At 43.1% G+C, this 209,518-nt stretch overlaps 4 protein-coding genes across 14 annotated transcripts; 1 reads left to right on the top strand and 3 right to left on the bottom strand.

Annotated features, from left to right (window-relative positions):
* Positions 1-19,654: 19,654 nt before the first annotated feature.
* Positions 19,655-155,018, top strand: PLPPR1 (phospholipid phosphatase related 1). Of its 6 annotated transcripts, XM_056325403.1 has the most exons (11): positions 19,655-19,964; positions 45,327-45,408; positions 50,099-50,177; positions 80,602-80,710; positions 114,843-114,996; positions 121,521-121,709; positions 134,060-134,192; positions 143,451-143,701; positions 150,542-150,718; positions 152,609-152,740; positions 154,705-155,018. In XM_056325403.1, exons 6-11 carry the CDS (start codon positions 121,530-121,532, stop codon positions 154,735-154,737), a joined length of 906 nt encoding a protein of 301 aa, XP_056181378.1. In that variant the 5' UTR covers positions 19,655-19,964; positions 45,327-45,408; positions 50,099-50,177; positions 80,602-80,710; positions 114,843-114,996; positions 121,521-121,529; the 3' UTR covers positions 154,738-155,018. The 6 variants fall into 6 exon arrangements, with proteins under 6 accessions (XP_056181378.1, XP_056181377.1, XP_056181376.1 ...); XM_056325402.1 differs by lacking the exon at positions 114,843-114,996; XM_056325401.1 differs by lacking the exons at positions 50,099-50,177; positions 114,843-114,996.
* A 4,993-nt stretch (positions 155,019-160,011) lies between these two features.
* MRPL50 (mitochondrial ribosomal protein L50) lies at positions 160,012-161,613 on the bottom strand. Its single transcript, XM_056325663.1, has 2 exons — positions 161,449-161,613; positions 160,012-160,537 (listed from the first exon to the last, which is right to left on the bottom strand). Exons 1-2 carry the CDS (start codon positions 161,532-161,534, stop codon positions 160,147-160,149), a joined length of 477 nt encoding a protein of 158 aa, XP_056181638.1. The 5' UTR covers positions 161,535-161,613; the 3' UTR covers positions 160,012-160,146.
* Positions 161,614-166,395: 4,782 nt separating this feature from the next.
* On the bottom strand, positions 166,396-176,477 carry ALDOB (aldolase, fructose-bisphosphate B). Of its 2 annotated transcripts, XM_056325010.1 has the most exons (10): positions 176,362-176,429; positions 176,123-176,234; positions 169,823-169,944; positions 169,328-169,539; positions 168,749-168,803; positions 168,432-168,592; positions 168,128-168,211; positions 167,479-167,653; positions 167,133-167,332; positions 166,396-166,908 (listed from the first exon to the last, which is right to left on the bottom strand). In XM_056325010.1, exons 3-10 carry the CDS (start codon positions 169,932-169,934, stop codon positions 166,813-166,815), a joined length of 1,095 nt encoding a protein of 364 aa, XP_056180985.1. In that variant the 5' UTR covers positions 169,935-169,944; positions 176,123-176,234; positions 176,362-176,429; the 3' UTR covers positions 166,396-166,812. The 2 variants fall into 2 exon arrangements, with proteins under 2 accessions (XP_056180985.1, XP_056180983.1); XM_056325008.1 differs by lacking the exon at positions 176,123-176,234 and having other exon boundaries at positions 176,362-176,477.
* Positions 176,478-181,397: 4,920 nt separating this feature from the next.
* PGAP4 (post-GPI attachment to proteins GalNAc transferase 4) lies at positions 181,398-196,363 on the bottom strand. Of its 5 annotated transcripts, XM_056325045.1 has the most exons (3): positions 194,300-195,197; positions 188,874-193,946; positions 181,398-187,180 (listed from the first exon to the last, which is right to left on the bottom strand). In XM_056325045.1, the coding sequence occupies exon 3, from the start codon at positions 187,051-187,053 to the stop codon at positions 185,866-185,868; it is 1,188 nt and encodes a 395-aa protein (XP_056181020.1). In that variant the 5' UTR covers positions 187,054-187,180; positions 188,874-193,946; positions 194,300-195,197; the 3' UTR covers positions 181,398-185,865. The 5 variants fall into 5 exon arrangements, 4 of the variants coding, with proteins under 4 accessions (XP_056181020.1, XP_056181018.1, XP_056181019.1 ...); XM_056325043.1 differs by lacking the exons at positions 188,874-193,946; positions 194,300-195,197 and adding an exon at positions 195,924-196,363; XM_056325044.1 differs by lacking the exons at positions 188,874-193,946; positions 194,300-195,197 and adding an exon at positions 195,436-195,697.
* Between the last annotated feature and the right edge of the window lie 13,155 nt (positions 196,364-209,518).

Genomic DNA, 209,518 nt, shown 5'->3' with positions numbered 1-209,518 from the left:
CTAAATGCCAGATTTATACTCATGGCGAGGTGGCACTAAGTCAGCTCCATTGTGCCGACTGGCCCTCAGCAAAGGTAGCCAATACTGGAAGGACAGTGGCGACTGACGGTTCAACACGGGGTGGGAATTTGCTACACATTTACCAGGGTCTCCCTGGCTTTTACTGAAGCCACAGCAGTCTGTGAGGCCCCTGCCTCAAGCCCGGCCACCACTCAGTCAGGTTGATTGTTGGACCACAGCCGTTATCTGTTTTTTTGTGATAAACATGTTGCACAAGTCAAGCCCCCAGAGCCTCTTTGCGTGGAATCCAGCCATCAAGACCACCTGCATTCATTGTCACCACCATTGGTGGTTCAATGTTATGGAAAGAAAGGGCAGGATGGAGTGCAGGTGGGAGAACACTGCCCCAACAGCGCCTCCTGGTCATTACCATCCTCTGTTTTTCACCTTCCCTGTCCAAAACAGGCTACTGCTCTTTCAGCTTCCTTCCACCCTTTGACAAATGTTCCTTCTCATTTCCCTTGGGGCAATTTTCATGGAGTTCCTCGTTAGAATTATCCCCCTTAGACGTGGCTTTAGCTTTCAGCTGATGAGGATTTTTTGACAAACCTTACACTGTAACTTGTTCAAGTTTTCCCTTTTTAGGAGGAGAAATGTACCCCTTTTTTACAAATACAAAACCCCAAAACCCCACTATTTGTACTGCTGCCCTTTCAGATTCAAATGTAGCTTGAATGAAAGCACAGAACCCCACTTAGGATGCCACTCTAAGACCTCCACCACCTACATCTGGTCCCCGAGCTTTCCGTGGGACAAGGCTCTGTGTCTCTATTCCAGTGCTTCAAAAATGGGAATGTCCATGCTGCCTGACATCAGGCAGTGATCGGGAGGACGAGTAGGGGATGACACTGCCAAGGGGCTCAGGGATCAAAGATACCTGCAGTGTTGCACCAGAAACGCCAGCGCCCAGCAGCACTCTGACCAGAGAAGCCTGGTGATACTTGGCATGGTAGATCAAGCCAAGCACAGAGCTATGCTGCTTCCCATTTTTAATCCCATCTCGTAACTCTGAACAGCTCTTGCCATGTTCAGCATGGGGTATGTAGTACTGGGAATACCAAAGGCGCGCTTGTTGGCTTCTCATCTTTAAAAGAATGCTCCTCAGCATTATATTATACTGTGCTTTGAAGAAAAGCCCAACGACTTTTTCATGAGGAACCTTTGAAGGCTCTGGGCAGCACACATGGCTTGAATGCAGGCAGTCCAGGTCCAGGCTGTAGCTGACCATGGGGAGCTTTCAGCACAAGAAAGTTGTGAATAGCTCTTCACAGCTTACTGATCTCTTTCTGGAATACTGTTTAACTTTCTCTTTGCAAGAAAACCTCTTTTCTCAAAATCCTGTTCTTGCAGAGGATGCACTTTGGGATAAATGAAAGTCAGTTGGCTCTTGAGTTTGTGTTTGGAGCGTCTACCGGCAAAATTCAATTAGGAGCTGTATATGTAAATGCTAAGGCACTCAGTTATGTTTAAGCTTGTGTGAATATATAATCCTCTTATAGTCTAGATGATTTAATAGTCACTCGGCTGGATAACCATGTTTCTTTCCCCACAGGTTACACAGCTGAATACCCCAGCCCACAGACACGGGATTTAACTGGTTTGGAGGCCTTAAACTGAGACAGAGTTGGGATGATGCCACTTGGAAAGAGTTATCTTTTGTGCACAAAATATTTCTCTCATCAACCTCACCAGACACTTATGTAGAGACAGCTCTCTGAGAAAAGAGCTCCGTGCGCAGAACTAACACAAATCACATTAGTGCACTGAAGCTAAAGAGGACACATTTCATCTCATCTCTCTAAAGTTCTTCAAGAAGTCATTAAAAACAAGTTTCAGTCCTCTTTTGTTTAGAAGTCTCCCTAGGAACGACTAGGAAAATACAGCAATGGATTCCCAAGGGTGGAAGTCACAGAGCTCCATTCAGAGATAGGACAACATATCGCAGTCCACTGGAATGATCTTTCTGAAATTCACCAGATCTTTAAAAAGGTAGAAAAACTGGAGAGTAAACAAATGCTTCTTTGACGAAAAATCCCGTCAGTGCCCTGCATGATTCCAATCACAAACTATCCAATGTCATTCACTTCAAAACAGGCACCAGTGAAGCTGGTAGCTGCTTCAAGAGCCAGTGCAGATTATTGCAGAGCAGTGTAAAATCTAAGTATTTCTATTTTTAATATAAACTGTGTTTTTGGAGTGTCTTCCAGAGAAACAGTCTGTCTGCAGATTTTTTGTGGTCAGGCTAAGTCTCCTTTTCCCCTCCAAAACTAACACCCAATCTTAATCCCATTTTACCCTGTCACCATGCTCATTCATGCATGCACAGGTATCCACGATGCAGCCCTACCCTGGCAGACCTCAGGAATTTTTCCCTCAAGCACAAATGCACTTTCATTGCTCAAAAGATGGATTTATGGTTTGAAACTAGCTGCAGTCTAAATCTCTTAAACTTAGCCTTTGCCATGGTTTTCCTGGAGTAAAACGCCAGCAGAGCTAAGTGGCCCACATGGCCGGCCTGTGCAGCACACAGGCAGTAACACGCAGCAAAGAAATGTGAAAGCAACGTAGGGAAAAGGAGGGTGACCACTCATAAGGCACAATAACACATCAGTGCCTTGCAGTGCTTTTCATGGTGGTATTTCTTCATTTCCTTTTCCAATTCTTTTCCACTTAAACCAAACGAAAATCTTTGGCAGGCGTGGGGTGGCGGTGGGGGTGCTGCAAGGAATAAGAACTTTTGCCTTGCAAGATTTCCAAAAAACTGGGGGTGGGTGAGGGGTGCGGGGGGGTGGGTGGTGGGGGTTGTGAGTGAGGGGGCTGGGGGGGTGGGCTCTGTTCAGATGCAGACGTGTCCTAGAATAGTTGTAATGGAAAAAATTACAGTTAATGCACAAAATGTTTTCATTTGAAGCTGACGATGTTCTTACGTGGAGGCAGCTCCCTGAGAGAAGAGTTCTGTGCACAGAACTGACTCTGTACTCTGGATGCAAACATTGTGTTTTCCCTTTCAAATGGAAATACTGTTTTGTGCTTTTCCGTTTCAAACAATAGCGCACTATTAAATTTGTATGTTTCCAGTTCTTCTATCTAATTAATAATTAAATATTTTTTTCCTCAACATTGCAGCAGCTGGCGTTTTACACCCTCAGCTTTCCCCCAGAGACGCGATAGATTTCTAGCATTCACAACTCTAGGTAGACCTCAGTATATCAACACCACCAGCCTGAAACCCTGGAGGCATGCAGGAACAAGACAGCTTTTTTTTTTTAAGTCATAGTTTGGAGTATTTAGTTCACAGTGTTTAATAACTTGGGATTGGCCATCCTGAAACAACTGAACTAGAAGTGATCAGCTGAATGAGATTTTTAAAAAGATAAGTTTAGGCAGTGAATGGGTGAAAAAGCAGGCCCCGTTATTGCTTTAAACAGCCACTTCTCTGGCGATGTGGGAGAAGCATGGACAAACGGAGAGCAATTTTACTTGGAGATGACCAAGGACTTCCAAACCTGTTAGGACTGGAGGATGCTCCGTCAGTGGAAGCTTTTGCTGAAAGCACTTTCCCAGGTTTCCCGTGGCATTTTGATTGAAAAGAATGACTCTTTAAAGAGCTTTCCTGCAGCAAATACTCAACTGATTTAAGCAGAAGAAGCGGTACTACTGTCTGACATGACAGGTGTTTGTCCAAAGAGCAGTGAATAGCAAAATGCAGAAAGAATAGACAATACGGACACAATTGAACTTAATGGTTCATCATTTGCTCCCAGCTCTACATTACCAGCACTGCTAGGACGCTTTGACATATTCTGGGTGTCGGCAGGTCCCATGTAGTAGAACACACATACCTCCTTGGTGGCCTGTGAGGGCCTGGAAGTGCTTTGGTCCCCGTTTCGCAGGCACAGAATAATGATCTTGGGGAAGCCGGGTGACTTGCACAGAGCCAGAGAGTGTCTGCACAGCCGTGCCCTCACTTGCACCCACACCAGAGAGATTTCCCCGCAAGGGAGCCAGGAGGGCTGCTTGAGGCATCACTCCCCAGGCAGTGGGATGTGTTCTCCTGCTCCTGCAGACGGGAGATGGGGTCACTAAGCACCGGCACTTCCCACTTGCCAGCTGCAGCACCCTCCGAGCACAGGAGAACCTTCAACCTCCCAGCCACCCTTCCGGGTAGCACCTCTTAGCAGCCTCTTTACGTGTACCCTTGAGGGCAGAGGCCCACAACTCCAGCTAAGAAACATGGGAACTGCTTATGAGACCGGTCCTTGAGACTATACTTGTTTAAAGGATTAGGCTGAAGTGGTTTGATTTGTGTCCTGTAACATAGCTTCCCGTTTCAATAATTGCCTTTGTCACCCCAGCAGCAGAATTAAAACTGTGTAGCTTCCTTTGGTTTCTGCCTTATTCATGACCACAATGCTATGGGTGTGTTTGCCAGCTCAGCAACGTGCTGCCTGTTCCTCCAGGGAACTCAACAGGAGCAAGTTCTGCTCTGTTTAAATCATTTGAGCAAGATGATCCCCAGGCACGTTCTCCTGTTGCCCAGGACAATTTTTCGGTCTCTGGCATAAATTGTCTTCAAAAAACCCAGGCAGTTTGGCTTGGATATCGGGAATGGAAGAAGAAGAACAGTGACAACAGCAATAATGGTATCGAAAATCATCAGATTTTGTTGCACTGAATTGTAGAGCTGCTGCTTCCAAATGCAGCCATCACTGTCGGGCATGCAGAGGAAGGTGAGCCATTTGGCGGCACAGGCAGCACACACGGCAAATAAGTGACCAGAAGGTGTAGGAGAAGTTGCGGAAAAAGGGGTACCTGCACAGGAGTGTATTAGAGGTTTTTGCTCAACTTTTGATTAAATATCCATAGCAACTACATAATATGTTGTCTTGTATAAAGAATGGCAGGTATAGGAGAGAAATGGCTTCAACAAATTTGTTTAATAAGAAAAGAGTTTGTCTGCAATGTATTAAACCTTTGTTTCCATGTTCATAATCCCTTGCAGCTGTGTGCATAGAAAAACTTGCCCATTTAGCGTCTGTAGTTTGCCACTTACGCTCATAACGTGATTGATACACGCAGCTTGGTAGCCTTTTACTGCAGGTTTAAAATGCGCAACGTTTTTTGGCAAACTGAGTGAATCAACTCTTTCCATTTTCATTCTTCCTTGCAAATAAAGTTTAATGATGAAAATCTACCAAAAATTTGAGGCACAACCTGGTAGAAGAGGAAAATGTCATCTTTCGAGCAGTATGGGCAGGGGCGTTCGCTGATGGCGCAAGCATGCTCCCAGTAAGTCCAGACCGGTTTGGAAAAGGGGCCAGACCTGAGCTGAGTGGTGGGTGGGAAGAGGCTGTCCTTGCAGCTTTGCCAGAGAGGGACTGAGGAGAGGCACAGGGGAAAGCAAGAGGGAATCGCCAATCAGTTCATATTACTGCACAAACAATATATTAGAGCAGGTGCCTCTGTAGCAAAATCAAAGGGAAAACATTGTTATTAAAAGGTTACTTGCCCTGAGGGAGACTTAGCAGGAATATCTGCCAAATGGAAATGGGCACTTGAACCATGACCAAGCACAATGATGGAGGCTGCTGTCACATCTGTTGGCAGTTTCATTCCTGCAACGGCCAGATAGGCAAACGAAGCATCCCCAGGGACATAATTCTCACAGCAACACCGCCACTTAATATTGCAGAGTGACCAGTAGTCTCACAAAGACAGGCAAAAAGTGCTGACTTTTAGAAACGCTGTTGATTCTTCCAGCAGCCATTTCTTCATGGCTCTGCATAAAATGTTAATGCTGTGACATTTGTCGAAGGCTTAAAGCATCCTAATGAAACAGAAACAGTTACTGAACTAATGCACCCCAGCATGTTCCACTGCAGTTCTTTTATCTGTGGTTTTCAGATAATGAAATTACAAGAAGAAAAATGTTTTCCAGTGAAATCTAACCACCTGTAGTTTTTATCTGTTTATTTGAGACCTTGCGTAGTCCTCATCATGTATTATCTGAGCTCAGCCCCAGTGTTTAGAAACAGAAATGGTTGTGTATTTTTCCAAGATCCTCTACAGCTACAACTGAATACAAACATCATTCCAGTTGCTGCCAGCTCAAGGTTTATCTGTTCTTGTTTTGGCAAATGGATTTTCCCGCTCCCTCTCTAGTGTGCCTGGCTGGGCGCGTAAACAAGCTAGATCCTAAATAATAGACTCTTAGAGGAGTACCCTGGATTGTAAGCATCACATCAAATCATCAGGTCAGAAGTATCACAGTGACAGGCAGCCTCTAGTTACAGAGATCACCGTCTCTGCTACCTTGGAATTTCCTCAGTTACTTGCCTCAATAATTTATGTTTAATCAATACAAAGAGAAATAGTACTACAAAAGCACGCAGTTGCATTAGGCCATCTAGTAATTTGCAGACACAGCAAAAATATATTGATATTTTGGTGAGTGCTTCTGGACAGGACTGGCACAGCTAGCTGCTGAGGGGCAAAGTCTCTGCAGAGGCACAGCCATGACGTTGTAATTCATACTGAAGCTCAGTTACGATGCATTCACGGTAGTTTATTGAGACATTCAGCTTCTGGTTTATGTGACTTAAGAGGGAAAATATTTTCTGTTTTGGAAAAAAACTCTTTAAAATGAGTGAGGAGAACAGGACCTGATTCTGGTTTTGTCCCTTCTTCACATTCTTTTACCCTTTTTATGTTGTTTTGGGTGGGGTTTTTTTCCCCTACTCCCAAACTAAACCTGCCTGTACTCCCAATAATGGACCAAATTGAATCTCAGCCTGTAGGCGTCATCAAGGAGGAAGAGGGGACAGAAAATGAAGTGGTGAGGGATTTCCAACTACACCCATGTCCCACACCAGGGCTTGTCTTATTAAATGCCTGTTCGCGAGGAGGTTTGCTTGTCTGTTTCCTTGGTTTTCCCCATCAAAATGGTCTAAAAGCTTTGGGTTACCTGTCTTTACAGTCCCCAGGCAGCTAAGCAGAAGACATTTGTAGCTGAAATTTGGAAAAGTGGTTTAAACAGTGTATTTCCAAACTATTTTAAATGAACATTGGATCGGGAGCAGCACCAGTTAAGGTTCATACAGTTAGTGAGAGGGACATCTCAATGTCATTAGCAGAGTCCCAGAATAGCTCACCTTTCCTGTTTAGGTCAGACTTTAACCCGCTTTTTCTATAGGCATCAGTTTCCACTCATTCCCACAGGTCTGTAATCAGCAAAACACTCACCATTAAAGCAACAGTCTTGAAATGGTGGTGTGTGCTCTTATGAAAGGTAATCTGGTCTCATTTTCAGCTGCTTCCCAGAGAGGTTTCAGCTCAGCTGGACTCTGAGCAGACCTTCCCTCAGAATTTTGGCTTGTAATTGTACCCATATTATCAGTCCTGACTATTTTTGGGGGAGACACCATTTAAGCCTCTCATGCCAGTTATCTTTAATAAACTTTTGTTTTTTCTTCTTGGTTTGCATTTCAGCCGTCAGGGTTGCTGTTTCCCATTTTCAAGACTTTTTACCTTTACACTTTCTACCTATATTCTTCACCTGCCCTTGGGCAGCTGAAACTGCCCTTGGGGCTGACAGCTGACCTGCGCAGCAACCTGGCTCTTGGAAGTGGAATTAGATTAAAAACTGGGGAAGTGTTTTATTAAAAAGTCACGCCTTCCTCTGTCCCTTGCCTCCATCCCTCCCTCCATTCTATCTACCTCTATACTTCCTTTTCTCTTCCTTCCTTCCTTCTTGCCTTCCTTCTGCTGCCTGTCTTTATTTGTTTGTTTGTTTATGTATTTATTTTTCTCTCCTTTTCTTTCTCCCCTCCTCCCTTCCTTCCCTACTTTCTTCTCTCTTTACCTACCTCCAATTCTCTCTCGGTGTCTTTCTCTTTTCTACAGACCTGCAGGCTTCTGTCTTTATCCTGTATTACAAGGCAGTCCCTGCGTACATGTTGCCACTGACCTGATTTTTTTTTCATTCCTCCTGACAAAACATACGTTCTTCATAACACATTATGTGTACGTGTTTATAGTTTTATATATATATATATATATATATACACACACACACACACACATGCACTTGTATAACTCCCCACAAGTATGTTATGCTTTGCTTCAGAGAGGAAGAAAGCCAAGGCGGTCCCCTTGGGAGAGGTGGGGAACGTGTCCCACTTTCAGCCCAGACATCTGCAGCTGCCTGTCTCTGGGGCCCAGCGTTGGAGGGCGCCGACATTGGGGGTTGCCACTGTCTGTCCCCAGCCCTTCTCCTACCTGCACTGCCACCCAGAGCTCCCTTCTGTCCCTCAGGAACTGTGGACCAGCGCTGGGAAATCCTGCCCCAGCGGTCTGGAGGGACGCCAAGCAAAGCCCAGCTTTCCCTCGCCACGGGTGTCCCTCGGGTGGGCTCGGGGTGAAGGAGCCAGAGGCCAGCTACATCCCTCCTGCCTGGCGTCATGGCCCTGCGCTGCAAACACCAACGTGCCACCTCAGCAGCCCCTCTTCAATTAGCTTTTTTCCCCTCTACGTCTCTTTTGCACTGTGCAGTTCCCAGATTCCTTCACGGTCAGCTCTCCCTTTTATGCCTTCTGGAAAGCAATATATATAGCGCAGGGCTATAAATAGGACTAGCAATGTCATGGTAACCATGGTAACCAGTCGGCTCCAAACGCGGGTGGGTGTGAGATTTATTGGAGGCTGCCCTCAACTTTACAGCCAGATGAGCTGTCCTTTTTTAAATTACACTGCTTGGAATTTGGACTTCTCACCTGGCACAAAAATTATTCTTTTATATACATACATATATATATATACATATATTAAACAAGGAACTGGAGGTTTTCCCCTTTTTAAAGAAAAATGGGTGTTGAAAAGAATGCCTGACGTTGGATACCTTCTTTGGATGCTGACTGCAATGGTATTGTGAAAACTTTTTCCTTTCGGATAAAGGGAGCAGCTGTTCTTGCTCACCATCCGTTGCAACGCTTACGGCTCCTCTCTTGTTGCGAGGGATAATTCAATTCACGGCAGAGATGAAATGGATGGATTCTGATCTTTTGTGACGGGCAGAGTATTAAAGGTTAAAGTTCTTGAAAATAAATGCAGCAACTGAGACTCAAACAAGACTCGGCTGAGGTCTGTCAATAGCTGTAGAGTAAAAAGGAGCCGCTCCGCTCCCCAGGAGAAGTGGTAACTCGTGACACAATTTGCACATAAAGCAGAGGTACCTCTGCAGCCCTGCCCCTGCAGCAAAGCAGCGACGTCCATGTGGACGCTCCCTGTGGGCAGTGGCTGGACACTGATTTACCAGGGGGTAAGCACCAGTCTGCAGCTCCAGCCACACCTGCTGGCGCGCTGCACAGCCTTGCTTCCCACAACAGCAAAGCTGTGCCTGCCGGTCCCTTGATACTCGTGCAACCACAGCAGCTCACTGCTGGCTGCACAAACCCGCCTGGGAAGCAGGGTGGATGCTCAGATGCTCGGTCCCTGCAACCTCTGCACAGTTGGCCTGCGACCTATCCTGGTGGTGCTGACAGCACAGGCATCCCTTGCGGTGTGTCCCCAGGAGCTTCTCCCCACCATGATTTATTGCGCTGCCCTTGTGGGAACGCTGATACCAAAGTCTGCAGCAATGCCTCAGGTGGTGCTACTGCACCGTGTTTGGAACCATCGCTGGGGAGCTGCTCAGTGTTCTCCTTCATTGGTCAGGACAACGACAACTGCAGCAGGGGACCTGAAGCTCCTCAAGGTAAGGACAGGTATCCATATGTAAATAAACTGATTACAAAGCCAAAGCATGAGCAGAACGCCCTGACAAGTTGCGCCTCAGGAAAAACTCTGGGAAAAGCCCGACCTGAGAACTCCCTCTGCACCCGAATCCCGTGTTACAGAGGGGTATTGTCACCTCCCTGCTCTGGGGGGGTGCCAGAGAACTCGTTCGGACCACAGAAAGAGGGGACCCCCCCACAGTCTTAGCTCTTTCCTACCAGGTCCTGCCATAACTGCTGCAGCCAGCTTGGCACTGCACACCTGGCTGGACTTCACAGGGGCATCCAGCCGAGCAGCTGCGTGGAGAGCCTGGGAGGTCTGCTCCCTCTTTGCTCTACGGGAAGAGGGCAAACTCTTCGTCTTTCTAGTCAGTGGCTGGACATGGGCAATACAGCGTGCCCCAGGCAGTAAAGCTGCTTGTGTTGCACGGACTTCCGCAAGAAGAAACCTGCGCTCTGCTGACTGAGCTCTTTTTACCAATGCATGGATGCTGCTTGGACAAAACTATAAAGTTGTCGCTGTCCCAAAGACAGTTTAGAGACAGATGCAGCAAAATGATGCAGCTCTCCCCAGAGGGATCTGGGAGTGGCACCTGGGAGAAAAAGGAACGCTCCACTGTTCCATAGTTTCAGCTTTGTCAGCAGCCCCTTGGAGGTGGATTTGGGGAAGGAAACACCAATGCACAGCACACAGATGTTTCAGCTGTTCTGCAGGCTGGCTCTGCAGCAAATGGAAATTGCTCTGAAAGGCTGATGCTTCTCAGTCCACATGTGAATGGAGGTGTTTGAAAGGTGACCCTGACTTCAGAAATTCCCTCTACAGTGATGCGGCTTGTGTTTTGGCGTCAGTCCTGAGGCCCTGTGCTATTCTTCTGTTATGACACCTATCCGTAGCTCAGCATCACCTGCAGGCTTTTTGAGATTGGAAAGAAATGGCGCTCTGCTAAAAAACGTTGCTTGCACATATTTTCTGTGTGTGCAACATGTGCAGCACTCGTGGGGAAGCAGTATGAATCAGACTGTTTCTCTCCACTCCATCGAGACTTGCCGAAGGTCGGAGTTTACGCCAATACACCACAGAAATTTTTCTCTCTTCCAGTACGCTCAAGGCGTGCGCGCTGCCTCCAATGAAGCCATTGTCTCTGCAATTTTTGCTGCCTTCAGCAGGAAGCAGGTTCGGCAATGCCCACCTCAAGCACCTGCGCTCCACCTGTCAGCAAGAAGTGCTCTTGAACTGACAGAAGGGCCACCAGGGAGATTCACGGTGCAATGCGAGATGCCCGCTTTGTCAGCCCGGTGACTCATGACCATCGCCATAGACGCTCAGTGAGAGTGCATTGGGGTGTTAAGATGGCCCTGCTACCCTTAATAAGCAAGGGCATAGAAAGGTGTCAAGGACACAGCAGAATGAGAAGTTTTAAAGCTGCTCTGTGCAGATGGTGGGCCTTCATCTTGCAAGCAGTCACAGGGTAGCACTACCGCTGTCCATCTTCCCATTCACCCCAGCAGGATTACCGATGCCAGCAAAGTCCTTTGTCTGCAGTGCCAGCCCCGGTGCCTGTTGGTCAAGGATTTAGAGCCTCTTAGTTGGCTTCGTCTAGATTGGGGCTGCCATCCTCCTTGAGAATGCGTCGAGAGGCATAGGCAACAATTGGATATTTGGCCTTATAAACATTATTGAAGGTGTCATCCAGGGACGTCTGTTCCTCTTCTGTGAGTCCTGTTTTTTCTCAGCCACGGTGAAAATATAGCCACCGTTACCTTCTTTCACAGACAGCTGTCAAACCTGTGCTGGTACTGAACTGCCAGGCTCTTGCACATTTTTTTCACTCTGGCACCAGTAACACTCTCCAAATTGCTGAAGTTTACTGCCTACAAGAAAACACTAGTATGCCCTTGAACTTCACAGCAGGGACTTCTGTTAGAATAACCTCTCTGCCAGAGAGCAGTTATCCTGTCATTCAATTTGAAACCTGCTTCCAGACAAAAGCAGAGCAGCCTGGTGCCGTGAACAACCTCAGGCAAAGATGAGCACAGTAATTTCCAAAAGACCTCAGGCACCCACTTTCCAGGCCTTTCCCCCCTTGCCTTTTCTGCCCTGCCCTCCCCTCCCCTTGCTTAACAGAGCCACCTTATTTGTTTTCAGCTGACCTTGCTCATCTGAAGGCAATAGGAGATGCTGATTTCCACTGCCTGAGGTTAAAGAAATTGCCAATAGCGGGGGGACAAATAGGAAATGTCACAGGACTCTCCAAACTAGCCAGCTGCAACAAGGTCTTTTACCATCCCATACCAACATACTCTTCATGCCAGTCCCTCTGCTGCCTTCTCCTCATCCAGGGCACACTCTCTCTTCTCTTGCTTCTTCCTCGGCTGCTCTCCCTTCACTGGCTGCCCAACCACTTCCCAGAACCAGCCACAGCTGCGCCTTACCTACATCCGCCAACCCACCGCCCCTGAAGCCAGCCCACAGCTGTATGTTATCAACGTTAATTAACCCAGCTTCATTCCTCTACAAGGAAACAGTGGCAGGGCATCTTTTCCTCCACTCTCCATGATTGCTGTGGTTCCAGTCAGGTGTCAGAATTGTTCAAAACATCTTTTTTTCTCTCCTCACAGACTCGGACTAGAAATCTGGGTTCATCTACAGCTCCCCCAGTTGCTACTTCATTGTGCAACTGGCCATAAGCCATAACTCACATGTCTTCTGTGTGAGTCTGCTTTATAGTTGCAGTAAATTTACAAGGAGCAAGCTACTGGGGGCAGGTAGTTTGCAAAGGTTTTCTCTCAAAGCAGATTTTCTCTCTCACATGTCAGTGTAAACAGCTGGCAAAAAGAGCTGACGTTTCCGTGCTTAGGGACCCAGAGCTCCACCATTGGCTTAGCAGTTTTTCACTCATGTCAGGGGAACTCTGGTCTGGAAATAAATGCCATCGGAGAAGCCGCACTCCGTTCTCCGGCTGCACAAAGAAGCAAAATGTTTCCTTTGATGTTAGCGAGCTGCTGGTAGCGATCGGTGCAGTGTATGGCTATTACCAGGGGGCAGAAGGCCTCATCCGATAGATCTGGGACACATGCTAGTGTGTTTGTGCCACTCAGCCCCTGCACCTCATCATCTTCAGTCTCATCGTTATTCTGCTAAGACTGATCTTTGACACCGTAAGAAATTTCTGGCAGGGGCTGAATTTCGTCCTGTGATTCGCACACAACACCTGCTACAGCAGAAGCCGGACCGGCCTGGGCAATGCAAGTTTGGGGCAGTTCCTACCTGAACCCACTTGACTCTGGCAGAAAATAGGCGCTTGATTTTCTAGAGTATTGAGTCACCTATCGAAGGGTGACTTTGCTTCAGCAATTGCATTAAGCATTTCTTTACATCTGTTGAAGCCAAGATCCATTTGACAGGCCACCCTGCGCATCTGCAAAACATCTGAGCCTGGCTTGTAAGAGGACAGGTAGTGTCTGCTACCCGTTTTTCTCTGCTGAAAGCCCCGGGAAGAAGGGGGGCAGGACTTTTTGCAGCCACAGCAGCCGGAGCAGAGGGAACTTCTCAACAGGGGCTTTCCGGACCCCAGGCTGCTGACGGACCATGGCCTTTCGGAGGCATTGCCTCCAGGAGCCGGCGTCATGCATGTTAGCCCCTGCCTGCACTCTGCTGTCCTGAACACCTTAGCTCGTTCCTTGACTTTCTGCTTCAGTCTTTTGCAGGGGATAAGTATGTGCTGAATCGCTGCTTTATTGACGGTAACAATTATCTCCATAATAAACTGACTGGATCCAGGAAGGCAGATGGAAGGGAAAGCGAGAAAAGAACTGGAAAAGGGCACACAGATGAATGGTTTGGAAGAGGGGAGAAAGCAGATGGTGGATGAAAGTCATTAGTTTAGAGTAACTGTGCTGATCCCCTCCTTTTCTCCCAAGCTGCAGCTAACTTTTGCTGCTTATGTTTGTGATCCTGCTTCCCGTGACTGGCAACTTCCTTCCACATGTGCTGCTGTTACAAGGCAATCCTTGGAGCGTGCCGACAGCGGCTCTTTGGTTTACCTCTAACAAAGCGAAGCCACAGCCAAGCCACCTTTCCAGCTGTAAATTTAGGTGGAGGTGCAGCTATTGGAAGGCAATACTTGCTGGTTTCAGCCATACTGAGCATGTGGATTTGAAAGCTGGAGCGTATGTCCTTTTATTGCCCTAGGAGCTTAGTGACGCACTCGGGGGCAAAGCTTGAAAGCTCAAGTCCCTCTGAAGCTCAAAGAGACTGAGCTGTACCTGGCGGGCGCTCCAGCAACAGCCTCATAAATGCACAGTTTCTCAACCAACAATCCAATTACTGCTGTCCCACACCCGGGGCTGTTGGAAGTGGGCAGGATTCCTGATGCAGTCGCATGAATCTGCACAACACCCACGGGTGTTCAGACCCAACCCTGCCCCAGTGAGTGGTGCTGTGGCAGAGGGAGCACCTGCATGGCAGAAGAAGGGGCTTCCCCGGTCCCCTCACCCCAATAAGATGAGCAGAATTTGGCAGGCGAGCCACCCTTGGCCACCAGCAGCCACCGCCTCCCTTTCTCAGCCCTGATCTCCTTCTCAAATGCATCTTCTCCCACAGGTTCATCCGTGGGCACAGAGGAATACTTCTTGCAGCTCCCCTGGAAAGGCTCAGCATGATCCCTCTGAGGCTGGGACCCTCCTTTCTGCCCAGCTGTTGAGGCAGCAAGGCGGTGCCAAAGCCCAGAGAGGAAACTGGTCCTAAACAGAGCACAGGGATGGATCGAGGCACGGAAGTAAATGCTAAAGCATTTGTTAAGTTAATTGAGCTTGGGATCTGGTCCATAAATGGCTTCTGCATCTTAGTGCGATGATTTTGCCTGTTGCTAATTTGACTAATTAATTTGACTAATTCTGTCTGTTGTGGAACAGTTGATGTCAGGGAAGCAACTGTTTAACCTTAAAGCAAATTTAAGAACATCAGGCTGTGGTCAAGAAATGCACCAAGATGAAATGGGTGTTTGCTGAGCACTCCGGTGCAGGAAGGCAGGCTTGGTACCCTTAGGAAACACATCCCGTGTGTGAGCGAGGAGTGAGAGAGACAGGTAATTTCTGACTGGTATAACAGTAGTGTTAGAAACTGGTCTGTTCCTTCTCTGTGGGCTTTAACTTGTACTTTATGCTTGAATCCTTTGTTCTCAGGTAAGAAACCGGTCTTTGCATTTAGCCTACCAACTGTTTAATGAGGAACAGCAGCTCCCATCATACCTCCCTGCGGCCAAGAGAGTCCATCTTACAGGAGGTTTGGGTATGACGTTGTTTTATGAGATCTGTCTTCCCTAAAGCTGAAGTGGAATACTGCTGTGTTGCATTGGCAAAACAGATGGTGCATTTCCCCATGACTAATTAGCGATGCAGTGCATAGTCTGCAAAGAGTGAAAGGAAATCCTTGATACCTTTCTGCTGCTTCCCCCTACGTTTCCTGCCTGTGCAGCACACCGCTGCGGACCGTAGTGGTCGAGAGATTGCTGGTCGGGCAGTGTCCAGCAAAAGGTGGTCCTGACCTATTTCAGGACTGTGGCAATTTGACAGTTCACTCACGTTGGTCACCAGAGGCTTGCCTGGGCTGCTGCTCGACGCAGGCAGATCTAGCATGCACAGCTGAGATGGGAAACCTCTCGGGCTGGCTGCCACCAAGATGGGCTTACGGCACCTCTGCATTCCGGCCGGAGCATGGAGTGGAGTCTCACATCAGGGCAGGGATGTTGCCACCTTCCTGCCCCCTCCAGAAGTTCTTGGGTGTGGTGGTGGCCTGCTGAGGCCCCCTCAGATCTCAGAGAACCTGAATGTTCATTCTGTGGTCTAAGGGATCTTTTCAGAGACAGCAGTACTACAGCAGTGTGCCCTGCTGTTGAGACCATGACGGCTGACATAGGTAAACATACGTGCACTGAATTTTCAACTGAGAACATCTGACACCGTATGGGGTATGGTTAAGCCTCTGGCCAGCAGTGAGGGCTGTGTGGTGTCATTTCAAAACAGCCGGAGAAAGCAAACGGTACTGAAAAGGAATCTCCCAAGCTTGAATTCACTGGCAGCTCCGTAGCGGTTAGCCCCAGCCTTCCAGAGCAACACCCAACTGCCAAGTCATTGAACTGCTGCCTGACTCGCCATCAGTGGGTGCCTGCTTGGCTTTAGGTGCTCTGAAGAGCTTTGCCTTTAGGCAGGCCTAGGACTGGTAACCCATCGCTGCTGCTTGACTGGCACTCAGCAAAGCTCATTAAGTGTGGTGTTCTTGGACAGAATGCACTCAGGCAAAAAACTCCCCAAAGAAGTCCTAAAATTATTTTTTGTTCATATTGGTTGCTGACTTCGTATCTCTATGCCTTATACACAAATCCTACAGGTGCAGTTTGGTCTGTGCCTATGTACGTTGTCATCTTCTTGCTCTGTGCATAGATGGGTGCGGGCATGAATTAGATGCAGCTGTTCTGGTCAGCGAAACACTTCAGAGCCGAACTGGATTCAAAAAGCTTTGAGGAAAGTCTCTCCTTTTGAACACTGAAGAGAGCATTGGGGCAAATCTATTGACAGATGATAGCAAGCGAGGCCTTATGTCAAGTTCATACGCATTCAGCTCTGATGTGACTTCATGTGAAACCTCATTGTACTCATACTGGTGTGGAAAAAAAGTCAGGTGGGGACATCAAGGAGGTGTTTATGAATTAGAGAAAGAAAGCAAAAAGTGCTGATTCTTCTCTTTGAGGAAATCATTAAATGAACAGCAAGCAAATGCATGCTAAATATAGCAAACACTTTTGTTGTCATTATGAGCATCCTACTACAAGATGTGAGGGAATAACGTACGATTGTAGGACTTTTGCAGCCGCATCTCTCCTGAGAGAGACACAAAGTTTCACTGTGATCCCCTGTACAAAGGGGAAACTGCTGCCAACCTGCAAGTCATGTTACACAAGCTCAGGGTTATGGTGACACAGACTGTTCTCGATTTCTGGATTGGATCAGCCCAAACACCCAGGCAAGTAAACAGCTTTGAACGTGTCCTGCAACAGGCTTCAGTGGAATGGCTTACACGTTAAGAAGAGTCAGAACATGAACTGTCTTACTGGGACGTCTTCTGGAAGGAGGAGAAACTGCTAGCAGGAGCTAAAAAATTCAGTACAAAACAGCTATGTGAGTTTGTGTGGGAAGTACACATGTGACGGTGGGGAATGTCGTTACACTTACTCCTCTGTGAAGATTTACAGGCTGTTCTTACAGCTCCAATCCTAGATGAAGGAGTGGACAGGTATCCGTGCCCCCTACTGAATTGTCACTGATGGAAAACTAAAACTTGTTGCTTTCAGCAGTAAAAAAAAGTCTTTCTTCTAGAGCACATACCCTTACCTCTTTTTACCGCCTACTGTGGCGAGCTGCACGTAGAGAGCTGCACCTTGCCCAAAGGGTTTCACTGACCAATGTGGGCAGGTATTCTCCCAGCAAGGTGGGCAACCAGTTTCAGTGTACTTCAGGTACCAGCTACCCTCTCTTTCCAAACATAGGTGCACATCAAACACGAAGAAGATTAATACCTATTTAAATTACCAGGCTAGGTATGCTTTTTCTGGGAAATGAATGCCTGCTGAAAACCGCTGAACTGGGCATCTCTGAAGATTCCAGTCCAGATGTACGGTGCTCAAACAAGATACATTGATTGTTCTGAAGGCAACACATGCTGTTGGGAGGTTGCATTGGTCTGGTTTTTGTGGGGTGGGGTCACGTCCTGTGAGGCGCAGGATGCGGTTTCTACATGTTTACTGTTTAGCAAGTGCTTCTGGTAAAAGATGATTCTTGTTTATTTGTTTTCTCTTTTGTTTACTTGTTTTGTTCTCAGATGTTCCTCCTATTAGTATGTCTCCTGGAACTGCCTGGCCTACTTTAGGCTAAAAATAACTCTTGTTGTTACTGCTGTAGCTCCACGCGAGCCACACAACACTCACGCTATGAAACAAAACCTGTGCCCTGCTGAGCTTCCCTGAAATGACAGGCGGGTCAGAAATCCGTGTGACCAAAAAGCAGGAGGAAAAACAAACCCTGCCTTCCTGCTCTGCTTCTGCTGCACTTGCTGATGGTACAAAGTGGCGAAAGAGCAGAAAGGCACGTTAGTGTTTTGATTTCACTCTGCCTCCTCCACGTCCACCAAATAGATGCCGTTTCTCTTACGGAGAGGTGTGAAAGAGACATTGAAACCGCAGGGATGGGAAGCTGCAAAGAAGACATTTTCACATTAGTTTCCAAGCAGTCATTCTTCAAGTTGACTGAACTTGATGTTCTGTTTGATAAATATAGGTCCTTGGGTGTGATCAGACTAATGCTGCCCATGCTGTTGCACCACTTAAACAAACAGGAATACCTCTCTCCCGCAACTGAGACATCTTCAGTGGGCTGTGCCTGTGCTCCTGATGGGGTACAAAGGAAAAGGGCCTGGATACACAAGTGTTTTCCTCTGCACTGCACCGGGCAGAATTTAACACTTCTCAGCCTTGAGTGGGTAACTTTACACCACTTGTCTGCTTGTGCTCCTTGGTCCATGTGGCCCACGGTGCATACCAGTGAGACGCAAACAGTCTGGGCTTTCTGGTCATCTTGGGCAAGTCACCCCACTGCTGTGTGGCACTGTGCTCCCCGTCTGCAAAGTGTGTGGGGGCAATGAAGTACTCAGATAACGTTTCTGCACCTCCCTTGGCAACTGAGGAATGAAACTCCATTGCTCCACAGATAGAAATTTTGTTTTCATGATTTACTTTAGCTTGTGGCTGCTATTTTTTTCCATTTTACAGTTAAGGCGCATCGGCAAGAGCCCTCCAGACACTTCTGGGAAGCCAGGGCTCTGTGCTCCTTGGCAGAATCTCCTGGGTCACCTTTTCTTTGCCCTGCCAGCCAGGAGTTTGTCTTGTGTAGTTGGGCTGGTACCATTCTCACTCTTAGTAACCCATCTGTGACTTGGAGGCAAAGCTCAGCCTGACGCAGGGTGAACACAAGCGGCTCTGTCAGTGTTCTCGCTGGGCTCCTGAGTGACCCTTTGCTGAGGAAAGGTCACGCCCAGTGCCACGAGTTCAGGGTGGCCCAGCAGCTGCTGCACAGCAGGAGCTCCTCGGCAGGAGCTGCTCAGGCAGACCGGGCAAGGGGCAGGTTTTGAGCACAGGCCCAGGACACCGTGCCGCAGCCTTGTTCTGCAGCCCTGACCGGTGCCCTGAGCGGGCACGATGCGGCACGGCGGAGGCGGCACACCAGCCGTGATGCCAGGGCCCGGACCAGGACGCCAGGACCCAGGATGCCCTTTCCACCGCGGGCTGCGCTGCGCGCCCCCCAGGAAGGGAGGGGGGAGGAGACCGAAGGTGAGCAGCCGGGCGAACACACGGAGGGAGCGGGCGACCCGTGACAGCGTCGGTGCCCCTAAACACCAGGGATGCGCCGGCTCAGAGGGCCCTGGCGTCCCGGAGCACGGGGCTCCGCTGGCAGCGGGGTCGCGGCCGGGGGACGCCAGCGGCGCTGCGGGCTCCGCGGGGCGGGGGCCGGGGCAGGAGGTGCAGGCAGGGGGCTCCGGGCCGCGTCCAGCCTCCCCCCGGCAGCTGCCGAACGACAGGTAGAACCCCCCGGGGTGGGGGGGCGTGTTGTTCCCCGCCCCCGCGGCGTGTGGCAGTGGGGAAAGCCCCGGGGGCCGGGGGCTCCGGCACGCAGGAGGGCGCCGGGGCCGGGCGGGCCGGGCGGGGGCGGCCGCGGCGGAGCCCGGGGAGACCCCGCTGCCTCCCCGCCCCTCCGCCCGCCCCTCCCCTGTCCCCTCCCTCCGCTCCGCAGCCGGGGCGGGGGGCTGGAAGCCGGGTCCGGCGCCCGGGGAGGCAGAGGCGGAGAGGCGGGCGATGGGGGAGCAGCCGCGCCGGCCACTCTCCGGGCATCGCTAGGGCGGCGAGGGGGCGGGAGGGGGCGAGCAAGAAGGACAGGGACAAGGACAAGGGAGGGCGTCCCGGGCCCCCGCCCCTCTCCGCCGCGCCGAGGAGGGAGGGCGGACCACGATGGCCGGCTGGCGGGCGCTGCCCGCCCGCCCGCATGGAGACCGCCGCCCGTAGCGGGGCTGCCGCGCCGCACCGCGGGGTGAGCCGGGCCGGGCGGGTGCGGGGGGGCGCGGAGGGCCGGGGCGGGCGGCGAGGGGCGGGTGGGAGCCCGCGGCCGGGGGCGCCTCCGGCCTGGCCCGCCCGTGCGGCACCGCGTCCCGGGGCGGGGCTCGGGCCGGCGGCGGGAGCCCGGCGCGGCGCCGGGGGCGCTGGGGCCGCGGGAGCCAGGGCGACGCGGCGGGGCCCTTCCTCCACCGGGAGGTGCCGCGCTGCCCCTGCCCCGGCGTGGTGCGGCGGGCGGGACCTGGCCCCGGGCAGGGCGGTCCCTCGGCGGCGCCGTGCGGGGCCGGCACCTCACCGGTGTCTGGGTCGGGGTCCTCCGGGGCGCGAACCCCTTCCCCTCGCCCCGGCTCGCTGCCGGCGCAGCCCGTGGTACCGCCCGACCGCGCCCGCGGTGCCGGACCGTGGGCCGTCTTGGCCCCGGTGGCGGGGACAGAGCGGTGGCTCCCGCGAGGCGGCGGGGAAGGCGGGCACCGTCTTCCCGTGACCGTTCCCGGCTGTGCGCTTCCCTGCCGGTGTCGCGCCGTGCTGCGGAGTTCGCCGCTAGTTTGGGAGAAGGCGGCGTGCTGCAGCAGGGCGTGAGGCTACGCTGCATGTAGGGAAAAGAGGCTTCGGAGTAGACATGCAAAAATGTCCCTAGATGCGACAGCGTTCGGATGTTTTGAGAGACGTGACCCAGAGTCTTTTTGCATCTGTAGAAAAGCTAGGTTGTTCCAAAAGGAAAAAAAGCAAGCCTTTTCATCAGTAGTGATTTAAAGCTGTCATTGCAGCTGGTGAGATGAGATTTCCAAACTGACACCTGAGGTTGTACAATAGTCCTTTTGAGCCCTCTGGGTGAGTACTTCGGAAATAAATGGATGAAATTAACAGTACTGATCTTGGATGTGATGTGGTCTTTGTGGGGATATGAAGACACGTGGGACAGCGCAGGGACTTCAGGTGACATCCTCCCTATTGTGAATGAGATGGGTATGGTGAGGAAAAGCAGAGGTCATGGCTCTGTGCTCAGATTTCTCCCTGTTTCTACTTGGGCACAAGGAAGGCCGTTTCTTAAAACCTTTCTGTTTTGTACAATGGGCTCTTGTGCTTGACTCGGTGAAAGGTTTCTGGAGGAATTACTGCAGAGGAGGTTACCTTCGGGGCAGGGGCTACTTGGTGTGATTGCCCTCAGCCTGTAAATTTCAAGATCCAGTTTAATCTGAGGACATGGCTGTGGACCTCCATCTTTTTTTAAGTAATCTCACTACTCTCAGGTGTGAGTTTTTGGGGGCTATTTCTAAAAATAAAAAAATGGGAAGACCTTAGGGGAAGTCTCTTCTGCATTTGTCTGTAGGTATTTTTGAACGTACTGTGGCAGGAGGAGAACCTGCTTTCGAGGCTTTACACAGGGGAGGAAAAAGGACAGACTTTACATCAACTGAGGATCTTTCAAGTACTGGGAGCTATGACAACAGCTCCCTGCTACATCTACATTTATTTGTATTCCTTCTTCTCCTCCTCAACTTCCATTGCTAGCTCTCACATGGCATAATTTGATGTTGGTTTATGCTCACTCTTGGTAGAAAACCAGTGGTGCTGAAAAAGGTGCTAAACCCACATTTATCAACAAGGTTGATGTTCAGTGTTATTTCCCCTTTGGCGGTGGATGTGGACTTGTTTCAGAATATGTAGACCTACCGGGCAAAACTGCGCTAGTTGTTGGTGCTTATTAACCTGTTTCAACATGCTCAATAAAGACCATGCTCCCACCCCCAACTGATGAGACAGATTTTTTCAGAGGAGACAGGGGACTAGTGGGGAACTGTATCCTTAATTCCTCAGCCATGAAGTCACATCTGCTCAGTTACAGAACCTTTTGCTGGGTCTGTAATTGAAGACATACTTGGGACTGAATTGTGAGGGTTAAGCAGCAGAAGAAGGAGATTTCTGAATTTGCAATTGCATCATAGCTGTCTTGTTTTTTTTAATACTGTACCTTAATTTTCTTTGAAAACTTTGATCACCATGAAATAATTCTCATTTTTTTCTTCGCTCACTCTTCCCTGCCTCTTTATTCAGTGATAGGAGGCTAGATGCACTTGTTGTTTTGAGGTTGTTTTTTTTTAAGTTGGAAAACATTTCCTTAATTGTTATTTTATCAGATAGTATGTCAAACTGATTATCTTACTTTCCAGTGCTTTCATTTTTCTTCTGAATAGTTTCTGCAGCCACAGATACCTTGCAGATCTGTAGATAATACAGGAACATGGAGGAAGCATGTTTTTCCAGTGGTATTCAGGAGGACCTATTCTGAATATCACTTTGACAGGGGGTTTGTTGTGGAATTGTCACTTACAGAGCTAGGCCCTCAAGGTAGGCAAACTTCTCTAATGAAAAACAGCTGCATATCATCAATGCTTAAAAGAAACATCTTTTTAATCTACTAATGCTGGCCTGCTTTTACTGATTGAAGTTATGGCTAAAGACTAACCTTTTAAGTTGGTGACTCTTCAGGAGTAAGATCTGTCTTGAGCATTGGTTTCCCCTACCATTGTTTCCTGAAAATAAAAGTAGAACAAAGAGAAATTCTGTAGTGATGATGCCAGAAACCCTTGTGAACTCTCTCTCTACTGGTTTATGCCAATCAAATTTGTGATACATGTCAATGCACTAGTTTTCATACAAGGGTGCCGAAATCAGCTGTGCCATCTTGTTCTGAGAGACTGAAATCAGAGTGGTTTTTACTTAGGAAGTGAGAACACCCCTCCTTATGATGGCATACGTCTTGAAGCCTTTGCTTGGTTTTTAGTCCATTTTTTCCCAGGTGAGATACCCATGTGAATTAAACAGGTTGATTTTTGTTTTGTCAGCTTAGTTGGCAGCTGGGAGGTTAGTTCTCCAGAATTTGCTGTATAGTGTCTGTTGTGCCTGGAGGTCTGCACTGCTCTGTGCTTTGAATTTCCCAGCTCTGGAGGAAATCCATGCCCTTCAGATACCCTGGCTTGATGTTACATTGAGTTCTGCACACTCAGTCCTGTACTCTTAACAGGCCATGTTTTCTTTCTCTTTGGACTTTTATTGCACTTTTTTTATTTTCAGTTGTGATCACAGACAGAAAAGACTGGGTGGGAACATCCACCAGCAAACCCAGCTGTTCACTGAAGATCACCCAAAGCTCTCGGGGTTTTTCATAGGTTGATGTTTGGATGGGGCATAAATATACAACTAACAACCAACATATTTATTGCTGCTTGTGTGTGAAATTGGTGCTGCATCTTGCCCACCTATCCTCTCTTACCTATTTAGGCATTATTTGATGGGTTTGTGTATCAGGGTGAAACTTGCTTTTCAGTGGTGCTTTTCAGAAATGCTTGCTTGGCAGCAGCTGAGAGAACATTTGTGAGTGGCATTGTTGTTCACGATGCATGTCCTGATTCTGAAAATCTCACGCTTTTGTTAAAATTGTGCTACCATCAATGTCTATTGGATGCCATGAACAAGGGTCAAAAAAGGGAGGCTACAGAAACAGTAGCTACTCTGAATAATCACTAGCTGGGTTGTTAGATACAGGGTCAACATTCACCCATTTCCTCCCTTTTTGGAAAACCTGCAGTGTTCGTAGCCTGTACGTTGTTCACTGTCAAAACAGTGCTGAACACTGTTGTCAACAGCCAGACCTCCTTACAGTCAGTAACTGCCTAAATCACCTATAACAACGATGAGGGCAATTCCGTGCATTTGCAGGGAATGTAGCGTCCTTCACATGGTAGTCTTTTTTGTGCTGCCTTTTTTTTCTAATAAGCAAGTGGATCATAGTCTGTCCGTCCTCTTGAAGTACAAGATAACTTTCCCTACGCAGGTGGGTTTCTGTGAAGAGCTGCTCTGTTCAGTAATCCAAATGGGAACATTTGAATAAGATTTCAGCATGAATTTTCATAGAGGTTTCTTGTGCTGCTTTTTACTACTTTGCTGAGGCACCAGTGAATTCAGAATCCTGCTTCACCATCCATCAGTTTAAATCAATCAAAGGGAGAGGAGGAGGAGAAAAAAATCCAACTTTGATGAAAACATACATACTGAAAAGGCAGTTGTATCATATTTATATTCTGCTGTGTGCTTCTGTCACCCACGCTTGTAAAATACTCACTGACAACAAAATGAAGTACATTTAATTTCCAAATACGCAGTAATTTACTGTATTTGCTGAGTAATTACTGGTAGGTCTTCTTTGATAACTTATTTTTCTTCTTATTCCAGCCCTTTTTCCATTCCTTGTGCATGGAGGGGGGTGTTTAATAATACACAAACTGATGAGTAACTCAGTTTGTATTAGCTATTTGTTTTTAAATTGACTGAGATACTTAGCAAGAAACTTAAAATGTAATTTCGTAAAACACAGCTGGGATTTTTGGAGCATCCCATGAGAACTATTTATGGGAGAAAGGAAGAGTATTGAAAGAATGAAGAGTCATTGTAAATATGTGCCTTTTCTTCCTTAAAACACCTAAATTGCATTCCTTTGTGCTCAAACCTTGCTTGTAATACCAATTAAACATGCTCAGTAACCTGTCAGAATAACACAGGTCTGGTGGCAATGCTATTCTTGGATGAATGAAGCCAGAAAAGGAGTCTCGCCTTCTCAGAGTAAACCTGCTATAGAAATTCACACTCTCCTATGCTAAAAGCCATTTGTACTTCTCAAGAGTGGCCTTGGCCCTGCTTATGAAAGCTGTGCCAGTTCAGCCAGCAAACCTGAGGACAATAAGGACAGGACAGCTTGCAAAACACAGAGCTATGGGATGACAGCCCCAGTAGACTGCATAGTGCCCCAAAAGGCCATTTGTTCCTTTGTAAGGATTGTGCCCACTGGCAGCTTTGAGCATGACTGTGCTCCTGATGAAGAGGAGCTGTGGGGAGATGTCTTAGCAGTCACCATGCTGGGAATACTGTTGTCAGAGTAGAGAAAATACATGTGTGTGTTGAACAGGAGTGTTTGCACATCTTTTTATTATGACTTAATATAGTTAGCTCAAAACCTTTGCTAGGTTGCAGAACCATTGGCTGTAGCCTACCAGGCAGAAAGTGGAACAAATTAAAGAACTGAGTGTGAAAAACTGATTGACGGTGATCATCTTTGCAGCTGGGGTATTCAGGGATTTGAATTCAGAGTCAAGAAAGGGGGCCCTGGGGTCTGCCTTAAGAAATATGTGGTAATAGTTGGCATGTTTCTTAAGCAGGACCAGGTCAGTCAGAAGATGAGTCTGCAGCTTTATGCTTCTATACACTGGGCTGAGTCGAAGAAATTTCAGGTCTCCCCAGTGCAGATGTAAGCCACAATCTTGATCAAGGTTTGACATCCTTGCATCACTTGGACAAATTAGTCTTGGTTATCTTGAGAATACAGGGAATATTATTTGGAAAGACATGAGAAGATGTAACACAGTTGTCAGTCATGAAAGCCATCAGGAGCATGTAATGCCTTTCAGCAAATAGGATACCAGAAAAAATAAAATACTAGTAGTCAGGAAACATGCAGCTTCCTGATGCTTTCATTGAGATCCTGCTACTGGCTGGCTGCATGAGGTTGTGTACTCCAAATGCAGACACAGTATGCAGATGTACAGTGGTGTCCTGGCTACAGGTTTGCTGGTTGATTTTCTATACTGATGAGCATCACAGAGCAGCCCTTTGTAGCAGCCTGTGGTATTGAGGAAACTAGAGGTGAGTCATGGGTTGTAGCAACCACATGGCTACTGTGAGGCTGCCAAAAACACAAGAGAAAAATCATTGGTACATAATCATTTCAGGCACTGCTACAGCAGTGAGTGGATAGAGACCATTGTTTATGTGGGGTTGTTGCATGTCGCATATAGTACATCTGTTTCTGCTTTCATGCATGCCATTGTGCATGAAGCCAGTGACCTGAGAAACTGATCTGAGATGTGAGAAACAACTTGGAAATTTTCAGGTATCTTAGGTTAGATAAGGACAAGGCAAATTAAAAGAAAAAAAACCCCGAGAGGTTTGTTGATATTCACCTTGAGCTTAATACAGAAGCTGTAATGCCAGTGCAGAGATAGCATAAGGCTGCATTAATCTGTCCTGCCACCTGTCTTGGAGGAGATGCAATTCATGTAACAGCACCTGGCCCACCCACAGGCTTCGCTGAGTTTAGCTCACTTAGCGGGTATTGGAGCTGGACCATGTTCAATTTGCATCAGCTAACATTATGCAAGGCAGTTGCAGAATATAACTAATTCACAGGTGTTCAGCAAGAAAAGCAGCATCTGTGCTAAAAGGAATGATCTTTAAAGAGAAGCTGTTCAAGAGCTATATGCCAATCATTCACTTGTATGATTTGTATGAAAGTGGAAGAAATTTTGACTAGAAAGGTTAGTCTATGAATTTGTTTCTCTTATGCAGGCAGTTTCCATAGCAAAATAAAATTCTGGAAAATAACAGGTTTCTGCCAAAAATTACTCAGTTCTGAAAAGTTTTGGCCCAAAATATTGAGAAGAAATACTATGCATAAACAATTTTTTTTGCTGTAGAGGTGTTTTTTTGAGGGTTTGGTTTACGTTTACTTAAAATAGTGAACATTAAATGATCCACCATTTTGAGTTGCATTAGGGGTTTTTTTCTTTTTTATTTCCAGTTGAAAGTGTAAGGGTTTATCTGTTTTTCTGTGTTGTGTTAGTGTCTTGAGTTTGGCGGAGAACATTCTACTTTTGACTTTGCTACCTAGAGTAAGAGAAGGGATGTAGAGCTTGAAGTAACAAAAAGAGATTGAGGATCCACTAAACATCCCCGATGTCTGCTAATTCTGTTTGTGTACTTATCTGTGTTCATTAATTGGATTCTTACAGAGATTTTCTTGAGTTGTGGTTCTATGATGGGAATAAGAGCTAAGGTAGGAGGGCTGGGAGCAGGGAAGGAAATGGTTTTAAGCTGATGAATACCATAAGATGGTTTTCTTGCTAACAGGAAGACAATGGGGTGTCATTTCAGGCAAAATGGAATATTTTGTTGGCTTTGTAGCACTGTTCTATCTTTTTAGGGTTTGCAGCTTCTTTCTGTAAAAGCTTTGTTTTATTTACTCCAATTTTGAAAATACCTGTTCTAGCTTTTGACCAGAAGCATGTCCTCAGGCTCCTCTGCTTCTCTTTCCTTTGTATTCACCAGTTCCCTTAAGAGAAGGGAAAGCGCGCAACTGGTGTTCAACAGAGTGGCAGTGGTGTGAATTGGGTGGATTGTATTTACTTAGTATTGCCAGTGATTGCCCAGGAAGTGACTACATTTGTTCCTACAGGAAAGGGACCACCAAAGACAGATTTTCCTGCTGCTCTGTAATAGCTCTTGAAATAAAAATTGAGACACACTTTTTTTTTTTTTTAACTGATAACAATCTTGTTGCCTAAGTGTAACTTCAGACCTTAATTCTGATCACCACAAGTCATGAATAAGCTATTTGCTTGAAGAAATATTAACACCAAGGTAAACAAAGTATAACAGAAAGAGACCCAGGCTGGAATGACAAAAAATGAGTAAATGTCATTGACCTTATTGTACTGCAGGCTTTGTTCTCTAAATAGGAATATATAGGTCAAGGAAATGGTAAATAAACTTGCTGACATTTTTTCAATACTGATAGCCTGCATTTCCTGGCATGATAGTGTGTATTTTCCAGTACATAATGATCTTCAATTAATCTGCAATTGTTTATCCAGCCAAATGCTCATGTCTTTGGAATCAACACCACTAGGGTGCTCAAAGGAAAAACAAAGCTCATATGAGATCAGGTAATCCACTTCAAGAAGCTCATCCTGTAATATCTTTCAGCCCAGTAGCCCTATAAACATTCTTTCAGTGCTCAAAAAAAATTAATTAATATCAGATAATTGATGTTTGAAAACAATTAGTATTGATACTGTTAATTAATAGTTGACATAAACTGTATTTCATCTTAGGTTAAACAAAGTTAACTTAGGGATGGATGTTAGTACCATTCCTGGTGATCTGGAGTTAGGACAGAAGTTGGAATATGTTGTTCCTTCAGTATATGACTTTGAAATTTGTGTTACTTATCTGCATCTAGGACATCATCAATGCACAGATCATTATTATGATACTTGCTTTGGAAATGATTGTGTTACTTGTCGCCATACTTCTGGTAGTATCTCAAAATGTTAGTCCATGATGTCAGTGTCCAGACAGCACTTTCTCTTTGGTCTCTGGCTGATGCAGCACTGCAAAGAGAGACTGATAGCCAAAGGGGAGAATATGCTGCTTTCGTTAGGAGAATATGGCAGTGACGGTGATGCACACGCACTGACAGAAGTTTTCCACAGTGGACTTCAGTTCAGCATTATCAGGAAGGAAACGTCTGACCAAATTTGCAATTTGTTTGGGGTTTTTTTTAGGGATTTTAAGAAGTTATTTTTTATGTTACACTTTTTGATACTAGAAATAGGTATTTGACTAGTTTTACAACAGACTTTTTTTTTTTTTTTTTTTTGCTCTCTAAGTCTTCATTTGCTAACCAGAGCTCACCTTGGCTAGCATACAACTTTGTCGTCTTTAGTAATTTCATCTTGGGAAACTAACATCTTCATAACACTTTCTAAAATTATTAATGTTGCCATCCTTTTATAATGGTGAGGCTTCATTTATCGTAAGAAGAATTCCTCCTCTGGCTTCATTTATACAGAAGAGACAGTTCCTGCTTTTGTCAGGTACTTGGTCTGATGGATGTGTATCACAGTCTTTAAAGGTGATTTAATCTGGCCCGAAGTTATTCATGGGGTTCTTGGTTGAATAACTCAGTGAAACGGCTTCACAGATCAAAAATGTGTGCACCAGAGAGCAGAGGTTTGGTTGCATCGCTCCTTTTATGGGGCAGGAAAATACACTTCTAAGTATGAGCAATATGAGTTGCAAAGACAGGACTAAAGAAATGGTAACTGTCAAAAGAACAATTTGTTTAGTTGAGGCTACTTTTCATTATTCTTTTGATACATATTTGTCAAGCTCTTAAGTTCCTGCTGCGATCATGCTGATTCTTGATTCCAAGATGTTTGCTGTGGTATAGAGGACTAGCAAAACAGCTGTTCAGCTTTAAATCCCATTACACAGGTCTCATAATAAATTTTACCAGCACACTTGCTATTTGCAGTGATGTGATGTGGAATGATTTTAAAAAATGTTACTGCATTGTGGAACAATAAAAAGCAATCATTTTAAAACTGCCATTCCTTTTTCGTGTTACTATTTACCTTGGTGATCTTCAGCAGAAGCCAGCCAATGGTGCATGTAATTAAAAAAATAAATTAAAAAAAAAGGAAAAGGGGAAAAGTCTTTACCTCTGTTATAAAGCATTCAACAAGAGAAATAGAAAGGAATAAAATCTACAATGTTTTGTGAGGAGACTAGCATGAGTTAGAGCAGTAAATGGTATGTTAATCAGAACAGAGAGCACAGTGAGCATTTCAAGTAAAGCTCATACCAAACCACAGGACAGAAAAGCACATTCTGATATTTTTGCATTCTGCACCTCAGTTAAGAGGTAGAGTGAATATCTAAATGGGTTTTGATTGGCATTTGATGGCTCTGTGAGCAGAGAGAAGGAGAGGTGACAGGAGGTCCGGGTACCCAAGTCCTAGACCTCAGGCTTTTTTGGGTTTTCTTTATGTGGTGCTTTGTCCCTTGTCAGCTCCTCCACCCTCTTGTAATAGAAAAAGAAGACCTTTGCTCTGAAGCCAGATGTGTGAGGTGTCCATCTCAAGACTCATACCAGTCATGTTCATCTCCTTTATCGTGCTCAACAACATTGCATGTACCTTAACTGCAAACTTTTTCTGGTTTTTATGACTACTGTGGTGTGACTCTGAGTCATACAACTCATCTGGGATTTGTTTACTCATGTGTGTGCAGTGGCAAAGCCTTCAACACCCTGGCTGGCAAGAGTGGCATAATTTTCAGGTTTGTTCCCAGCTTGGCTGCTGGAGGAGTCTGATGTTCTGTGCCCTTGCTTGGGTGTCCACCCTTGGCCTTCCTCAATATACTGGTCTTCTCAATCCTTATTTACTTTTGTGTCTTACAGTTTTAATTTTATCTACCTGTGATGATGACAGAAGGGGGAAACTGAAACTTCTTCAGTAATTGCATTGTGTCAGGAAAGTAAACTGAGATTACTTGCAATCTTAAGTATTCATTAAGGCATTCGTTGTAGTAATTGCAGTTTTGTTTTAAGACTTAATAGCCTCAGTGAGAGACTCAAAGTTTTGGCCAAATCATCAGTGATTCACAGTTGGTACTTCTAAAAAAAATTATTTGCTTTTAAGCCTTCAAACAATTCTGCTGCTGGAACATTTTCCTGATGAGTTGTGGAGTGCAGGATGTAACAGAATTATTTCAGTTCAGGTGTGTGACAGATGGGAATTAGAAACAAATTTTCAGAACGTCTCTCTCCCGCTGCATTAGTGTAGCAGAAGCAGTTCATGCCCTGTTTTATCAGTTTGCTGTAAACAGTAGCGGAACAGTTGAGCAGTGACGGCTTGCAAACAAATACTGAGGTGCTCGGAGGGTACCTGTTATCCTGAAAGTCATGCAAAACGAGCGCAGTGTATTGATGTGTGACAAATACAGGTTACTACAGATACAGCTGGACTTTCAGTGGGAGGGCAGAAGGCAAGTGATATGATGTAAAGTAGAGGTAAAGAAGGAAGGGAATGAAATGGTGTAAATGGTGGTCATTCTGTGAGCATCAGTAGTTGTTAAGTGTTATGGGAATGAGAGTTGGTCTCTGTTGCCATCCCATTTTCTTTATACCTTCCAGGCTGAGGAGAAGATGGGGTTCCCCCACTTGGTTCTGGGCTCTATACTTGGAGTCTATACTCACGCATGTTTTGACGAAGAATGTCATATCTCTAAACCAGTCCTATATTGCAGGGCTGTTATATCAGGATTAAGGCCATGCAGCTTCTTACTAGTGTGTCTACAGCACTTTTAGCTCTCCTCTGCTCTGCATTTGGACCATGCTTTTGGTTTGACCTCCTGTGCAAACGGGCAGGGAGTTTCATCCGCTCGCTTTTTAAACACTGTAATGTGTGTCCTGTCTCAGGAATAGCTTCTAAAAAGGTATTAGAGCTTTATAAGCATCTTGCAGAGAAGTATACGTTTCTTTCATCTCTCTTTCTGTCTATGCGTGAAGGTACAGTTCATGGTACTGATCTGTTGACAGTAGCCTGGTTTGTTGCAGACAGTGGAGTTATACAGGTTTATAGCAGAGGATGGCATGTTTTGTGATTTAACCCTGGCTGGCAACCAAGCACCATGCAGCCACTCGCTCACTGCCCCCCAGGTGAGGTAGGGGAAAGAATCAGAAGAGTAAAAGTGAGAAAACTTATGTGTTGAGATAAGGACAGGTTAAGAGGTAAGGCAAAAGCCGCGCACACAAGCAAAGCAAAGCAAGGAATCCATTCACCACTCCCCGTGGGCAGGCAGGTGTTCGGCCATTCCCAGGGAAGCAGGGCTGTGTCACGTAATGGTTTCTTGGGAAGACAAACGCCATAACACCAAATGTCCCCCCCCCCATCCTTCTTCTTCCCCCAGTTTATGCATATACTCAGCATGCTGTCATATGGTATGGAATATCCCTTTGGCTGGTTCAGGTCACCTGTCCTGGCTGTGTCCCCTCCCAATTCCTTGTGCTCCTCCAGCCCGCTCACTGGCAGGGCCCAGGAAACTGAAGAGTCCTTGGCTTAATATAAACATTACTTAGTGACAACCAATACATCAATGTGCTATCAACGTTGTTCTCACACCAAATCCAAAACACAGCGCTGCACCAGCTACTAAGAAGAAAATTAATTCTATCCCAGCTGAAACCAGGACAGCATGTCTCACGTGAAAGTTGGAATATAACCCTGTGCAGGTAGCCTATGTTTTATGTACTACACAGTATTGGGTGTATTGAGTAGGGTGAAATTACACCAAATAGAAAAGTAATTTAGTTTCTTTTTCATTTCTGCTTTGCTTCAGTTAAGCAGTGATTAATGCAGGCACTCAAAACTCTAATGGCTGTATTTCCTTAAAATGGTTCATTTTTAAGAAATCTTGATTCTGCTAATCAAGTCTCAACTCCCATCTTGGCCGTTGTTACAGCCCTGAAAATGAAACAATAAATTGCAGACTGAAATCTGTGGCTATCCACATTTCAAATTAAATGCTAGATCTTTTGATGTCAGCACATTCACATTTTGAAGAAGCTGTGCTGCAAGAGGTTTCTCAGACCACCTCTCCCCTTGCTGTTGTGATGCTTTTTCACAGAATTTGATAGAACTTTGATTCTCTTGAACTTAATGGCAAAGCTTCTACAGATTCCATGGGATCAAGGTTTGACTAGTATTTGCAAGTGCTGTAACCTCCACAGGACTTAAGTTTTGTCTTGCTTAACATAAAAATGGCTAAAGCTTAAAATAAATAAATAAATGGACTATCTCACCTTGATTTCAAGTGTTTTCAGGGGACAGTTTCACAGTACAGTTCTTGTGTTTGTTTGTAAGCACTTATGATGTATATGCTGACATGCAGTGAACACCAATTTATTAAGGCATTTCTCTTCCAGTCAAATATGTGTTTGGCGGTTTTGAGTCAGCCCTCAGTGTATGCACAACTTGTCTTTTTTTTTCTGCCACCTTGCAGTCCGCTTTGCTAGCCTTGTCTCCCAGTCTCACAACCTAACACAAAGACAATCAAATCAAATTAGCTTCTCTGACACAAAAAAAGACCTGGAGCTTGCTGCTTGCTCAAATATGTAGTCTTACATTGAAGACCTGCTAACACTGAGACACTTCAGGAAGTTTCACTTGTTGGTGATATGGCCAGAAAGCAAATGGTGGGCAAATAAATTAGGTTGATCAAAGTAGAAAGGATGGCTACTCTAATGCATTTAGGTCGTGAGTCTTTACCTGTCTGTCCAGGGACTAGGAAGAAAGAGTAGGTTAGTTTATTAACCTGCAGTCTACTACTGCCTACTAAGCACCTGGAGGCTGCTGCTGTCAGGTGGGATATTGAGTGTGATAATGACTGCTCTGATGCCTTTATACCAGTTCCAGTCTCTGTGACTGGAAATGCTGCTTATCTGCTTTTAAGTGGATACAGATCAGGTGTTCCAGCTCCTCAGATTTCCATTACCTACCTGCCTAATAAACATCATCCTGAACAGGGTACCAGGGAAGATCAATCATAATGTAGTCTTTCCAAGGTCGAGCTTGGCCAGGGCCTTGAGATGTGTTGCTATAAGTGGTATGTTTTGTCTAGGTGTGGATGTAAAGGCAGAGACTGGATAAAAGAATTAAAATGCTCTTAACAAAAGTGGTGCACATGTAACTGTGAGAGATGAGGAACAGTGTTTTTAGCATGCCTTTGACCATAGGACAGGCCAGGCTTCTGTAACACTCAGAGTTTCACATAATACAGAGAAAATTAGCCTGGAAATGAAAAGAACTTAATTAAAATGTTATTTTCACTTTGCTACCCACTTATTATCACAGCATAGCTGAGTTTGTTAATGAGGTATGCCAATTATAGATGTTTTCTTTCTCAAAACTGCAGGAGGAAAAAAAGATTTTAAAGGTTATATGCTTTGTCTTTTTTTGAAGAAGAAGCTATACTCCTTTTTATAGTGGCTCTCAAAAATAGGTTTTGATGAAAGAACAATTACCATGGTCAAAATGAAAAAAGAAAAAAAACCCCAACTTCAGTATTCTTTTAATGTATGGATTTTTAAACCAAATCCATTAAACTGAAATGCAGTTCCCTTCTGTGCATGATGAAAAGGAAAAAATTATAAGAATTCAAAATGTAGAAGAAAATGGTTATTATGTGAAATTTTATCATGTGCCATACAGTTTTCTCTCACAGATTTTTTCTAATACAAAAGTGTGTTCCTAAGTAACAGATTTCCTTTTTTATCATAAGGCTGTTAGATTAGTGGAGATGATGGTCATGCTGCTCTCACATAAACAGATGCTTCAATTAGGAGTATTAACAGGCCTGTGATCTTTGGATGAAAGGTGAGAGAATATTCTGACACTCAAGGTTTTTTATCATCTTTGCTGTTCCTTGTGAGGATGTGTTTTCATTTTTTGTCTGAAAGCCTGCTTTTTGACCTTTCTCAAGCAGCCCCATGAAGGGCTGTGAATTTTGTTTTCTGCTTCCAGTCAATATCTGCCTTCTGCAACCTCAACTGCATGCACGCCTGGCTGGGCAGGCAGGGCCATGGTCTGCTATCTGTATCATCTATGTGCAGGCTTGTAAAGCAGAGCAGAACTTAGCCCTTTGGATTCTCTAATGGATTTCGCTTGCCTTTGCCATGGTACTCATTCCGACTATGTTACAACCTCACCCTGAACCCTTTCGCTGCCCTGACCTTCTACCCTCTTACTTTGCCTCTCTCTGGAGAGGCATCAAAGCTAATCTCTTCTGTCCTTTTGACTTCATAGTACAGATTTATTTGCATTATCTTTTTACAGTGATAGCAAAGCTAACATCTACAACGCATCTCACTTAGGCTATGAAATGTTTCTATTTCACCACAGTCACAGTAGAGTGGTCTACAGGTGTCAGGTGAAGCAAACTCTGGGTGTCCTTTTTATTCCCTAAACCCAAAAGAGGGAGAGTGGCACCAGTGATGACTGTTTCGGTGATGTACAGCTAGCGGTGCTTTTTCACCCTTTTCATCACCCCTAAAAACATTTCACAGGAAATATTCCTGCAGCCAAGCAGAAGCTTAAAAGTGAGATTATTTGCTTTAGAAATGCATTTTTTCAGAGATTTGAAGTTTCTTGGTTACAGTTTCTATTAATTTCTGTGTGCTTGAGTAAGCTCAGCATGTAGCAAAGAGAAGGATTAATATACAGGGGTGATTTTTACTGTCCTCTTCTCCTTGTTACTACTGTGCTCTGTTCCTCTGTGACCACTGTCCAGACAAAGCCTCCTGAGAGACCTGTCTCCTTGTTTCACTCCAGCTTCCAGCAGCTAGCTCAGGTGGAAGTAACCACTTACAGTAGCAGTAAAAGGATCATCAAAATGAAGGAATATTTACCCTGCTGCTTGGGTGGTTTTGGTAGTGTCCGAGGAGGTACCTTGAACCTGGTTCAGGTATATGTGTCAGTGCTGAAGTTGCTGGGATGGTTGATGTGGAGACAGCCTGTGGTACCTGCAGCTTGTGGTTCTGTGCAAAGCCACACGGTGCTACACAAGGTCACATGAGCTTGGGAACTAGGGCCGCTGTAGTTGCATTTCCCTGGACAGGCAAAATAACACTAGTGAAAAGCTGATGGTTGAACTCTACCTGTGACCTTTTTCTGTGACACTGCTGTTGGGTTGAGTATCCACATAGGACAGTGGTGGGAGCCTTCATATGGAAGGTGGGAGAGATGAGATGAAACTTCACCTGCCTGACACTGCCTTGAATACAGGCCATCTCAAGCAAAGGCAGCATGCAGTATGTGATTTGAGGTGAAAACAGAGCAGCCGTATCTCCAAAACTCTTTCTCGGCTCCCCTTTGCAGCTTCAGTGTGCTGTAAGCATGCCCCTAGGTCTCTGGCCCTGCACCTCAGGCAGGACAACAGCTAGTCTGAGGACACTGCTCAAAGCAGCCCCAGCCATAGACCTGCTCTAAACATATCTGCCCAGGTAAGGGAGGTGTTTGCAGGAATGGGAGCCCAACAGGGTGCATCATAGCTAAGCACAAGTTTTGAAATGGACCCCAGAGACCTGCAGAGGACATCTTCCCAAGAGCATGGTGAATGTAGGAGCTAGTCCCACAGAGGTGGATTTTGTCACGCGCTCTGTCCTGATTTAAGCAGTAAGCAACAGGGTACAGCAGCCCTTGAAGGTCATCTGAATGCCATTTCTGGGTAACTTTCTTGTTTGACAGTGCTCACACTACATTTGGCTTACAATTCAGCACACCTTGGATTGCATCAGACCCTTGAAGTCTAATCCATTATGTCTGATTAAATTTAAAATAAAATGTTTCCTCCTTTTTGGCAAGCTTCATGACTGGCATTGTTTTGCAAGCTAGCAAGTAGAAAAGCAGGTGGTTTGCTGCATCTGTGATGAAAACCATTGCAAGGAGATGTTTGTTTCTTGGAGAGGACATCAGATTTTTCAGTTAACTGATAAAGGCCCAAATCTCAGTCAGGAACAAAGCTTCATTGAGGCTCTGCCAGTTTAACCAGTAGAGCACAGCCTTGAGGATCCAAGAGCTCAGATCCAAGGCCACGACAGGTTTGTAAAGAAGAAGAAAGGGTGGGGTAATATTTTGGAGAGAGGGAATGAGAGGGTTTGCAAGGAAAGCATATGGCATAGGCTAAATTGCTTACTATCCACTTTCTCATCAGTCTCCAAGGATTAGCTGCTTGATTTAATCTTAGATCTTGCATGAGGTTGTTAATCTGGCTAATTACTTTGGAAGTTTCTGTGTTGCCTAAGACAGAGATATAAATTGTGGCGCTCACTTCTAAATATATGGATAATAATAAAATCCTGTATCATAACCAAACCTTTGCACGTTGTTTGGAAGTGCGCTCATCAGAAATTCACCGTGCCTTTCTAAAAGCTGCTGTTCCATGTTCAGCCATCTTCTGTAGCACACAGGGTTAATAGAGGGCTTTAAACCAAAACTGTTGTTTGTTGCTGTGTTGTGTGTTTGTAGAGCTAGTTGGTAAGAGGTGAAAGAAAATCTCATGTTTCGATGTGAAATACAAGCATTAGCATCAGGTGAAGCCTTCTGCTGTGTAAGAAGATCAGGAAAACAAATGGTGAGGAAAGCAATGATTTGATCCAGTCAGATTTAATGTGATTTTGATCAGACCACTGACTCACACAGAGCACTGGATGATAGGATGCCACCTGGGACCTGATATTTGATGTGCTAGTTCCTTCACTCAAGTGGATGCCCAAGAGTGGTGTTATGCGCTTCTCAGTTTCAGTACAGGTTCAGGATCTTGGTCTCTGGCCTGTTGTCCTCTTTATTCTTCTAACCATCCATGAGATTCATTAGATCCACTGAACTGCCATATTGTCTGGTCCAATTGTTTTATAGGCTCCATTCCAGAACTCCGCTGCTGAAATTTCTTTTACGTTGGCTGCACTGGGGTTGCTTCCTGTTCCCAGCAGTGGTGAATTTCATCTTCATCATGTATTCTGCACTATACTTATATTGAAATATGTTACATTTTTAAGAGTCCATAACATGTCATGTTAATCTCTTCGTTGCGTAGCACAACTGAAGCCCCATTGGCCTCAATGCATATGCTTTGGGTCTTTGACTGCATGGCATTACCAAAACCAAATATAAAAATATATATAAATGAGTGGGTGCTTTTTTACCTGCTGTTATTTCCTGTAACTTCTTGTATTTTTTTCTCTCTATAAAATCTTATTTAAGTAACCTTCTAAGACCATATTCTTAGTTGTATAGAAATTGAGACATACAAAAAGAAGGGTCCAAGCTCTGGTGACTTCCATAGTGTAGAGGTAGCCTAGGCTGTGTTTTCCATTGCAGTTGTGTCCAGATAGACCGGTGATACTGTACAGAGACTGATTAAGCAGAAGACTGCTCCTTGTAGTGCACATCTGTTCCACCATTTATACTTGGCTTGGTTGCACGGAAAGGAGATCTTGGGGAATGGTAATCCTTAATTGTCTAGGGGGAGGAAGAGTAGATGTGATCAAAAGTATACACTACAACTTGAGAAGCACAAGCTCAACTTCTAACTCTACCTTTGACCTTGCTAAATTGTGGGTGTCCTAGTCCTTTGATGGTAGTTGAGAGCTATCTTCATAGGTTTTGGCCTCTGAAAAAAGGAATTGCTACCAGTGTCTTAGCTTACAAGCAGTCATGAGGGCACACAGAAGGGAGAAAGTCTTCAAACTCTACAGACAGTAGCTATCTACAGATGCTAGTTAGAACAGAGTCCTTTTTTCTTGGCTGGGTTTCCTTTGGGTTTATTTCTCATTCTCTAGGGTTTCAGTTCTTGAGCATTGTCCCTGCAACTGTGAGTGAAAGAAGTTGCTTAATTTCACCTTCCTAATGGTAACACATGAGTCCAACAGCTGTAGCTTTAAAAAGGAGTCAGAAGTAGTGTAGTGTTTGTGAAATTGCAAGGTAGTTAGTTGCAACATAGGTAGCAGAAGGTGATGTTAAAGGTATCATCAGCCCAGAGTGCCACTGATGGATGTATGCACAGAATGAAGGCATGTATTGGAAGTTGGATTTTCTCCTGCATGATCATTTTCTTCTATACTGGCAAACACATGTCCATGTCCCACACAAGATGCAGATAAAAGCTGGCAACTTTGCTTTTTGTTGGTGCTACTGCTCTGTCTTGCTCTTCCTTCTTGTCCCTCTGCTTCTTGCTTCCAGAAACCACATATGCAAAACTCACTTGCGCTGCTGTTAATGTGAGAATGCTATATGCAAGGATTTTTTAAATGAGTATTCTAGACTACTCACTCTTGAAATAGTAGTACAAATCCAGCCTTTCTGATGAAAAAGTTATTTTTTGTTTAATGGCTTTTTGGAAGATAAATGTTTTGCTTTCGTTAGCAAGCATTCTGTTGTTTAAAAACTGACCATCTAAAGAACAATTTCCATCTGGAGCTGTACTCATTTTCTTTAGTGGTCCAGGCTTTTTAAACAGACTACATCCCAGTAATGCAGTAAGGCATCCAGGAAAAGGTACAATGCTGCCTATGCTGCCTTGGAATCGCACATACACGGTACGTCTGTAGAACATTGTTTCACCTCCAACTGTTTCAGCCCAAGGACTTTCCAAGTTGGATGTGATTTCTGTGTATGGAGGAGAAAAGCAAGCATATTTTTACTAGGCTTTAATTCAGTAGAGAGTGAGCCACATGAGCAGGTAGAGACAGGGAAATAGCTGAAGTAAATTTATCTTCAAATTGGAGGTGACATCCATGAAAAATGTTCTGTGCTTTTTTTTGCCAGGCCAAGCTTTGCTGGTCAGTGTATTCACAGCATTAATCACAACTAAAAGGTCCTGTGGGAAACCTTTTCCTCTGTGTTCAGAAATACTAATGAGGACATGGACTTAATGTTTTGTCCCTCTTTGGAGGGTTTGCTTGCTTCAGACAGGGAAGGAGGGCTGTCAATAGTGGGTTTTAACCCTGGAAATGAAGCAAGCACCTCCTGCTCTCAAGGTGTTTATATTACCATGCTGTTAAGGAGCCATGAGCATGAGATTGGCAGCCACTAACATTTCCAGTGGTAGAAGAGGTAGGCAGCTTGTAAATGGCTGGGCATGGAGGCAAAGGATGTGTCTGTGCTTTTAGCCAGGATCTAGGTTAAGAAGAGCAGCCTCACGTGCAAATTCAGTGATGAGAGAGAAGTGTGGTTTCATGTGGCATTTGCATGGTGGCACAGCAGAACTAGCAGTAATTCAGCATCTTTGGTCTTGTGTCAGAGGGCATTCTGTTTCCTCCTCCTGGGCAGGGAAGGGAGGAGGGACTGCACAGCACTGTCCAGGGAGCGCAGAGAGACCAAAATGTCCATTATAGGGCTGTGATGCTGCCCACCTAGGTGAACTCTTTTTGGTTTTTTTTTTTAGGTGCTGTGATCCCTAAAGCTCTGTGAAGAAACAAGTTGAATGTGGTTGCACACATGAAGTGGTCTGGTTTTCTGGTGTTTTGTGTGCCTATGCCTGGAGATTGAGTACAGTGCAGATCTAATTGCCGTCCTCACCTTGCTCTTCAGATCACAAAAGGCCTTACATTCCACAGCCTTGACTATGTAATCACCTCTGATGTGACCCCCTTATAAACAAATCCCAAATGATTTGGGGCCAGCCTGATTTATAGCCAAAGACCAAATGCCTAGAATGGAGCACTGGTTATTCTGGTTTTATCTCCAGTTTCTGGTTTGCGTTTACAATACTAACAGGGTGACAGAAAAGTTTTCTTGTCTCTTATTCAAACATTAGTATATCTGAAAGGCTCCATAAATCAGACATGTGTAAAGCCAGGCCGTTCAGATTAAATGATGAGAGCTGAAATATGTGCAGAAACTGTGTTGCAGACTCACTGCCATGTGAGCATGCAAAAGCCTGGGAGGCATTATTTCATCTGAACAGTGGCAAAGGGTATGTGTAGCACTGTGACTCGAGCATGTGCATGGAGCTTTGTGGGCAAGGTTTCCTGAAGCATCCAGCCTTGGCCTAACCTTCCTCACATAGCAACTGATGGCTTAGTTTGTATGATGCTAGTGCTCTAGAAAACCCTATGTAGAGAAGTATTGTCACAATAGGGGAGGACTGTCACTGTCATATTAGATTGTCTGATTCTTAACCATTGTAAGGGAAGACTGAACCAAGCACTCAGACATCATAGCAACAAGGGGAGAGAAAGATATCTGAAATCCCTGCATGGTAAATGCAATAGCACAGTATTATCAAAAGAAAGACCTCTTACAAAAGGTCTTCATTGTCAAGTAATAACGTAAAATATTCTGGTGTTTGGAGTATGGCATATTGAGATACTAACAATACATTAACTAACTGCTTGAATGCATCCTAACTTTAAACTTTGTGGCAGTGTCACTGGACTAAAATGGCTACATCAAAACCATGTTTTTTTCTTGAATTATGACCTTTGTAAATGGCAGAGTTTACAAAGAAAAATGAGTTACAAAAACAAATGGCAGAGCAAAACCAAGGAGAGTGTTACCACCTTCTGTTAGCTTTAACTGTGTTTCCTTTGAGATTTAACAATGAAGACACTTTTTTTTTTTCTATTAATCATCCCTAGCTGTGGCTGAAAATTGTGTTTGGTTTGAATGAAGAGTTCTTCAGGTCAGCACCAACTCACTGGTGTTGCAGTCATAGTCTTACTGTTGGGATCAGTACAGGCAATGCATGCGCTTGTGTTGCAAATCAGAATGGTCAGGGCTGGAAGGGACCTCTGGAGATCATCTGGCCCAACCCCATGCTAAAGCAGGTTCTCCTAGAGCAGGTTGCACAGAATTGCATCCAGGCAGGTTCTGAATGTCTCCAGAGAAGGAGACCCCACCAGCTCTCTGGGCAGCCTGGGCCAGTGCTCTGTCACCTTCAAAGTAAAAATGTTTTTCCTCCTATTCAGATGGAACTCCCTGGGTTGTGCCCGTTGCCCCTTGTCCTGTCCCTGGGCATCACTAAATAGCATCTGTCCCCATCCTTTTAAAAACCACCCTTAAGAGATTTGTATGCAGGGACAAGATCCCCTCTCAGCCTTCTCCTCTCCAGGCTGAACAGGCCCAGCTCTCTCAGCCTGTCCTCATCAGGGAGATGTTCCAGTCCCCTGATCGTCTTTGTAGCCCTCTGCTGGACCCTGTCCAGTAGCTCCCTGTCTCTCTTGAACTGGGGAGCCCAGCACTGGACACAGCATACCAGATGTGGCCTCACCAGGGCAGAGCAGAGGGGAAAGATCACCTCCCTTGACCTTGCCTTTGATACTTACACAAGACTCTTGTGAATAAAGCTACAGTGTTAATCTGTTCCTTGGCTTTTCAAGTAAGTGCTTGTAAGGAGGTAAGAAGGCAGCCTATTGCAATGTGAATTGTGAATAGGAGACCCCAGTTCCATTGAAGTCAATGAGTGAGGTCAAAAGCAAAACTTCCAGGCTCCTCCGCAGTCCTCATTAGGGCACACAGGCACTGCAAGCCTCCATGCGTACAGGTCAGGCAGAGCAGCTGCTTCAGTGGCTGCAGTCCTTATTTTGGCCAGTTCTACCTTCTCCTGCAAACCTGCAGCTCCTGTTTAGCTGCCTGCTCAGACCCGCATTGTTTATGTCAAATCCAGCAGCAGTGCAGTGACCAAAGGAGAATGTCTCTTAACTACAGAGACAAAACTTTGTAGTTCTTTTTTTTTCCCTTTGGTTGAATATGGCTGAAACTCAGCATGTTATGTCTTGAGCATAAATGGAAAGAAAATTGTTGCTATCTCTTTGCCTTGAAGACATGTCACCCATTCCTCCCTCCTTGTTTAAGGTAGTGCGATTGCGTCCATCTCGATGAGATAACAAAGAGCAAGGAGGTTGCCAAACTCTCCCATCTCCAGCTTTGGCAAAGATTTCCTGGGACTAGTGGATGGGGAATGGGAGAAGGGTGAGAGGGCTGTGACAGTGCTGGGGTGGCAGCAGGGTGGGCTGCCTGCCCTCCTCTCCCCTTAAGCTCCAGCAGGGAGGATGGGCAAGAATCAATGTTCTCAAAATCTAAGGCCAGGGAGTGAGTAGGCTGGGAACTGCTGATTCCTCCAACCCTAATGAGAGCCAGCCTGGGTACAAATAGCTGCATGGTTTAGCTGACAAAAATATGCCAACATTCATTACAAACAAGTCTTATAACAGTCAGCTTGATTTTTTTCCTTCTCCTCTCCCCTCAATCACATTCTTTGTAATATCTAAATAAATGTCTTAGCTCAGTTTCAGGATCTCTGCTGAAGGGAGATCAATGTCAATGTCTGTGGCTGGGGATGCCCAAGGCTGGTCATGGCTGGTCCCAGACAGCTCCAGCTGGCTCCAGGCCTGGTCTTCGGAGCTGTCTGGAGCTGGCCATGACCACCAGCCCTTCAGCCACAGGTACGACCATGAAAAAATATGGAAAAAAAAGGTAAAAAGCTGAAGGAGCAGAAGCGTGAGGAAAAAAGAGCGATAGGCAGGAGGGGGAAGAGCAAGTTATGGCAGGCAGCACCGAGCAGCATCTGAGGGATCTGCCCTGCTCCTGCAGTGAGCCTGCACTGGGGCAGCTTTCTGGCAGGTCCTGCAGCCTGGTGGGAGAGCCCAGGGCAGGGGCAGTGTGCGCAGGAGGGACTGGCAGAGAGAAGCCACCCTGCACTGCTCTGGGGGCCAGCGGGGGTGTGGGGGGTGTTGGTTTGGTTGTCTTTGTTTCTCACTGCTTATGTCTGTTTTACCTGGAAGATTAATTTCTGCCCAAGTCAAGCTTATTTTGCCCATCACTGTAATTGTCTTTCCCTTGTCTTTGCCTCAACGCTCAAGGTTTCTCATCCCATTTTCTTCCCACTGAGGAGGGGAGTGATTGGGAAGCTGTATGGGAATGTCTCCCTTTGCCAAGGTTAACCCACTGCAATACTCTGTCAAGGAAGCACCTTTAACTCTCTAAATAAATACCTCTTTCATTCTTAGTGGTTCTGTTAGGATACTGTAAAAATGTGATTTCAGATTTCCTTTAGCAGTAGGAAAAAATAATCTTAACTAAGCAAAAAACCTGCTGAATCGATCCACAAGACCCAGAGGATATGGTTCTCTCAGCTGCGTGAGGAAAATCAGAGTAGCTGATCTCAGTCATCTGTCCTGGCCTTTGAAACTAAAACTTCTGACCAGTGGCTGCCCTGAAAAATGTGCGTAAAGGCTGCCTGGGTCTTCAGGGGAAAAAGGCTTGTTGCTGATCTATGTGAAACTCTCTTCAGAAGTGCTTAAGGATTCGGTAAACGCTGGGAGTACAGAGGCAAAATACAGCCCCTTTACCCAAACTGTTAATGATCACAGAATGTCTTGTGTAGCTAGTTCATGGTTTAGGTGTCACTGATGTTTTTTTTTTTTTTTCTTTCATTCATTTTTTTAAAGAAAAACTTTCAGAAAAATACCCTGAAATCAAGAGACTTTTAAATAACAGATTTTGCCTTTTTATAATGCAGCATTAGATACAAAGCAAGCAGTGACTTTTTAAAGGCATACTTGCTCAGAGCAGTTAATTTTTGCTCCCCCTGGATCTGCCATTGAGGCTATGTCCTGGTTAGAGGGCAAGCTCTCTACTCTTATCTGAGCTAGGCAACAACAGGCAGACGCTGTAATGGTGGTGTTACTGTGCATGCACAGGGGGCCTGTACATAGATCTTTGTTCAGGCAGTGATGCATGTCTAAATGCAGGCTCTGCAGTCTCTCCCCTTTACCCTTTGGCGATGTTGCAGTGTGTCCTTTTGCAATGTGAATTACAGTCTCTCAGAGCTTGCAGGTGGAAGGAAAAGCAGTACGTAATCTTGGTGAGAGGTGTGGGTTTCCCACCAGGTGCCTGTCTGCATACTCACCTACAAGCCTGTTGTCATATTCTGTAATGCTAATAGGTAAACCCTTTGAAGTACTAAGTTTCAGCTTGAATACATACATACAAACCTGCTAACAGCCTCTATCAAAGTGTAAATTTCCAGAGGAGGTACAAAGTTTTTTGACAGTTGATGACAATAGTATACTATTTCAATCAAGAGGGAGTTCAAATGGGACTGCAAGCATTGCTCAGCAAACCCCCTTGGAACACAATGATAATAGAAACGTTTTCAGTGAGAGACAAAAAAGAGCACAACTACTGTAAATTGAAGCGATGTTGTAAAGGAATATCAATAGGACATTGCTAGCTTCTTAAGCTGCTAGAAAATAGTAACTTATTCAGGTCTCAAGTCACAGCTCAGGTCTCTAATCTCCTTCATCTCATTACCCTTGCTGAGTGAAAGATAAAGGAATTTCAAAGTTCAAAATAGATCCTCTGCTGTCACAATGGGGTAATGCCTTCTCAAATCTGAAGTGGAACATGTTTTAAGTTGGTCACTTTTTATCTTCAGACTTTGCTTGCCTTCAAATGCAAAGTCAGGCACCCGTCCCTACCCCTCTGTTGTTAAAAGAAAGTTTGACTGCATGTGGAGAAGCTTTTGCATCTGTTTGGGAATGTGAAATCAAGAGTGGGATGTCAAACCTTTTTTGTTTTGTTTTATAGCTGTATTTGGAGACAAGCACTGCACATTAAAAAGTCTCTGTGTTCATATTTCCATCCTTTCAACAATATAACGGAGTTTCTATGAAACTATGGTGAGATGCTTGCAGAGTGACAATGGGAAATAAAGTTCCAGTAAACTCTCATTACAGGTAGATACTCAATCTTGTAGTGGTATTCTTTTTTCTGTTAGGAAGAAGTAATGCATAATGGCAGGTTAGGAACAAGCATTACTGTGTTTTCAAGGTGGTAAACTGACTATTTTCAGTCTGGTCATTAATAGTAATTCAGTGTGTTCTTCATTGGAGTATTAGCCTTTCTTCCTAGCTTTGTTTCCATGCAGAAGAGCTATTTCTGGCTTTGAGAATTTTGCAAGTCCATAGACATAGCAGGTAAACCATAGCACTCCCATTGCATTGCTTTGGTTCTTCCACAGAAAAAACTCAGAGTGCTTTCAGATCCTCCACAAAGGTATATTAATATAAAAACAGTTTTAATATCAGCCTGCCCTTGCGAAAAACATTTAAAAAATCTGTGTTATCTTTAATAAATTCTTTTCTTTTTTTTCTTCCTTTCAGTGAACACTAAAACGTATTGGAGATTGTTCTAAACTGAACCAAACAGAGCCTCAGCCTTCGGTATATGTCCTAAGAGATCCAGGTATAACTCCAGTTATTTTTGTAAAGCTCTCATTGATTTTAGTGGGTGTTTTGTACCGTAAATAAAAGGTATATTGTGACCTAGAAAGAGTGAGTTACAGTCTTGCTGTGGCTAGGTGTAGACAGTTACCTGATCTTAGGATGCCTGTAAAATGCCTGGTACCAGACCTGTCAATCTTGTCTCACGTCAGAGCAGTAACTGACTGTAATTGGTTCAGTTTTTAGTTCAAGTCCCATCAAAAGAAAAGCAAAGTAATGCAAATGTTTTTTTAATTGCTGTGGTTTGGACAGGTGAAATCTTGCATTTTTCCTTGGCTTTAAAATGAGAGGAGCCTTTTCTTCTTGTACAGGTTTGTCACATAAAGAATTGGTTAAGGGGACAAACTTTTGAAGTTAAAAATCCTCTTAAACAAGAACAGATCCACAGCTGTGTCTTCTAGTTCTTCAAGGAGCCATGTCTCTTTTGTGTCTTTTGCCGATTTTCTTATAAAGAAAACCTTCTTACTCTGTATCATGGAAGAGATGCAGTGCAGCTAGCATAAGGTTGCACTTGTAGTTAAAAAAAATTTCCAGTCAAGTAACTAGATTAGCCAAGATAGAGTGGGATTTTTAACTGGCAACGGCCTTACTCTTTTGTGTTTGCCATTTCCTGTAATCTGAATTAACAGTTCTGAGCTTCTATTTTTGTGTCTGTATTGACTTTGAGACCCTCATTTTCTCCAAGCTGGCCATATAATTTTCAGAAATGCTTACACTGCTAAACTTTAGAACAAGCAATCACAGTAAAAAAGTCCTTGAGCATCAGAAGAGGCAAGGGGAATCCTACATGCTTTGTGGTCTTCCCTGAAGGAGAAATTGCTTGTGATTGAGAAAGGGGCGGGCTGGGTTTGTGGTACTAGATTGAAATATGGTTTTTCATCTTCCCTTTGGAAATGAAAAAACGGGAACAGATCAACACTGCCTGCTCCCTCTCAAGACAGGCCTTAGACAAGAAACCTCTCCAAGGTCTACTAAGACATTAATCATTCATGGACATGAGATTTGTCCTCACCTCTGCCATAAGAAATCCCATTTCATGGCTTTCTCCAGCCCTTGATTCCAGCCCCAGCTGCCCTGTTGTGTCCCTTGCAGCTTGGTGGCACCACTTTGCCTTGAGCACCACGAGGGGAAAGAACATCTCAAAATGCAGTCCTCTGTGCTAACCCTATCCTCCTGGAAGTGTAATGCAAGCCCCTTGTCCTCATGCCCACTCCTTGTTGGCTTTTGGCTTTGGGTGTTAGTTCATGCAGGCCAGTGCAATACACTGGTGACTGCCTGGGGTAGTACCACACATGTGTTTCCGTCCTGCTTTTGCATCAGAGGAGGAAGGAATTTTAACTTGGGATTGCTTTTTCTCATGCTCACATTTAAGCAGTGTAACTCTGCACTAGGGCTGTTGAAATGGAAAAGGGGAGAAAAAAGTATTTTGTATAGTTATGTATGGTTAACTTAGTCTTTCATATTTCACTTCAAGAAGAAAAAAATAAATCCATGTTGGTTATGTTACCTTCATTTTAAGACACCAAGAATCTTATCCCACTGATTTTGTTGGAAGCATATTCAAGTGCAGTATCCCTGGGCAGGTTATAAATTCTTCATGTTTCATTTGGGCACTGGATCTTCTGAATGGTATTTCATGAGAATTACCTGACAGTTAAAATACCTTTGATGAGGTCAATAAATGATAACATGGTGGGAGGATAACATACAACAGAATGGCTGTTGTGAGAAAACAAAAAATTTTGCATTTTGAAAATGACAAATTTGACTTCATATCCTCTTTGGCAAATCTGCAGGGCAAGCAAATGCAGCCAACAATGGCATCTGCTCCAGGGCTGACAGTGTGGGTCTGGCAACCAAGAACTGAATCCTTTTATTTTGTGATGTGTGGATTAGGTGCTTTTTAGCTGGTGCTTTTTAATTTTTTATTAATAAGGTGGAGTGTACTGCATTGAGAATGCTTCTTGTAGACCAGAATAAAGCAGTTTAAACAATGCCAGAAGTAAAGCATATTTTCAAAGCAAAGACCCAGCAGAAGATAGAGATCCGCTGAGTGTAAATTCTTTTTAAGCTGCACAGATGGCCCAGCCTCATAGCAGCAGCAGGTTGGTAACAACACTGTGTTTTCTTACGGTATAAACAGTGATGCTTAAACTAGGCTGAGGAGCAGCCCTGAAGGGAAACCCATTGCAAGCTGGGAGACGTAAGGAATGCAGTCAGTGCAATGTAGACAGTTGCACAATGGAGGTGTCATTCACAGCTTTTATATTTATAGACCCTGTTAATGAACTGTAATGATGAACTGCAGTTCAACAATTTTCCAGGAACCCGTAACGCAGCAATGGCAAGCAAATCTGTAAGACTCCTGATCTGACAGAGTCGTCTAGCCTTTGAAGAAGTTAGACTTTGGCAGTGTGCTGTACGCTGTAATCTTTTCATGATGAATATGCTTTGGGCACTGTGCCAGGATATAATTACTCAATATGATGAAGTAGAATCCTATCTATTTATCCTGTTGATGCTTCAAAACTCATCCTTTCATTTTATTTTCCCACATGCAAAATGAAATTTAATATGTGTTGTTATTTGAATATAATACCACAGTTCATGGTATTAAATAGTATATAAACATTTGCCAGTTGATAAGCTTATTGCTGACTGTATTTGAAATGCCTTAGTGGAAATAAAAAAGGAGGTCTGTTATTACTAATGGGTCTGTGTAGGAAAAAACCCCCGTGTCTCACACCAGTGAACTAACAGGTGGCTTAACAGGGCCATGATCTGAAACAGGACAGGCCAGAATACACTGATTAAAAATCAGCAGTTTCTCTCAGTCAATACAATAGCTTAGGGGCGACATAGTTTAGTTTTTCTTTTAACCTGAATGGGGCTTTACATTCTTTACCAATTACAGGATTACTGGGGGTTTTTTTAGAATGCAGAAAGTTGCTGACATTTAAAAATGAACCAGCATAGAGCATGATTTGCGTGCATTTTGTAAGAAACTGCAATCTCTAGCTTCAGTACAGCAATTGTTGGTCACAGTTAATCTGAACTCTTGTTTGCTTGCAAAATAGCTTAGTATGAGTATGCAGTGTCCTTATGTATTGCACACTTGCAAAGATTTTATTTGTTTGATGGAGAATACAGTGATACAACTTTCACAGAGCATGAAGGAACTGAGTTTTGTTCAAATACATGGGAAGGTATTTGTGAGAAAATCCCAAGTGATTTAAGCAAATGAGTTGATATAACATCTTTTAGTCACTTTCAGCTGTACCTTCCTCTCTAAATGTTTCCATCAAGATTTCCTGTGGAGTCCAATTTTACTCATGATGCCACAGTCTGGCTATTACCTGCTTAGACTTAAGTGCTTACAGTAACAGTGAAATTAGCATTTCTTACCTTGATGGCAGTGTAACCTGTCCTTCACTGTCATTTGCCTATAGTTCAGTAGTTTAGACAAGGAGCAAGATGTGTAACTGAGGAGAAACTTAAATGTCGCTGTTCCATGCGCTGGTCAAATGTAAGTAGAGAGGTGAACTTAACTGGACCAGAAAAGAGGGAGTACTGCTGTGTAGGGTGGGGTTTTCTTTGGGTTTCATTGTTTTTTGGAGGTGTGGGTTCCCCCTGCCCCGGAGAAGCTTTTTTTTCAGGCATTTTGAAAGAAAGGAAGCCTGTGTATTAAAAAAAATAAATAAAAAATACCTGACCTCAATTTAGAGGCTGTACAATAGCGAATATGTGCTGCATATCCATGTTTCTCCTCAGTATGATATGCATGTTTTTCAGCTTGAGTGAGAGTTTTTCTTAATGCTGTCACAACTCTCCTTTTAACTTTGGCAGTTGCCTCCAATGTGTCAGACAAGATAGGAGCAGTCACATAAGCAGGGCTGCAAAGGATTTGCTTTCTTTGTTGTTTCAGAGGGTTTTTCTAACCCAGGTAGTGGGTCACAAGAAGCCTTGTGCTGCGGTGTTGTTGACTACTCTGAATTTTCTGCTAAAATAGCTTGGGAGAAAAAGTATCTTACTATTCTTTAAGAGGTCTGTAGTGAAGAAAAAGGTTGCCATTGGTTTTAGTAAGCCAAAACATACACAACCGCTCAGCTGCACTTCACTCAGCTTTATGGGAGTTGAGTAGCTGTAGCCTAGCTGTTGTGATGTGCTTTTCCTTTTTGTCTGAGGGACAGTAATGTAGTATCTAGCTCACAGGATTCTTTGGAAAAGTTTCTTTAGAATTACAAGTGCTGAATTACAAAAAATAAAACATGGTGAAGATCAGAGATGAAGTGACTTGTGTGAAGCTGGTCACCTGTCAGTCAGTGTCATTCCAGGGGTAGGAGCTGATGCTGTCTTTCCAGAGTCCCAATCTGGTGTCACAAACACATGGGAAGAACAGGCCTTTTAGAAGTACATTGTATTGATTTTGAGAGCATTGACGTCTTCCTGCAGAGGTGAAAGCCTTATGCATTACTTTGCTTCCTTAGCATCAGCAGGTGTCCAGCAGTTGCAAAAGACAGGAGGATTCAAGGTAGGCAGGAACTCCCAGAGGCTGCTGTTGGGGGTTGAGCAGCATAAAAAGGTATAAGCTGGGAGATATTTGGTTATGTTGTTCACTCATTGGGTCATTTTTTTATTTGGATGTGTTACAGAAAATGTGCCAGCTCAACTGCTTCCATGGAATGCCAAACAAATCAGAAAAGAGAGGCTTCACGGTATCAAGAGGGAGTGGTAAATAAATGTGTTCAAGAGCTTCTTCATCAAGTGTCAAGCATGTAGAGCTGATGGATTATTCATTTTCCTTTGTCAAATGTAGAGCTGTTTTTCTAAATAAATAGAGAGTTCTTTGTATTTTAAGGGAACACACAAATCTGATATTTATCACTATGATATTTAGTGAATTCTACTGGCTTTTCTTTCATCCATGGAGAGTATATCTCTCTCTCAGGAGGGCAGGTCTCTGTTTGTGCTTCCTGTAAAGCCGTTAAGAACCCTGTTCCATTAAATACAAAACAATTCATGAGATACGTTAGCATCAATTAAGCTTTTATCATGATCTGGTTTACAGTTGGTCACTTCTGACTAGGGATCAAGGAAGAAAAGAAGTATCTGTGAGTAAAAATATGATCCTGAATTTCTGGACCTGAAAATGAGCTATTTAAAGAAAATTGCATCCTGAAAAATATGCAATTTCCAATGTGGAATGAAAACACAAGTTTATTGGTTTGCCAGGATACAGCATATCCTTTAGACAGTTCTATTTCTTGCTCTAGTGCATGGATATTAGGGAATCCTAGCTGCTGTTGAGAGGGAAGGGGAATTCTCATTTGAGGTAGACAATCTTGTGGTATAGGAGGGATGGGCAATCACAGTATGGAACAATGCTATAATACAAACATTGTATGCAAATACGATAATGTGAAGAAACTACCTTGAGTAATTCAAAAGTGGAAATAAACAGAAAAAAAACCACCCACAGAGAGACCTTATACTAACAACTGTTTGTTGGAATTATTAATGTGTAAAGAAAAATGCTAACTCAGATAATATTTTCAGGCCTTTTGGGTTTCAGTGCAACTTAAAATTTCAAAAACATCATCCTTCCTAACCTCCCTAAAGATGTGAAAATCCTGTAGTCACTCGTAAGAATTAATAGCAAAATTTCTTGAATTTAGTCCCGTGTTGTCAGATGAGGAATGGTAAGGGGTTGCATTTGATTCCGAGTAAAGTGCCTTTAATGTCATCCCGCAGTTGAGGTTTGAGCCTTATACTGAAGCTGGGAAGTACGGGTTCTATCTGTAAAATATTCTAAAAGATTAACTGTTCACATTCTAAAACTGTTAACTACAGCATATCCGTGTTTACTGTCGAGCTTTTTGCATTATTACTAAGAGGGATTACTGGGAAGCTCCACAGTGCCAGAAGCAGTTCTTTCTGGAAGCACTGTATTTAGGATTTCAGTGGATGTGGCTGATACCTTGATCAAGTATGGTCTTATCAGCTGACAGGTATTTTCTGCAGAGGCAACAGCATTGTTGTCCTGAATACACAGTCCTGTTGCGATAGCTGTTTTTCCAACTGGTTTCAGCAGGCTCAGGGAATGTCTGTTGTGTAATGACCTGTACAAACCATGGCATCCTTTTCAAAATGTCAGCATGTTCAAACCTGAAAAAAGCTTTGTTTGTGTTCTAATAGAAAAGAATAGATTTGTTGTTCAGAAATTCCACTTGGAAACAATGATATGATTTTTCAAAATGAAGTGGCTTAAAAAAGTAAAAAGGGGCAGCATGTTGCTGTATTCAGAAGCAGTTTACTAGGTATGTGAATGTAATTATTCAGCTGCTTTGATTTTTACGGAAAACAATAAAGATTGATGGACTCCACCGCATCTAATTACAGTGTTCAGCAGCTCCTAAGATGGTGAGCTGACTCAAAGCATAGCTGCCAGAAGTCAAAATTTCTTTTTCTGTTTTCCACTCTTAAATTCTCCTAGTACCTGACTATATAACCATGCTTATTGCGCTTTCTATGTCCTGTTCAGAAGGAGAGGGCACTAGGCACTATGTGGCTATGAATGAAGATAGTAAACTGAGAGAATTGTGATATTGGTTGTCATTTGGTTGCATTAACAACCACATATAAAATTGAGTCTGAGAATTTATAGACAGTGACTTAAGATGGTATGTGAATCGTTAGGATGAAAAATCTTACATTTCATTGTTCTAATGAGATATGTACAAAATATTATTTACTTATCTCTGCTTAGTTACCGCTTGTCAGAAGCAAGTCAGTGCTAAGAACACATGGAATGGAATGGCAACTACCATATTAATTTTTACAGGAATCCATACCAAAAATCTCAATTTGTTTGAAACCTTTGGCATTTCTCCTGAAATAAGAACAGACTTGGAATGACATTCAATCTGTTTTGATCTTTGTTGGGGTTTCTTTTCCAGTCACTGTATTTATTGTCTTTTTTCTGTTATCTTTTTCATTTTACTAGAGGGCTGTGATTTAAGTAAAGAATGCATAATGAAGGCAGAAAAGATTAAACAAGAAGTTAGCAAGTGAAAGACATTTTTCACAAAATTGCTTGGTAAAAATTGCCCAAAATGTAAATTTTTTTCCCACACCAGCAAAAAATGGCAGGTTTCCAAATTTCAGATGAAAAATAGAGGAAAAGTTCATAAAAGCCTTTTCCAAATTTTTTCTTCCCCACCTTTTTCTTTGTTTGGAAAAACTTTCTGGACAATACTTGAGCTGTACAAACGGCTAGTCAGAAAGTAATGATTAGCGGGAACATTGTACCAGAGCAGGCACAGGGAAAGATGAATATTGGGTTCATCCAGTTGCCATCCCCAGGCTGGCAACTTAACATATGAGCATGCGAATGTCGTGTTTCTTGGAAATAATTGTAGCAAGACTCTATAGGATATCTTAGGGAAGAGAAAGGCTGTATTCGTCTAGAACACCTTTGAGTAAGCTGACTTTACTTGCATTCATTCTCACACCCACGTATTTGCAGGCACCAAGACCTGCATTCCCAAGGAGTCTGTCCAGCACCACTTGTGTTCAACACACAGGACAAGGGCAGATGATGCCTGACACTGTGTTACCTCCCTAGGGTCCTTCTGGACTGGAGACAACACAGCAGGTTTGGTACAGGTCTTTCATTACCTTCAGGAGGCTTCACTTGCTGTGGAAATGTCTTGTGCATCAGGATTTTGCTTCCTGTGATTTCATTAATCTCAGGCAAGGTTGCTGCTCGTGGCCTTTTTTTGTTTGGAATATTTGTCCATTTCTGTGGTTGGCTGTTAGAAGGAAATTCTTCAGTTATTGGAGAAATAGCATAGGCAGTATTGCTCAGTCCTGTTGTCATCTTCCTAATGTGGGGACTGGAGGTCAGTGGTGCTGTGGTTGTGTCAGAGTGCAACCTTCTGGGCTTGGCAGAAGCAGTGTGTTCCCCACTTTTGCTCCTGGAATTCATGTATACTCTTACAATATAGGTTCTCCTTTTGTTTATTCCTGTCCATCCAGACACAGACATTTATATTCTTATGTCATTTATACCAACCTTAATACTTCTGTGACACATCCAGATACATTCCGTCCGGCTGACTATCCCACAGCTCTGTCAGTACACAGACAGAGTGTATACTTTCACGTGTGTGTACTGTCACTTCTTTCTCATGGTATAATCCAGGAAGACCTCTGCAGAATGTGGTAATTTTAACAGAGTGCTATGCCCGGGGCTCCAGAACTCCGAAAGCATTATACAGCTCTGACCTCTGAAGGATCCACATCTTAATTTACCAGACTGTGTACTGCGTTTTCAACTTCATTAGCAGAACACAAAAAAGGCGAATACCTTTCAGGATAGGATTCTTTTAGTTTTTCCTGTCTAATTTTCATGGTGTCATAGTGGTGGGGTACTGGACTGGGATGCGGGAGACATGGCTTCTATTCCTTATGCTGCTCATTTCCTAAGGGGAACTGTTGTTGAAAAAATCAAGGATAGTACTTCATACTGTTGTGATTTGGTTTGTTTCTCAAGGGCCTGTGGGTCAGTAAAATTAGGAGACAAACACTTCACCTGAAATACTTCATCTACTCTAGCACTTTTTTCTTTGCTTTTTAATTACAAAGTAGCTGTTTATTTATGATGGTCCTTGCAAGTTTCTAATCATGAGGTGGGACAGAGCAGTTTTGCAGATTGACCCTCCTGGAGATGTACATTATTTCTGCTTTGGGTCTTCATTTGTTTCAGGGAATTTCTTTCTATTTTAGAAACAAGATTTTATGGATTAGTTTTCTCATTTCCCTAATAAATTGAATGCTTCTGCGATATAAAGTCTTAATGCTGACTTTAAGAACTTTTGGTTGTTCTTTTTGTTTTGTTTTGTTGTTGGGTTTTGGTTTTTACTTTTATTGCAGGCTAAATGCATGAAACATATGGATAAGAGCTGATCTTATTGAACATTTACATTACTCCCATAAACATACATAACTTCCATGGTGGATTTTATTCTGAAGACTTAAAGAGTAAAGAAGTCTCTGTTTTAAATGAGCTTGTATGTGTTGCATGAGAAAGCTAATACTACCTTAAGGATCTTTAAGAACATAGATCATATATGGAAATCTTTTGCTGTTTAAAGATTGATCTGAAGTCTGAAATCAGCTGGAGCCTTCACTATGTCCTCGTGAGTGTCAGAGACCAGCAAAAAAGCAGGCAGGATTTAGCACACTCCCAGCAAAAAGCAAGGGAAAGACAGCCAAATCTTGCTCAGTGACAGCTGAAATTGCTTTGTATTATTAGACTCCTATAGCATACTGTAAAACTTGGGATGGCGGCTTTTGATCAAAGCGAAGCTCACGTTGCTTTCATTAATGTGGTACAGGGTGTACGAAGGCCTGCTTTGTCCTACCATTTGTGGCATTAGCAGTGCAATTGCTTATAAAATGTCACGTCCCGTTCCTTCAGTGTATTGGTGTAACACAGAGTAATTGCAGATGTCAATTCGCTTATTTTACAGTTGTGTAATGCAGGTCTGAATTCCATCTCCAGGACAGAGGCTGGCGTGATACTGCAGTTCACACAGAGGGATTAAGCTGTGCTTTTGGCTTCAGTGAACAATGCGGCGGATAAATAAATTGAGAGCAAGGTTTATACTTTGCAGGATAGTGAGACTTTGCATCTAGTTAAAGAAGCTAGGGTTGAGGAGACTTCTGGAATGAAGCCTCTGCATTTGAAACTAGCTCAGAGGCTTTCTGCTGCCTTCAGGCAAATACTTTTGCACTGTCCGAGTACACTAGATGCAGAAATTAGTACTGACAGTGAAGTTTGAGAAGTTATTACATGGTAATGAAAAGATAGTAGGGAAAAAATGCCATTCCTGGTGACATGCAAATGAACATTTTGAAGTGACACTCCCAACAGAATCCTGGATTACTGTTCTTTAATTCTTCATTGAGATAGCAAACACGCAAAAAGCACCCCACCTTTTTATAATCAGGACTTTGTTGTACTTGAAGGACTTCTCAATTCAGAAGTTGTGCGTAGGGACATGGAGAAAAAGAGCAGAAGTAAAGACCAAAGAAGCTGGGAGGTTGTCTGTATGCAGCAGTTCTTAAAAACAAAAGTGAAGCCTTATGAGTCTCTCAGCAGTTTCTTTAATCTCATTCCCATTGCTCAGTAGTATCTGATGTTATATAATGCATTAAACAAGTGAGCTTCTGTGCTGGTTTTCTGAAATCTGCTGCCAAACACACCTTACTAATCTAACTCCTTTGTTTCTAGTTGCTTTTTTGCCCTGTAAGTTACTCCTGAGACCGAGCAAATACGACTAACATCATGCAGCTTTCTCTCACTTAAATTGGGAAGGCTTACCCCTTTGTTCCTGCTAAAACAGTCTCCATTGTTAGTAATTCATCAAAAAAAGATATTATGCCTCTCTGAGACCAAATCAGTAAGTCCACTGAGTGTAAAGAGTCCAACTTTTCTGTGTGTAAATACTTCCCCTGGAGAATCCAACAGTAATGATAAGGAAATCTGAGAAAGTGAAAGACTAGTAGGCTCCAGTTTGAGTTTCCTGAAAGTTTTGCAGTTTTCTCTGTTACAGCGCTCTATTTTTGGGATTATTCTTTGATTACATGTCTGATCTGGCCTAAGGTCTGGCAGCAAAAGGTTCTTTCTTAGCCTGAAGGAGGCCGTATTTCGTACTGTGGATCACAGCTGAAGTGATGCTGAGCTCCTGCAGGTTCTCTTGGCATTGCCTCAGTGCCCGTCTGTTCACACCATGTGGCCCAGCATTTGCCTTCTGCTGCCTTGGCTAAATGAACTCCTGGGATTTATACTGTGGCTTCAGGAAACAAGAATCACATGTGAGATGCTGGCTTTAAAGAGCTGCACATTTTAGTTTCTGGAATACTAAGTTTGAGGATGTATTTGCTTACTGGCAAGTGTAAATTTTGTTTCTGTCTTCAGGGTGAGGGGACTCAGTGAATCCACAAAACTCACAGAATGAGTCTTTAAAAAGGTGCTCAGTTCCCTGTTGCTGACATAGGGAGGATCATAGTAGGTGTTAGAAGTGGTTGTTACCAGTTGCAGTGGAACGGGAATCTGGGCTCCTTGCAGGGTGGAATAAGTTGTATCACCACCACTGTGAATGGCCTCTCAAAGAGACAGGTTCTTGCTTTTATACAATAGAAACCTGCACGATGCAGAACAGGGATATGTTTAACACAATGGTTATTCATATGAAAAACGTATAGTAGATGTCTTTTATCTTGCTGCAAACCCTTAAGTTGGGAAAGGGTTCAAAGTTTGGCTATTGCTGAATCTGACAGTATTTTGGCTCTGAGTGGAACTAGGGTAGAATTAGGTCTAATACATGGCTCAGTTTTGAGCCCTAAACAAATCCAGAATTCTGGGACAGATATTCTATCAAATATGTAGATGTGTTTCCTGCCAGTGTATCATCTGAAATGCAACTACTTTTAAAGGGTACCTGGTTTCCAGTGCTGGAGAGCATTTTCCAAAACGTGAGCGTTAACAGATGTTTCTGTCTCCTTAATTCAAAAAGCTGAAATCAGACTGCTGCTAATGGGAGGACTGAAAAATGAGGGAAACTACTTCACCGCCAGCTCTTGGGGACTGATTTGGGTTTTAACCTATCAATAACCATTTCTGTGAGGTAGGGATGGACCTGTGGTCATGCCTCTATCGAAGAGGGTGGATGGGCAAAGGGGGCTGGGCTTTTATTGTTTCTTTCTATACATGCAAAATCTAGGGTCTGCCTTGATGTGGGGCAGGCTGGTGCCTTGCTTATTCAGTCTGAAGAAAATAGGGAAAGATGAAGGGATGGGAGAAAGGGAGGCAGGGAGGGAAGAAGAGCCAGAAGAGAAGGAGGAAGGGTGTTTTCAACTGAGACAGTAATAATGTTAATAGGAGTAAATATAAGATCTTTTTATCAATGTAAAGAGTATTTAGAAAGACCAGGATGTGTGACATATGCGGAGTTCTCTTCTTTGTTTTGGCTTTCTTTGTTTTTGTTAAAGCATTTTACTTGCTAGCAGTTACAAATCAAATTCTCCAAGGAGAACTGTAACAGAAGTAGAACAAGCAGAGAATTAAAACCTCGTCCCAGGGGTATATAGCCTCTATTTCACTTGTCAGGGAATAGCAAGGGGAAATACACTATGCTTGGGGAAGGGTGAGTTGTTTTCTGTGTTTGCCGTGTTGCGCAGCTGCTGAAAGTAGTCTTTTCCACTGACTTCTGAGGCAAGGCAATAGGTTTACAAGTATCAGCCAGAAGCTCTCCATTAGTCAAAACTACTTTTGCAGAACAACTTACCCTTTTAGAATGCAATCCTGAGGTTTATTTGTTTTTATTTTGACAGCCCTCCCTCTGCTTCCTAGAACTGAATAGGAATCGTTAAGTAATCATGGTAAATGTAGGCAGATGACACATTCACCAACATAAGTAAAGGTTTACGGAGCTTGTGCTTACTACTGAGAACGTGTGAAGTCCTGAATATTTAAAGGGAAAGAGTAAGGGAAATGTGAAAAAACTGTTATTTGATGTACTCAGAAAAACCTGTTGATCCACAGATGACATGTTTAAACCCTCAAAAGCAAACTGGGAGTAAAGGGGTAAGGGAGACAAGAACTACTTATATTTTTTATTTTGTATTTTGAAAGTTAAAGCTTGTTCAGTATTTCAGGGGGTTTTGATGGGTTTTAGGAGTTTCTTTGGCTAATTAAAAAGGCTTTTACCCATAATAAATCTACAGAATGTCGAAGTTGAAAATTAAAATTTGAAAACAAGTACTTCCAGGGGTTTGAGTTCCTTCTGTCTCTGACTTCCTCTCTTCTCTTCTCTGACAAGTACATACAAAACACACTCTCTGTCAGCTCAGGATTGTAAGAAGGGTTTCAAAAGTCCAAATAGCTTTCTGTTGAAAAGTTCTGTATTTAAAAAGAATGCTTTTGCAGAGTTAAATTCTTCCTAACTTTAATGGCACTATGTAATTGCAGTATGTTCTCAACTACTTTACCTGATCTAATTTTAGGTGAGGTTTCCTCATGGCCCTTGGGGGACATCTCACAGTCTACTGTGTGCAAGCCTACACTTGCACATATTCTGTGCTTTCACCTAAAAAGACAGAAAAATAAAGCATGCAAAGAAAATGTAGCTGCTGAAATTTTGAGATTGACAACCAGTTGGTTTCACCTTTTTTTTTTTCACTGCCAGCGTAGGAGGCAACTAACTATTTGAACAGCACCATTTAGCTCATTACCTCAAGGAACAAAGATCAGTATCTTCAGCCTGAGTAATTCTCTTTGGTATAGGGCAGTGAAGGCTATGGTAGTGACACAATCATTTCTGCCTGCCTTTTCTTTCTTTTGGCTTAGAAAACAGCACTTTCTAAACCATATTAAGCTTATCCAAACTGAAGATGAAAAAAAAGGCATCTGTTCCCTAAAACTTGTACTGATTGTAACTACGTCATTTTCCCTTCACACCATAGGTTTGTTGGCCTGTGTGTAAACAGAAGATAATCTTATAAGATTGTCTAGATAACGGGACTTAGTTTCCATCTTTCATTGTACTGAAGTATGCTAGCAAGTTGGACTGCCATGCCCCCTCACACCTCTTCTCCCAGTTAGATCTTTGTGTTTATGATCTAACCAGAGGACAGGAGGTTTTGTTAGTCAGATGCTCTTTTGGTAAACATGGATGAGAGAATGAAGGCATTTGATTTGTATGCAGATAAACAGCATAATAACCGTGTTTCACTCCAGTGGTTTTAAATCAGCTAGGCAGCCTGTTCTTGGCAGCTTATATGCTGAGCTGTTTTCAGCAGTGTCTCAAAACAAAATGTCATTTGTGAAAGTGGTGTTAAACAGCCATTCTTCTATGCATGCACCAGCACTGAACTTGTGTGTGAGGCTGGTCAGAATAGCTGACGAAAACATTTCCGATTGCACTACAATGCCTAAAAACCAAAAAGCCACCTTGCATTGCATCCACTGAAAGACAGGCAGCGATCGTTACCATCCGGAAAAAAATGCAAGCATTTCCATTCTTCTAGCCTCCAAGGACCGTGCCTGTAATATCTTGTTTTGATGATAAGGTTATACAAAATGGGTTTGCAGAATTATTCTTCATGCTTGTCTTAAAGCCTTTGCTCCCGGAGTCTCGTGGTTACACAATCCCTGGCTCTCTCTTGCTTTTTATTTTCCTATGCACAATGCTTTTGATGAAAACCTTTATGATAGGAAGATGTGCATTCCAAAAGCTCAAAAAGCAAGAAAAGATGAATCCAAGAGTGTTATGTTGAAAATAATATTTTTCAAGTAAATACTGTAAATTACGAGCATCTTTCTCATGATTTTAGAATGCCTGTATATAGTTCATCATATGTGTTCTTAAAAGTGCATCCAGCTTGCTTGTGCCTCCAAACCCATTTCAATTCTAAAATATTTTGATTTATGGATAATCATCAGTTTCATAACTTCAGAGCAAAATTGGTAAGAACAGCAACCAAAGCAAAAATTTTTGTGATAAATGCTTTGGAGAAGAGAAGACATTTAAATCAAAGACAAAAATTACTGAGGTGAGAACAAGTTAAAATGGGAAAAAAATATAAGGTCCTGGGCACTACCAAACCCTATCACACCATTTAGTGAAATACTCTGAGTAGTAACTCCAGAAGAAATAAAAAATGTTAAAAAGGAATAACAATTTCAGACTGATAGGATTTTTTTAAAATGTATCAGATAATGGGTTTTTTCCTTTTGTTACTTTGCAGCTTATGAAGGGTGCAGGAATATACCTTCTATGCAGAGCCAAGAATCTCCTTTGTTTCCTGCTAACACTGATAAACTGAGCTGCCTTGCTTCAATGGCCCAGCACTGTTGCTGGGTTGTTTACAGCCCTGGCACGTCCTGCAATTTCAAAGTCTCTGCTGTTGTTACACACCTGTACTCTTCTGTGCTGTGATTTTACTCAAGGGTCACAGGTGGTTTGCTCTACACAAAATAGTTTCATGTTAAGATTCTTAGTTGCAGAAACATACCAAAGGTATTGTAATATACCTATATTGTAATATAAAAACAAATATACCAAAGCACTGTACCTCACAGCTGCACAAAGCTGAGCTGAAGTGGATCAGGGAAACAGTTACCTGGTTGTTACCTGCTGAGACAGCTGGGCAAGATGAATCAAAGTTCCAGGCTGGCCAAGACAAAGCCAGACAAGACTGGAGGCCTTGCAGAGTTCGTACAAATCCTGTGGCCTGTCAGTAGTTAGGGTAATATCACATTTATTAGTCTACACTTCTCCCTTTGGTTCTATAATTCTACCTCTTTGAATTTATTCTTCAATCTGCTTGTTATCTTTATAGTTCTCTATTCACTGAATTCCTCATAAGCCTGTGGATTTATTGAAAATTTGTGTAGATGAGTTACATGTGTATTAGGACTTTATTAGTACTGTCACAGAGGTTTTTTCACTCAGTTTAATGGGAAAGCCCTTTCACTGTAGTGAGCCATTGACTAAGGCAAGTTTGTGTCATGTCATTAACGAGTATATTAAAAAGCATGACTCTTGTGTGATTCAGTCAGAGGACCCAGTTATCATGGTGGCTGCTTGAGTCCTGTTGTGTCTCTGAGGCTTTGCTTGGCTGGCAGTGGCAAATGAGATTTAGACCTACTTTTCTTTTGTAGTCTTTAGGAGTGAGTGCAAGTTTGCATCTTTTTAGTTTGCATGTTAACCCAGAGCTCACTCACAGTTTAGGTACAAGACTCACTCCTGTCTTCAGTAAAAATGTGCAGTTAGTTCCTGTGCTGCCCTGAGTGCCCTTAATTTGATGTGTGTTAGTAGCAGTGAAGATGACCGATAGTCTGTTAGCAGTCACATGAGTTTTTGAAAAAAGCTTCTAGAACTTAATTTGGTTTTGAATTATTTTGGTGGATTACCTGGACTGGCAACAATCTGCTAGATTATTCCAGGGAAAACAAATTACCCCAAAACCTGAACTTCTGTTGATTAGATTTTATTGCAGTCACCTTTGTCCATACATACCCTTGACAAGCAAATTCAGTGGTACTGGCAGAAACACAGCTATGACAATATAGAGGGCTTTATTTTTGTACTTTGTTTGCCCTTTCTGGCATGTTCATATCAGTAAGAATTCACTTTCAGTGCTGTGAGCATATAGATGGTACTGCAAAGGACAATTCATACATGGACGTTATTGCTTTCTACCTTTCTACCTGAAAGGAGGTTGCAGACAAGTCGGGGTAGGTCTCTTCTCCCAGGTAACAAGTAACAGAACAAGAGGAAACAGACTCAACTTGTACCAGGGGAGGTTTAGACTGGGTATTAGGAAAAATTTCTTCACTGAAAGGGTTGTCGGTCTGGTATTGTAACAGGCTGCCCAGGGAGGTGGTGGAATCACCACCCCTGGAGGTATTTAAAAAACGCATAGATGGGGTGCAGAGAGACATGGTTCAGTGCTGGACTTGGCAGTCCTGCGTTATCAGTTAGGCTCAATGATCTTAAAGGTCTTTTCCAACCTAAATGATTCTATGATTCTATGGCCTAAGAGTGAACTTGTGCATACCTTTGGTGTCTGGCTGGTTCAGTCTGCAAACTGCAGAAGCCAAAGTTTTGTTCAAAGGAACACATCCTGCTAGTATCACTTATGTTGATTTTTAATGTTTTCACGTGAGACTGCTGAGCTAAAATTGTCCAAGTCTGTGAGGAGGCTTTCTGAAACAGTGATATACAAGCAAATGCTTTATTCAAGTCTCTTGCTTTCTAGACTGTACAGGGTAGGACTTCCTCCAAGAAGAGTCCTGGACAGACAGGTATATGAATCAAGTTGCCTTTTCCTGTCTCTTACAAAACCTTGCCTGATGATAGAGAACATGCTAGTTTAACAGTGAAATTAATTTTATTCCTCTGACAGCAATGTCTTGATAAAAAGCAAATGTGAAATCTCACCCAGCCGGAGTCACTGGCAGCCACTAGCAGCAGCCATCCTGTCCAAGTGTTGATGCAAAAGTTGTGGAACTCCTTCTTAACACATCTTAAAAGTTTCCTGTTTTCTGAGTCCGCTATATCCACAGATCAGCACTGAGAGTGACAGAGATCATTTGAAAAAGCAGTGTCAAGTATTAGATTTGGACAGTGAATCTGCAGATGGCTTATAATGGCTGTGGGGCTTATTTTGCATTTTAATTTATGTGAAAGCAGTATGCAGAAAGGGTTAGTAAACCTTTCAGCTTTCTAAGACAGGTGAGAACATGATTACTTTTCAGTTCTTTATTTATTTGTGTATCCACAGAGAGCTAAAGAAATGTCATACTACATGCCTGATTGCTCAAGTTAAAAGACGGGAAAAGGCTATTAGCTCATGCATATTAGCAGCCATTGGTCTGGTGCTGTATGTTTGGTATGATTGGCCAGATGCAGCAGTTGCAAGTGTGCTGAAATCTTCCCCAAGTTTTCCATGCTGGAAATATGTGATGTATTAAATCTGATACTTTACACAACTTTTATTTCTTAGATTCCATCCTGCAACTTGTCGTTATCACCAGCACAGTAAACACTTCATTCCTTTGTTAGAGAGAGACACATTGTTGTTTTCATCTTGGGGCTCAAATATCTCTTTGCAAGCAGGTTCTGAAATGAAAAGATCCTTTTGAAAGTAGCTTTCAAGAGAACAAAGCTGTAAAGTAATTTATACTTCCAAAATACCTGGAAGCTGGCTACCTTTAGCTGTCACAGTCATTCTCTTATGAACAAATACCTCCTATTGTGATAATTGTTGTATTGCTTATCTTGGGACTCCTTTATGCCAATCACTATTATTGTGAGCTTTGCTCCCCAGGACCAAACCCATTACAGTGGATCTCCTCCTCCCCATTGTCATCCATCTCTCTGTCAATTTCCTGCTATTTTTTTTTCCTTTGTGCCAGGATGCGCAGGGAGGTGGAGTTTGGAGACATTCCAGTTTCATCAGTAGGAGCAGGTAAAAATGTTCAGTGACTGCATACAAGGAGAAGTCCTCTGGGTCCAATTCATACTCGTCAGCACTGAGTGGCTGCGCGCTCATTAGTACCAGTTCAGTGCATTGTGGATTGCCAAGAAGTGGTAAATTCATCTGGATAAGGCATTGGGTCTGTGACTGTGCTCCTGCTGAATTCACTGAATGCACAATCTGGCTTTTCAGTGTCTTTTTGGTAGCTGTAAGAGGACAGGCAATACTTGATTCAGAGCACGGTCTGTAAATGTAGTTAACCAATGATCTTACTTTTAATAATTCTCAGTTACACCTATGCTTAGTACCTGAACAATGCATGAAGACACACAGCTCTGGTACCCTTGGTGCAACTATTGGGAGACTGAAAGCTGAATTTTTAGTTATGCTGAAAGACAGACTTAGCTGTTGCTGGACTCTGTTATTTATGGAAGTTTTATCCCTGCCTTCAGTGACTGTGCAGTTAGCTCAGCAGTGCTTTGAAAAATTCAGTCCTGGCCATTTTTATGGCAGCTGTGCTCTCTGCAGAGATCATTAATGCATCTGACTGCAAGAGGAGCAGAAGCATCTCCCTGTGGATGTATCTGTCACTGGCAGTGGAGCGCAACGATCTGGGCTGTTTGCTCACTTCTGAATGATGAGCAGCTGAGACCAACTGGGGAAAAAATGTCTTGCAGACCCCTTGTGTGCCTGATCTACAGAGCTTCAGTGTCTTTTGCAACGCTTCCTGCGGAGAAGTGGACACAGGCTAAAGCAGCTTATTGTTTTGGAAGAATCAGGTCTGTCCCTGGTGTGTTGGCCACTATGGCAGCCGTCATACAGATGTTGGTTGGGTTTTTTTCCATGTACTGTAAGTAGAGGCATAGTGATGGCTTTGAAGCTAAGCTGTGGCCATGTTGTGTGACTGATGCATAGCTTTATAGATGAGATGGTGCAATATTGCATGGCTCCACTGGAAGGTCCAAGAAAAAACTTGCAGTTCTTATGATCCCATCATCTATTGAATAATCATAATTATTTGACATGTGACAACAGCTCAAAGAGTGAGTCCACGTTTATGAAATACTTGCATAAACTTATGAAGAAATAGTGAAGGGTACCTACTAGAGCTCCTAATGTGCCCCATTGTATCCACTCCTAGTGACAAGCCACAGACTAAAGTAATTTCACTAGCTTTAAGATTTTAGTTAGGCCAACAGTAAGCTGCTGACTGTTGATGCAAGATGTATTTCTTTGGCCCACATAGATGTGGCAAGTTCATCAGGCTGGAGAAGGTGGGCAAGCCATTCTGGGGGCATCACTGAGGACCAGGTAATATGTGTGCCTGCAGACATGACAACTATGTCACTTAAAATGTAGTAACTGATTTTTGGAAAACTTAGATGATAAAGGATCACAGGAAAAACACAGAGAAGGGAAAAGATGGTCTTTGCTTCCTTGTCTTAATCTAGGTAAAATGCAGCCTAGGCACATTTGGGTTTAATTAGGTGTCAGCCTATGCAGTGTGAACTGACAAGAGTCTGATGAAAATAGGTGAGAGTTTGGGCAAGATGGAGCCAGACAGAAGCCCAGCCTTAGCTGATATTGGTTAAAAATGTTCTCATTATAGTCATAGGTGAACAGAGGTCTTTGTCCCTGCATCACTTCCTCAATGCAGTTGGGTCCCAAATTTTACTTTTATTATTACTTTGAGTAGGCTTTCCTGCAAAGTCAGATGAAGAACAGAATAGCCAGGAACACCTATAAGAGAAAGGCAAGAAAACAGGTTTACATCCTTTTACGATTTTTCAAGAGTAGAAGTAGAACCTTGTTCATGCAGCTCCCTAAATGGTCACTTGCTTGGTTTTCTTAGGAAGAGATGACCCATATAGGCATGTCAGTTATGCAGTGGTGTACCAGCTATTGGAATCCAGATTCTTGCAGGACTGCCTTAGATGCTGACCAAGAGTTTGCAAAACTGGAAGAAAAAGCACAACCAGAACTGTACTGTGAAGAAATCAGATGTGCAGGGAAGTAGTGGTGAAGAGGCAGGATGAGGAACTTCCATACTGAAGGACAAAAAACAAGAGAGAGAAAATGAGATGGAACATGTAAATTGAGAGCGACCCGTTCTAAACAATAGCTGTCGACAGAATCTGCGTATCAACCAGGTTGCATACAGAACAGCTGTGGTGAATGGTCTAAACTACGTCAGCATTAACTTTAGGGCCTATAAATATGTGAACTATGTGTCCTGAGGCAGAATGCTGTTAAGAGAAATAGGAGTGTTTGGGAGGAAAGTAAATGATTGGAAGCTAACGAAAAATCTTAGGGCTAGGAAAGACAAAGAGGCAGTACAAAGTGCTACCTTTGCAAACTGTGACTTCCCACTACTCTCTGGAAAAGTGTCAAAAGCGTATGTGGGGGAAGGAGGTTGTGGCAGGTACTTTTCCTTAGCATGAAGGTTGCTGGGTGAATTGAAGCAGTGGGGAATTGCTTTAGTAAGTGTCATACTGAGCATTTTGGTGGAGATCAGTATAAGAAAAGAAATAAAACCCAGTGCCCCCAACTTCTCAGTCTCAGCCTGCAGCCATCTCTTCTGTTTCTGGGGCTTGCACAAAGTTAAAATGTGGAGAACTGGGGAAGGCCTGCAGTTCTGGTAGAACTGGGAGTTGATCAGGAATTAAAGTGCCTAGCAGCTGCTGCATGCTGTTGTGTCTGTTGATGCCACAGAAAGTAACTGGATATCCAGTGCAGACTGTGATATCTGCAGTTAGGACAGCTATTGTAAGGAAGTAAATAGTGGAAGAGAATGAGAGGTTAATGACTTGGTTGTAGCAGGAGCAAAGAAAGAAGGAAGAGATGCACATAGAAGTAAAAGAAGCCGGGGCTGTGATTGCTGAGGTACAGCTGCAGGATCACGCTGACTGAGAAGCCACCTGGAAGCACAATTTCAAAGCATGTGGTGTGCATAACTGAAGCCAGTTAGTCTGAAACATGCACTAGCCAAGGGCTTGCAGGAGCATGGGCTGGTGCGGAGAGGGCAAAGTGTGACGCACAATGAAAGCAGCAGTCTCCATCATGGTGTGAGCCTCACATGTAGTGAAGCAAGAAGTGTGGCATTTGTGGTTCTACAGCTCCTTTAGCATGCCTTATAGAAAATTTTGCAAGAAAAGGCAGAACCATTTACAAAGAACATCTGAGTGTTTTCAGGGGCAAAGCAACTAGACCAAAGGAAATCAAGCACAGCAAATGCAAGTGATAATCAATATGAAAATATTTTACACTCTCTGCAATCTTTGCTATTTTTGTCTTCCATAGTACAGAAGAATATGTAATCCATTCCAACGCTATGGATATTTTTAACTTGGCATGTCTTAGCTTTGCTTTCACTGTTTTTGTTTTGTTTGTATTGTCATATATACATATATGTGAACAGAAGGATGCAGTACTTTTCTTATAGGTCAATTGTCATGGCTGAGGTGATGAGAAAAATATGAACAAACTAAGGGAAGCAGAAAAATGGATCAAATTTTAAAACACGTTAAACTGCAAAACAGAAAAACACTATCTCTGTGAGGATAGATATACTTCCTATTATTAATAGCGATCCTGTTTAATCGATCAGTAAGATATGTGATTTTATGAATGCAGTGTTTCAGTATGTAAACAAAAGAAGAGGTGTAAATGTGTGTATATGTACACATATCTAGAGAAATGCAGTTTTGTGCATTTATAAAATATGATGTTTTGAGCACTACAAGCAGCAACTATAGATCAGCTAAGTTTAGAACTGTTTCCCATGATAAACTGAGTTTTAACAGATTGCATTAGTATAGTTTTACAGCATTGTGAATGGGGTGACTGCACTTTTGTCTGATATTATACTGGGGAAATTTTTAAAAAGCAGTGTGTCCTGGTTTTGGCTGACATAGGTTAAGTTTCTTCCCAGTACCTGGTATAGGGCTGTATTTGGGGTTTATGATGAGAATAATGTGGATTTAGGATGAGAATATTGTTGATAGCACATTGATGTCTTAGTTGTTGCTAAGCAGGTGCTAAGTCAGGGACTTTTCAGTTTCTCACAACTGCCCCACCAGCAGCTAAGCTTGGGGGCATAAGATGGAAGAGGACACAGCCAGGACAGCTGACCCAAACTGGCCAAAGGGATATTCCATACAATATGAAGTCATGCTGAGTATATAAACTTGGGAACACTGGCTGGGGGCCGCTGCTCGGGAACTGGCTGGGCATCAGTCGGCGGGTGGTGAGCAATTGCATTGTCCATCACTTGTTTTGTGTAGTATTATTGTTGTCATCATCATCATCGTTTTCCCTTCGTTTTCTGTCCTATTAAACTATTTTAATCTCAACCCATGAATTTTACTTCTGGGTTTTTTTCTTCCAATTCTCTCCCCGACCCCACTGGCAGCAGGGTGTGAGTGGGTGGCTCTGGGGTGTTTAGCTGCCCTCCGGGTTAAACCGCAACACAGTGTATATAGATCAGTGGCCCTCAGATGGGCAGAAAATAACAGATGGTAAAAACTATTTTGCTCTCTTTGGCAAAACTCTGTCTATGATATGCAGTGCTACACCAATTTGCTGGAAAGGATTTTTTCATTTTTTAAGTGCTGATCAGGTTATTTAGGAAAATGAAAATAATTGTATTTTAGAGGTGAGAGCTGTGCATCAGCAATGAAGGTCTATTAAACAAGGTAATGATGTTCCTGTGTCCTTAGAAGAGTGGCAGCAAACAGCACAGGGCAGGATGGGCATGTTTATATGCTTGTATCTGCTTTTAGTGTTTAAGTGACTGTTAATCATATTTTGACCAAGATTGATTGTGAAATTGTTCCATTTATTACCAATCGTCATCTGTCATGCAGTTTGTAGGCTTCAGTTGTATCTGAGCATATATGAATTCATATGCATCTATACACTCATGCATATAAGTGTCCACAAAATATTGTGAGCTAACTTTCTTATTCAGTTTACCTGATAATAGGTATATATCTTGTGAAAACTCTGTTAAAATATGTGATTTTAATCACATCACATTCTTTGAAGGAACATTTTGGTCTCAGCAACAGGAATTTCAGAATTTGGCTTTGTTTGCTGTAGTTGTAATCTTAACAGCTTTGTTGTTTGTGCAGACTGTATTTACTTTAAAAATCAAATGCTTAACAGTCAAACAATCACTGTGTGCGCTCCTCTGAGACCTGTATAGGTGTCATGAGACAAAGTCATGGAGAGAAGACCATAGGCCTCCAGGATGACCATTACTTGGCCCTAATATGGAGCTTAACTGTGTGGAAAGGTTCGCAACAGACTTGCTGGTTTCACAGGCGAAAGCCCATGTTTTGCAGCGTATCAAAAGCTGGGGGATGGGGTTGTGGTCTTGTAGCCAGGCAAATGTTACACTGCCTTTTCTAGTAAGAGAACCCAAGTTCTGAACTAGTTCTATGAGGATGAGGTTTTGTCAGATCTGCATTGTCAGCACTTGTCTTGGCCTGCCTGAAACTGTAACAGCAATCGTCTGATGAAGTGGTAGCTGTTACCTAACCAGTTTTAGCTTTAGCTTACTTTTATACGATTGTATAATGTAGTGCCTATTTTTAGAATATTTTTCATCTATTTCTTTACCGAATAAGTAGAACTAACAAGTCACTCTTCTGTGTAAAATAGACTGTCTGAACCTGGGATAAAGAGGCAGCCTGGAGGAGAATACACATGGGATAATAGCAGAGGTTTTAAAACTGGGAGCACAAGGTGGTACCAGAGCCGATGGAGCTTCAACCAACCAACTCACCAATGGTCAGTCATTGGTATCTAATACAATGCAGCCATGGCGTGAACCAAGCTGATTTTTAGGTGTTAACAAAGAGAGCAAAGAAAGTGTATGTCCAGTATGCCATATATAGGAAGTCTGAATCTAAGAGTGTAGAACAAGCAAGGTGTAAAGTATGTTAAGAAAATGTATTAAAATAAGTGCAACTGCATCCTGGACTAAAAAGAATAAAAGCTCCTAACATCAGCACTGATGCCTTCTCAGAGCAAAGCTCAGGACATGGAAACATTGCCACAATCCTCTCTCCCATCCAAGTCTAAAGCCAACAGCCACAGGTCTCAGGTGGGGGGTATAACACCGCTGAGAAGGGAGAGGTATTACAAAGTCTGTAAAACTTTCTTAAATAATTTTAAAACTTTTTGTTCTAATTTGCTTAATTTTCTTTTTTTCTTTTTGTTTTTACGGTAATAAATAGATCTGGATTAATAACCGTTATTTTATTAGACAAGATGTCAAGTAATCTAACAGTAAATTCCCAAATCCTTGACTTTTCATCCAGGTTGTGTTTCTGAGCACATAAACTGCATGAGCTCTGGTACAATGCTGTCCTTAGAAGCGGACAAATTACAGTATTTAGCCTGTAGGAATTATACTTGCTGGATGGCAGTACAGTTTCTGGTCTGTCAGTCGCTCCTCCCAGTTTTGTATCACCCGCAAACCTGCTGAGAACGTGCTCTGTCCCTTCATCCAGGTCACGCATGAGTAAGCTGAACAAGAGTGGACCCAGCGCTGACCCCTGGGGAACACCACTAGCTATAGGCCTCCAGCCAGACTCTGCACCGCTGGTCACAACCCTGTGAGCTCTGCCCTTCAGCCAGGTCTCAGCCCACCTCGCTGCCCGCTCACCTACCCACACTGCCTGAGCTTGCCTATGAGGTTGTTATGCGAGACAGTGTCAGAAGCCTTGCTGGGGTCAAGGTAGACCACATCCACCGCTCTGCCCTCATGTACCCAGCCAGCCATTCCATCACAGAAGACTATCTGGTTGGTCAGGCATGATTTCCCCTTGGTGAATCCATGTTGACTACTCCTGATAACCTTCTTTTCCTCTCCATGCTTGGAGATGACCTCCAGGATGAGCCGTTCTGTTGCCTTTCCAGGGATGGGGGTGAGGCTGGCTGACCTGTGGTTTCCTGCATCCTCCTTCTTGCCCTGTTTGAAGACTGGAGTGACAGTGGCTTCCCTCCAGTCCTCAGGCACCTCTCCTGTCCTCCATGACCTTCCAAAGATGATGGAGAGTGGCTTAGCAATAACATCTGCCAGCTCCCCCAAGCACTTGAGGGTGCACCCCATTGGGGCCTGTGGGTTTGTGGGTGTCAGGTTTGCCTACACGTTCTCTAACCCCATCCTCCTTGGCCAAGGGGAAGTCTTCCTTTCTCCAGACCTCCTCTCTTGCTTCCAGGGCCTGGCATGCTGGAGAGCTGGCCTTGGCACTGAAGACTGAGGCAAAGGAGGCAGTTAGGAACGCTGCCTGCTCTGTATCCTTTGTCACCAGGGCACCCACCTCATTCAGCAGCGGGCCCCCATTTTCCCTAGTCATTCTTTTGCTACTGATGTACTGGAAGAAGTCCTTCTTGTTGTCCTTGACATCCCTTGCCAGATCTGATTGGTGATGGACCTTAGGCTTCCTCATCACGTCTCTCCACGTTCTGACAGCGTTCCTCTGTTGCTCCCAAGCAGCCTGTCCCTTTTCCTACGTTCTGTAAACTTCCTTCTTCTGATTGAATTTTGCTAGGAGCTCCTTGCACATGCACGCAGGCCTCCTGCCCCCTCTGCTTGATTTCTAACTCAGAGGGCTGCACCAATCTGGAGCTTGGAGCAAGTCATGTTTGAACATTAGCCAGCTCTCTTGAACCCCCTGCCTTCCAGAGACCTAATCCATGGGATTCCTCCAAGTAGGTCCTTGAAGAAGCCAAAGTTAGCTCTTCTGAATTTCAGGGCTGCAGCCCTACTTCTTCCATGCAGGATCCTGAAATCCACTCCCTTCCTTTTCTTTTTGCTGATTTTTTTTTTCTTTCTTTCTGTTTTGGAGAGCTTTTCCCATAGTGGTTTTGTATGAGAGAATAAAGAAGTATTCTAGAAATCCTTTGTACTCTGACTTTGCAAGGGATGAAGGTGAATGTGATTTTTATAAACTAGGTGAATAGATAAAAATTCTATATAAGATTCAGCTTGCTGACAGTTTTGCAGAAGTGGGATTCTTTGCAGTCCTTTTGTATCTCTGGCAGCTCTGCTGCCAATATGAATAGGTATCAGAGGAACAAAAGGTTGTGTCTCTTGATCTCATCACCAAAGGCTACAGTGTGGGGAGGCAGTTGCTTGTTTACTGTCATAATATTACAGCCTGCATTCAATACTCACATAGTTTTGCTCGCTTGGCCCTGAGGAGACAAAACGATTGCATTTTTTTATTGTGTGAAATTCACGGGATTGTGCCTATTAGATGCTTACTTTTTACTGTTAGCTCAGTGTGATTTTGAGTTGATACTTTCAATGCATCATTCATCTCCTAAAAAAAAAAAAAAAGAAAGAAACAGAAACATTACTCACCCGAATTTCCGCCCTTCAGTAGACAATACATAGCTGTACTCTGGTCATTCCCATGCTCATCTCAGTATTCCCACTGTTTTATCTTCACCCTATGACTTGTATGAACACTGTCCAATAGTGTTGGCTTCCTAAGCTGTCGTAGCAGGGAAGTGGGGAAGTGGGAGGAGAGGGGTCTGGAAATTTTCTGGGAGCTCTCCATCTGAAGCCTGATAGTAGCTGGCACTTTGCACAAGCCTCTTCCTTCAAATAAAGGAGAAAGATATGCCATTGCTTGCTTAACAAGGGAGAGGTGTGAAAAGGCCATTCATTTTTTCTCAGTTCAGTTATCACTCAGAGCATCCAGCAGACTTTCCTTCATGTGTGTCAGGGGGATTGGTTGTACACCCTTGGGAACTGGCAGGAAGCAGTGCCAGGTAGCAGGGAGAGGGGCAGATTGGTGCTGGGACTGATTGCATTAGGTCTGTTCCAGTGCAAGCCACGCATGGCATCAAGGAAATTCCTGCTGGCCAGTTAAGGTGAGAGCGTAACTGCTCGTTCCTCCTGAAAGTAAAAAGGGCATAACTCAGTGATGGCACTCGAATGCATGAATCAGCAGCTTACTTGGACTTAGGCTCAGCAGGGATGGCATACAAAAAGGCCATGTGACATGTATTTTTGAGATATGTTTTTAGTATTTGGATTGCAAATATTCTTTTAGTGCACAGCTGTGAAACTGTATTACAAATAAAGAACCATTACTTTTTCTTCTTGATGACACAAAACAGCACTAGCAGTGTTCTGGAGTAAAGTACAAATCTTCATCGGAATAAGGAAAATTCTTCAGACTATTTTTGTCGTATAATAGAACTAGTTATTTCAATAATCTTAAAATAAAATTAATTAATAATAAAATCCCTTCTGCAAAACTCTGAGGGGAAAGAAGAGTTGTTTTCTAGAATCTATTGTTTTGATGTTCCTTTATTAGAGTACACAAAATCTTCAGTCTTATGGTTCCCATCACAGGTAAAACGTACGGTCTCTTCCTTGTTTGCCCTCCATTCCATAGCAGTTTTTCTGTAGCTCATCCAGTTTTCCTCTCCTCTGCACTGTTGCATTGTTACCCTTTGTTGTATCTCACAACCTGGTGTTACAAAACTTGAGGTTTCCTGTTGTTTTCTTCTTTGTCTCCAATGCCTTCCTCCTTTTCCACCACTTAACTGTGGTAAGGGCCTGAGGAGAAGGCTGCTCTGTTTTTTTCCTGTTGAAACTGTCCAGAGTTTCCTCAGTGCCTGTCAGTGCTTTGCACTGGAGAGGCACCAAATGCAATGGAATTGGTTGCAAAGGGTGAAATTCTGTCACAAGCCCTTCATGATAGTATCCCAAATATCAGGGAGGTCATACTTACCTGCCAGTTTATTGCTATAAATGTCCTTAAGTGAAAGAAATGACCATTTGCCTTTTGCATTTGTTCAGAGAAGCTCACAAGGCAAATTAGTTAGCCTAAATCGAGATGACATGCCTTCAAGTGGATGGGTGAAGGCCAGAAATAGTATTTCTTTTTTTCTGCCCAAGATAACGCATGACTATTTCATTTAGATTTGCTTTAAAGTTTGAAGGAATGAAATGAGAGCTAGAACAATTGGCTTTTTTGAGTTAAATGAAAATTAGGAGCCGGATCAGTCTTGTTAATTGCACGGATACATTCAGTGGTTTGTTTTTTGTTGCAGAGACCGCTTGTTACTTTTTTTTAAGCATTTCCTAATGAATCTCATTATCAGATTCCTTCTTCATTTATCATGCACTTCTAATCCTTTTGGAAGAAAGAAAGAAGCGTTATCAGCTGCAGTGGGTTAAACTTTTTATACATATGATTTTGTTTTTACTAATGTAACACTGCATTTTAGTGGGTATCATTCAAAGCAACTCTTGAGTGTTGATGCTGACGTACTGAACATTTTTGCAAGGAATTCAATGCCTTGTGAAATGAAACAGATCAACCATGATGACCTTTTCAGACCTGCAGGATAAGGAAAGGTTTGCAGGTGTGAGATAGTTCAAAATAAGGCTTGTGGCCATTTTGTTTGTCTTCCTGGATGTTAAGGTGCATACACCTGCTATTTACACAGTCATGTTTTGGGTTCTTCTTAGACGACATCTGTGATATTCTGGCCAAGTAGCATCATGTAAATTTTGTTGCTAGCAGCTGTGGCATTGGGATTTCACTTGCCTCCCTGCAGTGAGAAGTTGTTACGAGGCCTCTGCCATACTGACATAACACTTGAACTCCCTTGAAGATGTGAGTGGTGCTGATCCCTTATCAGTCTGCCTGTCTATAGATTTTATACTGCTGCTTTTCATTCACACACAGAATGATTTTCCACGGGAAGCTAGCAGCAAAGGAAAACATCCCTAACAAAATTCTAAAAATCTCTGGCATCACTTTCTTCTGTGGATCAAACCCTGCTTTGCCACCAGAGATTCAGCTACACATTTTTAAGAGATTGGTAATTTAGGACTCCAGATAGTTATTCATGGAGCTTTCTCCATGACAAGGAGGGTTTTGTACCAAGGCTCGTGATTTCAGATATGCTAGGAACAACATTTCTTAGGTATCATTGTTCGCCATAAAATGGTTTGCTAGTATGAGTGCAGAAATGATAAAACGTGACCTCAACTAGCAGAACAAGGTCAGAACTCTCATCAGAGAAAGTGTTTTTCCAGATTAATACTCAAATGCTGCTGAATTGTTTTTTGTGATGGTGAACATGTGTAGGTTTGTTTTGTGTATCGGTGGCAGGTTTCTGTTATTTTACTAGGGATCATTGGTGATATGTAATTAGATTCCTGTCATTGAGTTTGTGGAAACATGTATGAGAAGTGCTTTCACTGACAGGCCGATTTCTTTGAATGGCCATAGCTTAAATACAAACCAGACATTTATGCTGTTAAGAAAGTTTATAATAAATTTTATTCAGTGCTGAGGTCCCAATCCAGTAAACTGAGCTCTTGCTTCATCTGTTCAGCTCCTCTTTGAGTGTTGTTGGAAGGTCGTGCTGCTGATAAGGGATTGCTCTGGGAGACAACCACCAGCTAAGTCTTGAAACTGAGAACACACATTTGTTTATGGTCATAGAATCATTTAGGTTGGAAAAGACCTTTGAGATCAACTGTCGCTATAGTAGGACTAGGTAATTGCTACTAGGCAATTTCTCAGTTAACTAAAAATCAAGTACAATTCAAAACATGTTAGTCAGGGTTTGGGCATACAATGTCATCAGTCAGACACCGTGTTACTGGTCTGGTGGCCATGGTGTTGGTGGCTCTTTGGCTCTTAGTTCATGGTGGATAGGCAGAAGGATTCTTCAGTGATGGGAAACCAGAGCTAAGTGAGGGTCTTCCCTCTTGCCCAAGCTCCATTGCATGTAGGCACTTTTCCGTGCAACCTGTTCCAAAGGAAACTTTCTCATTTGCAGATCAAAACCAGTGTGTTCTGGCTCTTTGAGATAGCAAACTGATTGCCAGTTGTGTGGTACCTTCTAATTGTTGCAGACGTGGTGCTATTTTATTAGTTTAACTATTTTTATGCAATAACACCAAGTGAACAGTCTGTTTATGTTTGCATGCAAGGCAGATAAGCTAAATTACAAACGGGTCTTTATGCTACAATGTCATTTGTATTTTTCCTCATACTGTTTGGCTTTTGAAATGATTCATGCCAGCTCTCAGTGTTTCTGATTGCTTTGAAAACACAAAATATCTGTATTTTAGCTAGGAAAACATTAAATAGCTTTGACTGCCTTTTGCAGGAAACTCTTATCTTTGATTCCTTAGACTCTTTTGTATGCATTGGTTAGGTTTATGTGGAAAAGAGTTTTGGGAAATACATTTTAACCCTTTATTATCCTGTTGCAACCTGTTCAAAATTACACATATGTTCATGCCAGGGTTGCACTGGGTTGATGAGGTGCCTTTGGACATGTCAGGGGTTGCATAAAGAGGATGCAAGGCCGTTGCATCTTGGTGTGTGTTTGATCATTGCTTGTGCATTCTGTTATGGTTTCAGTAGGAAAACTCAGTTCAGCTTCAGTAGCAAGCTAAGGGAAACCTGTACTACTTAAATGAGAATGGAATAGTTCTAGTGCAGAAATTAGCAAGTACATTTGAAGTGTAGATACTGTATAGTCAAGTGGATGGAGCACTAGACAGGAGTCTGAGAATAATATGTCTTTCTTCAGCCTAGACATTGAGTCATTGTGTGATGTCTGGCAAATTGCTTCAACTCCTCCTGGCTGTTTCGCCCCCAGGAAACAGAGGACTCTGCTTTATAAGAGCTCTAAGAGCTAGTGTAGTAAATAATGTTTATAATGATACGGTTCTCTGGAAAAGCTTGGATAATCATCTTCAGCAACGGCGTTACTTTGCATTTGTTCTCTTAACTGAATGGAGGTTTGACATACATGATTATGTGTTTCAGTTGGGCAAACTGATCCTTGATGGACTGGTGCGGAGGTTTTAGTGACTTTTTTTTTTTTTAACTTGTAAACAGAATTGTTATTTTAATGAGAATAAAGACCTTTATAATTTGAAGCCAGTTGCCGACAGAGGGTTGCAAATTGTTAGTGCAAGGTTAAACTGATTTACAAATGGGGAAATGTTTGCATTTTAAGTATCTTTTACATTGTGATGGAAACAGAGTTGTGTTCCTTCTAATAAGACATTTACATTTTATTTTGAAAGAGAATGGTAGCTGCTGCTGAAAAGATGATGAAACTGTCTAAAGATGGACAGGAAATCAGATCCATTTTTTTGTGCTTGCATCACATCCTGCTACCAAATGATCAGTGGTTGCCCTCCTCAACTCTGGTCTGAGCAGATTTGGGATTCTGCAGTGGTGTGCCACGTGTGCCATGGCTATGCTGCTCTCTCTGTCTGTGCAGTAGTTACTATATTTCAGGCTGGCCGTCTCTGAGCTAGTGGCAAAAGAAACATGCATTGGTTTTGATTAAACAAAACATAAGCTGAAAACTATGATAAATGTTGCCTGTTACCTTTTCTGCATTTTTTATTTTAGTATTTTCCACAGGTGCCCAGATATCTACTGTAGCAATATATAAAGCCATAACGTTCATCTTCCTAGGCAGGACATAGCTTAAAAAACATAAGGGTGACCACTGTCTCCTGAGGAATGGACCAGCAATTACTTGGTTTGAGCAGTGATTACACAGAACAATGATCAGCTGTACTGTATGTGCTGCAGGAGCTCATATTATGAAGGCTCAGCAAATGCTAGTTTGTCCTAGATACGTCCTTTTTGCTGTCTGTCATGTGTTCCCATAAAAAGCTTTAGAATATACCTGAATGGGGCTTTTAGAAATTATTCTGCTGGTTAGTAACCTGTAAGAAAATACCTTTTCTAGAACATTTTTATTTTCCCTACTCTTGGGTCTCATTCTTCTCTTTTCCCCTGGACAGATCCCTGTGGCAAGAAAATATCTTCAGCTTGAATCCTTTTTTTCTTTGCTCTCCTTTTCAGTTAATTTTCAAGTCACTTACATATATTCTATGCCTCCACTTGTTCTCCCAGGAGATTTCAGACAATGACCTCCTACATTGTAGATCAGGGGTTTTCTGAAAATGCATATGGGGTAAATTGAGCAAGATGAGAACTAAATAATGTTGATTAATTCACAAATGTTGTATTATACAATTATATATAATGTTTGAAGAGTAGAAGCACCTCATAATAGCAGGGATCCAGATTATGAATATCTCCTCTGCAGTGGTCCCTAATGAGTTAGAATAGGTTTGACCAATTCTACTCTCATGCAGTCAGTCCTCACATACCAGGCCTTAAAAGGTCAGAGCTAGTGGGATCTAAAAATCTGCTTATGGTTTTGCTTAGATGAGTCCCTTAACAATTGAGTCAAATTGATAAAAATTAAAAAAAAGGAGAAGGCAATACCAGATGTTGATATTATAGCTGTTATTTCCTGTTGCTTTGGTCAGAGGTTTTGTGCTGTGAAAATTTTTCAGTGGGAAGAAATCTTCATAGACTATAAAACAGGACTGTCACTAGACACTTGTTTTACATCTTACTGTAATTCTCCAGTTCTTTGGGCAAAAGTGGGTTCTCTCTGACTGCTCTGCAGATTGAAGCATCTAGGGAATGCTGTAATCAGTGCTTTGCTGTCTTTCTCTAGAGGACTCATTGCCAGCTGGAGAGAGACAAAAGATAGTGCTCCCACCAAGTCAACACTGTTCCTCCCCTTTCCTCTTCTGTGAGTGAGCTGATGAAAAGACCTGCTAAGAGAAGCGCAGGCTAGCTGAGAGTTTTCCCACAATCTGGGAACTAGCTGGCCTGATCCAGCAACTGTGTGGTCTCTTACTACTTATGTCTGACACAAATGTGTCATCACATAGGAGACAAGCTGACATGTAAAATGCTTTCCTATAGGCAATGCAGGTTTTTGCACAATAAACTTAAAAGGACAGAAACAGTGATACATTTTTATGACATCAGGAGTCCCCTAGCATTAAATTAGGCAATTTTATACGACTGCTAAGAACCATCAGCTTCTTTGCTAGCCTGTGCCGTTGCTTTCAGTCATCTGTTGAGAACATTTCTTAAATCCTTGGGTTGCCTTCCAGCCCTCTGCTTTGGTTAGGAACACACAGCAGTCACAGCAGTTGGGACTGAAGGCATGGCTTGAAGTTACAGGACAGTGTTATGGAAAGTTTTGGTTATTTCTAAGCTTGATCGACAAGGCATCCATGAAGTATTAACATCTTTGCACTAAGCCATTTGAAAAACAAGATTTCCAAAAAAGTTGCTGACAGTGTATCTCCAGGATACAAAAAGAGTTTTGTGCAGTAATGCTCTGTAAGCTCCTGGAACTCTTTAACCTACTATCCTACCAGGCCCCATGTGTTTGCCAAGTTAAAGGGAGAGAAACGTGGCACAAGAGCTGGTGTTATGGAAAGGGTTGTTTAAAAAATGAATGTTTGGAAATTTTTTCTGCAGTCCAAATGGGGTTGGATTACATTGTCTTTTGTTAAACAGTGACGTTAACCTCTGAGATAAAACCAATTTTATCGCCTAAGTAATGTTGAAGTACGTTTGGAAAAACAGGCATTTTGAAAATCCAGAATATCTGTATTTCAGAACTGGGATACAGTGTAGAATGAGAGTGTCTGAAGTATGTTACAGGTAACATTTCCAGAATATTTTTTTTTTATCTGGAACTGCATTTTTCAATGGTTAATAGTTCAGAAGCCGTTCTGACACAGGACGTGGCCTCACTGGAGTCACTATGGCTGTGCTGTGCATAGAACCATACTACCAAAACCATCATACATATTTTGTGTTTTATAGCTCTGGGTCAAATTGTGATGAGCTGACATAAGAAATACATTAAGTAGTTCACAGGTGGCAAGACAAGAGCCTGCATCATGGTGCAGGTGGCAAGCACTGGCAGCTGATCCAGCTCCTCACTCAGGCTTCGTAACCCCTGCTGAACTCGGTGCTCTGATGATAGTATTTCTTGCAGTAACACTGCTGAGAGCTGGTGAGAAAGCACTGACCCCTTCATGAACTTCACAGGCTCCATATGCCAAGACCTGAATTGCCACCCAGATGCCAATGAGGTCAGAGAGCCAGGAGAAGATGTTGTGCAAAGCATCCTCTGGAAAATACGCCAGCTTTCACCTTCTTCTTCCCCCCTGGCCCTGGCCTGTGGAGATGCTTATGATCAGCAGGGGTAATCAGGCAGGGTTTCTGTGTGTGTTGGAAGTGAGGTTGGGCCCATCTAAATCTGTGCTCTTGCTTAATGTGCTTATGTTAAAATTGGTAGCAAAGGATTTCCATTCTTTTCTGTGTCTCTTGCTCTGTGCAAGCATCCACCTGGCAGCTCTGAGCTACACGCTTCTTTTCCAGCTCCCCCCTTCCCTGCTAGCCAGTTTCTCTTTCTAAAATTATTTAAGCTAGACTTAGCTTCTTGATGTTACCTCATGCATGAAGAAAAGCAAATGCACTCTCTGTAAAAATTCTCCATGTTAGTCTTCTTTTCTCTCCTTTTCTACTTCTTGTGCTGTAAAGAGATTTAAGTGTTTTAGCACAAACTGTTATAAGGTTATGCTAATTAGAATAGCCAGTAGCCTGAAGAAATGCTAAGTAGGTATGGCTTTGTGGGTTAATGATGGTAATGATAATGAATTTATAGCAGGCTAGAAAGGCTCTACAACAACGGCCTTGCCCGTCATTGCATTCTTCTAGTATTTCCTTATTAGGGTTTTTTGTGCATAAGACATACTGTCATCTTAAATGGGTTATACTCCATGCAGATAAATATTTCGATCATGCGTACAAGTAATGGACTGTTAAGTCTGTCTTTTAAAATACAAGTTCACAAGTCAATTACCAAAGCCTCTTGATGAAAACACACTGTAGGCAGGACAGTGGGCTGAAAATTATATTTTTACAATCTTTGCTTGGAAGTGGATTGTAATTAAGGAAAACAGTTGTATTCCTTACTGCTCTTTGCTCTGTAAACTGTGTCTGTCTCCTGCTTTTGTGCTGCAAAGGGACTGCCTTCTCAGGTTATTTTGTATGACCACAAGTTGGACACTGATGTCCTTTTTAGCCTGTATCTCTGGTCCAGTATGTCAGTGCTCCATGTTGTAAACCTTATTGTGCTAAAAGTGGATTTTGCAAAAAGGTGAAACATACTGAAATACCTTTGTCTTTTTCAGGATATTAAAGTTTTGAACAGTGCCTCCTCAAGAAGTGTGACAAGAAATGGCTTTAGGAAACAACACCCAGAGAAGTTATTCCATCATCCCTTGCTTCATCTTTGTTGAGGTGAGTGCATCATTCAGTTGCCAAGCCTACATAGAAGGCAGCTCTTCCCTGCAGGCATTAAGTCATTCATTGGCCGTTTTGTTTGTGAGGAAGAATGCTTTCTTTCTTGATAACACAAATATCCATCTTCATAGTCAGTGCTGTCAAGGCCCCCTGAACACAGTCCTGCATGAGTTAGCCAGACCTTAGGTACAAGAACAAGGAAGTACTGTGTTTTCAAGGCTTGCCTCTACCCACTTTGCCAGCTAGTCCTGTGGTATTTGGCAGATAATGGGCAGTAGCTGCAGGTGCAGGTTATCAGCAGGTGATTCCTCATCTTCCCATTTTTTCCTCAGACCTGTATCCATCTTGCTGCTGCACCAAGACCAGGCTTTGTTTAAGGAAACATCTGATCTCACAATCTCATAGCTCATAGGCTTAGGAAGCAACACTCAGTTCTGATTTCAGTTCAGATAAGACATAAAATTTACGTGAGGCATGCCTATCCTTTAAGTGTTATGAAGGAGCTTGGCTAGCACAGGGGCTGTGAATTGACTAGCAGTGAAGTTACAGGGGTGGTTGTTCCCACAGTGCAGTATGGCCTTATGTCTTTATTAAGGATAGATGTGATTTTTTTAATTGCCTTATTATTTTACTCTGTACAAATTGCTTTTTTGTGGTGCTTCTTTTACTTAGCCTAACGCTGCTGCTAGACTGACCAAAATCGTTATCCAAATCAATGGTTGTTCAATTGGTGCTTATAAGGCTGGGATGGTTTTCTCGATAAGAGGGGCAACTCCAGATTTCCTAGGAGGATGAAAGCTTCCATCAGATTTAGATGGTGAAAAAGAGATAACTGCCTGTGACTGATTGTCTTCAGAGCCACCTGTCGTATGTAGCTTGGATGCAACACTTGTTCTTTGGCCCAAATTATGAGGCAACTTGTGCTCTTCCACAAAACAAGCACTAAGAACAGTCAGAAGATTAATTGTAATGCCGGGTATTGTGTAAGACTTCTCCCATTTCCACTGAAATCTTGGAAAGGTTCTGCAGCATCAGGTGTAACAGGCACTGTGAATGGTCGCTTTGCAGACTTCCTGAGCACTGACCTTTCCTCAGGGACATGGGAAAGCATGCAGTGGCATCCATCACCTCTCTAACCCTTACTTACCTGGAGTCCCCTCCTCATAGCGTCTTTGCCAGCCAGGAGGTACAGTACCCTTATATGCCCTCCTTACTTTCTGTACTACCAGCTTAGCCCCCAAAAACACAGTCGGATGATCTCTGGGTCCTTTATCTAATGTAAGTAGTAGTTTTCCTTCTGACATGAATGAGCCTTCCTTGCAGGAGGAATCTGGTTGGAAGATAAGAACAGAGGAAAAGCATGATGAAACCACTGGTAAAACTTGGCAAAGGGCCGTCGCAGCTGCAGCTGTGGCAGGCACCAGTGTGAGAAGGTGGCTGAGTCTTGCAGTGCTTCACAGGGATTTGTCAGTGAAATAATGTCCAGCTTTCTGGGGAAACTGAGGGGCTGTTCTGACTGGGACAATGGGTCACTACTTCATCCCGTCATCTAGAGAAAGAAAGGTTAAATATGGGGGGGGTGGGGAAGCAATAAGCTCAGAAGAAACCAAGTAAACACCATCAGCAACGAGATGTCTCAAATTTATTGCTTGAACAAGCAGCTCTGAAGATTTTTAGTCCTCTAAATGTATGAATGATGAGCCTGGTTGGCAGCCTGTGATAGAGATATAAATTGTCTTTTCTCTAGACACGACTGGCATGAATATAAGAATAAATCTTTTTACAGGAGGAAGAGAAAATAATTTTTTGCCCTGTAAGTGTACTTTCCTTGTCCTTTCATATACTTGCCTTGCTGATTAAAACACAATTTTAAATTAAAAATCCAACACAGTGAAGTAGTGTCTGAAAAGATATTCTTTCTGCTACATTTGATGAAAACATGTATTTCTTCCCCCACAGTATAGATTTTTAATATAACAATATTGAAACTACAAATTCATAGACTTATGTCAAGTATTGTAGCATTAAACAACAGGAAGTCTTAATTTCCTGCTGGGAATGCAGATATGATTGATAGTAGCTATTTGGTCTGAAAAGTCCATGTAAATCTTAAGGCACACTGATGGTGTTTTTCTTTTCCTACTGCCACGCTTCTGAGACTAAATTAAGAGCTTTTCAGATGAGCTACCCCAGACAGCAAGCCCTGTGCTGGATTTCCTTCCTGGGTTAGGATGGGCCCTATTACTATAGCTTTGAAGCAACCATGAGAATTGTTTATCTGTATGATACCTTGAAGCAGCTGCTGAAGGTGCACACAGGACAGTTAAAAATAATGTTGCGAGCTTTCCTGATAACATTCAATCTAGCAGCAGTCATGTTAGCTGATCATGAGTAGTATAAGACATGGTCAGTAAATATTATCATAGGCCTGTTCCCCAATATGTTCTGCCTCCCCCATTGTCTTCCGTGGAATGTGGTCCTGTGATTAATGTTTTGAGGCATTTGCTCTTCAGAAAAAAATGCTAAGCATTGATTGTCATGTCAGATGTCCAGCCAGTAGATACCTGCTAACTGCCCAGTATGCAGTGTGTATTCAAAGAAGTTGCGAAGGGAGTGGTGAAAATGAGGTGTTGTGAACAGTTTGGACATTTTAAATGCTTCAGTCTGTTCAAATGTGACGCTTACAGTTTCAGCAGTTATTTGCATTTCCTTTTCATCACACTGAACTAACTTGTAGCAGTTATTTATTGTGAAACCTGACCTGAAGTTGACTGGCTCATTATAAAAACTTAAACCTTGTGCGTGATGCTACAAATTCCTTTTTATGTTTAAATCACAAACTTTTTAATAATATTAGAGATAGCATGTGATATCTTACCTATAATGACAGAAATGTTAAATCAACATTTTCAGTCCCTAATCAGAAACACAATGTCACATTGTGAGTAGATTTAAAAGCTAAATGGGGAATCATTAAACTAGTTTTTAGCCACTTACCAAATCTTAGTCCCTCTCCCAAATAAAGCAGGCAGATTTCTAGATGGTTTGTTACTGTATTGTAAGAGGTATCATTACGGTCTGGCATTTGTTACCAAATGTCTGTGAGGATTTGCTATATTACATTTTGTTAAACACATAAGCAATTAATTATGATGTACAGAAGACTCTCCTTTCCCCTGCCCCCCTTTGCAGCATTGCATGCAGCCAGCATCAGTGAAAGGAGTCTTCAGGAGGCTCTCACCCAGCCCTGGTTTACATGTAAGAGGTTGCCACAAGATGAGACTCATTTTGTTGCTTGTTCAGTTGACAATGTGCCACTGCTTTAAGCAGTGTACAGATGGTTGAGTACCTGGTCTATGAGGACTGATGCTGTTAGCTGCAGACAGTTGTTAAATAGCAGTGCAAAGAGCAGGATGCCCTACTCCAGTAGCTTCCAGAGCCCTTTGGAGTCAGTGATGGACCCAGAGCATGCAACAAAAGCTGTAGAGCTCATAGCTGTTGGTACGCCCTGGATCTATCCCAGCAAATGCAAATAGCGCACAGCAGCCTGTTTGAGGATTTGTTGTTGGCCAGCACTGATCACTAAAGTGGTCTTACTGATTGTAGGCAAGCACGAGAGAACATAGTATAAGCAGCATCTGGGATGACAGTAAAAAATTTCTCATATATGCTTCCTTTTTCACATACTTTTGACTTGTGGTGGCATTTGTTGCCAAAACTCTTTGTGGAGCATCTCCTCCCTCCTTCACCTGCTGGGACATGCACAACAGCGTGCTGTCAGAAAAATTTTTAATGATGCTTCTGCACAGCTGTCTCATCATTTTGCAACCCCGTCTTGAAAGGTTTGATCCAAGGAGTGCTTTGTTACATCTTTCCATATAGTATCTGCATTTGTACTGGGTGAAGGTGGGAAAAGATAAAATCACAACTGGCAGAGGTGTGTTTTGTAGTGGTCCAGTTTTCTGCAGGAAGTGAATAAATTGTCAGAACAACTAAGATCGCTCAGATCTAGGTAATGTCAGGTGTAGAAGTGGGGGAGGTGCAGTGCCTGGCAAATTCCAGGTTCTCTTCTTAGGGGACTGGTGAGCTACGCTGAGGTCTTGATCTAGCAGTGCTTTGCATGTGCTGTGGTCTTTCTCTGCCTTTCTTCATCCTATTTTGAGTGTTAGCTTCTGGGACAAAACTCATGCTAGGTGGGTGCAGGAGAGCCAACTGCAGTCTGGCTTTGAATTTGGTGGGTCAGAGTGATTATACTTGCTTTTGCAGCATACTTGATGCTTATCATTAGTGACAGGAAGTGTAATGCAGTGTGGTAATTGCATTTTCTAATAGATATTGGAAGGACAGTTGCATACTATGAGTAAACTGCATCCCCACAACTTTACGTGACTTCAGAGGGAGGGCACGTGAACTTTCAAGCCATTGTGTCTCTTTGAATGGTGGTTTTTAAAGAAGCAATAAGAAGGCAACACTTGCTCTTTTTCCTGCAAAGAAAACTCTCTCATCGCTTCTGAATCAACAGCAGTTATGACTGTAACGGCTCTCTAGATAATAAAAGGAAAAATTATTCTGGAATTTCTGCTGATGCGGTGCTTTCTACTTCCTTTTTCTTCCTCCCTGTCCTCACACTGCAAGTCCTGGCTTGAGGGCTTGAGTTGTTTCAGGGGGTGTGTTATCCAAGGATTTATTTTCAAGTACAGTTACTTCTAAAGGAGTCAGGCGCATCTGAGGTATGTTTTTGTACATGAAAACACTGCTATTTTCTAGCACCAGCTTTAATTAAATGGTCTTAAGCTGATCAAAGAGTTACTGAATACCAAGTGACTTTAATATGACTGATGTACGTGCCACATTGTGCTTTATTGTGGATTATTGTAATTCTGACATTGACAAGGTGGTAGGGGCAGAGTCAAATAAACAACACTATTAAAACTTAAAACATTGGACATCTTTCAAATTCTGTAATATGAATATCCTACTTTTCCACATTAAATCCATTATTCTGCCCTCAGGAAAGCTTTTACAGGCAGAGTGGAAACACTTTCTTCTTGACAACTTGATATATAGTGCATTGCAAAAGACTGAAGATTTTATAAGAAAAATCTCTTCTCCCATTTCTCTCCTTAAATAAAATGAAAAATTCTGCAAAACACAGAGCTCTAGTCTTGCATCTATACTGATGCAACTTTGAGTTGAACTGTAGGTATGTTACAGCCTAATAGGTTCCCTGTCACTACAATCAGTGGAATAAATTTTCCTTTAATTTCTGTTATTTTAGTTTTGGACAGATTGAATCATCTTCAAGTATCAGTTCAAACATAATTTAAAAAAAATGTTTCAACTTACAGAAGCACAGACACTTACAGAAGGAAAGCCTACTTGTTTCTCCGACTGCCTACAGTTTCCTGCCAGTATTTAATGTAGTCAAGCCAACAGCTGAACTACTCTTTAGCAGGAGAATTTCCGCAATACTGAAATCATTACTGTAAGCAAGACAAGTGCCTCTTGAACTCCAGTTTGTTATCAGCATCACAACAGGGTTTAGGAAGCTACAAAAAATAAGTGAATTTAGAACAGTCGTGACATAGGGAGCACTTTTTTAATTCTAGTTTTTTTTGTTTAGATGTTCTGAAAACTCAAAAGATTTTGCACATTTGGTTACTGTCTGGTGCCCTCTCATTTTGAGCAATGTTTGCCAAGTGTGAAATATCTTTTTGTGTGTGCTGTGGTCCTCAAAGCAACACTTGTAAGAGAGTATGTATTGAGGGTGACTTTCTATTTGTGTTTCTTTCTACAAGATTCACTACTCTCCTAAGAAAAACTTGCTGATTGCGTTAGAGCTTTGATGATATGATTAACGTTGCATAAAGGACATACGAACATAGGATTGCAGTTTTGGATATTCAAAATACAGGTTTTAATTTTGGCAAGGTAATGTCCTGTTCTCCTAGAAAATGCCAAAAAAAATTCCAGGCAGATTTTAATGTAAACATTAACTACACAGGCATCCCAAGTTTAACCAACTTCCAAATAGTTGCAAAGATCAGTGACTCTGTTGTGTAGCAGTATCCATTATCCACCATGTGGGACTTTTTGATTTTGTTTCCTGCTCAGGCAGAAAAGAAGGATTTTCCAGCAGGTCATGTGTGTCTGCTCAATCCTTTCACTTGCTATAGGTGTCTTGCACATAGCTATTTAAAGCTCTATGCCTTGTTTCTCCATCTGTGCCGTGCAAGCAGTAGTGCTGTGCAGCTCCACTGGGATGCTGTGAGGACAAAATGCCCTGCGGGACATGTCATATGCTGGTGTTGTATAAACTGCCTGTCATTAGATCCTCTGGTTAGACAACTGTGTGAATTGATGGTGACAGATGCTGTGCAAATTCAGAGGAGCTCATCTTGTAGCAGGGTGATGTTTCTGCATAATCCCCATGCTTCAGTCACTCCTGTTTCATCGGATTGTTTCTTATTTTATTCACTCAGTATATGTATCTGTTTCTTTTTGTTGCTCTTTCTAAATGTCTCTTTATGTTCCCCATTTGCCAGTCATTCCTTATTGTTTGCTTTTTTTGTCTCTCTACCACGTACCTTCTTTGTTCCAGATGACTGGATAACTCCATATTGTAAAATTGATTTCATCTCAGTGAATAGGTGTCTGCCGAGTGTTGGATTAGTTTTCCTGAATTGCTAGGCAGCTTTCATATTACCTGACTATAAACTAGAATTTAATTTTTTGAAACAATAATCCTTCTAGGTACTTCACAATTAGGCAAAGAGCACAGAAAACTCGTGGCTGAAATATACTCTGGAAAAAAGCAAATTATTTGATTCTACTTAGCTTCTTGAAAACTTCTTAAAATTAACATTAAGAGACTGTCCAAGAGGGATTAGCTGCTTTACTGCATTTTTCTTTAAAACATAAATGAAAGAAGGATTGTATTGTTGCTGCAGACACATGAAGCCCTATTTTGTATTCTCTCTCTTTATCCTGAAAATTCCCAATCACAAATAATCCCTTTGACAGCCTGAATAACATCTTAGGGTTTGCACCAATTAATTTTGTGCAGTTTTCAAGGAAGAGATTAAAGGTACCAAAAATTCTTTGTCTTTATGAGTAATAAAAAATGCGTTTGGTAGTAGAGAAAAAGGTGGTGAACATACTGCTTTATCTGTTTTACTGTGCCCTGAAACTAGCCAACACTTTTGAAAACTACTGCAATTTATAATATGTTGGTCTATATAACCAGGTTTGTAAGAGAAGGAATCGTGTGTTTTTTAATTATGCAGCAGTCAGGGAGATTGAATTTGCTTTGTTTTTTAAGTAGAAATGCATTTTGCTGATTTGTAAGTTAAAAAAACCACATAGCTTTAGCAGATTGGTGCTAGAAAGACTAGTAGTCAGACTAGTATCATTGAATGTATAGAGGTCATTAAAAAATTGTTATAAAACCAGGTGCCATTATGCAAGTTTTCTGTATTATATATGCAGAACTCCAGAAGCCATGTTTGAAGCCTTGTAAGATGAAAGGTATTTCCAGCAATGACTTGGCAACTTTAATTAGGCTTAAAATAGAAAGCAATGTGAAAATACGTATGACACAATAAGTAGGGCAGCCATGTCCCCATGGGAACACGGTGATACTATCAGTGAAAATTACTGCTGAATTTTTGCCTCCTTTATTTTCAGAAGTATACTTAGATTTTTATATTTATTGCAGGTAATGGTAGAACAGTTGATGTGCTACTGTTTGTTTGCATATTTCAAGGACCTGAGGGGTTTTCATATTTTTGCTCCCAAGCACTCAGTATTGAGCTATTTATTTGTCCAAATATATGAAAATCTGGAGACCATTGCAGGTGCAGTGCATTATCATATTATTGACTCCTCTGTGACACAGTTGCACCGTTTCCCGTGGTCTGCATCTGTGAACAAGCGTTTTTTCTTTGATCTGTAGGAATATCTCTGTGTTTATTTAGCCAGTACTTAATATGCATGAGTTAAATGAACTTTTAAAAAGGGTGGAAAGGAATTAGTAGAGACTCACAAATCCATACTAAGTAACCCTAAATACAACAATCAAGCTTTCCCAGAAATGATCAGTAGGAAAGATCTGAGAAATGTCAGAGCAAAGCAAGATGCTTAAATCATATTTTGCAATATCAAATCCATTCAAACTTTTTGATAATGGTTTTGAAATCAGGAGAATTTTCATAAGTGAAATAGGTCTCTTTAATCATCATGTCCAATTTCAACAGGCTTGCAAAGGATTTCTGGCTCCTGACCAGCCACTCCAGACATTGAAAAGGAGGGTTTTATTTTGGGTGTTAGAAGGGTGAAGTCATGAAGATCAGTCATACAGCAGGCAGATTCCTACAAGCAATTTAGCTTTGAAAGAATATTGGCATTTTCTGATCTTTAGAAATTCTGACAGAGTTTGAAGACCAGCTTTAGAAATCAGTTTGCCAAGTCCTGGGCTTCCTTTAGACAAACCGAAGGTACTGCTCCAACCTGGAACCTCCCCAGGCTGCTGATACAAAACTTTGGTGCCTTTGTGTGGCAAGCACATAGCTTCTAAATTGTGGTATCTTCTCCCGGTGGAGTGCAAATGGATGATCCAGTTACCGGCACCTGAGTAACACGAAATAAATAAAGCTATTATGAATGCAGCAGAATGTGGCAACAAATAAAGTACGAGTTTTCTGGAGAAACAATACTGTGTGTTTCTAACTCGCTTGGCTGGTGCACCTCAGGTTTTATGATTTATTTGGTGACTTCTGGGGCAGTCTGAAGGGAGCCCCTCAGCGCATCCCAGCATTTTAGCAGTAAGCATTTTTTCTCTAATGTAACTCTTCATAGTCATACTGCACTTCAGCAGTATATTTCACCAGGAATTTCTGTGAGGTGATGGGTATAGTACAAGTGGTTCTCGGATCACATTCCTGAAGTCAGATCTCTCACAGAGGTAGTTTTGCCTATGTCATATATTTGTTCAGAGCTGTGAACTCCACGGGGCTGTTGAAGAGACTATATGATAATGAATCATACACAGATGTGTTTGCAGGAAATCTGTGAGAGGCTGGTATTGTTGGGACTGGATGATTTGAAAGTTGTTACATCTTGTGCACATGATGCTAAATGGGCACTCAGGTCTTAACACACATGAAATCATTACTTGTGATGATGATTGCTTACAACAACGAGTAGGGATTGACCCTCAATTTTAGAGTTCATGAGTCTTCACAGATTATCTTTCAGCTTGATGCCATACCTAAAATAATGCTTCTGATTCAGAATTTTGGGCTTTGTAAGATTTAGGACATCTCTATAAATATACAGTGATAAATTGTATTAGCTCTTCCTGGAACACTCCAGTGTTAAGTTAAACAGTCGGGAATAAAGATGCATCTTCATCTTGAAACAGTGATTTAATGGTCAAGACTTCTATTGAAGATAGGTTTTTAGAAATGGTTGTTAGATGAATGATTAATCAATATTTTACTAAGCATATAGTCGATATTGAAAGAGTTGTTACACAGTTCAAGAAACCAAATGGCTGTTCATAATGGTCTGTAACTCTTACTTTTGGGTGATGTGTTTATAGTACCCATTGGGATTAAGATCTGCATCAGACTAGATGTATGTAGACTCCTGTGGCTGGCTGTGGGCTCTTGCAGCCTTGCAGTAAAGACTCCGCATGTTTGCAGAGGATCAGTGCAAAAAGCCAGGTTGTTTTGCCCAAAAGTTTTAAACATACCCCAAAACCCTGCTATATGCTTCTTTCTTATGTCGTTATCTTTATGGCCTGATCACATGGGAGAACCATGTATAATAGAACATACAGGGGATAGGCTTTTACGAGTTTAAAGTTTGAGTCATTTAGTAACTTTTCATAATTCTACAGCTTTATTAACTTTTTATGATTCCACAGTAATTATTGATGGGCTTTACCAAAAATAAGATGCAATGAGATTAAACCAGCTTGGAAATAATGATGCAGTTATTACTGAAGTTACTGTCAGTTTTGTCACAACTTCAGTAGAGTGAATTCTATAATTTAACAGATAGCTTACATTTGGTCATGTAGTGGCTGAATTATCCCTGTATTTCCTTCTCCCAGCTTTTAAGTGCTGCATGTGTATTCTAAAAATCAATAATCTATGTTTCATTGTGATTTAATGGCTTATTTCTGGACTGTATACTTTGAATACTTGAAAGGAGCTCTAGTAATAATACTAATACATCAATTCTTGTTATAGACTTAATTAAAACACAGAAATGTAGTGTATGATTATTTTGTGCAGATATACAACATTATTGGATGAATACCTCTTTTATTTAGTTTAAACAATGTATAACAGTCTACTTGATTTTTTGAGATTCATTGTGGGGTTTGCATGCTTCACAGAGAGAATGAGGTTTGGTCTTCAAATCTCTCTCATTTTTCAGAGTGGAACTATTGATCAAATTTCCATTTGATTTATTGTAGTCTCTAATCAGTACTGCATTTTTTATAAAATCATAGCAAAAAATGTGTAAATGCACTTCATACATGTAGACTAATTTCTTATTAGTGCCTGAGCAATCTAAGATTCCAGTTATAATGGAGTTAATAGATTAGATAGCAAATTACACTTTTATTAGTTTTATAGTTGTGCTCATCTTCAACTTGGAGCTAGTTAAAACAGTAGTCATCAGGGATCTTTATGATCTTATATAAACCAGACAAAGCAAAAATCAGTGCAGCTCTGTTACAATGATAGGAAACATACTGAAACACCCAAAAAGATGAAATTCTGGGAACAGTGCTTTATACAGCATTGGTTTCCTATGAATGCATACCAGCATTGGTTTATCATGATGAGTATCAGGCTTTTCATTCTTATTGAAAATGTCTTTCTGCAGAGGGAAAGGCATAAAACAGTTTGGGACTTGGAAAAAACTTTGAGTAGATGTGATTTGAACAAGAAAGGCAGCCAGGGTCAACCAAGTAAGAGACCTAAGTCTGTACTTTGAGTTAAAAGAAGGATCATAGAATCACAGAATAATTGAGGTGGGAAGGGATCTCTGGAGGACTTTAGGCACAGCACAGCTCAGAACAGCGGCAGCTGGACTAAGTTCCTCTGGGCCTTGTCCACTTGAGTTTTCCTGTAACCTTCCTAGGCAGCCTGTTTAGTTTTTGAGTATCCTTATAGGAAGAACACTTGTCCTAGAATTCTTTCTAATAAAGTGATGTAACCTCATGTGAAGAACAAATCTAGGCCCAATGCCACTGAAAAGAGAAGGCAGAATGCAACAAAAAAGAAGATGGTTAACAGAAAGCAGTAAAGGAATGAATCATGTAAAAAATCATCCTGAATTTTAGAGCTGTGTGCAGTTAGAACCTTAAGACCAGTTTTTTTCTGCCTAGCCCCTTTCCTCGCAATAATTTCACCTAGGTATTTGCATGCCCAGTATGAAAATGTGTGTTCATTACCATGATTACCAGTAGTCAGTGTGTTGCTTTCCTTGTCCACATTCCATGTTGTAGAACCCAGTATGTTAGACAAAACTTACTATTCCACACCTTGCCACCTCAATCTGTTTTGTATATCGAGTGAGCTATATCACTGTGCTGCTTTTTCCTAGTGTCTGCATCCTGAAGTAATTTCCATTCTACTCTTCTCCATACTATGCACTATTTAGCTTCTTACAAAAAGCACATATGCATCTTAATACCTGCTGCTACTGTGCCTTGGTTTGGTAACTCTGAAGGAGATAAAACTGCCCTTTGTGTCTGTGGTGACTTGCTAAAGAGAATCTTGAGGAACATCAGTAATGTTAAATTCAGGTTCAGACAGACTATCTTGCATTAAAACCAAACCTTGTCATGATAAATAGCCGTAGCAAGTAGCAGTGAGTAAATCTACTTGCGTTGACAGGGCTAACATTGAAAAGAGAATGATGTCTTTAGGTGAAAGGGACAAAAGTGAGCACCAGAACCTAGGGATTTCATGAAAGTTTTCAAACCCCAAGTTTTCCCTTCTTCCCTACCCTGCATTCACAATTGTGTACCAAGATGATTGCAGAATCCCAAGAATGAAGTGGTCATTATTAGTTTTTTAATATGACTGCCTACAAGTGATGAAGAGTTGTATGAAAGGATTGGCTCAGACACAACATGACTTTCAAGCAGCAGATGAGAGTCAAAGTGATAAGGTAATTGGTTTTTTAAAAGCTTCCTGTTCAGTTGGGAAAATGTTGGAGGCAAATAAAATGGATTTTATAATGCATTATACATGTTAATATGACTGTGTTCATTTAGGTAAAGTAAAATGTCTTTGGTAGTTTTATACTTAGTGTAAAACATGGCCTCTATTTGATTCTCACAATCAGTCTAGAAGTCTTGCAATCTTGATATCAACAGATAGTTTCTTTTGGCAGTAACTGCTGCATTCATCAATGTCTAATGACTAAACCTGCACAACTCTATTAAGTAACATGGGTCTGGAAGCACAGGCAAGTGTTAAGAATTTTGATGGGTGCTGTTCTGTTAATGACAAAGATTCAGAGCTCCAACTGCCTCCAAGGTTGTCAGCTTAGAGGGAAAGCCTTTATACCTGGGAGTAGCAGTCAACAGAACAAGCGTCTAAGAAGGTGATAAGGTCAGTGTTGTTAGACAAGATTTGATTTTCTGCCTTCTACAGATGGTTTTGGAACGATGAAATCTGTACTGCCTTGATACTGAGGGACTTGGTGTCTTTTACTGGACATAGCAGGTCCAGCACAAGTGTCTTGGAACACAAATTACATAAATACAGAAGACGTCAGGAAATTTCTATCAGAAAACATTGTTTGGAACTGAGTTTTTTACTGTAATTTTTAATTTGGTGTATTCATTTAAATTCTAGTGGTAGGTACCACATTGCCCCACTAGCTCACTTAGGAGGCAACTAAAGATCGTGGATTCTCGAGAGCCACTTTTGTGGCACAGCTTGATACAAAACCAATAAACTTAGCCCTGTCTGTGCCTGCCAAGGCATTGTCATCTGTAAGACTTCTCCCAAGATGTTGAAGACTAACAGGAACGTTAGGGAGCTGCAGTTTGGGTTTCTGCAGCATGACTCCTGCTTCTAGAAGAGGGTTGCTGTGCAAGTCTGGACGGTTGGTTTCTTGATGTTAACAGGGACAGCAAAATGGGCAGGTAGGTTTGCAGGGTCTGTGGTTTTGAGAGAAGGTATGGTCTGAGGCAGATCAGCTGTTTGGAGATAGCAGCAGAGTCTTGTAAGCCCTTGAGTCAGAGAAAGATCTGGAAGATGTAACATTTCAGAAGAACCATGTAGGCAGGAAGCTTTGAAATTGAAAGATACCTCCCAGTGAAAATTTTTGCTTGTTTTGAAATCAAATTTGCGGATGTTGCTTCTCAGCATGCGGTGCCCCAATAGGATTTAGGTTAGGATGTAGAATGGCATCAGCAAGCAGATCTGTCTGAAGCTGGAAGACACCAGCGGCACAAAATCCTGTGCTACATTTCTACACTTAGGCACTGTAAAGCAAAGGCAGGACATCAGGCCACTGTGTCTCTTTACGTGCGCTGAGGGGATGGGGCACCTGCAAGACCTGCAGCCAAGGGTCCTGCTCTTTTTTTCCCTGCAGTATTTTCAATTGTCTGCCATCCTTATAAATAGACAGCAAGGCTGATCACATGCCTATATTCATCCCTGTCTTGTAAACTTCTCTGCACTTCTCTGTTAATGCTAATTACACAGTGACTTGCTTGTGTAGTGTCACTGGAGATCTTTCTGTCCAGAGATATCAAAATGCTTCACAGCTGTTAAGAGGATACTGAGCTGATTTAGAGGGAGAGAGCTGCATTGTCCCCAGCCCAAGTAAACCTTGAACCCAGGAGAATGACATCTTTCACCAATAGAATATAAGTCAGTTGTGAGCCAGAACAACAGCCTGCCTTGGCAGCAGGGTTCTGAACATCTGTGGTAAGCAGGAGGCAGCTAGGAAAGGGTGTGAACAGGACTGTTGGATAGGGACTGTCTCTGACTGGTGTTGGTACTTCCCCTGGTCAGAGGGAGCATCACTGTATTTAATAGCTTGTGATAGATTTTTCTTCCAGGTTTTTTTTTTACAGTTGCTTTTTGAGGCCTTGTAAATTGCTAGCACCCATAATTCCTATTTCAGGTAGTTTTACAGCTTACCTATGCCATCTGTGTTTTTGTTTATGTCACCCAATAGCTTCATTTATAGTCTCCTAAATCTAACACTTGAAAAGACTGCAATATTTTCTTGTTTACCTGTGCCTCTACGCCAGACAGAACCATTCGCACAGCAGTTTCAGGGCTCTCCTTTGAGACATTCTTGATCTTCTGGGAACTTCTGGGATGGTCAGGGAAGTCCTAGGAACCCTTGGAGGAATGCTAGGGTGCCAGTGAGGACAGCTAGATGAGCCCATGGCTGCTAGCAAGTTCCAGGAGCTTCTAGCAGGCTCTCCCAGCTGCTCCTGATCAAAGGGGGCTCTGAGCTTGCAGATCTTAAGTCCTGATGAAGGAGGGTCAAGCACTCAGGTCCAGCAGGCTTCTGTAAGCCCTGGCCTAGAGCACAGCTCTCAGAGGTGGCTGCTTGTACAGCAGTTTGCACAGAAGGGAACCAGTAACCCTGCTGACACCAGCACCTGTGTCCTCAGTTACGACAGTGATGTCCCACAGTCTGGTCCCCATCAGCCACTGGAGCAGTTTTCCCAGTAGCAGCAGAGGCCTTGACTAGCGCATGGAGCTGCACAAGGAGGGTGCAGCTTTGCAGGTCTCAGGCTGCAGAGGCACCTGGGGCCTCTTGCTGTGGCTGGGGCAATGGGAGGTGGCCTTTTGGCCAGCCGGAGTGCTGTTCTCATTGAAGATCAGTGTCATGTGAGCTGTGGGAAGCAGGTCAGCAAATTGCACAGCATCAGAGATGACAAGAAAGGCATCGACCAAGTCCTCCTTGAGACTCTGCAGCTTCCAAAGCTTGAACCTTCAACTGCAGTGGTGGGACAGGCAGAGTTTCTGTGTATCAGGGTGGAACGCGGAAACTCCTGTGATGCTGAAGGCTGGGAGCTGGTGACTTCTGGCCCTTGGGGGAAGGCACCTGCTCCACATGCAGATCTGCAACTATGAAATAGATACAGTGCCGGGCAGCTCCCTGTCAGAGTGCTCTGACCACTGAAGCAGTGAAGTGGGATCCTGCCAAACACAAGCACATAAGAAGTGACAGGGAGAGCTCTCAAGCCATTTTTGGGGAATCAGCACGACTGGATGCTTCTCTGTCACACCATGTTTAATAGCCCATGACGTGGGTTCATGGATTCCTCTGTGAGAAAACCAGATGACACACAGACACACCCAGACACTCTCTCACCCTGCCCCCCCATTACTGAACACACACTCTCAGGATTGATTATCAGCTTTAGTCAGCAAGTAAGAACTGTTACGCACGAAGTACTAACTGATTCCTGAACCTCTGATCCCGATCCCCGTCCTCTCAGTTCTGCAGAAAAAGGTAACTTTTTTTTGAGCAGTAGGGAGGCATCCCTGCCTGTTGGTGGTCATGAGAGGTCCCATCAGCAGCTTGTTCCCAGCACAAAGGGTTAACAAAGCAAGCTGGTTATAGCTGGTTTCTTGGCAGACAGTGCAGGTGATACCATCAGCAGGTTTTCTTTGTCTAGTTCATTGGAAGGTGTTCTTTGTCCAGCAAGTGGCAGTTTATTACTGGATTTAATGCTTCAGCTTGAGACCAGCCTTTGCAGCTGAATAGTTTGGCAACATTCAAGACCAGGGTTTCATACTTTAACTTTGACAATATTGAAGGCCATGGATGAATGCATGATTACACTCTCTGAAGTGCAAATACACTAATGCATACACTGTGGGAGAGGAATGAGAGGAATTAGAGGTCTGTGTGCAATTGTAGGACTACAATTTCCTTGGTATCGCAGTGATGTGGTGCAATAACTCACACAACTGGAGTGCTGCTGTGGACAGACAGGATTTTTCAGGAAGGACAGGCTGGGACAGCAAGAAGGGAGGGTTGCCCTTTATGTAAGGGAGAAGCTGGGACACATGGAACTCTGTGTTGGGATGGGTGATGAGCCAGAAGAGAGTTTGTAAGTCAGAACAGGTGACACTGTTGTGGATGTCCGCTATAGACCATCTGATCAGAAGACAGTAGATGAGGTGTTTCAGACAACTGGAAGAAGCCTCACTGCCACAGACCTCATCCTCATGTAGGATTTCAACCACCTTGATATTTGCTGGAGGAACAACACAGCAGAGCCCAAGCAATCCAGAAGGTTTCTGGCATGCACTGATGACAACTTCCTAACACAGGTGATCAAGTTGCAGATATAAGATGCTCTACTAGACTTCATACTTACAAAGAAGGTATAATTTGTCTAAAATGTGAAGGACAGGGATGCAAAGGTCAGGGACATCCTTGGCAGCAGTGCCCATGAGATGGTGGAGTTTAGGACTGTGAGAAGAGGTAGCAAGCCAAAAAGCAGGATCACAGATGTAGATTTCAGGAGAACAGACTTTGGCCTGTTCAAAGAACTGCTGGGTAGAATCCTATGGGATACAGCCCTTCAGAGAAGAGGTTTCCAGCAGAGCTGGTTGATCTTCAAGGATTACTGCCTCTAATCACGAAATCAAGCAAAAGCAACAGGACATCTGCAGGGATGAAAAAGGATCTCCTGACTAACCTCAGACACAAAAAGGAAATGTCATGGAAGAGACAGCAGCAGGCACAAGTGACCCAGGAGGAATACAGAGACTCTGTCTCAGCATGGAGGAGTGGGGTAAGGAAGGCCAAAGCCCACGTGGAGTTGAAGCAGATGAGGAACATGAAGGACACAAGAAGACTTCTGCAGGTACATCAGCAGCAAAAGGAAGATTAAGGAAAATTTGGGCCCACGCCTAAATGGGTTATAGAACCTGGTGACAAAAGACACAGGAAAGTTTGAGATATACTCAGTGCCTTCCATACCTCAGTAAGACTGGCCTGCAGGAATCTCAGGTTCTTTAGACTGGTGGGAAAATCTGGATCAAGGAAGCCACCCTCAGTGGAGGACAACTGGGTTAGGGAACATTTAAACAAACTGGACAGAGACAAGCACATGGACTGCAACAGGATGCACACATGGGAGTTGGCTGGTGTTCCTGCAAGCCACACTTGAATATCTTTGAAGGGTTGTGGTGACGGAGAGAGATTCTTGGGGACTGTACAAAAACAGGAAAGAAGGATCATCAAGGAAACTACAGGCTGGTCAGCCTCTCCTCAATCCTTGGTAAGGTGATGGAACAACTACTCCTGTAGTTTCTAAATACATGAAGGAAAAAAAGTGATTGGGAGTCTTGGGCATGAATACTCATCTCCTCATTGTGAAGGGGAAAGGACCTGAGGATTCTGGAGGACAAGCTAAACTTTATACAGCAATGTGCCATTGTGGCAAAGAAGGCCAACAACTGCCTGGGCTGGATCAGGAAGACCGTTGCCAGTAGGTCGACAGAGATCATCCTTCCCCTCTGCTCAGTATTGGTGAGATCCATCTAGAGAGCTGTGCTGGGCTCCCCAGTTTGAGAGAGATTCTTCTCTGCGGTACCCAGTGAAAGGATGAGAGGCTGTGGGCACAAACAAACAGGAAATGGTATTAAGCAGAATAAAAAGCTTTCTTCCTTCAAGGGTGATTCAACATCAGGACAGATGGTGCAGAGAGGTTGTGGAGTCCCTGTCCTTGAAGGTGTGTAAAATCCAGCTGGATGTGGATTTGGACAACCTACTTCAGCCTTTGAGTTAGGGAGCTGGACTAGGTGATCTCCAAAGGCATATGCCAACTCCAGCCGTCTTGTGAACTGCAGATGACAGCCTGGCACCTTGTTCAGACATGCTTGTAGCGGTGGCTCCATGTAACTCTTCTCTTGTTCACCAGGTCTCCTTGATGCTGAGATAACTACTGTAACACATGGGTTATAAAGGGAGCTGTGTTTCAGTTTTGCAGATGAAGAAACCGAGGCACAGAGTGATTTGTCTACAGTTACTTCTTTGGCTAGGCTCAGGATCTCAGCATCTGCACAGGGAGTCTTTTATCCTGACTTTTACTTCTGTCTGGGACATCACTCTCTCAGGTTTGTCTGAGAAAACCTGGGTGCATTACAGTAGCTGCTAGTTGAATACTCATCGCTTTTCTTCTTTATTAGTCTTTTCTTTCTTTAATGGCCTTGAACTATCAACCAGATTTTTTGTACCTAAAGAAAATAGTTTTTTCTTAGAACTAAACATCAAGTTACAGCTCCATTGCACTGGCACAACTTTTAAAAATATATTTCAGTAATAAATAAATGCAGTCATCTGTAAAGCTGCTGTCTGTGAAACACCATTACTCAGCCTTTCTCTTCTTTTCCTCGGCAGGTAGCAGAATAGGAGTATTGAAGCATTAGTCATTTAAAAATGTGATAAACTGTTTTCTGGCACATGGGAAAAGGAGGAGGATTAAACAGCTGCTTAAAATGTTAGAGTGCCATGCCACTATAGGAAAGAGAGGGAGAATATTAGAGAGACTGCTGCAAGAAGAAGTTAATAATAATAAAAGAACTTGGCAGCAGGGTGAAGAATTGAAAATTGTCATTTGTTGTAATTGATGAAACTATCAGAGCGTCATTTATGAAGGAAAGGAACAGTCCAGCTACACACGAGTAAGCACTCTCTGAGTGCAAGGATATTAGAGTTCTGAACACCTATCAACATCTTCCTAACAGTAGTCTGAGCACAGCAAAAGAGCAACAAAATGTGCTTCATTTTGGTATGTGCCTAGGTGGCTTGTGGAGTTACCACCAGTATGGTGGAGGGAGAGCCCTTGCTGTGGAAAGACAGCTGTGGCAAGGGGTCTGACTGCAGCTTCTTGTCTCTGCATACACATTTTCTGCTGGGAAATTATTTTCCCGTTTCTAGTGCCAAACACCTACCCAGAGCACTTCTGTAATTAATGAAGCTTTCAGAGAAAGGGTCAGCTGTTAACACCTTTCAAAACCGATGTCAACATGACCATTTGTTACAAAGGCAGAAGAAAGGGGCCCAAGAACATACAAGTGTCTAACTAAGTGTCTGGCTTATCTGAGGCTTTACATTTACCATCAGCTTTTGTGGGTTGAGAAATATTGTAGAACAATAGCTCTGTTCTGTCTAAAAACAAAGTATAAATTACTGCTGTCCTTCAGAACTTCACAGCTCTCCAACTTGCCAGTCTACCTGTAGTGTTCACTAAAATAGAGATATAGGTATACATACTGATTTGCTTTGGAGTTAGGCTTCCTTTCTACTCGCATTTGCATTGCCCAAAGCAGCATCTTTTAAGAACTTCACAGGATTGGTTCCTGATTGAGATTCTTTCCTAATAGGCAGGAACAAAAGAGATGAAAGTATGGGAAAAAATGTCTGAAGAGAGAGCAGATTTGGAAAGTATTCTCAGTGTGAGGAAGGTGAGAGGATGGGCTCTTTGACAAGCTGCTATTCCTAACCACGTGCAGTTACTCTGGGACTTTATTGTAAGATTTACCCTCTCTGGAGAGGTGCTTCTCTGACCCTGCAAGGCAGTGATGCTGGAGGGTTGAAAACAGTTTCCCCTTTCTTTGGCCAGATACGGTCCCAGCAGCTTTTAGATCTGTCAGCATGGTGGGAAGCTTTTTAATAGCTTCTTTGGTTTTCCTGGAAGAGTAGTGTGTGGGTGAGGCAATGGCCTGCGGTCCCCATGGCATCTGTCTGCAAGACTTTCTTCCTTGGAAATGATCTTGAGGAAAAGAAAGATGCACGGGGTGCAAGAATAAATATTTAGGCTAGGAGGGTATTCTGCTGTAGTGCACCTTGGCATTTGTCCAGAAGTCAGGGTGGGCAAAAGTGCCCCCTTGACTATGTTTTCCCTTGAAATTTCCTGAGATGTTAAGATCACTAACATTTAAGGTTACAGTCTGAAAACAAGCACAGGGAAAGTAAGGACTATGTTTTGGTATGCTTCGGTTTTGACTTTCTTTTGTTCCTTTTGTGTTTTAGTTTACACTAGTTCTCATTGTCATCTGGTTCTCCCACTGCCAATCCCTTCAATCTTCAGAAAGATGCTTGCTTTTCTACCTACAAGGCCACATCAGAAATAAAAATATACCTCTGCATCTCTCAGTGAACATCTTTGCTTAAAGATGCCGCATGAAGATACTACAAAACAATCATGAAAAGCATACTGAAAAGACATATTAGTCTGTTGTGCCAGAATCCTGTGTCTTGCCAGGATCTGATGGGTTTTGTCATTTGAGGAATAGATTTTTATGACAGCTTCTATATAAGTGAAAATAGTTGTTAGATTAAAATGCCTTTAGAGTGCATGACAGATTTTGCAGCTTTTATGAGCCATTTGTACAGTGAAATACTATCAATCACTGAACCATTCTCAGGGTTGTATGGCACCCTGGAAGTTGTTTTAGCCGAGGGCAGCCTTTCAGCTTTCCAGGGCAGTCCTTTTATTGGACCCTTCTGGGGCACACAGCCTTATGCAAGTAAAATGTGTGTGTGCCAGTCAAATCCTGTTTTGCATGGAATGATTGTTGTACTTGAAATAAGCTGCAGTTTTGTGGTTTGGTTACTGGAATTAGGCAGACAATGAATTATGACAAGATTTTGCAGTATTTATATTGCACTGGATGACTCATGTTACTGTAGTCCAGGTTAAAAACTGCTGTCAAAAAGAATCTAACTCAAAACAGCCCTTTAACAGAAGAACATATCTTGTTTCAAGTTAGAAGGGCAAATTAAACAACAAATTCTCATTAAACTTTCTGGAATTGCCCTGAGTTTTACAATACTTTTATTATTTTGCTGTATTGCAATATTTTAAGTATTCCAGCAAGTTTCATGATTTCAGATATCTATGAGGCTGGAACAGATCATCCAGAGTGATCTCCAGCAAAAAGCAAGCTGCAGACCTTTAACCAGACAACTGAGTTTAGTGTCTTGTTCATGACTGAAGCACCTCTTTCATAAAAACATCCCACATGGTGTGAGGATGGCATGAGAAGACATCTGTCTGCCCTGTTCTGTTCCATCTACTCCCCAGTGTATACCTCATTTGGGTGCTTGTGCATTACCTGAGTCCCTGTGCTGCTATAGCTGATACCTGTAGTCATAGAAGTGTTGTTAGGATTTATTGCACTGCAGAATGGTCTTTGCATTACAGTCATTGTTAAATCTGCCCTACACACTGAGGAGACAGACTGAAATTCATTATGAGGCAGCTAACTGTGGGAAGATGTACTCTCCAGATACATACCCAGCGCCTGGACTCGCTCCCTAGGGAGCAGTTCAGTGTGGTGAGTGCTAAGATACTGGACCTACTGAAGCCTTGATGCCTTCCATTGAGAGGCTGCAATAGAACATAGATTAGGAGGGAAAAGCTTTGGCTGGCTCAGTGCTAGAGGTTGATCTATCATATTTTAGAACAGAATGTAATTTTTTAGAGGGGGAAACCCAGAATCACAGAATCACACAGAATGGTTGGGCTGGAAGGGACCTCTGGAGATCATCGGTCCAACCCCCTGCTAAAGCAGGTTCTTCGAGAGCAGGTTGCACAGAATTGCACCCAGGCAGGTTCTGAATGTTTCCAGAGAAGGAGACCCCACCAGCTCTCTGGGCAGCCTGTACCAGTGCTCTGTCACCTCAAACTAAAAATGTTCTTTCTCCTATTCAGATGGAACTCCCTGGGTTGTGCCCGTTGCCCCTTGTCCTGTCCCTGGGCATCACTAAATAGCATCTGTCCCCATCCTTTTAAAAACCACCCTTAAGAGATTTGTATGCAGGGACAAGATCCCCTCTCAGCCTTCTCCTCTCCAGGCTGAACAGGCCCAGCTCTCTCAGCCTGTCCTCATCAGGGAGATGTTCCAGTCCCCTGATCGTCTTTGTAGCCCTCTGCTGGACCCTGTCCAGTAGCTCCCTGTCTCTCTTGAACTGGGGAGCCCAGCACTGGACACAGCACTCCAGATGGGGCGTCATCAGGGCAGAGCAGAGAGGGGGAGGATCACTTCTCTCCACTGCTGGCCACCATGCTCCTAATGCCCCCCAGGATCCCATTGGCCTTGGCCACCAGGGCACACTGCTGGCTCATGGGCACCTCACTGTCCACCAGCACTCCCAGGTCCTTCTCTGCAGAGCTGCCTTCCAGCAGGTCACCCCAGCCTGTGCTGGTGCATGAGATTGTTCCTCCCTTGGTGCAGGACCCTACACTTGCCTCTGCTGAACTTCCTTAGCTTCCTCTGTGCGCAGCTCTCCAGCCTGTGCAGGTCTTGCTGGATGGCAGTACAGTTTCTGGTCTGTCAGTCGCTCCTCCCAGTTTTGTATCACCCGCAAACCTGCTGAGAATGTGCTCTGTCCCTTCATCCAGGTCACGCATGAGTAAGCTGAACAAGAGTGGACCCAGCGCTGACCCCTGGGGAACACCACTAGCTATAGGCCTCCAGCCAGACTCTGCACCGCTGGTCACAACCCTGTGAGCTCTGCCCTTCAGCCAGGACTCAGCCCACCTCGCTGCCCACTCACCTACCCACACTGCCTGAGCTTGCCTATGAGGTTGTTATGCGAGACAGTGTCAGAAGCCTTGCTGGGGTCAAGGTAGACCACATCCACCGCTCTGCCCTCATGTACCCAGCCAGCCATTCCATCACAGAAGACTATCTGGTTGGTCAGGCATGATTTCCCCTTGGTGAATCCATGTTGACTACTCCTGATAACCTTCTTTTCCTCTCCATGCTTGGAGATGACCTCCAGGATGAGCCGTTCTGTTGCCTTTCCAGGGATGGGGGTGAGGCTGGCTGACCTGTGGTTTCCTGCATCCTCCTTCTTGCCCTGTTTGAAGACTGGAGTGACAGTGGCTTCCCTCCAGTCCTCAGGCACCTCTCCTGTCCTCCATGACCTTCCAAAGATGATGGAGAGTGGCTTAGCAATAACATCTGCCAGCTCCCCCAAGCACTTGAGGGTGCACCCCATTGGGGCCCGTGGGTTTGTGGGTGTCAGGTTTGCCTACACGTTCTCTAACCCCATCCTCCTTGGCCAAGGGGAAGTCTTCCTTTCTCCAGACCTCCTCTCTTGCTTCCAGGGCCTGGCATGCCGGAGAGCTGGCCTTGGCACTGAAGACTGAGGCAAAGGAGGCAGTCAGGAATGCTGCCTGCTCTGTATCCTTTGTCACCAGGGCACCCACCTCATTCAGCAGCGGGCCCCCATTTTCCCTAGTCATTCTTTTGCTACTGATGTACTGGAAGAAGTCCTTCTTGTTGTCCTTGACATCCCTTGCCAGATCTGATTGGTGATGGACCTTAGGCTTCCTCATCACGTCTCTCCACGTTCTGACAGCGTTCCTCTGTTGCTCCCAAGCAGCCTGTCCCTTTTCCTACTTTCCGTAAACTTCCTTCTTCTGATTGAATTTTGCTAGGAGCTCCTTGCACATGCACGCAGGCCTCCTGCCCCCTCTGCTTGATTTCTAACTCAGAGGGCTGCACCAATCTGGAGCTTGGAGCAAGTCATGTTTGAACATTAGCCAGCTCTCTTGAACCCCCTGCCTTCCAGAGACCTAATCCATGGGATTCCTCCAAGTAGGTCCTTGAAGAAGCCAAAGTTAGCTCTTCTGAATTTCAGGGCTGCAGCCCTACTTATTGCCTGCTAATTCTTTGCAGCACAATTTGGAGAACAGTCTTTTATGGACGTTCTGACATACTGTTTCCTGTATTTTAACCCTTCCATGGGCAGTTTCATGAGATGCAAAGAACTCCGCCTGCACTTAGAAGAATCAATGACAAATGCTCCCAGACTTCCAAGCAGACAAGGTCTACCAATGCACCTGTTTCTAGCAGTGGCTGGTCATGTGATGCTTGAAATGCACAAGTGTTTACTAATGTGTTAGATGCTGGATTCCATGGAGTCAGTAATAGTTCTCTTAACAATTCTTGAAGATGGTCCTAGGATTTTGTACTGTTTGTTTAGGGTAGCCCTAGATATGCAGGATAACTAGTCCTGGAGTGCAACTCATTTTCACCCAGCCACAAGTGGTAATTCCTATCTGCCATCTCTCAGTATCTCTCCATTTCCTCTGTCTCTCTTAGTTGCAACAGCAAGTCTTTAAACTTGGGGAAACCTGTATAAGGCTGCTTTGAAAAAAGTGCCTGTTGTCATCATTGGAGGTGCTGTATAGTTATTGTTGGTGCTGGTGTATGCCTGAACACTAAAAAGTTCAGTGACGTTCTTCTCATTTGAAAATGCTGATTCTGCAGACATCTTGATGGGGAAGGGAAAAGAGAAGATGGGGAAAGGAAAGGGAAAGAGAGAAAGAAAGATGTCCTTGGCTGCTTCTAATTTATTATCACAGTAGTCAAAATATATCTATGCTCTTCTTGTTGCTAAAAAAAAAAAAATCATTCAGAACAGATGCCATTTTAACGCAGCCTTTTTCTCCTAAGAAAATTACTTACTCTCTGTCATAGTTTGTTGATCATTTTAAGGTGTTAAATGCTGGAAGCAGCAGTTTCCTGGCTGTGTGCCATTTGGAACTGCGTAGAGTATTAATACCACCTGCTGAAAAGCCTCATGGGACCTGCTTGAGAGAAGAGACATAGCATACTTCAGGCTTGAAGGTTTTAATACCACTTGGTAATAGTGATAACATTCTTCATGTACAAAATAAAAATGAAAAATAAAAAATCTGATACATTCTCTCTCTTGATAGGTGGAAGTTTAATTCTCATCTCCCCTTGCCTGTATAAATCTCATCCTGATATTTATCAGGAAGGCTATCAGACCCAACAGTACTCCGTGTTTCTGGGATCTTAAAAGAAAATTACAATACATCCATCAGGTTTTGCTTAGAGAGGAGTCTTAATTTTTGCACACAGAAGACAGCCACCAATTTCACAGGAAGATCAGAAGGCCTTTATTACCCCAGCTGTTTGGGGAACACATTTTGTTTTACTGTTAAGTAACTGTTTTTGCTGTAACGAAGGCAACAGGCTGCATATACCTGAGGAAAACATGTTAAGTGAATTACACAATCTGTATACAAGAGACAGAAAATGTGTGGGACAGACAATGATGTCCCAGATACTGGAGGCAAAGATAGAGGCTCTGGACCTGGAAGCAAAACCTAAGTCATTTCAGAGAGTAGTTTGCTGCTGTAACAGGCAGCTTAATGATCCACATCCTTATTAATGTGGGTGTCATCTGAATGTGGCTTGAAGTCCCAATGTTACTATGCATTTAGAACTATTATTCCTTTTTCTTTAAAATTCCACTCCTGGAGTCAGATGATGATGTGATAATCTCAATTTTAGTCTAAAAACATTACCTAAATTTCCACTTCTTTATTGTGGAGAAAAAAAAATTACAGTGCTAGCCCAAGGAATGTAATTCCTGTCAAAATTTTAAATGAATGGCTCTTTATGATACACATATGGATATACAGTGGATTATTGTAAATTATGCATAGATTTTAATACAAGATCAAACCAGATTCAGGAACTTTTATGCTGACAGTGACTAAAGTAAGAATGAAATCACAGCGTGCCTGGAGTAAGGATCAATCCTGGGTAAAAGACAAAGGAGTAGAGCTAATGCAGTGGTTATCTCTTCTTCTTCAACTCTGACCCCTTCAGTTGCTAGCTTGCTGCTAGATTGACTTTCTGACAGAGAAGCTTTGTGAATTGCCTTAAGTAAGGTTTAGGGAAAAAAAGGTATTCTTTATGTTGTTAGGAAAAGTGACACAAGATAAAATCCTACTGACAGGAACACCTAGATTCATTCTTCATAACTGATAATTTAAATTGTCAGCATGGTTACTTTTCCCTCAGGGCCAGTGGAGAATGAAATAGGTACACTGAGGGAAAAATGGTGCTGTTTAAAAATTGTCTCTGGGAAATACCTCTCTTCTCCAGGTCAGTAGCTGCTGTCAGAGTGCAAGCATAGGCAGGCTGGGTGTTGTCTGTCATTTCAAATGTGCATGATCTGATGTGGGGGAGCAATGAATGCTCATGATCAAATATTTTCCCTGAATGTTGAACCCACCTTTTCTTCCTGTTGGAGATAATCCCTTTTGAAATTGCTGGGTGCATATTTACTGGTCATAAAATCAGCCTCTCCTCTTTTAAACTGCATAAAACAGGAACAAAGATGTGTTTTTACAATCAGGATGAACTCACAATAGGCTACTAAACAAACTGCTTCTATCAGCAAATGGCCTGGAATTCCAGCTCTACTTTAAAAAATCAGATGATCTTGTGAAAAATACAGGGGATAAACCAAACATATTAAAAACATAAAACACTACAGACTCTGCATGGTTGTTCAGTAGTTTGGCATTTGGAATTCAATGTTGCATTAATGCCCCCCGCTGATAAGCATTCAGAGATCTACTTGGGATCAAGGTCAGTATTTAATACTACTGTGCATCAATACTTTCCTTAAATGAAAAAAAAAATAATTATCCAACATATATTGTGTAATAACTGGATTCATCTTAAATACATTGCATTTCTTTTATATCTGCTCCATAACAAGGCCTGTGCTGTCACAAAAGCAGTAACAAAAACGTCCTTATAATTGTCACGTATGAATCCTTTCTATTCTTTCTTCAGTTAAAGGGACAAAGAGATGTAGTGGGACTGTGTAGGAACTAAATCTCAGGAGAGAAGGAATCTTTACATTTTGTAAAGAAAGCAGATTATTATAATTATTATAGCTTGCCAAAAGACAGGAATTGCAAGAGGTTGAATGGATGTATTGCTATTCAGGGTTATACTAGGGGGAGCTAAATGATAGGCCTTTTCACAGCATTCAGTATCTATTTTCTAGCTAAATAAAAGATACCATTAGTATTGACTTTTATAGACTGTCTTGCATATAGCAATACAGGTATTACTTGATTCCTTAAGAGAGCTGGTGATTAATTTCTTCCCTCTTCAAGCCACAGGAGAAACACTTTTCCTCTGCTGTTAGTGATTAAAAAGACATTGCTATGTTTTTCCCACTTCCCAGCATCTGTACTGCTGAATCTTTCCTCTTTGTCGATTCATCCCCCTGCCTCTCTGTGGTACTTAAAATCTTGTGCAATTGTCCGTAGCATTAGCTAACCACCTAAACCTTGTAGGGATGTCCACCCCCATGTGTCATTCCCTCTGAAGAGAGTGAGGAGACCTGTGTTGTCCCTTTCAAGCATAAGAGAGTGAATTTAGCCCATCACAGGCAGAGCTTATGTAAAGAGGCTGTCCCAAGGCAGCCCGGCTTGTCAGGAGTGTAGTGATTGCGGCGAGAGCAGGGTCAGGCTGCTGCAAGACAAGAGTATGGACCCCACAAACCCTGGGTGAAAGGTGGGTAGGGGCAGGACAGAGGCACTCCTGATGCCCTCCCATCCTCCCTGTGTGCAGGGTCACAGGCAAAGATCAGGCATTCCTCAGGGATACTGATACCCGCCCGAGCCAGACTTGCTCCCAGTTATCAATAGCTTGCACAGATACTGCCTTATGAATGCAGAGAATTGTGCATTTTTCCCTTTCAACAGGAATTCAGAGAGATTGTGAAGGGAGAGAGACTGCTGCAGCTCATAGCCACGTCAGCTTTTCATACAGCAGTGTCATCGGTGTGGTACACTTCTGTGCATGTGTTGTAGTATTGGGAAGTTAATAGAGAAGAGTGCGTGGGGAAAGGCCAGCACAGATTATCACTGAGAGGAGACTGCAGAGCATTGTTTGGTGGTGTTGCAGCTTTACCATGAAAACAGAACTAGGAGTGCTGTCTGACCCCCAACTTCTGTGCATGCAGTACAGGATCCAGTGCCTTAGCCTGTGGTTTAAACAGCTACAAAATAGCTGGAAGTGCAGACCCTAAGTTAGATGTGTATAGCTTCTTGTACTCAAGTCATTAACGCCAGGAATTAAGAGGAAGGCAGGACAGGTTTGGAAATACCCGCTTTATGCATATTATGCATAGCTTGATATATGAGCAAAGAGGGCAGTCGGTCAGGCCTACAGCATTTGTGCTTTCCTTTGGTGGCTCTTAAACAGGCAAGTTAGCATCACCATTAGCAGCATCCACAGGAAACGGCATGGTAGATCTACAAAGAATTTTCCTTTGTTGTTTGTAAAAAAAAATTAATAGCCTTTGAATTAATGGGCCCTTTCTTTCCAAAGGCAATGGTCACAGATTACAAGTGAGAACCAATAGGACAGAATTGTTCATCCACTACTTGGTCAGAAACGGGTATGTGGTTCTTCAGTAACCACAGCATGAGATGGCAAGTGCTTGTACATCCATTTCTGCTGTAGTAGACAGCCAACATCCCAGGATTTGAAACAAGGTATGTTCATCTCTTGAATTTTCTCCACCACAAAGAAGTGTGCTAAGTAAGCAGGGTATGTAGGGTAGAGGAGGGAGGGCAAACTACCATTGATGTCAGTATCTTTCTTAGCTGATGAAGTCTGTGTCAGATTTCAGTGGATGGGAAAATTTGTTGACTCTAAGGGGTTTTTCGGCAGGGCAGTGTCATGTGGCACCTTCTCTCATTTCAAGCTTACACAGCTTTCAGTGCTGATGTCAGAGGAGTCATGCTAAAGGTTAGAACGTGCTCTAGCATCCTTGTCAGTAGTCTGAGAGGGAAGGTAGCCAGGAGTTACACAGTTTGTTCACAGCATGTCATTGCTGTTCTTTGGAAGGGAGGGGATGTTTTCTAAGCTCTTCTCACTGCTCCTGGAGCAGCACACATACCCATCTACTGTTGCAGTACCAGTAGGAGTTGCCCTTGCCACGTGCCTGCCTAGGAACATCGTGAATATGAGGATGGACTTCCTCTCATCTTCTTACAGATCGCAAAAGAATCAATGGAGGAGACAGAAACAAAGGTCATTACAAGCAAATCCATCTCTAGTGGAAACTGAAAATAATAGCAGAGGTCATACGCAGCACAGATTTTTTTGTCAGTATGGAGAGTGATTACCTTTGAAAAGACAGACACCAGGAGAAAAATGCCTTTTAAATTAATAGGAGTACCAGAGGATTATAGTTTGTAATAGACCCCTGCAACTGGAGTTCAGAAATCTAGCAGCTCTGCATCAGTCTTCTAGAAAACACTGTTTCCAAAAAACTGGAGCCAGTATCCCCAAGTATTTCTGTCCTATTTGGGTACCTGAGCAAATGCAAACACATTTGTCTCTGATGCTTTGGGCTTGGTTCATTTCTATACTCAGACCTTAGCTACATAAAAATTATTACACTGTTAATAATACACAGCACAGCATGTGGGTAGACATCCCTCCTCCCTTCAGGCTGAGTGTTTCAGCCTGTAATCAATCTGTGGGTCACAGTTACCTGTCAAAGAAAATGGGCTTAGATTTATTAGATAAGAATAAAATGTAAGGGTCTACAAATTAAAACATTGGAAAACATTGCTTTAAACTGAGGGAGTTCAAGCACTGTGTAGACTAGATTGAGCTACACCTGATAATCAAGGTGCCTCACACTGTTATTTATGTATGAAAAAGTGGTATTGCTTTTTTACATTTTTAATGTCTCTGTTGCTATTAAAACTGTACTGCTTTAACTACACAGCTAGAGATGGAGAAATATGGCTTCTGTATATGGATGAGGTCTTAGTAATGTTAAGTTTCTGTGGTATGGCACACAGAAATTCTTCAAGGAGTGCTACATAAAAAAGCAGCTGAAGCAGTTTTTAACCAGGTGTCAGTATTTTTAGAGGCCATGCTACTCTCACAACACTTCTTTCCCTGAAACGAGTTCCTCAGGAAGATGTAAAGTCTTCTTTTGTCTGAGGGTGTCTTCTTCAGCCTTATAAACTATACCTAGTCCCAACTTAATTACTAAAATGGTAAAATAATACAATGAAATGAACTTCAAGAACAGTCCTTGAAATGCACTTGTAAGAAGCTCCGCAGAGACCACCGTTTTCTACACAGCTCCAGCTTCAAAAGCCTGTGTGTGCTAATAACCCCTCTCTTCCTCTGAGCAGCTTTCTACCTTGTGCCACCATGCTGACTGGATTCAAACACTCTGTAGCAAAGCCATGTCCTGTAACTGGCTGCTCTCGTAACAGACAATGACTTTACTGTGCCGCAGTTCCATAAGAAAACTGATTTCAGAATCAGATTGCAAAATCAGTTATATCAGGTGAGAGAGAGAAAACATTTTGAAGAGTGGCAGCTTAGAAAGATCATTGGCTTTCGTATTTATTCTGACAGTTTAAAATACATAGTTATTCAGCATAATGAAACCACTCATATGGACTAATTTCACCATTACGTGGAAGTCTAATACAGGTTGTTTTTCTCACTGTGTCCAGATGAAATATTTGGTCATTACACATTCCTCTAGCTGCTTTGTCTTCCTTTTTTTTTTTTCTTGAATATTTTCAGAAAAAGTAGATTATTTGCTGCATCCAGTCCCTTGGCAGCCATAAAGATTATGCAGTCAGCCAGATCCTTATCGTTCATTAGAAACGTTAATTCACTGCAGTCAGAGATCGTAAGAGTCTTTGCTGTCTGATATGCTCTTCCTCTTTCCACGGAGCTGGATGTGCTACAGAAGTCTGAAGGTGAAACCTTTTAAGGCATGTCATTGGTGGTAGAATGGTACAGAACAGATGCTTAGCAAACTGCTGCAGAGATCGAGGCTTCTGTTGATCCCTGAAGAACTCATACAGCTAATTCCCATTAAAGCTAATGGGAGACATCTACCTACTACCCTTACACCTCAGTGTGAAAATAGGCCTTTTAGCTGCTAGCACATCTGGATGAGATGGACTCTTAATTAATTGTCTCCATCTTCCTTGTTATTTGTAAGGACAGGCTTGTCTGAGGGGGCTTTTAACGTTTCCTTACCACTTCACTGCTCTACAATGTGAAAACGTAAACTCTTCTTAAGAAGTTACAGTTGGGGTTTTGGCATAGACTATTTCAGGAGTCCTGAGAAAATTCCCAGAGACATACTGTGAAAAAGCTTGTCAAAGTAATTGGTTTAAGTGAAATTATCATGTAATAATACAAATCCAGTATCTTCCAGGAGTCTGTAATTCTTCTGCAAGTATTTGAAGGAAGTTTGATTATTTAAGAAAGCAAAATATAACTAATTAGATATTTTCTGTATTTAGGTCAGATGCAAACCCTAGAGGTAAAAAATCTGTATCAGGTGAAGGATGATTTAGTAAGTAGCTATCAGTTGGCCACAAATAAATACAGACAGTACTTACAAAAAAAATTATTGACCCGTGAACCAGCATGAGTCTCTGACACCTCACCCTAATCAGGATACTTCAAGAAACAATTGTGGTAATTTTGGGGTAGAGGCTTAATCTGCTTTTAGAAAGGCAGAAGCAGTCATGAATAACAATCCATGTGATTTCTTTGAATTTGCTGTGCCAGAGGTAAGACTAGAGTTTCCACTTCCAAGGAAAAAACAGCATGGCTTCCTGCGTAAAGAAAGACCCGGACCCATCCCTGGGCAAAACAGACTGGGATACACAGCTAAATATTTCTGGTATTATCCAGTAGAGAGCAAAGACACCCTCTTCACAATTCCTTCCAGCAGTAATGTAGGAGACGTAGTTAACCTGTCTGTCTTCATGACACACATACGCTACTATTGGATGATCCAGCATGTCTATGCCAAGAGTCGTGCTCTCATTGCCTAGCTCAAAAACGTACTCCAAAATTTTTCAGGCTTTGCATAACAATTGGTCACTAGAGTTTATTCAGAGGGGGAGGGGGACATCTGATTAAAATGGGTGGAACTGTGAGCCACAGCATGTGTGGAGAGTTGAAAACACTTGTGCAGGTTTGTGGTGCTGATTTACATCGTCATTAGTGTACTTTAACTCATAGGGGTCACAGGTGTCTGATTTATCTACAGGTACATCTTTTAATGACATACACAATCATACATGCATTGTTTAGCAAGTGATCAATTGTTAAAAGTCTTTTTCATGCATGCAAAATACTGGTTTGGTTTCTTTCAGAAGGAATGAAAATGTAATCTTTTATGTTGTCACTTTGTGTGCAAGAACCATTTTCCAATTATCAGTCATGCACATTAAAGTCATTGTAAGATACCTTATCAGTAGGGAGTGGGAAGGCTGATAAGCTGAAAGAATTTACCTATTTATGTATAAATACCATCAGTACTTGGGGGTTTTCAAGCTCATTCATATGGATTTGCATTATGATTTAAATGAGTGACAAAACACATAGCAAAATAAGACTTTTGCAGTGGCTCTATGCCAGTATTACAGGACAGAGCTTGTATGGCCTAGAAAGTACACAAGAAATGTTTACAGCCTCTTCCTTCTTCTCCGCCCCCCCACCCCCCCAAGTTTCATGCTCCTTTGTTAGTAACTCTGGGGTGGCTTCAGTATAGACTGATCAAAAACTCTGCCTCCCACTGGCTCTACTGTCTTAATGTTAATCTGTTTTTGCAGATTTTTGAGAAGAAAAAAACACAGAAACTGAAGTGCGACCAGGATTTGGTTTATTATTGAAGTATCTGTGGCAGTGTAGGTCAGTATTGACGGAAGTCAGACTAGAGCTGTATTTTAAATGCTGGAGGGATTTGCACACAGCACTGAAGCAGCATTTGGCACTGGGAAGGTCAAAGGTAGTTGTGCAACCACTGGCTAGAGAGCACATTTGGGATAAGTGAAATTTTCTTCCTGTATCAAAAACTGCTTGAGCAGGGTGGGTGGACCAGGTGACCTTCAGAGCTCCCTTCCAGCCTCAACCACTCTGTGATTCTGTGACTTGCTACTTTCATCAGTGACATCTCTGATTTCACTGGGTTTTTTCTAATTTTAGTCCAGAACCCACGCAAATACATGATGACTATAATGGCTGTCTTGTGTGTCAGAGCATATGTGCAAGGTTAGGCCAGAGAAATGCATATATAGCTTGTAAGGGTACCTTTGAGATGGAATTGCCATATTATTTTTTAAAGGTCTATTCTTACAATAATATCAAAGTAACACAGTATTTTGCCTATCTTGGAGGCAAAATACTAAAACTAAGCGACTTTGGAGTTTGTTATTTAACTTTATTATTATTTTTCTCGATGGTGTGGCAAAATAACTTGTATATTTGACAACTCTTGTAATAGTGGCAGGAGGCACTAGTCTTCATAAAAAGGATTCTGAATCAGATCCTGTAATTGTAATTTCCAAATCAATATTGCTATTTTTGTAAACGATGAGGATTGTGACATGAGATTTCCTTTGCAGTGTGGCAGAGAGGGAACAAAAATGATGAATTAGTATATCTGGTTAATTTCATGAGTTGAGATTAGTGACAACCTTTGTGAGATCATTTTGAGATGTGATGTTGAAGCCGGGGCAGGGGCAGGCTGACAGAGACACTGGCAATAGCTCATGTGCAGTAACTGTGGATATACACAAAAAGAGTTGATAGCTGAGGTTTTCTAACCAATCCATTTAGCCAGCAATAAACTACCAAAAAAGAGACGAGAAAGGGTCCTTGCAGTTTATATGTTTAAAGATGAAGATCCATGTAGAAGAATGGCTGCAGAAGCGTGTCCTTAGAATCTCTGAAGATCTGCACAATCCAGGCCTGGTATTAGAATAGGCCTGTAATCAGAATTGTGCTGAAGTTGCTGTGCTGAAGTTAACAAGAAAGGCAGCCTTGAGCTTGAGCAAGAAAGGTAGTCTTGAATCCTGAGACCAAGTAATTATGTTGTGCCAACAGGCCGTGGCTGTAACAAGCTACAGCTGCTGGGAAAGCAGGTGCAGGGCCAAGAAAGGTAGGGAGCAGTATGCGAAAATAGGGAGTAACAAACTACAAGGCTGAAGCACAGCAACACAATTCGCTGCATGGATAGAATGCTCATTTTAGTCATGATAATTAGGGGTGTGAGAACCGCGCGCGTTTAGAGACTGCTAACCAATTATATTTCTGCTTTACGAATATGCATGTGTATCGGTTCTATATAAGTAGTGTTAGACACTAATAAAGTTGAGCAAGGTGCATAACTCATATTGAGTGTCTTCTTGACTCCGGCGAACTCTTCTTCCAACAATTGGCGCGCCGAACGACAGGAAAGCTGGTAATTGCTGGAAAAACTCTGCCTTTGCATTGCGACGGTGGGCTTTGCAAAGTTGAGAGTCGCTGTGAAGAGTTCGTGCAGGAAGACGTCCGTAAGGAGTAAAGGCGTCTGAATCCGGCATTGACGTCTTGCGCCGACCTGCACCGGTTAAGACCATTTTTCCCTCGATAATGGAAAGGGAAGTGGCACTCATGCTATTAACTGATATTCTTGCTAAGCGAGAGGCTAGCGTGAGCACTAAGAAGCTCTGTGAGCTCAGTAGGTGGGTGGCTGAAAACAGACCTTTATCAGACTCCGAGTTCTCATCTAGCAGGGGGGGCGGCTCTCGGTAGCTTTCAGGGCGGCGCGGAGCACCCGTTGTGGCGGCACCCTCCGGAGATGGTGTCGGGTGTAACAGCTCTGTCTTTGCGATGCGATCCTTAGCGGCAGCAAGTCGGCCAAGGCCTTGGGGACTGCCTGCCGGGAGGTCATAAACCATTTACGATCCCTGGTTCCAGAGAAAAAAATGGCTATGGCTGCCTCAGACCTCCTCGGTCGGGAAACCCAGTCACAGTCTACCCGATTATTTGGTCTAGGCGCTCCGTCTGCAAAAGGCATAATTGTGCCCATTAAAAAATCTGCGACAGAGCTGTTAAACCCGACACCACCTCCGAAGGGTGCCGCCGCAACGGGTGCTCCGCGCCGCCCTGAAAGCTACCGAGAGCCGCGCCCCCCCCACACCCGTTAGAAGAGGACGAGGGTACTACGGCGGGTCCGTGTGCGCCTCTGAATGAGAATGCGGGGTCTGATAAAGAAAATTAACCCACCCCACCTGCACCTGCCCCGATCCCCCGTCCCCGAACCAAACCCTCCGACCGGACCCTAAGCCGCTTGCAGCAGCAATTGACTGAATGCCATCTGCCCACTGCCGGTCCTGATGTTCAGATCCTGACCCAGGAAGGTGTTATCCTCCAGCCTGCCGCTCCAGAAAGTCGTTGGTCTGGGGTTGTAAGAGACGCTATACTGGAGGAAGAGTGGGAAGCTGCTTCTGCTGTTGCTTGTCCGGTGCGGACTACTGCTTTACCTGCTGGTTCAGCAGCCGCTGTGTGGAAACCTTTTGATTGGAAATGTATGCAGCAGCTACGACAAGCCGTTACACGATATGGATTACAATCTGAACCAGTCAAACACTTGTTGACTTATTTGTTTGACTCTGAAATCATGACACCCAGTGACTGTACTTCGCTAGCTGGATTGCTTCTTACACCAGCACAGCTCCCCGCGCCCCGCCAGCGTGCCGTGCCGTGCCCCGCGGCTCCCCCCGCTCGCCCGCCCACCCACCGCCACGGATCCCCCCAGCTGCTGGCGAAAAGGGGAGTCCAGAGTTCGGTGTGGAGCTGCAGATCGCACCCCCGCCGGCGGTAAGACCGCGTAGAGTAAATCGCGGCAGGGCTCTGCGCTAAATTCCTCTCTGTGAGAAGGGGGGGGGGGGGGGGGGGGGGGGCCACTACGGAAGGCCGGGTAGAATAAATCGCGGCAGGGCTCTGCGCTAAATTCCTATGGGGGGGGGGGGGGGGGCAGTACGGAAGGCCGCGACGAGTAAATCGCGGCAGGGCTTCCCCGCGCTTATACCCTTTCTGTGAAAGGTGAGAGCTCTGAGAAGACCGCGATGGAATTAGACGCGGCAGTTAAACTGTTAGCTGGCATCCTCCTTAAGAGAGAGGAGGGCGTTAAAGAGACAGAAATGGGAGACCTTAGTTCGCTGGGCACGAAAAAAGACTAAGATCCCCGAGCCCGCGTTATTGTTTAGTATTGCGGAATGGAGAGAAGTGGGAAATTGCCTCTGGGGTGGCGGTCGATAGCTAACACTCTGGAAATTATGAAAGCGAAAAAAAAAAAAGTAGCGGCGGCAGCCATAGAAGCGTTGGGGAGAGATGTGTAGAAAAGCCGCTGGAGCAGAAGGGTGATTCACCTAAGCCTTCTCTCTTGGCTGCATTTTTCGGAGTTGGGCATACTCGTCCTGTGAAAGGTATGTCCGCCCCTGCGTGTTCAATAGTGCCGGAGCTTTTAGATAAGACAGCGGACAAACCGAAAGTTACTCCTCGAGAGCCTGCGGTAGCTGAGCCGAGCCCGGAAGAGGCCGCCGAGCCCCGCCCAGGAGGGCGGGGCAGCGAGTCCTGCTGCACCAATCACGTCAGGGCGGGCCGCGGCGCCGTGCGGTGACGTAACCCCTCGGCCTGGAACGTCATCGGACGGGTCTGAGGAGGAAGGCGGGGAGAAGCCTTGTGGTAACAATACAGAGAAATCCTTAGAGGCGGTAATAGATAAATTAAGAAACCTGGTAAAGCGAGTTAAAATGAACCTGCCTACTACTTCAATACCTGTAATCCCTCCAGTTAGCCCAACTACCCCACCGATGCTGAACTCGAGAAAAGATCCAATTCTACAGTGTTGGTCTGGTGTTATTCATGATGCTATTTTGGAGGGAGGATGGCAGGTGAACAGCTCGTTAGCTTGTCCAGTACTGATTAATAATCTTGATGCACATAACTGGAACATGATTTATGGAAGATTAATGATCAGATTTTAGCGATGGGAGTGTTGCAACCTGCTCTTCCACCTTTTATGATGATCCCTCAGATGTGGCAAATTGTTGTGATAGACTTGAAAGACTGTTCTGTCTTTTTCACGATTCCCTTACACCCTAATGACACACAAAGAGACTCACTAACGATGATTTGCAACCGTTCCGATCCTGGTTGCATGGCACCAAAGCGAACAGTCCTCAAACTTGTTCACCAGAACAGCGGGCTGCCCTGAAAGTTGTGTCCCACAAGATTCAGACTGGCTGGTGTGGTCACCGAATGGCAAATCATCCGTTATCTTTTTTGGTTTGTAATATTGCCACTTCACCTTTTGTACTTATTTTGCAATGGCAAAAGAAAAAGGAGGAAAATACGGCGATCATTTTAGAGTGGGTTTTTTTGCCATTGCAACCCAGACATTGTATTTTAAGTCTCCCTGAAGCAGTAGCGGCCTTGGTGAGAAAAGGAAGAGACAGGACTGTAGAATTTGATGGGACTGAACCAGCAGATATCAGTATTCCAGTCTGTGGTGATGATTATGAATGGCTTCTGAGGCATTCAACAGCCATACAGGAAGCCTTGATGGTTTATACAGGTGTTGTACACAACAACCGGCCAAAAGGACCTCTTTGGAAGATGTTAGAACATTATCAGTGGATTGCAAGACCGTTACACTCAAAAAGACCAGCTGAAGGGCCAACGGTGTTTACAGATGCAGGACGAAACACGAAGAAGGCTGCGTGTGCTTGGCAATCCGATAATCAGTGGCAGAAACAAGTGATCGCCGGTGAACCACGGGACAACCTTCAAACCTTAGAACTGAAAGCAGTTGTTGAAAGGGCAAACCGTACCCTGAAGGATTATCTTCAGAGACAGAAAGTATCGCAGGACATAGACGTAACTGAACGGTTGACTAAGGTGTTGTTTACCTTAAACTATCTCTCCCTTACGGAGGGTAGAGAGGGACCACCTGTTGTTATACATCACCAAACAGCACAAGGGAACCAAACAACTACAGTTCCTGGTTTGAATGTTCAGTATGAAAATATGGCTTCAGGTGTATGGGAAGGACCTAATCCGGTGTTATTATTGGTAGAGGTTATTTTTGTATCTCCACAGATAAAGGACCTATATGGGTCCCTAGCGTGTTTGTGCGACCTGTATGTCAAGATCAGAAGACAGAAGAGAAGACTCAGAGCGAGCAGACGGAATAAACTGTCTATGTTGTAAGGGATGTAACCTGTGGGTATTGTGCCGATGTATGCTATGTGGGGTAAAATGGTTCTGTAAGCCAAAGCTTAAATGTAAATGGTGTAAAGAGTGTATGTGTTTGATTAGTAACTGGGCATGAAGCAAGAGAAAGCATACAACTAGTGTAATACCATGCTGATTGGAGACAGTATACATCATCAGAATCTGTGAAAGCACAGATTTGTGGGGTGGAATGTGGGGGGGGGAAAAAAAGGTGGAAATTGTAGAACTAAACATGTTTAAGTGGTGGACTTGGTTTACGGTCTTGATGAATTTTTTACCCATTGGCCAAAGTATTTTTGACATCTTGCCTAGAACAAACGTACGGGTGACATGGGCAAATATCACGGGTGTAACAGACTTTTGTTTAAGTTTGCAGCAAGCAGACAACTCCTTTAGAACTTGTTTAATTGGTATTCCCCTGCAAGAGAATGAAACAAATTTTGATGGTTTTTTGAAATGTTAAAACAGTGGATCTGACTTCCAATCAGAATGGTACATGTGTGAGTCCAAATGGGCAATTTGTTTGGCCTTCTATGCGTAATGCAGCGTGGCAGAAAACGCTTATTGAGAATTTGAATCGACCATATCATTTGCCATTGCAGGAGTTAGACCTATTAGGTAGCATTACGCCCGTTAAATACGTTAACGTGACTGCTACGGGAACGCCAGAATGCGAGGACACGGTAGCACCACTTCAACCTCTTAATGGCACTGGAGTAATTTGGTTTGGTGAACCGTGGTGATTGTGGCTAGCAGGACAAGGTGAATGGGAGTTTGATACAAGGTTTCAAAATTTAACCTGTTCACCTAATTGGGGTGAACTGAAAGCTGGAGGGTTACATGTAAATGTATCAGGGGGCTATCAGTTGCCACCAGGAGTCTTTTTGATATGTGGAGATAGAGCATGGCCAGGGATTCCTTTGAACCCTGTCGGTGGACCATGTTATTTAGGGCGTTTAACTTTGTTTGCTCTACGTATGAAAGACTTATTGAAAATGACTCCACAATTTCATAGATCACGGAGGGCACTGCGCACCTTTGATGAGACATGTAATGACCAAGTCGATCTACAGTCTGTAACAACAAATGTCTTAGCCTCCATATTTATGCCAGGAGCAATGACTGCATTAAACGCTAAGAATATACGAAGGTTAGCGTGTTGGGGAGAGAAGCAATTTAATCTTACATCACAGATTTTAAGTTCGTTATCGCTTGGTGTAGATAGTGTTAGGCATACTACATTACAGAATAGAGCTGCAGTAGATTTTTTGTTATTAGCACATGGACACGGTTGTGAGGATTTTGAAGGGATGTGTTGTGTGAACCTTTCCTATCATTCCATATCTATCCACAAGAAGTTGTCACAACTGCAGGGAAACATGAAGCATATTCTTGTTGATGATAATCCCTTTGATGAATGGTTGAGAGGATTGGGCATAACAGGTTGGTTAAAGATGTTATTGATGGAAGGAATACACTTTGTTATAATCATTATTGTAATGCTTTTAGTTTTTAGCTGTGTTTTTTCTTGTTTAAAGAGGGTAGTTTTTAACATAACCAGTCAGGCTTGGCTTGTGCAAAAGAAAAAGGGGGAATTGTAGAAGAATGGCTGCAGAAGCATGGCCTTAGAATCTCTGAAGATCTGCACAATCCAGGCCTGGTATTAGAATAGGCCTGTAATCAGAATTGTGCTGAAGTTGCTGTGCTGAAGTTAACAAGAAGGGTAGCCTTGAGCTTGAACAAGAAAGGTAGTCTTGAATCCTGAGACCAAGTAATTATGTTGTGCCAACAGGCCGTGGCTGTAACAAGCTACAGCTGCTGGGAAAGCAGGTGCAGGGCCAAGAAAGGTAGGGAGCAGTATGCGAAAATAGGGAGTAACAAACTACAAGGCTGAAGCACAGCAACACAATTCGCTGCATGGATAGAATGCTCATTTTAGTCATGATAATTAGGGGTGTGAGAACCGCGCGCGTTTAGAGACTACTAACCAATTATATTTCTGCTTTACGAATATGCATGTGTATCGGTTCTATATAAGTAGTGTTAGACACTAATAAAGTTGAGCAAGGTGCATAACTCGTATTGAGTGTCTTCTTGACTCCGGTGAACCCTTCTTCCAACAGATCCAGACTCAAACTGGTCTTTTTCAAAAGCGCTTGTGATGGAGTGGGGAGGCCAGGCAGTGCACAGTAGCCCAGACTGGTTGTTCAGGGAGTCAGGATTTCTAAGTAGACGTCTAAAGGTTTACTCATAAGCAGTGGCTCCGAGGAAAGGTGAGTGGCAGGAGGCAGATTTCCCTCCGGATGACTCTTCGTGTGGGACACAGAGGGCTTTTCTGGATTAGCACAGGGTGCACATTCCCCAGCGTGGATTTACAGCTGCAGGGCCGGGGCGTGGGGGGGGGGGGGGGGAAAGCATTTTGGCTTTAGCTTCCTTTATCCTTTGTAATAATCCTTTCCAGCTCCCTGCCACTGTGCACAGGTTTTAGCTTGTTACTGCTGTTGGCTCCTGCAGTGCTGCCCCTTGTACCTGCTAGCTTTCATTGATCCTTGTTGCCATTGACACTCACATGCCCTTTGATAAAGTAGTTGTCAAAGCTGCCATCCCTCGACAAGCAGCATTTCAGACCCACTCCTATCTGAGACGTTCATTAGTGTCGTTTGCCAAAAAGTTTATATAACAGATGTTGCAAAGCAGAGGCACAGAAACACGCACATTCACACACCATTATTGCAAGGGCTGACAGGGTGATGATAAAGGGAGGATGGTCTGCAGGACTAGAGTAGCTGGAAGGCATAGCTGCATCTGTTAAAAAAGCAACTAATGTCTGTGTGACCATGTTATATTTTCAGCTTGTCATCATGGCTGGGACTGTTCTGCTCGCCTACTACTTTGAGTGCACCGATACTTTTCAGGTGCATATCCAAGGCTTCTTCTGTCAGGATGGCAATTTGATGAAACCGTACCCTGGAACAGAGGATGAGAGCTTCATTTCACCTCTTGTGCTCTACTGTGTGCTGGCTTCAACTCCCACAGCTATTGTAAGTATAAGAAATTATTTGGATGCTCAATGCAAAGAAAAATATGAATGCTATGTCCTTTTTATTTATATTCTCTTTATTTTTGGCAGTAACATCCACTTTTTTTACCTGGTTTTCTTTAGTATCCAACCAGTAAGCTGTTCCGAGCATATGAAAATATTCAATTAACTGAGTACCTACAATTCCAAACAGATAATTGCAGTCACTGATTAGCAAAACTTTGGCCCTTTTCCTTTTTCTGTGCAGAAAGTTGCAAATTTCACAAATAGCCAGCTTTGCTGCATTTGGAATTACATTGGTAAATTCTTATTGGACTGTGTCTTTATGTACTCTGTTTTGTTTTATTTCTTTCTCTTTATTGCATTATCTTTAGTATTTCTTTCCTATGTGAACTTTGATTTGCATCCATTTCAAAAGCTGATTAAAGCTGTATATGCTGCATTTACTTGTGAAAGGTGAATGCTGCACAATAGTCTGTTTTAAGTTTGGGTCTGCAGTAATTTTAATGCATGAAACAGTGTAATACAGAATGTAGTAAGGAATGTGAAAGGGATCTGTGGAAGAGGCAATACTTTTCGGTACAGGACACTTAATGAAAACATGTAAGGGTGTTGACTTGGATTGTACCAGGAGTTTATGAAAATCCTGTGCAGTAACTGTTATTTTCTGTATTGAAACCCCAGTGAATGTTAGGACTTTCAGTTTACTTTGTGCTGCAGTGGTAGATGATTTGCAAATGAAAAATGAAATACTACATTTCTCCAGCTTCCCCCCTATAAACATGTTGCCGTTGTTTAGGGAAGTAACTTTCACAAGCGATGCTTGGAAAGGGAGATTGAGTGTCACTACCATGCCTTGATGATATAACAATTAAATTAATCAGAGGTTTGTCCCTTGACTCAGCAATATGGTATTGGGTGAGGAAGTGGTAATAAGAATGTTGCTCTTTATTTGGATCTTCTGTTTAAATCCTTGCTCTGGCAAACTTTGCTGTCAGCCTTTCAGATTTTGCTCCATATGACCAGCATTTTCCTTCTTTTCACAGACCCAGTCAGTTTTTCCTAGTTACTTTCACTTATAAAAAGTTAAATTGGAATCTTCTTCAGGAGTTGAACAATGCTGGTTTTGTAGTTTCTGTAGGCTGTGTTAAACACAAGAAATGAAAGACGGTAGTGAATATCAAAGTTTTTGGGTGCTAAAGAGACCTTCAGCTTAGTGCTGTGTGGAGCTGCTCTGACTATCTCATACATTGCAAGCTGTGCAGAAATGCTGGCCAGGTCCAGAAGTAATCAGCCTAGATGACTGGCTCCAGTGCTGGGTGTAAGCTGGCAAGCTCTGCTTCTTGGGTTATGCTTTGCTAGCTGTACCCCGTCAGCTAGAAAAGATATGGTCGGGGGCAGCACAGGGCTGTTTGCACCATGCTTCATTGTGATCTCTACATACATCCTCAAGGCAACAACAGACTGAACTTTCCTGGGAAAACATTTTGCTTTCCACTTTTAATGTAGTATGTATTAATACGTTATTTAATTATTTAATGTTTTCTTTCTTAGTATTGGGCTAATCTTCAAGTAGAGCATACGTCCAAAGGATCTTTTTCTGTCCTCCTGACTGGTGCTCAGCACAATGTTTTAATACAAGTAATTTCACTTTATTTCTCATTCTGATCTTTTCCTGAGAAACATAATTTGAGACTTCAGCTAGTAGCTGACTCTGCAGACTGAGTTTTGTCAATGATTATTAATAGAAAACTAATAAATGAGACAGAAGGTGAGCTGAGTCTCCCTAAACTCTGTCCTTGCATTGCACTGCTGGTCAGACCACTCACAGTGTGAGCATCGTCAGCTGTCATGCAGTACCCAGGTGGGTGCTGCCTGTCATTCAGACTGTCACAGATGTTTGATCCAGTTGAATTCCCAGGGATTTCAGTGAAGGAGGCAAGTGCAGCGTTTCTACTTACACCGTGATGATTGTACTCTCAAAAAAAAAAAATCCCAACCAAAACCAATCAAAAAACACCAACAAAAAACCCACACACAAACAAAAGAACCCGCACAGCTGTGCTTTGTGGGAGGCAGCTTTGCGTGCGTTCACAGTAGCTTAAGTTGTAGCTTCACTCTCTACACTTCGCTTTCAAGAATAATCACTGACATCCTGCAGCTCCACTGTGAAGAAATTACTTAAGTCAAAGGTAATGCCGGTCTCTCCTTACAATTACTTGCTTCTCCTCTGCAAGACACTTGTTACTTCACCTTCTGACAGCAAATTGTTTGGCTTGGCTAAGAGGATTTACAGTAGCAAATCTGATCTCTGCGTTGCCTGCATATTGCCACTGTCCTGACACCTATGGCATGAGAGGAGTGATTATTGTTAGAAGGGGTGGAACCCAGCAGCCGTGGGGAGCAGGCACAGTACTAGTTAACAGTGTTTCTGGAGCTATGAAAAATACAGTAGGACTCAGTACAAGCTCCCTCATCTGAGACACAAGCAGTTAAGCGCAGTCCTGTGTGCACAGGGCTGGAGGGGACTCAGAGCCCTAATTTCAGCGTAACTGTGAGGTGTTGCAGTGCTTGCAGGCCAAAGGGGAGCATCTTTGTGAATTTAATGGAATATTTTTGTGTCTCAGCCATTTGCTATGGCAGTGGCCGTGGGGAAAAATGAATGCGTGTACTTTATTTCTTCCCTGACCATACTGCTCAGAAGTGCTGTTGTGGGTTGGTACCCTGTATATGCGTTTCCCTGCACTTTTAGTGGCAAAATGAATGCGACTGGCCTGATTTTATGCAGTTTTATTTGTTGTTCTTGAAACATGGTGCTGCTGACACTGTTTAATAATTTGTTTTATGCCACATTGGGTATTTAATTATCATACATCAGAATTACAAAAATAGTTTAATGCTCCTACTGATAACCCTTTAATCTGATAATGAGAGTTTCTTGCAAAGGGATATGTCTGAATCTCATGATGACACTGTTAAGTAAATGAAAATCATGTATGTCTGAGTCTGTTCTGTGAAATGCATTTTTCTCCCAAATGTTCCACTGAGGATAGGTCAAAGACTTTCATCTGCTTTATTCATTTTTAATTTCCTGAGTGTGGTGGTATTAGCCTCTTTGCAGCAAAGTAGTAGGATATGGTGAGTTTAGCAATAAATTGCACCTACATAAGGAAAATACTGGTTTTCTTCATAAAGAAACAGCTGGCCATTTTTTTTTTCAGATTTAGTGATTTATCCCCTGAAATGTGCATCCTCAGACTACAGTAGTAAATTTTTGCTATCAGCAAAAATGGTAGATTCCTGGAGGGATTCCAGGGAGATTCCCGGAGTCCGGTTTGTTGTGGACTGAACTTGTAGTTACCTGTAGGTTCTGGTGCCACAGAGAGCTTCATAAGATACGTATGATTTCATCTTCATCTCATGCCAGTTGTTTCTAAGGACTTTTATTTTTTTCTCCAGCGACTTTCCCCTTCTTGCAGGCTGATTTCAGTTGTACTGATGTTGTTGGCAGTTGTTTATTGAACAGTTGCGGAATTTCCAGTGTTCCTGTTGTCATGCTGAAATGGGTATAGGAATGCTTTCAGCCTGTCTCATGGTAAAGTAGAAGCTGTGGCTAAATCATTTTAATGTTTGCAGACAGGAATGTACCATCCTTGACAGTCATGGCAAGCACTTAGGTACTGTAGCTATTAGCCAGCCTCTGGGTGCCAGGCAAAGAGAGTGAGAAGGAGGTTATTCATCTCTGTGGCCTTGTGAGAATAGCACAGATCATCAGTCTTTGCCTCTGCTGCATTTCAAAGGGTCAAAACTTTCCAAAACCTGATTTTGCCTTGGTCTTCACACGGCCTGTAGCAACATGCCTGCACATTTGGATAGCTGACCTCTGCATTACAGAGGTTTTCACAGACCGCCCTTCATTTTGGTTATTATGGGTACTTCAGGAAGGGTGAAATGAGCCAGAGAATAATTGCTTTTTTTTTTCCAGAGTTGGAGGTGTTAGAATGCAAACCTTTCTCTGATTTTCTGGTGACAGGGAATGTAAAAATTAAGAGAAGCTTTTAAGTTTAAGCACCAGATCTTGAGTTCCATGGTTGCACATCTGGTGAATTTAAAAGTGACTTGTCCCACAGCAGCATGTTATACGGAGCCTGGAAGAAAGTATTATATTTCAGTGCCCTGTCAATTCCAAAATATTGGGGCAGGGAGAGGTAAAAAATAATTATTCTTCTAATTTTTGCCAGTGTGAGAACTTTATGAAAACTGTTTTAATTGGAACAAGTTGCTTTACACAAACATAACCTTTTCAAGCCATTTCCTTTAAAAATGTTCCAGGATGACTCCACCACATTCATTAACGTCCCTCAAGATGAGTGTTCCCCATTACGAAGTTACTGCAAATCATCCAGTTCCCCAGCTGGTACTGGACAATCCTTCTGGGGTTCAGAGCTGCTGCCTGTGCTGCTCCATCCATTGTGATTTGTCTGTCTGCCCAAGAGAAGCAGTGAGGCTTAGGAGCAGAGCCAGCTCACTGAAATGGATACTGAACAGCAGCAGAAAGCTTAAGGGCACCGTTCTTTGTTTCCTGAAAGTAGAATAGAAAGTGCCACTACTGTTTTCACACAGCCTTCAGTTTCTTTCCTTCCGTTTCAAGGTTGAAGTGGCAGCCTACGTGTAATTGTTAACTGGCCAGTGCTATTAATTTCTGCAAAGGAGTATTTGTTTTCAGATAATGTTAGACTTAGTAACTGAATTGATCTGATTATTAATTATAAGGTGAATTACAGGGTTGATCAAATTTATCTGAAGCAGGGGGAAGCTGTTCAAACATCTCTCTATAATCTGCTCTTACCTCCCAAGCTTCAGAAACATCATTGGTACAGATGGCTTTCCTGTTCTTTTTGCTACCTTGCTTTTTTGGCTTTGGCTTAGTACAGCCATGTTATTACAGTGATTTATTTCTAGAAGGTAAACCAGGGAATTTTTGCCTGTGTTAGTTGATTCCCCCGTGGCAGCTCAGCCACAGATGCCAGGAAAACCGAGGGTGGCTAACGGAGCTCAGAGCTCTGTGACAGTAGCTGCTTCCCAGCTTTTTCGCAGAAATCCGTAGGCTCTGCTGGTGACCATGCTGCCAGAAAGCACAGACTCCTGTGCCACGTCCTCTTACCTGCCATGCTTCACCCCCATGCTGGCACAGCATGCTGGGCAGCAGTGGGGAGGAGAGGTCAGTGTCAATGCCTGTAGTGTCCCTTAGTCCTTGTGAAGGAAGGATACATACCTTTTCCAAGGAGATGTTCCACACATGGCACTTGCATGGTCTTGGCTTTCAGGGCTGGCCTCCATTTCAGCTTGGTCCCAAAGAGGGACATCACTCAAGGGCATTTGGCTGCACCTTCCTCTTACTGTCAGGAAACAGGGCTGGGGTTGCTCACAGGTCAAGGTTGGAGGAAGAGCCCGGCTGCTTGTAAGGTGTCCTCTGCTGGCTTGTCTCCCTCTTTTTGGTGCTTGCCAGGACACAAGTTGTGAAATGGTGAATGACAAGCTGGGATATGTAGGAGTGAGGCAAAGGTGTGACCGTTACACTGTAAATGTTTATATTCTGGTATTTGCACACTACTCTGGAAAAGAATAAATACACCTTGTTTGGTGCAAGAGTTTCAGGCATTTCTACTGCCAGTGTCTCCAGGACTTCGTAGTGGTCCCAGTTACATGCAGAGCTGTGGGAAATGTCTTCTATTGACTAGAACTTCAGTTTAATTCTGTCAGAGTTTTACCACAACAAATTGGTTTTTTTAAGCACAGTGATAAGACAGTTGTGGTTCTTGGGCAGGTTAGGATCCACATTGTGGATTTTGGCCCTTTTGATGCGTAGTAAAAGCAAGCAATCTCCTTTTTCTCCAAAAGGACTTTTTAACTGTTCTTTGCTGCTGTTTTCATTGAACAACAACAACAAAATACCACAAAACCCAAATCAAAATAAACCAGAATGAGGTAATAAGAAACTGAATGCAGATTAAGGTTTTGTCCTCAGAATGTTATGGATGAGCTGGCTTTGCAAGGTTCACCTGAAGACATTGCTTCATGCAAAATACAGCATTGATTGCTGTGGGCTAGGGGAGACCTGTCTAGATGGTCATGGTAAAGATGAGAGTCTCTGAGAAAAACTCTCAGCTGATCCCCTAGTCCTCGTGACCAGTGATGGTAGTGTAGCATCATACATCTGGGACACGATTGCTGCCTTTGAAGTCAGGTGTCTTCTGTTGGATTTAGATTTGATAAGTCTTGGCAGTGCTAGGTTACTTGTTTGACTCGGTGATCTTAAAGGTCTTTTCCAACCTAAAGATTCTGTGATTGTGTTACCAGGGGAAAGCTCTGCCCTCCCAGGCAGGCATGGGTCAGGGTCCTGGCTGCAAGTCACAGCAGAGATCCCGTGCCCTGCAGAGGGTGCCAAGGCAGGCCTCAGTGGCTGCTTGTCCCCTATGGTGTCTTTTCTCAGCATGAACGTTGCTTAGTGTCTGCCACCCGGGTTTGACTATGGAGTCTTAGCTGTGCGGTGTCAGTATTTGGCCCTGTAGGTAGCAGGTGGGATGGCAGATCAGTAACTCTCAGGGCCCGAGGCTAACTGCAAGAGAGATCTAAGGAATTAAGGAAGTAACAACACTAAGTGAAAGTCGATATGCGCCATGTTCTTAGCGGGGACTGTAGAGAAGATAGAGACAGACTGTTAAATCACAAGAGGCAGCCCTGCAAGGGATACAAGCTGCAAGAAAAGAAACCAATAAAATATTAGGAAAAGTCTTTTTACAATGACAGTAGTCAAACACCCAAACCGTGCCACCGTAGAGGCTGTTGGAGCCCCATTCCTCTGGTAATGCGTCTGCTCAAGGCTGTGGTTTGTGCTGACCCTGCTTTGAGAGGGGTTGGAGTGGAGGCCCCTTCCCAGCTAAATCACCGTGTTGTTCTGTGTCTCTCTGTTCTGTCGTGCTAGTGGAAATTTTCTGCTGTTTAACTAAGGACAGATGAATGGAGCCGTGAGCGCCTGTGTACAGCCTGAAGACTGTCTCTCTACCAACAAGCAGCTGTGCTAATGCAGTCCTCAGATCCACCGTGATGTAAAAGAACAGAATTGCTGTTGGCCCAGTGCTGATAGAACACCTGCTGGGGCACTTGGCAAAGGTTACCTTTTGGGGAGCAGCCTGCTTTTTTCCAGAGATAGTTGTGTGGAATCATTTTGAAACTGGCTGCTTGGGAAACTGGGAAACTGGGGCTTGAGAGCCCCAGAACCCTCACCTGCTTGTATTCTCTGGTTTTGAGTGCTCTGCTCATAGCTCATCTCACAGCCAGTGCCTTCCTTGTGTATTCTCCTCCCCTTGGCTGCTATTGGAATGCTGTGGACTTGATTAATTTGTTCTATTTGTGACATTAAAAATACAGCCATCCTTACAGAGGATTTGGGAAATGTCAGCTTTCTAAAACCTGCCCAGAACTGAGAGTTACGATGTCCCAAGACCCAAGTTCAGTTTGGTTTGCTGCCAGAGATTGTTGTGTGTGATAGCGTTACCTCTGGATGCGGTTTCTGTGGAGAGAGTGGTGTTAGCAAGGGCTGACTGTGCCACAAGGATGCTGTTAGAGTAAACAAGTTGAAGGATTTAAAAACTCCCAGAAATCAGAATGATGTAAATTTAATGCATAAAACCAACAGACAGATCCTGTCCGTACTTCGCATGATTCTTCCTGATACAGGATCTCCATCATCTTGCTGCGATCGGAAATGCCATCAGTTGTACTTTCTCATGGAAAGCAACAGAAGCATGTTGTCTCATGGAGAGACTTCAGGCAGTCCCAGGCTGTGGGCACAGCTCTGCTTCCTGCATCTCTTCTGTGCACCCTGGCTGATGCTCCTCCTTCTTTATCTGTATGGCATTGCAGCTGAAATGAAAACTGTCAGTGACAGCTTTCACACAACCTCAGTGTTCACAGAAAGTGTGAAAAAAATAGAAGAACAGCTTTTCCCCATTTGTAACCCCAGAGTGAGTGAGTGAGAGGCAGGAGGGCTGTCGAGATGCAGCTTACGCCAGCAGCGATGCGGGACTGCATGGAGGCAGTCAGGCCAGGTCTCCCTAGAGAAGAGGGCTGAGCAGTTTGACTGAGTTGCAGTGAACCTATAGTGAGTTTTCAAAGGGAGGTGGGGAAAAAAGTGGGCAAAACTGGGGCAGTCTGACTGGTGGTGAGCCAGTTTATGCGTAAGAGGAACCGGATTGTGGCACTCTACACGCAGAGGAGTTTGGAGAAGCATGTCCTCAGCTCTGCTAGAGGGTCTCAATTGAGATACAAGACTAATGTTCTGAATGAGAGAAACTGGTAAGAGGAATAAAAGTCTTGAAGCTGGACCCATTCTTGGCTGTCAGCACCATCAGTAATTACTTCTCTAAATGGGATGTAACTCTTTAAGGCTCCCTCCCCACCCTTACCCCACTGCACCGTTCCTGCAGGAGTGCTGCTCCAGGATGCCACTCTTCTGCAACCTCCTCTTGTTTGTAAGCCAGATTCACTCCTGGATAGTTTATCCTTACAGAAACAGCTCTTCTTGATGTTTATCCCGATTTTTAGAATGCAGCTGTACAAAGAATCATTTGGCAAGGAGACTGTGAGGTTATCGGAAAGTGCCATAGGGGGAAAAAAAAAAAAAGGTCAAGTTTCTGCGTCCCTTTAAAAGCAGCAGTTACATTGTTTTGTTGATTAAATTGGCAATTAAATTAACAAACTGTTGGTGATCTGTATCAGAGTTCAGGGAGTATTGGGTGCTCACGATGGGCTAAGAACTTGAAGGGGGAAGATGTGATATTTCACTGTCTGAAAATGTCAGTTTGAAAGTTGAAGGACTATCATGGACAAAAGGTTGTTGAAGAGGAAAATGGAACAGATCATTTTATCTGTCTCTTTGCTCAGGAGGAGCCAAGAAATAAGGAAAGCATATGCAGCAGAGGTTTTTGAGACCTGAATGTTGAGGAGCAAGTATTTGGCGACACCACCAGTAATGGGAAGGCAGGGCAAACTGAAGACATTTTCTCAATGGGCAGGTTGTAATCAGCAGAGGAAAAATGACTGCTGAGTAAAGATTCATGCTGGGGCTTTGGGGCATCATCAAAGGTACCTAATAGTACTATCGAAAATATGTAAGAAAGAGTATCCAAGCAACATAAGCTCAGTGTGGTTGAACTTCTGTTGCATTCAGGACACCAAGAACAAAATCATGTCCAGTGGCACTACCTTTGCTTCCCGATTGCCTACATCACCTCAGACTGCAGATCACCTGTGCTGTCAGTCGCCAACCTCCAGTGTCATTTTCTTGCCATTTCTACTGTCTAATTAAGCCAGTGTGATACAACAGCTTATCACACTGTTTACAGTGTGATACAACAGCTTATCACACTGTTTACAGTGTGATACGACAGCTTACCACACTGTTTACAGTGTGATAAAACAAACTTGGATTGTTTTCCCAAACAGAAATAAGTAGATTGCTTGTTGTGTACCTTTCCACCCATACCTCTTTATCTATATTTAGGTTTCAGGTTTAGAACTGAATTGTACCAATTCCTGGGGTGCTGATTCTGTTCTGGCAGAAGCAAAGATACTTAACAATGTCAGTGATTGATTTTGGGAGGCCAGCTGGACAGCTTGGCTGGGTGCGTGCCCTGCTCATGCAGAATCATCAGGGCTTAAATCATGAGAATGAGCGGAGTTACTTGACTCCAGAAATGCATGCAGAAAAAAAAATAAATTAGTTCTTTGAAGAGCTGTTCGGACCACATTCAATTTTGCACAGCTGGCTTAGCTATCAGAGCTAGGTGCCCAGGCCCTCGCTGAACTTTTACAGGACAGCAAGGCTCGGTTTCTAGAGCCCACATGAAACCTACAAGAAAACAAAATCCTCAGATTTGAGCAATTAAATTCAATGCCAGCGATGGCACCAAAAGAATAGTGCAGTTATGTTGAATCACCTCATAAATATGCTATTACTATACACCTAAACTCTTTGGTATTACACCAAAGGTACTGTTCCCGTAAAAAGTCACATTTTGATCTGTTGTGCTGTAGGAAGTCTAAGATAACTCTGCTTTAGTCAGTGGAATGGAACTGAACAGATTTATAGCCTGGCAAAATTTACTCCTAAATCTAAGTGGAATAATCTATCCACATGGCAGTTGCTAGGAGTATGCCAGACAGCCAAATATATAGAAATAAAGATGGGAATTGAAGTCAGAAAATATTCAGCTAACTTCTGATGCAATGGAACTTTAAAAATAGGTCTGTTTTTAAAGGAGGACTGTTAAGAAGTTTCATACCTTAGTGTATCTCTTATTTGAAAAGGCTGGGTTTTTTAAATGCCACTGACCCATGTCTTCACAGCATAGAATTTCCTCAGGGTGTGAATTGTCTCTCAATGTGTACATACAGCGCCAGCCAGACAGAGAGCCAAAGCATTAATTTGAACTTCTGAACATTATTGTAATTCAAATAATAAACGGTTTGAAAGAGTGTCACTTTTAAACTGCTTTAGTGCCCATGGTCTTTTTCTTAATGCCCAACCCCGCAGTTAGTGAGCTAGGCTTATCGAACTGCTTGCCAATTTTGTTAAGAGCAGATGGAGTGAAATGGGATAAAGGCAATATTTCAGCGCAGCTCCCATGCGTCAGCTCCCACTCCCAGATGCCATTATCGACATATATTTTACAACTCAAGGTTGAGCGTACTATGCTTGAATGTCAATAATCGATAAGGATGCTCATGTGGCTTAGATAAGGATGACTTGTTGCCCTTGAAACAACATACCATTCCAGCAGCCAAAGCTAACTTAAGACTAGTTCCTTGATATTTATACTAACTCTGAGTGTCTATGGGTATGTGTGTGCGCATGCATATTTTTTTTATGCATTTTTCTGACCATTCCCTAGCACTGTGGCTTCCTTTTTTGTGTCTTATAATAATGTATTAAATTAATTCTTTTGAGTGCTTCCCTTTTAAAAGCTCATTTCATCCACTTCAGGCTGACATTTTTTCTCTAAAGGCTTTCATTACAAACTCTGTCTTTCTAAAAAAGCTCCCAGTTTCCCCTCCTAAAGCCTGGTGGCAAAACATGATAGGTTGGGTGATTTTCAAAAGTGCCGTCTGTGAGTGGACCGTCGCTGCCTCTAAAGCCTGTGAAGAAATGCTATCCAGCTTTAGCTAGGGCAGATAGACCTCTGCGTGACAGGCTTAAATTACTTCAGAGGGCTTAGGAAATACTGATCCTACTCCTATGGGAAGCAGTTGTCACTTTTATAGAAAGTATGAATATTCTGGTCACGAAAAAAAAAAAGTAATACCTAAGTATAGCTAAGATCAAAAGCAATGGATCCCTGGAGACTTCATCTTTGATGTTTAAATAAATGAAACAGGCCATTCAGTAAATAAAACAGGCCAGAAGTCATCCTCTGGCTGTCATACTAGCTGGCATATGCAGTCTGCAGCCAAATGGCTAAACTCCTGTGTAAATAGCAGTGGCTGCATGCAGCTTTCCTCCTGGGACTTGTCCCAGGCATTTTCTGAGAGACTGTTGTCACCAGGCCAGGTTACGGCAGGGACCATGCTAGCAATGTAACAGTATGGGTGACTGGGTGTGCTCCAGCCATACCCTGGCAGTTTTTTCTTCATTAGTACAAATATGATGTATTTGTCCAGAATTTTCCTTGACCTCCCCAAAAGTTTTTGACTTCAGCCTGATTTCCATTACGGGATGTCCTTTGTCTAAATTTCTTCTCAAAGTTGGCAGGAGCTCTATAACCTATCTGGCAGACTCAGGTGAATACAAGTTTGAGAAGCTGTGGAGGCTGCCAGGAGCATCCAATATTGCTGAGGCTTGCTGGTAAAATGTTGGGGTGGAAGTCTCAGCATTGCTTTCCACTTCCCCAGATGTCTAGAAGCCTTCCATCCCTGAAGTCTACATAGTCAGTAAGCTGTTAACAGGACACGACAAATGCTCTGCCAATCACAGTAAAAATGGGAGCTTCTGCGATCCACAGTGTTCATTAAGCTCTCTTCGCCATCTGTATCCCAGGATTTAGTATAAGAAGGCCTAATATTTGCTGTGTCTTGCCACTGAGTGCAAGAATAACAGCTCCTTTTCTTGGCTGGGAGCTGGGTCTATGTCAGTTCATCTCAGCTGAGTAAGTGTAGCCTCACTGTGGAAGTGCAGTGTCCCAAAGGCGTGCTGCTGTGTAGTAGTTTGTGGGCTGGAACCAGTCACCCACCCATGTTTTGATGTTTGCTCATGTCGTTTTTAACCTTCCTTTTCTTTCCCTTTCCTGGCAGATTTTTATTGGTGAGATATCCATGTATTTCATAAAGTCAACCCGAGAAAGCCTAATTATTCAAGAGAAAACTATTTTGACTGGAGAGTGCTGTTACCTGAACCCACTCCTTCGAAGAATAATACGTTTCATAGGTAAGCATCCTGAGCACTGCAAGCTTAGTCCCTGTCTGTACCAAAACAGAACAAAACATCCTAATAATTTACTCCACAAAATTAAGTGAGCTGTGAAATCTTTGCAGGCATCTTCCACCTTAGAGGGATAGTCCCCCTTGGGATTTGCAAGGTATGCAAAATGTGCCATATCGCGCTGTCTGGAGCTGGTTTATATTCGATTCTGCTGAGCTTAATACATCTTCTGGACCCTTGAAAAAAGGTTATGCCAATCAAATCCTTATATGAATAATTCCATCATTGCTAGTCTGTGTAAGCTGCCCATTTAACTTACAAATTGATCCTCACCAGCCCATCCCTTTGGTATTTTTCTTTTCAGCTCTAATTTTAACACCCATAGCTCTGCCACACAATGTTCAGCTGAGCATAGTGTAAAAAAGCCTAGAGCCCATTCAGAATAACATTCTTACTTTTATTGTGTTTGGTTTTTGTTAGAGCTTTCGTGGACTTAATTGCTGAGAAATGAATGAAGACGTTCTGTCACTAAACAATTTGGATGTTGCTTTATATGGTGCTTGCAAACTGGTATGCATTTTTCACAATGTTGATTAGTAGAAAAAATGCTTAGAAGACCTTACCGAGGGGACCATCCCATGCTTCTTTTGGAGCAGGAAGAAAAACAGCATTGCAGTTTGTGTTTCCACTGTGGCACTGACAATCTGGTTGTCCTTTGAAAGCTTACCAATTCACAGCCATTTAACGCTGCCCAGAGCACACTCCTGGGTGTTTAGAGATGAGTGCTGGTTGCTCATTTACTTGTAGCAGCTCATTCTTTGTAGCAGCAAAGTAAGGGGAAGGCAGCTCTGAACTGCATGTGCAAGGGGCTCTAGCTTCCCTCCTTCTTATTCATGAGAAGTCCCAAGTTCATGCATGGGATGGGATGGCTTGTCTTACTGCTGACATGGGCCAGTGATAAATATGGCTCCCCAGTGACCAAGAGGAGCTTTGCCCATAGAGCATTATGACACCTCTGTCCCTGTATACTGTTAGAGGTAAAGCATCCTTGCATCTTACCGAGAGCTGGGTGTGTATTCACAGTCAAATTAAAGGACTTATAAGAAGCAATGGGAAAAAAAGCTGAAAATACTGGATCACTTCTTCCCTGTCACTGCTGAATTTTTGCACTTTATATGGAAGAAAAATGTCTGCTGTGACTGTGGCAAGGGGTTGTATTGCTTCTACGGAGCACATCCCTGGCTGCAGGCAGGGATATTTGCTCATAGGATGGAGTTGGAAGTCTTATCCTGTGTTAAGGTTTTCATCATCAGCATATGTGTGCTGGAAAGGAGGAAGAGCCATGGTTTTCTTTCTTCTTCTGTCTCTGTGCCTCCAGCTTTATGCATGGAAGTTAGGAAGTGAAAGTGCTTTTTACCTTCTGCCACACTGGGCTGGAGACAAACCAGCCGTGGTTCATTACTCAGGCCTTTCTTGTGTGCTGCTGCTGAAAACAAAACATGGGAATGCAGCTGAAAGTAAAATACCTTTGAACTTCATATAACCTCTAGGATATATTGATGGATAATAAACTGCCATTAAGAGAGAAGCAGAGTGCTGGTGTCCACTGGGCCACTTAGGGCTGTTAGACTGTTCCAGCACAATCCTAATCAAATACTCTTGCCTGTGGGGTCAGCACTAAAAAAGCTTAGACCATTGAGGCTAAGCCCTTGCTCTGTGTTTTCTCATAGCTGCCTTTATTCTTAAAGCATTCATCCTATTGTTTCTCTTCTGGTGGAAGAGAAGTGTGATAACAATGGCACAATGGACTCTCATAGTAGTAAAGTATGAACCCTGCTAAAATCAATCTTGGCTTTGCAGCTCTATCTGTTTTCCTGAGAAAAATGAAGTTAACGTTATTAGAAATGGCTGGAAGTGTTCATCTCATCTTAAACTACACTGACTGTTTGCTTGTTTTCTTCTGAAGCCTTCTGCTTGCCCCTACATGGATTTCCCTGCATGCATGTTCTCCTGCTGAACTTGAGGGCTGTCAGTTACAGAGCTGATGAAGTAGGTTGTCTTCCAAGATACCCTAGCAAGCAGTTGGCTGCCAATTTAATCTTGATACCAATTAATTGGAATATCCACATCTGATCATTTCTTTTGGCCCAGATGTGTTAAGCAAGAAGTAAGTTGCAAGTGAGTACCTGCAAAAAGTAGTAATTGAACTCCTTGGAATATTGCCTTGTAAGTCATTACAGCTGGTATTACTCAAAAGGATGAAAAAAATCCTTCCATTTGACTGGGTGCTTATTTGTTAGGAAAAATGAGCGCTACTTCCTGCCCTGCAAGGCACATCATGGAGAGCTTTTGAGAGTTGCTATTCCCAAATTTTAGCAAGGCAAAGAGGCTTTTTCTCCCTCTCTGAGTCTGTAAGTAGGGTTGCTGGGAAGAGATGGGGTTTTAAGAATAGCAGCCTAAATGTGCTTTCCACAAAACAAGCAGAAAGTTATAGATATTTCCCTGAACAGTTACTTAAATTTTTGTAAGGAAGGAGAAGCAGAAAAGGAAACTCCAGACTCTCTTCTGGTGATGTGTGAGATAAGCACCCTTGTCATACTATCTTCATGAGATCTTTTGGATTTGGTTGATAGAACTGAGCCTTTTCCCGTCTTGCTTTTTCTTCATGTATACAGAATGAAGAACTTTTTTGCACTTTGATAGTGGAACAAAGAATTAAGCAAAACCAAACACCTGCAACTCTTCTGCCATACTGGCAAAGGTCCATGTTTCTTTTCTTTGATTTTTCTTATCTTGCCTACTGTGCTCCTTCTACTTACTCTCTCCTTGTCTTCTTCAAGTCCTCAGCAGCTGTCTTGTTTTTAATATTCTCCCTTCCTGAGTTTAGTGAGGACCTTGAATATTGAGCTTTGTCTTAAGTACCTCGCTGGTTCTTTGTCCACAGGAAGCAGAACCAAAATTTCTTCTGGCTTCCTGGCCCAGGCATCAATTCTGCGTGTTGGTAGACATCCGCTTTTGTGGTGAAGGGCTGCCTCTCAGCTTGCTTTAGTGTACATCAAGTCCTTCACTCAGCCTAGATTGGTGAAATCTACTATGTTCCCTGTATTTAGAAAATCAATTTTATCAGTGAAAAAGCTGGCTTACCTTGGAAACATCAGACTTTGATATATATTGCAATTTGTTCCATCTTCCTCTTTATCTTTTATAGCTGCTTCCACAGACATTTATTTTTAAGATTTCCAGGTCAAGTGAGTGGTGTGCAATTGCTTTGGAGCAGTTTTTTCTGTCTAAAATATTGGTGCTGCACTGCTAGTCTTCAGTCACATCATCCCTCCTCCCTCCTCTCCCCACTCGCCCCAGCAGTTGTATTACGGGTTTCTGCTGCCAAAATTCACCATTCATGTGCTGGAGCTTTGAGAAACCAGAGGGTAGGAGTGTTTGTTTCTTTGGCCTCTGCCTCTTCTCCCTTTCTCCCAACTTGAGTACACACAGCCTTTCATATTGTTAGTCACCATGTCTTGTGGTAATCTGCCTGTTCAGTACTTTGTTAACGTCTTGTCATCTTGCATTTGCTTCCACGTTCTACTTCATCATTTGTATTGCAAATAGAGGTTATACATTATTTTAGCATTATTTAGTGAATAGTTTCAGTCAAGGATTTAGTCTGTTTATATACAGCTGCTGTCATACCACCGGGATCATGGTATGATACCGGCTCAGACCTCCCTGGCTCAGTTTGGTAGGGTGACTAGAGTGTGTATTGTGTTGCGTTTCATTATATTAGGTTTATATCCATGTGATTAACTTGTATACCTGCAAAGCCCTGATAACATACAAGTAGCCTCTCTCCAGTTAGATATTTAGAAATGCAACGTGCTTCATGAATTTGTTACCAGTGGCTTTTACTTTGGACCTGCATAATTTGCAGTTAACAAATGGCACAGATCAGCTTCTGCTGACAGCTTAATTTAAAGCATGGTGACACCTCACAGTGGGCAGCTAAATAATGAAATTAGGGCTTTATTTCAGCAAATTAAGGCTTTAGTTCAGCAAATAAAGGTTTACAAGATTTATACACACGTGGAGTTTATGGTAATAGGATAGATATACCCCAGAGCTCTGATGTCAATTCCCTAGGCAGCTGCAGGACATAGTTTGCCTGACCTTATCCTTCTGTTCGCCTTGGATGAGAAGTTCACTGTGAAACAATGCGTGTTCTATTATTAACTAGCTGGATGCACAGGCCCATTAGAGTGAAACCTTCAGAGATGGGCTGAGGATCAGCATTTCGATAGAGCCATGGGTCCTTACAGGGACTCCCTCCATTGAAAGTCTAATCTTCTTCAAAAAACTTAGGGGGGGGAAGGGGTTAGGGGAACGAGAGTTAGCATGTGTAGTATAAATGTTTTCCAAGTAAATTAGGTTGAGTGTGACAAATTTAGGTAGTTGGCTGGGCACTGGGAGAGAGTGCTATCCCAGACCTGGGTTCTTTACAGGCTGTGCAAAAGGTGATCCACACAGAGCTGAGATGCTTGTTTATTGCACGTCTGTGCAGAGCTGGGTGCTCAGTGGTTAAATCCACAAAGCTAGCACACCTCTTAATACATGGTAGAACATTTTGCACACTTTGAACAGTAGTTTACCATTACATTTAGTCACACTTAATTCTCATTGGCTTTTATGAGACTCAGCTCCATTTAAAGGTACAGCATTCTTTCTTCATGTTCTGTGAAGAGGGGCCTTTGTTAGTAGGGGTCTTTCTTAGCTCGAGGGTAGGGGGGTTAGTATGGGAATTAGGATAGTTCACACATAGTTCAATTAATGTTCCATTTGATCTCATTAACCCTTTGGTTCTCCTTGAACTTATCTTATGTCCCAGCCTGATATATTTATGGTGTCTATTCCTTCTCCCAAGGCCTTGTCTTGTTAACTGTTTGTAAGGGTTGATTAGCATCCTGTTTTTCAAATTCCTTCGTAGTTTTTGTTATAGATATTTAGATATTTCTTTTTTTAAAGTAAATAATTCTTGTACCAGGAGAGGAGTGCCTACATAAATGTACTTGGTAGAAGACATGATGATATGTTACCAAAGGGCATAGCTTCTGATGTCTCATGAGCCCTTCAATGCATTGTTTCCTTTGTCACTTAAGTGTTTAATGTTTTTTCTTTAATAAAGCCGCCTACATCCTCATTCTGATTTCCACCCACTGGCACCTCACTTGTGTCTTCCTGATGTCTGTTCAGCTGTTCTTCTATAACTCCCAGGGAGTTTTGTTGATTTTTTTTCTTGTTGTTGTCATTGTTTTGTTTCAAATCAGTGGCATTTAAAATGTCTGTAATAGTGATAGTTTCTATGGAGTCAACAAGCAGCTGCAGTCACTGATGTTAGGTTCATGGTGGAAGGAGAGAGAGGTTGAGCACAAGTTACAGGGAGAAAACAGGGTTGTAATGAGGTTGCAGTGATGAGGAGAGCTGGATTCTTCTTCAAAGCACATGTCTCTGTTAGCAAAAGCAACAGGCAGAGCTGGAGGTGGCAACACTGGTGAACAGCCACACATGGAGCTTGGTAGGAGAAAGGCCATTAGAGTAGCATGTGAGTGAGAGCCCAGAAATTATGGATTCATGCTTGCAGGACTTTTTGGCAGTAAGTCAGATGGAGATGTAAGTGGGGAAATGAAAACTGAAGCATTCAAAATTGAAGCTGTTGAAGATTTAGGTTCTTCTGCAAGACAAGTGTTAGTTCAGGTAAGATGGAGCTGGAAAGATTCAAGGTTTGTGTTGTCTGTCCTCAGTATTTTTGAACAGGACTTACCTTGTTTGTTCTTTTTTTTTGGTTTGCACATTTAGTTTGTCTAAGGTCTTTCTTACCAGACATAAATATATGTTCAAATCTGATCCTCAGGTGCTGCTTCGTGGACTCTGGGGCAGCTAAAAAGAGTAGCAGGAAGTATAGCCTACCCTCTATCTCTAGACTAAATTAATCTCTCTCCCAGTAACATTCTGCTTACTGGTTTGCCTTCTAGCCCCTACTTTCTGTCTGCTCCTGACACACACAAACACAGCTGTGAGCCAGGACTGTGACAAAAAGTCAGGAAGCCTTTCCAGAAATAGCTTTCCCTCCTTCTTTAAGGCCTCTGTGTGCAGCAAAACTATGTGACATGTGTGGATGAGGGAAAGAGTGGCTTTATGTAAATGAGATTAATGTTTGTCCATCCTTTCTGCTAGTAGCCAACTGTAGAGGCTATAGGTCTTCTTCCCATATGGCTTGCACCGTTTACAACTTTTCTTGGCATATGCCAAGTTTCGGACTAAAGTTCACTCCCAGGTTTTCTAGGCCAAAGCAAGCACAGTGAGATAAAGCACTTGCTCCTTAGCAGGACAACATCATCTCCCATTACACCTGAGCATCAAAGTCTGGAAAAGGCATATGTTCTCCAATTCTCCCTCTGTGGCATTGTATCATGGGCTTCAGCTGTATGACATCCGTTGAACAGATGGATTCCTGAGGTACAAAAACAATCAGGGGACTCTTTGCCACTACCGAGGCTCACTGGTGTTACAACCTTTACACCAATTACAGCCAATCCTGTATCAAAGTCTCCAGAAACTACATGATGTGTGATCATTCTGCAAGTGTTAAATTCCTGCTAGCCAAATTCAATGCTGCACATAGCTATGATTTTCATAAGGCACAGTTTGGCTGAACTGCAAGAAGGGAATTACACTGATCAATATGCATCACAGTCAGAGTATAATAAATGTTTCAGTCCTGGCTTGCTCTGCTGTTCTGCAGAGTGCTACAGCCCTCAGCAGTTGATTCTGGCTTCTGGCCCAGCACTTTTAGTGCTACCAATTATTGAGAAAATGCGGGTGTTGAAACTTCCTTCCTTTGGAGAAAAACACTGGACCACCTTTGTACCTGTGCACTGCCTAGAGAGTGAAATAACTTTGTGAAGCCCATGAGCTTTTTCTGAAACACCTCAGGTTTTGGCTTGTATTTACCTGTTAGGATAAAGACCATGGGCCAGACTGCCTGCCTCTTAGATTTCCTCTAAGTATTGTAAAGGACTGGATAATAATCCTTACTGTATTCCCTGTGATTTGCACAGCACATCAAAAAGATGACATTTAAAGCAAGCTGTGCCAAAAAAAATCTTAAGAATTTGGCCAAAGAGCCATATATAAAACAAGATTTATCTCTGGCATAACTTGCTGTTTCACCAGGCTGAATAGATACCTGCTGGCTTTTTCATTTGAACTTGCTTGTGCATTGGCTAATGTAGGTGAGGAGCTCCTGCTGGCTGTGGAAAACCATGGATTTAAAATATTAGCAGAGGGATAAAGGAAATAAAAGACCAGTGTCAGTGCACTCTCCATTTCCCTTTCAAGCACAGACACTTAGCAGGATAAATGGGAGGAAGACTGTCATGCCAGTAAAAAGACAGGGGCCAGTCCTGCTGTCTAGAACCAGAGGGATGCTACCTTCTTCTTTGACCGCCACTGGCTTTTTAAATCCATGATCACACATCACTTCATTAATCATGAATGATAATAAACTCATATAAAGAATAGTAATAAACTCAGTCCCCAAAATCATCTTCACTGTGTTAACACTCCTTCCTAACCGTGGGGAGCTGTGGTGAGGACAAACTGCTCAGCACTCCTGCAGCTGCTCTGGGCTGCTACCCAAGGAGATGGCTCTTCCCATCTGTACCCCAGTGAGGAACTTGTGCTACAGCACAGCTGTATCAGTCACAGCACACCATCTTTGTGAGCAAGCAGCACTGGCAAGCCCCACTTCACACTCATACAATGAATCCATTTTTAGTTACAGGGTTTTTTTAATGTTACTGTCTGTACAATTGTCCTGTGTGTAGAGAGGACCTGAATGTTTAGTAGGACCTAACTGTCAACTCTAGCCCTTCTGCTTTCTATTAGCTGCAAGGTGGGTAACAATATCTGCAGAACAATCCTTGATTCTCATTAGTTTGATGTAAAGCATTTTCTGCTGCATTATGTTACTGACTCCCTGATATTTTTTGTTTCTCAGACTACAGCAGTCTTCTTTTTTTGAACTCAGTACAAGATAAGCAGTGAAGTTATTATAACCATGGTGGTGCCAGCTCTTAAGATTTTATCACACTCTACTGAGGTGTTTTCCCTGGAGCTCCAGCTCTTAGTCATATTTAAACACACAGTCAACTCAGCTAATTTATAATTTAAATGAGTTTTGCTTACAGAGCTACAGGAGGGAGAAAGCAAAAATATGACCCTCAACATTCCCCGACCAAAAGTAAACATTCATTTATTCTAAATTTTTGTGACACTTTAATCCAGCTTGGTGATAGGAACGGGAAAAGGGGAGCTGATTTTGTCTTTTGGAATGCTTGGGTTTGTCTTGTCTGCAAACCTGCTGTTCTGTTCCTTTGGTATGTAGGCAGTACATGCAAGTAAAAAATCCTTATACATGTTGATAGCAGCTGTAGCAGGTATTGGTAACGCTCATAGGGAGTCAGTGGAGGATGTGACTACTCCAGTATTGATGGTCCACAATCCTGGAAATGTTCCTGCGTTGAAGTGAATGCTTCCTGCCGTAGCATTTGTGGGTATGTGCTCCCAGTGACAAGAGCTGACTGCAACTGTGTGGAAGTGTCCTCCAAAATAAAGCATGAGAATGTTTCCAAAAGGACCTACCAGATATTGCTAGATGAGGATCTTAATGTTTCAACATCAGGATGGTTAATAGTCAATGCAAAAGATACTTGACACTAGATAGTTATATTAGGTAAGTACAGTATTGTGTCTCAGCCCTACACTGCTTTTTCAGGTTCAGAGGTGTTGTATTACCGGTTTTGGGCCCAGATGTGGTAAAAATACATGTTTTTAACAGCTCATGCATGACATTTGACTGCAGGCTGTGAGGCTTTGTCACAGTGGAAACTTTACAGGCACAAATTAAGTGCATCATTTTCAGTGATACCTATAGTTCTGTTCAGAGCTTGAATCACAAAAGTACTTAGGCGCTAGATGATCATATTCAGCCTGCTTGTGATTCCTTCTGGAGTCATAGAGTTAAGCACCTGTCAGAGTTAAGCATGTGTCATGCCTTTGATGCAGGACTCTGCTGGAGTCAGCAGGGGCTTTTTCTCGGTAATGACTGCAGGGTCTGGTCTCTTACCTCTCATTATGTCTCTTCCTTTCAGGTACCAAGATTTTTTTTGTAAACCTGTTTGAATAATCATTATTTCTAACCTTTCCTCACAGGAGTGTTTGCGTTCGGACTTTTTGCCACTGACATATTTGTAAATGCTGGCCAGGTTGTGACTGGGAACTTGGCTCCCTACTTTCTGACCGTATGTAAGCCCAACTACACTGGAAATGACTGTCGGGCCCACCACCAGTTCATAAACAATGGCAACATTTGCACTGGAGATGTGGAGGTGATTGAAAAGGCGAGGAGATCCTTTCCATCCAAACATGCTGCTTTGAGCATCTACTCAGCTTTATATGCCACGGTGAGTGCCAGTGATGAAAGCTAACTTGTATGAGAGGTTTCTGATTGCGCATCTAGATGGGGCCATTTTTCTTACAGTGGTTTTTTGAAGAAAAAGAGGGTTGTTCTGTGGAGGGATTTCTTCTTTTCCTGTAGGGGAAAATCCCCTTCTCTCTGTTTTACCAGTCCTAGTGTAACTAAATCAAATGTTCATTGCTTTTGAGGCAGTGTATGACATGAAGGCATGAGGTCCTACTCCTGTCTTTGCTGCTGATTTTCTCAGAGGCCTTGGAGTGTGCATTCAACCTCTTCTCCCTGCCCCTGTATCATGAACATTAAAGTGAAGTTGATGCTTAAATGGCTCCTGTATCACTAGTATTTCTTTTGTTCACATGCCATGGGTTGTTGAATGTTTAAAATGTAAATGGTGCCATTTCAATGGGAGGCTGAACTGGACTGGATTTTGCTTCCCTTGTTTAGGACCGGAATTCCTTATGCAAAGAAGATTGTAATAAAAGTGCCAGAATTTGCTGTTATCACAGAGAAATGGTCCCCAATTGACCTTTTGACAAGGTGACACTGCTATAGCGTCAGAAAAGAAACTGTCTGTCTTAAAAAGTCTAGTGAAACGGATCAGCTGCTCATTTGTGTTCTCTGGCTAAAGTTTCCTTAATGTTTGAAAACTGATCCAAGAAATAGTAGAAAACTGTGGTGGTTTAACCTGTAGTTTAACTGTGGTGGACTTAACATGGTTGATCTTAAAACAGCTTGACTAGGTCTTTTCTCCCACAGTATTTTGACTCAAATGAGTGGCAGAGTCTGTCTGTAGGTCATCAGGAATTGAGAAGAGCCTTAGATTTATTAATTACAGGGTATTTACTGAATATTTTACCCTGATCTTGGTAGCAGATGAATAAACCACCAGATTTTTACTGTAAAATGAAGAGGCCACCCAGTGTTGTTTAAATATCCATCTGTTTGCAGTGAATGTTGCGTGAATAATGACAGAGATACTAAATTGCTGACTGCTTTGATCAGGATTTGTTGGGAAGTGTTTGAAAGGCCCATAACATTTTGGGTGCATTACTTCTGAACAGTAAGCAACCATGTGTGAAATACAGATCCCAATAAACTCAACATTGTTGTAGCAGCTGTTTTCATCATGATAAACTCTTAGGTGGAAGCTCCAGGGTTAGGCTTGGTCCTGGTTCTGCCCTAAGCTAGTTTACATCCTTTCATGGATTTTCCCTGCTCAACCTCCTTTGTTTCCTGGGAAGGCAAGTCTTCTACAAACAGGCTGATTTCTACAACTGAAGAGGAATAATGCTTTTCTTTCCTGAGCTTAAATCCCCAGTAGCTAGGTGTTACTGAGCCCTAGTCTTTCAAGAGTACCTGCAATAAGCCTGCACTCCTCTCCACATAGCAAGATACCAGGTAGAGCCAGGACATGGAGTAATTTCTGAGCTGCAAGGCCATAAAAGTCTGCCCTTAAGGCATTTCAGCCTACAGTCCCATTTTAGACCAGTTCTCTGCCTGAAGGCACCCTCTAGCACTCAAGGTGGTGTCACTTAGCTTTTCCCTGCCTGTCAGTTGGGAATAACTTGAGCATTACACAGCAAATGCAGTGTTCAGGTCTAGCTTTGCTTAGTAACTGTGCTGTGCACAATTTTTTGAGAAGTGTCTTGCTGATTCTAAAATGCATGATAACGTGGGCTTCTGAACATAAAACAGGGTATTTGGTTAGTAATAGCTGTATTTTGCATAAAGCTGAAGATTTGAGCCATGGAACAAGAACAATAGTACAGGTTGAATGTGAGGAGGCAGGAGAATAGAATCAGCACTGACACTGTCTGTCATTGTATAAATGTCTGCTGAGATCTGGCAAGTTCCTCTGATCACCGAACCTCAAATATCCCCTGCAGATGTCTCTGTGGTGGTTTGTTCATTAGTCTGCTATTGATAGTATGCCCGCAGTGTGTGATTGGCTTGGCTTTGTGCTTTGGTTGGGTTTTTTCTATAATCCAGGGTTTATATATAGTCAGCTAGGCTTTTTCTTTTCACCTACCAAAGCAGCTGAGGAGAACCCAAAGCGTTGCTTTTGTGATCTCTGCAGGCAATGGTGAATCTTGTACGCCTAAAGTAGGGGAAAGAGAAAACAGCTGACAGCCCTGGCTTCCATACTTACACAAAAATTAGAATGGCATCTAATGAAGTTTTGGTAGTCTCTCAGAAGTATCACAGGATGCCATGGTAGTCACTGTACATAGTACACACGGCTGTATAGTTAGAAACACATGTTTCTATGTAGCTTTCCCAAGGGAAAATGGTAGGCTAGAAATGCCCCTTAATTCATTGACATATCTGGCAAAACCCAAAAAACAGATGATAAAATCATATGTTGCATATGGATATCCCAGTTACATCATCTTTAAACAACACTTACTTCATGCTCTTCTGAGAAGGGTCAGAGTCAATGACAAAGGTATCTAACAGATGGTAGTGCTCAACTAGAACATGGAAAATTAGAAGTGTTTCACCAGCACAACTGGAGGACCTCTTCTGTTTGCCTCTGAAGTGAAAGCAAGGAGAACTAGTTTACAGTCACAACAGGGTGTCTATGGTTGAAAGATGCAGCTAGTCACTTACATTGTCTATTTAGTAGGGGTTTTAAGATTCTTGAGCTAAGCTGTTGCCTAGCAGCATCCACAAGTAATGCTTTCTGTCACTTCCATCTGGCTAGGACCCTCTACCCCACCACACTGGGTGTGTGGTTTATGCCTGGGTAAGTTGCTTCTTGACTAGATTAGAGTGATACAAGGTACCTGAACATGAAACTTAGAGCATTTAGGAAGTTCTGAATAGCAGAGAACACTACAGCAAATCCCTTCTGCAACCCAGTTAATTGTAACCCCACCAACAATTTCTTCCATTTCTGCATTAACACACACCAGACTAATCAGTGAAATTTAAGGCCCTGGCAATTTGAGCAGCTGCACTGAGCATCTAGCAGACTGTATCACGTTCTACAATACACTTTGTTATCAAAGGCTCTGCTGTAGAAACCTCTATGGCGAAGGAAAGTTTGTCTGTAAAGCTTGCAGGACACAGAATTTTCCAGTATTGCTATGAAATTGTGAACTTTCCAAGGAAAATAAACTGTCACAAATCTCCCCACTTTCTGCTAAAAGGACAAGGCAGACTTCTTTCACTCTGCCTTTCTCATCACAGATGTAATATACATTCTAACTATATGCATATATTTGCATATATAGAGATATATATAAATGTGTGTATGTATGTATATTTTAAATGTGCAAACAAAAAAGCCTCCTTGACTGTCTATGCTTTTGTCTGTCTGAAAAAGATATAAGAGAAATTACGCTCAGGATGAGAGCTGCTATCACACATTGCACATTGCTAAATACACTGCTTGAACGTACTGATAAGAGGGCTGCAAAGGAGCGGAATAGATAATTTATGTAGTTAAATCATATGTAGTTTATTTTTTAATATGACTTACTCTGGTTTCTTCACATCTTTTTATGTTCATTCCTTCCTTCCTCTCCTACCCATCAAATAACTGGTTTTGACATTTAGAGTTTTGTAATTAAATTTGCTCTATAAATAGCATTGTGGAAAATTTTAAAATTTCCTGTGTTTTACATAAAGCTTTGAAAACATGCTATAAGTGAAAGGGTAAACACACTGCGAGAATCTTAAACAATATCTTGGCTTTAGGGATCAGGACAGTAAAGATCAAACTGCAGTGATGGGGAAGTCTGACCAGAATGGAGAAGCTCTCCCAGTTATTTCTGAGCTGAGCATGTGATTTATGGATGAACTGGAGCATACCTTCTGGGCAAACAGTTTGTCTTGTTTTAAACCCTCCTCATGAGAGTTTAACAGTTTTCCCTTAGCAATCTGTTTGCATGGGTAATTACCCTCATTGCTAAAAATGTTCTCTTTGCTACAAGTTTATGTTTTCCTGTCAAGGCACATGAAACTTCAAATACATTAGGTACTTCCCATCTGTAATAAGGAGGACTCTCCCATGTGGGTGGCCAAAGATCCAGCTTCCTCTCAAAATGTTCCAAACACAGCCCATGCACAGCTCCACCGGGGAAGGTGCCAGAAAGGAGTTCTCTTTGAAGTTTTTACATTGCTCTGGTAGGCATCTGAAAGACACCACAAAAGTTTTACCTGTAAGAAAACAAGTATGTGTGAGTTCTTCTCTATAGCTAGGGTTTGCAGCTGTCGTAGCAGGACTGCATTCTTTCTTTTAAGAGGTGATGCTTTTCCTTTGGATGCTGTAAACAGCAGTAGCACTTTGGCAGGGAACAGGAGAGCGATCCAGCTCCCTACTGTTTTTTGAATTGTCTTCTGCTAAACGAAATGCATAGGGTGAAAAGATGGAGCGTAATTATTCATACAGTGGCAATGATATTTTTTCCTTAAGGTTGAGTGTTGGTGATAGTCAGGTGGAGTCAGTCACAAAGACTGGGGCAGGAATGCCATCTAGTGCTCAGTTGCTAGCTGTCATTTCAAGGCATGTGCAGCAGCTAGGTTATTTGGTTTGAAAAACAAAGCAAGCAGGAACCTCTTGAGTAACTTAATCCCATCCACAGTGCTATCACACGCCATGATGTTCCAGTTCATAAATTGAATTCACCTTTAAATGATGTGGTCAGCAGCACATCTAAGGGCAGAAGAGTTAATTTCACCAGGCAGAGATCTGGCAAATTCGGCTGTTAGAAATCTAGTACTGCAGTTCCTTGGCAGGTAAAAGTGTAATTTTGCCTAGGTACAGGTCTGGATGCAGTCAAATTTCCCTTCCCCTGGTCAGTTTCTCTGGCCTGTCCCTTGCCCTTCCAAGAGGCAGTTGCTGCATGCCTTCTAGAGTTGTGTATTGTAACGGGTTTAGAGCTAACACTCTTAACACCAGCCAGCTGTGGGGACATTTGATGGCTCAGTCAGGGGGAAGGGAAAAGAAATATGGACAGGGGGAAAGTAAAAAGTGTTTAAAAAAAAAAAAAACAGTAAAAACTACACACAATACAGCAGAATAAAGGAATATATGAAAAGCAGTGAACAGGGTGACCTGGAGAATGGATGCATTTTATGTTTCTTGATCCCAAAATTATGTGCCAGACCATAGTGACCTCTATATACCTTGCTCATGAAGAAAGGGACAGGCATTAAAATACAGTAAAATAATTGCCTGTGGTTGCCAAATAGATCAGGGAGTGCGAAGCAAGCTGTGCTGATAGTTGCAATTGGAAGCATGAAGCCAAGCCTCCGCAGACTTCCTTTAGCGCAGGCACAGTAAAATCATGAGGCAGCTTCAGCCAAGCCATTGCAGTTTTGGCCAGAGACTGGCAGTGTGAGCCAGCACGGTGTCCTGAGCTGCTACAGCAGCAACGAAGGAGAACAACTCTTGGTTCTCCACAGTCCTGCAGAGTCCCACTCTGATTTCAGTACTGCCCATGGCAAAGTGCTCAGCAGTGCCCTTCCCCAGAAATGATGTCATCCTAGGGCAAGATGAGGTTTGTGACCTTCAGACAGCAGAATCAGAGATCCCAGTTGTGGTGTTTATTGCAGATGTGATTCAAACAATAAGGATCTTCTACAGCGTCTTTTGCCCAGAAGTCTTAACAACCATATTTCCATTTCTGACAACTGAAAAAGGGCCAAGAATGAAAATGTTTTCAGCTTTGGCGATTTGACTGTTTTTACAACACGAGAACATACTTTTTTTCTTTACAAATAAAATGGCATCTGTTGATAATAAACACTGGAAGAGATGCTTCCATGGTTTGTAATCTTTCTATTTCCCAGCAGAACAGGTGTTTATACTTTCACTGGATCAGATCTATGGTGTGTGAATCAAGTTAATTTACTAGCTGATTGGTAATCAGAATCAAGTGAATTTTTCAAATGTATCTTCCTGACTCTGATGTATGGGAGGCAGTGTGTCATCTGGAGATTTCTGGCAAATGTGTTTGACTTACCTGCTGTGCTTACCAAAGCTTTGGAAATCATGTAGATATCCATACTTCCTTGCTGGAAAGAATTTTATTGAATTGTTTTTCCATCAGGCTTGGTTTGCTTGATCTTTGTCATTTTGTGGCTCTGGAATTAATGACTGACTGCTAATTGTGACCCACATGGTTTTACTCTCTCTGTCAAAATGCATTAAAAATAAAATACAAACTGCCAAAAACATGTGGGGTTCATTAAAAAATATTAAAAGCACAGTGAAACTTCATGCTCTGGAATTACATTTTCAGAATCAACTTTGTTTTGAAAGAAATCTCTCTCATATTCTGTGTCTCATTTAATCTTGCAGAGAAAATATTTGGAATGGTTTCCTTTAATAGTCTCTCTTTCTTAAACTTACCACCACTTAGGAAGCTGGAGCAGCTAGTAGTTTGTATGGATGCTAGGTACTCCATCATGTGCACATTACAGTTTCTGCAGGAGTATAAATGTAAATTCTTGACTCCTTTTGCAAACGTTTAGTCATGTACATTCAGACTGCCTGTTCGCTAGCATATGAGCGAGTATTTGCACAAGTTAAGAAGTCAGTAAAACTGAGCCTATACATACAAATAAGCTCAGAAAAAGTCCAGTATGTAAATGCTGTTGATGGGATATTTGACATCCTGAAACATCATTTAACAGCATCTGTTTTGTTCTTTTAAAAGTGTTCTCTGAATTACCTTAAACTTCTTCCTCCCTTTCCTAATGTGTTTTTTAATGAGTCATGGGTTTTGTCACATCCTTGCTGATTTAGGATTTGGCTGGGTGGAAAAAGATTACTGGCAGAGCCCCTTTTCATTTTTGGCTTGCTCTTTTTTTTCAGATGTACATCACAAGCACAATTAAAACAAAGAGTAGCAGGCTAGCCAAACCTGTGCTGTGTCTGGGTACCCTATGTGCTGCATTCCTCACTGGGCTAAATCGAGTTTCTGAGTATCGAAACCACTGTTCAGACGTGATTGCAGGCTTTATCTTGGGCAGTGCTGTAGCTTTGTTTCTGGTAAGTCCATCAGTCCTTTTTAATTCCTTTTGAAAATACCTCAGCTGAAAAAAAAAATGAATATAAAAATTACTGTTCTCTTGTGGCCTATTGCAGCTGGGTTGATCCAGTTGCTAAGAAGTAATTCTAGCCCCATCTAATTAACAGTGTCATCAGAGAAAATTCTGATACGAAATCAGGTTGATACTAACTAATAAGCCTAATATGATGACATTTGTGCATTGTTTATATTTCAAGATTATTTTAGTTATTGTACGTGTTCTTACTTGACCTGTCCTGGAAAATGCTTTAAGATGTCAACTAATGTCAAAAGGCGCATGTTTGACATGACTGCCTGGTATCTGGCAAAAATGTAGGACATAAGGTGTTGTCTGGGGCTCTGAGCAGTGGTCATGGTTCCCCATTTTGTTTCAGACCATAAAAACAGTGCAAGCAAAGCCAGGACAAACTCATTGGGAGACAAAACTGCCTCCCTTTGCAGCATTTGGAGTTGAGCTGAAGTTGTTCACCATCTCACAGGAAGACCAAATGTATTAAAATGTATCAGAGGTATTCCCACCGAATCTAGGAATAGGAACTCTCTGGACTTTGGATGTTACTTGCTCCCTTGTTGGCTGAGTGGTTTAAGTGTTCTGTTCAGTGAGAGATCTCTTGTTGAGGCTTTACCCACACAGCAAGCAGTCAAGGTGATTCTTGCTATTACCAAGAAATGCACCTGCTTCCATTTAATTAAAATGTGCTTCAAAACTGTCCACTGCATAGCACCAGCCACTTTAGCTCAATAATCAGCAGGGATTAGGTTTCAAAGATGCCTTAAATCTAGATTGTCATGTCACTGATTTTATTTCTATTCTGTTATTAAAAAAAAGAAACAATAGACCTTCACATATCATTTATTCCTGTGTTCCCTTTAAATAAAAAGATGTCTGCAACCTCTAACCTGAACCTCCTCTGCTTTAATGTAAGAAATTTGTCTGATTCTCACTGGGAAAGGCAGTTTAAATCTAGCCCATGCAATATAAGACACAATCACCATGTATATCTGGATAATCTGTGTGCTCCCAGTACCTGTTTCTAGCAGTGACAGCCAGCTCCCAGCAACATTTTGGCCCTGCAGGTGGAAGGGGTCTCCCCAGAGCTTGGAGGGGAGGGGTGCTGTGAGATTTCTGCTGCCAGCACAAGACTCACCCAGGCTGCAGTCTGCTCCTTGATCAGGTGTAAAGAGCAGCAGAGAGGAAGAGCCAGCAAGGAGCTGGCTGCAGGAATCACTCTTGACAGCAGATGTCAGTTCCTGCATCTTTTTTCCACTGTGTTCCCAAGCCCAAAAGTGCCATGTGTGTTTGCTCATACTAGCATCACCATGTGAGTGCAGTAAGCCTGGTCATGCGCAAGGGAAGGGCTTGTGGGATAAACACCACTGAAGTTTTGCTGGAGGTGTGCAGGAATGGTGCTAAATGAGCTCGATGTCATCCAAATATGAGGCAGATTCAGCCATCCAGTGAGCTAGCTGTTTTCACTTTTGGAAAAGACATCGTCTGAAGGGAGTATTTGGCCAATAAAATGCGTCATCAAGGTAGTCCATGGTTCTGTGATCATAAAGCAGGCATTGGAGTCTCTCCTTGTATACAATGTGAAAAGGCCGAGAATGATTCATCACCTCAGCTTACAGGCCAGAAGAACCCATTTAGCAAAGTAGTCCACCATGCCCAACTATGTCAGTAAACACACTGTAACCTGAGGCTGAGATAGGTGGTGCCTTGAATCAAAACCCAGGTTAAACTGGCGGTTGTGAGACCCCTGATAGTAATTCCCGAGTTTCTCCTGGAGACATAACATGCTGACCTCACCTATATTTTTTTTTCTTTCTTTCTTTTTCCCTGCATTACACAGGGGATATGTGTTGTCCATAACTTTAAAGGAACTCATGGAGCTCCTTCTAAACCGAAGCCTGAAGACCCACGAGGAATGCCATTAATGGCTTTTCCAAGAGTGGAAAGTCCTCTGGAGACACTGAGTGCGCAGGTACTGTAAATCCTCTCACCCAGACTATCACCAACCACATTTTCTGTTATGGCAGAGTAAAAACTAGTTGTATACATAACTACACAGGGAGCTGGGTTTATTCCTAACATTAAGCCAATTGAACAGAGTGAGTTTACATCAGAGGAGAGTTTGTTTTAAGGCATTTATCCCTTAAACTACAAAATACTGTAGATATTCTGCCCCTGTGCACATCTACAGCTAAAGCAGTAGGATTTCACATGCTGCTGCATATTGTATGTGATAACAAATTTCCGCTTAGAAGACTAGAAAACTGAGAGAAAAGATAATTCTATTTACACTTTGGAATGCTTTTGGGATATCTTAAGGATTTACTCTAACATTCATAATCCTGAGGATAAACTATGCTGTCCAGAAGAATATTACAGAGATTAGCTTTTTATCCTTATTGCTGTTCCGTAGCTTCTATAAGAAGAAATCACATACTGTTTTCTACCTCTCAGTCATCAGAAGGGAAGTTAATAGCGTTCTTTCAAATTTACAAGAGGATAGGCTAACAGGAGCATCATTATTGATGGTGTTTCTGTTAAACTACTAAGTTCAAATGGCTTGTGTTGGCCTAACTGAATCATACCCAGTCCTTTCAAAACAGGCAAGCAAATGCCACCTGCCAAGAATTTCTGGGAACAAAGAGGAACTGTAGTTTATCAATTATCTGAAATACCTTTGTGTAATTTATTTGTTCCTGAAATTGTACTTCTTTTATTAAATAGCCTGTCGTTCCTGTCTACACGGTGTGTGGCAAGATCAATACTGACTTTTGTTAAACACTTTGACAACTAAACTGAAAATAGGAATTAAAAATGGAAAATACACTGTTTCTAACACTTGGAAATACTTTGCTTAATTGAAAAGGCAATTTTGATGAGGCAAAGATTTTCTGGGAGACTTTCAACTAAATCTGCAGAACTGTGTGCATTAACTGGTCTCTTGGTGGACTTGCAGTCCAGAAACTAAGTGCTGCTTACATACCCAGATTGTATTGTGTATGACAAAAGGACTGAACAGGTGAAAATGTTCATAAGCTGTGAGAAAAAAAATTGTCTAGTCAGATCTTTGCAGTTTCTGGACTGCAAAGTGCAGGTAGGGACTAAGCCTTAACTGTTGATGTCCACTATAATCAACAAGATCATTTTCTCTGATTAAGGGTGTCAGTCTCTAAATGACCATACATCTAGTATGCAGGAGCAGATTGGGAAAAAAGTGATCCTACTCCATTACAAACAAGTCCTTGGGAGTGGCTGCTCATTACTGTTTCTTTGGATGTAGGAGGTACATAATCCTTCTCTGTGCAGATTTCTGCATCTCTCCCCACTCTTGTTTTGCCTTGCATCCACACAAACGCTACAGATGAAGCATGATCCAAGGACTACTCTGTACCGCCACTGAAGTCCCAAACATTGTGGCTTTATACACATGTGGCTGCATGTGTTTTGGCATAATGACCCCACTGTGTATGGTTTTAAGCCTTGTATGTTACCTAGTATCAAACTGTGTAGGATCCACATGCTCACATCACATGAAGCCAAACCATGGTCTTTTAGCTCTCCATGACTGAGGACAGACCCACTGTATTACTTATGTGACTGTATGAAGTGCTTGAGCCTGTACTGACATGTCCCTCCAGGCAGGATCTAGTCCAGTTTGAAAGTCTCCATTGAAAAAGTCACACCTGGTTTTTCAAGCCTGTTTAGTGAGTGTTCACAGCCCAGAAGCAGGGCTTGAGTTCAGTGCTTCCCACCACGAGCTCAGAACAGATGGCAGTCACATTTACTGTGATCTCTTAGTTTTAAAGCCCTACATTAGTTGGGCAACAGATTTTATTAGTGAAGGGTGGGTGGGTTTTTTTCATTTTACAGACTAGGGTATGTAAAAATGCCAAAATGTATACAAATGTTCATGTGTTTGCCTTCTCCTCTTTGCAGAATCACTCTGCCTCTATGACTGAAGTAACCTGAGATGGAAGATGCCAACTGAAGCTATTTTTTATTACCTTCCAGTACAATACTCCAAGACACACAGTTACTAAATGTCTAACTGTGATGACCAGTATTATGTTATGTCTAGTTAGAGGCTAATGTTTTGTACTTTTTTTGTATGAGAAAGTGATGTAGCTTGCCCTGATTTTTTGTCAGCTTTAATATTATTATGCCAGAATTTAAAAGCAAAATGGAAAAAGAACAAAAAAACCTTTTCTTGTTTAAAGTGTGCACTGAGGAATTACATCTATGGAATTGTTGATGTTGTTATGTGATATTTGTACACATTTTTTTTTCATTTTTGATTTTATATATCTTGAAAAAAATTCACTTTTACCTTTTCTTACCATAAGAAGTGCTTCTACCACTGGGTCCGATTCTGATCTGAGTAAGCTCAGCACAGATACGAAGTAATTGCATATATTTAATTCAGATGAAAATAATGGTGATCAGGATCTAACCTGAATGATACTATCAACAAGTAATAAACATCTGTCCTTGATTCAGTAAGCTACTTAAGCATTCCTTAGCATTATAGACTTCAGTTAGCCATCCAGTTTCCAGACTACTTGGCAGACATGAAGGATGTCCTTAAGCATCTTATTGAATCAAAGCCGATTGTTCTGGTGTGGGTGGTTGTGCCAGTTATTGAAGAATAACTAAAACAACATGCTCAGTCTGCAACATAGACAGACTGGACATGAAAATTTATAGTAGTAGCTGATAGCATGTGAGCTGACTATATCATCTCCCTAGATCTCCATCCCTCCCCAAGGCCCAGCTAAAGCTCCCAGTGAAACCTGGCTTCAGGAATTGACTATGGGGATATATAGCCACCACTGTGGAGCTGAGGCTGCGCTTTAAGTGTTTCATGACTTCATCATAGATTTGTGGGGTAACTAGTAACACTAGTGCAAAGGAAAAGTGACACCACTTCTTGAGTGGAGTGGCATTACTTGGCATTCAGATTGGCATAACCAAGAAGCCAGTTCTGCCCTGACAGTGTAGTTGTCACTAAGGGGTTTTGGCAAGTCAAAAAAGAAAAAACAACAACAACAACAACAACAAAAAAAAAACCAAACAAAAAAACCTGACACAGTCTGTAGTAGAAGTCTGCATTTTTTTTAAATTCTGCCGTACAGAATTTGTATCAAAACTGCTATTTTACAATTTAACAACTTTGTTTAAGGAATAAAAAGACAATTAAGCGGGGGTGGGGATGGGAGGGAAAAACGAAAAAGAACCCATTTACAATGGCTAGAACTAGGGCAAAGGCTTCATTACATGATTTTTCACTGTTTCTAGGATTTTCCTGCATCTCATTCTTCTAGCATGGTGATAACTGCTGTGTGTCTCCTTTAAAGAATGGAGCCTCTGTCTGTACTTTTACTGGAATGTTTACCTCACATTTCCATGTTGGTTCTTCTTGGCTTTTTTTGTATATTTTTTCCAAAACAGATGCAAAAAAAATAATCAAAAAACCAAAATGTGTAGCCTGGTGTCTGTCATTTGCCTGTGACCCAAAGAAAATTCGGGGTGTCTGTGTTTGGTCTTGCAGTGTTTCTTGTAGGTTGGTATTTTCTTTTGTCTCTACTGATGTCTGCTTCAGCCTTAGGAATACAAGGACCAGACATGGGTCATGCAGGCTTTCTGTGACCATGAGGAACCATCAATAGTGTTCTGAGTCCCTCACTACAACTTTGATGCAAATTCCACTGGGAAAATTTCTGCTGAATAAAATTGGCTGTGGAACTGGTCCCTGTTCTGTTGTGTTAGGAGAATAATGACATTTTAGGAAAGCTTTTCAGCAATGAATACTCCAGTCAATACACCCAGTCAGCAGCACTTAAGTCCACTCATACTGCAAAGGGTTAGCAGAGGGCTGAATTCCAAGATAAAAACTTTATATTCTGTAGCCTGGTTTTTGCCGCTGTCGTCCCTGGGGTTGTGTTCTTCCCAGGTGTGCTCTTACCACAGCATGAATCTTGCATTCTTGATCAGTAGCTTCCACAGAATTGGTAGTGATGCTGTCCCCCTCTGCTTATCCTCTAGCATGATGGCATGGGAGCAGTCTTTCTGAAGGTGGAAGATGTGGTTTTGAATCTCTTCCCCATCCTCCAGGTTGAAGAGGGATTTGAATCTTGATTTTCCACTTGCTGAAAGACCGCTTTGTCCTTCTAGTTATAGTGCAAAATGGTGCGAGGCACCTCTCTCCACTTTCAAATAAGCAAGTGAGCCCTGCTCTCTTCTCTGATATGGTATGTACCATATGATATGATATGATATGATAGGCTGATATCGTAGGCTGTGCCTACACCCAGGAGAGGTCTGCAGGTAGATGCAGATCCACAGGGGTGTGCGTGCTTGTTTGCAATTACCCAAGTTCTGGATGACGACTAGATAATGAAGCTAGCCCTATTATACAACATTCACTGCATTTCCTCTTGGCTAGCTCTGTGTGTTTGCTACCCTTTTAGATTTATAGTACCCTCAGCCTTGTCCAGGTGACAGATAATCCACTGCACATGAAGTCTAAACCTAACAGCATATTTACTTTTCCCAGGTATCTTTCCCTTCTGGATCAATGTGTGTCCACCTCCTAGAATCTGTGACCCTGTGAAAAATCAGTCTTTAGGTAGCCTTTGGATATTTTTATTTTTATTTTTTTTTCATTTCTGTTCTGAGCCACATCGTTTTCTATATGCTGTGTATGGTGAGCTTAGGCAGCTAAGCGTGGCTTCTGTAGTCTAGCACTATGATGAACTGCATAAAATAAACATGCTGCAATTGGATCCTGCCTTAAGATGGATGTATGGCCCTTGGGCTGTGCACAGTTTCACACACTTCAGGTATGAACCTGTTGTACATAATTTGACTGGCAGCAGTGTCTGACGCCCCTGCTTGAGGGGGTCACCCAGGTGGATGGCTGTGGCCTGGTTCCACCCCTCTGCTATCTCCCATCTGACAAGGAAGTGGGTACCCCCTCAGAGCTGTTGTTCTGGTCCCTCCAGGTGTATAAATTGTGCCCCTTGGCTGTGTGAAGGCTCTGGAACATGACTCTTGGGATCTGGAAAACCACCTGCCCCATCTTAATCAACTAACCATGTGGAGGGAAAGCTGGCACATCTCATTGAAGCCAGAGGTCAGCACTATAAATAAAACATTCATCCTCCCTCAGACCTGAATGGGCAGACTTTGCCGACACCCCCACAGGCTGGGGGACCTGGTGGCATAGGACAGCCTCCCTCAGCTGCAGCTTTCTCTTATTCATGGAGACAGCCATCCACCCAGCCTGGTATCCAGTCTCTCTGTTAAGAAATACCCTCCTAACCTGGTTTCTTTGCACTTTCTTTTGATCTTCTCTACTGGTTCTGTCAAAAACAAATGAAGATAGCCCGCCTGCAAAAGCATGGGTGGGGCATTTATTTATTTATACTCTAGGTACTAGTACTTAGGTACTTTTGAAAGCCCAAGGATAAAAAAGAGCACCTAGAAATCTTAGCCCTTCCATGGCCCAGGTGTTCTATACAAGGTTTTGTTCTCATTTCAGACTTCTGCTTTTTCAGCTTGTTACAAACAAAAGTTTTGCATCTCAAGTGCCCATGTCTGATCTACTTCCCTTTACTTCAGCTTCTTGCACAGGTGTGCCGCTGGAAGCATGAGGTTTGCACCTCAGGGGGAGTAATGTATCTGAGATTAGGGAAGTGGCCATTTGACTCTGACACAACAAAACACAAGAGGAGGCTGTTGTCATGTTCTTTTCTTGCCTATTTCCTATTTTTCAGTCTTCACATGAGCTATTGACGTTACATATTGGGAGAGACACAGAAGAGGGGGGATAAGCAGAAAATGCAGCTACCACTGAAAGTGGTTTTCTGTATAGTGAGTATTGATTAAGAGGAAACAAGAAGGCATAAGTATCTTTCCTTTCATGGAAAGATGTAGTTTCATGAAAAAAATATTTCCAGTTCATTGCTCCCAAACAGCCTCTGAAGCAGACTAGACATATTTAGCTGTTTTATCACAGTGCTTTTCCATAAGCTACAGGGAAGGGACTTGTGAACAGCCAGCCTTGCACAGTGACTAGTAGAAGGGATTTGTGAACCGCCAGCTTTGCAGTGACCAGTAAAACATCCCGTTCCCTCAGATTCACTCTGCAATGGAACATGTAGTAGCACATTTACACACATCCTGCAATTCCCCAGGAATCAAAAGGATAAAAGAACAGGTTTCCTAAATTTCCTCAGAGCTGTAAGAAAGCACTTGAAAAGTTTGTTGAATAAAGGAACTGAGCACTGTAACACACAAAAGCAGCCATTCTTATGTATGCTTCAAGTATTTGTATGCTAAAAAAACAGGGGAGCAATAGGTAGGAGAGCAAGTGGTATAACCTGGATATTTTTGGGTCATTCCCAGAAATACAATACATACAGAATCTAACCTCACAGTAAACAACCTGTTTTGTAGAAAACATTCACAGAGTGCCACCCATTTCTCAGACTGTTGCATTTTTCTGGCCCTTCTGACCTCACTGCTTGCCTCTTCAAATTAAAAGCAAACCACATTGTCACTTACCAGGGGAAGAAAAACTTACAGCTATTACAGGTTCTTCCACAGGTACAGAAAAACTAACATACAGCTGATGTATAAGAGAAATGAAGTAAAAGCTTTTAGAAGTAGCAACAGAACTTATTAAAATGGCGTCCTTTGACAGATATGGAAGAATTCTACAATCTGCCTCAATAGCAGCTGGTTTTATAGGGCTGTTGGAGAGGTCACCATTAGCGAGTTAAGAGATTTCAGAATACCCCTTGGCATTATCTTTATGTAACACTTTTGAGTAGAATAAGTGGTTACTTTATGATTGCACCTCTGATGGCTTTTAAAAACCTTATTGCTGACAGGATCTTCTTTTTAATCTCAAGGAAAAAAGAAAAAAAAATTCAGAAATTACGGCTTACTTCGCCTCTCCTTCCCCAAGAGTCTGCTGTCCCTGCTAGTCTTGGTGGCTGAGTTGAACAGGGCTCCTGACATAGCCAAACTGCACATGCAAAAGCCCATTACACAGTTCAAAATCAAAGCTGAGGTTTTATGAGGTGCAGGTAAGAAAATGTGGAGCTGGTCCCCCCAGTTGTCCCCACTGGACTCACTGTTGGGAAGCAAAGCAAAGGCCAGAAAGCATGCACTACACTGCATCACTGTTTCACAAGGATAACCTGCTCTTTTTTCCATATAGAACAGAAACAATGAAACTCGAGGACAAATACACGCATTTTTATTAGGGATATTCATATATTCAGCTGCTACTACAACGAAAGGGCTCTGCTTCTGCTCTGCAGTCTTGCGTTGGGAATACAAACAACGCAAACTGATGCTGCATGGTGCAACTCACTGCTGCCAGATAATCTTCAGGTTTGGGGGCAGCTCTGCAGCGCACAGTTCATCAAACTTGGACACATCCTTCACAGGAGTGCTATAAAAATTCAAGACATCTTCAGCACTGCGCATGAGGTGGAGCTGTGAATTCGGGACAGCATGACCGAGTTCTGCTGCCAGCTGAGCCAGAAGGTGATACTTTAACCTGTTTTCTTTGAGAGGTGTCTGCTGCCAATTATCAGGAAGTGAGGGTCCAAAAATCTCCTTGACATAAGACTCCAGGCAACTCTCTATATCCCCTGGAGGAATATAATTTCTGCTGCGTGGTGGGGGACAGATCAGGCTGGGTTCACTTTTCTCTTGATGAATTATTTTGTCTGCTTCCACTTCTTGTTCCTGCTTCCTATTGACATCAGACAGAAGTATTTTCAGTCTCTGGGCTACTTAACACTAAACCAAAGCACATTTCTATTCATAGTTTTTTAATACTGGATTCAGCCTAGCTTACAGACAGTTTACACATCCTGTGGGCACAGCAGGTTTGTTATGCATGCAAGAAAAAAAGCGCACAGGCTAGACATTTGGGTTTTCCCCTAAATGCTGCTGTCTCTACAGAGCAATCACCTGCCCTGCTTATGTTACTCATCTAAGTGTAAACAAAATTTTAATCGTTTTCCCAGTTACTGCTCCATTTTCTAATCGGTTGAGATAAAAAGGGTAACAAAAATTAACCACTACTACAGAGAAAATTAGTGCCCACAAACACAAAAAAATTACGATCGTTACTTTTAAGCAGAAATTAAGTCTACTCCAATTATCTGCCTTGGTCCCATGCCATAATCTACACAACACCACGTGCATGGTTTCACCTAAAATGCTACACAGAAACTACTTCTCTTCATTCACATCGTAGTCCTGCCCTGAAACCTTTTTCCACACCTAGCAAGTTCCCTTACCAAAGCATGTATGGGTACTAGAAACCCTAACACCGCACCCCACGGCGGGCCGCCTGCAGCGCCCTCGGCGGGGACGCGATGAGGCCCCCGCCGACGCCCCGAGGCCTCCGACCTAACGCGCTCAGCTGCACGAAAACCGAGCCGCGAGAACAGCAGGGCTGAAGGCTCAACCACCCTCCTGAATGCACCGGCCCCTGCGGGGGCCACCCGCCCACCCCGCGGCGGGTCGCAGGCCCGGTACGGGCAGGCAGCGGGCAGGAGGGCCGAATGCCGCCAGTGCCTGCCCGCCTCCGGAACCCACACCCCCCAGAACACAAGGCGGCAGCCGGGCCGTGCCCCCCGCTTCCCACGCCGTTACCTCACGCCGCCCCAAAACGCCCTGCGCGCCGGGGCGCCGAGGCCCAGCCGCCGGCCCGCCACCCGCAGCACGGCTACGCCCGCCATGGCGAGGGCACGCGCAGCCTCGTCCCGGCAGCCGGCGGAGAGGGCGGGGCTTCGGCCCGGCCCGCGCTGCCTCACGGGAGCTGAGGCCCCGCCCCGCGGCGGAGAGGCGCCGGCCCCTCCCCCGCCCCCGCTCCCGGTCCGAGGCGGCGGCGGCAGTCCAGGGCCGACCGCGGAGGGAGGCGCCGCGCGGGCGCGTGGGGGCGGGAAGGGGCGTGTGTAACAGCGTGTGGGGCCGGCGCAGGGGGGGCGGGGACGCACGTTGTCGCCCGCCGCGATTGCAGCGATCGCTGCGTGGTTCTGCCAGTCGGGAGAGCGTTGGCAGCTGCCCCTGGAGGGATTGATCCTGCGTTCAGGGTGTGGCGGCTGGCGGTGCGGTCAGCCAGCCGTGCTCCCGCAGTTTGTTCTGTAGGCCGCACTTCTGCCCCAGGCACGCAATTACATGGGGATATCGCCTTTCCTGTTTTTTGGAAGGATGTTCATTTTTAAAGGCAAGAAATAACGCTTCATCTGTACACAGCCTGGTTTTGATTCATGGCAATGCACTCAGCAGACTTCCGCTTGCTCCGGTCGCAAACACCTCTGCAAAGAGAAATACCAGGAGCCAGAGCACAGCCGCCAGCTACACCAGGGACAGCGTCTGTGGCAGATGTCCAGCAAAGGAGCAGGAATTATTTAGCAAAGCCACAGCTTTAGTTTCATAAAGTGGGAGAGTGGTTTCGTTTGCTGGTTTGGGGGATCATTTTTTCCACTCCCAGTTTTAAGAGAAGCGGTTCACATAGATCAGATCAGTATGATGCTTCTCATCAGGAACAGAGGTTTACTTGAACTCAGGTTCATGGAGATTTACAGGACCATGACTGAACCAGAAAATGGATGTTGTTTCTAACACCGCTATAGCCCTCTGTAGTGTTTTCTGGCAAGTAGCTTTTCATTCATGGTCAGGACGGACTATATACATGCATTAATTATGCAGTTGTTGGATCTGTGTGGAGTTTGGGTATTTATTGCTGCTGTGAAAGAGTGGTCGCTAACACAAAGAACATGAGGTGCTTACAGGGCAGTGATTTTGCCTGTTTCCCTTTTTGCTGGCAGGAATGGGGGATGCCTGTGGCTGGGAAGAGAAGCCTGCAGCACAGGGTGGCCCTGAAGAGGGACAGGAGGTTATCTTCTGGGTTCCTTTGTGTTTGCTGGTTGGTGGGCTGCTCCAAGGTGTCACTAGTTGATTACTGTAACGTGTTGCCATGCAAGTACTTTTGTATAACCTTAGGTCTGGTATTTCTGCTATTTCTGCCTTTTTTTCATAACTTGTTAATTGTGCTTTAGCTAACAAAGCTTACATGTCTGACAGGTACACAGCAACGTACCAAAGTGTGGATAACTGACTAGCTGAAAAGGGTCACATAGACATAGTCCAGCTGGCTGGACAAAAATGCACATCGCTCTCAGCTTATCTGAAGTAAAGCAAAATACACTGTCTTTGGCTGTCCTTGTTGCACAATAACAGGAAGATTTCGGTGGGAAAAGAACGTTGCAGGTGGGAACAGATAACTACAGAAGAGAAACTAGGGGCAGGCTTGGTATTTAGGCAACTAACCAATAATGAGCTTAACTTTTGTAATATGTATGAGCTAATTATAGCAAGGCATAAAAGGTGACTGTAAGGGACAATAAACGAAGTCTGCTGATCACTCATATTGAGTGACTGTGTCTTCCCTCCGTCGCGACAAATGGCGCCCGAACAGGGACCCTAGAGAGGGCTGAACCTGCGAGCCACGGCTCGACGGAGATTCGGGTACCGGTGCTGAAAGCAGCGCAGGAGGCGGAAGGGCACAGTCCCCGCGCCCGGGAGCACCTGCAGAGGGTCCCGCCGGCCACGCGTCGCCGAAGTCTCGCAAAGGCTGCAACAGCGCTGACGAAGGTATGGAGGGACAAGCGACGTACGATTCGCTCATATGCTTTTTAGAAAAGCGGAGCGTTCAGGACATAGATTGTAAAAAGGCATTACCCGGGTTATTAGCGTATGGGATAGCATCCGGGACCCCCGCGGCAGCGGCGAGCGGCGGCGCGGCCCGGCAGGCCCCTTCCCGGCCGCGGCTTCTCTCCAAGGCGGCACCATCCCCCCCCCACCTCCGATCGGCGCCATGGCGATGCAAGCGGCCAAGCGAGCTAACATCCGGCTGTCCCAAGGGATCAATCTGACCCTTTATATTCGGAACCTGCCGTATAAAATCACAGCGGAGGAAATGTATGATATTTTTGGGAAATACGGACCTATTCGACAAATCAGAGTTGGAGACACTCCTGAAACAAGAGGAACAGCTTAAGCTTCTCAAGGAAAAATACGGAATTGATTACAACCCCACCAAAAAAAGTGCTTCAGATGTCCCCTACAAGAAATGGGTTTCTGCCTTGACCTAGCAAACATCTCTGTGCTTAAAGAGAAGCCTTTTTGCCTTGATGGAGATAATTTATTCTGTATTCTGTATTTATGCTGTATTCTGAATGTGGAAATTGGTTGGGACTAGGAGGCTGGCTTAAAGGCATTTTGCAAACGGGATTATTATTTTTGATCATTATTGTAATAATAGTTTTTTGATCAAAACCAGCCAAAATTATTTGTAAGCATTAGGCATATCTGAAGAGAATGCCTTTATTTGAATCAGCAGTTAAGGTGTAGTTTAGTCTGAGGCTGTGGTTTTATCTGCTTCTGGTGAATTTTTGAAGTGATGAAATCAGAGATACAAGGTATACTAAGAGTTATGAGGTAATAAGATAATAATCTAAGTAAGGGTGCTGTCTTTTATATCTACAAGTGCAATATGCTTTTATGTAGCAGAGAGAAACTTTAACAATAATGTTGCTTGAGCGAGATGTGCATGTGACAACTTGGGAAAAGGGATATCACAACTGGAGTGCAACAGTGTTTCTACGTCTGGCAGAGTGAAATCTTTCAAGACCTGAGTTTAGACAGTCTATAATAAATTGTTAGTATTCAGAAAGCCCATCTTAAGCCTCTTTTGCTTACACAGTGTTATGGAAGTCAACTGCTATTGTAGAGAATTAATGATTTTTTAATACATATTAACAAATATTACTATTTTAACTTGAGACAGTTGAGTGAGAAATACTCACGTGTAGCATTTGAGGGAATGTCAGCATAAATCGCACTTACAGTAAGACTGCATTTTTAATTACCGTACTCGTTAAGATTCGATGATGCCATAAGGCTAAGGCCTTTTATCACAGATTGGTTCTGAACTAAAAGGGTGTGCACATGTAGATATGCACATTTGTGTTATTTTCCTTAATTGGCTACAAAATAATATAATTAGGTTGGGGAGACTAGATCTTGGGAATTTGTCTATTATACTTCTGTTTGTTAAGGAACGTGCATAACATACAGCACCCATGTAGGCTTGGCTTGTGGCATAGTTGTCAAATTTAGCATAGACATTCAGACAGATAAGCAACGTACTCTTCTTGTGTGTATGACCTACAAGCCATTATGGCTTAGTGTGTAAATCTGTATGTAACTATTGAAAAAAACACTTATGAATGTATATAGCTTAGAACTAATTTTTCCCCTTTGTTAATTCTTTGATATCAATGAGGTATTCTTCAGAAAATGTATGGACTGGTTGGTTGCATAAGGGCAGTTATTTGGACAGAAAATTGTTAATGGTCAGGGATTTTCCACTAAAATATTTGCAAATATTCCTAGTCAAACATCAGTTTGGTTTCTTTTGGGGTTTTGAGCTTGCATTAGTCCATGTTCAGAACTTTAAAATTACCTTTGAATTTTTTAAACTTTTTATATCACTGGAACAGAAAGAGCATCTAAATTAAAGCTTCAAGCTAACTTTATTTTTCAAGTATTTCAGGAATTATACTTCTGAACTGACATTTTATAAGTTGGCTGTGTATTTTCCTGTGTTAAAACGCTGTTATTGAAAATGGTCAACCAAGCCTATGTCGCCCAAAATAAAAACGGGGGAATTGTGGATAACTGGCTAGCTGAAAAGGGTCACATAGACATAGTCCAGCTGGCTGGACAAAAATGCACATTGCTCTCAGCTTATTTGAAGTAAAGCAAAAATAACTGTCTTTGGCTGTTCTTGTTACACAATAACAGGAAGATTTTGGTGGGAAAAGAATGTTGCAGGTGGGAACAGATAACTACAGAAGAGAAACTAGGGGCGGGCTTGGTATTTAGGCAACTAACCAATAATGAGCTTAACTTTTGTAATATGTATGAGCTAATTATAGCAAGGCATAAAAGGTGACTGTAAGGGACAATAAACGAAGTCTGCTGATCACTCATATTGAGTGACTGTGTCTTCCCTCCGTCGCAACACCAAAGATCAAACTTTAGACCTTCAGCATCAGCTTAATTATTCAAGCTATGTCAACATGGTAGGCCAAGATGCCTCCCTGCATGTTTTATGTTAATTATTGTAGGGAATGCCACTGTAAAAGTGCTTTGGAAAAGTAGTCTTTGCACAGAACTAACTGAGCCTGTGCAACCCTAACTCGGCCCATAGCAGACTCGTCACACCAAACATGATTCTCCAGAGACACGAGAAGCTTCTGAAGGTAGTGTGACTTATCTGTGGCCCAAGTCCTGTGCACTGCTGGCCATATACATCTCTCAGGTTTTCTCAGTGTCTGCCAGACTTCAGTCAACAGGATTAACCTCTCCAGCTGTATCACTATTGGATTATTTCCCTTTGATCTCCTCAGGGTTTTCCAAGTTCACCAGCAGTAAAGCTTTGTGACTTAATCTTTGCATAGGCTACTGAAAACCACTCGCATGAAAGGGACTGTAAAGTTTATCTATAAAAAAGAATTGTGAGATAAGAGATTAGTTTTCAATTACTGTTTTATTCCCATGATTGAAGACACAGTCAGATTCTCTAGTTCACGATTTTGACTACAAAATGTGGTAATGGGTAAGGGTATGCATTTGAATTTGAATTGCTAGGGAACTACTTAATCTGCCTACTATTTTGGGGACCGAGTTTAAACCAGAGGGAGACTATGTTCATGATTCATTGGCAGCTGTTGTATGGAAGGAATTCCCCTTCCTTGAAATGTGAAGAAGAAGAAACATGAATATCCCCTTAATAAATGGTAGGAGCAAAGGGTGGAGAGGAAACTAATCCAGTTTATCTCCAGTTTTGTTTAGTGTAAGGGAAATTAGATTTCTTTGGTTTTCTTTCATTTCTGAGTATCTTCCACCTTGTGAAGAGGGACAGGACAAAGGAAAGTTCCTGCACTTTCAGTAGGTGTAGCTGGCCGTGAAAAGTGACTGCGTGGCAGCTGTGTCAGTCTTCCCAGACACAACATACTGTCCTCTGCAAGCCAAACCGTTAATCTGAAAAAGGAAGAAAAAGGAGGGGAAACCAGTTAGCTTGGAGTGAGAAAAACAGATGTAGAAAGACAGCAGGAGTAATCAACCAAGGCAAAAATAACAGAATGACAACCCCGCTGAACATGAAGTACCAGGAGGGGCAGGAACAAGAGGAGCCTTAGGAAGGTGACAACATGTCTCCCTTCATAGTGTGGAGCTCCTCTCTGTGCTGGGGGAAGGCCTTATACCTGCGCCCGCTTGCGGAAGGCCTCTTGTGCAGCCTTCTTGTTCTCGCTTTTGCCCACCCATGCTGCCAGGGCAGAGGCTTGCAGGGCTCTCCCATATGAAAAGGTCAGTTTCCAAGGCTTAGGCAGAGGAGACTGATTCATGGCGTTCAAGTTGACAGAAGCCTCTTCTTCACTCTGGCCTCCAGACAAGAAGCAGATTCCTGCAAAAAAAGAGGTTTGAAGTCTTAGAAATGGAGTGCTCCAGCCACTGCAATCCCTGACTTGATGAGCAAGCACATCATACGCAGGAGCAAGTCCAGCAAGTGTGACAGTGTGAATGGATACATAGAAATGAATCAAGAATCACCAGGAACGGCAGCAGGAACGGTCCGGAGAAGAGTAGTGACAGTTGCTATGGCTACATCCTGAGGGGTGTACTTCTTGGGGCAGGAATGTCCAGGCGTCACCATGTTGGGTTTCAGCAGTGTCCCTTCCAGGTACACATGATGATCATTCAAGGCCTTGTAGACAGCAGCCAGAACCTGAAAACAGGAGGACTGAATACAGACCTCTGCTCAAATCTTCACCTCAACCTGCTGTGGAAAGGCAGCTAATTCCTTGTGAGTCTGAGAAGATCAAATGAATTTTGCTTTCCCATGAATTTTATCACAGGGGTTGCAGTTCTGAAGACACCATTTCTTTTGAGATGACCAGGATACCATTCTTCATATTTATTGGATTTTTCCCGGCAAACTGAGGTACTGAAAGAGAATGAAGTGTTTTGCTCCCAATACATCTTTCTCAGATTGAGAATGCTTGTTTGAATGGAAATCCAAAAGCACGGATTCTACTCTTGCATTTGCTATTAACTCATTATTTGACTGTGAGCAACTCATTTTTGTGATGCAGTTATGAAGTACCTTTTTGGTCAAAACTCTTTTAAGATCTGTGAGCACAAACAGTGTAAAATTGGTTACTGATTTGTGAAGGAGAAGAGAAGGGCAGGAATCTCTTACCTTTTCTGTGACATACTGACAGCGCTGGAGATCATGGTCTCCATCAGGCAAGATTTCTGGCTCCACAATGGGCACCAAGCCATGCTAAGAAAAGAAAAAACAGGAAGTGTTTAGGGCTATGGAAGAACAACTGTTCTTATCTGCCCCTACTTTGGTGGTATTTCTTCATGCTGTGCTGCCCTTCTTCCTCACCTTTCCCAAAACCTTGGCAGAGATCCGCCTTTCAAGTTACCTAGGATGTTATCACAGCGAACAGTGAGAAGGGGCAGCAGCATGTCAGGAAGGGTTACTGGAGGGTAGATACCTGCTGGCAGATGCTGGCGTAGCGTGCCAATGTGTTGGCATTCTCTTGGATGGCAAGTTGAGAGGGTGTTGTGCTGCTGATCTTCAGCACTGCACGCCACTTGCCAAAGTCAGCACCATCTTTTTTGTACTGGGCACAGCGCTCAGCCAGTCCATCCAGCCCTGCAGGTGAAAGAACAGTGCTTCACTGAGAGCAGTTCTTCAGGACACACAACTCTGAAAAGTACCATGCCACCAGACAAGGCTGTGATTCAGGTGAGTCACCCCATGGCTTTAACTGCGGCAGTCATAGCTTAGGCTCCTTAGAGCTCTCCTTACCTTGGATGGTGGTTTCTCCATTTGTTCCTGCTAGGGGTGCTGTACCTTTATCCAGCTGTGGAGACCACAAAAAAATGAAGGGTTACAGAGAGATGGAAATTGGTCTCATCCTTATCTTCTTACCCATGGTTAGTCTGTCTTTGCTGGCTGACTGTGAGTAAAGCATGGGGCTGAACATACTAAGGATGAAAAGGAGGGAAATGTTGGAGCAAAGGGGAAGAAAAGGAGTGGTTGGGTAAGAGGAAGGGGCAATGTATAGATGGCTGCAAGGAATGGCTCAAGAGATCCATCACATGCAGAAAGGACTGGATTTAGGTTGCTGCATGGAGGAATTTAATTGCAGTGAATGGTGAGTAGATGGGAGCTGGTAGATGAAAAGTTCCTGCCTCAAGTGCAAATGTGCCCCTGGTTTGTTGTAAAAAAGCAACGCAGATAATGGTGGTAGAGATCGTCTAGGGATTTTAAAACCAATCACAACAAAGAAAGAAAAGTTTTTAACAGGAGAGAGTGCAGCCCTGTATAAAATTTTCACTGGAAGCGGAGTTTGGATTATGCTGCCAGCCACACATTTACAGGTACCTTTATCCCCACCACAATGCCTTTTTCTTTGATAAGAGCTGGAAATGGCTTTCCACTGCTGTCTTTCTGATAGAGAGTCTCATGGAAGAGGATCACTCCCCCAATGCTCTGGTTGATGGAAGCATCTGAAGAGAAGAGAATCTCTCGAAAAGCCCGGCGATTCTCCTCTGTGTTTTCCACATTGATCCTCTGCAGCCTGTTCCCCATGGTACCTAGCAAGGTGGACAAAGGTCAGACGAAGAGGTGTTAGCCTTGGCTAGCCTCCTGGTCCCAGTATGTAGTAATGAACTGGGCCTTGAGTTTCGATCTCCCCCTTCTCAACCCATAGTTTGTCAGCTTTCATTACTATTGGTCACAGTCCTGCCTGGCTGAGTTGTTCCTGCTCAGACAACATTTTTCAATTGTTTTTAATTTACTCCACTAATTTCAAAGATGAAGCAAAATTAAGAGGAAAAAGTCTTGGGTACTGCTAATTGATCGATATCCAGAACTCACCCACAGATTCATCTGCAGCTAAGATCCCCTTTCCTGAAGCCACAATCCGCTGAGCGATGTCTGAAAGAGCTTTCTTCTGCTCTGGAGACAGCGCTGGGAATTGGTGGGTCATGTTGACTTACCTGTGGAAGAGTATTACTGTTAAAAGTTGGGGGAGACTATATACACAAACTATAAGGCAGAGATAACACTCGGGTATTTCTGTTGGAGGGCTCTCAGTGCTTGTCTGGTCCATGTTATCATAGCCGTATGCCCAGAAATCCATTCAAGTTCTTCTTGGCTTGGTGTGTGCGGCAAAACTAGAAGAGAGGAATGCAGGAGCAACATCCTAGCATATCCTTCCAGAACCAAAGTGGGAAAGACTGCATTTTACATGGATTTTCTGAGAGGCTAAAGGAAGGTCAATCTGTCATAAAAACATGCACTAAGCTAACAAGTGTGCTAACTGCTGGCTCTTCAGACTTCTTGGTCCCAGTCAGAAGAATGCCAATTACCTCATTGCCTTTACACATTTCCTAATATTGCCCCTCTTCCATTCCCTGGCCTGTGTTGGCAGTATTTGGTACTTTGTCTAGTCGACTTTCCATCCCCACGCTCCTGCCTCACTTTGTAATTCTCTCCTTCCCATGTCTGCTTTCAGAACTGTACCACATTGCTTACTCTATAAGACCTGGAGGTTTTAGAAGGATTCACCACCTATTTCTATCTTTTCAGCTCTGGCAGAGGTTTACCAGCTGCAGATATGCAGCACCTGAAATCCACATTCTGTCTTGTTATGACAAAATGCTTGTTCTTATTAAAGTTTTGATTATGTGGCATTAAATTACAGTTTCTCAGATTATCTGAATATTCCAGGTTACTTCCCTGTGTATATAAGCCTGTATGCATAAGACATAAAGACTCTTTTCCCTCTGTTGATCATATGTGACAGCTAAAGTGATACCCGTGTTTTTATCAGTAGGTGGTAAATCCATGAGATGAATCATTAAAAACAACACAAAAGATCTCCAATATCAAGCTTTCCTCCAAAGGGGCAGGCCTCTGAGCAGCGTCCGCATTTTCTATTCGCAAGCTCAGCCTTAAAGAGAAATGAGAACATTTCCCATTTCACCATGTGCCAGAGATGGCCAGCAAATATGTCTCTCCATATAAGCATGTACACAGCCAAGTTCTCCATCCCTTTTCCCTGCATGCAGACATTATGTTGCCAGGGAATCCTTGTCTTGCCCTCCCTGCAGAAGAGCATAGTGGAGAATAAATTCAGGGTCTGGCTGCGACTTGTGATAGGGTAATAGAGCTCTGTGCACCATGCCAAACGGTGCTAAACTTTTCTGGTAACAGTGCCATCACAGTACTGGGACAGCTATAAATCCATGTCTGATTTATAGTTGAAGGTACTTTTGTATTGGTAATGGTATTGTGCAAGATTCAAATGGCATTGTCTACCAGCGCAGACCAGCTGGATGCAGTGTCCAGGTGTCTGCTTTACCTTTTTGTAGGTTGTTTGAGACTGGAATGCATTCTATGCAGCTTATCAATGTTAAGTCATTCTACATTTAAAGGGAATTTGAAAGAGTGTGTGATGAAGACTGTATCAAATGGGGGAGGGTTCCTTCCTTTTCAGGGACTAAAATGCCTAGCTGCAGTCCTGCAAAAGCAGGCTTTTCTGAACTCCTCTTTTTGTATGCATGCCAGGCTGTGGCTAGAGCTCTGGGAAGCATCCTTCTACTGTGGTGACTGACCACAACTCCATCACTCTCAGCTCTTATCCTGTTCAGATCAAAAGAACAGGAAGAGCTATGGTTTATGCTGTTTATTGCTAATTAAATTCACCTGTAACCCTCCTCATCCCTCACCTTCTTTCTGAGTCTAATAGGTCTCTTAGAATAAGAAACTACCTTGTTATTATGATTATTTTAGTAAGGGTTTGTGTTATAAGCACTTCAGTCAAAACCAGAGCACTGTTAAATAAGTTGCTATGCAAAACTATGAGGAAACACTCCAGTAGTTCACGGGCTCTGTGGAAAAGACTGGAAAATTGTGATCTGGCAAGAATATGATCTTGTCCAAGGTCAAAACTAATGAACTGCTAAATCAGTAATGGGATTTCAGAGTTGCAGTTTGGAGGTATGTTACAGCAGGAGTCGGTGTATCCAGATAATTTTTAATCCAGCTAGCTGAATTACAAGATCATCAGTCACTCTAGTTTCTTTATTATGGGTATACTTTCTCCCCAGCAATGCCATAAGCAATGAGACTGACATCTGTTGATTCTTACTTGTTTTCAGTGTTTGCATAAAGATCAAAAAAGACAGTTATCACTCAAAACCAGCCTGCAAAGCAAATTGCCAATATATGGAAATACAAGTTTTCAGGTGATAATGCTGATCCAAGTGAGTACTCTCAAGAGACTGAAACAATACAGTGTAGTTCTACAATGATGAATTGGAAGACAGCTGGCTAGTTGCGGTTTCTATGCAAGTATCTCATTAAGTGTGAAGGAGTAGGTGGAGATCTGCCAAAAGGCATCCCAAAATTATGTTCCCAGCTACCCTGCTGAGCTACAAGGATGAACAAAATGCACAGTGTTTCTAACTGAAATGCTGAAGAAATGAGTGCAAAAGCAGTTGTAAAGTTAATGATAGCTCTAAGGTCCAGAATGTTCAAGTACCCTTGGTTTAGGACTTTATTTTTCTGTGATTCTTCCATAAGGAGCATAATCTTGAGGATCTTCTCTGTAGAATTCAGAAAGGGTGTCTCTGCTGTAAAGTACTGCTCTGAGCATTTAAAGGGGAGTGGAGAAGTCTTACATGTCAGTAACACTTCATACAGCTGCCTTTTAAAGAGTGAGCTCCCAGCACATCCACAGAAACATTAATGTCCCCCCTTAAAGAGCCAGATATGTCACCTTCCAGGTCCTGAGGAAAAACAGTCGTGCCCAGGCTGCCAAAGCTGGGCAGTTCATTTCATTCTCACAAGAACGAAGCCTATTTGCCTTATTATTGCACTTTATCTGTTTAATTTGTCAACTTTTCCAGGCAGGCAAAAGGTCACAGAAACTCTTTTCTCAGTAGCAGTATCTAGGAGTTGTTGCACCACTAAGGTTTTTCAAAAATTTTATTTGGTACCATTTTAGGCTGTTAGCTAGTGTCATAGTGTCACCAACTCAAGTGATTTCACATTGATTTGACATTGTATGAATACAATGTATTCTCTTTGTGGTAACTGCTTACATAACATTTTTTAAAAGTGGAAGAGAGAAACAAAAGAATAAAACTGCAAAGAATTAACAAAACCCCCGGCTTTACAACTACCTTGAGAGTTTGCCAGGCTTCAGCAGCTCCTTAAACAAACAAGTTCTTTGTTCAGACCCCAGCCTGTGACCAGCAGGAGATGGGGGTAGGGGGGAAGGGGACAGCGCAGCTGCAAAAGTAAATACTGTACCGCTGAAGACTCAAGTTTTTCTCAGCTACCATAATGGAGGACCTGTAGGGAAAGTATCTTCATGGGTATCGGCACAAGCACTGCATCCTGTTAATATTAATAGTGAGAACCAAAGGGCAGAGGCAAACTGAACAGCAGAAGGAACAAACTGTTACGTTCCACTTCAGGTCATCTTAGAAACATTACTATTTCACTGGCATCTCTTCTTCCCAACCACCTCAAGTGACTGGCATCTTCTAATAATACAGAAAATCTCACCTGAGTCCTGGTTTGCAGACAGAAAAAGATTGGATTGGAATCTGTAAGTTTTTCTCTTGGGTGTCTTCATTGCCTTCTTTTATAAAATTGGTGCAGGACCAAACTCTTTTGTACCCCATGCATGCAGCTTTTCCTGTTCAATTACTATTAAATACTGCCCTTCAACATCATCCCTGACAGCAATGCAAACCACGTTTGCATGCCATTGCACTGTGCACACAAGAGATTCTGCTTCCAAGGAGCAGGGTTTGAAGCAAAAGTTGCTTATATAAATAGATAAATGCAGTTGACATGGAGAGCGAAAAGTATTCAAAAATTTAGCCCATGACATGTAGGCACAGTGTTGACCTGACTGGATTTACTCCTCATTTACACTTGTATGCTTAGGAGAGACAGACACATAAATCAGTTATGTACCTTACATTCTCATGACAGTGGATAAATCTAGTTATTGGCCTCACTTCTCCATGGAGCTCATTAAAACGCTATTTCTATGTAAGTCTGTTTACTTGGACATTGGGCAAACTGAGAGGTATGAACAGCTCGGCAAGTTTGCCCCTGTCCTGCTGACAGAGCACATTCTTATCTAGCTTGCAGATGACACCAAGCTGGCAGGACTAGTTAATACGCTTGATTGCTGGGCAGCCATCCAGAGGAGCCTGGACGGGGGGCAGGAAGAGACCAACAGGAGCACCATGAAGTTCAGCCATAACAAACCCCCACCCACTGCCTGTGGGGCAGAGCCCTGGAGTGATCCCACCAGGGCTAGTAGGACAGGGGAACAGAGAAGGCCCAGGGCCCTGTCAGGCAGTGAGCTGAACATGGGCCAGCAGCGAGGGCCAGCAGCATCCTGTGTGAGCAGGGGTCTGGCCCAGAGAGCCAGGGAAGGACAAGGATTATCTCCCTCTGCTCATCACATCTGGGTACTGCACCCAGTGTTAGCCCCAGCAGTACAGGAAAGGCATTGACAAATTGGAATGAGTTCAGCTGATGCCACCAAGAAAATCAGGGGCTGAAGCACTTGCTCTGTGAGGAGAAGGCTGCAGAGCTGGGTCTAGTTCAGCCTTGAGCAGAGATGGCTTTGAGGGCACACCTCAGCAACCCCCAATACCTGCAGAGTGGTGGTTGGAGAGGCTGAGCCAGGCTTTTCACAGTGGCACATTACAGGAGAGTGAGAGACAACAAGCATAAGCTGAAACTGGAGAGATGTGGTCTGGATATGAAGAAAATTTTTACATTATTGGGACAGCCAGCAGTAGAGGAGGTCGACAGAGAGGCTGTGGTGTCTCCATCCTTGGAGGCTGTCAAGACCAAACTGAATAAAGCCATAAGCAGCCTGGTCTGACCTTGTGTCTAGCCCTGCTTTGAGCAGAAGGTCAGACTACAGACCTCCTGATGCCTCCTTCAGCCTGAACTACCCTGTGACTCTCTGTACTTGCTTTAGGGAGTTTAAATGGAAGTGGTGCCTCCTGTATATATGAAGATGCTCTGAGGAAAGAAAAGGATATTTCTCCATCTTTGCAGTGCAAGTGAAAGTATAGCAAAATGTTTCATTTCTGGGTTTTAAAGTGTCAAGGTTATGGGACAAAAAGAGATATTCAGACTTGTGTCACCTAGAAAAAGAAGCACATGTTTTTTGATTGATATACTAATTTCACCATCTTGATAGGTCCTTTGGGGCATATATGATGGTAAGTTGCCTGTTTTTTCTCTCTCTTATGAAGGTGGGAACAATGGTTTTTTTCTGTCTTCATGCTCTGTCTAGGGAGATTGCTTCAATATCCTATCTCAAGTGGATGGGAGTATGTGAGAGCTGCATTTCCCTGTCCTGATTTCTTTATTAGCCTCAGAGCTATACTCAAGCCCTCAGCAAATGTACCCCCATTTCATCTCTCTAGCAAGTATGAAAAGAGGTTATGCACTTAAGGACCCAGCCTCTGCAGTCAGCGCAGAGCACTTCTGGAGCACTCCTGATGGCTAGAGATGACTGAGGTAGCAACAAACTGGTTTATTGGAAGTAAGTCTGGTCATTAGGATGAAGCTGCTTCTCTCTCAGGGCTGGGCTCTTCTCAGAGAAGGTAAAAAATGCTGTCAAACTTGCACTAGAATTCAAGTCTCGTAATGCCAGTAGGGGAGGCTGGGGGAAGCAGTGGTGAGAGTTTTGGGTGCACTAAATAGTTTTGGGTGCCAGGCACATGGGACAATTGAGAAAGTGATGGAGAATCACAGACAGCAAGGGTTTGCATTTGTTGAGCAATTTCCTGAAGCTGGCTGTTCACAAATTGAAAGGTTACAGCCTAATGCAAGAGCAGGTTTTGGTTTCCTGCACTGCAGACTACCGTACATCCCCCTGCCGAGGAATCTTATCCATACTACTGTGCTAATACTTCAGAAGAAGCTGCACAACAAACACATGTAATTACACTTCTGTCAGCATTGTAGTTTGTCAGGACCAACAGCGTTCTCCAGTCATTCTCTCTTCTCCTTACAAAACATCAATTTATGTACTCCACAAGCATAAAGAAACACATGCAAAACAAAGCAGTAGAAAGCAATGAAGGCATGTTACTGGTCTACTCAGACTAAGGATTCACTTACTCCAGGAGTTCTGAGTGACTAAGCTAAGTTAGAAAGCCACATTTAGCAGAAATTGGGTCACATTGGAAGATCACTGCAGAATGGCTGAGTGCTTAGTTCTTGCAAGCTGTTCCTGGAACAAAAAAATAAAAACAAAACCAAAAACAACTCCCCAAGCCCACTTTAGATAAACACATTGTGTCTCGGGTGCTGATATACATACTACCTTTACAGTTTAGAAATTAAATTATTATACTTACTTGTTTGTGGACAATACCTCTGCTGCTACAAGCTTCTGGTGTGGTGGTTGCAGGCAAAGAGACCCAGTCCTTCTGGGCACTAACTTTTATAAAATTCTTGATAGGTGGGGTGTGTGTCCCCCCACCCCCACCCCCCGCCTCCACTCCTCCATTCTCCCTCCTCCCATCATTGTTTGAAGTCGGTCATTGGCTCTCAGACCACAACCACACAGCCAACAGGACACAGTCTCGCTCCTGGGGGTCTGCCCCCTTCCCCTCCCCTGTATATATATATAAGGCCATTTATGACATGGTGAAACTGAGGCACTTTCCAGTTATTTCAAATTGTTCCTCCTCTTTCTAAAACAGACTGAAAAAAACCTACAGAAGGAAACATGGAAATCGTTTACAGGGATCTTGGGCATAACCTTCTGTTTAGGGTTAGATCTTCTGGAAGCTTATACTTAGGAAACTGCACAGTGTAGGAAGGAAGAATAGAAAACAAAATGCAGAAATAATGCAACAGATCCAGATTCTTAATTGACATCAAATATTGTCATTTCAGTGCCTTCCTAAGTGTTACACTGATTTTCCTCCTTGAAAATTTAGCACAGAAACATATATTCCTTCTCCAGTTAAGTCTATGGAAAGGCAAAATGCGATGCTACGGTATCAGGGTTAATGAATCTGCAAGTTCTAATTTTCTTTAATGCAGTGTATGTGTGAGAATGACGGTTATCAGAAGACATGTGCCCACACTGAGCTGCGCAAGTGCAAGCCAAATTTTCCACCAAAATCCCATTGAAATTTACCCATATTACAATGACACACAGGCTTCTCTGCTGCTTAGCAATTTTTTTCTCTGAAAAATGCTAATGTTCTAGAAACAGCATACCAGCATTCCACTTTATATGAAACCACACTACAGCTATTCACCAAATCCAGGTAGACAGACCTGATTTATTCCCCACCCCCCCCACCCCATACTGCAGGTCAGTACTCCTGGAGGGAAGTACAGCACAGGGACTGTTAGGCAAACATCATCCCCTCAGCAGCAACATGCTCTTTGACCTTGGACATTAGCAAGTCTTTACGACAAAGACCCAGTGTTTGTATGAAGAATGACGTAGTTTCCCCATGTCTTTGGCTCATGTAATAACACCTTTAGCCTTTACATTTACACCGTGAGACATCTGATTTCTCCTCTCACTGAGCAACACTGTCTTCATTAGGGTACTTCTTCCTTGAGCCTGTCTTTCCTAGAGCTGCATGCCAAGGTCAGTGCTTGCAGGAAATCTTAACAGTTTACATGCTGCCAGCAGTAGCAGTCTGTGACAGTCATCAGAGAAACCTCTGAAAAAGCTGAGGATAGAGCCCAACTGTAGGCCTTGTGCTTGTGTTGCTTTGTTTTAATATTCTCCTTCCTGAGCCATACCTTTTTGCTGAAGAATGCCGTGGCACATAACATATGGACATAAAGCCTTCCTTGCTTTACAGTGTTTGCTTTATATTCCATTTCTCTCGTCTTAGCAGATGAACCCCATGGTATATTAACATTTCTCCACCACAGAGGCATCTAGTATGGATTAAAAATACTTTTATTGAAAGAAAGTTATCCAAGACCCTCTTGAAAAAAAGGTGTCATACTGATGGTCTTTGTCAGGGCCACAAAGAAAATTAGAGTTTGAGTCCCATCATTCCTGGTTTGGTTAGAAGCTGTCACAGATACGAAAGTTAGAGGAAGTGTTTCTTTCCCAGTGTCATCTGTAATATGGTCTGACAGGATCTCACAGAAAAGCTAGAGCTTTTTTGAAAAATACAGTGGCTGACATTTAGAAACCACTTTAGATAATCTCCTGCTGTCTACCTTGAGTTCTTAATTCTTTCAGAAGTATATCTATATATTTCCAGGTGGGTAATGGCCAGTACATGCCTTTCTAGTCCTTCTGAGCCAATATCCAGCGCTTCAAGCACTAGGATTACAGGTCCTAGCAGAGATTCTGAGGACTGAGGAGGGAAAGTGAATGAACATGATGATTAGCTTTTTCTCTTAATTTAGGAATGGGAGCCTGTTTAGGGAAGAATATGGAATGAGCAGTCATGCTAGATAACATCACTGTAAGGTTCAGTACTATTAACATGCACACACATGGTCCTGACCATACTGTGCAGAACTTAGTGGTAGACTGATACTAAAATGGCACTGGAAAAGAGTATACACTTCCATCATCATAGCTACATTATTTGAGGATACTTATACCTCTAAAAATTAGGTTATAGTGGTATCGTGTGTCTTTAAATAGAGGAATAAGATTGCATTGTGAGGGGAATGCAATGTACTTGCATTTAACCAAGAAACTAACCTGCCCCATAAAAATACCACATCATTGTCTGCACTAATTATTCTATGGCAAAATTGGTGTATTATCCAAGTTATAAACCTGTCTCATTAAGTTAGTGTTTGAACTCATAGTATTGCCAACTCTCTCAGCTTTCAAGTCACCCAACTAATTTTGGATTGGTGGGGTTTTTTTTGTTTAAACCTTTTTCAGAGTAACATAACGCAGCCACAGGGCTGTAGCTAGCAAGAGGTTGTCTGCTAGTGCGAGCACCCTTAGCAGAGGTGGCTACCTCTAGACGCTGCTTTGACAGAGGCTGAATTTGTGGCCATGGACAGCATGACTTTAATACAGGTGTACTGTACCAAACTGGAACATCTTGATGGCCATGGAGTAGGAGGAACACCAAAGCCCCGGTGGAAGTTGTGTTCAGAGGAATAATGACACAGGGCAGGAATCAGATTTGTGGCCTTCAGGAAAACAGGAGGCAAAGAGAGGCAGAGAACATGCAGATGAATTTTAAAGGGTTGCAGCTAACAACTTTCTGACAAAGTGGCTCAGTAGTGGCATGAAACAGATGCCCCTTTGTAGCCATCCACTGTTATTCATGTTGCCATCCATCTTACTGGTATGTGGGGTTTGTCTTCTGCAGTTTGTAGGGCTGGCCAGGCAGGCAGGGTTCTGTGTGGTAGCTCAGTTCCTGAGGAAGCACCAGCTCTTCTCTGCCTCCCTAGGTTTCCTCATCCCCCTCTACCTCTGGCATAAGAAGGGGGAAGGGGGACATACTGAAAAGGTCCCAAGCTGTGGATAGGGACAGGGAGAAAAGGAAGAGAGGGCAGCTGAAATATAAGAACAAGTACTCTTAGTTACTGGTATTCTTAAAAATAATTTTACAGACTATTGCAGACTGCTGATCCACTTTTCTAGTGAAGAAAATAAATCTTTTAATGGAGAAAGGATTACTGTTTTTTTCAGAGTTTTGGATGTGTAAGAATTGATTACTTAAATACCCAACTAAATATGGTGATTGAAGTTTTTCTGCATGGATTATGACTTTATCCATTAATGAGAAAGGTGATATAAGCAGTCTTGCAAGAAAAAAATCTTTATAGCTCACTCACATATGTGTTTGAAACATCACCACAAACAAGATGTATAACTAGTAAGAGAGCTTAAATGAAAACAGAAAATGGTGGTCAGGTATAAAAGGGATGGATAATGTTAAATCACAAGTGTCTAGCATTTCCTCTTACAAAGGTGGCACAGCACAAGTGAATGTTGTGTTTGAATGGCTTGGAGACTTTCCTGATGTTGCCTTTTCCACCTGAAATTACTGTACAAAATTTGACAGAAATATACGTTCAGAAATTTTAAAGACCACTAAAAACTGTCTTTACAGGTGGCTTGGGTTCTTACTTACATCTTAATTTGTGGTTCTGCTTTCTAGGGTTTGACAATGCAAGTACTGAATTTTCATACTAGTAATTAATTTAATTGCTGTCTTTGTTATATCCAACCTTGCTTTCAAAATCAGTTCTGCACTGAAGTTCTAAGTGAAGACTTGGTGGCTGAAGTACATTAAAATCAGTGGCAAGCCTGGTTTAAAGGCAGTGGGTAAAAATTGAAGAATTGCTTATGTTTCTTCAGGGTGATGACTGGGTTTTTTCTGTGTGTATCTAGCAGTATCATTCCAATATGGATTTTGCCTTTACTCATATTAACTAGCATTTTAAATGAAAATAAGTAAATGTGAAGAGATACAAACTGCAGTACATCTGAGAAAGAAAGAAAAGAAAGAAATGGATGGAGCCATTTCAGAGATTACATGGTGACCAAGAGAACAACAACAAAGTTAAAGCTTCCTTCTGCACTTCAGTAGATGAAGTACTATTAATCTTACCAACACTTCTGTATGTGGTCAGGCCTGTAAAAGGGTTTGAAATGGAATGGAAAAAAACACTGGAAGTTGGATGAATGTCTGGGTATAACACACATATACATGAGGAACACCTGGCTCTGTGTGCCCATAGAGATCACTGCCTGCATGATGGGGTTAAAGTCTAATCAGAGCAGACCTGAGCTGCATGGAGTCTGCCTCCTCCTCACCTCTCCACACCATGCTGATGTTTCATGTTTTCTGTACTCTGCAGCCTTGCTTAACCGTCTCAAAGTCCAGCTTGTTCATCCTTATCTAATCAGAGGTATTGTTTATTAAGTGGTTTGTTTTCCTCATTCACCTACAGCCCTCACTCCCATTGCAGAGAACCTGGCCTTTAACCCCACTGAAAGAAATCACTTGTATTACTGGCCTTACAGCAGTGTCTGCAGACATGTACATCAGGGAGGGTATGGAGGGTGTTGGGCTGAGCAGACTCAGGCCCAGAAAGAGCAGTGAGGGGATTGAACAGAGGTGGTTTGCTTGCTCTTCATTCTTTGCATTTGAAAGTTGAATTGCAACAAACTCTATTGGCTTGGAGTGAAAAACAGGCAAGCACATAACATTACTGTTATCAAACGCCAATTTTTTCATAGCAATTTCATCAACAGTGGGCATAGAAAACAGGGATACAACTTTTAATCAGGCTGCCAGTGGCAACATTTCTGGGCCGTACAAAACAGCTGTAAGAGGACATGAAGATAAATGCAGTAATGACACTGGTCTCTCAGCTCTTCTGTTGACATTTTGTTTTTAAAAAAGCAAATAAGCAAACAACTGGCTGCTATAATGGGAGACACTTAACTATTTATTACCTGTTTATCTAAGCAGCACATACAGCCAAAAAAAAGCACACTTAGGTGCTGCATGTTAACATTGGCATACAGTTTGCAAAATGCAAACTATAACACATGTCTGAAGTGGACCAGTTTGCTGAAAAGACCATGGTAGATGTGGTTTCTGCACTACTGGCCCAAACACTGGACACCATATGGCAGAAATTCAAAGAGAAAGTTGGCACTGAAGACTACACAGCTGGCCAGAGGCTTACTAACAGAGCAAGAAAATATAACACCACTTTTCTCTGCCAACATTTAAAAATCACCAGTCATTACAATGCTGGTAATACGGCATTCATAGCTTGCTATGCAGAACAAAGTCTTGGAAATGGACACAGATACTGCTCTTAGTCTTTAGGTACATGAATAAACTGGCTGATTGGGTGCATTATTTCAAACCATGAGCTGTCAGGACAGTTTGTGGAAATGAAGTTACTCTAGCAACAGAGACACATGCAGTGAAGAAGCACAGACTATGAAGTACCTAATTCCATGTGCATTTTTGGCAGATGCATGTTTTAGTGAAGATTACTCAGAACCACATGTTGGGCCCTACCATCTGCTGAATTCAGATACATCTATAAAGCTGGTGTGGAAATACACAAAAACCCTCTTAACTTTGGGAGAGAAACTGCCAGTGCTTCTGTAACTACAACTGCGTACCACAGAAAATTACTTTTTTTTTTGGTGAAACATGTAGTCTTTCAATACAAGAGTATACTAAGGTTAAATTCCAGCATTTAGAGCTTGATTTTATCTCAGGTCCCTATTAAAATGCCTCAGTACTTGATTGCAGAAGGGCCTGAGCAACCTGGCCTAGCAAGATGTGGTTTGAGTGGGGAATTGGACCAGACACCTTCAAAGGTTCTTTTCAACCTGAAGTGTTGTAGGAGCCACATCATTATATCCATGCAGATGCATGAACACACAACTACCTTTCTCTTAGTCAAATATAGCAAGAAAAGAGATAGATCTGCCAGTCAGGGAAATGAACAGTGGCATGCAGAAAGAAGAGACTAACAGTTTGAATAGAAAGGTGGTTTATTTGGTAGAAAGTTTGTTAAATATCCTCAGAAAAAAAGTAATTCACCCTGCATCCAGCCAAATTGCTGTTGAAATACCCAGTCTAGCTCCTCACAACTAGAGGAGGGCTTTTTCCTTCCCTCTTCAAATGCAATGCCTTCTCACCGACATTGATACCTACTGCAGTTAGAAAATCCTCTTGGGCTTCTAATCTCAGAGACCTATCAATTTATGCTTTCTGTTCTTTCTGCCAGAATCATGCTTATGTTGGACATGCCTTGGAAACAAAGGCAGTTTTTGTTTAATTGAGTAACTTCCCCTGAATTGTCTTGGACAATAATGCCTTCAGTCCTGCTGTCTGGCCCTGAAACTTCTGGTTCAAGCAGCAGTTGCTGCATTGAAATGTAGTCTCCAAACTACTAGTAATGAACCAACACTCACAAAAATTTGTGGTTTTGTTTCTAAATAGTCACTAAGTTTGTTTTAATGTGAATAAAACCAAACTCTTAAGGCTGCATTTCAAGGAATTGATGCTAGGCCCTGAACTTCTGTAGCCTGAGATATGGCAACTCAGCTCCGCTCCCCTGGTAGAGAAGAGAGGGAAAAGGCTTGTGTGATTGAAGCTCCATTTTTAGCCCCAACTGTGGAACAAAATCCAACAAGAATTAAGAATTCACAGTAACCTCCTCACTTTCTGTTCCAAGGACGAAGTACACACCTCTGACTTGTCATTTCTAATAGAATATGTGGCATAGAAAATGGAAACAAAAATCCATCAACTTGTGAAAGTTCAGAGGCAGCAGAACGAACACTTGCCTGAGATGCCACATTGGCATGGTGGGCACTGAACAAGTACCTGAGAAAGCCCCCACCAGACTCAGTAAAAGCACCTCTGTTCTAAAGGGGAATGGGGCACTTAAGGAAATTATTCCAGAAGAACCTGAAAAATACATTAATCTGCTTCTTGCATAAAGGAGTTAATTCTGAATAGTTTTGTCTGAAACACTCACTGGCAGGTTCAAGTTCTAAGCCCTCTGCATACTGCTTGGTTTCCAAGTCAAATTGTTTTGTCTCTTACACTCTGAAAATTGTCTTCTAGTTTAGAAGGGATGCCTCAAATTCATGTTAATTTTCAGCTATGAAGCTCAGTGAAATTATTGACCATCCCTGGGCTTCTAGGACAACAAATAAAGCACTACTGGGCAAACAAGGAAAATAACTTTGAGACAAATGGATAAATCATTTCCCACATCAAAACATTTATTAACTGGATACAGTTAGTTGGTTTCTTTCTCTTCCTTCCTCCTTTTTCCTTTCCCTGTTCCATTTACTGTACCTTGCTGTGAGATTTTCTTTGCAAAAATGAGCATGAATGGACCCTCATGAAAAGAACAGGACATTGCCCTGGATTTGTATAGTACGAAGACAGAAAAAGAGTGAAAAGAAAGCACACCATGCTGAAACATTCACCGCTGAAGATGCATAAACAAGCTGGCACTTAGTGGAATAAATATACAATGATGCTCAAATCCTGCCATCCTAACCATATTATAGTAAAGCCTGAGAGTGGTAAAAGCCACCTGCCACTGTGTGACCACTCCAGTATCTTTGGGGTTTTCAGCAGCTGGGAATAAATTGTGGTCCTGGTTGTGCAACTTTTCCTGTGTCCTCCGACGGGAGAGGTGCTTTGCCTTTGGAATGACATGGAATCCACACATAATTTTCACTTGCATCTGATTTTCAAAGGTCTTTTAAAAGTATCCCAACTGACTACTAAGAAAGCAAAGCACTACTCTGTGTTGTGAAGCCATTTCTCAGCTAACTTGCATTATGCATTTGTGTTGTGTGATACCCATGGCACACTGACAGCTGGAGGTTTGCAGCTTTCTTTGGTTTCATCTCTCAGGAGTTTTATGTCTTTCACATCTGTAACCAGACTTGTTAAGAGCTTAAGGCATAGATCACCTGCGAGAGACTGGGGGAAAGAAAATTCAAAGTAGAGCTCTTGCTTTACCAAAAACAAAAAACCAAACAACCCCCATTGACCAAAACTTGACAAAAATATTGTACTGGGTTCATTCAAATGTTAGGAATATGGTTTCAAAAATAGTTCAATCAACTCCACATACAAGTGAATTTGATTCAAAGGCCACTACAGTCTAGGTGGGCTTCTCATTAGACATACAGTTTAGTGCCAGTTTTGATTTGGAGATCTCTGTCACCTACATGTTTCTATATTTAACTGTGCCCACAACTGTGGTAAAAAAACCTATCCCAAATGTCTAAGAACCAGAGCACATTAAGTTAATGGGTCAGTATCGGAGAGGCCCCACGATGTATTGTGCTATTGCTGCTTGTTTTTCATGAACAGCTAGATTTGTTTCTTACGGGTATTTTACTTGCTGCCAAGAGCAGTGAACGAACCACTTAGGCTGAGCTGTGAACTGCAGCTCCAAAATGGAATGAGGATCCTGCACAACAGCAGCACATGATCTAATCTTTCCTTTGCCTCTGTGCTGACAGAAGTCAAGGTAAACTCATGTTGAATGTCTAAGTCCAATCAGTAACTGATAAGGCCTCTTCTAATGACCTGGATCCACTACAATTAGTGATGATACCAACCAACACAGCAGTCATCCTATGTTGTTTATAATGTCTGTAATGTATCAAAGAAAACATGCATGTGTGACCTGGCTGTTTAACATCAAGGGCTATTAATCTTTTCCTGTATCGACCTTCAGAGGTGACCTTCAAAACTGCAGAGGCTTTGTTTTTAAGAGCCTCTGTTCCAAGAAAATGGAGTGGGAAGGGTGGAGGCACAGATAGGATCTGTAGGGGGAGACAGTAACAAATGGATCTAGGCAAAATAGGTAGGAGAGTTGACACAAACCCCTGCTGCTTTTGAAGGGTCTGCTCAAAACCATAGCTTTGAAACAGAGATCAGACCTTTGTAAGGATGGGAAAATAAGGGCTTTTCCTCCTTGCTAGTTTGAATTTGAAATGTTGACTTTGCCCAGTGTTGATTCCTATTGCCCTAAGATAAGGACTTCTGTAAACAATGTAAAGGACAGTAGGCAGTACAGCTGTTTATATTGGTGTGAGAGCTTTTCCCCAGGAATGATTAAGGAGGGTAGACAGTCCATACCCTCAGCCGGAATCCTCCACTCCCCTCCCATATGGTGGATGGTGATTAGTTCCAAGTATATATTAAATATAGTCTGCATGTACATAAGCTTATTTTTTATGAGACTTTTTTTTTTTAAAGATATTCTTTGTTCACCTGGAGGTACAAGCAAGATGCCCCGTGCAGGCAGCACATCATCTGAATGTACACACTCTGCTCTGTGGCAAGTTCTCTGGGCTTTGTGTCTGGAAAGGCATGTACAGATCACAGCAGTTTTGGGTTGTTGTTTAGCCGAAGGCTGGAATACATTCCTACATGCCGGACCAGGTTGGGTTCCACCACATAGGCATTCTCCCCCTTCGTATGCAGCAGTGAGTAAAGGGCAATATCCTTAGCAAAACCCTGGCGGCAGTGCAGACCCCTCAGGTAACCTAAGGCACGGTGGGCAGACGGAGCAGAGAAAAGCATGGCAGGCGTGCAGCACTCCGTGACCGGCACGATATTATACAGTGTGGGGGCCAGCCGGCGCAGCTCCAGCATGTAATGCCGTCCCACTAGCTCTGACAAAGCCATACTGTACAAAGCAAAGAACAAGACAATGGGCCAACTAAGGCTGGAGCGCCCAGTTGCCCAGGAGTACACCCAGCTCAGCACAGGCCCCATAAACATGCCCAGACCTAGCCACTCAAGGATTCTCATGGGTTCAGGGTTGAAGTAGCGCTGAAGCCTCTCAGGATGGTAAAGCTTGAAGTAGAGTGCATCTCTGAGGTATGGTTTGGAAAACCGGGCCAACAAGAGATGCTGCAACACAGCAAATATCTCCTCCTCTGGCACAGCATCATCTTCCACTACAAGGATGTACTCTGGGTTGTATGCCAACAGTGACTGCTCAAGGCAGAAGACATAATCCTGCTTCTCCTTCTCAAACTGGTTCGCTCTGGGGTCAGCCTTCTCCCCAGTTTTGTCCCGACTGATCAGAGGAAAGAAGCTGCTAAGCAGCTTGACATCCTGATGGCTGCTGGGGTCTGACTCCACATTACAGAGGAGGAGGCGGTGGCTCTGGCAACGCGCACCACATTTCTGGAGGAGGTAGTGGAAGCGGGAGGCCACTTGCAAGACATAGTGGAAATCATTCTGCCTCTGCACAGTGATGATGGTGACCAGCAGCAAGGGCTGAAAGGTGTCACTGCCAGATGCCTCAGAGGCATTTTGCATCTGCAGCTTCTCAAAGTAATGGAGGGCAGCCTGGCCCTCCTGCTGGTTCTGCTCCAGGAACTCCTGGCTCATGGGGTTCAGGTGCCAGCGCCGCAAATAGAAGTAAGAGTGGAGGAGCCGGTGGCAAATCAAAGGTGCGAGCACACCAAATGTCACCACAGTCAGTGTGAAGAGATGGATAAAAGGACTGGACCAACGGCACCACCGTCCACAGAGCTGCCAGGCTTGGTGTAACATGGCTGCTGCAGAAGGAGGGCACTCCTGCTCTACTCATGCCCTTGTTCCTTCACTTCCAGTGCATCCTCCCTGGATTGCAAGGTATCAGTGGGGCAGCTGCTGCCAAACCTGCATAATTTGTCCAAGCCTAGACAGGAAAAAAAAAGATTATTAATCAAATAGGAACTGTCAGGGTGGGACGACCATGATTTGAGAAAATGGAAAGCTAAGGGCTAATCACTGAGTAAGCCAAAGTAAAAGGCTCCTGAGAAGTCCCTTGTATATCACAGAACTGTCATGTGAGGTGAAGGAAATATGAGCCAAACTAATTTTCCAAGCAAAGTGCCCCTAAGGCCTTTTCAGCATGTAGAAACTCTGATCTGACTTAGCCAGACAGGACTTTTTGTATTTGTTAATGCTTCGAATACATAACAAACAGGCAACACGGATGCAGGATGTGTCAAAACTCTTTCTGTTAAAGGCAGAGAACTTACATACCACTACCTGGTCACAGTGACATAGTATGACCTGGGTCATAACCAAGAACCAAAGCCAGACCTCTCATATCCTAGCCTAGCACATATTTGAGACAAACTTTTACCTCTGTGGAATGACACATGCTTCCCTTCTGTTCCTCACACACTTCCAAATGCATGCTTTTCCACTTTACTCCCCACAGTGTGAAGCAAGATAACAAAGATACCAATTTACTTCACTAAGGGCATGTGTATGCTAAGTGTACTGTGTGTGTGTCTGTCTCTCTCAGATGTCTCCTCCTCTCTAGACCCTGTGAAATACACAGTCACAGCAACATTAACAAGTTGCAATCGAGCCATTAATTTAAAGGCTTGTAACTTAAAATTGTCTTTAATTTAAAACTGGATATTTTTTTTTTGTATACACACACTTGAAGCAAACATCCACCTTCACAAAAATTAGGTTTTGCCATATTTGGCTTTTCTGTTCTGCTTTTCTGGGCTGCTGTGAACACCTAACAGCTTGGCTGTCAGAAGCTTACACAAAATCAGGGCAATAAGGCTGTTCAGATGAATTCTCTTGTGCCAGTAATTTCCCTTTTTGATCTTCTGTTTGACTACCCCTTTTATTTTCCATTCCCTCTCTTCATGAACAGAGTTATTCATGCTCCTCCAGCTGCCTGACTGTACACCATTCAGTGGAGTTTCTCCCATTTTTAACCTGCCTTCACCAAGTTCTGATCATTAAATGGTGCTCCCAGACCAAAATGTCATGCTTGTTTTCTTATCTGCACTGTCTGAGGCAGCCTAAGCAATGATGTGTGGATGGAAAGAAACCAGGGCCGTGGCTTTTCTTCTCTTAGAAGAATGGACCACGTATAACAAATGACTCAGAGGGTCATCACTGAGCAGGGTCTAATTCTGGGACTACTCAAACCACCCCTGGATAGACTGTGACATCAGTGTTGTGCTATATTATGATTCACAAAACCACAAGATTTCAAAAGATTTAATATAATTAAATAGAGACAACACATTTACACACCAAGGCATAAGAATCTGCAGCATATTCCCATATAGGTGGTTTTTTTTCCTTCTGATTGTGCAATCCTGTTTCACAGACACTGCATTGTGTTGCATCAGTGGACTCTGTAAGGGCTTTAAAGGTGATAGCTGCATGTCAGCTGCCAGATCCACGCCACGCCAATTCAGGACATGAAGACCTGAAATCCATCAGATGCAAAGACCTGGCATTAAAATGCATTTAAAAACCAGGGCTGTCCCTCTTATTTTCTGTTAGCCAGTTACAAACATTAAGGGAACACACCAATGCAGAATCATATTCTATAGCTCACAATGACATACTTTTGAGCCTTCTCTTGATGGAGTAGCATTGTTGGCACCGTCGCTAAGTCAGCCTCCAAAGCGAGGGCACAGTGGGAAAAGGAGATGAAGAAAAGCCATGAGGTAGTTCAGTTCTCGGTGAGTAAAGAAACTCACTTTCCATCTGCCAGCTGAAGGTCTGACTTACAAACACTACGAGCCTGCGGTGAGCTCTGTAGTTCTCGGGATATACACTGAAGCGTTAATAACCCCCGCCGAGCAAGAAGCCTCCGCCCTCATGCCGCCTTCTAGTGAAAAGGGAGAAATGGCTGTCATGTCTTCCGCAGCAGCAGCTGAGCGGTGGGGGCTGCACCCTCAAGAGACAATCAAAGGGATGCTTGCCGGGGGTTTTGCTCTTCTGCAGCCCGTGTTCCAGGTCAGGCTCACAGGCACCATGCGCGGGTACCTCGCAGGCCCCTGCGGGGGGACGCCCGTGACCTCGCTGCTGCCGGCCGCCCTCAGCCGGCCCTGCCCGCGGGGAAATCTGTGCTGGGACCCCACCTGCCGGTGCCCCCGCTCCTAGCACGCAGCAGGGTAGGTAAGGTGGTGCAGACAAGCACCACCCGCTCGGGGAGGCATCGCCTGGCTTCATACAAGAAAGTCACAAAATCTGAAAAAGCACATCGGACTGGAGGCCAGCCATGCAGGTCAGTCTCACATCCACATGCGTTTCTGACTCACCCTGGCATTACCTCGTCAGTGAACAACTCAAGATCTTAGAGCTCTTACTCTGATTTTGCAACTTAGAACAGCTAAAGGAAAACCACCACCAAACAGGCACTTTTGCCTCTTTCCACATCTTCCTCTGCTGCCTGGGCTGTTAGCACTCACATTGACTGACAGACACACCATTATCAGTTTATTTGCAGAGGAAAAGACTATTTTCCTTGGGTAGCGGAATAACCAGATAGACAAAAAAAAATGCTCAGGAGCATACTGAAGTGGGTTGAATACTCCAGTTGATGCCAAAAACAAGCTGAAGGATCCAAAAAAGAGAAGAGATGCTGCTCTTCTCCCCACTTCTTGGGTGTAACACTGGGAACCCAAGAGTTCCAAATAGAGATAGAAATATCTTGCTTATACAGAGATAAAGTTTGATCTTATCTTTACAGAGTTTCTGGTCAGGCTGTTTTCTGCCCATTAGGATGGTTCTGACTTCACAGAAGCTGTTCTGGTTTTAGAAGCTGTTGGTACTGTCACTTTCACTTTTTCCCCCTTTTTGGGGGGAGGGGGGAATCTTGTTTGTTCTTCTTTCAGTGGCACTTCTGACAGAACAAGGAAGTTTAAGAAAAGCAAGAATCGGAATTAGAATTTATAATACTTTAAAAACACCTGCATTAATTCCGAATAGTAACTACTTTGCAACCATATAAATACTTGCTGTGGAGGCCACTTTTATGTATCTTCCGTGTAGAACTGAGCCATTGCTTAAATGTGTTTACAAGCTATGGTGATGTAAAGCTATATATTTGCCTTGTTTCTTTTCTTAGATCCTTATGACAAAGATTCCTTCCACAAGTATCTGGTTCCAAATCTTATGTTCCCATATTCATTAGTCCCCTAATTATTTGGCTGAATTATACTGTTCAGGAAAAAGTTACCTCTGCACACATTGAAGAAGAGTAGAAAAATTAATAACATCCTCATTAGGGTTCAGAATATGGCCTGCTATGCTAGTGCTTTAAAGGAGCAAGTTCACTTTCTGTCTGCTCCAAACTCCTCTCCACAGAGGTATTCCTACAGGTAGGCACTCCTGGAACAAAGCTTCCTACATGTTTCAAAGCTGCAAAATTTTAGGAGGCTTCTGGAGAGCTAATGTAAGAGAGGGCATCTGTCTTCAACTGCTGTTCTGTGAAAAAAGGCCATAATTATTCTTTCATGATTTCAATATTAAATGATTCCTTTTTGTCTAACTACACTTCTTAGCAGTGTCAACAGGAAAAGCCATTCCTTTCCCAACATAAAAACAGCTGGATTAAGTCATGTGGTCAGAAGCCATAGCATCATCTCTGCATGAAACAAAGGCAGGCTCTCGGAAAATGTCATGGGAAGGCAAGCTGTTAAGAGTCCCCACCTCAGCCATAATAACGGTAGCCAGTAATGATGTTCACAATCTGCAGTTTTGCCTTGTGTGTTGATTCTATAGTGGCATCCCAACTTGAAACCTTTGTGCAAAACACACTCCTACACCCCAACCTAGCATTGTGCAAAGAAGCCGCAACCTCATGACCAAGCATCTCTGGCACAGACAATAGCTTTGTCTTGGCTGCGATACTGTTAGTGCACCAGCAAACAGTCCTGCTTGAATCTGAGGAAACTGATGCAAGCTTCACAAAGTCATAAAGACCCATATAGATCTCCTCCTGTTTCATATATGCATGCACACAGCTGACTGTTGTGTACAGATATCCTCAGCTTCAAAACCTACCTCCCTACCATGAGTTGATCCCTATTACTGGACCAGATGGCCAGCTTTTCTCATCTGCAATTCCCCTTGTTTTCTGACAGCTTTTAGTAGGTCGGGTGCCAGATAATACTTCTAAAATGTGTTCAGGCTTGCCTTGAAAACTGCAGTGTCTAGTAGAAGCCAAGCAGTCACAGATCTGACCATTATACTTTGATGCCAAACTGGGAGTTGGGCTCCCTAGAAAATACAAACCATCCTGGCAAAAGCTGTGTTTCTAAAAACATTCAGCAGAGTCTTTATGGCAAGAACTCAGTAGTTGTTCTTTCTTTGTATTTTACTAGCAGGTACCAAATACATCTTACCTCTTCTACTTCAAGCACTGCTTAAAGAAGTTGTCATTATGTTGTTTCTAGACAATGAATGTCCAATAAGCCAGGCTGTTTCATTTAACTTTCACCTAAAGTGCTACCTGCTACAGCAAAGACCAGGGCTGGTGGTATGCATTTGATTTCTCAGTTCTCTTAGAACTTTAATTTTTGTTTCTTATAGTCTATGTATTAAAGGCATACAACACTGTTATGGTCCAACAGATTAATGATAACCTGAAGCATAAAAGAAGTGGAGGGGGAAGTGGAGTGGGTCTGGACTTGGCCCTTTGAAGGGCTTACATGGTGTAAGATGCAGACATCAATGGCACAGCCATTTGTTTTGATCTGCCACTCCTCAGAGCGTGTCAATGAACACAGAAATTTCTGTTCAAGGAGATGGAATTTAAGCACTATTAGAAAAGTGAAATGTCATGTATACAGAAGGAGTAACCCTGTCCATTTAGGAAAAACCAGGAACCGCAGAACTGCATCCTTAATGTAAATTTACTGATAGGCTGGCCTGCTTTTCTCATTTAATTGTAGTTAATTTTTAAAGGTTGTTCACAGAAATCCAGTGAATAGTTCGAAAGTTATGGAAGCAAGAGGCAAGGTACACGGATGTGGCAGCTGGAAGATCCTGCCCCCATTTCCCTTGAACTAAGAGGGTAAAACTATGCCACTAGTGAAGCAGGCTATGAACTGAACGTATACCAATTACAGTTATTTCCCCAATTCTGTGTTGCTTCTCTTGTGTATTAATTTTCCTCTGGCACATAAATCTGAAGGGATCCCATTTTTCAACACCTGCTGACCTGGGTGCCTCTCTGCTATGAAATGTCATGGGAAAGAAATGCCCTGTCCTGTTGCTATCAAGCAGTAAGGTCAGTATTCACATGAAGTGGAAGTGGAAAGCAGCCTGCAGAAGAGAGTTCTGCAAGATTAATAGCTCAACACAGAGACTTAAGGTAAGGAGTTTTGTGAGGACCTGTAATTTGAAGATGATGCCAAAGGTCTACATGGCTTTCAAATTAATTATGCAATCTGTATCTGTCTGAATTTACATTTTCTTTTGTGCCAGAGGTTAAAAAAAGGGCACATTGTTAGAGAATTTGGTAACGATCTGTGTAAGAACTGCTGTGTATTCACACAGAGATCTGCAGAGTCTTAAATGTGGCTTTTGGTTTGAGCTCACTTGTGCTTTAGTATAAAAATTAAATCCCTATTTGTTAAAAAAATGAAAATTGTATTAGACAAAGCTGCTGCTAATAATGGTACCAGCTATTACCTTTTGCTGTCTGCTCTTGGAATCTCAGAGCTAAATGTGCACTGACTCATCAGAGATGCTACAGATAATCTGTATTTTAGCTCCCTGTGTCACAGTCTTTTGCTAAAATAAGACAAGGGCCCCTGCATGCAAGACACAGTACACAAATACGGAAAGATGCAATTTCTGCCTTAGTGTTGCTTAGTTTGAAAATACAAAAGATAGGACGGAATCTGTTTTTCCCAGATAGGTAATATATCAGCCTGGTTTTTTATAGTTTAACCATACTGGTAATCCACACAGGTAAATTATTTAGAATAGCTATTCAAAAAACAGCTACTAAATGTGGTATGCTGAAGTAATTGCAACTCTTTTCAAATTAAAGCAATCTGAACAGATGAGGAAGACGAAATCTTGGTCTTGGAGAAGTCTGTCCAGAAGGAGCTATTTCAGAGCAGGAGGAGTGAAGTATCCCACCGTAGCTATTGTGGAATAGTTCTTCTGTCATAGCACTTCTATTCAATTTCTATACACAACTGTACCCTTGGGGCTTGCTAGGAAACCAGCCATTTCACAGTCTGTGAAAGAGCAATGTGCAGATTAAATTAGGTCCCCGAGTGCCTGTGGTTTGGGAATGTGCCAGGTGCACCCCTTCTAACTTAGTGAAGCAACACTTCGATCCAGGCATCACCCACAAACCATCCCTGCTGTGCAAACTGTGCAAGGCCACTGTCTTCTCAGGAGCTAAGGAGTCTAGACCATGCCTTAGGAGGAGCTAACAGCACTGTGCTAGCCGGGGCTGGAAGTAGAGCAACCTAGAACTGCTACAGCTGCACCCCTGCACACACGCCAAAGGGGAGCTGACTACGAGTCAATCCTTTACACTACAGGAATCTGGAGCACTCTGAGCTCTCTTGTGTGGCAGTGGGCTTCATGGCGATGGTCTCTCCTTGAGCAGGAATGCCTCTGAAGTTTACTCCTCAAGGCCGAGAGACCGCTTACCCAGCATCTGATATCTATAGTGAGGTAAGCACATTTCATATTAGGCCTAAGAGTATATTGTATGCTAGTGATAATTATATATCCAGCTATAGCTTAAGTCTTAGAAGTGTAGTAAGTAGCAGGCTGTTTGACTGTCATCTAATCATCATTTAAATCATTGTTGAAATCATCAATTAGATTGTCATTCAATTACCATTTCATGCCAGCTTAATTTTCAATTATTGTTAATTCATTGTTAAATCACTGCTTAATTATAATTCAATTACTGTTTAATCTTTATAATTATTACCATTTGATAATCGTTTAATAATTAATAAAATATTTTAGTTAACCCCACAGTGATGACTGACTTCTTTTAATACTTCACCTGTGACGACAGAGCAGGGGGTGTGGGTGTATGAATGGCGGGATAGAGGAATAAAAGGGAAGAAGTGTCATGATGGCTGCTAACACAGAAAATGTTGCAGCTTTACTGTTGTTCATTTTTGACTGCAAAGAATAACACACATTAATAAGGAAGTAAGATACTATTTTTGTGACCAAAGGCCTTTGATGATAAGGCTGTAAGCTTCCTGTTGGGATAGGTTTATGTAACAATAAAAATCGAGACCTATACCAGACAATAACCAGAATATCATGACTCTAACTGCTGCGCGAAAGAAAAGTTGTTTAGCCATATTGATGAACAGCATACCTCTTTTAAGAGACACTGTCTACTCATGTTAAACAGTACTACTGACTTTTTCTCTGTATTCACCACTTGTGTCTGAGGAATACAGAGTCTCCCTTGCCTGCAACATATGAAATGGACTATTTATCCTGCATAGAAAGGCACAGTAAATGGGATGTCCTGGTTCTGGGGGATGCTGGTGATCTCTTTGAGCCCCAAGGGAAGAAAATGGGATAAATACTGTAGCTGAAAATAGTCTGTTATATAATTAGTATTGCCCTTGTTGGACGAACAAGAAAGCAGCAGATTTCACATGTGCAGGAGTGTATTCCTCCTGGGGTTTGTGCTTGCAAATGCTTGCCGAACCTGGTGTGCCTTTATGGCAGCCCACTGGTTGCACATAAAATTATTTTCTCAGTGCCTGTACGAGAACAGGCCAGCCCATGAACCTGCAGTGCACGCCGGTATAGTTTCATATTTTGCTGCACCATCAGCACAGCTGCAAATTTCCTACACAGACAACGATTTTGTGCTCCTCTCTCCCTTTGGGAGAGCTGCCAGGTAGCACAAGGTGACCCTTCAAGCACCAGGATTAACAGCAGTTACCTTAGTGATGATGGTCAGAGAGGAGAGGGCGTTAGATATGCAAAGCTGATCCTCCTCGACCCCTGCCCTCCTTGCAGAGCAGCCGACACACTGGTGTTATTTCAGCGTGTCCAGCTCTCAGAGTTCTGACCACAGAAATTCTGGCCAGGGACTCCTCTGGGTGGCATCAAGCACAAAGCAGGAGCTGGCTGGGGTTTCTTTTTGTTTTCCTTAAGAGTTCCACTCACCTCCCCTAACGGAGGGGCCGTTCCCTTCGGCCCAGCCAGGCTCTGGCCACCGTCTTTTCTGCTTGTCACCATGTACGGTCACATCCTCAAAGCAGGCACACAGAACACTTTCCTGTTCCCTGCAGGCTTTCCGCTTCCCTCCTCGCTCGGGTGCCTCAGCCACGGCCGCCAAGCCCCGCTGGCTCCCGGAACACATGCCCTTCCTCGCCGCCAGTGCCCCGGTGCCTCCCCTCGCCCACCGCCCCGCACGGCGGGCGAGGCAGAAACGCCACCAGCGCCCCTCCCGCCGGCGCCGGGGCAGGGTGCCTCCCCCCCCGCAGGGAAGGGCGCACAGCCCGCCCGGGACAGCCCCGCCACGCGCGGATTTCCCGCCCCCTCGGCACCCCGGAGCGCCCCGCAGCCGGGCAGCGCCGGCGGCACCGCGGGTCCCCACGGCCGCCGGCGGCTGGGGCCGGGGGTGCTCCATGCAGCTCCGCTTTCTGCTTTACCTTGCCGCTCTGCCTATTGCTCACTTCTCTCCAGCAAATTTTTCTCCTCCCTCTCGGGCAGTGAGGGTGGGATTAAAGGCATAAAAGCCTAAACATGTGACTACGCCGGCACGGAGATGCTCGGAAGGAGGGGAAGGGGAGCTGTCAGGAGTGGGAAACCGAGAACCAGAGAGGGGTGAGGTCTGTGAAAACAAGTTAGGAAGCAGGAGAATTGTTCGCGCTCCAGAAGGACTCCCATCCCGGGGCAGAGTCCGCAGTGCAGCCGGAGCCCCTTATTCCAGCTCTGTGGTTCCCGAATTTTCATCAGGAGTGGTGAAACGCCAGCCAGGGCTGTGCTGCAGAGCCCGGTGGTCCTCTACAGCTGCACAAAGCTCCCAAAGCCTTTACCGAGCCAGGATTTCAAAGTGTACTCCACGCATGTGTCAGGTGTATTTATCAGCTCCCATGGCCACGCCTTTGCGGCACTGCCCCGTCTTGCTCTTTCTGCGTGGCTCCCATCCCTCCCTTGTCGGTAGCCGGTGCAGTTTCTGGGCTGCAGCTCTGCGCTCTGTTTCAGCTGTTCATCAGCTGTCCAAATCAAGACGCCTTACTGCATGGAGAAAAAGATTGCTCCCTACATACTCAAGGGGAAAGTCAGTGCTTCGGAGTGGCCGGCAGAATGTTTAACGTGCATGTCACCCATGCTATGTAAAAATGCTAAGCTTTCACTGTGTTAATCTGTAATTAATTCATTACAGATGTAATCATTGAAGTGGGGAGGTTCATCAGCTACACCAAAATATGTATCAGCCTGTTCAGGGTCCAAAAATATCATCAAACTGACCCAAGAGTACCTCTGACCTGTGTTCATTTCCCCTCCTCCTTTTCTCTTGTCTTCCATTTCCATGTTCTTCCGCACATGTACTTTTTGGCCCTGATACAATAATACTTCATTATATAAATTGTTTCTAACTACAGTTATCTGAAACATGCTTCAGAGGAAGTCCTGTGTCTTTCATTGTAAGAACTACTTAGTTCTCAGCATGCAGCTCTAGAAAAAGTGTATGTATTTCAGGTAAATTATTTTCAGGCTCTGACCTCTCTTTTAGGAAAAATTGGGGGGGGAAAAAACAATTAAAAAAGAAAAAAATCCCTTACGCTGTTTCAGTAAACCACCATGTTCTGTTCTGCACAGCTAGAATTTTGCTAGAGCTCAGTCCTATAAACAGAAGCTTGTAGCATGATACATGTTTTTAGTTTTAACATACAAATTTATATTATTCCCTCTAATAAGCATTATGAACAAAGGAACTCGGTTATGCATGTCTGTGGTCCTTACTTCTTACAACTGGCAAAAGCTATCCCTCAGCTGAGGCTTATTGCAAAGACAACATGGATAAAGGGGAGAAAACCCCAGAGGAACGGTAATGCTCATAACGATAACATAGTCAAGCACTACATTTGGGTTCCTTGAGTGACTTGCTCTCCTAGCAGAAGAAGAGGCATGCTGGAAAGTCCACAGGCTTAGCTAGATGCATGTTACTTACTCTTGAAAATAACAAGACAGTAGAAGTTTCTCAGGTGACTTCCTTTCCAAAATCCCTCTTTGCTGACCACTTCTTTTTCTACCAGTTTTTAATGACAGTGATTCATAATTGACCTTCTACTTAAATGCTCTCATGGCTGCAAACACTGATGCACTGGAAACACAATAGATCCTGGAATAGAACAAAGGCAAAAGGGTATATAAGAGGATCCAAGGTGGGAAAGAGATTATAGATTCTTGGGAGGTCCATTAGCATGTTCTTCTCAGGATCAGAGTTGCAGAATTTGTGAGAAACAAACTGGGTTTTTTTCCGCTTCTCTGTCAGCATGTGCGTGGGAGAGTGACTATTGAGACATCAGCAGAAACACATGTCACATTGCACCCAGTATTATTGCCTTCCAGATGGGGTTTCAGCCAGCAGAACAATTTGGTGGTAATAAATTAACAGGAATGGACCAGAAGGCCTTTTCTTCAGGAACTGATATTTAGGTAACTAATTTTGTGAGCAGCCTTTCTGCATAGTTTTCTCTGCTCCCATGTAGCTTACATGCCTGCCTTTCAGGGAACACTTGACTTTCCTCCTTAAACACTTACTTCTAGAACAGCTTCTGTTAAACCTGAAAGACTGAGAAAAGTCACAAGTGATTTTGGGGCCATGGCAGAGTTTAAACAGTCTGTCATCCCTGACTACTCGTTCTTATCACAGTGCTGTCTTCCACTGTGTGCCAGCATAAGGGAGATGGATCTGGCTGAAAAATAAACGTTTTCATATGATGGTTTATTTCTTAGCTGGCTTACTTCATCTTTTCGGTTCTCCACACCAGATGACTATGTCAGCAAGCAGGGAGGGGTCTAGAAAGCAGGGATGAACATGTGGGCACACCACCACTCATGCAGTAACCTAACTGCAACCTGAAATGCTCAGAAGAAATAGTTACTTCTGAAGTTATTCAGCCTGTACAGTAACAGTACAATACTTTATAATCAGAAAAAACCCTGTGGTGAGAATCATATCTAAGTAGGGGAGGTTCAGGTCAGCCATTCAGATCCGAGTATTTCCTGCTGCCAAAGCAGCCTTCCCCTCTGCCATCCACTGTACACAGCTCCCACAGCACTGAGCATTGTGCAAGGGAATGGAGGTAACGTTTTCTTTTGCTTCGCTCAAGATCAGGCACAGCTCCTGCTTTTCATGAACATGAGTGTTAGAAGCAGGACAAGCTAGGCAGGTGATGTTTAGACGCTTACACAATATGGAAAGCCGCAGAGCAGAAATTCATGGTCCTAGGGGCTGCTGAATTGAGAAGCCTGGTTTCTGCAAAGTTGTCATTTGTGCCTTTTTCATTACTGTCAAAATATCCTTAGCTCCTGTCTGACATTCCTTGCCTCCTCCCGATTCCTTAGCTTCCCTCCCACCCAGCAGTCTTACTGCTTCATGCTTTCACAAAAAAGCAAGGGTGTGAGGATTAATTTTGAGCTACATGTACCGATTATCTGTGGGAAACCTCGGCTGGTCCAAGGGATCGGAATGCAAGCTTAACATTAACCTTCAGCAGATACCCGTGTATCCATGAGGAGTCCGGAATGTCCTGGGAAGAGCCGAGTTAACAAGATTAAGGAACTGCTAGATGCACAAGTAGAAGAAGTGTATCAAAGATATAGCAAAGAAAAGGTCATCCAGTCATGAACTAGTGGTCTTTGAGTGAACCAATCATGTATGGATACACATTCTTAAGAAAGATATAAAAAGGCTTGTGAGAACAACAAACAACCTTTTGGTCTTTTGGCTTTTGTGCACAATTCCTTGTGTGGCGTGTCCGTCTTGGCAGTGTCACCTGGTGACCCAGACGTGATCACAGCAATGGCACTGCACGGGCGGCGGGTGGACCGTGGGGATGGAGCCCTGCACAGCGGAGCGGTGGGCAGAGCTGCCGGAGCCGGCTTTGGAAGGGACACCTGGACAAGGTGAGCTACTGGGAACATGGGTACTTCATTTAGTAAGGAAGAGACTACGATCATTGCTATGTGCAGAATGATTTTGCAAAAATGAGGAGTTAAGTTGGAGGAGTTACTGCAAAAAATGCTCCTATGAAGTAAAGAACAAGGATATGGGGCAAATACCGTAACTTCTTTTAGTGTTTCTGTTTGGAAAGAGTTAGGCGATAAATTGTTTGACTGTGCCACACTGGGGGGCAAAGAGCTGCAGCACTTTTAACGACATGGCAACTGCTGTATGAAACTCTGAAGGACTTCAAAGCACAGTGAGATCAGGCAGAGAGCGCTGCCTCTGCTTCTAATACCACGCAAAGTTTTGTGCTCCCCGTGCCACTTCCTTCAGAGGAACAGACTCAGGGGAATGTACAAATTATGGACACTAAGGAGACAACGGGGAATGTAATGTCAAAAGGAGAAAAGATTGTTGATTCCAGAGTACACCCTAAAACCCATGAGCCACAAAGGACGGTGAAGCTTTGGAAGGACTCTATGATGAGATGTACACAAAACGCTCTTTGGAAGCTCGTGATAGAACTTATAAAACACCTGCAGAGCTGTTAAGTGAGCTGGAACCAGTGCTCTCAGTTGACATCAATAACTGAGCTCCAGCTGAGCCATTGGCTCCACCATCTCCTCCCTCAGATGAAGGAAAAATTAAGTATCCCCCACTCCTAGATGAAGGACCTGATGGTTGGGATAATCTGATGAATAGGGGTGGGGAGAAAAAGAATGAGCATGGCCGGAAAGTGGAACAACACTTGGAGAAACCTCTTGGGGGTCCCTCTTGTAGAAAGATGTTGCAGTCATGGGATTTGCCTCCTGCACATATTACTGTTTGTCCATATAATCCTCTATCTTTTTGGCAGAAGGTAAAAGCGGGGGCTCCGCAGGAAGAGAATTGGGATTTATCTGAGGCGACAGACACCCCAATGTCAGAGCCCACTGCTGATCCTTCTATGGCAATGGCATTTCCCATTGTGAGGGGGGACCCAGTGCAAGGGATAATGGACGAGAACAAAATGTATTCATGGAAGGTAATCCAAGATTTGCAAAAATGTGTGGCACAATATGGTCCAAATTCTCCAGCGACTATGCAATTAATTAGACTATTAACTATGGAAGAAATGACACCTTATGATATTGCTATGTTAATGCAGATAATGTTTTAACCAGAGCAATGTGCTTTTTTAAAATGATGTGGTTGCAGAAGGCTGATGCCCAAGCACTTAAAAATTTACAGTTTCCGCAAGATGATGTGCACTTTGGTAAAGGTTCGGATATGCTAACAGGAACAGAACATTTTCTAATCCACAACATCAGGCACAGTGGCATCTGTTGATTTTAGTACAGGTTAAGGCTGTGGGTATTGAAGCACTAATATGGGCAGCTGAATTAGCTGAGCCTAAAGCCAAAAATACCACGATTCGACAGGGAGCTAGAGAACCGTTTCTGCAGTTTCAAAAAGTTGCAAGCTGCAGTGGAAAGACAAGTATTTGACGGGAATTTAAGAACTATGTTAGTAACTCAGTTTGCGAGAGACAATGCAAATGCCAATTGCCAAAAAATTATTGAGGCGTTGCCAGGGGACTCCACCCTGGACACGATGATACAGGCTTGTGCCAGAGTGGGATCTGTAGAGCATAAAATGGTGGCCCTGGACACGGCCATGGCTGCTTTGAAAACAAAAGACCAGAAATGCTTTAGTTGCGGCCAGTGTGGGCACATTAAAGTAGCATGTTCTAATAAAAGTAAAAAGGGTGTCACGGCTGTAGCGGCAGGAGCAGCAGTGGTTACATGTCATAAATGTGGGAAAAACCAGTCATTTTGCAAAGCAGCGTCGGTCTAAATTTCACTTAAATGGTCAGCCCTTGCCACAGGGAAACAGAAAGAAAAGCAGGAGGGAGCGTGCGCAGACACAAGTGCCTGCCACATCAGCAAACAATCCATTTCTCGGCTATCCTCAAACACGTGCCTTTATGACCGGTTATCTGGGAAAACCAGGGGATCAGCTGGCATGGATGTATCTGCTGCCAACATGCATATAATATGCACATAACAATGCACAGGGTACATAAAGTCCCCTTGGATGCTTGGGGACCTATTGGGAAAGGACTAAGTGCATTATTAATTGGACAGTCAAGTGCTACTGTACAAGGATTTATGGTACATGCAGGAGTCATTGATGCTCACTGTGAGGGACAAATCTATGCTATGGTCTCAACACCCACTCCACCTGTTATGACAGAGAAAGGCACTCATATTGCTCAACTTGTACCTTTCATGAGTTGTGTTCCTAGGACTGAAAGGTCACCCGGGGCACTGGAGGGTTTGGATCCACTGGACAACCGCAAGTGTTTTGGATGCAAACACTGTCTGACAGTTGGGCACAAATGCTGTGTGCACTGTCTACAGATCAGCCATCACCAGCGTTGCTGAAGGTAATTAGACTATTGGATACAAGTGCACATGTCATTATTATTTCTCAGTGAGACTAGCCTTCCTCTTGGCCTGTAGTCTCCACCACCCAAGGAGTTGCAGGCCTGGGAGGAATCGCCAACGGTCTCATAGCAGTGAAACCAGTACTCATCACCATCCCAGAAGGACAAAAGGCTACTGTTTGACCTTATGTGGCTGTGGCCCCTCTAAATTTATGGGGAAGAGACGGTCACAGTGGGGGGTTCAGATAACTATGGATTTTCAGTAGGGGTCACTGTGCTGCAGGGTGTGAAAAGACCCTATATGGCTTTGAAATGGTTAACGGAAAAGCCGGTCTGGGTGGATCAGTGGCCCCTCGATCATGAAAAACTTGTAGCCCTGTGAAATTTGGTAGCAGAACAATTAGCTGCAGGTCATATGAACCATCTCATAGCCCATGGAACACCCCAGCGTTTGTAATTAAGAAAAGGAAAATGCCAATTACTGCATGATTTGCACCGGATCAGTGAGGTGATGGCAACAATGGGAGCACTACAACCAGGATTGCCCTCACCTACAATGATCCCCATGCTATGGGAAATTGTCGTGATGGACCTAAAGGATTGTCTTTTTACAATCCCATTAGATGTGGATGATATGGAAAACTTTGCTTTTACAGTTCCATCAATTAATCATGCTGAACCAACACAAAGGTATCACTGGAAAGTGCTTCTGCAAGGAATGAAAAATTCACCCACCATTTGTCAATGGTTTGTTGCTCAGGCTTTGAGCCCAATTAGGGAAAAATATTCAGCAGGGTACTGTTATCATTATATGGATGATATCCTTTTGGCTGCTCCAACATCTCAAGTGTTATCGGCAATGGAATCCAAGACACTAGTTTCACTGGAACAATATGACCTAGTAGTGGCACCAGAGAAGGTACAATGCACCCAGCCATGGCTTTTATTTAGGCATATAGGTGCTCGACCAAACTGTGCAGCCACAAGCAATCCAGTTAATGATGGAGGTGAAAACCTCTATTTTGCAGATACATTATTAAATACTGTTCTGTGGTGTCTTCTAGCTAAGCTGCACACAACTGAAAATGACAGAAACACACTTAGAGTAGTCCAGTTCTTTTTAGAGAGTACTGCGCACGGGCACACGTGCAAAGCCTTTCTATGCTTCCTTTGCTTCTCTGATCAAATCATTATGTAGGGCTGTTCACAGAAAAAAAAAACAAAACCAAAAAAAAAAACCCAACAGTTTGAGTTAACATGGTGATGTGTTAAATGATGGCTGAATTTCAGAAGGATCACACTCAGAAAAACTCAGAAAAATGGATGTATCCCTACCAGTTCAGTTGTATATGCTGTGGTGATCTAGCTTCCTCCCAGTCCTGCTCCAACACTGACTTGCAGGCCAAGCATTTCGTAAAGGGACAAAGTCAAGCAGCTATCCAAACTATCTGTTAAAAATACATTGGCTCTCCATTCCTTGCTCTGTGTTGCAACGTAGAAGAACAGTCTGGTACAGTGTACCTTTTGCAGGTGCTAAAAAAATAGAATAGGGTGAAGAGGCAAAATGCAAGATTTCCAAATTGAGGGTCAGGCAGCAGTCCTGGGACTGTTGGAAAGCTTTTAATTTTCCCTTGCAGAATGGAGTAAAGTTATTTTGTATGGTTGCTGGGCCAGTTTCACTAACAAATTCTGCGTCTGTGTGAGAAGCACAGATCATTAGTAATTTCTCTGCTTTCTTTCACTGCATATTTTAGGTGTGTACTTCTGGAATTAAAGGTCAGCTGCTGGCATGAGAGAAATGGCCTTTCTAGCTGGAAAGTTTTCATTGTACAAAGACTCCCAGTAAACTTGTATCAAAAAATGTCTATTTTAAACCTGCTTCAAATCTCTAAGGGACAGCAATCCTTAAAATTTAAGAGGTTTTAAGTCGGTTTAGCTGAATGGTCTTTGGAAGTGAGAGCAGCAAAATAAAGGTTAACCTTTTTTCATTCTACATAGTAGTGTCTGTACAGGATGCAACACAGAGATGAAAATGGTTCACTTTTAGTTCATATTTTTAATTCATTCAAATTAATGATTTTGAATGTTTCAGTTTAGACAAGTCCTGGGAGGCCAACTAGGGGGCCTTGGGCATTGGCCTTACTTCAAGAAGGACATAAAAGTCCATGCCTAGTCCATGGCCTAAAAGCATAACCAGCTATAATTACTAGAGCTACATTGGCTAGTATAAAGATGAGAGTGATTTATCTCGAGTAAAGTTTGTAAATTACGTGATTTTCACTGCTGAGTAATCAATATTTTCTGATAAATCTTGTTTTCCTTTTCTAGTCTCATAGTGCAACAGTATAGAGCTTACCAAGACACAAAGCAATTTCTGAAGAGTAGCTCTTTAAAATTTAAGCACATCTACTGGTATGGATAGCAGACATAGGCTCATTTTCAGGGAACTCTTCATAGCACTGTTGCCAGAATCATTTGCATATAGGAACTCTTCACACACAGAGAGCAAGTTAAGCAGGTATGCTGCCCGTCAACAAAAACAGAAAACACTCAAGCTCCTGCTCCATTTTCTGGGCTTTTTATTTCTCATAATCATTATTGCAACCGGCCAGTGGGGCAGCACGGCAATAGCTAGTAATCCCTGTTGAGACTTCTCAGTCTGGATTACTCACTGACTGGAGTTTTTCATTCCTTCTTTCTTTAGATCTTCTGCCATGATGTTCTGGGTGTTAAGAGTGAGCAAGAGAGTGACAGCACACTTATCTTCCCTACGGTCTTGACTTCCAATTGAGCTGCTTCCAGTATTTACCTTTTTGTAAATCTCCTGGCTGTCTGGTTCTTCAGGTGTTTCCAGTGTGAGTGGTGTGCGCGAAAAGTCTTCGGCTTACTACAGAAGATCTTATCTAGGACTTACTGAGCTGTGCAAAGGCTACTGTTGCAACTAGATAGTTATATCACATGCAAAGCTTATATTTGGGAAAAGCAAGCGGGGGGTGCGGGGGGGGTGGGTGTGTGTGTGGGGGGGGGGGGGGTGTGGGGGAGCTGTTTCTAAAGTTACCAAACAGGAAGGGGAAGTAGGTAAGGCATTTACAGACTCATTTCCGTTAATAAAATTCATGTAATCATCGTTTGCGTTCACACTTACATTCTCCATTTAGCTTACAGCATCAAGTGTTTCTCTACAAAAGGAAGACAACTAGGGAAGCAACATGACAAAACAAAGTAAGTGAGCATTTCTGTGCAGAATATAAAATCCACCTAAACATTTCTATTCAAGTCAGTTCTGGTCAGATGACAATGAAATTTCATCCTACAACTGGGCAATATATAATTTGTATCTCCCTTCCCAGGTGTGTGTAGTAAGTATTCTAGTATGCTGTAGGATGAACTTAACCAATTTTAGTTAAAAGTAGTACAATTTATTTTTACCGTAGAGCAAGAACCCACTAGTCCAAATGCTTTGGCTACAGTTTTAGGTGTGTTCATTGTCTTTAGGCAGCTTTCTGTCAAGAAAATTATACCACCTTAAATAATATAAACAGCAATTGTTGGATATATCAAGGATGCTGTAGAGTGATACATTTCTGTGTCATCTGATGTATACACTGCATTGGGCTGATATTAGGTACAGTTCCCTGATGTTATTAAATACAGTTCCACTGGTGTCCCTAATAAATGTGCACCTAGCATAGCACACTGCAGCATCACCTTTTCATTCCACCTCATGCCCACAGAAACAACATCACAAACAACGTTTGTGAGAGAAATACAAAGATTATCCTATTTTTGCAGCACATCCTTAGCCACAATATGGTAAAGACAAAGTCATGCCAAAAGGATGGGATACTATAACAAACCTTAATCAACCAAATTTTGTGCAAGGACTGAAGCTTTGTGCTTCAAAGCTGGTCAGAATTAAAAATTAATTTTCCTATTGCTTGTCACACTTTGGCAACACGGAAGTGCGTCTTACACAAATCAGCCAATAAGAAAGGGATGTCTTAAAGACATTAATGTTTCTGGTTTTGCTTCAAATTACCAATGATCAAAATAGCAGAATAAGATAGAATCATCTTGGAGTCTGTAGCCACTGTATCAGGAAATTAAGGGGGTTAGGAAGTTCAGTCTAAGCCCTTCATCCTATTTATTTACTGTAGTTGTTTTTCTAAGGAAAGAGCTACATTTGCTTTGAAGCCAAAGACCTGCACATATGACAGGATCTGGGAATTTTATTTGGAAGTATGTTCTACTAACATGCATCTTCCCTTTTTTTTTTTTTTTTTCTCTCTCTCCTTTTTTAAGACTTTCCCTACCTTTCCTGTCAACTACATGATCTGACCTAGTAGGCTCTAAGCATATATGCAAGCTACCACAGGATACACCGAGGGTTATGTTTCATATGCCCTTTTCTATGGTAACTCGCACTGGGTCATCATGAAGCAACTGCTGTGATTCCAGTTCACAACTTAGCAAATGAAAAGCTCACTTGTGTGCTGACACAAAAATACACTTTCCCCATAGATTCATTTATGGCAAGGGCTTTGCTGCATTTAATTTGGGGTCTGGTTAGCTCCATTAGGGTAGTTAGTCCGCTGTGAGTGTTGTGCATAAGATTTTGCTGTGGCCATTCACAGTGGTTGCCTGATGATGGCATTTTCCTAGCTTATTATCTTAGCTAGCTGCTTCTTGTGAGGCTCAGTCCTCAGAGCCATTTGTCCAACCTCTTTCCTAGTGTATGCAACTTGCAGTCCCCTTCTCTATCTGGCACTGACAGCATCAGGAGCTAACTGGCCAAAGCTCTTCTGTTCGCATCTTTGGGATAAATCTGTGTTCTGGTATTTCCTCAGCAGACTCCAGGGCACATAACCTTTCTGGCAAAAGAGAGGATTTCTCTCTGCTCTGCAAGGCAGAGCCTTCTATTAGCCACAATCTCAGCGAGTTTCACTAACAGGCTTTAGATAGATCAGCTATCACACCATCTCCCTTACGGCCTTTCCTCTTGAAAGCTCTGTTTGGTGAAGATCATTTTAGGTACCATGCTGGGTGTGCCCAACTTCCAAATATAACCACATATCTGCTGCCTGTCCGGATACATCTGGGTAATGTGAGAACAGTTTACGACACTGTCTCAACATCCTGCCTTACTGAAGAGCATTTCAAGCCAACGGGTTCAGCTTTCATAACAACCTTTGGTATATGCCACTACTCTTAGAACTTGAGGTTTTGTAGGTGCTTTTGATTTGGAATAGGGAGTAACTGGTAATGGGTGGTGCTCAGTACACTGGTCACAAGGCTGTGCAAGTCTTGTTTACAGAAGGATAATCAGTCAGTGTCCTTTTGTGGTCACAGCCTTAGCACACTAACACTATGAGGTTAAATATTTCCTGTGCAGGCTGTTCCTTACAGACAAAACATAATTTACTCATTTCCTCTCTGTCTTTAATGTTTCTCTTCAAATCAGTCTCCCTTCTGTTCATGCTAAAACAAGTGCATGAACATTTCTTCTTTTCCAAGAAACTCTGCTTCAGTCATACAAATTCTTAACCAGCTGTAGTACTGAATGAAATACATGCTCAACTCTCTTACATGAATTGCAAGTGAAGGACTGTGGCTGAACATGCCAGTTTCAAGAAAAAGCGGCCCTAGTTGTCACATTCCTGGTAGACTCTAAATAACCGCAAATTGCTGCAGGACATCCCCCGCAGTTGCTCGTCACTGACATTAGATTGGCCGGCTCTCCCAGTTTCTTCACAAAAGCATCTCAAATATTAATATTCCCTCTCTCTCCTTAGCACTCAGATTTATTCTTGTATTTTTTCCCCACATCTGCTGTATTGTCAGCGCATAACAACTCACAAGGACATAATAGTTAATCTGTTAACATCAGCAAGGGGGGCGGTAGTTCCTTCTGCTGGAGGGGAGAAAGTCTTAGTGCCCCGAGGAAACGGGCTGTCAGGAGTTACATAAAATCAGAGTGATCAGCAGTGGAGAGGAGGAGGGCAATCTTTATGTCTTGAGTTTGCAGACTGTGGGGAAAGCTACACAGCTATACTGTGCGGCGGCGAATGAAGAGACGGGACGTAGCTTGATGCAAGCAAATGTCAATTTATTGTACAGAAGCACCAGTTTATATACACTTTCAGAAGCTGCGCATTTTAAACAGATTGGTTCTTGAAGCTAAGCATTGCATACTAGGCAATCCCTGATTGGTGGTTAATTACCATCAATTAACAGCAAGGTGTTGCCTTTCCTTGGCGCCATCCTTGGCGCCATCCGTCCCCCACTCCCCTATACTCTGTATGTTAATTGTTGTCTAGACAAGCCCGAGCACATTCCCCTCAGCTAACTGATTGCCACGCATGGTCCTAGTTTCCAGCCCGCTCCTGCAATGCTGAAGCGCAGCCTTTTCTTCTTTAGCACTACAATCTCATTTTCCCTTTTAAACCCAATTTTAGGGCAGGCCCAAACACTGTGTGGTATGCAGTATATAAAAGAGCAGCGCAAAGATCAGTTTGAACGCTTATCTAAAGCATGGTAATTAAGTCAGATACGGAAGAGAAAGTACATATGAAGTATGTGGAAGAGTAGAAGGGTTCTTTGCAGGAAATGGGTTTTCCTTTCCTGGAGGAAATGCCAAGCTGCATAGAGATAAAAGGCACAGAGACGAAATTAAATAAAAGGTTATGACTGTCCCCACTTCAGCTACAGTTTTGCTGTGATGATGTAAAGCTAGTCTGCATGGGATTAACATCTGAGAGAAAAATACGTAGAGGAGAGAAAAACCAAGTATAAAGCAAAGGCAGTAAAACCACAAGGACTGAAAGCTACGCTGACCTGAATTCCTGATTTTAAGTACATTGAATTGAACAAAAAAGCTCTTTCTTTGAAACGTTTTGGTCAGGGGCTGGCTGCACTGAGAATCAAATGCCATTTCTTAGTCCGCTAAGGTACAAGGAGACGCTGTAGGCAGAAAATGGATTAGCAAATATTTATCTATTTACTTATTTAACTAGGAAACGTTTGGATGCAACTTTTCAAAAAAATCCCCCAAGGTACTCCACCTTTCTAGGTCTGTTACCTTAAGTTTATGTTATGCCGCAGCTCTGTTGTCCCATGGCTCAGCGCCAACTCACACCCCATGTTCGACGTATTCCTTGTTTCTGTATTATAGTTTGTGCAAAGTAGGAAGCAAGGTAGTAACCCACAAATGCCTCACTCTCCGACTGTCAAAACTTTACACTGTACGGTTTAGCATGCAAAGACATCAGCCCTCATTGGTTACATGTTACCCAAGTCCTTCATGACGGTACTCAGTTTCCCATCTGTCAAATAATTCTCTCTTTTCTCATGTTAATTAGTCTGTATGCTCTGTCTCAACTTCTTTTGGTTCCGGGGGATTTCTTGAGGAGTCAATGGGTCGGTGGTCGCGATCCCCTCCTGCCGGAGTGACCTTTCCCCTGTTTTTGCTGAGCTCATTGCTTGTGATGGCATCCTGTGAGCTCACGGATCTTGCGGAGCCGCTTCCTTTGTGAAACCCCTTTTTCTTAAACAAAAGGATTTGCCGGTGCTTAACGAGGCGCTCGGCAAGACACACGACCTGCGTGTAACCTGAATTAACCCTGAACCACTCACTCGCTCCA

The sequence above is a fragment of the Falco biarmicus genome, chromosome Z (assembly GCF_023638135.1).
Source record: "Falco biarmicus isolate bFalBia1 chromosome Z, bFalBia1.pri, whole genome shotgun sequence".
NCBI lineage: Eukaryota > Metazoa > Chordata > Aves > Falconiformes > Falconidae > Falco > Falco biarmicus.
The sequence above is the reverse complement of the archived record's forward strand: the minus strand, read 5'-3'. Positions and strand labels throughout refer to the sequence as shown.

What these genes read in the sequence shown, in the direction of transcription:
- ALDOB (XM_056325008.1), bottom strand. Translation starts at nt 169,934, where the DNA reads ATGACCCACCAATTCCCAGCGCTGTCTCCAGAGCAGAAGAAAGCTCTT. An exon ending in AGCTGCAGATGAATCTGTGG is followed by an intron (nt 169,540 to 169,822) that starts GTGAGTTCTGGA and finishes CCACCTTGCTAG; the next exon opens with GTACCATGGGGAACAGGCTG. An exon ending in ACGCCAGCATCTGCCAGCAG is followed by an intron (nt 168,212 to 168,431) that starts GTATCTACCCTC and finishes TTCTTTTCTTAG; the next exon opens with CATGGCTTGGTGCCCATTGT.
- PGAP4 (XM_056325043.1), bottom strand. Translation starts at nt 187,053, where the DNA reads ATGTTACACCAAGCCTGGCAGCTCTGTGGACGGTGGTGCCGTTGGTCC.
- PLPPR1 (XM_056325400.1), top strand. Translation starts at nt 80,648, where the DNA reads ATGGCTTTAGGAAACAACACCCAGAGAAGTTATTCCATCATCCCTTGC. An exon ending in CTTCAACTCCCACAGCTATT is followed by an intron (nt 121,710 to 134,059) that starts GTAAGTATAAGA and finishes CTTTCCTGGCAG; the next exon opens with ATTTTTATTGGTGAGATATC. An exon ending in AAGAATAATACGTTTCATAG is followed by an intron (nt 134,193 to 143,450) that starts GTAAGCATCCTG and finishes CTTTCCTCACAG; the next exon opens with GAGTGTTTGCGTTCGGACTT.
- MRPL50 (XM_056325663.1), bottom strand. Translation starts at nt 161,534, where the DNA reads ATGGCGGGCGTAGCCGTGCTGCGGGTGGCGGGCCGGCGGCTGGGCCTC. An exon ending in GCGTTTTGGGGCGGCGTGAG is followed by an intron (nt 160,538 to 161,448) that starts GTAACGGCGTGG and finishes TGATGTCAATAG; the next exon opens with GAAGCAGGAACAAGAAGTGG.